Raw genomic sequence first — 210,949 nt, forward strand, 5'->3', positions numbered from 1 at the left:
CCAGGCGTGGTGGCACGTGCGCCTCCAGTCCCAGATACTCCGGAGGCTGAGGCAGGAGAATGGCTCGAACTCGCGAGGCAGAGGTTGCAGTGAGCCGAGATCGCGCCGCTGCACTCCAGCCTGGGTGAGGAAGCCGAGATCGCGCCGCTGCACTCCAGCCTGGGTAAGGAGGCTAGACTGTGTCTCAAAAAAACAAAGGATCAAAGAGGAGTGCCTGTGTGTCCAGAAACCCACAGCAAGGAGGACTTCGGGGGCCCAGTGGCAGCCTGGCTGCATGACACCCACAAACAGCACTACATACCTTGGCCCATTTCAATCATTCAACAAGTATAGTCAATATTTGTTGACTATATAGCTTGTATATATATAAGCTAGGCACGGTATTAGGCCTTAAGAATTTAGCGATGAACAAGACAGACATGATCCTTGCCCTCACAGAGCGTCCGCTTAGCTTAGTAACTGTGACCTTTCCATTTCTGATATTCATACCTCGATACTGAACTCAGGGCTCCATCTGACACTGTGGGCATACAGACTTGTCCAAGTTTGCTCCTTTTGCTTCACTGAAATGAAAATTCCTTTCATAAGGGTAACAATCATGATTAACCCTGATCATTTACGACAGGCGGAGTCTGTGCTTGATGCTTTATGTGGATTCATTACATCTAATCCTCATGAGGAAACAGGTCCCCATCATCCACATGTATCGATGAGGACCCCGAGGGTTCGGGAAGTGAGGTGATTGCCCAAAGGCCCCAGGTAGTGGAGCTAGGATTCGAATCCAGGTATGTTTTATTCCAAAGCTCCTGTACTTAGACCATCCTTTATTTGGTTATAACACACTTCAAACCTCCCTGCAACCAGGTCCTGAGGCTGACAATGCTAATGACTCATGACATACATCAGTTAAATAGAAACTCAGGAAGATAAGAAACCGTAGGTCAGAAGTGGCCTTCCTTCAGCATTGAAAATGCAAACTAAGCAGATTTGCCTCTGAGCTTCCTAGCAGTCCTGACAAAAAAGGGAAGCACAGCCAAGCTGACGCTGGGATAAAACATGAAACTACAGGCCAGGCACAATGGTGCGTACCTGTAATCCCAGCACTTTGAAAGCTAAAGTGGGAGGATTGCTTGAGGGCAGGAGTTCAAGACCAAGCTGGGCAACATAGCAAGACCCTGTCTCTATAAAAAATAAAAAAATTAGCCATGCATGGTGACAACAGGCCTGTAGTCCTAGCTACTTGGGAGGCTGAAGCGGGAAGATCACTAGAGCCCAGGAGTCAGTCAGAGGCTGCAGTGAGCTATGATCATGCCACTGCACTCCAGGCTGGGTGAAGGAGTGAAACCTTGTCTCTATTTAAAAAGGAAATAGACTACCAGGAGTGGTGGCTATAATCCCAACACTTTGGCAGGCTGAGGCTGGAGGATCCCTTGAGTCCAAGGCTTTGAGATCAGCTTGGGTGATATGGCGAAATCCATCTTTATAAAAAATACGATAATGAGGGGGGGTGGGGGCTTGGTGGCAGGCACCTATGGTCCCAGCTACTTGGGGGTCCGGGGGGAGGATCGCTTGAGCCTGGGAGGCAGGGGTCACAATAAGTCGAGATCGTGCCACTGCACTCTGGCCTGGGCAACAGAGTGAGACCCTGTCTCAAAAAATAGTAATACATAGAAAAATAAGCTATATGCATACACTCTGGCCAGGACCAAGAGGACACCTCATCTTGAACTGTACAAGGCAGTGTTTTCCAGGTAACTCATACCATCTTCACAATTGTTGCCATATTCATACTATTATTTCCCAAACACACCTTTAAATTCACATTGAGGCAGTTGATTTTTAGATGTTCCCAGTACCACCTGAAGTGGTGTGCAAACCATACTTTGTTTTGTTTTTATTTTCATAGGCTTTGGGGGAATACGTGGTATTTGGTTACCTTAGTAAGTTCTTTAGTGGTGATTTGTGGGATTTGGGTGCATCCATCGCTTGGGCAGTATTACTGAATCCAGATTGTAACCTTTTATCCCTCAGCCCCTTTCCACCCTTTCCCCCAGAGTCCCCAAAGTCCCACTTATGAGTGAGAACATACGATGTTTGATTTTCCATTCCTGAGTTACTTCATTTAGAGTAATAGTCCCCAATCCCATTGCTGCAAATGCACTTAATTCATTCCTTCTTATGGTTGAGTACATATATATATGTATACATATGCACACTTTTGGGATAAAAGATGAAACTACAGGACCTTTGTGCCTGGCCTGTACTTTCACCTTTTATCCCAGCGTCAGCTTGGCTGTGCTTCCCGTTTTTGTCCGGACTGCTAGGAAGTTCAGAGACAAATCTGCTTAGTGTGCATTTTCCATCCTGAAGGAAGTCCACTTCTGACATACGGTTTCTCATCTTCCTGAGTTTATATTCCTGAGCTTATACATATGTATACATACACCACAGTTTATCCACTTATTGATTGATGGAGATTTGGGCTGGTCCCATATTTTTGCAATTGTGAATTGTGCAGCTATAAACATGTGTGTGCAAGTATCTTTTTTGAATAATGACTTCTTTTCCTCTGGGTAAATACCCGGTAGTGGAATTGCTGGATCAAATGGTAGTTCTACTTTCAGTTCTTTAAGGAATCTCCCACATTGTTTTCTGTAGTGGTTTTACTAGTTTACATTCCCACCAGTGGTGTAGACGTGTTCTCTTTTCACCACATCCATGCCAGTTTCTGTTTTTTTTTTTTTTATTGTGGTCATTCTTGCAGGAATGAGATCATATCACATTGTGGTTTTGATTTGCATTTCCCCGATCATTAGTGATGTTGAGCATTTTTTTCATGTCTGTTGGCCATTTGTACATTTTCTTTTGAGAATCATCAATTCATGTCCTTAGCCTACTTTTTGACGAGATTGGTTTTTTATTGCTAATTTGATTGAGCTCCTTGTAGATTCTATATGTTAGCCCTTTGTTGGATGTATAGATTGTGAATGTTTTCCCCCTGCGGGTTTTCTGACAAACTATACTTTGTTATCTTGTGTTGGGTTTCCATGAGCAGAATCTGAGACAGGAATCAGCACAAGTAGTTTGTTTATAAGAGGAATCCAGAGGTGGGGCGTGGTGGCTCACGCCTATAATCCCAGCACTTTGGGAGGCCGAGGTGGGTGGATCACGAGGTCAAGAGATCGAGACCATCCTGGTCAACATGGTAAAACCCCGTCTCTCCTAAAAATACAAAAATTAGCTGGGCATGGTGGCTCGTGCCTGTAGTCCCAGCTACTCGGGAGGCTAAGGCAGGAAAATTGCTTGAACCCAGGAGGCGGAGGTTGCGGTGAGCCGAGATTGCGCCATTGCACTCCAGGCTGGGTAACAAGAGCAAAACTCCGTCTCAAAAAAAAAAAAAGAAAAAAAGAAAAACCCAGAAAGCAGCACCAATCGGGGAATGAGGAAGCAAGAGAGGAAAGGGAAGGACGTTGAGAAAGGTGTGTTTTTAAACAGGTTGCCACTGAGGCTAGCCAGGACTCAATCCCAAGAAGGACCTCTCTGGGAGACAGTGTAGGAGTGACACTTCAGAGACATCTCACCCAAGGGCGAGGGAGCTGGGGTATTTATTCTTCAACTCTCATCTCTCATTGGCTGAGGGCTGCTTCTGGGGAAATTAACAGTGGCATTTCTGACCTTCCCCATGAAGGGCTGAGAGAAAGCCCCCAGGCCTGGTGCTGGAGCATCAATTGCTCGAAGGACACAAACCAACAGCTTCTGTTGAACTTTGGGATACACCGCTGGGGGAGAGCACGGGCTGTGAGTCAGACAGATGTGGGTCCACATCTCTGCTCCATCATTTTCTCAGGTCTATGAACTTGGTCAAGGGATTCAACTTCTCTGACACCCTGTGCCTAGTGGTGCCTAGCATGTAGTGAAGACTTGGGACCCCATTAGGAGCCAGGAACTCTTTCTGCCCACACTCCGGCTGTGAGATGATGTGTCCTTTGAGAAGCAGGCATTGAGATGCTCAGGCACCCAAGGCTTCAGGGTCTCTTCAAGCCTCCCTCACTCAGACTGGGCCCGGGGTCACTCGTCACCTTATATTTTAACTGTTGTGGGTTCTGAGTCCTAACTGGAGCCAGGGGTTCAGGCATAGTTCCATTCATGACTATGGCCCGTGGCCATTGACCTAGACACTAAGAATGACAGTCCAGACCCCCAGCACAGGGGTTTCCACTGCCCTCAGATGCCTTCTCCAGAAGGAAGAACAAAGATAAGCCGACACACCCTCTTGTATTCACTGCGATAACTCTGCCTTCTGTTAAAGGTAAATTCAGAAAGCTCCGTAACTTGACACCGGAGGATGCAGTTCTACCCCCAATGTCAGGTAGTGACCCTGCCCTGGGGGCTGGGACCCAGGCTCTTTCCAGGGGTGGCTCTGCCACCCCCTGTAAGTTCTAGATGTCCTTCCCATCTAACTAGCACCTTGATGATGGGAACCATGCCTGCTTTTTTTTTTTTTTGAGATGGAGTCTCGCTCTGTCACCTAGGCTGGAGTGCAGTGGCACAGTCTCAACTCACTGCAACCTCCGCCTCCCAGGTTCAAGCGATTCCCTGCCTCCGCCTCCAGAGTAGCAGGGATTAAGGTGCCTGCCACCACTCCCAGCTTATTTTTTGTATTTTTAGTAGAGATGGGTTTCACCATGTTGACCAGGATGGTCTCGATCTCCTGGCCTTGTGATCAGCCTGCCTTGGCCTCCCAAAGTGCTGGGATTACAGGGTCAGTGCCTGCTTTTTAACCACTTCATCCTGGAAGTGACACACATCACTTTCACCCTTAGTGCATTGGCAACAACAGGTCCTGTGATCCCTCCCGGATGTAAGGAAGGCTAGGAAATGCAGTCTTTGCTTGGGCAGCCGTTCCCTCGAACACTAACCTGGCAGGTTCTCATCCTGGGGGCAAAATCACCCCACATTAGTTGAACACCTCTGCTCTGTAGGAAGGAAGAGGTGTGGGAGGCTGGGGTGGTCAACTCGACTCAGGCTGGAGAGATCCTCCAACCCACCCACTTCCCTGTCGTCACTGAGTACGGCATTGTGCTTTCGAACACTGGGGGCCAGGCACAGTGGCTCACGCCTGTAATCCCAGCACTTTGGGAGGCCCAGGCAGGTGGATTGCTTGAGTCTAGGAGTTGGAGACCAGCCTGGGCAATATAGTGAGACCCTGTCTCTACTCAAAAATAAACAATTAGCTGGGCCTGGTGGTGCAAGTCTGTAGTCCCAGCTACTCAGGAGACTGAGGTGGGAGGATTGCTTGTGCCCAGGAGGCAGAGGTTGCAGTGAGCCAAGATCGTGCCACTGTACTCCAGCCTGGGTGACAGAGTGTAACTCTGTCTCAAAAAAAAAAGAAAAAAGAAAAAGAAATTGGGAAATTCTCTATAAGATCTGGGTTTCTGGCTTTTTTTTTTTTTTTAAAAAAAAGGGAGATCCAGCTAGCAGTGGACCCCACATGTCTGCAGGGCAACGGTCAGTTTGAGCTGAGTGACAAGCCTGTGAGGGGAGTACGCTCTTCTGGGTGCCATGGCCCCCAGCATGCCCTGTATTCTGACACTGGGCCTTCGGATGTGTGCCAGTACCTGTCTGGTCATTGTGGAGAAAGCCTGTGGCCCCTGCCTTATTGAGTACCATGCCCCATGCCGCAGTCTTGCCCAGGGAACAGACAGTAGACAAACCCAAGGCTGTCCTCAAGTTCACATGTCAAAACAGAGACCTACAGAGACCACCCAGTGTGTGGGGAAGCCAGGAGCTGTGGGGACAGGAAGGGAACACAGTGGGGGTGGGTGCACAGGGCACAGAGGGCAGTGAGTGAGCTGAGGCTTAACAAGGGAAGAAGGGGCTGGGCGCGGTGGCTCACGCCTATAATCCCAGCACTTTGGGAGGCTGAGGCGGGTGGATCACGAGGTCATGAGATTGAGACCATCCTGGTCAACATGGTGAAACCCCATCTCTACTAAAAATACAAAAAATTAGCTGGGCGCGGTAGCGCGTGCCTGTAGTCCCAGCTACTTGGGAAGCTGAGGCAGGAGAATTGCCTGAACCCAGGATGCGGAGGTTGCAGTGAGCCGAGATCGCCATTGCACTCCAGCCTAGGTAACAAGAGCGAAACTCCGTCAAAAAAAAAAAAAAAAAAAAAAAACAAGGGAAGAAGGACCAAGGGCACGAGGATACTGAGGAGAATTCAGAGGGAAACACTGTGGGGAGAGAAGGGCAGAAGGGCCTCAAACGCCATTTGGAGAAGCTGGGGGGTTGACCATGAAGACGCTGGGGAGACATGGCAGGCTCTGGAGCTAGGGAGTGAGCATTGTTTTGAAAGATCATCCTGGCCTGGGCACGGTGGCTCGTGTCTGTAAACTCAGCACTTTGGAAGGCTGAGACAGGTGGATACATCACCTGAGGTCAGGAGTTCGAGACCAACCTGGCCAACATGGTGAAACTCCATCTCTATACAAAAATTAGCCAGGTATGGGAGGCTGAGGCAGGAGAATCGCTTGAACCCAGGAGGCAGAGGTTGCAGTGAGCTGAGATCATGACACTGCACTCCAGCCTGGGTGACAGAGGGAGACTCTGTCTCAAATAAATAAATAAATAAATAAATAAATAAATAAATAAATAGATTATCGTGGCTATCAGTTTCGAGGATTTTTCAAGTAGAGAAACTGGAGGCTGGGAGACCCGCCCAGAGACGGCTGTCATAGACCAGGCAGGAGAAACTGGAGCTGTGGAAATGGAGAGGGGAGGGACAAGCCCCACATGTGGTCCTGTGAATCCCAGCTCCTGTTTATCAAGAAGGAAGCCAGCCCAGCAAGTGAATGGAAGGATTGTCAGCAAACCAGACACTCTGGGATGCAGAGCAGGAGGCAGGAAGGTGCCTATTGTGTGCCACATACCCTACTGAGTGCTGAGACCTGGCAGTGAAGTTGTCACCTTGAGGGTACATGTTCCATATCCCCCTGTCCTCTGAAGTGTTCACCCTTCATTTTACAGATGGGAAAGTCGAGGCTTGGCAGGACATGGCAACCTGCTCAGGGGCCCATGGTTTGTAGGTGGCAGCTGCACGTTGAACCCAGGTCTCCTTGGCTCCCAGCTCATGTTCTTCTTGTCTTTGGGGCTCTAATCTCTCCAAGGAAAACAACCTCAGCCCCATGAGCCACAGAACTGTGGGCTCCCTGAGCCCCCCCAGAAGCCCAGAAGTGACCATAGGGGGTGATGAGACAGCAGCATTTGTAATTAACCCCATGGCTGAACCGAAGACCTCCCACCGGGATCCAGCCCCAGCCCATCTTGGGAGAAGCGGGGTGGGGATTAAGTTCTCAGAAGAGGATTTGGGCTCCCGAGTTCCTGTGTGGCTTCCTCTGAGCCTCGCCGGGACTCTGCCTTAATCACAGCGCCAGGCTCTTTTCTGGCTTCTCAGCAATCTGTGTGACCCTTGAGATGGGATGGGCACATGTGGCCCCCCCGCCAAGCAGGAGACGGGCTGGAACCGGTCCTCCAGCATTGCCTCTCCCTCCTACCCGCTGGAACCGAGGCTTAGACTCTCTGAGGTGGTGGGACATTGCTACGGTGTTCCGCGCCGACCAGGCGCTGTTCCTACGTGGCCCATAGCACACATGAATTCATCCTCCCCCCAACCACCCTGGAGGGCAGGGACTGTGATTATCCCCATTTTACAGATGAAGAAATAGAAGCAGAAATGACTTAACTTATTGGAAGTCACACCCTAACAAGAGCTGGAGCCAGGACTCTAGCCACGCAATGTGGCTCCCGAGTACAGGATTTTAATCACCCTGTTGCATGCTCTGGCGTCAGGCAGGGCTGGACTTCAGGCGGGGCTCTTCCAGTTGCCAGCTGCGCCCGAGTCACGTTCTCCTCCTAAAGTCTAAGTTTTCTGCACTGGGACTGCAGGGGGAGAGGAAGGCCAAGCGCCTAGGGGTGTCACCACGTGCTGATTTTCTGCTCCCAGGGTCGGGGCCTGGCTGGTCACTGCCACCCACTGGCTGAAGTCCAGCGCCCTCATCTGTGGACTCCTTGATCTTGAAACCGCAGCCTCCCACGTGCTGTGGTGGGGGCGGGCAGGGTGCAGGGAGGGCTCGGTGGCTGTGGGTGGGGAGGAGTAATGAGGAGGAGGACTTAGGAACCTAACTGCAGGGTTTGAGGTGGTGGGGGTGGCAGTGGGAGGTGGGAGTTCAGCGGCTGGGAATCCCGTCCTCCTGGCCTGTAAACGGGGCACCCATAGCTGTGCCCTTGACCTGTGGGGAGTGCCCAGCAGCCTCCATCCACCCATAGCAGGGGGCAGCTCCAGAGCTTCTGGGTCCCCAAGTCAGCCCAGGCTTGACCACACTGCCTGCAGGCCTGTCATCTGCCTCCAGCCCACTCAGATTACCTGCTTGGAGAAAAATGGCAGTGAAGGGGCAGTGAGTTGGGTCAGAGTGAGAGGAGTGGCCTGGGGCAGGGTCTGGAGGGCTTTGAGACATGATCATTGGCCCTCTTTGCCTGCTGGTGCCCAGGGCCAAGGCCTGAGTAGCAGCTGCCTCCTCTCAGGATGTGACAGGTACCATCATGACCCCCGGCCTCAGGGAGAGTTTTGGTGCCAGACGGGCTCTTTGTGCTCAGAGCCCTCTGCTGTTGAAGAGTCTCCTGGGGCACAGGACTCTTTCCACAGTTTCCCAGACAAAGCTCAGCCTGGAATGGGCTTCTACAGTCCAGGGAGGAAGGCAGCCCAACAAGGGTCAGACACCAAGTTGCGGCCGCACAGTAAAATGGCCAGAGGAGTCCAGTTTCCTTCTCCAGCAAAGGGTTCTCACGGCCTTCTGACCCTGGGTCCGGCCGGTGAGGAGGGACTCGCAGGTACCCAGTGCCTGTCTCACTCTGGCACTTCAGCCTCTAACCCCAACAGTCTCTTCCCACCCTCTGAACACCACCAGTGCCAGCCCCATTTTACAGATAGGAAAACCGAGAGCCAGAGAGTGACTGGGGCACCGCTCCAGCTGGTGGCCAGGGAAGGCCTGTCTGAGGAAGTGACATTTGCTCGGATAATGTCTTGCAAAGACCTAGAGGAACGATTGCTCCAGGCAGGCACTAGATCAAGTGCAACCTGGGGCAGAAATGAGAGAAATAAGGTGATGTGGCTGCAACCCAGAGAAACAGAGTCAGTGAATGGGACAGAGGCTGCATAATGAGGGGAGCATGAAAGGAGCTGGCATTTTCTTCTGGTCCCAGAGGGGAAACCACTGGAGTGTTAGAAGCAGGGGACACAAGTGACCGGCTTGTGCTTTGATCACTCAAGCGGTTGTGGAGCAGAGGAGGCCCGGGAGCTCCGGGAGCTGATGCCAGAGCGCAGCCTGGAGCCTTCTGTGTCTGGGTTGGAGGTGGTGGTGGCTTGGACCAGGCTAAGTGTGGTGGTGGTGGTGGGAAGGAGCTGGATCCCAGACATGTTGGGAGGGAGAGCCAGCAGTGCGCCCTGCTCCCTGGTGGACTGCAGGTCAGGAGGGGAGGGAACAGAGGAATCGGGACTGGGCAGCTGGGTTGATGGAGGTGCCGTTTACGGATATGGGGAACCAGATGTGGGGAGAAAATAGAGAGGTGGGCTTGGATCATATTGAGGTGGAGGTGCCCATTGGATCTTGGAGTGGAGAAGCTGGGTACGTAGGAGGAAGAGTCTGGAGTTCGAGGGAGGAAATAGAAAGTCGAGGGTCAGGATGGTATTTATAGTTATGGGCTGCAGCGAGCAAGTGACTTGCCCAAGGTCACAGAGAGCCAGTGGTCAGGATTTGAACTGGGGTCTGTTGTCTCCAAAACCCATAGGGGCTCTTTCCACTGCAGCAGGCATTCACCTGGGACAGCTGGGAACAGAGAGGCTTCGTCTAAGGTACAGGGAGTGCTGCAGGACTCACAGGTGGGGCGAGGAGAAGCCCCTGAGGAAAAAAAAAAACAAAATAAATAAAGTGAACGAAATCCTAATCAAAATCCTATTGGTCAGGCCAGATGCGGTGGCTCATGCCTGTAATCCCAGAACCTTGGGAGGCTGAGGCAGGAGGATCACTTGATCCCAGGAGTTCGAGACCAGCCTCAGCAACAAAGTAAGGTCCCGTTTCTACAAAAAGTTAAAAATGAGAAATCGGCTGGGTGTGGTGGTGCGTGCCTGCAGTCCCAGGTGTGGTAGTGAGATGGGAAGATTGTCTGAGCCCAGGAGTTGAAGGCTGTAGTGAGCTATGATCATGCCATTGTGTGCTGGCCTCAACGACAGAGCGAGACGCTGTCTCAAAAATAAATAATAAATAATAAGACAAGTCCCTGATAAGGAATTTGAGAATGACTGAGATCCTCCCAGCCTGGGCTGCTCACCTCCCGTCCACAGCCTGGTCAGCTGGAAGAACCCATGTCAAGCGTGAAGTCCTGTCCCCTGCCCACTGTACAGATGGGGAAACTGAGGTCTGAAGGAAGGCAGCGCTGGGGCCTAGGTCTTCTGTCTGTCAACCCTGACTCTTCTGCCCGCCTCTAAGGTGGACTCCTGTCTGAGCCAACTCAATGGCTGGGTTGAGACCTTCCAACTGGGACATTCCTGAAGGGGTGAGTGTCCCTCTTGAGGCCCACAGATGGAACTGGGGCCTAGAGTCTTCCCTCCTGGGTCTCCCCCAAGGCATTGTTTGCCCACGCCTGCCTCTGCTCCTGGTCCAGCCCTGCCCTGGCCTTCAAGACCCCTCTATGTCCATGGCAGGGCAGCCCCACGCCTGGCTCTGGTCATGATTCCTGCCCTGTGGCCAGGACCAAGGCCCCCCTGGCCCCTGCCCAGACCACCCAGCGCCAGGGCCTGGTGGAGCCCGGGTGGCTGGCGGGCAGTGCTCCCAGGCTGGCCAGCCGTGGTCTGGCCCCGCCTGAGGGGCTGTGGCCTGGGAACCGCCAGCTGTCTCCTCGGGAAGCGGCTGGGATCTCCAGAACAAACAGGGAAACCACAGGCTCCCCCACCACACCCCCAAGGAGGGGTGCTGCCTCTGGCCTCGCCCGCCAACACCCCACACTCCAGGCCTGGCTCCCAATTCTGGGCAAACAGAATGGAGGCAAGTCTCAGTAGAGCCTGATCCCCAGAGCAGTGGTGAAATAACACGGAGTCCCCCGGACGGAAGTGCCCAGCACAGGGCACTGCACACAGCAGGCCCCTGAGAAACAGCAGCCCCGGCCTCCTCCACCGCTGGCTCAGTGGGAGCCACAGCAATCCTGGGGGATTCCCGGACCTGGCAGGGCAGGCTGGGACAGCCGCCCTGATTCAGACCGGTGGGGGCATGGGGCACATGTGACTCCACTAAAAGCCGCAATTAGAGCCCAATTTAAAGAAACGCTGTGTTAGTTCCTCCCCGGGTAGATGTGATTATAGGGTCGCTCGGAGCTAACCATTTCTAATGGGATGACACACGGAGAGGCCCCTTCCGGGGTCTGGCAGGATGCCCAGCCCAGCCCCCAGCTGTATGACTGGGGAAACCAAGGTCCGGAATTCACACTGCAGGTGAAGAGGGGGCGGGGCTTGAGGCTCCATCCCCACCCCTCGCTTTTCTCTGGAGGATTTCGTGCTGCATCCAGAAGCCAAGACACTGACACCCCTTGAAAAGGAGGGCCGGGGACTGAGATGATTGACACCGCGAGAGGAAGTGGGCGCTTCCCAGAATGGCCTCAGTGTGACCTGGACCTGGAGCCAGGCAGCTGCTCCCTGCCCAACCCATGGGGGCCTTGAAATGATTAATAATAATAAAGGTGCCAGCAGCAGCCCTGGCTCCCTTTGGAAGCGCTCCCTGGAGGCAGGCATCATCTCAGGCATTCTCGCAGGAACCCTGCCAGGGAGCTGCTAGGGCTAGCCTCATTAGGGATGGGGAAACCGAGGCTCCGAAGGGTCAGTGACTTGCCCAGCATCGCACCAGGAGCTGGTGGTGTGGTCCTGCTGGGACTGGACAAGCCGCCGAGATCTGGAGCAGGGGGTGCAGTTTGAGGGGCGCTGGGGGGTCATCTCAGTGAATGGCGAGGATGAGGATGAGTGAGTGAGCCTATTAGCAAGTGAATGAAAGACGGAAAGAATACAAAGGCTGTTTAAGAAACTCTGCCCCTGGGGAGGCCTGAAAGGGCCACAGGTCTCACCCTAGTTGCCCCCACTCCAGGGAGACCCCTGAGATTAATGGGCCACAGATAAAGGCCCAAGTCTCACCTCCCCAGAAACAAGGATCCCTCACTTCCCAGGTTCCAGGGGTCCCTCGGCTGGTCCAATGCCCCCTACTGAGCGGTGCCTCTCTGGCCTGCCCCCCAACACCACCTTCATCCCAGCCATCCCCCAAATGCCAGAAGGGTAGATCACCTGCCCTGGTCCCCACTGCCACCTGCACCCTTGCCCAGGGCTGAACTCCCACATAGGATTGGGGCCTGGGGAGAGGCCTAAATAGGGGAAAAGCTGACCTCCCATCTTCACCCATTCTGCCCCCTCCCATCCCCTTCGCAGCTCATATTGGGGAGTCCCTGGCTTGGGGGTGGCATACACTTGCTTCCTAGGAGCTTGGGCAGTAGGGTGCTAGAGCCCCCTGCTGGCCACACATCCCCCTCCATTCCCCGCCCCATGGGGATGGGTTGGGAGGATTCTTCATTCACTCAGCAAGTATTTATGGAGTGCCTACTGTGTGCAAGGCCCTGGGCCCAGCCATTCCTGCACACATAGAGCCTTCCTTCTGATGTCTCTGGTTCTGCTGAGAAGACTTTGTGTGTCATGTGTCTCCTCACCACGTTCCCAAGGACTGTCCCCACACCAACTCCTTGTGGGCTGGAGCTATGCCTCCCTCATCAGACTGGGATTTCCCCAGGACACGGTTGTGACACCACCATCAGACCTGAGAAATGCAACCTGCCTTTCCTGAGAAACCTCTCCCCTCACTCTTAGTGCCTCCCTGGAGAGCGTTGCCAGATAAAATACAGGCCGCTCAGCTAAATTTGAATCTTAGACAAACAAAGAATAATTTTTTAGTATAAGTATGTCCCAAATATCGCACAAGGTATACTTAAACTAAAAATTATTCCTTGTTTATCTGAAATTCAAATTTAACTGGGCACCGTGGGTTTCTATTTGCTAAATCTGGCAACCCTAGACCTGGAGCTCTTTCCTCCTGCTGGAAGTGGGCCTGGCCAGATGGCACAGGTCGCGTCTGGACTTGGCTCCTGCCCGCCCAGTTATAGCTCCCGTTGGTCCCCAGGACTGCTTCCCTCCCTCGCTGGGCCGCACCTGAAACCTCAGCTCCTGGGTGGACACAGCTGCCCACCACCCGGTGCACAGAGCCCAGCGTCTGGACCATTTGGAACGCTGTGTCCCACCTCCTGCCTGATGGGTCCAGAGAGAGAGGGGGACAGAAGCACAGCTGCAGAGGGACCACGAGTGTTAGAGACGAGAGAGGCAGAGACACAGAGATAAAGGAACGCAGAGACTGAGCACTGGAGACAGAGGGGGAGACAGCTGAGAGGGAGACAGAGAGCTTCGGGGCCTCTGCCCAGAGCTGCTTTGGGAGACTGGTAAAGGGGGTGGAGGATCCCGAAAGCCCACTGGGATTTGCCTGAGTGAATCGGGGCAGAGGAGAGGTGGGGTCCCTGAGCCACAACACTGGGCCCCAGACGGGCCGGTCTTGGGAGGCAGGGGCGGGAGTCCATTCAGAGGCCGGCCCTGGCCCCTGAGCTCTCCCCTGGCCCTGCCTCCCAGGGGCAGACACAGGGACATTCATGGCTTCCCAGAAGGGCCTATGGGGCAGCCAGAGTGGCTTTTAAAATTAGCCTTGCTAACCAGATCTGGTTATTTCAGGAGGCTCCATCCCCTTGGCAGGGCGGGAGCAGGGAAGAAGGGAGGGACCTCCACATTCCAGGGTCCCTGGCTGAGCACCCCCTGTGGCCTGGGCAGCAGAGAATGTCCAGCTCCCAGCCCACTGGCACTGGGCCAGCTTGGGCCTCTGCTCATCTCCTTGGCAAAGGTGCCCCAAGGTTGCCTATGGATGTCCAGGGACACCCCAGCTGGGGGGCAGGGAGGACCCCCTCGTATTAGGCAAGGGTTCTGTGCCAGCAGCCACCCCAGGTACCTTAAGGCCAAGACAGCCTCTTCAGAGCAATAGGTAGGGGCCTTGTCCTCATTCCCAGGTGAGGAAACTGAGACTCGGAGAGACAGGAGGCCCCTGCTGTGAGGCAGGGCAGATGGGGGAGGTCGAGTCTTCCAACCATCTGAGTCCCTCCACAGGAGGCCTCTTCCCTCCTGCGTGTGGAAGAACCCCCTGTCTGCTGTTTCCACCACCAGAATAATTTCTAAGCAGAGTCCAGCGCTTCCCGGAGCCTGGTACCCCCGCCCAAGTCCTAATTCTAGCCTCGGGTCAGAGTGTCCCGGCTCGCCCTCCCACCTCAGAGCCCAGGGTGAGCATAGAGCTGGCGCGGGCACAAGAGAAACAGCACTGGACACTTTGATCCCAGAGGCCTGATCCATCGCCAGCCTCCCCTGACCCCGCCTCGGAGCTTGGAGGGGTGCGGTGGGGTGAAACCCGGCCCAGAGGCCTTCCTTCCCGCAGACGGGCCTGACACCAGCCAGATGGGGATGGGGCAAAGGCAGGTTCTACCGAGCTGCCCACCGAGCTGCCATGGCAGATCCTGCTGTTCTGTCACCCCTGAGGGATAGAATGGAGTGGGGGTGCATTGCTAAGTACAGGGAGACACGCTGGGGATCCCCCCAGCTCTGTTATGGAAGCATCCTCACCCCAGGTAAACCTGGGAAGCTGAGGCCCAGGGAAGCACCTGGCATGGTCCATTCCCAAAGCCTCACATACAGGTGCCTGCACTGGGCCCCGCAGCAGATGGGCATCCTCCACACACCGAGCAGACTCCACATACTCTGAATTATGGACGTCATCGATGCCTCCCTCCCCGCCGGTGCACACATGCTCTTCTTTGAGCCCATCATGTGCTGGGGCTGCACCGAGAACTTTATGAGGTGGCACCTCACTGAATCCTCACGCGAGGGTGCCAGCGAGGGCAGGGCTGTTAGCACCCCCACTGCACAGATGAGGAAACAGCCAAATGAGGCCCAGAGAGCCAAAATCATGTGTCCACGGTCATAGAGCAAGGGGGCAAAGCGGCTCAGAGCTGACTCCGAAGAAGCTCTTCACCGTGCTGCTGCACTGTGGGGCCAGCGCTGCAGAGGTGGGGCGGGAGGAGAGAGGGCACAGGAATGCAGCGGAGGGGGAGCTAAGGGACAGGGAGCAGGGGTGAGGCTGCTGGGGGAGCGGTTTGCAGGGGACTCACTGAGCCCAGGGCAGCCTAGAGCCAAACCCAGTTGGGTGGTGCTGGGGTTTGGGTGTGAGTCACCACCCATGGGTGGCCTGACCCACCCAGAGGGTCACAGAAGGGCCCTGTCAGGAAAAGCGTGGCACTCCCCGGACAACCCCCTGGGGTGCCTTCAGCATCATCCTGGGAAGGGGGCAGGGCCAGCAGGGGCTGGGGGGCACTGCCAGGCTGTCAGGGAGGCCAAGCCATGGCTGATCCTTCTGGGGCCCAATTTGGTGCCTGCTCCCAAGCCCAACGTCCCCGGTCCACCCTGCAAACCTGCTCTCCTCTGTGGTCCTGCCCCTGAGGAGCCCCTTCACTCACCCAACACCCAGGCCGCACTACTGGGAGCCTCCCGATTCACCGCTCAGCCCCACAGCCCACCAGGCGCTCGGTCCCCCTGCCCAGGCTCACCCGGTGTCCTCCTCAGCTTCCTCCTGGCCACCCGCTTCCCCCAGCAACAGCCGTCTTGGTCCCCTCCTCCCTCTGCTGGTGCAGCCTCCACCAGCAACTACGGCTCCTGCCCAGGCTCCCCCGCCCTCGGTGCAGAGCCCTGGCCCCTCAGTCTGGAGTTCAAGGCCACATTGCCTCTGGCCTCATCCCTACCCACCTCCCTGTCCCCTCCATTGTCACCCTCCCACCATTCCAAGAGGGCTGCCACCTTCGGGTTCCAGGGTGGATTGGGACAGAGGAGAGGTGGGGTCCCTAGGCCCCAACACTGGGCCTCAGCACTTTCACTCAAGGCCCCCTCCTGCAGGGCTCCTCCTCCCTTCTCCCCGACACCTCTCTCTCCAGGCCCTGCTTGTGCACACCTCTCCTGTTCCCTGGCTGCCCCTCATCACCCTTCATCCTACTGTCCCAGCTGTGAGCTCCTGGGCGAGGGACCTTGGACTCATCCCCATCTCCTGGGCCTCCATCGGGTCCGGTAAGTGATCCCTTGGTGCCCCCTGGTGGCCATATAAGGGGATTCACTGAATATGAGAACAGGGAGAAGGAAGCAATTAATTGAGCACCTAGTGTGTGCCAGACACCGTGTGCTGTATGTTTGATATGCACCAGCTCATTGAATCCTCATAACAAACCCTCGGGAGAGGCACTACCACTCCTATTTTACAAAAGTAAACACTGAGGCTTACAGAGGCTAATACATTTCTCAATGCCACCCATTCAGCTGACAAGAGACAGTGCCAGGACTCAAATCTATGTCTGCCTGACTGTACAGCCATGTTCTTCCTGCAGTGAGGAAGGGGCACAGGGTGCAGGAAAGGACAGCACCCGAGGAGGAAACCACGGGCGGTGCTCACAGAGCCGGTGGCTTGGCTTTGGAGGAGTCCTCAGGCCCAGCAGCTCTGATGGGGACAGGCTTGCCCCCTGCCACCTTGGCATCCCTGGACATCTGTCTGGGGTCAACCTGGCCACGGTTCACACAAAGCCAGGCCCAACTCTGGCTACAATAGCGATAAATAGAATTTATTTTATACAACTGTTACCGACATCCACAAGGCCACAGGGGCTTCCAAAATGGGTGTTGGGGCCGGGAGGCTGGCCTTTGGCATGGCGCCTAAAAAGTGTGGCAGACACACAAGGGCTCCCAGCAGCTGCGCCTGGCTGCCTCTCCATGGCGGTGGGGGCAAGGCCTGGACTCACGGCCCACTGAGACTCTCAGCCTGGAGGGCCCAGCGGCATGGGATGGCAGGGGTGAAGCTGGGTGCTCGCTGAGGAGCCAGGGAGGACCCCGTCCCCCACGAGGGGGTCACTTGTCTGTCATGTGTAGGCAGTGGACAGGGCACTGGCAGACCTGTGGCAGAACTGGAGGGTCTGGGAGGTGCAATGGGCATAGCCAGTTCCCTGCCCCTCTGCCCACCTGGGGCCCCAGGGACCTTAAGAAGCAGGGTAGAGTGATGGGAGGTCCCTGGGAAGAAAATCCCACCTTCTAGGGCAGATGCATGTAATCAGTCGTATTCAGTGACCTCTGAAATAATCGTGTCCATTTGTAGCAGAAGTGCCCAGAGAGGGAGAGTGACTTGCCCAGAGTCACACAGCAGAACCCAAATCAGAAACCAGGACCCCTGACTCCCAACCTAGTGTTCACTCTCCCACATGTCACATCCACTTCCTGCTGCCTTCAGGGGGTAAGCTCTCCGCACTGAGCTGTCTCAATCCCTCTCTCCCATTGTGTTCCCTCTGAGTCCAGAGGGATGCTCAAGGGCGATGGAGGCCCAGGGTGGGGGCAAGCCAGGCCCCCGGTCTTGCTTCCGCTGAGCAATCCCTGCCCCAGCCCAGACCCCCAGGTTGGGGGTGGGGACGATGCCAGCAGCTTCCCCAATCCCAGGTCTGGATGGCTCTGCCCTGCAGAGACAGCCCGGATGGGTGGGCCATGGGGAAGGTGGAGAGGCAGGGGGCAGCCCACGGGCTGGTGTTGGTCTTCAGGGCAGAGGTCCCATCTGCCTGCACTTGACACGGCATCTTCCCTTTGTGCTTCCGTGGCCTCATCTGCAGGGCAAAGGGGGATGGAAACACCGTGAAACTTGGCGTGGTGGGTGGTTGGCACCAGTGTGCCCCAACTCTACCAAGTCCCCGTCTCAGGGAACCCCACCCTGGGAGGGGCCCACCCTTGGAATTCCAGGCTCCAGGTCTTTCCATCCCACTGGGAACCCCTGAAACTTCTTCCCACCCAGCAACTCCAAGCCCCTTTCACACTCCCATCAAATCCTCCAATAATTCCAGGGCAGAGGTCCCAGGGAGGGGCCGTGACCTGCCCAAGTCACCCAGCAACGGAGTGTCAGGGGGTTCAAACCTAGATATATAGCTCTCACCCCAGAGAGGTCACAGAGGAACAGGGAGGAGTCAGCTCAGCCCCCGACACACCCCCACCCTCTACCACCAAACACAAGTTGAGGGGCTGGGTCTAACCTGCTCAGTTTCACCTTCAGAGGGGGTGGCCGGGCTAACAGCCCTGCAGACAGACAGTGGCAGCGAGGCAGGCAGCAGGACAGGAGAAGCAACGGGGTAAAAGACACAGGTGTGCAAAGTCACTGGCCGTGTCCAGGCCGGCAAGCCCCACCCCGCCTGGCCTAGGGAGACCTCTCTTGGTTCAGCCTCAGCTCCCAGTCTCCCCTCCAGCTCATCCCCTCCCGGATGGGGCTCCCCCAGCGCCAGCCCCAGAGGGCTGCACATACCAGCTGGGGTGTGTGCTGCTCAGATGCTTCCAGCTGGATCTTGATCTCGGGACACGCAGGGTCCCCCAACTTGCCGGCGTCTGGGTGGGGTGATCGAGAGGGGCCTGGGGAGGGGGGCAGGAGGGAGCCACCTCACTGGCCGCGGGGAGGCACCAGGGAGACGGGGGCACAGGTGGGCAGTCGGCACCAGTGTGCTCCAACCCCACCCCTAACTTTCTTCCTCGCCATCCCACAGTGTCCTCTGAGACCTTTCCAGAAGAAACCAGCCCTCCAATCCGCCCAGCCACCCTAGGTTGGACGATGACCTGCCCGCTGTCCTCCAAGGTTGGGGCAGTCACATCACACACCCACCATGTGGGGCATGGGAACTGGCATCCCCACCCCATGCCCAACCCTGTCCCCCTCCTACCCCAAGGGTAGCCCTGCTTCGTGGGGAAGCTGCACTGTCCTGGTACCTGGGGAGCTGCCCCCACTAGTGGTGCTGACACTGTCCTCCAGCCATGTGCTATAGATGAAGGAGTCCCGCTTGTGGGGTGTTCCAGAGGATGACACACTCTCCTGCAGAGGGGTGGAGAGAGGGAGGGAGGTTAGCGCATGTCCTTGGCCCTGGCTAGGGCCCCCACCCAGCCCCTCTCCCTCACTGCTCTCCACATCCTCCACCTGTGCCTCCTGCAAGGACTGGCCCAGCCACGGCTGCCAGGGAGACCATAGGAGGGCAGAGGCAGGGCTGGCACAGACCCAGGCACACCCCACCCACTGCCACACATTTATTCAACAAACATTCACTGATGCTTTCCAGGGCTTGCCATGACATAACTCAGGCATGGGCCCTGCCCACAGGAGCCCGATGTCCGGGAGGCGAGGCAGGCTGTGAAGAGACCGTTGTAATTCTGGACTCTGTGCCCCAGTGGGCAGGGCCTGGATCTGCGCTGTTCCTGGCTGCACCTGCTGCACCTGGGGCAGCGCTTGGCAAGGAACAGGGGCCCACTGATGGTTTGCAGAATGAAGATGACAAAAGGTGTGTGGGCAAAGCCCGGGGACTGTGAGAGTGCAAAGGGGGTTCCTAACCTACCCTGGGACTAGGAAATCAGGGAAGGCTTTCAGGAGGAGGTGTGTGAGACTCAGTCAAGAAGGATGAGTTAGTCAGCCTAGCGAAGAAAGGAGGAGGACGCAGGAAGAGTGCTCCAGACAGAAGAGATGGCACATGCAAAGGCCCGGGGGTGCAGGAAGCCCAGGAGGCTTGGGGGACCGCAAGGGAGTATGATGTGGTGGTAATGTCTGAGGTGGTAAGAGAGGAGACTAGAGAGGAAGAGAGCGATCACATCTCCACAAGCCCCAGAGATGGAGCTTCCTGTGGACAGTGCTGGGGAGCCATGGCAGGCTTCTGAGCAGGGGAGGTTCGTCTGCACTGCTCCTTTGGGCTGGGTCCCCTGATCACATCTCAGCCACACCCAGGCTCATGCTTCTACTCAGGGCATCTCCAGGGACCAAAGAGCCCCCCTCCAAGCTCCTGTGCAGGCCCCGACCCCCTGAGCCTCTCACCAGGCCTGTGTCCTCTCCATCCACGCCCTCTGTCTCCTCCACCACGCTGGCGAAGCTGCTGGCACTGGACGAGGAGCGGGAGAAGTCCTTGAGCGCCTCTGCTCTCTGCGCAGTGGTGTCCGCTCTGCCGTGGACAGTGCTCCATTAGCCGGCATCCACCCAGAGTCCCTCCTGGGCCAGGTCCTCACTCTCTTGCCTCCCCAACCCGGGAGGCCCGGCCTGTAGCAGCCAAGCACCTTTGGGGACCCCTTACGGGTCCTTGGGCCTCTGACCCCCCCAGACTCCCACTGCAGCCTCCTACTCCCCACACTGTCCTTCCTAATCTGTAAATCTGACCATGCCCCTCCCCTGCTCACAACCCTCTCCTGGCTCCCCATTCCCCCAGATAAAGCACAATGTCCTCAGCGTGGCGATTCATAACAGTAACATCATCGGGTGCACGGCACCGCGCCGGGGCCTGCTCCACGTTAGCTCATCGATAAGATTATGACACCCATCTTCCAGACGAGGAGATGCCAGGCACAGAGCGGGCAGGCACATGGCCCAGGTCCACTCAGCACAGGCGGAGGGCGGGGGATGAGCCCAGGCAGCTCCTGTAGACAGTCTACAGTCTACTCTCAACCCCACAAGGTTTTCATGTTCAGGGCCTCGGCGCCCCCTGCCTGGAGTCTCTGTCCTGCTCTCAAACCCGAAAGCAAATGTGTCTTTCAAAAATCAGCCTTGGGCTCCCGCTCCAGGAGTCCTTCCCCGATTCCTCCTCCCAAGGTGAGAATGACGCTCCCCACTCTGGGTCCCGCGTACTGCGTCTCCCTCATCTCCGCCACCCTGTCCCGCCTCTCGGTTCGCCTGCCGGGGCTGAGTCCTCTCGATTCCCACAGAGCCCCACAGAACCCCACACAGAGGCAGCTCAGCCAACAGACGCCAAATGGAGGGGCGGCTTCCTCACTGGCCTCTCTGTTTCTACCCCACCCCACTCCATCCCCGTCTCCATACAGCAACTGCAGTCAGCTTCTTAAAGCATCACCCTCGTAATTACAATCCTCCCAAGGCTCCCATGTCACACTGAGGAGAAAAGTCAAAGCTCTTGTACGGCCTGCTAAGCTATAAGCCAGCGCCTGCCCACCTCTCCAACCTCCTTCCCGCCACCACCCAGCACAAAGTCACAAGGTCTGCCCAGGCCCAGCCCCTCAGGTACTTTTTTTTTTTAAGCGATGGAGTCTTGCTATGATGTCCAGGCTGGAGTGCAGTGGCTATTCACAGGCATGATCATAGCTCACTGCAGCCTCCAACTCCTGGGCTAAACCCATCCTCCTTCTTCAGCCTCCCAAGTAGGTGGACTCCAGGCATGTGCCACCACTCCTGGCCACCCTTCTTTCTGTCCCTGGAGTGTGCCCTGGGCCGCTGTACTGGCCAAGCTCCTTACCTGAGTGCTCTTCTCTCTGCCATGCCAGTCCTAGCAGAGCTGGCTCAGTTCCCAATTCAAATGTCACCCCTTGGAGATGTCTCCCCTGAGGACCCATCTAAACACCACTTGCCCCCAGTCCTTCATCCCCCCGCAACCCCTGCTTTAGGTTCCTCCTAGCACCATGATCTGGAAACGGCTTATGAGGCCATGTTCTGGTGGACTTGCAGCCTTGAGGAGGGGACCTATGCACAGGGCACCTCTGTGCTCCAGAGCCGGGCATGGAGCTGGGCGTGCACAAGATGCTGGTGGGTCTGTGTCAAAGGAGGGCCCCAGAGAATGCCCAGGCCCCCTGACACCTTGCTGTGGCACAGTCAAGGCTCCTGTGCTGTCCTGGGCCCAGGTGGGGGAGGGAAAGGCTGATTCACACTCCCAAGCCCCCAAGCCCCATGTGCCCTGAGCCCCAACCTGTTCTTGGTCGTGGGCATCTCTGGGGAGCTCTGAGTGGATGAGTTCTCCGACTTGGGCTCCTGGGAGACGTGCCCGCTGTCTGGGGTCTTCTGGCCAGCCGGAGGGCTCTCCCTGCGGGGCACATGGGGGCAGCGGAGGGATTCAGCACTGGGCCTGGCATCAGGCCAGGCGGTGATGGGGGTCATGGTGCCTCCTGTCTCATACCTACAACCCTATCCTCAGGGCCAGCCCTGCAGCGGTCCTGTGGGCTCCCTGGCTAGCCTGGCCAACAATGGGGGCGGCACTAATGGAGCTATACAGGACAGGGACGGGATTCCTCTCAGGTCCTCTCCATCGGAGCAGGTACAGCTGTCCCTATCCCTGGATAAGGAACCCAACCAGGGACACACAGCTAGGACGTGGCAATGCCAAGCCCTGAACCCAAGATTCGCAGCACACTAAGCTCCGGTGGCAGCAAGGACAATGCCTGCTCCCCTCCTGGAGCCCTCTCAGGGGGCCCGACCCTGGCCTCACATGCAGCGCCCGAGTCCCCACAGCAGCCCCATGCCATTGGTTGTGTTCTCATCCCCTTTCCAGATTGGAACAGTAAGGCTCAGAGGAGCTCAGTGACTCACCCAAGGCCACACATCGTTAGCACCAGGGAGACGGACTCATACCCAGGAGCCAGCCTCTGATGTCAGGGACAGCTCTGCTGCTGGCCTGGGCTGGCTGCCCTCATGCTGCCCACACTTGTGGACCCCGAGGCCCATGTGTGGCCACCCTGAAAACCAGCCCTAGGCCCTCCTACCTGTGCTGAGGCCTCGGGAAGAGCATGGGTGCTGGCCCCACACAGATCAGGGCTCACATCCCAGTTCTGCCCACCACTGGCTGTGTGATCTGGGCAAGCCCCTTGACCACTATGACCTATGGCTTCTTGATCTGCATGTGGCACATTAGGTGATATGCTGGCCCTGGTGCCCGACATGCAGCAGAGACTTGGCCACACATTTGTCACTGGTGGGGACAGAGAGGCAGAGGGGTGGGCACTCCCTTCTGCCTGCTGTGCTTTGCTACTGAACGGGAGTCAGGGGCGAGGCTGCAGGGGAACGGGGTACTGTCCCCCCTCACCCACCTCTTCTCCTGCACCTCCTGTATGTTCTCGATGCCAATGGCGCTGCTGCGGCGGGAGCCAAACGGGCCCGACTTCTTCCTCGTGGGGCTCTTCCCAGGGACAATCAGTGACTGTGGGGAGAGGCCCCAACTCAGTGCCACCTTCCCAGGGAGCCCCAGTGCCCCCCACATCCTTTCTAGGGACGCTGCTGCCCCAGGCCCTGAAGCAGAGTTGGTGAGCAAGAAAGAATGAGAGAAGATGTCCATCCCCAGAGACAGCCCTCCCAGTTTACGGAAAGGGAAACAGGCCCCAGGAGGGCAGGGGCCTCTCCCCACCTCACCCAGCAGGAATGCACGTCGATATTGGCCCAGTGTTAGGGCAGGGTCCCGAGGGGGCTAGGGTGGGAGGAGGCTGAGTCCTCAGAATGGCTCCCCCTCCCCGCCCCCCGGGCTCCATGGGGTCTACAGCCTAAGGGTGGTGGTCAGAGGGCAATGTAGCAACCCAAGACCCACCCCATGCCAGCTGGGGCCCCTCCCCGGAACCTCCAAATTGGCTGGGGGAGGTTCTGGCCCAGCAGTTGGAAGACTCCCTCAGCTTCCCACACACTGTGCTGGGATGCCCTAGGCCCCAGAAACCTGCCCCCAGCTTCTCTGGAGGCAGGAAGGGGTAGAACCCCCAGGCCAGTCCCTGGAGGGGAGGGGGAGTCAGGGCAGAGGAGAGGGATGGTGCTCCATGCAGACCGGCGATATTGGGGGACGTGCGGTTGGGCGTAGGGCCTTTGGGTACCGGATCCTGGCAGGGACTGGGCCAGGGTCCCAGGGGCCAAGGCAGGGCCAGAAGTCCCTGGTGAGGGAGCACTGGCTCTGGCACAGGTACCAGGCCCCAAAGCAGGTGCTGAGTGCCATCGGAGCTGCTGCCACTCCATCCCGCACGCCCTGGGGCCTGTCCCGGGGGCAGGGGGGCAACGTCCCCAATATGGCCTCCGTCCTGAGTACGAGCAGAGAACAGCGCGTGCAGGCAGCCTCCAGAGCTGGCGGCCCCGCGGGCGACAACCTCTTCCACGGTTCCTATGCCTATGGCACTGCCCCGGCGTCCGAATCTACTCGCGCTTTTCCCAGGAATAAGCAATGACTGGCAAGCAGCAGAGGGTGGGGGCAGAGAGAGAGAGACAGAGAGAGAGTCAGAGAGCAAGAGAGATGGTGGGCAGGAGACACAGAGAGGAGGAGACACAGAGAAAGGAGGAAGACAGAGAAAAAGGAAGAGAAGGGCGCAGGAGGTAATGGAAGAGAGATAGGGCCAGGGGAAGGGAAGGCAAGAAGCACAAAGAGAGACAGAGGATGGGGGAGACAGGGAGAGATATGGACAGACAGACAGTTACCCAGAGACAGGGACATGCGTGACCGAGCGAGGGCGCATCAGACGGGCACAGAGGGAAATACAGAGAGATGAGGATGCAAGGACACAGAGACAGGCCCGGGGAGGGTCACAGACAGAGAAGGAAAGACAGGGGAAGGTGGAAAGGAAAAAGCAAGGGCGATAACAGTGGAAAAGGGAAGGAGGAGAGGGAGTGAAGAAAACAGGTGCAAGAAGGAAGGAGAAATGGAGAACCAAAGGGCAGAGAGGCCACAGGAGGAGAAGAGAAGGAAGGAGGGAACAAACAAAGAAGGAGAGAGGGTGGAATAAAAGGAGGAAACATGGAGAGAGGGAGAGTTGTGAAAAACAAAACAGAAATGGGTCCGGTTACTGCCATGGTGGGTGCTGCTGACCTGGCCCTGTCCCTGGGGCCCCTCTGTGGCCACCCACAGGAGGCTGGGTCACTCTGGTGGAGAGGAAGGGAGTGGTTGATAAAACTGGGCTGGGGTGAGGTTGGGCCTGCTCCTCGAATGACAGTGCGCTTGGTGACTGCTGGACAGCAGAGGTGGGGGGAATTCCCGCCTGCCACACGACATAGCCTCACAGCACGGAGCGCAGGGTTTGGCATGCAGTAAACAGTCAATAAAAGATGAATGGATGGATGGGTGGATGGATAGATGGATGGATGGATGATGGATGGATGATGGATGGATGGATGGGTGGATGGCTGGATGGATGGATGATGGATGGATGGGTGGATGGATGATGGATGGATGGATGGATGGGTGGATGGATGATGGATGGGTGGATGGATGGATGGATGATGGATGGGTGGATGGATGATGGATGAAGGATGGATGGATGATGGATGATGGATGGATGGGTAGATGGATGATGGATGGATGGGTGGATGGCTGGCTGGCTGGATGGATGATGGATGGATGATAGATGGATGAGTGGATGGATGATGGATGGGTGGATGGATGGATGGATGATGGATGAGTGGATGGATAATGGATGATGGATGGATGGACGGGTGGATGGGTGGGTAGGTGGATCGGTGGATGGATGGGTGGGGAGCATAGCAGTGGGTGCAGTGTCCTGGGGTGGCCACTAGGCAGTGGACAGCAGTGAGGCTCACAGCCATAAACCATATTGATCCATGTGCCCAGCACTCCCAAGTGTGAGCAGCGGAGTCCCAGAACCTGGCCAACAGCCAGTGATCAGACAGGAGGTGCTCCCTCTGGAGATGCTCACACAGAAGCCAGATTCCCGACACACAATAAGTAGCCACACCACAGAGGCCCTGGCTGCTGCAGACACACAGTAGGAGGTGCTCACAGAGAAAGTGCCCACACAACAGCTCACTTCCTGACACACAGTAGGTGTTCACCGACATCTAGGGCTTAGCACACACGATGTGCTCATACAGCAGTCTATTTTCTGAAACACAGTAGGTTCTCACACAGCAGCCCAGGGCTGTGCACACAGTAGGCGCTCACAGAGTTGATGCCCACACAGCAGCCCAGGACCTGACACACAGTGGGTGCTCACAGGTACTCAGGGCCAGGCCCACAGTAGATGCTCACAGAGTACATGTCCACACAGCAGCCTATGGCCTGACACACAGTGGGTGTCCACAGCCTGACACACAGTAGGTGCTCCCGGAAACCTAAGGCTTGACAGTAGGTGCCCACACAGCAGCCCAGTCCCCAGCAAACAGATAGTAGATATTCAATAAGGAATGAGACACAGAGGCTGCCCCAGGGCTGACCTGCGGAAAGTCACACCCCAGTGCATAAGGGGCCAGGAGGAGAGGGGGCCAAGGAACTTGGGAGGGGGCTGCAGGCTGCAGGCTGCAAGCTGTCAGCACAGCAGTGTCCTGGCCTGGGCACTTTTCCCCTCCCATGGAAAGCAGTGGCTAGACCAAATCCAGAGCCTAGGATGGGCGCGTGGACAGCAGGGCTACAGAGAAAGGTGGGACCAGGCATCAGGAGGCAGAGGAGAGCTGAGGGCCCACCCCAAGGAGGGACAGGGGCCCGGGGAGGGGGAGAGCACTCACTATTCCAGCCGCCTTGGCCAGGTCGGGGTTGTTGGGCGCGAAGCTCCCACTGTGGCTGGTGGACACGGTGTTGGGCTTCTTGTTGCTCAGCCCCATGGCATCCATGGACTGGCTGCGGCTCCGGATGACCCGCTGTGAAGGGGGTGGCACAGGATTCCTAAGAACCATCCCCTTGAGGAAACTCAGGAGCCCAGGCATCTGGTCCCTCCCCAGCAATCTGGTACCTCCCACTCTGGGTGACCCTAGGAAATCCCTTCCCCTGGGTAAGTGGAGAGCAAGGCAGCAGAGAAAGGTGGGGCCAGGCCTCAATTTCCCTGTGCATCACACAGGAAGCAGGTCCATATGGGGCCTAAGGGTAGCTGAGGTCTTGGCTCTGCCACCAATTTGCTGGGTGGCCTTGGGGACACCACTTCACTTCTCTCAGTGTCTGGGACCCACAGGCTGCTCTGTGCTGAGTGTCCTTGTGTGGTTGCCGTAAGGAGTGCAGAAGATACTGATTGGATCATGGCCAAAAGTGTACGTGGCGAGCCCTCTCGACACCTGAGTTTCATTCCTGTTAGGGCCTCTTAGAGCTCTCCAACCTTCTTTCTTTTCTTCCTACCCACCCTCCTTCCTTGTTTTTTTCGGACCAATCTATACAAATGCTTGTTATGGGACCAGCACTTTATAATCACACTGTCACTAGATCCCCGCACAAGATGGGAACTAGCAATCATGCTCATTTCACACAAGATGGAACTGAGGCAGAGGTGAGCCTGGCATGCCAGGTCCCATGCCCTCAACTCTGGACTCTGATGCTTCTGAGAAATTCTTAGACCTAATCTAGGTCCTCCATCCAGCACCTACCAGATGCGGGATCCCTCCTCAAAGGAGACGCCCCAGGTCCATGTTCACCCCACCTGTCCTGTCTCCATGGGCAGAGGCAAGGCTATCTCCAACCTCTTTCTCAAAGATGGTCTGTTCACCTCAGTTCCTGGGCAGGCCTGGGCTGCTGGGCTACTTCTTTATTCCAATCCATAGCTCCAGCTGTGGGGCCTGCCCTGGGTTGAGGGTGAGGTCTGACCAGCCGGCTAGGCACCTGGAGGATGGGTAGTTTTCCTCCTGTGGATGGAGGAGACAGTGGCAAAGAGGCCACTACCTCGGCCCCGCAGCCTGGGTGAGTCTAAACCCTGTCCAAGGGAGAAAAGGAACTACTCCACTCCCCACACTTCTCATTTCAGACAACAGTTGATGAGGCAGACAGGCAAGGTTTTGCATTTTGCTTTTAAACTTATATTGCACGAATCTAACTGTTTTACAGGTAACAATAACTGTACGAGGTAAGTTGCCATTACCCTACTCAACAGATAAAGAAACTGAGGCTCACAGAATGCCCAAGCTGGCAAGTAGCAGAGATGGGATTTGAAGTGTCCGTGCTCTTAATGCTAAGCTAAACCAGGGGCAGGCAGGGTAGGTCACACAGACCAAGTCCCTCTGCAATGATCATGGCTCACATACCCCTTCTGAGACCTCTATTTCTTTCCTGCAGTCAAGACACAGCCTCTTCCTCTCTTCTCTGCTTGCTGACCTGGCATGGCAGCCTTTGTACCAGCAGCCCTCACTGTCTCCCAGAAGGCCCCAACCTTTAGCAGAATTCCCAGGGGAATTCCCCACCTAGGCCCCACCTCCAACAGTTACTCCTCCCCAAGCCAGGGCCCCACCTTACACGCTGCTCCCTCAAACTCCACACAAGGCAGACTATGTCCCTTGTGTAAGCCCATCCTAAAGCCCAAGTCCACCTCGAGCCCTGCCCTCATCCCAGACTAGAGCCTCCTGTAGCCACATCCCCACGTCGTGTCCATTAGCTCCGGCCCCTGACTCCACCCCCAGCCACGTCCCCTCCCAGGCTCCACCCCCAATGCGAGCGGTCTCTGGCCACAACTCCAGGCCATGTCAATCAGCCCCAGTCCGGGACTTCACCCCGACCACGCCCCCTCTCAGACTCCGCCTCCAATGCGAACCACCTCTAGCCACACTCCCCAAGCTGTGTCAATCCCCCAATCCGGGACTCCACCCCCTCAACCGCACCCCCTCTGCCAGACTCCACCCCCACGCCGTGTCCATCAGTCTATCAGCCTCAGCCTGGGATCCCGCCCTAGCCGCGTCCCTGCTCCGAGGCCAGTTAGACCTTGGGCCCTTCACCTTGAAAGACTCAAAGAAGCCGCCGCCGCCGCTGCCATTCTCCATCTTGTCCTCGTCGCCGCCCAAGCCCATCATGGACTGGCTGTGGATGTGCAGTTCCTCATAGAGCGTCTCCAGGAGGGCGGCCCGCGTCCGCTCCTGTGGGTCAGGCCCGGACCGTCAGGAGGGACCCCAGGGATCAGCCCCTCAGCCCACAGTTCAAATCCTGGCCACCTTCTGAGGCATGGGCCACCTTCTCTGAATGGGGAGTGGGGAGGGCCCCTGCACCGCCTTCCCCCAGGCCACTTACTCCGAAGCTCAAGCAGCCCCCAGGGACCCTCATATGAAGGGCCCCTCATAGCCCCTTTGGGATATGGCTGCATGTCCCCACCCCCCAGGTCCACCCCCAACCCAGACCCAAGGTGTCCCTGTCAGCCTGCCCACCTCCCAGCACCTCCTGGGCACTCCCCACTATCCCTCCTGCTTTCTCTCCCCTGACCTCCTACTCATCCATCAATCCATCCTGCCCCAGGTGTCCCCTCTAAGGCCAAGGTCTGAACATGGCTTTTCCCTTCCCACAGACAGGGCTGAAATTCTAGGTTGGAAGGTGAGAGAGGGTGACCCAGCCCTCACGGCCCATCTTCACCTCCAGTTTGGCAAACTTCTCTGCCTTGTAGCAGGCATATTCAGCATTGATCAGCTTTGTCAGCAAAAATTCCTGGAACTCGGGCCCCTGGAAACCCCCAGTGTGGAGGAGATGAGAAAGGAAGGATCAGAGGAACACAGAAACAAGAGACTGAACCCCAATGAGGCAGAGGCTGCAGCTCCTGAACCATGCTCTGCTAGGACCTGGGGTCACCCTCTTCACTCCCAAAAGTGCATCTCCCTGGGCTCAGCTCCCCAAGTACCTTCAAGGCACCCCAGTGCCCTTCATGGCTGCCCACCCACTCAGAGAAAAACTCCACAGATGTTAGGGTCTGGATTGGGGTCCCCTACGGGCTCAGTCTAGGGTAGCAAAACACGCTATGTACAGAGCTGAAGCCCAGGCTTGAAGCGTACCCCTCCCCAAACATTTTTCAAGAAAGAAGACTGGAACTGTCAGAAAGAGAACAGAAATTAGGAAAGGCCAGTCTACTATGGAAAGTGTAAAACAATGGTGTAGTTTATTCTCTGACCTTGTGAAAGAAAAAAAAAGTGTTTTCAAGACGAACGAAAAAGCCAGGCCCCCGTTGCACAGTTAGGGGAGCCCAGCTGCCCTGGCACACAGTGCAGCTTTGGGACCTCATAAGGCCCCCACCCATTTTGTCTCACTCTGTCCATGACTGGGGGGCTGCCCCTCACCTTCCTGAACACAGCGGGGTCCGGGAGTGGGGGCCCGAAGAAGGGCACATCATCTCTTGCAGTGACAGAGACCTGGAAGGGAGGGCAGGTGTCTGTTCTGTGGAGTCTGGGGTCCGCTCTGCCCCACTCCAGCCAGAAGCCCCTACTTTGCCTCCCTGGCCTGCCCCTTGGCTGGGGAGGCTCAGTGACTGGGTGCTGGATGAATCTTTCTTCCAAGGATTTCTGCCCCTCTAAGTTTTGCCTTGAATTTTAGTGGTAGGGAGGGGTGGGGGACTCAGGAATCATTGGGGATGGTGAAGGCAGAGGAGGCTACGGGAGGTAGAGGACAGTGATACCAGGCCAGGAGGTGGAGAAGGGAAACTGACCTCTCTGAGGGGGTGAGCTTTGGGTAAGAGAGAGGGCATGGTGTGAACAGGGCACCATCGGAGCCTTCCACAGTCCCTTCCCCCACCCCTCCGTTACAGCTGGAAAAAGTGAGGCTCAGAAGGGCATCCCAGGGAGGGCAGAGCTGCAGCCGGGGCCCTTGCTGATGCCCCTGGGAGGCTCCAGGAGGACCCACCTTATAGAGGGGGCCATCAGGGCCCCCACCCTCGGCCTGCACCACCACATAGGCATGCAGGAAGTTGGATGCAATCATGTCGGGCACGAAAGGCGTGTTCTCATCCTGGAAGACCACAGCCACGATGTCATTCCCGATGTGCCGCTTCCGCTGCAACTGAGCACAAGGCCATGGCCTTTCACAGTCTGGCCAGAGAGGGGCCAGCTGGGGAGGGGGTGCCCACGGGGGTTTCGGAGGGTTTGGGGTAGACAGAGGGCACTTCTAAGGATTCGCTTTCCCCAAAATAATGTAGCAAAAAACTTGTCAAAATTACTTTCGTTGAAAAATGGCCTGTTTGGAACAATGTACACTATTCAGGTGACGAGGGTACACTAATATCCCAGACCTCACCACAACACAATTCATCCATGTAATCGAAAACCACTTGTCCCTGTACATCTATTGAAATTACAGGGAAAATGATTTCAGTTTTCTTGGAATGCTGTGACAGATAATGAAACCAAGGCCAAGAGAGAAGTGACTTGCCAGGAGCTATAATGAGCTTCTGATAAATAACTCGAGCCCAGGTCTCTTGGCCCCCAGACCTTACCTATCAGCCCTTCTCCTATCTGCATGCCCCAAACATGGCCCCCGATTGAAAAAACAAGCACTACGTGGTATATATTCATGTTGCTAAAATGAACACAGGCCCTTAGTAAAAGAAAGTTAAAAGACACTACAAATAAGGAATAACTATTTCCATTTTTCTCACATTGCCCTTTTATTCCCTGGGCTGGGACCTGAGGTCAGGCAGATAGCCCTGTAGGAGGCTCAGGACAGGGGGACAAACTTCTGAGTTCGGTCCCCAGCACATGCCCTGCTCTTCCCCGACTCCAGACCTTTGCAGAAGCTGTTCTCTCCACCTGGAACATCTCCCTTCCTTCTTCCAGCTCCTTCACAGCCTAAAAGTCACTTTCTCTTAAAAGCTTTTCCTGATTCCCACCTCTCCCAAGACTAAGTGTCCCCACATGACCCAATGAGGCTCTTCACTCCCCATAAAACACCAGCTCAGATCTGTGGAGCTCTTGCAATGTACCAGGCGCTGTTCTAGTGTCCCTATGTACCCACGCATTTATGCTCACCTAGGAGGTAGGTGCCATTCTGACTTAGAAACCAAGGCTTTCCCAGCACTGAAGCAGCCTGTCTCCCCTGACCCAACTAGAGCCCACAAGTCAGGGGACTGAATCATTTCCATCTCTGTGTCCCAGAGCCCAGTGCTGGGCCTGGTGTGATGGAGGCTGAATGGACAGGTAGAGAGGGAGGACAGGTGGAAGGTGGGAAGCAGGTGGGGGTGCCCAGGCTACCTGCTGGGCGTCCCCTTCTGTGTAGGGCAGCTTGGTGGACACGTGAAACATGATCTCCTTGTTGCGGAAGTTGCAGTACACAGATTCGGTCCCCGTCTGCCCGTGGGTCACGTCCAGGCCTCCTCGGAACCTGCCCCCGGGCCCCCCAGGCCACGGCTCAGTCTCCAGCCCCAGCCAGGCCTCCACGGGGCCAGGACAGGGGCTCCCTCCCTGCCCAGGAGCACAGGTCAGATTACAATCTACTCAGTCCACCCTAATACTCACCCCTTAAAGTCCTGCAGTTTGACCTTCTGGCCAAGAAATTCAAGGAACTCCACGAAGGCGGGGCTTTCCTCATTGGTGCTGAAGAGTTCTTCCTCAGAGGTCTGGGGATGAGGGGCCAAGGTCATGGAGGTGGAGTTCCTGAGAAGCCCCTGCCCCCGTCCCTACTCAGACCCAGAGAGGGCAGGAGGGAGGACCTCTGGCAGCCCCTGGGCTCCTGAGTCCCTTGGACGATGTACTCCCCTGGAAAAGGTCTGAGATACGGGGCTGGGTGGGGAGGGGAGGCAGGAGGTTGGCACACCTGCCCAAGCTTCTGATAAATGACGCCAAACTTGAAGTTATTGCTGATGACATGCTCGTCAAAGGTGACGATGAGCCGGGAAGCCTGTGGGAGAGGATGCCAAGTGAAGAGACTGTGTGCAAGCTGCCGTTCTGCACGGTCTTCCCCCGTGCCAAGCACTGAACCGGGTGCTCTACACACATTACATCATGTAATTCTCAGAACAAGGCTGGGAGGAAGACATTCCAGCTGTCCCCTCTGAACCTTGGGTTCGGAGAGCTTAAGTGACTCACCTAGGGTCAACAGCTTGCAAGCGCGTGTAGGCTTGGGATTTGACCCCAGGTCTGCTGGATTCCAAAGCTTAAGCTGATGGCTCCTGAGTTTTGCCGTGAGCCCCAGTCCTGCCATGGCCAAGCCCGCCCTCAGTGCACTCTAACTCCCAACACAGTCCTTGGCTCCTCTGTAAACTCACATCATCTTTCCAGAACAGGCCACATCCCGCCAATTTGCTGGGGGCATTAAGCAAGTTCTCCTTCTCACCTTAGGCCTCAGTTTCCTCTCCCATAAGCAGGAGGTGGGCCCTGATTTCTGAAGCCCCTCAGGATACCTTTCCTGGACCACACCTCATACTCTAGAGACCTCACACTGCTCCAGAATTCAGGCAGGGGCACAAGGGTTTACTGGCCTGTCCTCTTCCAGGAGGCGCCCCTGGCTCATCCAAGGCAGAAGCTCCTGCCCGATCCCCACACTGTCCCAGTGCCTAGAATCCAGCTCCCAGCCCCCAAGCAGGAGGTGCCGGGGCTATTCTCTCTCTGCAGGTCTCCTCTGGGATACAAAGAAAAGGCCAGTTGAAAAGACACTGGTCCCAGGGGAGGACTGCAGCACAGACTGCTCTCAGGAGGGTTCCCAAACATCATAGGCCGGTCTCGAAGGCAGATAAACCTAGGCTTAAACGCAGGCCCTCCTGATCTGCTGTGCACCCTTGGGTAAGGCACAGACTCTTTCTGTGGCTCCTCTTCTGCATATTGTGAACTTCACAGGGTTATTGTGAAGATTAAATGACAGAACCTGGGGAGAGTACCTGGCACACAGAAGGTGCTTAATAAACGCTCAGTCCTCTAGTCACTCACCCACCCTCAGTGAGCTGTGCCCAGATCCAGCCATACCTTGGGGTAGAGCACAGGATAGAATCGATCTACATTGACATCTTCACACACCAGCTGCAGGAGGAGATAAGGGAGGGGCGTGAGGCGTGGGGCCAGGGAGGAGAGGATGGCGTGCCTGGACCTCCCTGGCCAAGGTCTGGGGAGAAGCCACGCTGGGGCTGGTCAAGCCTAAAGCAGGACTCCGAGGTCACTGCTGCTCAGGGAATGGAGGTCCCCTGAGATCTGAGGGTGCCACAGAGAAAACCAAAAGCACACAGGCCGGGGATGCACGCACAGGAGAACACGTGGCAACCCGAGACACGGCGGGAACACTCGAGAGACGGGGCCTCAGGATAGGGCGGCAGCCCAGGGCTGGGACCTGCAGCTGGAGAGGCATGCCGAGGCAGAGCTGAAGCCTGGCAAGTGCCAAGCAGGGGCCGACCGGGAAGCTCAGGGCAGCGGGGGCCTCACCTTTGCCATCTGGACAACATTAGGGAATTCAGTGAGGCAGGAGATGGGGATGACATCGTGGTATGTCCGGCACTTGGTCCTGGGAAGAAAAAGTCACATGGTGAAGGCCTGGGCAGCAGGACAGGAAAATTGGAACCCCACGCCTGGCAAAGTAAGGCCACAAGGGGGTGGACCATAGCGAGGACCAGAGGTGACGATGGGTGCCAGGCTGGCTCGGGCACTAACTTGCTGTGTAACCTCAGGCAAATCCCTGACCCTCTCTGGGCCTTGATGAAGAGAGTGGGTCAAATGAGACAGGCTCTCAGATTCTAAGGTCTCAGCCCTTCCTGCCATCTCAAGACTCCCCCCACCACCCTCACCTGAGCAGCAGCCGCAGGTGCTCTTGGTCCCCGATGACATCGTACTTGAGTGAGAAGACAAGGTGGCCGAGGGCAGTGTCCAGTGAGTAGTAATTGAAATGCTCCTGCGGTGGGAGGTGGGGGCCGGGGGAGTGGGTGAGGCTGAGCATGGGGCTTCCAGAAACCAGGCCAGAAAGCCAGCCCACTCCCAGATGGGGGTCCTTTGCCCATAGCAGGTGTCACGGCTGAGAGCAGACCCCACATCAGACAGACCTGCACTCAAAGCCCCACTCTGCCACTGACCAGCTGGGCAGCCTGAGGAGGTCACTTGGCCTCTCTGTGCCTCGCTTTCCTAGTCTGCCAAATGTGAGGGAACCCAGTTCTTTGGTGGTGGCCAGGACGGAAAGGGATGAAATGCCGGGCTCAGCCTTGGTGTTCAGTGAAGGTGGGTGGTAACACCGGGTCTCTGGGTGATCACTGAGTCAGGACCACATTCGGACCTGCATGCCTGCCTTCAGCCCTGGCCCTTCTCAGGGCTGGGCACCCAGCAGGTGCTCAATGAGCAAAAGCTGATTGCCCAACCTGTGACTCTGTGGTCCCTGAAGCCAGGGCCCGTGAGAAACAGGAAGCGAAACATCTCATAACACACAGGGCGGCTGGCCAGGCAGGTTTCCACCCTCCTGTCTCACCTGGAGAAGAGGGCACAGCGTTGGAAAGACACACTCTGGAGGGTATCAGAGGTGGCTGCGGCAGGGAAGGCACCCCCAGAGAGAAGCCCGGGGCTGGCACCTCGGGTGTGGAAGTTCCAAAGCCGAGGGCTGGGAGTTCAGGGAGACATCACCCAGCCTGGCCCTGGGCTCCCCCTGCCAACCCCAGCCCCAGCCCTCGCCCAAGCCTTGGGAGTGGAGCTGGCTGGCCACACCTGCCCCAGGAATCATCCTAGATGTAAATCCTGTTCAAACATGAACACCTGCATTCAGAGGCCAGGAGCAGATAGAGGCAGGGGCCAGTGGATGTGCCCCACGAATCCACAGCTCAGGGGCATTCTCAATGGACCTGGCACAGAGTCCCCCCAGCCCTGCCTGGGCAGAGTGGCAGAGACCCCCAAATGCTTAACATCATCCAGCAGAGAGGGAGTGGCAGGCACTTGATAAGGAGTCACTTGGCAGGGAAGTCCAGGGAGTGGGGTTTCCCTGGACACCCCAAAGCCCAGAGGAGCTCCAGGGACATAGTGGGACAGCGGGCTCAGGGTCCCCAGAAGTCAATGCCCAAAGTCACCCTAATCTCCCCCTCTGCCAGGATAGGGCCCAGGGCCTGAGCACCTGGCTGCTTCTCCCTTACCACCTAGAGTCAGGAAGTGGCCCTGCCTCTCTGCCAGCCCTGGGGCTGCTCCCCTCAGTACTGCTAATCTGATCCTGGACATGAGACCTCCTCTTTTTTTTTGAGATGGAGTCTCGCTCTGTCGCCCAGGCTGGAGTGCAGTGGCGCCATCTCAGCTCACTGCAACCTCTGCCTCCTAGGTTCAAGAGATTCTCCTCGCTCAGCCTCCCAAATAGCTGGGATTACAGGCGCCCACCACCACATCTGGCTAATTTTTGTATTTTTAGTAGAGATGGGATTTTGCCATGTTGCCCAAGCTGGTCTTGAACTCCTGACCTCAAGTGATCCACCTGCCTTGGCCTCCCAAAGGGCTAGAATGATAGGTATAAGCCAGGGTGCCCAGCTGTCTCTTCTGACCCTCCAGCCTGCATCTCTTCAGATTCTACTGCACTCAAGGTCCACTACCTTCATCTGTCACTTGTTACTATTTCAACCAGCTTTCCTGAGTGACAACCATGTGTTTGGCATACATGGTACCCCCAGATCCCACCACCTGCCAGACCCAGCTGGGAGCCTCTGGCCAGCAGGTGCCTAGGATGCAGGTCTCTCTACCTCTAGGGCTCAGCTGGGAAGTGGAATTCCATGCTGGGTTCTGGGTTTGTTCCTAGGCAAAGGCTCGGAACCTGGGCTCTCTGGTTTAGTCCCAGTCACAATGGATCCTCCCCTAACTCCACTGGTTAGCACCAGTGTCTCCCAGAGTCAGGCCAATGCCCAGGCCCAGACTGAGGTCACACAGCTTCCCAATTCCCAAGGAGTCATCCCCTCTTCCCATCACACACACACACACACGCGCACACACACACACACACACACACACACACACACACACACAGAGTGGCTAGGAGCATGACCTCTCCCGTGCATCTTAATGGAAGGTCAGCCAAAGCTGGTTCAATTCCAGGCTCAGTAATTGCGTGACCTTGACTAAATCATTACCTATCTGAGCTTCAGTTTCCTCTTCTGTAAAAACAGAATAATCCGGATATCACCAAGTCATTATGAAGATGTTAAAACAGCTAATGTTAACTGAGTATTTACCATGTGCCAGGCGTGGCTCTAGAAGCTTTGCGTGTACTTTTATTATCCCCGTTTTCACGGATGAGGAAGTTAAATAACTTGCCCAAGGTCACACTATCAGCTAATGGAAGAGCCTAGATTCCCACACATGCCACTAGGCTCCAGAGCCCATGACACACTTCCCCGTTCCGGCTGTGTGCTGAGACGGCACCCGGCATACGACCTGACACACGTTCCCGGCATGGGACCTCCCCTTGGGCTCCCACAACACTCTGACAAGTTGTTGCTGGTCAGGGTCCCTGCTCTGTGCTGCTGGTGGGGCAGGGGTGCATCAATCCAGGATGCTACAGTTCCCCTAACTCCAAGCTGCCTGAAAGGAAGCCCTGGGTCTATTGTGCTGGCTGCTGTATACCTGGTGCCTAGAACAGGTGCCAGGCACACAGCTGGTGCTCATTATTTGCTACCCTTGACTGAGCGCTTACTTTGTCCCAGATGCCACTGTACAGACCTTACAGATATCAGCTCACTGAAACCTCCCAGTAACCTCACAAGGTGGGTATCATTACCACCAACCACCATTTTCATAGATTAGGAAACTGAGGCACAGAGAAGTTAAGCGATTTGCCCAATGTCCTGGGTAGCGGGTGGCAGAGCCAGGATTCAAGACCTGGTAGAGTCTCTGCTGTGAACCACTATGCCATACTGCTGCCTTTGCAATCAGTTTCTTGGGTGAAAAGTGAATCCACCATGCGTGCTCCCTGGGGGAGTGGGAGTGTGCATGGTGGGAGCACGTTCACTCAGGGCTCTGGGGCTGTCACCCAGTCCTAGCCCGTGGGTTCTGCTCCCTCCCAGGCCCAGCCTTGAATGGGGCTGAACTGTGACCCACCCAGCCAGTCCCGCTGCACCAGCCGGCCACCCACCTTGCCAAGAAAGTGCTTCCGGTAGATGCGGGCTGTGGGGTTGCACTCGAGCTTCACCTTGGTCGTGGGCGACTGCAGCGGCTCCGTCTCGGGGATGCTGGTGATTTCGTGGTTGGTGCCTTCAATCCAGTAGCCCCCAAACTGGGGCAGCAGGATGAGGGGGAAGGGCCCTTCTCGCCCCAAGACCTGAAGAGGGACTCAGCTGAGAGCCACCCCAGACTCTATCCCACTGGGGGCCCCAGGACACCCTCCCAACTCAGATCTGGAGCCACTTCTGTCGTGGCTAAGGGGTGGGAGGGGATGCACCAGAGCCTATGTAGGCTTCAGGGCTCTGCTCCAGTCCTTTCCCTTAGCCAAACCCAGACAGTGCCAAGACCCAAGTCTCCAAGGTGGGATGTGGGGGCAGGTAGAGCCAGAGCATGACCTTGGCCCAGGAAGCTGGAACATTTGGCTCAGAAGGCCCAAGGGTTCAAATGGGCTCTGAAACCTTGGACCTGGAAACCAGGTCTCCAGCTGAGAGCAAGGTCTGTGGGTCAGTCTCCTGAGGAGGTGGACCTGGTGTCCAGAAGCCCTGTGTGAGTGCCTCCTGGGCTCAGGTAAGGATGGGCTCGGGGATCTAGCCGAGTACCTCATGCACGCTCGGGTAGGGAATGTAGTCCTCTTCTGTCTGCAAAACACAAGCAGGCCAAGGGTCTTTGCATCGATCCGTCCTCCAGCCTCCCCAGAGCTCGCCTCTGCTTGGCCAGCCTCAGGGCTGGGAGTGTGGGTAGGCCCCTGGACTCATCACCTCTTACAGAAGGGCAGGGGCTGAGGCAGGCTTAGCGTGCTGAGCGCTGGCATCTCCTGGGGCTCTCTTTGCCTGGGGAAAGGAGGGCTCGCTGCCTCCCCAGAAGGAACCGCTGGACTGCCTGGAGGGCTTGTTAAACACGGGTTGCTCCACCCCAACCCCAGAGCTTTGGATGCAGCAGTCTGGGTGGGGTCTGAGAATGGCCATTTCTCACAGGCTCCCAGGTGGCACTGACGCTGCTGGTGTAAGGACCTCTGCCCCGAAGAGAGTATCAGGCTTACTGCCCATTCACCCTCCTCTAACCCTACCCTGCAGCCCTGGGCCCACTCCACCAGGCCTGGTCTTCTAGGGTCTCTGGAGTCCCAAGTCACCAAGAACCACATGCTAAGAAAACTGGGTCAAAAACAAGGGCTTCCCCTTCATCTCCCTGGGTCCCCCACCTCCAGTCAGTCTCCTCACCAGTGGCTTGGGGGCACCTGGACCTGCCTCCCCATCACTCCCTCCCCATCCAGACAGGAGCTTCACAGAGCAGGAGCTCATAAGCCTCCTAGGGCCTGGGCTGGAGTCCTCCTGCAACTGCTGGTCATCACTGGTTTCAGGGAAAACATTTGGCAGCAGCTGTCTTTGAGAGAGGAGGGCTTTGACTTTGGGGTGGGGATGCCTGGAGAGGCAGGGGGGTCTGCAGCGGTGAAGATGGAGAGGAGGAGCTAGAATAGAGGCCCCAGCCCTCTAGCAAGGGAGGGGTTCTCCCCATCACAGAACTCCTAGAGTGCAAGGGCTGGGTCTGCCCTGCTTGTGGCTGTGCCCCTGCCCCCACACCTGGCACACTGTAAGACTACTTCCTGAAAGGGGATGGATTCCCTGCTTGATGGGCAGTGGTGGCAGCACTTCCCGGACCCCCTCCACCCACTAGAGAGGGAGGCAGACTGCCAGGCCCACCTACTTTGAGGGGCGGCGGGAAGGAGCAGCGTTGTTCATCCATCCTACTTCCCTGTAAGAGAAGGCAGCACCGTTATACCCTCCCAGGCCCACCGCCAGGTGCTGGCTCCCCTCCCCAAGGCATGCAAGGGGAAAGCCCTAGGAGGTGGCCCTCGGAGGTGGGGGTACTCTCAGGGCAGGGTGCTAGCTGGCTGGGGGCCCTGGGCCTCTCTGAAGGGCTGGCTGCCCCAGTAGTGACCAGAGCTGGTGGCTGGCAGCCTCGAGGACGGCTGAGGACTCTGTGCAGGAATGCATGTGCCGCTGGGAGTGGGGGCAGGGGAGGTGCACACGCCTGTGTGTGATTTGGGGGGGCGCTGTTATCTACACAGATATGTGAGGGAGAAGAGGGGAGGGAGAGGCAGAGGCGAGACAGAAAGAGAAATAGGAGGCTTCGGAGTTTAGAGGGTGTTCAAGCCATCCCACCTCCAGTACCTCCTGCCCCGCTCCCAGGGCATACCTATGTGAAAAGCAGATGGGCCTGCGGGGTGGAGGATGTGGGGGTAATACCTCCCCCTCCTGCAGCATAGTCTCTGGCTGACAGGCCCCTGGCGTCTGTCCCCTCCTCCAGTTCCATTCCACCTGGGCCCCCCACCACAAAGCCTGTGAAGTCTCTCACTGGGTGAGGGGCAGTGTGTGTCTATGGGGTGGGTTGATGAACTGACCGCAGCCCTGTTGCAGTTCTACATGGGGATGGGAGCTGGGAGCCTAGATGGACCCTGGGGTCACAGAGAGGTTGGATCTACTAGCCCCCACCCTCTACCCTGACCTCCAGACAGAGGACCCTGGACAACTAGGGGCCACCACCTTCTGCTGGCATGGCTTGTCCTCAGAGAAGTGAAGGGCTGGAGATGCAGCAAAAGCCCCCAGCCCAGCCAGCTCTGTGGCTTCCCAGAACAGGCCACAGACCCATCCTCACCTGCATCTTTTCAATCATCTCAAATAAATCTGTGTTCTGGAACAGAGACAGGGGAGAGGAGGTCAGCTGATTCCACCAAGCCCCGGAGAAGCCTCCCCCGGCCCGAGTCCTCCGGGTCCCACCAACTCTGACCAGCGACCGAGGCACCTGTCTAAGCAGCAAGCGGGAGTGGCAGGAGCATCGTGGGAGGGGGCTCTGTGTGAGAGACCCACGTAGTCTGGCCAACTGTCAAGTGAGGTGAGCCCAGAGCCCAGGGCCCAAGGCCAGGGCAACCCACCTACTCAGTCCTGTCTCCTGAAGGGCTGTTACCCTTGGGGAGAGACAGATCATCCCAAGTCCCAGCCGCAGAGATGAGCCTGTCCTGGATCCTCAGGAGGGGTCTGTGCTTCTCCCCACTTCTCCCGGAAGCGGTCAAGGCTCAGTCAACCAGGCCACAGCCCACTGCTCAGACAGCCCACCCATCTCCAAGCAGAGTGGGCTGGGGTCGCTTCAGGAGAGAGGACACTGGGATGTTGATTGCCCCAGCACCTGTGTATGAGCCACCCGAACCCTCACACGCTCAAGCCAGCCTCTCCGGAGGCGAACCAGGGCACACGCAGAGTTAATCTGGCATCTGCCAGCTGCGCTTGGCAGCTCTGGCCTCTCCAGTGCCAACTCCCTATGAGCCTTCCTGGAAGGCGGCATCCCTGCCGGCTGGCCCAGCTGGAGGCTGGGCCTGGGAAGCCCCCAGAGCCTCCAGGATGGTGACCCTCCCCCACTGCCCCTCCAAGGCTCAACTCAGGCCACTCCTGCTGACACATGTGCTATGGAGTTGTGCACCAGGAAACACGCACGTCTCTCTGTCTCTCTCTTTCTCCGTCTCTCTCCCTCCCCTCCTGCTCACACACACAGAAGGCTATACCAATATTTAAAGTTCCACTGCACCATGCATATGTTTCATGTACCAAGAAAATCACACACACAAACACATACGATGGGGACTGTGCACAGTGATTCTTCGAGCTATACACTAACACACAAAGATACACGTTGGTGTTCTGAGTTACATTACACAGGAGCACACCCACTCACACACATGCAGGTCCAAATACCATGAGAGAGAGACACAAATGCAAACCCACACCTGTGTGGGTCTACACACCAGTAACTGCACACAAAGCTACAGTAACACCACAAACCACTCTCACATGTGAGAGAGAGAGCGAGAGGCCTGACAACACGCATCCACAGAGGCAGGCGGGTGTGTCCAGGGAGACCCAGACACGGCCTCACTCATGGCTCCAAGCCCTCCCTGCCCTGACAGGGTCACATAACCACAACAATAAATGAGACTCGAAAGGTTTCCAGCAACTGCCGGGGAAGATAATCCCCCAGGATGAGGGGCATAGTCTGAAGCTCACTCAGCCTCACCTGCACACACACAGAGCCCTGGAAAAGGTCACCAGATACAAGCACGGATAAATATGTACACTCTGAGGCCTGCCCAAAGAGGCAAGATCCACCTTGTAAAACCCACCGCAGGAGGCCATGGGACACCCAGATGATCCATGGTCACCTATGGCCACACCCAACACTCTGCATTTGGAAGAAACAATTCCACAGGCAGTTACAGCAGAAACCACAGCCACACACACCTGAAGTCCAGGCAGACAAACATGCCTGTCAACACAACACGCTGTATGACAGCAACTCTGGCTTCTGTGCCCAGGTCAGTCACACAACCTCAGCTCGGCACAGTCCCCAAGAGTCACGCTGATGCATTAAGACACCCCACTCAAGGTGACCAGTCATAGCCAGGAACACTCTAATACGCCTTGTTGCACTGGGAATCAGTCACATAAACACTGACACATGGTCCTGTCACCAGAGTGTACACACAGCAACAAGCAACACCCACAGCTACAGCCTTGCAGGGAGCAGCAGACGCCCTGACACATGGCGAGGGCTCTGAGAGATGGGGCCCAGATACGGGTGCCCCACATGCCAGCACCACCACAAAGTGGCCCTGGAGCACTCAGAGGCCCCGCAAACGGGACAGGGGCAGGGTAAAGTGGTCCAGACCATAGCACGCGCCCACACACACCCTGCCGCTGCAGCCCAGAGCCACCCGGGAGGCCGAAGCAAGAGCCCCAGGGTCCAGGACCTCAGGTCAGGGGTGCGCCCCGCGGCCAGGGTCAGCCCAGAAGCTCACACGCCCACCATGACCGAGCCTCGCGCGCTCGCCCTGACTGGGGCAGAGCCGGCCGGGCTTCCCAGCAGTCGGGCTGACCCAGCCCCGGGGTCCCTCCGCCATGCCGCCCCACCTGGGTCCTCACCTGCCAGCCGGCCCCCGCGGGCAGCGAGCCCCTCCGCGGACCGCAGGGGGTCGCCGGGGGCCGCGGCTGCGCCATCTCGAGCCCGGCCCGGCCCCCGCCCGGGCAGTACTTCAGTTGGCCCGGCCGGCTCCGGCCCGCGCGTGCCCCGGCCCGGGCCCCGCAGCGCCGAGCTCCGCGCTCTCGGCTCCCGGCGGCGGTGCTACCAGCGCTGGGCTCGCCCGGCGGCACGACCCGGAGTGGGCGGGGCGCCAGGTACGGGCGGCGCGGGGCGGGGCGGGGGCGCTGAGGCCACGCCCCCCGAGGCGGCCCGGCCCGCGGCCCCGGGACACTGCGCCTGCGCACTCTGGCCCGAGTGCTGGAAGTTTTGGGTGCCTCGGGCTCCCCGGGGGGCGGGGGGAGAGGGCCCACTCGGTTCTCCCCAGCCCGCCCGCAACCCACCTTCTATCTTCCCAGTCTCTGGGTACCCCGCCTCAGGGCATCAAGGACGGGGTTCTTGGGTCCGGCGTAAAGCCGGACAGGAAGAGGAGAGGGTTACCTTGCAGACAGAAGGCTTTTCTTGAGCACCTACTTAATTCTGGGCCCTTCGCATGTCTCGTAATCTCGTCACAGCCCAGGAGGTACAAATGTCATCTCCATGTGAGAAATGAGAAAACCGATTCCAAGGGTGAAATAGCTTGCCCGAGACCGCACAGCCAGGAAGAGGCAGAAATGGAGTCCAGGGAAAGGCCTGGGCCCACTCTTTGGGGTCTCTCCCTTTCCTCCTCCTCTCCTTCACCCTGCTTCCCAGGCCCGACAGTGGCTGGCCTGCTCCGTCCCTTCCTCCTGCCCTAGCTGCCCCAGATTCTGGGGGAGATGGCCACAGCACCTGGGGAGGAGCTGCCAGGCCCGTGGTATGGAGGAAAGGGCCCAGGTAGATTTCGGGACATGTGGGTTCTAGCTACAACTTACTGAGTGGCCTTGAGTGAGTCCCTGCCTCCTCTCTGGACCTCAGTTTCCCCATCTGTAAAATATAAGGCCTCTGGCCGGGTGTGGTGGCTCACACCTCGAATCCCAGCACTATGGGAGGCCAAGGTGGGTAGATCACAAGGTCAGGACCTCGAGACCAGGCTGGCCAATATGGTAAAACCCCGTCTCTACTAAAAATACAAAAGTTAGCCGGGCGTGGTGGCGGGTGCCTGTAGTCCCAGCTACTCTGGAGGCTGAGGCAGCAGGATCACTTGAACCTGGGAGGCAGAGGTTGTAGTGAGCTGAGATCGTGCCACTGCACTCCTACCTGGGCAACAGAGCAAGACTCTGTCTCAAAAAAAAAAAAAAAAAAAAAATATATATATATATATATATATGTGGCGCCTCTGTAGGTCCTTCCTGCTGACCCTGCAGTGTGTTCCTGGCCTGGTATAGCCACTGTACAGCAGGGACAGGGACAGGGCCTTGCTACTCTTTCCTCCAGACAGATGTTGGGAACAGAGCAAATGCTTCTTGAACTGTGGCCAAGGAGACACAGCTGCTTTGGATGTTGCGGGGGCAGGGCTGCCCACCAACTCAGAGCCATACCTCTGTTCAGCTTCCTGAAAGAGCTGCCAGAGGCCGCCCACCACCCTCCAGCCCCAGAGCCAAGGGCTCCTAGAAGGAAAGTACTGTGCCCTCCTTTTCCCCCTAGACCTGGCCTTCAATCAGGTTTGGGCCTGGAGAGCCAGTGGGAACTCTGGAGATATGTGTTCCAGACACGGTGTAGCTTTGGTTTTAATAATTAACAGCAGCAAATATTGATTTATGCAGCCACTTCCAGTCCTGAGCGCTTCCGGGCACCCATCGAAATGTAGCCAGAGAAACATCCATTCCCACACTGCCCCCGGGGGAGTGGAGGCCTGCTCATATCACCGGAGATGTGTGCGTGCCAGGTGGCGTGGAAGGTGTGTGCACATATGCATGCAGCCATGTGTGCATGCGTGTGAGACTCCATGACCAGATGTGGCTGTATATACGTGGGCAGGCTATCTTTCTGTATGTATGGGAATGCCTGGGTATGGGTATTTGTGTTTGTACATATGAATCTCATGCATGTATACATGTGCAAGTCTCTGACTATATTTACAGACACGTGGCTGTGGCTGTGTGTTTTGTGTCTGTGACTATGTCCCTTTATGTAGGTGTGGGTAGGCTTTGTATGTACATGTGTGAAGGTTTCTGAATCCCCAAGTGGAGAAACTCCTGTAGGGGGAAGGGTAGGAGAGTCCTGGGTAGCTGGATGCCTGTACAAATGTGGGGCCTGAAGGGAGGAGAATGTCCCTTCTGGGTGCTCCGTCCAGCCCTGGGAATGTAATGATATTGATAACAGCTCAGCTTCCTAATTTCTATTTTCCAAAGCACTTTCACCCAATTGCAAGCTGGCAAGGTGGGTAGAGAAGAAACTGTCACCTCTGTTGAGGAAACTGAGGCCCGGAGAAGGGCAGGGATTTGGCCACTGCCAGAGGAAGGTCACCTGCCCTTCGACGGATGCCATCAATGTTTTAAATGTGCACAGAGCTAGGAGCACCAGGGGAGGGGGATGGTATGACAGGCTTGGGTCCTCTCAGCCCAGCCCTAGCTTGCTGGAGACCCCAGATGAATCATTCAGTCTCTCTAGCCCCTGGTTTCCTCTCCTGTCAAAGGAGGATGATCCACAGACTCCCTTGATTCTGAGGTGGGGGTGGGCTGTCGGGAAGGGGAGGATCGGAGCCTGCTGTCTGAGCTGTGTTGGCACAAACGGAGGCTTCTAGCCAGACTGGGTGGAGGCCAGGAAGCCCAAGGGGAGGCAGCTTTTCAATAATCTGAGAAGGCCAACCCCAGGCTGTCTAGCAGGCAGGGACCAGAGCAATGGGCTGCTCTATCTCTCGTCTCCTGATGGGAAGACTGAGGACCAGGGAGGGGAAGCTATGGTCCAAGGGCACACAGCCCTTGGTGAGAACCCAGGCCGCCTCCTGAAATGCTCAGGGGGAGAGGGACTGGGAGCTTCATTCATGAACCCAGCTGTCAAGTGAGGGCTGCCATCGAGTCTCTCCCTTCCTGCCAAGCCCCGGATCCTCATGGCCCAGTATTGGGCTGCTGCCCAGATAGAGAAAACAGGAGTCAGTCTCAGGAAGCTCCTTCTGCTGCTCCCAGCACACTCACGTGGTTCCCCATGGAGGTGGTGAACCCACACATGGACACCATTCCTTGGCCATCTGCCCTCCCAGCCTAGGCAAGGTGCCTGGCCTTTATTCCAGGCGAGAGCTCTCGGGGAGGAACCTGGTGGATCTTGCCTCTGCTATTTTCTGGCTGTGTGACCTTAGGAAGACCACTTTACTTCTCTGAGTTCCTGGATCCTCTGCTAGAGAATGACTGCTACCCAAGGTTTACATGCCACCAAGGACCAGGTGGCATGATGTCTGTGGAGGTGCTTTAGAAACTGCAAAAAGTACTGCAGAAGTGAGAGCTTATCGGCTAGGCAAGGTGGCTCATGCCTGTAATCCCAGCACTTTGGGAGGCAGAGGCGGATGAACTGCTTGAGCTCAGAAGTTTGCAAACAGCCTGGGCAACACGGCGAAACCCTGTCTCTACTAAAATAATAATTTAAAAAATTAGCTGGGCGTGGTGGCATGCATCTATAGTCCCAGCTACTCGGGAGGCTGAGGCAGGACAATTGCTTGAACTCAGGAGGCGGAGGTTGCAGTGAGCCTAGATCACGCCACTGCACTCCAGCCTGGGCAACAGAGCGAGACTTGGTATTAAAAAAAAAAGAGAGAGAGAGCTTATCACCCCTGTATCAGAGAGGCCCTAACACCAGGCCTTCTGGTCAGACAGCTTGCATCCGGTCATGGCCCCACTACATCCAACCTGAGTGACTCTGGGGAAGTGACTGAACCTCTCTGAGCCTCAATATTCTCACCTACAAAATGGGACTGATCAAAGTAGCTATTGCATAGTTCAAGGATGAGATGAAATACCGCAAGCAAGGCATTAAGTACTCACTTGGCACACAGTAAGTCTCAATACATATCAGCAGTCACTTCTGCTATGTGATGCTCTGCATCTATTCTTCAGTTATCTCTCGCTTTACCGGACTGTGGCTCTTGAGAGCAGGATCTGTATCAGATCGTTTCTGGCCCCTTGGCACCCAGCACAAGGCTTGGCATGAAGCAGGTACTGGGCAAATGTTTGATTTTAACGATAATGACACAAGCTCATTGACAGGGCTCTTGCTCTGTGCCCGATGCTGTGCCCGGGCTGCCCTGCCTGTACTTTGCATTAATCTTCACAATGACCCTGTGAAGTGGGTCCTCTCATTGCGCCCAGTTTACAGATGAGGAGACTGATGGTGACGCTGATTGTGGAGATGATGAACCCTAGCTGGGGGCTGGTTTATTCCCAGCTGTTTCGCTTAGATTTGCCCTAAGCCCCTCCCCGCAACAGTCTACAGTCTACCCTGGTTCAACCTTTGCGACCGCACCAGCCTCACCCAGGGCTCAGGAGTGGCATCCTCCTAGGAGCTAAACACCATCAGCATCTGCCTGAACATTTTACCTTTGCACCAAAGGCATTCTTGGGCCCTTCCCAGCCCTGGGCATGCGTGGGGTAGGGGGCAGACTAGGGCATAGGTATGGAGGGTGACACTCACCTTAGGGTAGAGTGAAGCAGAGGTAGAGGGAACTAAGTTCACTCGTGACAGGTCTAGTGCCTGAGGGAAGCGCTGGTTCTGCCCATCACTCCTCCTGGAAAAGAAAGAGTCTGAGGTCAGGGAGAGCCCCAAGCTGGGAAATTTGGAAACTCTGGGAGAGTCATTCTCAGAGCTGGGGGATGCAAGGGAAGATAGATTTCATGGAGGAGGGGGTCATGGGTTCCCCAAGAGGAGGGAGAGGAGGGGCTTCGTGAGCAGGGCTGCAACACAGGCTCTCCTTCCCCCGGAGATAAGAGAGATAGTGTCTCTCCCCAAGCTCTCCGTTAGGCCTCCAGCCAAGCAGTGGCCCACTCTGAAGATGAATAGACTGAGGCAGGGGCACTGAGTATTGCTATGGAGGATGAGCTTTCTGGACTAAGCATGGTGCCCCCGCCTCTACAATGGAGCCCTCCCTGAGCCTCTGGGAGCAGCCGCCTTGGCACTGAGCGGCTACCAGGGCTACCACTATTACGTGTGACCATGGCAATAACTGACACTCATTGGGCCTACTACGTGCCAGGCCCTGTGCTGAGCCCTCATTCCAAGCCTGAGAGCACAGCCTCCTCACCACACCGGTATTCCCACTTTACGGACAGGACCCGGCTGTGCACACAGGTCACGCAGCTGGCTGGCAGCAAAGCTAGCATCTGTGTGACACCTGCCTGACTCTAAGCCTGGACTCTCTGCCCACACCCACACCCTTCCCTAAGGAAAAAAAGCAGGTCTGGTGAGGGTGAAGTCAGCTCCTGTCACCCTAAAAAGCCTGCTGAGGCCACCTCTGGGGCAGGGATAGGAAATGCTCAGTGCTTCCCGGGATCCGGGGGACCCGGGGCTGGGCAAGCAGGCCTGGCTTCCGCTGCTGCCTCGGGCCACCCTGACGTGGCTACACACCTGCTCAGGTCCCATCCAGAGAGGCTGGTCCCTTGAGGGTGAGTCAGATGATCCCTGGTGGCCTACAGCGGGCTTGAGTCAGGCAGAACCGGGGCCGCCACACCCTAAGAGGGGAAGGACCCATAAGAGCCTGGGCCAGGAAGAAGACTGAGAAAGCTCTGAGCCTCCCTTCTAATTCCTTTCAGCCCAGCTACGCCAGCAGGAGAAACGGCCCAGAGGAACCATCCACAGCCCCACTTATGCACTGGAGGCCTCTTCACCTCCCAGGAGTGATGGCATCTTACAAGAGGGGTCCGCACTGGGCAGTGCTTGACCCACAAGGATAGATATGGTGGCAGTGGCATTTCAAGCCCGTGGCCCCCATCGGTGTGGGGGAGATATTCTCAGGCACTGACTGGCTAGGTGACCTTGAGTTAGTGGCACAGCCTCTTCAGCCTCAGTTTCCAAAAACATTCATCGCAGAGCTTGTGCAGCTCCTGGGTATTCACTCAATGAACGCTTTCACACCATTTGTTCATGGTAAACTCTGGCTCCCCAGGTTTCACTATTTGTTGAATGATTGAATGAATGAATGAAGGTTGGGAGTCACTGACGGATTGTGAGCAAAGGAATGTCCCTACACACAGGTTCATGCACACTGCAGGGTACACTGACATGGGGAGAGTCTGGAGGGGGAGGGTGGGGACTAAAGAGAGGTCCAAAGAGATGGTTCCAGGCAGGCCGGGTGTGGTGGCTCACGCCTGTAATCCCAGCACATTGGGAGGCTGAGGCAGGTGGGTCACCTGAAGTCAGGATTTCAAGACCAGCCTGGCCACCCACGGCCACTATGGGGAAACCCTGTCTCTACTAAAACAAAAACAAAAACAGAAACAAAAATTAGCTGGGTGCAGTCGCAGGCATCTATAATCCCAGGTACTTGGGAGGCTGAGGCAGTGCTATCTGGGTGTGACTGTGGCTGCCCAGGGGTGGCTACTGCTCGTGATCAGGCTAGTCCAGCGGTGCCCTTCTGCCTTCCCCTAGGCTCAGATGATAGTCACGCAGCAGTCCCTGACAAATCCTTTTCCAGAACCCTCTCTGCCTCAGTCTGTCTATCACTCCTCCTGGAAGAGAAAGAGTCTGAGGTCAGGGAGAGCCCCAAGCCCGGAAATTTGGGAACTCTGAGGGAGTCACTCTCAGAGCTAGGGGATGTGAGATGGGATAGATTCCATGGAGGAGAGGGTCATGGGTTCCCCAAAAGGAGGGAGCTTTGGCAGATCCAAACTGGTAGATCAGTGTGTCTCCCCACGCGTCAGCTCCAGAGAGGACGATTCAGCTCTGCATGTGCAGGTGTCCATTTCACTCAGGATTGCTCATGGGCACAGAACCAGGGAGGCCTCAGAAGGCCAGGGTGCTCTGGCTTCCACCTGGGACCCCATCCTAGGGCCCTTGGCTCTCCAGTTCCTGGTTGGCCAGAATCCTGCCCACGAAGGCAACTCCACCTAAAAAGCCACTGCTGAGGCCCTAAAGGGCAGGGGAAGGGAGGGGCTCCAGGATGGGGACAGAGGAGGAAACTGGAGGCTCTGGGCGCTGCCTGCCTGTCCATCCCCAGCCCTGAAGGGGTAGAAGAGGGACAGGATTGACACAGCCATGTCCTACCAGGCATCTTGCATAATCTCATTTAATCCCCACAGCTCCCCAGTGAAGCAGATGCTCAGAAACTGCCTGCTTTCCACATGAGGCTCAGAAAGGTGCATTAACTTGCCCAAGGTCACACAGGCAATGAGGCAGGGCAGGCATTTGGACACAGGTTTGTTGACTCCGGAGCCCAAAATCTGAACTTTATAACACATGAGGCCAATCCTGTGGACCCCCCACAGAGCCTTCCGACTTCCAGGGGTCAGAGAGACGACCCAGCACCTCAAGTCAAGTTGGAAAGGTAATAATAATATTAACAACAGCAACGGCAGCCACAGCTGATACAGAGCTTACTACGTTACTTTACTGTATTAACTCATTTAATTTTCATTTTTCAAAGGAGGGAACTAAGACACAGAGAGGTTAAGTAACCTCTCCAAGATCACACACAGTAAATGAGTCTGAAGATTTTATCTCCCCTAACATCTAGTTGTGGTGCCCTTAACACTACGCTACACTGCTGCTTAGTGAATAGCAGTTGCTCAAAAAATCCTTTTTCTTTTTTTTTTTTTGAGACAGGGTCTTGCTCTTGCTGCCCAGGCTAGTATGCAATGGTGTGATCGAAGCTGACTGCAGCCTTAAACTCCTAGGCTCAAGCCATCCTCCCTTCTCAGCCTCCCAAATTGCTGGGACTACAGGCACCACCATGCCCAGCTAATTTTAATAGAGATGAGGTCTCCCTTTGCTACCCAGGCTGGTCTGGACTCCTGGGTCCAAGCGATCCTCCCACCTCAGCCTCCCAAAGTGCTGGGATTGCAGGCATGAGCCACTGTGGCCTTTTGTTGTTGTTATTAAGAAATGGGGTCTTGGCAGGGCATGGTGGCTCACACCTGTAATCCAAGCACTTTGGAGGCCAAGGCGGGTGGATCACCTGAGGTCGGGAGTTCAAGACCAGCCTGACCAACATGGTGAAACCCCATCTTTAAAAAGAAAAAAAAAAGAAAAAGAAAAAATAAAAAAGAAATGGGGTCTTAGGCTGGGCGCGGTGGCTCACACCTGTAATCTCAACACTTTGGGAGGCCTAGGCAGATGGATCACCAGAGGTCAGGAGTTCTAGACCAGCCTGGCCAACATGGTGAAACCTCATCTCTACTAAAAATACAAAAATTAGCTGGAGGTGGTGGCATGCACCTGTAATCGCGGCTACTCAGGAGGCTGAGGCAGGAGAATCACTTGAACCTGGGACGCAGAGGTTGCAGTGAGCTGAGATCACACCACTGCACTTCAGCCTGGGCGACAGAGCAAGACTCCATCAAAAAAAAAAAAAGAAGAAATGGGGTCTCCCTCTGTCACTTAAGCTGGAGTGCAGCATCGTGATCATGGCTCACTGCAGTCTTGAACTACTGGGCTCAAGTGATCCTTCCCCTTCAGCCTCCTAGTAGCTGGGACTACAGATGTGTGTCACCATGCTTGGCTAATTAAAAAAAAATTTTTTTTCTTGAGATGCGGGGGTCTTGCTGTGTTGCCCAGGCTGGTCTGGAACTCCTGGCCTCAAGTGATCCTCCCCCTTTGACCTCCCAAAGCACTAGGATTACAGGCTTGAGCCACTACAGCTGGCCCCAACAAATACTTTTGAAGCAATGAATGAAAGCCTCTCCCCTCCTCACGAGCCCTCTGCCCTTCTCTGCTCCATCTCCTCTCCAGCTCAGCCTTCCTCACCAGCTTGCCCATCTCCATCTCGGCCCCACCTTTCCCAGCACCCCTCCAATCAATCCCCTTCTTCCTCTGACTCTGCAGACCTCCCACAATGTGGTTGTTTCCTCCCACTTCATGAACCCGAACCTCTCTGTCCCTCCCCTTCTCCCTCCTATCCCACCCCGTCTTCTCCTGGTCTTCTCCATTCAGTTTGTATCATGGGGGTCCCCCTACTCTCTATCCCTTCTCAATGTCTCCAAAAACTTCCCAGCTCTCTGGCCTGGTGCAGCTTAAAATACAGCCACCCTGCATTCCTCCTGGGTGGCAGCAGCTGGAGGAGCCCAGAGCATGCTGGGACATGGGGTGCTCTCCCCTCTCCTCCTTCCCCCTGCCGTGACTGTGGTCTCATCTGTGCAGCACCCTGGAGCTTACAATGGCATTGTCTCATTCGATCACCACAGCAACTTTTAAAAAATCCAGTTGAGGCTGGGCACAGTGGCTCACACCTGTAATCCTAGCACTTGAGAGGCTGAGGTGGGCGGATCATGAGGTCAGGAGTTCGAAACCAGCCTGGCCTACATGGCGAAACCTCATCTCTAGCAAAAATACAAAAATTAGCCAGTCATGGTGGCATGCACCTATAATCCTAGCTACTTGGAAGGCTGAGGCAGGAGAATCGCTTGAATCCAGGAGGTGGAGGTTGCAGTGAGCCGAGATCACGCCATTGCACTCCAGCCTGGGCGACAAGAGTGAAACTCCCAAAAAAAAAAAAGTCCAGATGAGATTTATAAACCTTTTTTCCAGATGAGAAAACTGAGGCTCAGAGAGGTTCAGTGACAAGCCCCAGGTCTCACGCCAGGGAAAGGGCAGGGCTAAGGTGCGACTCTAGTCCTGGTCCCTTCCACAGTGTACATCCCACTGCCCTCTGCCCAGGCCCTCAGTCCCACCACCTGGCCTCCTGCCCCAGTGACCTCCTATCACGGCCCTGGCTCCTGCAGCCACTGCCAAGTGCCTTCCCTCGGCCCAGCTCCAGCTCTGCCCTGTCTGTCCTGGAGACCTGTCCGCTGCTTCCTCTGACACATGAAATGGGAGCAGCCAGAGAGGAGGTGACTCGCCCAAGGTCACATGGAAAGCTGGAGCCAACCTGGAGTCCAGGCCAGGCACATCCCGGGGTCACCTTCAGCCCTTGTGGCTGCGTGGTGGCCAGCCAGGCTGGTCCCAGATCCTCTCCCTCTCGGGGGGAGCACCCATCTTTTCCATGGAAAGGGTGAAGCAGGGGTGTGGGGGAAGGGCCCAGCTCCTGAGTGGGATGTGCCCGGCCGGAAGCCGCTGCTGACAGCTCCTGGGTTTCTTGGCAACTGTCACTGTACCTCCTCCCCCTCCCTTATCTCTGCATCGAGGTAACAATAATAATCATACCATCATGAGTGTAGCTCTTTGTACTTTTCAAAAGCTGTCTTTATTTGCTCACTCCTGGGACTCTCACCGGAACTGGAGTGGAGATAAGGCAGTCACTAGGATCCCCAATTCCCAGAAGGGCAAACTGAGGCTTGGAGAGGTGAAACCACGACCTCAAACCAAGACCCAGTGGGCACTGGGCAGCAGATCAAGGCTAAAAACGCAGGCCTTCCACCAGTGCAGGGCAGGCAGATCTCAAGGGAGTTCTATGCTCTGCAAAACAGCAGGGACAGCCCAGGCTCAGTGGTTCATGCCTGTAATCCCAGCACTTTGGTAGGCTGAGGTGGGAGGAACATTTGAAGCTAGGAGTTTGAGACCAGCCTGGGCAGCAAAGTGAGACCCCATCTTTACAAAAAATTCAAAAAACTAGCCCAGGGCAGTGGCTCACATCTATCTATAGTCCCAGCCATTCAGGAGGCTGAGGTGGGAGGATCACTTGAGCCAGGAGTTCCAGGCTGCAGTGAGCCATGATGGTGCCACTGCATTCCAGCCTGGGTGACAGAGCAAGACCCTGTCTCTACAATGGAAACAAACCAAGCAGCAGAACATCAGGGTCAGACCCAGGAGTGGTGGGGGCGGGAGACCAAGCACAAGTGGCCAGACGCTTCCCTGGGGTGCGTCTCACCTGTTAACCAGCTGGAGGGGAGATGAGAGGGTCCTGTCTTTTTCTCTCATCTGCAAAATGAGTGATGATGTACCCACCTCATAGACTGGCTGTAAAGTACTTATTATTGGCCACTCTCCTGGAGAACCCAACCCTTTCAGGGCACCAGAAGTATGGTGGGGCCATCCTGGGTAGTGGACTTGGCACTTTGGACCCCCAGAGACAGCTGCCCTGGATGGTGGTCTCCCAGTGGGTCCGACCCCTGCTGACTCCCTCCAGCCTCACCCTCATACCGCCCCCTCCCGTCCTGCCCCAGCCGCCTGTCCTGGCTCTGTCCTAACCTCCCCAGGCTGCAGGCAGCTTTCCTAACCAGCCACGCTGTTCACAGGCACCTACCTGCCTCTGCTGGGGATGCCTTCTCGTGCTTTTCTGCCTAGTGAACCACTGATACTTTGAAATTCAACTTAACTAGGTGAAAATCTGGTGGCCAGGGCAGGTGGCACAGGACCATCAAGGCAAGGAGACTGGGACCAGGAGCAGGGGAATGGGGATCTGGACAGGTGACAGTGCCTGGAGCAAGAGCAGGAGGAGCCCACCCTGAGGACGGCTGGCCATTGCACGCATGCTGGGAGACCAGCCATGGAAAGGAGGGGTGGTCCGGGAGAGTGGGGGAGGAGTTCAGGTAGCCAATGAACACAGGGCAGAGAAGGATTTGGGTGGGGGGCAGCCTGGAACAGAGGCCTGAGGGGTTCCAGCCAGTCCAGAACTGGTCACCAGAAGCCAGGAGGGGGAGGCCTGGGCCCAGTTCCCTGGGGGTATCCCTGCTTTCCAGGAGACCAACCTGGTTCTACCAAGCTGGAGATTCATGTGGGGTGGAGGATGAGGGCTAGGGCACAGACCTGACAGTGAGAAGGGGGCTGTGGAGGGCAACCCTGAGAGAGGCTCCTCTGGATGGGGGCTGGGGGGCTGCCAGAGCCAGGTCTCCCAGCCATGGGCACTGGGTCTGAGGGGACTCAAATCTCCTGAAACCAGAACCAAGTGGCTGCCCTGGAACTGCCCCCTCCCAGGGGGGCCACAGAGGCCCATTGTTTTCTGAGCTCAACCAGCCGGCACTGCCCTCCCCTTGGCTCACCCCTGTCCCTGCCAAGGTGCCAGGGAAGGTGGCTGGGGCAGCCAGTTGAGCAAGTTTCCAAAGCTAGTTCTGGGGAGCCTGGCCCCCTCCTCCCAGCCCACCAGGAGCCAAGGCAGCCAGGCACGGGCATGGGTGGCTTCTGCGTCCCCTTTCCCTGGGCACTTCTGACCTCTCCCAGGACTCTAGAGGGAGCATGGGGATGGGGTAGAGGAGAGGCAGGGGGGACTGTTTGCCAAGAAGGAGCTGTGATGTCATTTAATCCTTATGACAACAACCCTGACCTTGGGCTGCTATCTTCACCCGTTTCAGAGATAAGGAGGCAGAGGCTTAGTAACGCTTCATGATGGGCCAAGGGCCTCAACAGCTACCAGGTTGGGGGACTCAGGCTCTAAGCTGGGCAGAGGGGTAGGCAGGAAGGTGGCACATGGGGCCCCCACCCTCCCATGCTGGCTGCACACCAGGACACCCGGATCCCGGAGCAGGGCCAGGCAGAGGCCTCCTGAACAAATAACAGGTTGGCAGCCCAGAGAGGCGGTCACAGGACTGGTCCCCACCCGGGGCACAGCACCTGGGAGCCAGGCCGCCCATTTACCTGGGAACCAGGTCTGCCCAGCGTCTGTCTCCCTTGCCCAGGTGGTCCAGGCCCCATTGTGTCCAAAACCTGACCCTTCCCATCTCCCCATGGACTTCAGTGTGGACTAAACTGCAGTCATCCTCCCCTGCACTGGGGCAAGGAGGAGTGACTCTGAGATGGCCTGGCCACCGGGCCACTTCCTGCTGGGGAACAACACCATCTGCTTCCCCAGCCCAACGCTTTACAGTTTACAAACTGCCTTCACCATAAACCCTCTCAACAGCCTCCTGGGGAACACAGAGCAGTAACCTTATCTCCATTCTACCCGGAAGAAAACCAAAGCCTGGATGGAGATCGTGACTTCCAAGCTTCCACCCCAAGGCTCAGCCCCAGCTGCTCTGCCCTTTGCCCAAGTCCACGCAGGACACAGCTCCCACTGATGGGCAACGGTGGGCTGGGGCGACCTTCCCAGCACCCGTCAGCCCATATGCAATATAACAGCCGCCTACGCTTTCTGTCTCTCCCCGCTCCCCACATTGACCTCATTGTCCCTCCCCAACCTCTGCAGCCCAGAGGGTCTCCCTTCTCTGAGCTCCAGGCATTCATTTGCTCATTCACCCAGTCAGTCATCCACTCACTCCCCCATCTGCCCTTCATTCCTATGTTCAATCATTCATTCAGAACACGTCCTGAGCTCTGCCCTGGACTGGACAATGGTGCCGGGTGTTGGCATCAGAGTGGGATGAGCCAGGCTTGCACCAGCCCTAGCTGAGGCTGGGGTTGCAGCTTCATAGACTCCAGGCCAGGCTGGTGAGCAAAGCCCCTGCCTCTCACAACTCCCCAAGCGGGGTGACCTCCCAGGCCAAGGCGAACCCCCCACGGGGAGAGACAAGGCCACCATCTCTTAACCAAAGGTGACATGGAGAAACCCTGGCTCTGCCTCTAAATCACAGTGGGTGCAGGATCAAGCCACCATATCCTCTCCAATCCTCAGTTTCTCTACTGAAAATTGGGTTGCAGGCCAGCTTTCCCATCCTACAGAGGGCGAATGGGAGGATGAGAAACTGGAAACTGAGTCCATCAAGGATTGTTTGGAGGCAGAACCCTGGAGGAGGGCTGTCCCTGGCAGATGGGACCTTAGACTCTTCTAAGTCACTTCTCTTCTCCAAGCCTCAGTTTCCTCAGCTACAGAATGGGAGAATAACACTAACTTTGCAGGGTTGTGGAACAAATTAGGTATTATATGGACAACCTGACTAGCCTAGAGCTGAGGACACAGTAGGCGCTCAATAAATTACAGGCGGCTTTCTGGAGAGGCAGTGTAGCGTCAGCGTCAGCTCTGGAGACAGATCCTGAGTGCAAATCCTAACTCTGCCACATAACAGCTGTGTGACCTTGAATGTGTTACTTAACCACTGTGAACCTCAGTTTCCTCATCTATAAACTGGGGATAGCAGTGCCAACCTCCGACGGTTAAGTGAGTTCATATGTATAAAGTGCTTAGCATTAACCATGAGCATTTCCTGGCCTTCCCTTCTTTTCCTCCCTTTCCTCCTTCCTCTTTAGGTGCCTGAGGACTGAGACAAGACTCGTAGGTGGAAGTTGTGAGAAGGCAGAAACAACAGGACAAACACAGCTGCCCAAGCAATCCAGGCCAGGCATGGTGGCTGACGCCTGTAATCCCAGCACTTTTGGAGGCCGAGGTGGGCAGATCACCTGAGGTCAGGAGTTCGAGATCAGCCTGACCAACATGGAGAGACCCTGTCTCTACTAAGAATACAAAAATTAGCCAGGTGTGGTGGCATGCACCTGTAATCCCAGCTACTTGGGAGGCTGACACAGAAGAATCACTTGAACCCAGGAGGCAGAGGTTGCACTGAGCTGAGATCACGCCACTGCACTCCACCCTGGGCAACGAAAGCAAAATTCCGTCTCAAAAAAAAAAAAAAAAGAGTAAAGCAACCTGCCATGTAAGGTACCAAGCTCCCATCAAGCAAAGACAGGGTGAGCTTCTAAGAGGTGTAGCCAGGGAGATCCCAAGGTGTGGGAACGGAAGGAGTGGTGGGGGGTTTATTAGAGGACTCAAGGTGTCTCCCACATTTGAAATTCTTTTTTTTGGTGGTGGTGGTTGGGGGACAGGGTCTCACTTTGTCGCCCAGGCTGGAGAGTAGTGGTGAGATCTCAGCTCATTGCAACCTTTGCCTCCTCGGCTCCAGCAATCCTCCCACGTCGGCCTCCCAAGCAGCTGGGACCACAAGTGCATGTCACCATATCCAGCTAATTTCTTAAAATTATTTTTTGAAGAGACAGGGCTTTACCATGTTGCCCAGGCTGGTCTCGAACTCCTGGACCCAAGTGATCCACCTGCCTCAGGCTCCCAAAGTGCTGGAATTACAGGCATGAGCCACTGCACCTGGCCCCACATCTGGAATTCTGTGCTTCTTGATGACTCTAGGATCCCCGTGGCTGAGGGCAGAGGCAATGGATGAATTCCCAAAAGGAAACAGACTTTCCCAGATCTGCTGGGGACACAGAGATTGCCACCACTTCTTAGGGCTGTTTGGTCACTCCTGTTAAAGATTCAAATGTGCATACTCTTTGGTCTAGCAACCCCATTTCTAGGCATTTATTCTCCAGAACTACTTAAACGAATGCATAAAAATATATGCACAAAAAAACAGTCACGAAGCTGGGTTTGCAACTGCAAACATCTGGAAGCCACTCCAATGTCCATTACAAGGAGATTGGTTAAATATATCAAACCATGAAATAATGGCAAAGGACTTCAGTCCTGATGGAAAAGAGGGTCTGAGGCATAAAGTGAATAGAGCAAGCTGCACATGACAAAAATCTCATTTGCAAAAATTTAAAATTACATGTCAAAATTTACATGGCTGTCTGGGAGTCATGGTCCATGCCTGTAGTCCTAGCACTTTGGGAGGCCAAGATGGGTGAATCACTTGAACCCAGGAGTGGTTCAACCACCCTGGGCAACGTAGTAAAACCCCATCTCTATCAAAAAAAAAACCCCACAAAACTTAGCCAGGTGTGGTGGTACATGCCTGTAGTCCCAGCTACTCAGGAAGCTGAGGTGGGAAGACTGAAAGACTGATTGACCCTGGGAGGTTGAGGCTGCAGGGAGCCAAGATCAAGATCATCAAACCACTGCACTCTAGCCTGAGTGACAGAGCAAGACCCTGTCTCCAAAAAAACAGAAAAAAACCCACCAGTTTCAGTGGTCATGCCTGTAAAGCACACTTTGGGAGGCCAAGGTGAGTGGATCACTTGAGGTTAGGAGTTTGAAGCCAGCTTCATTAACACGGTGAAACCCCATCTCTATTAAAAATACAAAATTAGCTGGACGTGGTGGCACATGTCTGTAATCTCAGCTACTTGGGAGGTTGAGGCAGTAGAATCACTTGAACCTGGGAGGAGGAGGTTGTGGTGAGCTGAGATTGTGCCACTGCTCTCCAGCCTGGGTGACAATGCAAGACTCTGTCTCAAAAAAAAAAAAAAAAAAAGAGAGAGAGAGAGAAAAGGGGTTTGCTGAGTACGGGACCTTGAGGCCCAAAAGCCCTCAGAACTTTGAGTGGGATGAAGCCCAGTTGGGCTGTATCTGTCTGTCTGTCCTCTCTCTTTTTAAACAAAAACATAAAAACAAAGTTTACATAGCTTATCTCTGAGAAGTAGGACCACGAGGAACTTCTGCCTTCTGTGGCAAATACTCTTCCGCATGGTTTGGATGTCTATAACAAACACTTAGTATTTGTGTAATCAGAAAAAAATTAAAGATTTTAGAAAGCTGAACACTTACCATGAGTCAGCTCTCGGAGCACCTGACTGCTTTACCATTTTCCAGCACCTGGAGAGGGAGGTGTGACTCACCCCTTATTCCAAGGGGGAGACGCTAACACCGAAAGCGATTAAACACCATGACCAATGTCCCCCAGCCAGGTGTGACAGGGCTGGGTTGCACCCCCATTCTGGCTGGCTCCTAAGCCCACACTCTTTCCCCTATGTTAGGCATTAGGCAACCTGCTCTGAGGGTCAGGGAAGAGAAGAGGCAGCCCAGAAGCGACCCAGGCAGCTGGGCACAGGATGTGCCCTGGACTTCAGCTGTTAGGTCTGGCAAGCCAGGCCAGCCAGGTAACCGTGTGTGGGGAAAGAGCTGTCTACCTCATTTGTAAACGCAAATGTAAGCTCTGCTCCTGGCACGGGCTCCACGCCCTGAGCTGCCCCGGGCTGGCAGGTGCCCAGCCCCACCCCTGGCACTACCCCCAGAGGCCTCAGGGTCACCAGGCAGGTGGGCACGTGCTGGCCCAGGCCCTTCCCTGGAGCTCTAAATAACTTAGTGTGTTGATCAGCCTGTTTATGGATGGATTTGGCATTGAAGGTCATTTGTCACCTCCTCAGTGAGAGCCTGGAAAAGTGACAAGCACACCTGAGTGTGCCTGAGTCTGCATGGCCAGCAAACAAGACCTGGAAGTCAGACAGACCCGAGTTCAAATCCTGCCTGTGCCAAGCTCTAGGTGTGTGGTCTAGGGAGAGTCCCTTCACCTCTCCGAGCCTCTGTTTCCTTGGCTATAAAACAGTGTTGAGAATTTCTCCCTGCAGGGCTGCTGAGAGCATTCAATGAGAGAATGCACGTGAAAGTGCCCTGTAAGCCAGAAGCCACTGTGCACATGTAGAGGAGAGTTATGACCTCACCCGTGTGGGGGTGGGCGGGGGGCATGCACACATCTGTGCCGATGTGGAGTGAGCAAAGAATCCACCCCAGCTGGACCAGAGGGCCCTGCCGCAGACTCAGCCGGTGGGTGGGGCGGTGTCTGACACTTTTCCTGGGAGTCGGCAGGCACCGGGTGTTCTGCAGCTCTGCCTGGCGGTGCGAGAGGGTGTGTGTGACTCTGTGGGTGAGAATGGAGATGGGAGGCCCCGGCAGGAGTGTGAATGGGTGTGGGAGGGAAAGCGCTTGTGTTGCATGTTTGGATCTGATCACGACACCCACCTGCCTAGAAGGCCCAATGGCTTCCCGTTGAGAGCAGGATCCAGACACGACTGCCTCACGTGGCCCACGAGGCCCTGCGTGTCTGCTCCCCATCCCTGGCCCCTCCCGCCCACCCAATGTCTCTGGCTTCATCCGGGGCCTCTTTCCTCCTTTCCCAGACTCCTTTCCGCTCCTCAGACCCGAGGTGCTCCTTCCTACCTCCAGGCCTCTACACGTGCTGTGCCCCTGCCTGCCACCCCCTTCCCGTCCGCCTGCATCACATTTCTGGTGCTGTGTCTGTATTCAGTCTTCCAGAGACCCCTCCCCAGACCAGGAGAAGCTGCTCCCAACCTGACCAGCTTTTCCAGAAGCCTTTCCTAGGCCTTCATGGATTTACCTGTTGGGTTTGCACATTTCATGGTGTGATCATTAGGCCACTGTCAGTCTCTCCAGCTAGAAATGGGGTTTCCTCGGGTCATGGCTGGGTCTGTTTGGGTCTGATTGGCTGCATGAATGAATGTATATGTCTGTGTCTTTATGTTCATGATGGGTTTGTCTCTACGAGGGTCAAGTCTATAAGTGTGAGTAGGGAAATGTGTGTGTATGTGTGTGCACGTGTAATGGGTCATCTCAAAGAACCTTTGGCCTGGGGGCAGGTGGGCTGAGAAAGGCTGAGGCATACTGGGGCCTGGGGTGAGGGAGAATAAGCACCAGCTCCCTTGTCCCCCACCACACCCCTCCTAAACTAGGCCCAGGGTCTCTGCGCCAGCTAGGTTCAGTCACCTCTAGGCTGGCAGCCTGGCAGCCTGGCTGTGCCCTGCAGTGAGCTCCACCCTACCTGCTCCTACAGCTTGGAGCCCAGCCTCCTGCTGCACAGCCCAGCTCACTCGAAGCCCAAGCCAAGCCTGGTCTTCCATGGCTGCCCATGATGCCCACCACCCCACAGGGCCTGCCTTGTGGGCAGCAGTTCTTTTTTTTTTTTTTGAGATGGAGTCTTGCTCTGCCACCCAAGCTGGAGCACAGTGGTGTGATCTCGACTCAAAGCAACCTCCACCTCTTGGGTTCAAGCGATTCTCCTTCCTCAGCCTCCCAAGTAGCTGGGATCAAGGCGTCTACCACTAGGCTCAGCTATTTTTTTTTTTTTCTGTATTTTTGGTAGAGATGGGGTTTCACCATGTTGGCCAGGCTTGTCTTGAACTCCTGACCTCAGATGATCCACCGGCCTTGGCCTCCCAGAGTGCTGGGATTACGGCACCTGGCTGGGCAGCAGTTCCTGATCTGAGAGAAGGAACTTCCAGCCTCTCTGCCTTCTCAGCCACCTCCACCTGCTGCCAGGAGATGATCTGGAATGTTCCAGCTTTGGGGAGAGGGAAGGAGTCCTATTCCTGCCCCAAATCCTTTACACTTTCTCTGCCCTCTGCCTGAACTACCCTTCCCACAGCCAGCTCCTTCCCATTCAGGCCTTGGAGAGGCCCCTCCCTGATACCTTAGCAAAGCCAGGCCTTGCACCCACCCTATCCGTACTACAAATCACCCATTTAAAATTACCTTAGTTGTCTGTTAGCTCCTTTTGTGTCTGTCTCCTGCACTGGAGGGTATGTGTGAAGCAGGGACCACGTTCTGTCAGGTTCACTGCTACATCCCCAATGCTTACACTAGCACCTGGCATGTGGTAGGAACTCCATAAATATTTGTTGAATGAACAAAAATGGCTAATGGAAGCCTTGAAAGATCCTGTGAGGTGAACATTGCCTCTGTTTGCAGGCATGGAAACTGAGGTTCAGAGAGGTTGTCTCTAGCCCAATATCACATAGCAAACACCTGGACCAGGTCAAACTTAGAGACCAGCTAACTCTGCTAGAACCCCAGCAGAGTGTATCACAGCTGATCGTCCCATTTTATAGGTATGAAAATGAGCCTCCAGGCTAAGCACGGTGGCTCACGCCTGTAATCCCAGCACTTTGGGGTCACCTGAGGTTGGGAGTTCAAGACCAGCCTGACCAACATGGAGAAATCCTGTCTCTACGAAAAAATACAAAATTAGCGGGGCGTGGTGGCGCATGCCTGTAATCCCACCTACTCGGAAGGCTGAGGCAGGAGAATCGCTTGAACCCAGGAGGTGAAGGTTGCAGTGAGCCAAGATTGCACCACTGTACTCCAGCCTGGGTAACAAGAGCAAAACTCCATCTCAAAAAAGAAAAAGGAAAGAAAGAAAGAGAGAGAGAGAGATAGAGATGGAGGGAGGGAGGGAGGCAGGGAGGAAGGAAAGAAAGAAAAAGAAAGAAGGAAGGAAGGAAGGAGAGAAAGAAAGAAAAGAAAGAGAGAGCCCCCAAGAGGGAGGGTGACATTCTCTAGGTCACTTGGGTCTGAAGCACGTGTTTCTTCCCGCATGCAGCATGTGGTCAGAAACAGCTGTGTTGTTACACCGGCCGGCCCTTTAGCAGCACCTCCTCGCTGCCTCTCACTCACTGTGAGGTAGGGGCCACGAACACTCCCACAGCTCAAAGGAATGAGCCAAGGCTCAGCAAGGTGAGGGACTCCTCAAGGTCACTGGCCAGTACCTGGCACCAGGCCCGTCAGACTCCAAAGTCAGTGTTCTCAGGGCCAGTGCCTAAGGCCAGTGCCCATGGCTGGGGAGTACAGTCATGTGTAGGCAGGCAGGTCACCTCCTGGCAGGGCAGGTGGCGAGCTTCCAGAGGACACAGTCTACACACCGATCAGCAATTCTGCACTGGTGCAGGCGTAGCAGGTAACCATGACCACCATGACTGCAGTAACCACAATAGCTGGCATCGATGGAGCATGTGCTTTGTGCCAGGCCCTGCTTTCAGGCCTTGGCACACATTATCTCATTTAATCCCTACACCAGTCTTCGAGGCAGTACTTTTATTGCCCTCATTTTATAGGTGAGGAACTGAGATCCAGAGAAGTTACCCAGCTTGCTCGAGTCACCCTGCCAGTGGTGGCCAACACAGCATCTGGAGTCCCAGCCCAAACTCCGGCTCCAGGGCTTTCACAACCCCACACTAAGAGCTCAGTCAGGGCCTCCCTGAGCTGGGGACTGACAGCTCCTGGAGCAGGGCGGAGGGTGGCTGATTGGACCCTAGCAGGCCTCTGCCATGGAGGCTCAGGGGTTCAGAGCCCTCCAGCGTAGCCCACAGAAGTCCCAGCGGGGCCTGTAAGGACATGACCTGGTGGCTGTCTCTCTTCCCTTCACCTGTCAGGCCCAACTCAGTCTTACATCCAGCACGTGCCACAACATGCTTTTCTCCTCCACATTGCTGACCTGCCACCTCTTGTTCTTGGAACATTCTCATGCAGTGTGCACGTCCCTTCCCCACTGCACGCACGCGCGCGCGCACGCGCACACACACACACATACGCTGCCATTTGGCCCACTTCGACTTCCAAGTCACCTCCTCCAAAAAGCCTTCCTTGATTCCCAGATGTGGGCAGGAGTCCCTTCTCTGAGCTCTCAGCAACCCTCACGCCTCCCTAGTTAGCACTTGTCATTCCCATCAAACCACCCCTTTCCTTATGTCCCTCTCCAGACTCTGAACCCCAGGAGAAGTGACCTCATCTATTAACTCCACCACCATGTCCCTAGTGCCCAGCACAGGCTTTGGCCCTAGGAGGATGTCTCCACACTAAATGCTTATCGACTTAGTTTGCTGAATGAATGAATTTTGGGGAAGACCCTGAACGCAGAAGGCCTTGCCAGGATCTGGGCTATAAGAAAATCCCCTCTTTAACCATCCACTCATCCTGGCCACCACAGTGCCTAAAATTCTATCGCTAGAGAATCTCTCTTTGGATTAATGAGTCTTTCCTCTGAAATGTGAACACTTAGTTAGAGGGGAGAGCATGCCCTGAGCACCCACTCTGCACTCATTTCATCACAAGCAATACTGTTTCCATTGCTGTGGACAATCTGAGGTTTGGAGAGGCAGAGCAGATGGGGTAAGGCCACACAGCAAGTAAGTGGAAGTTGAACTGGGTATTTGAACTCAGGTCTACCTAACAGAACTCAAATATTTCCATGCACCTCAGACAAATAGACTAGTATGCGAGCATCACCAGGAGGTAGGGGCACACGGGGCCAAACAGAGCAGCGACCTCAGGGCTGCAAGAGCCCCCTCTTCACGGTGCTGAGGACAGATGAGGGATAGCAGAGTTGTGCACAAGTGAGATGAGGACCCACTTCTCAGGATCACACAGCCAAACAGTGGCAGTCCCAGAGCCACAACCCATGTGGAGATTTCCTCTTGTCTCCTGAAGCTACAGGGAATCCTTTCTGGAAGAAGAGGGTCTCTCTGTCACTAAGCTCACTCACACCTCAGAGCCTTTGCACCTGCTGCTCCCTCTGTCTGGACACCCCGCCAGCTCCCCCATGGCCAGCTCTGATCATCCTTCAGGTATTGTTTCAAACACCCCTTCTTCAGAAAGGCCTCCCAGGACTCCTTCATTTTCCAGCCACACAGCACAGGGTGACAGGCAAACTGGAGCCTGGCTACTCAGGCTCCAATCTCAGCTTTGTCAAGGACCTTGAACAGGTTACTTAACCTCTCTTTGCCTCAGTTTCCCAGCCCTAAACGAGGGTTCATAATGGTCTTGCCTCACAGGGCTGTTGTGAAGATCAAATCTATGACATGTGCAGAGTGCTCTGAAACAGCCCTGCATGTGCTCAGCTCTCCATGAGGACCAGCTCTGGTTAGCATGCAGCCTTGCTTTGAAATTTAGTGCACCCAGCTGGGCGAGGTGGCTCACGCCTGTAATCCCAGCACTTCGGAAAGCCAAGGTGGGCAGATCATAAGGTCAGGAGTTCGAGAACAGCCTGGCCAATATGGTGAAACCCATCTCTACTAAAAATATGAAAATGAGCCAGGCATGGTGGTGGGTGCCTGTAATCCCAGCTACTTGGGAGGTTGAGGCAGAAGAATCGCTTGAACCCGGGAGGCAGAGGTTGCAGTGAGCTGAGATTGTGCTACTGTACTCCAGCCTGAGCGACAGAACGAGACCTCATCTCAAAAAAAAAGAAAAAGAAAAAGAAAAAGAAAAGAAATTCATGGACACATCAGAGGTTGTTTCCTTATCTATTTACTTATAGTCTGCCTCCCCCATTCCCGATTTCACAGAGGAGGAAATCCAGGCTCAGAGAGGTGAAGTACTGGCCAAATCAAGCTCTCTGAGGATAGGGGCTGGGCCTGTCTTGTTTTCTGCTGAATATGCAGTAACTAAAACCATGACTGGCCTATAGTAGGTGTTCAGTGGTTACTTGTGGCTGGATGAATAAATGATGAACAAATGACCACAGCATTATTACTCTGAGGTTCTGTACAGCCAGGAGCTTGTGCATCTAAGATTCTATTTCAGCCCACCTCTGCCCACTCTGGTCCCAAATGACCCCCAGCTCAATCGAAGTCTCAGCCTCTCTAGGAAGTGGCTGCTAGGGACTGGGCACAGTGCCTCACACCTGTAATCCTAGCACTTTGGGAGGCTGAGATAGGTGGACTGCTAGAGCCCAGGAGGTTGAGGCTGCAGTGAGCTGAGACTGCCCCACTGTACTCCAGCCTAGGTGACAAAGTGAGACCCTGTCTCAAAAAATGAAAATAAAAATAAAATAAAATAAAGAGAAGTGGCTGCTAGGATAGCCACACTATGAGCTGGGGACCAACATCCATGCCCCTGCCCCCAGTAGAACCCCCTCACCCTGGCTGGGACAAGGGGATGAGGCAGGAGCTGCCTTGGCATTTGCCTTGGGAGATCCCTGCCCAGAGGTATAGTCGTGGCCATGGGCTCAGGAAGCAGCTGCTAGCTCCCCCATCCCATACACTGCCAGCTGCCCGCCGGGGGCCTGCCCACCAGATGCATAATAGATGAGGAGGCCCAGTGGGCTGTGCCTGCTTGGCATTTCAGAGACACTAATGAGGCCAGCCTCGTGCTTCCTGCAGCAGCATGCAGGCCCCTGGGGCCTCTGGCTCAGTGATCACCACAAGGAGCCACCTGAGGACAGGGCCACCTACCCCAGCCCACCACTCAGCACAAGTAGCACTCAGGAGAGCAAGGGCTAAAGGCATGGGCTCAGAGTGGCATCGCTGTCAGTCTTGGTCAACCCCTCACTGACTGCATGCCCTTAGGCCACCACTTCCTCTCTCTGAGCCTCAGTTTCCTCATCTGTAAAATGGGGATGGACAATAGTAAGGAACAGACAGTATTCTGTAAGGCTGGTGTCAGGATGGAATGAAATGATTCAGGTAAGTGCTTGGCCCAGGGCCTGGGATATAGGAAGTGCTCCATTTATGGGCGCAACTGGCACCAATTCTGTGAGGAGGAAACATCTCAGCACCCAGATGGGGCTTCCCAGCAGGACACATGGAGCTGAGCAGGGACTCCCATTTGGCTGGCATTCAGGGCCACTTCACTCTTCCCTCCTCCCTCACCCCATAACCAAGACCTTCCCCATTTCTGCAGCTTCACCACCTCTGACCAAAATCCCTTCCTCGGCAGAAGAAAGAGTAGGATTCGAATCCAACTCTCACCACCTGTGACTAAGCCAGAGCCTCCACCACTCTCAGTCTTGGTTTTGACCTCTAAACTTGGAACTACAGGCCAAACTGCAGGACCGATGGCAGGATTTAGTGAGACCTCCAGGGTATAATGCCTGGCACACTGTCAGCTCTTAATCCTTGCTGGTTCTGCCTCCACCTCCCAGGCTCCCAGTTTTAAGGCCAAAGTTAACTCTCCTCTTCCCAGAGGTATTTTCAGAACCCTCCTGCCTTGTGCAAGTCCACTTAGCCATTCCTCTACCCTGACACTGCTCCATCTCCCACCCTCCATTTGAATACACCTTAAATGTCCAGCCCCCATTCTAGGACATCTGGGTCCCTTAGGGCTGCAGAACCAGAGTCACCCACTGTCCCCAACAGTGCCTCCCAACCCTCACACTGGGCCTCATTCCTCTTGCATTTGTACACCTACTGAGCTCCTCCACTGCAGACAACCTGCTGAGGGGGCTGGAGATGCCTAGGGGAACTCAGCCGTGATCACATCTGGCCTCTACCAGGACTCACTGCTCCCTTAATTCAAGCCCTAACCTCTTAATCCTGTTTTGTAAAGGGATGATAAAAATCACCTCCTCCAGGAAGCCTTCCCAGCCTAATGACAAGGTTTTACTCATTTCCCTCACTGAACACATTCAATTCAATTCCACAAGCATTAAGCATTTATGGGCATGGTAGTTGCACAAGACCATGTGGAGGACAGAGACAGGAGAAAAGTACAGCCTGGCCTTTACAGGAGAAACTGGGGCTAAGTTGAGTTCAAATATGACTCAATGGGAGGCCAAGGTGGGCAGATCACTTGAGCTCGGGAGTTTGAGACCATGGTCAACATGGTGAGACCTTGTCTCTACTAAAAATACAAAAATAATTATCCAGGAGTGATGGCACACACCTGTGGTCCCAGCTACTCAGGAGGCTGAGGCAAGAGAATCACTTGAACCCAGGAGGTGGAGGTTGCAGTGAGCCAAGATTATGCCAATACACTCCAGCCTGGGTGACAGGGTGAGACCCTGTTTCCAAAAAAACAAAAAGTGACTCAAGCACCTCTGCTTTGAAGGAGTTCTGAGCCTGCTCTGCACTGCAGGGTTATGTCAACATATGCAGCTCAGCTGAAGTCAGCTCCCTGAAACACCCTATTCCACAAGCACATATTGAGCACCAAGTGCGGCCCAGAGAGGGAAACTGACCTGCCAGAGTCACACAACGAGAATGTGGCAGAGGCAGATTCAAGTCCACACCGTCAGACTCTGAAGTCCTTGCTCTTTCCCCTACCCCAGGAACACTCACGAACGTGTGCTCTATAGCAGCAGAGGAGGCATTTTAAAGAGAGAACGGAGATGTGGGGATCAAGAAAGAAAACACCCAACAAATAGTGACAAAGGTGGGCTGGAGGTGTGGCAAGGGCCTGTGGAAATGGAAGTAGAGGGACGTCAAGGGGAGGTGAAGCTAACTGGGGCCATGTTCCCGTTGATCAGAAATGCAGGGCAAGGGAGAAGCGAGCCCCAAACTAGAAAGGGAGGTGGAGACAGGCCTTGAGTGCCAGGAGATCATGATTAATGATCAAAATGGCCACCGGCGACTGAGTGCTAACCATATGCCAAGCAGGGGATGGAGTTAAGCGACGGTCTTTGGCAGCTGGGAAGGGAGTACCTAGGGGTTAGCACCTTGGACAGCGGCCCCAGCTAGGCGGACACGGACAAAGCATTGTGGGTAATGGGGCGTGTCCTGGGGAATGGCCGATATTTACTTGATAGATGGGTCAACTGAGGCCCAGAGCGGGGATGGGACTCGCCCAAAGTCACACAGCTGGCCAGTTACAATCAGTCCTGGGCCTTCCTCTCTGGCTTAGAGCTCCCTAGGGTGGGCCTTCTGGGTGGCCCTCTGAGTCTTCCCTTAAGCGCATCCTTCGTTCAGACCCTTCTTGTGGCCTGGTGGCCCTGGAACAGAGTAGGTGAGGCTCTGGGCTCTGCACAGTCTGGAAGACCAAGGTTTGAATCCCAACTGCTTGTGTGACCTTGGGCAACTCATTTCCTCACTCCGGGCTCCATTGTTCTCGTCTGTAATTAGAGATAATAGCCCCTAACTCTGAGGTGTGGTCAAAGTTACATGAGATAACACATGTCAGGCACCCAGTGCAGTACCCAGTGCACAGCAGGTGCCCGACAACAAGTGGCAGTTGTCAGTGGTGTTATTACTAAACTCCCTGGAGGAAAGGATGGCACCTTCCTTACCTCTGCCTGTATCCCCCTTCAGTCTGCCCCTGCTCTGAGCATAGCACACCATCTTGCAGAAGGAGGGCTCAAATGGACTAGGCACAGCAGCAGGAGATGATGCCCAGAAAGGGAGAGGAAGCGGCCTGAGGTTGCATGGAGGGCATCAAAGGCAAATAGAAAGGTAGGCTGGGAGCTCAGTCAGGGCACTCTGTGTACCTCCCACCCCAGGCCTGGCTTCCCACGAGGGCCCTGCAGGGGCAATGGTGCCAGATGGAAGTTGCCCAGCAGCTGGGGGGTACTGCAGGACCCACAGATCCCAGGAAGCCCTGAGCAGGGGCAGGAAGCAGCAGCCAGAGCCATCGGGGGGGCTTCCTGCTGGAGGTGAAGCAGCAGCAGGAGAGGCCATCCAGGTCCATGTGATGCTGATGTCAGGGAAGCCGGGAGGGACCCACCTCCTGGGGCATCGGGGTGCCACGGTGTATCCCGAGGTGAGGCTGCACCTCTACCCATTGCCTCTTGGTACTGGGAAGCTGCAGATACAGCTGCCTCATTCCCTCCTCCTCCAAAGAGAGGGCAGCCCCAGACACAGGAAATATGGGAGGTGGGGGTTCTGAGGGCTGTGGGGAGAGGGTAACTAGAGGATCTGGGGTCGGTAAAGGCTAAGGGCACCCCTAGCCCAGTGAGGGACCACCCTGAGGTGGGAAGAAATAGAGAAGAACAAAAGGAAGAAAGCATTTTAGCAAAGACCTGCAATATGCCAGGTCCAGTTTTTGTTTTTGTTCTTTTCACTTTACAGCCTATAAATGGGCATTTTAATCCCCATTTCACAGATGAGAAAACTGAGGTTCACAGAGGTTAAGGAATTTCTGAAGGTCACACAGGCAGTGGCAGAGTGATGATGCAAACCTGATTTGCCTGCATCCAAAGCTCTCTAGAAAGTACTCTGGGGACAGACCTGGTAAGAGGGTCTGCCCACTCCCTTGCCCTGAGAGGATGGTTGGAGGGTTGGCGAGATCTGGCATTGCAGGGGTGAGAATGTATTGGGGGTATCTTCAGGGACCAGCCAAGGCAGCCCAGGCCCTCCTGAGAGTCCCCAGTACTCACCACACACTCCGGCGAGGGGTGAAGGACTTGTCCACCCTGAAACACAGCAAAAGGGACCATAAGTGAGGGGACATCCCTATTCACCAGGTTGGCCCAGCACATCAGCCCCACCTGCACTGCGCCACCCTCCCAGAGGGGCTGGAGAAGGTCCTGTTTCTAAGGATGCCTGATGCAGTCACTGTCACCCTTAGGCTGCAGGGGCCCAACTGTCAGATTAAGGACATGGGAAGGCATGGGGGTTAAAGTGCTGGGAAAAGAGGCAGGACTGGGGGCAGTGGGTAGGGGGCAGGCTGTGGGGTGTTAGCAGGGGTGGGGGGACAGGTGGAGTAGGACAGTGACTACAGCAGTTTGGATCATGGCAAGGATATAGGGGTATGGTTGAGGCTAGCTTAGAGCCTTTCCAGGCAGGATCGAACAGTTTGCTGGATGTTTATGGTTTATGGTGGGCAGAAAGAACATCAGCCCCAAGGCCTGTAGCCTGTCTCAATCCTGAAGCTATTCACTCACATCCTGGTGGATACCCAGGAAGCAAATATCTGTGAATCTGGGAGGAGATCTAGGTGGAGCTTCCCCCCACTTTCACCCCAACACACATACCCTGCTCCCCAAAACCTTCAGGGGTACCCCAGACTTTGTTTCCCCCAAACCCTCCCAGATCCAGCCCCAGGGAGCATGTGTGGGTAGCTCCCTACCCCCGATTCTCCCACTGCCCTCTGAGGGCACTTGGTGCTGCTGGGGGCAGGGGCTGAGTTTCTTGGCCCTTCCCATGTCCCTAATCTGACAGTTGGGCCCCTGCAGTTTGTTGTCCAGCTGTTGGGACAACAAACAACCCACCTCCTGCCCAGAGGCAAGAAAGGGATGAGGAGGGAGCCCAGCCTGACCCTGCCAGTGAGGGGCATCCTCCGGAGGGCAGGGCTGAGGGCTCCCAGGGACAGCTGATGGGGAAGGCTGATTCTGCAGACAGAGAGGCCAAAGAGGCCAGGACTTGCCCAAGGTCACAGAACAGGACCGAGCCTGTGAGCTGCCCCTCAGTGTCGGCTGGCCAGGAAACTCAGGGCCCAGCCCAGGCTCCTCCTGTCACCTGAAAGCTAGCAAGACCCCAGACGGAGGGATAGCCTCTGGCCTCTCACCCCACCCCGCCCCTCTGCTGGGGTCCCCTCAGAAGTTGAGTGTCCACAAGGGGAAGGCAGCTTGTACACAATCCCCATAGCTCAGAGAGCACTGACTAGGCCCATAAACAAACCCCAGCCCTCCACACCCCAAGGTGAGTCCTGTGGGTCCCTCTGACTGCTGGGAGGCAGGGCCTGGGGAAGGTCATGGATCCACTTGTCTGGCTGGGCAGGCACTCTGGGCCCACTCTGTGTAACCCATCTTCCCTCCTATTTGCCACATCTTCGCAACAGGCAAAAATCCTCATCCCACCTCTGCACCCCTGGACCCCAAGAGGAACCTGCTGCTACTCGGAGCTCCTCCAAGCCTCCAAGCCCAGGCAGCCAGAAGCCCAGGGAGGAGGGAGTTCCCAAGAGCCAGGACGCAGGCAGGAGGGCAGACTGGTGCCCAGGGTGGGCAGGGCCTGCTAAGGGCTTCTAGAGTCCCTTTATCCAGAGCCTCATGGAGGGGCCCAGCAGCTGCAGAGGCAAAGTGGGAGCTCCAGCAGAGCCTTCCCCGACCTGCCTGCCCCCACTCCCGCATACCTACACATGTGAGCAGGCGCGCACACATGCACGCGCACACACAGGCCCAGTAAACCCCGCAGCCCCAGTTACACACATAAGCGCCACTGTCGTGTGCTTAGACAAACACGGCAGTGTCCATCCCGCGCTCACCTCCCCACACACGCACATGGACTCACAATGGGAACACACACAGACACAGAAACACACACACACAGTCAGGCGCCGCAACACGACAGTCATGCGCGCATTGAGATCAAACGCTCAGCCCCCACAGCAGTCACAGCTCAGACCCACCCGCCCGAGCGCGCGCACGCCCCGCGCTCCCCCCACGAGCGCACACGCACACGCGCGCACATACACGCGCGCACGCGCCCCGCCCCGCCCCGCGCCCTACCCGCCGTAGGCCCCGAAGGTGAAGCTGCGCTTCCGGCCGCTCATGGTGCCGCCGCCGCCGCCCGGCCCGGCCCGCGCGAGCCGGAGCCGCCTTCCCGCGCCCGGGTCACCTTGGCAACGCGGCCGCCCCGCCCCCGCCACAGCTCTGGTCCGTCCGCGCCCCCGCGGGCCGCGGTCCAGCTGCCGGGGGCCGCTGGCGCAGAAAGAGCCGCTTGTTCGCGCCGGCCGGGCGGGGGCTTCGCGGGACTTTCCGAGCCGGGCCCGGTCCGGCGAGGGGTGCGGGACCCGGGGCAGCCCCTCCCCCACCCCCTTCTTCCCCCGCAGCCGCCGCGCCCCATCTGGGCCGCAGACCCTCTGCTGGGGGACGCCCTCCTCCCGCCCCCACGAGCCGCTGCGCTCCTCGGCTGATCCGTCCCCAGCATCACGAGCTGGGAGCTCCCTCCCGGCCGGGCCGAGACCTCGGAAGCCTGGGTCTGCACGGCGGGCATGTCCCACCCCTCCCTGTCCCTCGAATTTCTCATCCGTAAAGTGGGATTCCTCCCGCCGGCCTTCTAGGACCTGGGGGTGACGAAGTGAATGCACGCACGTAAAGCGCTGGGCCCAGGCCCTGGAGCACAGCAGACGCTTAATAAATGCCGGCTACAGGAATTCCGTAGCGGAGACAGGCATTCAGCCCTTCTCGCGACCGAACCAGTGAAGGAAGAACAGTCTCCAATAGCCGCTCCTTGCCGACCTGTCTCGCTTTCTCCCAGGAGGCCCCCTACCCTTTGCCCTAGTGAGGAGGGGGAGCAAAAGGGAGGGGCGGAGATGCCCCACCCCCAACCTTGGAAACTCCTGCAGCCCAGGTACCAGCCTTTAGAGGGAACTGGGCTCCGCGTTCTGCAGCAGGTTCTCTCATTCACTCAACAAACACTCCAAGTCCCTCTTCTGTACCCAGCTCTCCCAGAGTTCAGAGTCCAGTGCTCTTCCTTACAGTAAGCTGTTTCCCTACCCAAGTGGAGATGTGCCCCCAGACACTGGGTCACTAGCCCCGACCCCAGGGCACACTGCCCTCCACCCCAACACCCACTCTCTCCCCCCCATAGAAGGAGAGATCATTCCCCTAGGCCCTGCACCCAAGGAGGCCCCCACAGTCTCGAGGTTTTCTATGGGATTTTCTGTTTAAGCAAACTGCACGCACAGATGTAGCCGGGATGAGGGAGGAAGGATGACCAAGGGCACAAGGACAGGGCAGCAGGGATTCTTCAGAAGCCTTTCGGGAGCTGTTCCACCTGGGACCTGGGCCTGGGCTTGAGGAGCTCCAGCATCCCTGGGAAACGACGAGTCTGGGTATCAGGCCCCACAGTTTGTCTCACCTAAGCAGGGTAGGTGGCCCTGCAGTTTCCCCACTTAAGACATGAAGAAATTGAGATCCTAGCTCACACCAATTACTTCTCTCTTGGGAATCTGCCCTCAGCCCCCACTCGGCTCCCACCCAGGACCTTTTCTCTGCACATTCTGGGAGGTGCAGGAGTCATCAAGAGCCCCTCGTAGGGTTCAAAGCCTGGGCAGGGCAAACATTTCCTCATTCCCAGAACTATGTCTCTTGGTTTTCAGCCCTCAGGGAGGGTCTGGCTCCCCCTTGCAAGGTGCTCTGGAGCCTGGTCTGGGCCCCTTCTGCTCTGACCAAGGCTGCAGATTCCTGGGGGGAGGAATCACGCCAGGGCAGTGTGGAAGCAGCCTGGGAGGGCTCCTGAGGGATGGGTCCTGGGAGCACCGAGATTTGCCTGAGAAGGGGGGAACTGACTTCCCTCCTTCCTTCCTTCTTTCCTTCATTCCTTCCCTCCTTCCTTCCTTCCCTCCTTCCTTTCTTCCTTCCTCCCTCCCTCCTTTCTCCCTCCCTTCCTCCCTCCCTCCCTTCCTCCTTCCTTCCTCCCTCTCTCCCTTCTTCCTTTCTAAGTAGAGGCAGCAGCAGCAGGGGCTCTCAGAGGTGGGAGGCAGTGGGGTAGAGGACTAAAGAGCTTGGCCTGGGCTGTGGGGATGTGCACGGGCCTGGGCTGGGGCCTGGATTCCAGCCACATCTGGGCTGCTGCACCCCCTTAGACATGGACCTACACCTCGCCACTCTTTTCAATGGGAATGATTCCTGAGTGGTTCTGTATGCCCAGTTGGCAGAGTGGCCAAGGGGCCGCCATCGTGCCAAGTTTCCCAGCCGGGCCTGGCCCCTGGGAGGCCCTGCTGGTACTGGGACAGTGGGCCCTTGAGAGGGGCCATGGGGGCTGCAGGGTTCCCACTGAAGACAAAGAGCCCAGTGTGGGCTCCGGCCTCTCTGCTCAGACCAGCTGCAGCTGCTTCATTGGCAAGGGATGGGGGTGGGGGTAGGAGTGGCAGTGGTTAGTGGGGCTCACGTTCCCTTGGCCAGGGTTGCAGCAGGACATTCTCTGACCAGCTCCTGGTCCCTTGATGACAGCTGAATTTAAATGCACCTTGTTAACCTGCAAGACCACCTCCAAGAATTTACCCTCTGTGTCATCGCATGTGAACCTGTAGACAAACGGCAAGGACACGGGACATTGAGACATGTGCTTATATCTTCATCCCTGAAGGCTAAAATCTCAGCTCTCCCACTTGTCACCTGTGTGACCTTGGGCAAGTTACTTAAGCTTTCTGTGCCTCAGTTTATTCATCTGCAAAATGGGGTTGGTAATGAAAATAACAGTACCTACTTCAAAGGGTTTTGCCAAGGATGAAATAAGTTATTGATGATAAAGCGTCGAGAATAGTCGAGTATTTGCCACTCAACATGTGTTTGTTAAATAAAACATTTGCTGGCTGAGCATGGTGGTTCACAACTGTAATCCCAGCACTTTAGGAGACTGAATAGGGAGGATCACTTGAGACCAGGAGTTGGAGACCAGCCTAGGCAACATAGTGAGACTCCGTCTCTACAGAAAGTCTAAAAATTAGCTAGCTGTGATGATGCACATATACGGTCCCAGTGACTAGAGAGGCTGAGGTGGGAGGATTGCTCAAGCCTGGTAGGTTGAGGTTGCAGTAAGCCCTGATTACACCACTGCACTCCAGCCTGGGTGACCGAGCAGATAGAGATCCTGTCTTGAAAAGAAAAAGAAAGGTCAGGCATGGTGGCTCACACCTGTAATCCCAGCACTCTGGGAGGCCGAGTCGGGTGGATCACTTGAGGTCAGGAGTTCGAGACCAGCCTGGCCAACATGGTGAAGCCCTGTCTCTACTAAAATACAAAAATCAGCCAGGCATGGTGGTGGGCACCAGTAGTCCCATCTACTCAGGAGGCAGAGGTTGCAGTCAGTGCAGAGGGCGACACAGCAAGACTCAACAAATGGCCACCAGAGGAAATTTGAGAAATATGGTCCATGTATGCCTTACAGTATCATGCAGCTATGGGAGAGATCTGTGTGTGAGCATGTGGAATGCCTCCAGGACTGACACACACACACAGAGGCAGTGTGACAGGGACCAGGGCTGGACCAAACTCTGATGCTTCCTAGCTGTGTGACGTCAAACACGTTAGTAAACATCCCGTGACACTGGCCTCACTGGCCCCTGTGATGGGGAGATCACCTCTCCGCAGTCAGCACTGCAGAGAGTGGGTGCTTGCTGACTGGCACTGGGAAGTCACTGCCATCTTTGAAGGAGGTTGAGGCCCCTTCTTCCTTGGCCTTCAGCCTCTTACCTAGAAAACAGTGCCAGGCTGCTTTCTAGGGTCCAGGCCCTCCCTCTGGGAGGAAGCCTCCCCTCTGGGCCTCCTAGATTTGTACCCAAGCTGCCAGACGGCAGAGGAAGAGAGAAGAGCACAGTGTGGAGGGTTGCAGAGCTCCCTTTACAAATTTACCTCTCATTGAACTCTGGGTGCTCTACCCACCTACCTCCAGCTCCCCCTTTTCAGGGAAGTGCAAGGGCAGAGAGGGAGGAGCAGGCCCCTGGGAAGATCTCAGGCCTGGGCTCTAGGTGGAACTGGTGGGGTCAACTCTTGCCAGAGTCCCCAACAGCCTCCTCCCCTCCCCCAGCCATCCTCATTCAGGATATCTGCCCTGGGCCTCTTGGGCAGGAGAGGAGGCGTTCCTGGGCTTCCTGCCCTGGCCCAGGCAGCCTCCTGTGTGGCTTTGCATTAATCAGTTTTTCTCTCTGGGCCTCAGTTTGTTCATCTGTTAAACCCCTACTCTCACTTTGCTGGGTTAAAGATCTAACAATGGAAAGATAGATTTGCCTTGAGAGAATTCTGCTAGCTATGGAAGCATCAGTATCCTTACTTTGCCCATGGCCTTTCCAAGCCACACCCAGTCAGTCCCAGGAAGCTTCTGGAAAAAGAGTCTCCTGGGGTTTCCCTAGCCCCTGAGAAGGGAGGGAACAGTGGGTAGTACTTGGCTCACAGCCCTTCCCTAGGCAGCTGGCCAGTGAGGTTACTGAGCCAGCCTCTGCCCTGGCTCTGAGACTCCTGCTCTATTGAATGGGTTTCTGAGATCCCTGCCTACTCAAAGGGACCCCATCAGGGACCAGGAAGATCTGGCCTGGCCAGAGTACCTGCCCCCACTCAGGCTGTACCCTGAGGATGTGTCTCTCTCATCTTCATGCAGATCATGTGCCTTGAAGGGCCCTGGGACAGCACCCAGGTGCACATTCTTTCATTCCTTCCCGTCATTCAATAAATGTATATTGGGCACCCACTGTGGGGCTGACACTGTTCAGACACTGGCGACAGAGTCTGAACAAGACAGACAAGGTCTCTGGTAGACCTGTGTGCACACTTGCACACAAACTTTCCCGGGTCACACATGTACTTGCTTAGTACTGTGCCATGCACATGGAAAGAGATATCTAACTCATGCCACCAGAGATCGCACCAAGAGCAAATGCATGTAGACATGCTCACGTGACCATCAGCCCCTACGCTGCAAATCCACAAGCACATGCACATGAAAAGGTCAACTCAGGCTCCCACCCACAGCTCCCCAATCAGTGCTCACTCGCCTACCGACTCTGCTGGGTTTGTACCTGCATGTGAGCACCCACTAATGATGGCAGATACAGGCACAGGAACCTCAGGCCCACACACCCTTACTGAAATCACATTGTGTTCATACAGTATACACAGACAGATGGGTACACACCTCATATACACACATGGAGCATCCAGCTAACTACTGGGAAGAAATAAAGGTAGGAGACAGAATGGCTCTTTGGGGGTCAGAGAAATGTGCAATTGCTACATCTCCAAGGATTGCAGAGTGGAGGCCAAGACTCTTCTCATGTATCATAGGCTTGCGTCCAGCCAGCCAGCCTCCCTCTCCTACCTCCCCTGTGAAGGCCGTGGCCCTCCCAGCCCATTTTCAGGGACAGTTCGACAAAGCTGGGAGGGAAACTGCCTGATGCCCAGAGCTCCCCTCAGGAAGCTGGGCTGACGGAGCCCAGATCTAGAGGGACCTGCATGTGGCCCCAGCTCTGCTGGCAACCCACCATTTCTCATCACAAGTGCCTTCCCACTTTTGGCCTCTGCTGGTTCGTCTATAATGGGTGGAGATGGATTCTTAACAGTTCCTTATGATGCCACTCTCCCATGAGGCCAACCAGTCTGGGACTCTGAGAGTCCCCCTTCACCCCAACAAGGTCCTTACTGAGGCAGTGGCTCTCAACAAGGGTGGCTCTACCCCTCAGAGGGCACCAGAGTGGTTTTGGCCCCCAGAAATGATGGATGGGGTCACCACTGTCATTCAGTGGGCAGGGGACAGGAAAGCTACGCTGGCGAGAGTCCTACTCCAGACTTGTTATCAAATATCCTCCTAGGTATTCAAGTGGGTAAAAAGCCCATGTAACCCATCCTAGAACCTAACTCTGGTTTACAAATGAGTATTTTTTGGTGTGGCTTTAATCCATAATAAATTTTTCAGACTACTGAAGTCATTCTGAACTAGAGGTCAGGTACAACGACGTGATTTTCTGCTCTTAAAATCTAAGGGTCTGTAATCCCAGCACTTTGGGAGGCCGAGGCGGGTGGATCACGAGGTCGAGAGATCGAGACCATCCTGGTCAACATTGTGAAACCCCGTCTCTATTAATACAAAAAAATTAGCTGGGCACGGTGGCACGTGCCTGTAATCCCAGCTACTCAGGAGGCTGAGGCAGGAGAATTGCCTGAACCCAGGAGGCGGAGGTTGCGGTGAGCCGAGATCGCGCCATTGCACTCCAGCCTGGGTAACAAGAGCGAGACTCCGTCTCAAAAAAAAAAAAAAAAAAAAAAAAAAAAAAAAAAAAAAATCTAAGGGTAGGCTGGGCTCTGTGGCTCACACCTGTAATCTCATCAATTTGGGAGGCCGAGGTGGGTGGATTACCTGAGGTCAGGAGTTTGAGACCAGCCTGACCAAAATGGAGAAACCCCATCTCTACTAAAAATACAAAATTAGACAGGCGTGATGGTGCATGCCTGTAATCCCAGCTACTCAGGAGGCTGAGGCAGGAGAATCGCTTGAACCCGAGAGGCAGAGGTTGCAGTGACCCGAGATTGCACCATTGCACTCCAGCCTGGGGAACAAGAGTGAAACTCCATCTCAAAAAAAAAAAAAATTAAATCTAAGGTTATATATTTAATACACAGGTGCCCAAGGCTGGTTACTTAATTAGCTGTTGTGGTGTGGTCATGCCAGAGCATTCATGTAGGGAGGTGGAGGGCCTTTTTCATCTCTTATGCCAGTATACAGTTGGTTTTTGAAGTCAGGTGTCTAGGTATCACCTAGGAATATCATGATAGAAAAATGAAGAACGTTGTTTTTTTTTTTTTTTTTTTTTTTTTTTTGGAGACCGAGTTTCACTCTTGTTGCCCAGGCTGGAGTGCAATGGCACGATCTCGGCTCACTGCAACCTCCGTCTCCCAGGTTCAAGCAATTCTCCTGCCTCAGCCTCCCAAGTAGCTGGGATTACAGGCGCCCAACACCACACCCAGCTAATTTTTTGGAATTTTAGTAGAGACAGGGTTTCACCATGTTAGCCAGGCTGCTCTCGATCTCCTGACCTCGTGATCCACCCGCCTCGGCCTCCCAAAGTAGTGGGATTACAGGCGTGAGACACCGCGCCCAGCCAAAGGACGCTTTTTAAAACGTGTTCTCTAATGGGTCCGGGAGTCCGCCACGGTCTCGGGCGCCCCTAAGTGGTTGTAACGAGAACTGCAGGAGAGGGCCGGCCGGGCTCCAGTACCAGGGACAGCGCCCCGGGCGCCTCTCCGAGAAGGGTGGGGACCCGGAGCCGCCCGGACAGCGCCCCGAGTCACCTGCCGCGCGCTCGCCGCCCTCCGCACTTCCTCACTCTTCCCTTACGCGGAAGCGGCCCCAGCGCCCATCCTCGCCCTCTTCCCGGCGTCAGGCGCCGCGCGTCTCCAGCTCACAAGGGTGCACCTGCGCCCGCCCACTGTGCTCTCGGCTCCCCCTCCCGCGGGACACGTTCTCTCGGTGCGCAGATCACGGAGCCGCACCTACGCGTTCCGGGACCTCTGTGATCCTGACAACAGCCCCGTGAGGCTGATCATGCAAGAATTACATGTCTGCCATGGCTGACGGGGAAAACTGAGGTGTGCAAACAGAGCAGGTCCAGCTCTTCCAAGCTCCCCAGGACCTCAGTCCCCATCACCCCTGCACTGCGGCTCAGTGACACAGCCCCTTCTAGTTCCCGAGGTCTTGTACCAAGCACTTTCATCCAGTCTTTATACCCACCCTGTAAATTAGGTACAATCATCTCCCCCATTTCACAGATCAGGAAGCTGAGATCTCAGAGGCTGAGTGGCTTGCCTAAGGATTGGTGGATGCAGATACGGCTACAAAACCTCTCTGAGGTCTTCACACTGCTCTGAGTCACTGTGAGGGACGCTCCTGCCAGGAAGAAAGTCCTTCCAACAGTACATGCTGGCCTGCCCTGGCTGCTCTGTCCTGCCATCCTCAGGGGCTTCAATGCCTCCTGGGCTAGAATGGAGGCATGGAGCCTTGAGATCTCTCACAGAAGAACCTGATCTCCCCAACCTTACAAGCTTTAGCCTCACAAAGCACCTCCCAAAGACACACAGTAGGTGCTTAATAAACCTGTTGCTTGGCTCAAGCCCTGCCTTCCAGGAGCCAGGGTTCTAAATGCATACCACACAGCCTGGACACAGAGCAGGGCAGAGTGAGCCAGTGAGGAAGGGCATGGCTCAAGAGCTAGACAGAATGGGCTCCAACTCAGCTTTTTGTTGTTGTTTGTTTGTTTTTTTGAGATGGAGTCCTTCTCTGTTGCCCAGGCTGGAATGCAATGACATGATCTCGGCTCACTGCAACCTCTGCCTCTGGGGTTCAAGCAATTCTCCTGCCTCAGCCTCCCAAGTAGCCAGGATTACAGGTGCCCGTCACCATACCCAGCTGATTTCTGTATTTTTAATAGAGATGGAGTTTCACCATATTGGCCAGGCTGGTCTAGAACTCCCAACCTCAAGTGATCCTCCTGCCTTGGCCTCCCAAAGGGCTGCAATTAAGACAAGAGTCACTGCACCCAGCCCCAACTCAGTCTTGAATTGTGACCATCAGCCTTAGTTTCCATGTCTGGAAAATAGAGATGACACTAGCTCTTAGCTCACAGGGTGATGGCGTGTTAAACAAGGTGATGCACAGACACCTTGGCATGATGCCTTGTGTTTATGAATGGCTTGCACAGTGGTGGCTGTTAACACTGTTGCCAGTAGGGTCTTCTTTGGGATATACAAAGCCCAGGAACCCCAGCTGAGTCATGCCCTCATTTACCCCAAGGGTAAATCAGGTGGGCAGGAGGAGCAGAGAAAAAGGCTGCAAATGTAGTCGGTCTGGGTTGGGGACAGAAGGAGGAAGATGGGTGGGGCACCGTGGCTCATGCTTGTAATCGCAGCACTTTGAGTGACCGAGGCAGGTGGATCACCTGAGGTCAGGAGTTTGAGAACAGCCTGGCCAACATGGTGAAACCCCATTTCTATGAAAAATACAAAAATTAGCTGGGCGTGGTGGTGCGTGCCTGTGGTCCTGGCTACTCAGGGGGCTGAGGCACGAGAATTGCTTTAACTCAGGAGGCCAGAGTGCAGCGAGCTGAGATTGTGCCACTGCACTCCAGTCTGGGCAACAGAGCAAGACTCCATCTCCAGAAAAAAAAAAAGGAGGAGGGAGAGGCAGCCATCCTTGGTGGAGGCAGAGAGCTTAGCAGTGTCTGAGACTCCCTGCCTCATTACCTAATCTCTGACCCTCAACCCTGATCAGCTCTATGATCTCCTTGTTTTAGTGAGCACTCCATAAATGTTCAATGAATGAATGATGTCCCACATTGACTATGAACAAAAAGAAACAGAAAGTCAACTTTAGAGTCCGATCATAATATATATAAGGCCTGGCATCAGCATAGGCTTGGAATCAGATAGACCTGTGCTGAAATCCCTGCTCTGCCACTTCCTGGCTTGTGACTTTGGGCCATTTTCATGACCTCTCAAAGCCTCAGTTTCTTCATCTGTAAAAGGGGATGGTAATGATAATACCCGTACTTACCTCACAGGATTGTTCTTAGGATAAGTGTAAAGTGCTTGGCCCTGGCACACAACAAATGAGGACTGCCTTTCGTACTGTTACTGGACACGTGCAAGTACGGCTATGAGCTGAGGCAGGAAATCTGAGTTCTAAGCCCAGCTCCACCACTGGCTCACAGTGTAACTGTGGGCAGGTCCCCCGTTTCCTTCTCTGAATAATGAGGCCTCTTCAAGGGCCCTTCTCAACTGATTTCCTGGGGCAGCATAGCCCCTATTGGCATGCCAGGCAGGGAAGTCTTGGGAACAGCTCTGCCCACCCGTCTGTCTCTTCCAGACCATGCCACTGAAGGGGGTGGTGTTCCCGTGACAGGGAGGTAGGCAGGCATCACTGGGAGTCTCAGAACCTCATCTGATACCTGCCCTGGTCCCACTCAGACCTCTCAGGACCAGCCCCACTCCATTGCAGGGTGCAGCCCCAAAGCCACGTCACATAGGCTTTGGGTCTCAGAAGGAAGAGACCTGTACCAAGGTCAACTGTGTGCCCCAAGGTCCATCTCTTTGCCTCTATGAACCTTAGTTTCCTCACCCACAAAATGGGGACAAGTCTTGCTGGCCTCAAGGGCTCCGGCACACCCAGCAGCAACCCAGATGTGAAAGTCCTTTGTGAATTGCTCCCATCAGGCGTAATCATGATAATTACAATCTGTAAAACGAAGGGGTTGGACCAGCTGATCTCCACGGGCTCCTTCCCAGCTCTGAAGCTGAGGATTTCTTGGGTTTCCAAGCTGGGAATTTACACAGACGTAGGGAGCCAGAAGTCAGGGTCTGCGGGATTGCGTGTCCATGGGAACCCCTGAAAAATCATTCCCATTCATCCTTTCCCACAGGCCAGTCTGGGGCACTCCCCAGGAATAGGCCATGGGGAGGGGGAGCTGGAAGCTTCAGGGCCAAGTCCTGTAGGTGTGAGCCTCCGAGTCTGAGCCCCACCCCTGCCCCTGCCCAGAATTGCTCCAATTACCCAGAGCACAGACTCTGGATGGTGCCCTCTTCAACCCCCTTTCATTCTGCATGCACTACACAGAAATGGCTAAAAGTAGTCACACAACCCTCAATTCAAATCTCAGCCCCAGCCACTCACCAGCTGGGTGACCGGGGCAGGCTATTTAACCTCTCTGAGCCTTTGAGGGTTGCTAAGAACGGTTGCTCTGAGGATTAAATGAGCTAGATCCATGAAAAGTGCTTAGCATAAGGCCCAGCAAGTGCTCAATGAATGCCCCCACATGCATTGTACTGCTCAGGCCCATTCTGTCTCCCTCCAACCAGAATCTTCCTAGAATTCCTGAGCTAGCTGCCCAGTTCCCACCTTGACTGCCACGGGGTAGGCCCAGTGGTGTAGGGTTAGGGCAAAGGCAGGGGGCAGGTCCCAGGCTTCCCTACCCTTCAGAGGACCACAGAGCCCACACCTCTCCAACCAGGGAGGGCTGTGGGCCTGGGGACTGGGACAGATGAGGTCTTTGTCCCAGGGGCTCTGCCCAGTCCTGTTTCTAGAGGCAGAGAGCCCTGGGAGAGGGGCTGTAAAGGCACCTCTATCCCTGGCAAAGCTACCACACCTCAAGTGAAAAGCAAGCGGTGAGCGAGGCAAGGCTAGAGCCTTCAGCCCCATGGCATCCTGACCCTGCTGCCCAGGTGGGCACAGTGCCTACAGCAGTCTGCTAGGGGGTGGGTGGCCTCTCTCTGGACCTCCAAGATAGGGGAAGATGCAAGAGGCTGATGATGGTGGCAGCCCCTTGAGGGTCCCTGACACTGCCAACTTCTGAGCAAGAAGAATCAGGGCTGCCCTGGCAGTTCTGCCACTGAGCCTGCAGGCAAGAAGTTCCCAAGGTCATCCTCCATCAGCCACCTCCACACTATCCCTGGAGCCCTAATTCAAGGAGTAGGGCCTTGCAGAGGGCTGTCCTCTGAGCGGGGTACTAGGGTGGCTTTCCCTGCAGAATTGGGGCTCAGAGTTCAGGAGCCAAGCAGAAGGCTGAACCCCTCTGCCCCACCTCCACCTTCCCTCTGCTGCCCCCACAGCCTGGCTGCGGCAGACACATGGCCCCTGTGGCCTTGAGAAGGTCACAGCCTCTGAGGTGGCTCAGGGTCTGATCCTCATCCACTGCTTCACCACCCCAGCCTTGCCAGCAGATCCACAGTCTCAGGGGAGCCTGAGGGACAGGTACTGTAGTTTCAAGAAAGACTGCAGTCCCCCAGAGACACAACACACTTGAGGCTCACACAACAGTCACCAGCTTCAACTCATGGGAGCTGTACTGCAAAGACAGAAACCACATGCTCCCATTCCACAGATGGAAAGGGAGGATCAAAGAGGCTGGGCGGTTTGTCTGAGCTCACTCAGCTAGTGGGGTGGGGCCAGAGGGAGAACACAAGGCTCCTGACTTCCCATACAAACGACAGCCCCCGGCTCCCTGCTCATAGCAACCTAGTTCCTGGGTGACTCGGTACCTTGGTCCTCTTCCCTGCCCCTGAGATGGAAGAGGCTGGAATCCTCTCCTTTGCACACTGGGAGAAAATGAGGTCCAGGGAAACAGGCGAGGGGTCATCCTTACACAGCAGTGGCAGGGCAGAGAACTGTGCCAGGTGGTTCCTCATTCCAGGCTGGTGGGCTCAGCCTGCCCCTCCCATGTATGCCCCATTGGCTTTTGGGGAAATGCAAACTCCTCAGCCTGCCATTCAAGGCTGGTTTGTCCCTATACACGCCTCCCATGAAGCCAACCCAGTGTCCACATGGCCACCTCCCGCCCTTGCTCACGCTGTAGCTGGCCACGCCTCCACGCCACCGCCACTCCTCCTCTTGCTGTGCAACTTGTAATCCTACCACTAGCAGCATCATCATTTACTGAACACTTACTATGTGCCAGCCAAGGCCTCCTCAAGGAGGAAACGCTCAACTCACCTGATGGCAGCCATGCCAACTACCCTGGAAATGTGAATTATGGAAAAAATTCTCACTACCCTCAAAACACTAAAGAAAAAGGCTTACTTTTTTTTCTGGCTGTAGAGAAATATTTGATATTTTTAAAAAAGATTTTTCTCCAGATATGTCTGGTGTTTGCTTTTCCTTCAGCATGTCTCTGTATGTTTCTCTGAGTGCACCTTTATATTTTTCAAAGCAGCTCCCAGCCAGTATGTCTGGCCCCACAAACAACATCCCCAGCGAGGTGGGCAAATAAAAGCTTGTCATCCTGTTCTAAGGAGAATGAGGCACAGAGAAGGCAGGTGACTTGTTCAAAGTCACACAGCAGAGACTGGACTTGGCATCCTGAGGACTCCCAATCCGTGTCCTTTTAGACCCAGCAGAATGCCCAGGATAAGCTGGGCACTGCCCTCAGTGTTTGCTTACATTCGCCTTCTTATCCCTTGAAACATACCTATCAGGCAGGCGCTTCCTAGATCAAGAAACAGACTCAGAGGGAGAGAAGAACTCACCCCAAGTTGTATGACTGCTCAGTGGCAATGTCAGAATTCGAACTCGGGTCTGCTTCCCCCAAATGGGGGCCCGAGGGAGGGTGGCCTCGGTTGGGCAAGTCACTTTCTCTCTTTGAGCCTCACCTCCTCATCTGAGACATGGCACTGGGCTGTGGCAGGGGCCGCAGGACCAGCTCGTCTGTGTCCCAGTGCCTGTCACGGTCCCCAGGATCCACTACATGCTCATTAAAGGGCTAGTGAGTAGGCAGATGAGGTCGCTCCCATTGTGCCAGTGCAAAGCAGGAGTATCACATTTTGTTTCCTTTCTTCCAGTAGGAAAGGCTGGAATCCCAGTGGGACCTTTCTGTTTTGGGGTGTCTCTCCACCAGCACCCCTCTGCCTCTTTTCCCTTCTTCCTCTTTGAGTCACCACCTGCCTGACAGTGCCAGTCTTTAGCCCTAAATATAGAGCACATTTTGAGGCATAAAATGTCCACAAATGTGAACGGTAGCTGCAGCCCCCTGCCCTCAGGTCCCCATCTTCCTAGGCTGACCCCAGGGTGGCTGCCCCAGGAAGCCCCAAGTCTGGCGACACCTGCTTGGCCCTAGTGTAGATCCAGAGGCTGCACTCTGCAGGAGTCCTCAGCCTGGGCCCCAGGTGCCCACACTGCCACCAGAGCCAAACTTCCTTTCCTTATTGGCACAGGGCTGCCACCTCACACCTCTGACTTCCCTCATCCCGCAGCCAGGCTGAGCTGCCTCCCAGAGCTGGAGCTGGGCCCAGAGAGGGAAAATGACTTGTCCGGGCCACACAGCCAGCAAGAGACAGGGCCAGCCTTGGACAGGGAATCAGCACTCTGGCAGGCTTGGCGTGAGTGCTGAGGGAGCGTGGTGGAGCTGGGAGCCCCTCACTGCCTGCCATCTAGCATGTCTGCCCTGGAGGCCGCACCTAAACCCACAGAAGCACCTCTCCACCATGCCAGTCTCTCAGAGGCAGAGGGTGCCAGGGCCAGCCTGGAAGAGGTCCTGCCATGCCAGGAGGTGAGCAGAGAGCGCTGAGGACTCCCCTCCCTTCACACCAGCTGGCCGCCAGCCTTGCTGGGAGGACATAGCAGAAACGGGCCTGGCAATGCCTCTAGCAAAAGTGGAAAGGAAAGGGAAGCCCAGAGCTGCTTGGAGCCTGCGCTGGGGCCTGTCCTGTGTCAGGAAGGACCTGCAGGACAGCACCTTCAGGGACAGCCAAGGAGCAGCCTGGGGAGCAGCTCCCCTGACATCCAGGTGGGTGTGTGCACGGAGGGGAGGCAGGAGAGGAGGGTCCACTGAGAGGGAAGCGCCAGGCAGTTTCCCCAGATTCTTAGGGTCAGCCACGCTGGGTCCACATGAATCAGAAAGGAGGGAGGAAGGGGAGGCTTTGCTGGGGGTGGTCGGGGGCCTCCACTCCCTTCCCGCTGGGTGATGAAGCGTTCACATCCCACACGCAGGAAGCTGATGTCATGCATGCGTGTGTGCACCTATGATGGCCCGGGTGTGGGTGGGTGCGTGTGCATGTCTGCCAGGTTCATTTTTAAGGGCGTGGGGCTTCCTCGTGTTCTTCCTGCGTGCGCGTGTACCATGTGTGCATCCTGGAGGAGATAATGGAGGCAGACAACAGCGGATGAAGGATTCTGAAGAGGCTCTTCTCCTTGCTGACAACCCCCGTCTCTCTGTGTGTACACGTGCTAGTGTCTGGATGGTGTGTCTCTCAGTGTTTGGGTGTCAGGCAGAGTCGGGGGCAGGGGTCTTGGCCTGGGTGTGCCTGTGTGTTCCTGTGTCTGGGTCTCAGGGTATTTGTCAGTCAAACTGTATTTGCATTTGTGTCTGGCCGTGCTCAGGTCTTGGTTGTTTGCGCAGCACGTGCGGCTGCTCAGCAGCCTCTGACAACCAGGACAAAGGCCTCTGCAGACAGACGGGCGGTCCAGAAGACAGACCTGCCCCAGGAGTCCTCAAAGGGCCTCTTGGCCCCAGAACTTCACAGAAGGGCAGGGGTAGGGCCAGGTGAGAGGGAGGTGGAGACCCTGCTGTGGGAGCCCGGGGCCTGAGTGGCAGAGACCCCTCTCTCCAACAAGTCAAAGAGAAGCTCTCCTGCCCTCCAAGAGGCCAAAGGAAGAATCCTTCTTGTCTTCTAAGGGTGGAGGGTGGTTAGAGCCAGGAGAAAGGCCTCCTGAGACCCCTGCCAGACAGGTATCTTGGGAAGAAGAGAAGAGGAGAGGGCTTTGCCCAAGGAAGCTGGGAAGGTCCCAGGGTGGGAGCACCATCATGGTGCTCCATGGGACAACCCTACCTCCATGGGAGGGGCCGCAAGGCGAGCCTAGGACTCTGAACCCTCTCTTCAACCTGACCCAGCTTCCAGCCACAGGCACCCACCCCTCCTGGCAGCAAAGGGGAGCAGGTCTGCACGGACCACTCCACTATGGAGTTCACTCTTCCTCCACCCCACCGCTGTGGAGATCCACTCCGATGAAGAGTCAGAGAACCACAATTCTAGACCTGGCTGAAGGTGACTAGGTGACCTCAAGCAGTTCATTTAGCCTCTCTGAGCCTCAGTTTCCTCATCTGTGTAACGGAGGCTTCAGCCCCTACCTTGAAATACTGCTGTGAAGGGGGAAATTGCTCCTGCCACCTGAGGATTAATCATTACCCTGGAACACTTCCCAAGGCCGTCAAGGAACACTCACCCCTTGCCAGATCCTCCTGCTGTGGAGGGTTCTCAGAGTGAGGCTGAGGTCCTGGACAGGGGAATGGGGGTCCCCCATGGCCAGCTGGACCTGGCCACTGCCTCCCCACTCAGCCGCAGCCCTCAGGGCCCTGTGCCAGTCCAGAAGCCCATCCAGGGACACCTTTGGCCAATGTTCTGTTTCATGTGCAAGACAACCCTCCTCAATGTCCCAACCATAGTGTGCCCAAACACCCTCAGGAAGGAGGGACCACTGCCTGTGCCGGGGGCCAGGAGCCTCCTGCCAGCCTCCTATGGGGAGGAAGTGGTACCATCTCACCCCCATTGTCTTTCTCTCCTACTTTCACCTGGCTGGCTTCCCTCAGTGCCCCTCCTGCCTGCCGCCCCAGGGGCCTGACCTCTGACTTGGCAGGGAGGGCAGGGACAGAGGCCAATGCGCCCTGTTAGTGGTGGGTGTTCTTCCTGACCCCACCACCAGGCTTTTGCTATAACCCCAACAAGGACTCTGAGGGCACGCACAGACCGGGGTCTGTTAGGGTAGGGAGGGGGCTGCTCACCTCCGGAGACTGCGTGTGTGTGCGCGGGTGTGTGTACACAAGGTTTCTTCTCCAAGCCCAGGCGCCCTGCAGCTGGCACCAAACCCTGAAGGGTGAGGAAACCGCCCAGTGAATTCCCACCGAGTCCTCAGATCCTGCCGAGCCAGGGGAGGCGACGAGGGGGCGCCCAACTGCGTGACGCGTGTGCCCTCCTGCTCTGCTGCGGGTCAGGGACGGGGGCGGGGGAATGCGCCCTGTCTCTGGGGATGCAAGGACACCACCACCCTGCCCGCTCAGGGTCGTTGATCCGAGGCCCCCACTTCCCTCCTCTGAGGACAGGAGCGCCTCCCCCTGGAGGGCGCTAGGGCTTGGGCCCCTCCCCAGGGATGGAGGAAACGCGCCCACTTCCCACAGTCCCTCCTCTAGACCCCAAGTGTCCTCACCTGGGGTGGGCGGAAAACCAGACTCCTGACCCACCCAGGGGGGTGGGACCAGAGCCCCCTGGCTGCGGCCTGGACCAAGTCCCGCAGGCTGGGTGTTCGGCCGACTCAGTCCAGGCCTCCTCCACTTTTCCAGCCGCTGTCAAGCCCTGCTGCCCTCACCCCTCACCCCTGGAGACCCGGGTCCCCCCGCGCGTTCGCCTCCACCCTCCGTCCTGGCCGCCCGTGCGGGGTCTTGGCTGCGGGCCGACGGGAGCCCGGACACCTCCGTCCCCTTCTCCTTTCCAGGGCCGCAGCCCCGGCGGGGCTCACTCACCGCGGGCCTGGGCCGGGGGCGTCCTGGGCTCGGCACTCTGGTGCCCGCGGCCGCCGCTGCAGCTCTGCTCCTACGCGGCCGGCGCTCGCCGCCGCCGCAGTTCGGGGAGGGGGATGTCACGTGACCACAGAGCGCTCCTTCCCCGGCGCCGCTCCCGCCTCACTGCGGAGCCCGAGCCGCGGGCGCGGGAGCGGCGGGGAGGCCCCAGCCCTGCCGCCCCGCCGCCCCGCCCCGACGCGCCGCAGGTCCCGGAGGAGGGCTCTCGGTGCCATTTTACAGGTGGGGAAACTGAGGACCAGAGCGGGGCAGGGACTGGCTCAGGGTTACACAGCTAGACAGTGGCAGGACCTGGGCGAGAGTTCAGCGGTTCAGACAACAGCACATGCTCCAAGGGGACAGGGACAACTTCTGGAGCAAGTGGAGACGTCTGGTTAGGTGGGGGCCACTGCACCCATGGGCTCCGCTTGTCTGCAGGGGCGGGACGAGGGCGACAGGCTTCGTTGGGCGAGGAGGCTGCTACGCCCTGGCTGACGCCCTCCTCACCCGGGCGCTTGGTGAGCTTCCTGGCAGAGGCCACGCGGTGACCCTCGCCAGCCCATTCGCGGCTTTCGGACTTTCTGCCTAACTGGGCAGCTCGTCCCTGCCCAACCTATCCTGGGTCCAGGGCGTGTGTGGGGAGGGGAGTCGGGGGCCAGGAGGAGAGTGGGATCAAGACGAGAGTGAAAACACAGGCACAGAGTGGGCACAGACATTACCTCAGCCTGACTTCCAAGGCCCTGGGAGAGTTAGGCTTGCCCCAGGTCCGCAGCAAGTGAGCGGCCTGCCCACTCGAGTCCCCTCCTGGATGATCAGCAGAGCCTGAGGCTCCCGCGCCCCACTCCCCACCAAGGGAGCCCCTCACCCACACCTCTTCCTGTTCACTAAGCTCCCTCCTAAGGGACAGCTCACAAGAAGCAAAGAAACACTCAGTGAGTCTGCAAGGCCAGAGCTTCGGGGGGACAACGGGTGAGGGTATGGTTGGTGGCTCCAAGGTCATGAACTCATCACAGAACATTCATGTTCCAGGGTGATCGCTGAGATATCTGAATCTCACCCCAATGTTCTAAGAACTGGGAAAACGGGCTGCAAAAGGTGCAGACAAACCTCCGTCTCAGTCGTTTGGAATTTGTGGGTCAAGCCGACAGGGTCCTCCAAGGTCAGCATGTCCAACAGGACCACTTGACAGATAAGATTTAGGGAGGGGAAAGTCCAAGTCATGTACTCAATGTATTTCCTGGGCACGTGCTGTGTGCTTAAAACCACAACTGTCACTCCCAGCTCCCGCTATTTTCCCGGCTACATGGGCTGCATTTCATAAAAGATCTGAGGTCTTCAACAATCCTTACATCAGCCTCTGGAGGATCTGAGACACAGGTTTTCAGCCCCACAGGAGCTGGGAACCAGATCCATGTTTCCTGGTCAAGACGCTCACCCAGGGGAGAAGAGGTGAGTAAAGGGGAACAGCAGGAAATGCCCCACCCTCATCCCACCCACCCACGTGTGAAAGGGCAGAGGGAAGGTGGGAAATCAGGCACTTGTTCTTTCCAATCCTCTGTGTAGAGTTCTCCCTCCTGCAAGCTTCCTCAGCTATGTGTGGCAAAAAGACCCCTGCCCAGGGAGGTTTCTCAAACTTCTAAGAGCACAGGAGCGGTCTGTGGATGCAGATTCAGATTCGGTGGGCCTGGAGTCTGAGCTCCTGCAACTATAATGAAGCCGCGGCGTTCGTTGCAGGCGCTGCCTGGCCGCAGACATCCTGAGCAGCACTGGTAGAAACAAGGCAAGTTGTCAGGGCAGGAGGAAGACTCCTGCAGCATCACAAGCTCACTCAGGGCCCACCTGACCCCGGGGGCCCTTTGATCTTCTGCCTATGAACACACCAGGGCTAAATAGTTGGCTCAAACAGTGTAATAAAAAGGGAAGAAGTTGAATGAGGCTGGCCAAGGCGCTTCGGGGGATGGTACGGAAGGCTGTGTGGGGTAGCAACTGCTCCAGACAGGTATGTCCTGCAGGGCTCTGGTCCTGGGAGATGCTTGGTGAAACACATCCTATTTAGGAAATGCCAACTGAATAGACCTTCAAGGGCAGCATGTACTGGAGCTGGCTCGTCTACAGCAGGGGCGGGGCTTGCAGATCTCAGAAGTGCACGGATTCCAGGATCCTTTTAAACGCCGCGTCTCTACCTATCCTTTGGCTTTTTTATGCATTACTCCTTGAATCAATTCGGAACACAATCTCAATGCTGCTTCTTGCTTCCCTAAGTCCTGTTCCAAAATGGCCCCTTTCTTCTCCATGCTGTAAGACAGAGACCTTCAACTCTAGCCAGGCATTGCTGATGACTGCTGATCCCAGTGCTGAGCGTCCCACCTGAGCTGGAGGGAGGGGCAGATGGAGACTCTGGAGATGCAGAAATGCAGCCAGCCAAGGAGTACAGCTGTGTGACCTCCTTCATGGTCCCATAACCTTTTGGAGTCTGGACCTGCAGACTCCAAGGTCCCTAAGAGCCCAAGAGCCTATTAGCATGGGGTACTGAATGTCCCCAACCCTGACTGAGTAGACCAAAGCAAAGGCTCTTCTGTGCCAGGCATCTCTATTTCTTCTTTATAATCAAGGAGCTTTTCAATTACAGCATATCCCCCTTTACAGAAACTCTCCCTCAATGCAAGAGGCCTATAATCTCCCATGTATCCTGGGGGGCACCATTCTGAGACTGTGAGGGCCCATGGCGAGGAGGCAGCACGTGCTGTAGGGGGCTCGGCACAGAGCCTGGCATGGAGCCTAGCTACTGAGGGGGAAGATTGGACAAAGGCCCCGGAGCTTTGCTTTCCCTGCCCTATTTCAATCCAAACCACTCAGGACTGACCACTCATGCATGGCTGCCTCTGGGCACAAGCCTTGTCTCAGGCACTTAATATGCTGCGACCCAGCCACCATCTCTGTGCCCCCGATCACTGAGAAATGAAAGCTGGCTTTAAGAATCTGGCATCCAAGAAGGCTGGAGAATGAAAACATGGGTGGCACCACAGTCAACTCCAAACAACATGCATGAGGCTGTGGGTGGGGGAGGGGGGGAAGGGTCCTAAAATGAGAATGATGCCTCTTAGAAATAACTCCCATCTCTGCCCACCCACTCCTTCCCAGTCAGATCAAAGGGGAGAAAAACTAAGATAGGGACGGCCCACTAGAGCAAGTAGGGAAACCAGACCCCAAAGCAGCAAGTCCTCAAGGTGTGCTCTCCATGGAGCAGCAGGTAAGCTCTAGGAAGGGCCGGCAAGGAGGGTAGGCTTCAGGGGCGGCTTGGAGCAGAGGACAGTTCCACTCTAAGCAGAGCAAGACAGGATGAAGAGTGGCAGTCGGCACCATGGCACATGCATCAGGGAAGGACCATAGGCCCCCGTCTGGGTGGGAGGCTGCCAAGCTGGTGCAGCAGACATGGCAGACTACTGGGAGACCCACCCTGGGGTTAGAGGTACTTGGATCATGAATGTGAACAGTTAGGAAGTCCCTGTTTTGAGGACAAAGAAAAAAAGCCTGAAGGTGGGGACGGGACTGGTCAAACCAAAGTAATAACAAGAGCTCTTCCCCAGGGGGTCACGGGAGAACTTCTAACAGATTTCAAAGTAGTCGTTCATTTTTCCTTACTGAGGACGAATCATGTGGGCCACTGTAGGAATACAGTGGTAAGATGGCCAGAGTCCTGCTCTCAGGGAGCTACAACAGTCTAGCACTAATTAGGCTGATTCACTTGGTGGGGATGGAGTGGTTTTAGGTGCAGACATAAAATCCAGCCTGGCCCTAACTCTGGCTTCCAGAACAAGAAATAAACAATGCACTCTAGTTCCAGAACTGCAGACAATGTTCTAGCATGACCGGGGGCCTCTTTCATCTACAGAGTCAGAGACATGCTGTGGATGAGTGAGAAGATGCTACAAAAACTCCAGACACAAACCAACCAAAGAGGCAGCTCAGAGACTAACACAACAGGAGAAGTCCTGAGAGGTATCCTGTTTGGTGGCTTTCCAAATGTACTGCCTGGAGCTTCCTCAAGGGAGTGGGTGGGCGTGGGAGGAGGCCCCATTATCTCCTTCCACGGAGTTCATGTTTGACAACTTCTACACATCCCACTTCCTTTCAGAGAGAACACAGGCTCAAAGGGGAACAGACTTGTCCAGGATCATAAAAGGAACTGGTTGCAGTTTAGCATTCCCTCGGTTACAAAACACCAGAGCACCAGGGAAAGGAAAACCCAGATACCATTGTGCAGAGGCCAATGTGCCAGCAGGCAACAATCCAACCTAGGCAGTGGCTGCCTCGGCCTCTTGGCCTCCCTGGAGTGTGTGCCCCACTTCCTGTGGCTGAGGGCCTGCCTTGCCTGGCAGCACTAATGCAGATCTGGAATTCAAGCCGCCATTCCAGCTGCTGTTACAAGGCTGGCTCCCTCCCTACCCGAGAGCAATTTCACTTCAAAGGCCCTCCAAGTCCTTGAAAGCAGGGTTTTTTTTTCTTTTTTTAAGCATGTTGGGGAGAAACAGATGATGCCCTCTATTTGAGATCAATACAGTAATTATGTTGGACAGGCTCTTAGGGCTAACTTCAGGGGGAATTCACAGCCTCATGAATGAGAAGTGTGAAAGCACACAGAATGAGAAGGACCAGCCTGCCCCCCCGCCCCCCCACCTTGTGGGACGCAGCCCATTCCTCAGTAGGATCCCCTTCTGCAGCAACCCTGGTCTGGCCTCTGCTAGGTAAGACACAGCAGAGGCTCAATCCATTACAAGCTGGTGCAAGTCCCAATTCTAATGTCAAACCAGGTCAAGCACGGTGGCTCACGGCTGTAATCCCCGCACTTTGGGAGGGCGAGGTGGGCGGATCGCTTGAGGTCAGGAGTTCGAGACCAGCCTGGTCAACATGGTGAAACCTCGTCTCTTTGGGAAGCTGAGGCACAAGAATCACTTGAACCCAAGAGGCGGAGGTTGCAGTGAGCCAAGATTGTGCCACTGCACTCAAGGCTGGGTGACAGAACAAGACTCAATCTCTAAAATAAAAGTCAAACCAATGTCACTTTTAAGAGGTCATACAACTCCTGACAAGGCACAATGAATTCTGCAACCTCCTCTTTCCTAAAATCTAGTGAGGCTCAAAGAGATCAGATCCTTAAACCTCACAATATGCAGAAATCTCACATGGTTTATTTGCTAAGAACTGGTTCTATCATTTGTTGGGGGAGGGGAGACGTAAGAAATACCTGTTTCATGTACTCTACCCTTGAATGATATTATTCACTAAGTATCACCAGGTAAATAAATAATGAAAAACCACAATTCTCAGACCAGGAAGTGACCTCTGAGTGCCAGCCACAGGCCTCCGCATGGCTTTGCTTCCAGTGCCGGCGGAGCCCTGCCTCGTAGGCTCAAGACATCTGTTCCTGATGTTCTTGGCAATGACAATCAAAACAACTGAAGCTGCCCCTTTGGGGCAGAAACTGCCTATCACCAAGACATAAATCTTCAACATGCATTCTAAGCGTGTTTCAAATACCTTTCAACATGATCCTGCAAATAACACCGAATTGATAAGCATTGGCTTCATTACCCTTATGGGCCAGGAGGAAAGATTTAAGTAACAGGATGCTCAAACACCTGTCTAGTTTGAGCTGGAAGGGCTTGAAGTAAAAGGTAGTTTCTAAGTTCTCAGAGAAGATGCTCCAGGTAGCTTGGCTAGGTAGTTAGTTACAAGACCTGTTTTTGAAGACTTGCAAGAGATTTCCACAGCATTTCCTCAGAAAGGCTAGTTTTTCTAAAAACAAAGAATAATACAAAGCCTTTTACCTTAACAGTATTTATTATTGCTTAATTCTCTGAATGTAGTAAACAAAAATAGCAAATACTGCCATTTTTGGAGATGAAAAAACTAAGGTAAAGCAAGATTAAGTAACTTTTCTTAGTTACAAGGTCAATGGTGAAATTATCTGTAACACAGATGGTCTGAATTCTATAGCTTCACACTTTCAACACTTGCCTACGTTTATGTGCTATCCGGATAGCCAGCAGACTCCTTAGCCCAATGAACAACCAGAACAGAAAAAAACCATCAAGGTTTGGGATACATGGGATGGAGAAATGGTTTTCTGTCTCCCAACAAGACTGTCTACCTGGCACACAGGACCTAACACAGAAATGTTGTTCAGGGTAACCAGTGAAGTGCTACCTACCATTTTACCAATGTTCATAATTTATACTTTAATGAAAAACAGAGGGTTCCAATAATGTTGATAATCAAACCCCCAGCCAGTATTTCTGCCCATAGAATGTCTAGATGGGTGAATGGGCAGGGGGTTAGTGATGCCAGCTTTCAGAATTATAAACGTTGCTGTTGACAAAACCCTGTACCCTGGGGTGGGGTCGGGAGTATGGGGTGTTATCATAGATGTGAAAAATCTTTTTTTTTTTTTTTTCTGGTGACAGGGTCTCACTCTATCGACCAAGCTGAATACAGTGGTGTGATCATAGCTCACCACAACCTCGACCTCCTGGGGTCAAGCAATTCTCCTGCCTCAGCCTCCTGAGTAGCTGAGACCACCAGCATACCTGGCTAATTTTTGTTTTTTTGTAGAGATGAAGTCTTACTATGTTGCTCAGGCTGGGAAAATCTTCTTAAAATGAAAAAATGCTGCCTTTTCGTCTGCATGCACTCTGTTCGCAGTCCCCTGCAACACTGAATAAGCTGAGGACTGAAATGCCCCAGAGAAAGGATGTGATTCTGTAACAGGAAAGACAGGCTTTTCTGCTCACTTCACTTCAGCAGTTTGTTTAGACAGAGATAAATCATCCTTTGGGTTTTTACAACAGGTTATTCAATCTGAGCATTAGATTCCAATATAAACCAGAGTCTGATGAACAGATAGATCTATGACCACATGGACCAACCAAAAGGACATTTAAAATAACCAAAAAATTCACTCTGGATTATGGTTCCACTGAAGTAAAGGGACACTCATATCTTTTTAATTTGGCAGGAAAATAATTCTAAACAATAAAGTTCATAAACACACAGAAAGATACTTATTCCCCCAGGGAATGAACACATCCAAATGCAACCTGTATTTCAGTTAATGGCAACAATTTGTACTAGTGTAGTATGTTGTATACATTAGTTTGAGATTAAAGAATGGTCAGAAATATAAAGAGGAAAAGACTCAAGCTTCATAATACCTCATACAGGAGACTGATCTAATATAAAAAAGTACACATGCATGGCATTAGAACCCCAACAGAAAGAGTCTCTGCACTTTTCACAGTCCAGAAGGCAAATGGACTCCCTCTATTTGTAATTACAGATGAAATGAGAATTGGGCTTTAGGTTATACCTTTACCCTGTACAAAGTGAGAAGGTGACAATGCAAAGCCATTTAATACAAGCATATGCTTCTTAGCAACTCTGCCTACTATGGATGGGAGAAGCCCAAGCCCAGGGTTTCTAAGAGCACAGGAGTGGCCTGTGGATGCAGACTCTGATTCAGCGGGTCTAAGGCCTGAGCTCCTGCCTTTGTAATAAGGCTTCACGGTGTTGCTGGAGCTGCTGGGAGGCAGACACTTTGAGCAGTGCTGGCAGAGCAAGGCAAGTTGTTAGAGCAGGACTTAAGACGACCCTGAGCCAAGGGCAGACTCCTGCAGCCTCACCTGCTCATCAAGGCCAGCCTCACCCTTGGGCAGAGATAATAAATAAACCAGTACCAGAGTAGGTACTGGCCTGAAAGATTTACAAAAGGCTGTTATTTTGTACCACTGCAGGAGGAAAAAATGCCCAAGTAACAAATTTTAAAACTGTTATCAACAGCAAATTGGGGAAACTGTTATCAGATTTCTGGGGGCTACTAACATGTTTATGTCAATCTCCGAAAAGAAGCTTCTCTGGCCAACAAGCTTCTCTGTAAGGAAAAGGAAGCAGCTTCATCAAGCATTGTGCAAACTTTTACAGAAGTCTTCACCTTGGGAAAGAATAAGTTTGTGTTATTACTTTTAGCTCCTGCATTCATTTCTTTGGAGCTGATAAAACAATGAGATCTAAAAATCAGGATCCATCAGTTCAACTTCAAGTCCTTCCCCTGTGTCAACACAAAGGCCAGAAGAGATGGTCCCTTAGTGCCGCTCCTAGGACGGTTTCTGAGGGGGCTGTGTGCCGCTCTAACCTTCCCCCACAGGCTCATTACAGACCCGCTGCCTCCTCAGGGGGCACAGACTGAATACATTAGAAACACAGAGGGGAGACACAAACACGAAGTTAGAATCTTACCAAGCAGCCATAATTACGCAGATAAAAGGAGCTATTCAAAAGGGATGCTGCCAAGGTTACCGGGTCTCAAATCAAAATCTGCCTCCCCATCCATTATCTGAGTTTGAATTTTCATGAAAGGGGGGAAAAGGCTTGCACAAACCCAAGGCCAAGAAAAGTGTTAACAAGAGAGATGCCTAAGCTAGCATCTCAGCCACAGACATGTACATACGTACTCAACAGAGGGAACTTTATTTCTGAGGAAAAACTCCCGTCTTAAGTTCAATTTAAAAAAATCCTTCAATATTCTTAAGAATATTGCTTCGGTTAGGTGTTGTTAAGAACGATAATCCTGAGGTGGATGAAAAGCACATCCCATCCATATATTATTTTCCTTTTTAAAACAATGATCTGAAAGATCCTCTCAGGGCATTTTGGAAGAATGCTTTCAAAAAGGGAACTGAGGTCCAACAAACAGTGACATGGAGGATAGGAAGAACAAATGTTAGAGAAACCTTGTGTTTTCCGAATGTAGTTCAGTCTGATTTACTCTTCTGATAGGTAGTTAGATTTTTTTTTTTTCAAACGTGCCAGGTACATTTTCCCACTTTTGAGTAACAGCAAAACCGGAGGAAGATGCTTTCACACGTAATAAATGTTCTCCATCCTTTCTGAAATGCACCAAAGCAAAAAGCCTCTGAAGTAAAAAACTGAGACACAATTCCTTGCTCATTGCAGGAGACAGCAGGTGCCCCCTCCTTTACCCAACACCAAGAGACAGACGGCCGGGCAGGTGTAAGGCGGGTGGCGCTGCAGCGGACATGCAGAGGAGTCTAAATCTGAAGACACTTTTCCACACCTAGGACAAGTTCTTCACTTTCATGCTTTATTGAAAGTAGAATATGAATCAAAGACAGGCATTGGTTAAGCAGGTTATGTCTCTAAAATTACTTTTCGTTCAGAGCAGAATGTTGTCCCATCTACTGTGATACAATCCTTTATGGACCAACGCATCTGGTATGAAACTCAAGCAAGGAAATATAACAGAACTTTATTCCCTCCCACGACTATAAATCTGGTATGTAAACATGATTTACTGTTACTGCTACTAAACTTGTTCTGTCTTTACTTGCCCCCTCCCACCCACCACCCCCCTTAAATATAAAATTGGAAACATTTCCTTCAAGTCTGATGTCCGTCAGTGCAATCTGCTTTATTTGACATAAGGCATTTGGGACAGCCACTTTTGAATGGATCTGCCTTTTGGAAGGGGCATGTAATGGTTTAATTCTTAAATCCACCTTTGTTTAATGCCCTAACATGTCAAACTCCTCTTCCTCTCTGGTCATTTCTTAGCAGTCAGCAAGTATTCAAAGATTAATGTCCAAGAAGACCAGTACCTGGGAAAAGAAACACATGTGGAAGGATAGTTGTGAACTACAGATTAAAAGTTCATGGATTCCATTTACCAAGAACACATCATCAACAGGGAACATCCAACTTAAATGAACACAGCAGCAGCTTTGTGTTGGAGGATAAGAAAAAATAGCAGCAGACTCCAGGCTCTCTGCTAAATCACATTTCTGTTGAAAGACATGTACTTCCTATGTGCATCTTCACACAAGCTAACCAGATTTTATTGATGCTTTCATTTAATGACTGTTTTTCTTTTTTGAGACAGTTTCACTCTTGTCACCCAGGCTGGAGTGTAGTGGTGCAATCTTGGCTCACTGCAACCTCCACCTTCTAGGTTGAAGTGATTCTCCTGCCTCGGCCTCCTGAGTAGCTGGGATTGCAGGCACACACCACCATGCCTGGCTAATTTTTGTATTTTTAGTAGAGATGGGGTTTCACCATGTCGGCCAGGCTGGTATCAAACTCCTGACCTCAGGTGATCCACCCGTCTCAGCTTCCCAAAGTGCTAAGATTACAGGCGTGAGGTCCCCAGCCCGGCCAATGACCATTTTTCATAAAGACCTTTTTTTGCTTTGTTTTGACCCCATCAGGAGTCCCTCTGTAGTGGTAACATGCAGACAACAAAGCTGCACGCAGAGGAAGACGTGAGGCTGGCCAATAATTTGTCGCTTATTTGCTTTAGCAAGGAACACCTGGTATGCGATTCAAACTCATTCCTTAGCAAAATCACAGCCTGTCGTGGAGTTTTGGAGTGACCGGCAAAGAATCAACACAGCAACAGTAAAATCCATAAATGTCAAAGGTCTGTATTTGATGACTTCTTGAATATTACTGGTGTGTGCAACTACATGGCCCGGATGTAGTATAAGCACCACCATGTCCCCTGTTAAGGTAATAATCCAACAAATGCTTTAATGCTAAGTGATTGATTAAATCTTTTCACTGGACCTGATAAAATCTGGCAAATTCTTGTACCACTAATTCTTAATAGTTACATACAAACAGTTTAGCTCTAGGAGGGGACTCATAGGAAGAACTGAGAAAAGGTTAAAAATAAATCTCAAAATGCCACTAGCTAATTTCCCAACCTCCTATAAAATGAGAAAGGGAAGGCCAAATCGACATCTGGCAAGAAACAGTTCTAACACACAGGCCCCAGCTGAGGCCCCATCTGAGGCCTGAGTGTTGAAAAAGATAATGAAGAAGCTTGAATAAGAAATGCATTTAACTGAAATTAATTTCAGTCATGAGACTCAGATTGGATTAAAATTTAAAATCAAATTATAGTCCTCGCTTTAATAGAAAATTACAGGATGACTCTGACATTCATGAACAAAACATGACAAATATAACTTACCTTTAAACCCTTCTTCTGGCATACAAACTGAAAAAAGAAAAAAAAAATAATTCCAAATTGAAAAGATTGTCGTGACAGACAGTATAAGATCACTTCAATGCTTAAGGATAAGAGTTTAAAATAACTTCTGATTACCTTAGTCACCGTGTAATAATCATCTTTGAAGTTATGGATGTTATTAATCTGAGGACAGTCTTTTCTGTTTTTATCAAAGCACTATGTACGCATCATCTAAAAAGTCAAATACTGATAGGACTCAGTCTGCAACTAGAGCACAGATGGTGCACAACTCTAGGAGTGGCCTGGGGGAAAGACATGTGACTGACTTCTGCGAAACGTCTCTCCCCTTCCTCTTCCCAAGTTCTGGAAGGAGTCGCTTTTGACTCATGTAGCAGCTTCTTCCGTATTTAGCCTATTTCTAAGTAACATGCTTATATTGCTATTTCATAATTTTGTTTTTATTTTTTGAGAGGGAGTCTAGCTCTGTCACCCAGGCTGGAATGCAATGGCGCGATCTTGGCTCACTGCAACCTCCGCCTCCTGGGTTCAAATGATTCTCCTGCCTCAGCCGCCAGAGTAGCTGAGACTACAGGCACACACCACCACACCAGGCTAATTTTTGTATTTTTAGTAGAGACAGGGTTTCACCATGTTGGCCAGGCTGGTCTCCCAACTCCTGACCTCAAGTGATCCACCTGTCTCAGCCTCCCAAAGTGCTGGGATTACAGGCGTGAGCCACCATGCCCAGGCTATTTCACAATTTTTCCTAAAATCTACTAACTTCCTCAGTGAATGATGCAAACAGCTCTCCTACTGCTTACACAGCCCCCACCCCCACCCCATCCTCTTGATGAAGTGGCATCTGTTGTTGTTAAGCCAGTCTCCAGTACTGGCATTACTGTTTACTCCATTAATGCTGGTCACAGTTGAATGCTTGGTGCACCGTGGTTGTATTTCCTACGTGGTATGACTTGGTCTTTCTGAGCTTGGTAACTACTGCATTACTGATGTGTTTCATTTTCTCTGTATTTATCACCAGTCCACATATAAACTCTTAAAGACCTGTAACCTCTTGAAGGCAGTCTTCATCATTTCCACTCTTCCTTGTGGCATCCCTTCCTGAAGCTTGCATCCCACTGCTCCAATATGGATCAAGTATCTTCGCTGCCGGCTGAAGAACAGCAGTTCTGACACTTCCCTTCACCATCTTCCAGGGCATCTTACCCTATGCTGATCCCCTATTTACTGGGTCCACTGTTCATTTCTTTCTTGATTTAATGTTTAAGAAGAACACATCCTCACACAGTATCTTGGCAGATGGTGCATGACAGATCAATCTTTTGAGGCTTTATATATGTTCAAAGAGCCATCAGGTGTGAGGGTAGAATAAACTCAGTTTAGTTACAGAATTCTAGATTGGAACTCCCTTTCCCACAGGATCTTGTGGGCACTGCTCCATTATCTCGTCTTCCTGACTTCAACCTGTGAATTCGATTGGCTTTCCCTCCGTACTTCTAGATGCTTTCATGACCCTCTTTATCCATAGTTTTTCACTTACTGTAACAAACCCATGGTGCAATCATTTTTTATTTCCATGAACTCTTTTCTATTCTCCAAATGTTCATTTTATATAGTTCCTCTTGCTATTGTCTGTTTGCTTCCTATGCTATTTCCTTGATATCTCTTGGTATCAGGCTCTCATTCCTCAACTATCTGGCTGCTCATTTCTACCTAAGTATGAGGTAGTAAAAAGATGTCTGGGCGGGGCACGATGGCTCAGGACTGTAATACCAGCATATTAGGAGGTCAAGACGCATGGATCCCAAGGCCAGGAGTTCCAGAACAGCCTGGCCAACATAGCAAAACCCCATCTCGACTAAAAATACAAAAAACTAGCTGGGCATGGTGGTAAGTGCCTGCAGTCCTAGCTACTTGGGAGGCTGAGGCAGAAGAATCACTTGAACCTCAGAGGCAGAGATTGTAGTGAGCTGAGATCATGCCACTGCACTCCAGCTTGGACGACAAAGCAGGACTCCATCTTTAAAAAAAAAAGATGTCTGTGAAGTCTGAGGATTTGGGTATAAACAAAAGAAAAAAAAATGATGTCTGAAAGCTCTGTTCAGTGGGCACTGGTGGGATTAACTGAAGGGTACCTGGGAGATGAACCAGCTTTTAAAAAATACCAACAAGGCCAGGCGCAATGGCTCACATCTGTAATCCCAGCACTTTGGGAGGCCAAGATGGGCAGATCACCTGAGGTCAGGAATTCAAGACCAGCCTGGCCAATATAGCGAAGCCCGGTCTCTACTAAAAGTACAAAAATTAGCTTAAAAAAAAAAAAAAAAAAAAAAGCCAGGCATGGCGGCATACACCTCTAGTCCCAGCTACTCAGGAGAATGAGCCAGGAGAATCACATGAACCCTGGAGGCGGAGGTTGCAGTGATCGTGCCACTGCACCCCAGCCTAGGTGACAGACTCTGTCTCAAAAAACAAAAACCAAACATATTATTTGTACATATATATTGGGTACTGGTGATATTTTGATACATGCATTCAATGTACGATGATCACATCAGGGTATTTAGTATATCCATCACCTTGAATATTTATTGTTTCTTTTTTTTTTCAGACAGGGTCTCAATCTGTCACCCAGGCTTAAGTGCAGTGGCATGATCACAGTTCACTGCAGCCTCAAACTCCTGGGCTCAAGCAATCCACCCACCTCAGCCTCCCAAGTATCTGAGACCACAGGTGCAAGCCACCATGCCTGGCTACTTTTTAAAAATTTGTAGTAGAGTCAGGGTCTCACTATGTTGCCCAGGATGGTCTTGAACTCCTGGGCTCAAGTGATCCACTGCGCTCGGTCTATCATTTATTTGTGTTGGGAACATTTCATTATCTTTCTTCTAGCTCTTTTGAAATATACAACATATCACCCTACTGTGCTATTGAACACCAGAACTTATTCCTTCTATCACATTGTATGTTTGTACCCATTAAGCAACCGCCTTTCATATGCCCTTTCCCACCCTCTCATAATTATCATTCTACAGGCCCAAGGTTAGCTTTTGTAGCTTCTACGTATGAGTGAGAAAATACATTATCTATATTTTGCAGCCTGGCTTATTTCACTTTACCTAATATCCCCTAGTTCCATCCACGTTGCTGCAAATGACAGGATTTCATTTTGTTAATGGCTGAATAGTATCCCATTGTATGTGTACATATAAATACAATGTATTTTATCAGTTTATCTACTGATGGACACTTAGGCTGACTCCATACCTCAGCTGTTGTGAACAGTACTGCAATAAACATGGGAGTGCTGATATCATTTTGATACACTGATTTCTTTTCCTTTGAATAAGTACCACTAGAGGGATTGCTGGATCATATGGTAGTTGTATTTTTAGTCTTGAGAAACTTCCATAATGTTTCCATAATGGCTGTACTAATTTACATTCCTACCAACAGTGTATAAGAGTTCCCTTTTCCCTTTTCTCTGCATCCTAGTTACATGTTATTGTCTTTTTGATAATAGCCATGCTGACTGGGAGAAGATGGTATCTCACTGTGATTTTGATTTGCATTTCCCTGATGATTAGTGATGCTGAACATCTTTCATACATCTATTGTCCACTTGTATGTCTTCTTTTGAGAAATGTCTATTCAGATCCTTTGCCTGCTTTTCAATGAGATTATATTTTCTCCCATTCTATAGGTTGTCCCTGCAACTCTGATTATTTCTTTTGCTGTGCAGAAGCTTTTTAGTTTAATATAGTCCATTTGTTTATTTTTGGTTTTGTTCCCTGTGCTTTTGAGGTCTTTGCCAAAATCTGTCTAGACCAATGTTTAAAAGCACTTCCCCCCATATTTAATTCTAACAATTTCATAGTTTCAGGTCTTACATTTAAGTCTTTAATCCATTTTGAGTTGATTTTTTTTTTTCTGAGATGGAGTCTAGCTCTGTCGTCTAGGCTGGAGTGCAGTGGCGCAATCTCAGCTCACTGCAACCTCCACCTCCTGGGTTCAAGCAATTCTACTGCCTCAGCCTCCTGAATAGCTAGGATAACAGGTGTTCACCACCATGCCCGGCTAATTTTTTGTATTTTTAGTAAAGACAGGGTTTCAGCATGTTGGCCAGGATGGTCTCGATTTCCTGATCTTGTGATCCGCCTGCCTTGGCCTCCACAGTGCTGGAATTACAGGCGTGCGCCACCTCGCCCTGCCTTGAGTTGATTTTTATATATAGTGAGAGACAGAGGTCTAGTCTCATTTTTCTGCATATGGATATCCAGTTTCCCCAGCATCATTTATTGAAGAAGGTACCCTTTCCCCAATGTATGTTCTTGGTGCCTTTGTCATAAATCATTTGGCTGTAAATACATGAAATTATTTTGGGATTCTTTATTCTGTTCCATTGTCCTGTGTTTTATACCAATACCATGCTGTTTAGATTACCATGGCTTTGTAATATATTTTGAAGCCAAGTATCATATGTCTCCAGCTTTGTTCTTTTTGCTGATAATTGATTTGGCTATTCATGGTCTTTTCTGGTTCGACATGAATTTTTTTTTTGAGACGAAGTTTTGCTCTTTTTGCCCAGTCTGGAGTGCAATGGTGCAACCTCAGCTCACCACAACCTCTACCTCCTGGTTCAAGCAATTCTCTTGCTTCAGCCTCTCAAGTAGATAGGATTACAGGCATGTGCCACCATGCCTGCCTAATTTTGTATTTTTAGTAGAGACAGGGTTTCTCCATGTTGGTCAGGCTGGTCTTGAACTCCCAACTTCAGGCAATCTGCCCACCTCAGCCTCTCAATGTGCTCGGATTACAGGTGTGAGCCACTGCGCCTAGCCTCCATATAAATTTTGGGAATTTTTTATTTTTTTTGAGATGGAATCTCACTGTCGCTAGGCTACAGTACAGTAGTGAGATCTCGGCTCACTGCAACTTCTGCCTCCCAGGTTCAAGCAATTTTTCTGCCTCAGCCTCCCGAGTAGCTGGGATTACAGGTGTATGCCACCATGCCTGGCTAATTTTTGTATTTTTAGTAGAGATGGCGTTTCACCATGTTGTGACCCACCCGCCTCGGCCTACCAAAGTGCTGAGATTACAGGTGAGTCACTTGCGCCCAGCCCTTCAATTTCTTATGTTAGTGTTGTGTAGTTTTCCTTGTAGAGGTCTTTCACCTCCTTGGTTAAATTTATTCCTAGGTATCTAATCTTACTATTATTTTCATAGCTATTACCATCAGAATTGCTTTCTTTATTTCTTTTTCTTTTTTGAGATGTACTCTTTCTGTCATCAGGCTGGAGAGTGTAGTGGTGCGATCTCGGCTCACTGCAACCTCCACTCGCCAGATTCAAGCAATTCTGCCTTGGCCTCCCTAGTAACTGGGATTACAGGCATGCGCTGCCATGCCTGGCTAATTTTTGTAATTTTTTTTTTTTTTTTGAGACGGAGTTTCACTCTTGTTACCCAGGCTGGAGTGCAATGGTGTGATCTTGGCTCACTGCAACCTCTGACTCCTGGGTTCAAGCAATTCTTCTGACTCAGCCTCCCGAGTAGCTGGGACTACAGGCATGCACCACCATGCCCAGCTGATTTGTGTACTTTTAGCAGAGATGGAGTTTCACCATGTTGACCAGGATGGTCTCGATCTCTTGACCTCATGATCTGCCTGCCTCGGCCTCCCAAAGTGCTGGGATTACAGGCGTGAGCCACAGTGCCCGGCCAATTTTTGTAATTTTAATTAGAGATGAGGTTTCGCCATGTTGGTCAGGCTGGTCAGGAACTCCTGCCCTCAAGTGACCCATGCGCCTCAGCCCCCTCAAAGTGTTGGGATTACAGGAGTGAGCTACCGTGCCTGGCCGCTTTCTTGGTTTCTTTTTCAGCTAGTTCCTTATTGGTATAGAGTAATGCTAATTTTTATATGTTGATTTTTGTTAGGCGAACATGATAACCACTACGCTACAGAAACTCTCTTTGTACACTGATTTTTGTATCCTGCAATTTTACTGAATGTTTATCAGTTGTTGTAAGAGTTTTCTGGTAGAGTCTTTAGGTTTTTTCCTACATATATAAGATCATGTAGGCCCAGCATGGTGGCTTACACCTGTAATCCTGGCATTTTGGGAGACACAGGTGGGTGGATCACTTGAGGCCAGGAGTTGGAGACCAGCCTGGCCAGTATGGCAAAACCCCGTCTCTAGTAAAAATACAAAATGTAGCTGGGCATTGTGGCGTGTGCCTATAGTCGTAGCTACTCGGGAGGCTGAGTCACAAGAATTGCTTGAACCCAGGAAGTAGTGGCTGCAGTGAGCTGAGATCGTGACACTGCACTCCAGCCTGGGCAACAGAGAGACTCTGTTTCAAAAACAAAACAAAACAAAAAGTCATCGCAAAGAGAGACCATTTGACTTCCTCTTTTCCAATTTTGCATGCTTTTTATTTATTTCTCTTTCCTAATTGCTCTGGCTAGGACTTCCAATACTATGTTGAATAATAGTGGTGTAAATGGCCATCCTTGTCTATTCCAGTTCTTCGAGGAAAGCTTTAAGCTTTTCCCCATTAGGTGTGATGTCAGCTGTGGGTTTCTCACATATGGCCTTTATCATTTGAGGTATGTTCCTTCTGTGGTTAATTTGTTGAGAGTTTTTACCATGAAGCGATGTTAATTTTTATCAAATGCTTTTTCTTTGTCTATTAAGATAATCATATTATTTTTGTCCTTCATTCTGCTGATGTGATATATTGATTTGTATATGTTGAACCATCCTTGCGTCCCTATGATGCAAGAAATCCCACTTGATCATACAGAACCAGCCTTTTTACATCCATGGGTTATTTTCTTGACTTGGCTAGTTTCCCAGGAGAGAAATCCCTTCCCATCCAGAGGGTAATGGGCTGCCCAAATTTGAGCAAAGGGCTAGGAGGTGGTCTTCTATTTAGTTTCGGCTTCGTTCCCACCTTTCTAGTTTAATTTTTGCAAGTGTGGAAACACATAATTCTGGGTGCCCATCTGAGGTCCAGGTGGGGATGGGTAAGTGACAAGGATGTGAAGGATAGGGAGCTGTCCAACTGCTTCTTATACAGTTTTGCAAAGAAGTATTGTGTTATCTTGTTTTTAGGCTCACACCTCATCTCACCTTCAGAGGTACCTGGGCCTCTAATTTGTGTGTGCCTGTCTGGTGCACTGCAATTCGACTTGGCTTTGCTTCTTGTTGACCTCCATCAGCAGGCTGACATTTATTTCAGCTTCCTCAGTTAGCTTCTCAAGTTTTTGTAGCTATCGTTCCCTCCTTTCTATGATCTTTTAAGACAAACAATGTATTCTACCTTAACAACATGTGGAAGCTTTTTTCAAGGTTAAAAGTAAAAGCACTGTATGCTAACGCTCCAATATGTAAAATCCCACCTCCTTCTAACACCTAACCAGCAGATTCCTAAAACAAATTCATCTTTACCTTGCATGACATCATCCATTGCAGCATAATCTGCAATTGGTTCATCAGCCTAGAAAACAAATAAAGACAATTCAAAACCACAAGGGAGTGGGAGTCTGAAATTGGAAGTATGGCCCGTGATTCAAATACTGATATTGTTATAAGACACAAACACACTGTTCCAGCAGAGAACTCAGTTCGAGCCACAGCCAGTGATGTCCAGGTTTAACAGTGGATGCCCCGTTGGCTATGGGTCTAGAAGCAACACCTCAGAAATGGTATACTGTGTGTGAGAAGAGGAAAGGCAGGGGGGACTGTTTTCCCACTCTTAGACACCCATTTAGACATGGAAATGTTTAGACACCCTGGGGTTACTAAAGACTGATTTAACCAACATGAGTTAAGACACTGGTAGTGGCAGTGAGGGGTAGAAATAAAGTTAGACTGGTCCTCTCAGAATACCAATTATGTTAAAATTTTAATTTTGGCCCACTTCACCAGCAAGAACAAGATACCTATTTCCTTTTTAGGAGGAAGCTTATGTCTGAGCTTATGATGAGGTTAGCTGCAAGGATAACGAGGCCAATGACCAGTACAGACTCTAGCTGCCCATGTGAAGTACAAACCCTTCAATAATACAGGCTGTTTCTAGGATTTTAGACAGGATCATTAGGATCTAGCAACTCAACATGTTTTCAAAACCATGTCACAGAACCTACAGTTACAGGAAACGCAGAAGGTTAAACGGAGGGGGTAGGTGGTGGGAAGAGCGGTGTGTGTGCATGAATGGGGTAGATATGGGTCTGCCTCATCATTCCAGGGCCTAACTTTATCACACCAGAACTGGGGCTCCAGGGTTTGAAAAGCACACATTTTCACAGTTCAAAATAAAAAACCTGAGCAATTATACTACCACATGATGTGGTGGTATTTGGCACAGTAAGGATTCTTTTGGCCAAGAAGAAACAAAAGAGGCAATGGGAAGTGACTAGGCCTTTAGGAAGGGTACAAATTGGGCAAATGAGGCTGGTTCAATGCCTTTCTTTTCTTTTTTTGAGATGGAGTCTCACTCTGTCACCCAGGCTGGAATGCAGTGGTGCTATCTCAGCTCAGTGCAACCTCCACCTCCCAGGTTCAAGCAATTCTCCTGCCTTAGCCTCCTGAGTAGCTGGGACTACAGATGCATGCCACCATGCACGGCTAATTTTTTTGTATTTTTAGAGACGGGGTTTTACCATGTTGGCCAGGCTGGTCTGAAACTCTGGACCTCAGGTGATCCACTCGCCTTGGCCTCTCAAAGTGCTGGGATTACAGTCATGAGCCACTGCACCCAGCCTCAATGATTTTTCTTTGACCATGTCTTAGAAGCCCCTACTTTCTAAATCATCTTCCACATCTACTAAATCCAAAACCAATTTCCATACCCAGGACAAGAATCCCATTAAGTTGTGTATTTTGACTGCTGCAATGGAGCCTTGTGTTTTACCCTTGTTTCCTACCTTGGCTGGCTAGTACTTTTGAACCAAAAGGAAAAGAGGAGATGCTTTAATACTATGAAGTATGGTTAAGTAATTCTGCTGAACTGGAAGTTAGGGAAAAGGTTAGGGAGGAGGTTGAATCTACTTGTAACAAAAACTGTGAAAATCTCAGCAGAGATAGATTTTAAAGTATAAAATAAGTTACTATTCACACTGGTCACAAGTCTATCTTCTACCTTTTTCTTTATTATTATTTTTATTTTTGGTGGGGCAGCATTTCAAATTAAGTTGCAAACATCAGTATCATTAGTGTGATGTTAAGAACAGATCCATCTAGTCAAAAAAAAAGGAAAAAAAAAGGGGGGATGTGGAGGGCATTGGGGAAGGGACACCACAGAAACTTTGTGACCTGAGACCAGATCACTCAGCTTTTCCCCTTGAAATGACAGTCAATCCTCAGTGCTCAGAGGGCCACAACCCAACATGACTCCCTTCCTCCCAGTCTGAGGGGAATGGAAACTAGATTGGTATCTGGAGAAGAACCTGGGCACTTATGACAGAAAATCAAACAGGAAAAATCAGGTGTGGGGCTTAGCAGTTGGTGAGTGTGATTCATACGACTGCCCTGCCCGACCAGGGAACAGGAAATCCCACAAAGGCATAGAAACTGAACTAGGTGATCCAGGAAAGGCCAAGAAAAGCCTTCACTTTCACCTTCTCAGGATACGAGCAGTTGCTGATGTTGTGGCATTAACAGCACCTACTGTAACACACAAGAACAAGATATGATGATGTTCTGACCTCCTCTAAGTCTCTTGGGGCTCAGCCAGAGGTGGGCTGAGCTGCATAAACTCACAGCAGTCATTTACCACTACCCTCTGCTGAAGACCCAAGGCATCCTTTAACCAACATTTCACACAGTTTACATATACTTATGTAACATTTAAAACTTTGAGGCTAAGGAGCTGTTTGCTTACCTTTAATAAAATGACAGATTCAGGAATGACGCCAAGGGTGCCTAGGGTGGCACAGTCATCACTTAAAATCTTTCCATCAATTGACAAATTCTGGTCAAAAGGAGCAACTGAAAATGCATGCATGATCTGTGCCAATATAAAAGAGACAAAGTCCGTATAATGCAAAATACTGAGGTTTATACCCTATTTGAATAAATTATGCACAGATTCTTAAAACACAAACAAAAAGGCTTCAGAGTACAAAACCACTATTGCTTACAGTCAGCCTACTTATTATACTCCTACTGAGGCTATCATCCCCCGATGTATCTGGGAACATCCTTAGGAGGTCTGGTAGCGTAATGGGAAACAATTATACACATAGATGTGTTTGTTTCTTTCCATACCAGCTTCTCAAGAGTGGAGGTGTGGGGAAATAAAATAAGTAAAAAGTGGGGCTGGGCTGATGGCTATTCTGAGGCTTGGGCAAGGTCATCACTATCACCCCACCATTCCCAGGCCCCATACCCTTTCATAAACAAGTCAAGTCAAAATCCTTTCTTTTCTTTTTTGTTGGGACAGGGTCTCATCTGTCACCCAAGCTGGAGTGCAGTGGTGCAATCATGGCTCACTGCAGCCTTGATCCTCCCACCTAAGCCTCCTGAGTAGCTGGGACTACAGATGTGTGCCACCATGTCTGGCTGATTTTTTATTTTTTTGTAGACATGAAGTCTTGCTACGTTGCCCAGGCTGGTCTCAAACTCTTAGATTCAAGCAATCCTCCTGTCTCAGCCTCCTGAAGTACAGAGATTGCCACTGGACCTGACCCAAAACTCTTTCTTAAAACCATCTTTAAATTCTCTTTTGTTCCTATTCCTTTAGCAAATGGCCTGGGGTATAAATTCAGCCCTTGGAACTGTCACATATTCTTAGATTGAGTCTCGTCTCTAGGAAACAAAATATGAATTTCTGAAGGGTAGGGACCATATGCCCCACCCCAGTTCTGGCTAGGTGTTAAAAATTAAATACATTCCAGGATGAGTGTGGTGGCTCATGCCTGTAATCCCAGCACTTTGGGAGGCCAAGGCAGGCAGATCACCTGAGGTCAGAAGTTCAAGACCAGCCTGGCCAACATGGTGAAGCCCCATCTCTACTAAAAATACAAAAATTAGCTGGGTATGGTGGTACATGGCCTGTAGTACCACGTACTTGGGAGGCTAACGCAGGAGAATCACTTGAACCTGGGAAGCAGAGGTTGCAGTGAGCCAAGATTGCACCACTGCACTTCCACCAGGGCAACAAAGCAAGACATTGTTTTCAAAAAAAAAAAAAAAAAAAAAATTAAACACATTCTGAAATACTGGTATACATAATATTTAAATGTTTTTATAAATTCAGAAAGGTTTGTTTTTTAAATTTTATCATTTCTGGGTGCTGTTTACCTCTGAAGAGTAAGCAGAAGTTGGGCTAGAGGCAAACACAGGTAATCTTCAAAAACACTGTTTCAATTCTTAATTTCGTAGAGAATATTCACTTTAGTATGCTTTTTAACTTACCCATAAAATGTATTCTATTACATGTATCTTATATTATGCCAACATCCATAATGTCATGAGGAAACAATTCTGCCCTTTGCTGCACTCTATTCTTTGGATGTGGAAAGACAAAAGGAGCCTCACAAATCAACTGTGTGTGTAACAGGGCCCAAGAGCTTGACAGGCCAGGATGATGGAGACCAGAAAAGTGATTTTAATGATGGCACCAAAGACAAATAAGAACAAGGATAACAGCACTGGACTCCTCCCTAACTGCTGGGACAGAATCTTACCTGATTTCTCAAAAGAATAACAGCACCAGGATGACCTAATCAGAGATCTGTGGCTAGCAATGAAAAGTGCGGTGGCATCATCAATGGTCTTCATGAAGCAATAAGCAGGAAGTACCGACAGGACAGTTCTATGAAAGCCAGTTCAGCATGCAAACATGAAGCAGGGGCATATCCAGCCCTACACCAGCAAATGTTCTGCAACCATGAAGATCAAGCAGAGCTATGGTGGATGTATATAATGTCACAGCTGCTGGACTGTAGAAATGCTTCTTTATGCCCTTAAATGCTAAGTGCTTTTGTACTACCCTATGAAACTGGACAAATACCTCTAGATAGAAGGGCCACAACTGAGGGGCTGACGTTAACACATTATATTCTGAGAAGGGACAAGGACATTGAGATGATGCCAACAACTAATGAAGCATTTATTAAAAAGGTACCATGTGTCAACTACTGTTTTAGATGCTGATAATATAAAAGTGAGTAATTCCACCCTGGAGGGGTTCCCAGGAGTGAGGTCAAATCGAAGTTGTGAGGATGGCAGCAGAAGGTATGTGCAGGATCTAGGGAGCACTGGGGGACAGTCTGTTCCATGAAAGGGGCCAAGATAGGTTTCACAGAAGAGGCACTATGAAAGATGACAGGAGAAGATGGAACAGGCCAACCAAGGCAGGGAGACCTACGGTAAAATAATCCATAAACTCTAAGTGCTAGGAGAATGCCTGAGTATAAAGAACATGATAGAGTCTGCGTAACAAGCAGGTGTGGCATTCCTGGTCTATGGAGTGTAACAGGAACCATGAAAACCTTGCCGCTATCAGGGAGGGGCTCTCCTCTGCTTGCAATGGTGGGTGGGGCTGAAATAAGAAAATACAGAAGCAATCACCTCAGCTGCCAGCCATTTCACTTCTGTGCCAAAATGTTCTACTTTCTCAGGCAGGCACCACCACCCACCCACTAAAGATCTATCTTTGGGAAAATGAAATAATACAATTAAACACTGCACATCTTTTGAGAAAGGAGATGAACAAATTGTACTTCATTAATTTCATGGGATCAAAGGTGGATGAATTAGTAATTAAACACAGCAAGCTTTGAAAGGTTTCAAGCAATTATATATGGTAGATATGTCTAGAAACAAACACTTAAAGATTTGCAAAGGCTGTTATCCTATTAACTTAGAAATGCAGTATCCCCAGAGGAAAGGCTCCATCAAACACTAAAACATGAATTACACGCCTTAAGAAAATCACCCACCACCACCGCTGAGGATCACGTACATGCCCACCACAAACTCCAATGCTATCCAGGCTACCAGGCAAATAGGCTCATACCTAGTTGAAGCTTTACAAGCAACCATCACTATGTAGCAAGGGGAAGTGACATTTCACTGCCCCTTCTTTCACTCTGGTCTGCAGTGGTTGCTGAAGCAAGAGTGGGAAATGAGAGAGCCATTTAAGAAGAGCACATCTGGGAGCTGTGTGAATGTGAACGGCTGCTGTCTTCTAGCAGCTCATTCATGCAGGTAACATGCTCTCATGTAGAAGGGTTATTTCTGCTGACTTTTGGTTTATTCTTTAAAATTGTAGTCCATAATAAAAGCAGCACAGACTTTAAAAAATGTTTTTATGCACAGGGGTTCTTTTTGTAATTTAAAGGTTTTTAATGTTCGAGGTTTCCCAATGACAGGCAGAAAGCTGGTGATAGAAACAGGGTTTCTTAGATGTAAAAGGTACAATAACAGAGTAAAGATATTATGCCAACATGCTTATTTTCAGAGCCATGGGTTCAACCAAGGGAAATACTGTTGTCAGGACAATCTGGAACACATAACACCCTCAAAGGAAGTCTGTACTTTTGCCTCAATTACAATGATAAATATCAGCAACAAGAAAAATGTGTAACCAGTAAACTATGCCACATAAAAGTAGCAAAGAAGGAAATCTGGTCAACTTTTTGGATATCTATCAGTGACTGAAACAGATTAGGGGCCAGATTTTTTCATGGACATCTTGAATTTATCAGTTCCTTCTGCCTAGGATTTGAGATTTACCACTGGAATGCTCATTTATAGTACTTCAATACTGATACCAAGAATTAACAATATCATGAAACCATTTCATAATGCCTGCATTACAGCCACCGAACTGATCTGTAAAGCTAATGCATGCTTTGGGGGCAGGGGTCGGGATGGACAGGGCATCATCTAAAATGAATCTTTGTAACAATTTTGAAAACATCACTGCACAAAGAAAGGTAAAGATAACTTTAAAACTCTATCAAATAGACTTGTCTGTCACCAAAAATACTGTGACAGCCTAGTGAATAAGCAATCACTAATCACTAATAATAAACTGCCTTTTATCTCCCATTAGATTTCACAGCACTTCCTGGTAACAGGCTCCAATACCTATTAAGTGGTCAAAGCACAATAAAGTGAAAGAACAGCTATCCTGGCACAACCTCAACATGTGACAAATTAAATGGTTCCTAATGTTTCTCATTATTGGAAAGCCACGCAGAACCGGCCCACATTTCCAGAACCAAAATTCACTTTCATCTTCACAAAACCATTTTTGGCTATTTTGAAAACTTTTAAGTCTTTTGGAAAAAAACACATACACATACATATATAAATATAGGTGGAAAGCAGGAATTCATGAAGGCCCTCTTAAGTCCAGAGCAAGCTTGAACAAATGTTTTCCTCACCTGAATTTTCAATTCTTTTAACGTCTGGTTAGCAGAAACGAGAAGTGCCTTCTCACCACGAACTTTTCTATGTCGCATACTTCGGCGAATAACTTGCTTTTGATAGGCTATATAATTTTGATGGGATATCTTTTGTCGCTTTGTTCCACCATTGCTCTATAATGAATATTGAAAAGGAAGAAAGCACTGAAATTATCCAGTGTGATCCTTGCTCATTTAGTGTTTTAGGCAAACAAAAGCTGTTTACTTACTGGTTCCTTAAACATGTGAAATTCAATGTGAACAATGAGTAGAGACTAGTGAGACTTTCTTAGTAGGTTCACATATAAAAGAAAAGAATGAGTAATACACACCTCTAATTGCATGTAAGCAGTTTAAATGTTTGTTACAAGAGACATTTAAGGTTTGGCAAGGGGGCTCAGACCTATAATCCCAAGAGTTCAAGACCAGCCTGGGCAACATATTAAGACCCATCTTGACCAAAAATTAGCCAGGCGTGGTGGCATGAGCCTGTAGTCCCAGCTACTTGGAGGCTGAGGCAGGAGATCACTTGAGCCCAATAGTCCCAGGCTGCAGTGAGCTACAATCGCACCACTGTACTCCACTCTAGTGACAGAGTGAGACTCTGTCTCTTTTATAAAAAAGAAAAAGGAGAGAGATGACATTTAAAATCAAAATGATTAAATCTGACCTTAAATCAGAAAAACATAATAAACTAAAAAACTTCAGGATTACAAAATTTGGTTCATAAACAACCTGAACTGTAAATACATTCTTCTCTTTTTGAGAATGACATGGAAACTAAGTATAAACTGCTGTGAATTTAAAAATATAGAACCTTAATTAAAAAAATTAAACTTAACTAAAAACAAGACTGTATCACTTGTCCTAATGGCAAAATACACAGTCTCACTCATAAAATATTCTTGCAAAAATGTTAAACCTGGATGTAATCAAACATTTACACTTACCTTTCAATTTACAGAAATTGAAATACAGGGGATATATAAATAAAATAAGTAACATAAGGAAGCAATCAGCCAAATACAGAACATGTGACAATCTAAAAGAAATCAAATTGGTCCAAGTTCAATGTCAAGAAGGGAAAGAGCTGGGTGCGATGGCTCACACCTGTAATCCCAGCACTTTGGGAGGTCAAGGTGGGCAGATAGATCACCTGAGGTCAGGAGTGACCAACATGGAGAAACTTCATCTCTATTAAAAATACAAAATTAGCTGGGTATGGTGGCAAATGCCTGTAATCTCAGCTACTTGGGAGGCAGAGGCAGGAGAACTGCTTGAACCCAGGAGGCAGAGGTTGCAATGAGTTGAGATTGTGCCATTACACTTGAGCCTGGGCAACAAGAGCAAAACTCTGTCTTAAAAAAAAAAAAAAAAAAGAAGAGAAAGAAAGGGGGTGGAGAGGCATAGTAACTGTTCCAAATTCTAAGTCTAAAGTGATAGAAACAACACATATCCTGATTATATACTGGTCTGAGGGGGAAAAAATGTTCAAGACATATCTGAGGATGGGTATCATAAGACATTAGGGAGTTTTCATTAGTTTTCTTATTTATGAGCACATTATTAGTATTATGTAGGACACTGTCTTTATTTTTAGAGGGGAAATGTCATGATGGCCATGACTACCTAACGGTGCTGTAAAAAGGATGCACACGGGTGTGCATGATACATTCAGTACTAGTCAAAAAAACAAACAAAAAAACCACAGATGACGACCAAATGTCCTTCTACAGTACTCCTATAAATCCCTCATCCAGAGGTTATAACAGTCGAGAGTCTGCTTTTTTTTTACCAAATGTGGTGGTGGTGGCCGGGGGGTTGGGTGGGAGGTGCCAGGGAGATTCTTCTGCTAACCAGGCTAGGGAATAAAAGAAGCAGGAATTTTAAGGAAATTTTTTCCTCTGGTTTAATTAGAATCTGGATGAGGTAACCTCAAGGCCCTGGCTCTGGTTTCCACAGCTGTCACTGAGTGTCAGCTGTGCATAAGCAGAGTGGTTTAGCAGTCATTATGGACACAGATGCCACATATTCATTACTCACGGGCTCCACAGTTTACAAAGCAGAAGGTGATCAGGACCTAAACACAGAAGAGCATTTGTTCAGGGTGCTGACCACTGGTGAGACACTGCCCGAGGCTAGTTAAGCTCTAGCCCTGAATCTACAGAGGCAACTGGGTGATTCTAAGATTCACAAGAAAAAGTTAAGTGCACGTGTGGGTTAGAAAAATAAAACGAAAGTTGATGAAACATTTTTCTCAATCTCGACTGCTGAAAGAAAATGTCAAATTGAACCAAAATTCTACAATCAGGAATATAAGGAAAAATATCTACATCAACATATAATTTTATTTTAGAAATACAAAACACAATCAAAAAACAAAACCCTGAGCATCAAACAAGATAGATTTTTTAATAACTCTGATTTTAAATGGGTCTAAAGGCTTTTCCTGGAATTATTTCTTTCTTAATCTGGAGAATTTAAATCCAACTTAACTGACAAAAAAACCAGCCCACTGGTTTTAGAAGGCTTTCAATTACCTAAGTGATACCCAATACTGAGTATATTATTAACCTAAATTTTTAGATGAAGTCAGAGGAACTGGGTTGATCTAGCTTAGAGAAAAGAGGAAAGGGGATTTGTTTATCTCCACTATGGACAAGCAGAAATGCATCATTTTTTATTACAGGGATTTAAAGCAGCAATTACAGAAGCTACCTATGTACTGAGATATCTATGTGATGAGGAGGGTGACATTTTGAAAATGCTGAACATTTTTCAGGACTATCTATTCTTTTCCAAAGAGGAAGGTTACATTTGAAATTTTTTTTTTGTGAGCCAAAAATTTTTTGTGAGAACAAAATGTGAAACATTCTAGAGTATTACAACATCCAAACAAGGAGAAGGAAGACCGAAGAAAACTATAAAGAATAAAAAATAATTACAGTATAAAAAGCAACATTCCCCAACATTCTCTATCATATTTATAAATGTGAAATCTGTTGTCATCCACAACTGAGCAGAGTGATTCCACATCCACTTTGAAAAAATTGCTGTGGTCATGACCACAATGAATAAAAGTAGACATTCAAAATAAGTTCGCTTTCTAAAATCTAAGTCACTTGAAAACGTAGACGGTTTTTCTAAACAACTCTTAGGGTAAAAACCAAAGCTTGAAATAACAGAAACTAAAGACAGTAAGAATATCATGTCAAGTTTAACAAACTAATTTACAAAGTTAACCAGAGAACAGAGAATTAGTGACAACAGGCAATAAATGATTTGATTCCCAACTGATTATTAATCCACGGTACTAATGATAATAACTAAAACATATGGTACTGCCAGCCAAACAGACAAAAGAGAACGGAGTCCTGAATCAGGATGGATATGTACACCCATACACCCACATGCATGTGCTTGCACGTGCACACACATACACATACACACACACACACACTCTCTCTCTCTTACTTTTCTTTTTTTTTTTTAAGATGGAGTCTCACTCTGTCGCCCAGGCTGGAGTGCAGTGGCATAATCTTGGCCCACTTCAACCTCTGCCTCCTGGGTTCAAGCAATTCTCCTGCCTCAGCCTCCTGAGTACCTAGGATTACCAGCCTGCACCACCGTGCTTGGCTAATTTTTATATTTTTAGCAGAGACAGGGTTTCACTATGTTGGCCAGGTTGGCGTCGAACACCTGACCTCAAGTGATCCGCCCACCTTCGCCTCCTAAAGTGCTGTTATTACAGGAGTGAGCCACTGTGCCCGGCCACACACACTTTTAATATTATTGACTAAAAAGCAAACAATCTAGTTTGTACAAACGTTGCTTGAAAGATGGCTTCTATAGACCACAGAGATGGGGACATGAAAACAGAGTTGACAACAGGGTAAAGAAGAGCAGCAAAGTCACGTCTGCAAACTCTTGTCAAGACATGTTAGTACTGAGTTGACTAATACGTCTCGACAAGAGTTTATACATGTGATTTTGCTGCCCTTCTTTTTCCTGTTCCTTACGCCAAGGAACACAAGACATATATATGCACACTGAGTTTAATAAGGGTATCACTTATTATAGAAAAATACCACCTTTAAACTGAAAACCTGCATTCTCATAAAGTGTACAGATTTGGTTAGCACTGAAGCAAAGGTCCCTCCAGTGTTGAATGACTGAAATACAGATTGGGAAGGACAAGTGTGGCTAAGCATTGTCACAAACTGCATGATTTTGCTTCTTCATAGGTGTTTTGAGGTTATTTTATGAGCTCCAATAAGCCATGGAAAACAAATGCTGATATCCCTTTACACCAGTTGGGAAACCACAAGAAACATTTACTTTGGGACACCAAGACTCAAATCAAGAGGGCTTTTCAGACTCTCTTAATCCATGTTAAAAATGAAGTAACAGTATCAGCGTGCAGATAGGCCAACAAGCCCAGATATCGCTGCTCTGTCACAGATGTAGCAGATGGCTATAACACTTTTATTCTTTCAGGGAGAACACTATCCATAATTTCACTACAGTATTTTAGAGACAGAATTTACAGTATTTTAAAGACAGAAAACAAACATCTCATCTGTTAAAAATAAAACTAACTACAGTAGAAAATCCATGAGTTTAAAGTACAAAATATCCTTCAACATGGGGGTCTGACGTTTTGAGAAGTTGAAACTTATCTCCACCTACATTAACCATATTCCCACATGATTTCCTGTTCTCAAAAGACAATTTTTGAGACACTGGCTAACATCTGTAATCCCAGTACTTTGGGAGGCCGAGGCAGGCAGATCACAAGGTCAGGAGTTTGAGACCAGCCTGGGCAACATGGTGAAACCCTGTCTCTACTAAAGATACAACAACTTAGCCAGGCATGGTGGCGTGTGCCTATGATGTCAGCTACTTGGAGGCCGAGGCAGGAGAATCGCTTGAACCCAGGAGGCAGAGGCTGCAGTGAGCCGAGATCGCACCACTGCATTCTAGCCTGGACAACAGGGCGAGACTCTGTCTAAAATAAAATAAAATAAAATAAAATAAAAAGACAATCTTCTAAATTTTCACCATGAATACACAGAATATATTTAAGCCAACCAAATAAGAAAATCCTAACAGAAAACAGTCCAAACATTTTTTTTTTAATTTATTTTATCTGAGACAGGGTCTCTCACTCTGTTGCCCAGGCTGGAGTACAGTGGCACAATCACAGCTCACTGCAGCCTGGAACTCCCAGGCCCAAGTGATCCTCCTGCCTCAGCCTCTGGAGTAGCTGGGACTACAGGCACATGCCACCATGCCCAGCTAGCTTTTTATTTCCTGTAGAGATGGGATCTTGCTATATTGCTCAGATTGGCCTCAAATTCCTGGCCTCAAGTGATCTCCCAGCCTTGGCTTCCTGAAGGGCTGCAATTTCAAGGGTGAGCCACCACATCTAGCCCAGAAAACAGTTCATCTTAGAAGAATCTAAAGTGTGCTACAATGAAAAATGAAAAACTAATGCATCAGCTGATCTGATCATTTGATTAACATCTTAGAGACTTTACATACTCCATTATTAAGGTTATTGTTTGTAATGAGAATATCTGAGTTAAAGTTTTTCATAAAGATTCTGATTGAGCAACAAACCAAGATATGTGTTTTGTTGTTTGTTTGTTTTGAGACACAGTCTTGCTTTGTTACCCAGGCTGGAGTGTGATGGCACAACCTCGGGTCACTGCAACCTCTGCCTCCTGGGTTCAAGCAATTCTCCTGCCTCAGCCTCCCAAGCAGCTGGGATTACAGGCATGTGCCACCACACCTGGCTAATTTTTTTGTGTTTTTATTAGAGACGGGTTTTACCATGTTGGCCAGCCTGGTCTCAAACTCCTGACCTCAGGCAATCCACCCACCTCAGCCTCCCAAACTGCTGGGATTACAGGTATGAGCCACCGCGTCCAGCCTTGATATGTGTCTTGTTTTAGTCTTCTTTTTCAGCTAAAAATTTAATCGTTTCATTGTATTTTAGCCTTTTTTAACTTAATAGCAAGAACTATATTCATTCTGGAATCATGTGGTCCATGGCTTTTCATGAGAAATCAGGACAGCTGTAGCATGCCACCAAAACTAAGGTAAGAGAAAGGAAAGACAAGGATGGGAGCTAAGAATGAATATCCCATATAGGGTACAGAGAAATGCCCAGGGGCTTCGAGTAGCTGCTCTATGAGAACAGCAGAAAGTAAAACAATGAAAAGCAGTTTCAACTCGTACTTGATTAAAGTCTGGATCTTTTTCTCCATCTGGTTTAGCTTCTTCCTTGTCCTCCTCTGTTTCAGAACTACTCACGTTCAGCTCTGGAGCTGAATCCTTCATCACCTGAATGTGCCAGGACAACAAAGAGAAGTAGGTCAGACCGTAGGAAGGCATGCTATGGAGGATGTAGGTGCTGGGACAGGCAACCTTTATCAAGGGGAGGAACACTTTTAACATGGTAGGACTGTAGACTGGAGAGTGGATGAAGAATTAAGCCTTCTTGGTTTTCTATGCTCTTTTTTAACATGTTAGTTTTTTACCCTATTTCTTATTCTTGTACTATTTCAAGTGCTCACCATACATTTAAGAGGTCTCTGCAGAACAGTTATTATCAAGCTTGTACAATGATGCTACTTCACAGAAGTTCGAAGGCGCCTGACACCTTCCCGAGCATACTGATTGCCAAGCCTTTTCAAGTTTTCAAACTATTCAGGTGGCAGGAGTCATATGCTCTTTAAGAATTGAGAAAATGAAAGACAGAAGAAGTGCTCCCTTGCAGAACACTATGAAATACTGCTAGTAAACTGAACAATGAAACTATAGCTAAATTGGATAGTATTTTATACTAGAGAACAAAAGATTTAAAAAAATTCTAGAGGGAGAAACAGAGACATTTATACTCATTAACTTCATTTTCTCAGCCAATTAGGAAATGAAGGTCTTAGTTTATTTAACTTGTAAAGCAGAACCTCTGCCTCCAGAGCATAATTTCTAAGTTACTCTTCTAAACAATGTGTTTGAAAACCAAAATCAAATTAAATGTATTCCATTTTGTCTTTAATCCCAAAACCATGGAATTAAATTATTAAACTATCTAGAGATCTGGGTCAGGATCTACCCAAGAGCCATCCCTAATATAATAAAAATGCTTGGAAATCCAATCCAAGCAAGTATTAACACCTCTACTTCCCAAACACATCCAGTCGATTTCACCTATCCTTGCAGGTCTGTGAAAGAGGCTCTAACTGGCCTCTCTTATTCCTGTTATGCCCTCACAGTAATTCCAAACACTATAGCCAGGGTGATTTCTTTTAAACTATAAATCAGATCATATCATGGCCTTGCTTGAAACTCTCCAGGGGCTTATAGCTACACTGGGAATAAAACCAAATCCTTGGTATGATGTATAAAACCTAATAGAGTATGGGTCACTCATTCCATATCATGATATCTTCTTGGAATAAACTTTATTCTAGACCAGCAATAGCCACACTAGGGTAACCATTAGCCACATGCAGCTATTTAACTTCAAATCAACTACAACTGAATTCTTCAGTCACACTAGCTACGTCAAATGCTCCACAGCCACACATAGCCAGTGACTACTGCAGTGTGCAGCACAGATACAGAACCTAGAATCTGTTGATTGCCACGGAAAGCTCTATTGGACAACACTGTTCCAGGTACAATGGTTTTCAGTCTGCTGCATAAGCACAATAGGCTTATCCTTTTGACCTTTGCATTTTTGCCTGGAATACACTTCCCAGGCTGCATCCCTGACAGTTAAGGCTTAGGTAAAAACAACTACTTCTCCAAGACTCCTCTCCTGTCCCACTATCTAACACTAACTTCCACTTTACCCTGCTAAACTTCCTTCAAAACAATCATTTCTGTGTGAAATTATATGAATTTATAGTTTATTCCTGATCTTCCTCACTAGGTACCTATAATTTTGAGAGCCGGTATTATACCTGCCTTCTTTATCATTGTTACCCTCAGCACTGGGACCATTTCTGGCACACAGCTGACATTCAATAAATACCTATGTATCAATTAATAACAGACTAAATTCTCATATGATCACGTAACTGTTCATTTTCAATTGTCCAATTTCAATTCTGATGCCAAACCATTCTGAAGGAAGAAAAATGCAGTCCTAGGCAGACCCTTAGTGCAAATACAAGAGCAAATCAAGTCAGAGCATGCTTGATCATTACTAGTCATTACCACAAGAGGGATCAGTACCTTTTTATTATCCACAACTTTATGGACATAGATGGTGGCTTGAGTGTACTCGCGCAGGTCCCTCTGCTGCTGGCACAGTAAGCCTTCTCTGCATTCTGGACAGAGTTCTTTGGAAAAAACAAAAAGGGAAAACAGAAGTGGCTGAGGAATCATTATTAAAGAATCAAAGATTGAAGAACATGTATATTCTAATCTTGTGGCTAACAAAAAAAAAAGAAGAAAAAAACATATATCAAAGTTACTAGTGTATATTCATTAAACTCTTAGTAACATTTTCTTTTTTTGAGACAAGGTCTTGGTGTGTCACCCAGGCTGGGGTGCAGTGGTGTAATCATAGCTCACTGTAGCCTCAAACTTCTGGGCTCAAGCTGTCCTACTGACTCAGCCTCCCAGCAAGTAGCTCAGACTACAGATGTGTGCTACATTTTTATTATTTTGTAGAGATGGGGTCTTGCTCAGGCTGGTCTCAAACTCCTGGCCTTAAGCAATCCTTCCACTTCAGTCTCTCAAAGTATTAGGATTATAGGTATGAGCAAGTGTGGTGGCCCAAACTATTAATAATATTTTCGATTAATTATTATATTCTATTACATGCAAATGATAAGGAAATCAATTTACTGTTCATAAATAAACATACAAATAATGAGATGATAATAATGAGAGTTTCCACCTAGGGAGTTTGGACCACCACATGATCTTTAACTTTAAAGCAGACAACAATGACATACCCTTTCTTCTTAAAATAGCAGCTCTTAACTATAGAAACCAAAAGCAGTAGGAAAACTTACTAGGCTCAGAAATATACTGTGTTTCTGAAGGATTTACATCTCCCACTTCAATTCTTGTGATTTTAATTACATGATCCACAACAAAGAGCTTTTGTATCATTTGCCACTCACTGGGCCATATGAGAGCTATACTGTGCAAAAAAACACAACATGCCTTAAGACACATGGAAATTAAGAGAATTAACATAATCCATTACTCTGCTAAACCATAACCATCAACACTAATATTTAATCAAAAGGAATTAGAGAGAAAAGATACATATCATGAAGAAAGAATAGTTTTTCATACAAAGGAATGTTACCACAGCAGCGAAACTAAATGAACTGGAATTACATGAATCAACATGGTTAGATCTCAAAAACATAATTGAGTAAAATAAGTTAGTTGCAGAAGCATAAATACAGTATGATGCCATTTATATAAAAAGTTTTAAATATGCAAGACATTATGTGCTTTTTTTTTTTTTTTTTAAGGAATACTTTCCGAGACAGATAAATTTTAAATTCAGGACAGTGGTTATTGCAAGAGAAAGAGAGAGAAGCAGCCACAGAATGATAAGCACTGAGGGGTCTTGGATCATATCTGAACCATTTAACTTTTCAACTGGTAACACACATTTATTTATTGGTATAGATATTTTCCTGAAAGTCTGATTTTTGCAACAATAACAATGACAGGAAGAAAGGGAGGGAGGAAAGAGAAGAAAGACAGAGAGTGAGAGAGCAACAGGAAAGGAGGGAAGCAGAGAGGGAGACAAAGAGGTAGGGAGAAAACGTGGAAGAACAGATAAACTCTGAACTCCCTTAAATGATGTTAAAGTACTAAAATATGAATAATAAAACTCTAGCTGAACCCCAAGGGCATTTTTATTTATGTCTTTCAATTTCCTTTTCCTGACTTTCTGACAATGTTGGAGGCATTCTACATTCTCTTATATAATTATTTTTGGCAACATCAAGGGAGAAATTCACAGACAAACACCTCTAAAAGTACTTAAGGCATGGAATAAGATTTTGGTTCTAAGACCCTAGGATTCCAGATGACCAGTGCAGTGCCTTTGCTCTGCCACCCTGCTATCCTCCTCCTTTAATTGTCTGATGCCTGGCAGCTGCAGGAAAAAACCTACAACCAAGACCATGTTGATTCTGTGATTCTGGAAAAGAGGTCACAGTGCTGGTCACCAGCGGGGGGGTAGTGGGGGAAGAAAGGGTGGCTGTGTTGTCTCCAAGAGGGACAAGGAATGAGCAAAAAGACAAATGGCCTCAGGCAGTCTCTTGTCTTTCCTGGAGAAGTAGTCTTTTTCTTTTAAAAGGGGAAAAAAAAACCCTACAATTCAGCAAAGTACTAAATTCTTAAAATAGACTATGTCAGATGAGAAATTTCCTAAACATACTTTATTAATCATCAAAAAGTTTAGAAAGAAAAAAAATCACATGAAGAGAAGGAACTCACAGTTTAGAATCTTCTTTGGTCATGGAAGCAAATGTAAACATGAGGCCCCCATGGGGACACAAAAGAGCACTGTTCCCAACAGATGACACAGGGCTGCATCTTGCAGGCTTTCTACTCAAATGAGACAAGGAGGAGAAATATACCTAATTACTGCATGATGAAAGAGAAGATTTTAAATAATTATTTCAAAATCAGAGATATATTTAAGAAAATATTAGTAATTACATGTGTTGCTTAGGACTATTCATTTAACTTAATAGAAAAGAAAGCTTTCAGTGTGTGCTGGTGAAAGTAACCACAAAGGGTACCACAAACAGAATCCATGAAATCTTAAAAAATACCAGAGTCAACCAAACAATAACAGCAATAAAGGAAATAAAACATGTTTTGTTTCTACCTAACAAATTTCCGCCACTCTTCTACAAAGAACTGAGACACGATATAGAGGACATCCGTATCCTAGAACACAAAAATCACAAAACAGTATCTGTCAATTCACTGCCTTCTTAACACAAATTCTTTATACTTTGGTTATCCTTATTCAAGTTTTATAAATAAAATGAAAACACAGTCCTCTACCAAAAAATAGCAGGCTGGAGTAAATCCCCTGGTTAGATAACTAAACAAATGAGAATATGAGAAGTTCTGGGTTGTTCTGAAATAGCTCACTGGGAACTTGGCAAGGGCCTTAAAAAGAAAAGATGCATCCTTTCCTTTGTGGGAATCATTATACCTCTGGCCAGTTACTGAGACACGGTCTGTTTTTATCCTGGAACAAATTTGGGAGAGAAGTCTTTTGCTCGTTTGCAATCATCTTATGTAAGGCTTCATTTTCTTCCCCTTCTCTTTCTAAAATCTGAAAGAGAATGAAGCAATCAACTGTCTCCCGCTGACAGCACATGACTTGCCTCCTCCCTACACCCCCGGCAGAAGCTGAATTCCCCAGGGAAGTCAACCCAGGGAGCTGTCAAGCCATTTTCCCAGATGTCAGTAGCGTTCAGTACCTTGCACTGTGAACAGCATTCTTTGTAACTTGGAAACTCAGGAGCCTTTGGAAAGTACTGCTGCAGTTTGCTCCAAGCCTCTTTAGAAACAAGCCTTCTTTCATTTTCAGATATGCATAACTCACCTGAATTAAAAATATACATATATTTAAGAAAAAACAGCTGGAAAAAAGTCATTATCTATTTCCTATTTCTTAAACTTAATGAAAATCCATAGGTGTTCATTTCTTGCTTTGCTAAAAGTGTTGTATTTCCTCGCTCTCTGTTTTCAAAAATTTGTAAATTTCCAATTTCATTTTAATTCTAAAGGAGGTAGCTATTAACCTCAATTTTATGTCCTGAATCTAGGTCTGTGGTCGAAAAAAATCACGAGATAAAAAGAAACGTACAAAGCTAAAATCGTGCATTTTCTATCTTTCTCCCTGCGAGGGAGGAAGTAGCCAAAAATGGGATTCCAGGAGTCCTGGGACCTCTGTGTCAAGGCAGGAGCTGCTTAACGAAATTATACCTATCCCACACTCAAAGGTTATCATTTGCTACAGACTTTATTGTCTCCCATTTGACTAATCTTGAAATTATAGTGCATTAAAATATTTTAAAGCTGTGCCCAGCCATCACAGGACCATTGTTACCAATTCAAATAGAAGATAAAGCAATCTAATGTTCAATCTGAAAACCATCTCCAGTCAAACACCAACTTGTTTGCTATTTGCAATTTGTTTTGAAGATCCCCTTCAATCTTCAAAAATCCCAGAAGACAACAAAAATACTACTAGTCACTGCCACTCTTCCAGGGCCTTTCTCCTCTGGCGCCACTTGTGGTTATATTTACTACTGTTATAGCTGTTCCTAAGTGATAAATTAGTGAACTTCACTTATCTACCCATATCAGTCATTATCCAGAAAACTATCTTTAAATTTCTCAAGTTATATGTTTGTTTCTGTGCCCATTAGCAAAGTACCTACAGATTGTTAAGAGTAATAAGCCAGGGGCTTTCTAAATATGTACTACACTTTACATAATAAATGATTTTAGAAAAATGAAAATAACCAGGGAGAGTACAACTAGCAAGTAATAAAGCTGGGATACAAAACCAGGTCTACAGGCCAGGCACAGTGGCTTGCTCCTATAATCCCAGCACTTTGGGAGGCCAAGGCAGGTGGATCACATGTTAGGACTGTGAGACCAGCCTAGCCAACATGATGAAACCCTGTCTCTACTAAAAATACCAAAATTAGTCAGGTATGGTGGTGCTTGTCTGTAGTCCCAGCTACTAGGGACGCTGAGGCAGGAGGATCGCTTCAGCCTGGGATGCAGAGGTTGCAGTGAGCCAAGATAAGCACCACTGCACTCCAGCCCGGGGGCCACAGAGAGACTTCATCTCAAAAAACAAAAACAAAAACAAAACAGGTCTGAGGCTGGGCACGGCGGTGGCTCACGCCTGTAATCCCAGCACTTTGGGAGGTTGAGGCGAGCAGATCACGAGGTCAGGAGTTCGAGACCAGCCTGGCTAACATGGTGAAACTGTCTTTACCAAAGACACAAAAATTAGCTGAGCATGGAGGAAGGTGCCTGTAATCCCACTACTCAGGAGGCTGAGGCAGGAGGATTGCTTGAACCTGGGAAGTAGAGGTTGCAGTGAGCCGAGATCCTGCCATCGTACTCCAGCCTGGGTGACAAGAGCATGACTCCATCTCAGGAAAAAACAAAACAAAACAAAACAAAACAACAACAACAACAACAAAAAACTCAGGTCTATAGCTCATTTAAACCCCATAAGATATTTTTTAAAATTTATTTTAATTTATTAGAAAATAGAGTCTCATTGTGTTGCCCAGGCTGGAGTGCAGTGGCATGATGCCAGCCAGCCTCAACCTCCTGGACTCAAGCAATCCTCCTGCCTTAGCCTCCTGAGTAGCTGGGATAACAGGCTCGTATCAGCTACCATGCCCAGCTAATATTTTATTTTTATTTTGTAGAGAGGGAGTCTCTGGAACTTCTGGTTTTATGCAATCCTCCTACCTTAGCCTCCAAAAATACTGGAATTATAAGCATGACCCAATGTTCCATTGTCCCAATAATTTGTAAAACTTCAAAATGCAACTGAACTTCTACCCCTCACATCTTCTGGAGCTTTGAATAATCCCCAAAGGATTATTTTGCGTTAATAAACTTGTTACCAGAGAAATGAGGTCACAATGTAAACATGTATTTTCTTTCTGGGTAGACTGTTAATTTAAATTTCCCATGAGTCTATGAAAACCTATTCTAACATGCCCATCCTCAGACACAACTAGGGAATTTATTTTTTAAAAATGAAAGAAAAAGGTTAATTGGATTATCAAACCTTAGTTTATTAAGGCCTTATGGTGAAATATAATGTAACCATAAAAAAGATTAAGGTAGATTTCCATGACCTGATTTTGAAAGAAGTCTATGGCAATTATAATATTTAAATGATTGCCTTTTTATGCTTTAAAAAAAAAAAGATTGTTTGTGTGTGGTGTAACCCCATGTGGCTTTGAGGGAACAGTAATGCAAATGCACACACATACTTTACTATGCAATGAACAGAGGAGACCCAGACATTGTGGCTGCAAGGTTCATTTTCAAGTGGGGGAACTTTCAGGTAGTGACTGGCTTTTATGTGGGATAAGTGTTTCTCATATGATTAGGAAAGAACAACCCAAATTCATTTCTGAAATCAGAATAATATTAAATAGTCATTTTACTATAGTCTAGTTGGTAATAAATACAGTCCTTCATTTTACTTCTTAGCTGAGTTTCTAAATTTAATTTCCCATCATTCTAAAAATTATTACCATAGTAGTTAATATATCATTATTATTTGCTAATATTAATGTAATTAATGATAATGAAATAAATATACTTGAATATTGTCTAGGACCTCAAAATAGTTATAAATTTGGGTTGTTCTTTTCACTGTGACATATAAACTTAGAAATTAAACTTGTATCCTGCAATGAATAATGTTATTTCTTAAATTTTAAGAGGAAGCCAATCAACTATATCCATTCTATGAGCAATAACTCCCAAAACAAGATCAAACTAGTCAAGAGAGATTAAATTCACTAAATCCAAAGACTCGTCTCGTATAAAGAGAAATCTAGTTAACAATGAATTCAGAATCTGGATAAATGACCCTCAACCCCTCACCCTAAATCTAGCTCAAACTGTATAAGAATTTGGGTCTCAGGACATCTCAAGAAGTACTTTTAAAATAACAAAACAAAACACAGCCCATCATGTAAGCAAACTAGGTGTAATAAACAAGATATACAAGGTATTACTTAAAGGAATACAAAGTATTTATAAGTATAAAATACAAAGTATTTTGTTACAAAGTAACAAAAGTATCACTTAAAGGAATACAAAGTAAAATGGATAAGAAAGCTTGATATATATACTATCTACATTATATATACATTATAAAGCTTGGTATCTGCAACAAATACTGAACTCTACGATAGTAAATCTTCCAATGGAATATAATCCAATAATTAATTCACACAAACTCTGTGATATATCAAATACATACAAGACGTTAGAAACATCATTAAATCATATCACATTAAACATCATTAAATCACAATAAAGAATTTTTTAAAAAAACTTTTATTTTTAGAGACAGGATCTCACTCACTGTCACCCAGGCTAGAGTGCTGCAGTGGTGTGATCATAGCTCACTGTAATCACAGTCTCCTGGGCTCAAGCAATGCTCCTGTCTCAGCTTCTTGAGCATCTAGGAATACAGGCACATTCCACTTTGCCTAGCTAATTTTTATTTTATTTTTTAAATAGAGATGGGGTCTCACTATGTTGCTCAGGCTGCTCTCAATGCCTCAACCTCTTAAAGTGCTGAGATTACAGATGTGAACCACCACACCAAAGGAGTCATTAACAACAAAAAAAGACATATAGCTGTAATGATGAAGAAAAGAGAGGGAACAACAGGGATAAAAATTATAAAGGTTTCAAAGAAGGTGAATGCGACACAATTTTAAAAAACTAACTCTAAGTTGGCAAAAGTCAAGAAGTAGCCAGATTTACTACACTGCAAAACTGTCTCCACAGACCCAAGAATTGGGGGCTCACGAAGTAAAGGTAGTGATTTATTAAAAATGAGAGAAGGGATGGAAAGTCTATTTAAGAGGTATGTAGTCAGATGTTCAGTCCCCTTCTCTGCCCTTGAGATCACTGTCTCCTCTAGCCACAAAGGACTACATGCTTATTCTTGGACAACAAAACCTAAGGCCCCTGCACAGGGGACACAAAACACAGAGATGAATAAGGTGACAAGCTGAGACAGGGATAATTAAACCTTTCCACTACTGAATGCATGAACTCTTAAGTCCTCTTCTCTCCACATCTTCAGAAGAGTGATAGCAGGTCTGAATTTTCCAGGCAGGTGAAAGAAAGATGCTTATGGAAAAACCTTAGTAGCCCAATAGCAGACACTGCCACTGGAATTTCCCAGTGAAACAGGCTGGCCAGGGCAGCAAACTAGTGAAGCTGTCACCAAGCCCCTCCAAGACACACTTGGCTTCCACAGAGTGCCTAGCATAATAAATGAACTCATACAACACTGGGGACAAAGATCTTACAAGTCTACCAGAAACTGAAGTGGAGAAAAATTACCTACAAACAATGGCTTTGGACTTCTGAATGGTATGCCCAGAGCAGTACTACAAAAGTCTCTCAAATGTTCACAGAAAAATTATTTCCAACAGACAATTAAAAACCTAGGCAATACTATCCATTCAGTGTGGTGATCCAAGACAGGTGACTCTTGCCTTTCTATGCCTCAGTTTACTTACTCACCAGTACAATGGATGTGATAATATACTGATAACACAGGGTTGTTACAAGATTAAGTGAGTTGGCCAGGCACCATGGCTCATGCCTGTAATCCCAGCACTTTGGGAGGCTGAGGCAAGCAGATCACCTGAGGTCAAGAGTTCGAGACCAGTTTGGACAACATATCTACTAAACTGTCTCTACTAAAAACACAACGATGTCTACTAAAAATACAAAAATTAACCAGGAGTGGTGGTGCACGACTGTAGTCCCAGCTATTGGGAGGCTAAAGCAGGAGAATCACTTGAACCCAGGGGGTGGAGGTTGGAGTGAGCTGAGATATCGCACCACTGCACTCCAGCTGGGCGACAGAGTGAGACTCCATCTCAAAAAAAAAAGATTAAGTAAGTTAATATTTATAAACGCGGAAAACTAAAGGCAAATGGTAAACATTCCGTAATTGTCCACTATAATCCTACTCCTACCAACATCAGCACACCTCTAGAAAGAGGTTTTAACAGAAACTTAGTAAGTAAAGTGAATTTCTAAGTAAGGCAAGTTACCAGAAAAATTTCATACTGGACACATGGTACACTGACAGATAATGTAACACAAAAACAAAGGTAGAAAACTATCCTTTAAAATACTAGAGAACAAAGTATGGCATCAAAGCACTAGAGTTACAGATCAAGTCAACGGCCTACAAAAATAGCCCTTGGATACAATTTATTTCCTTCTTTCTTTTCCTTTCTTTCCTTCTTTCTCTTTCTCTACCTTTGTCTTTCTCCCTCTTTCTTTCCCTCCCTCCCTCTTTCCCTTCCTTCCCTCCCTCCCTTTCCTTCGTTCCTTCCCTTCTCTCTCTCTTCCTTTCTTTTCTCTCTCTCTTGCTCTTTCTCCCTTTTTTTTAAAATTTTGAGACAAGGTCTTGCTCTGTCACACAGGCTGAAGCACAGTGGCATGCAAATATGGCTCACTGCAGCCTCAACCTCCTGAGCTCAGGTAACCTTGTCAATGCAGTCTCTCATGTAGCTGGGACCACAGGTGCACAGCATCACCACCCCAGACTAATTTCTTGATATTTTTGTAGAGATGGGGTCTTGCCATGATGGCCAGGCTAGTCTCAAATTCCTGGACTCAAGTGACCCTCCCACCTTGGCTTCCCAAAGTGCTGGGATTAAAGGTGTGAGCCACCGCACCCGGCCTGTTATGTACAATTTCTGATAGGGTGGAGAGTACAGCATGTGTCCTTAAATGACATTCAGCTTTGCCAGCTTTGTAGTCAAAACTGTCAGTACTGAAATAATGTGGTAAGAGGTGGGCAGGAAGAGTAAAGGTTAGTGAGCTGAGGAGCATGAGGACAATCTAAGTTCCAGCACTGTTTCAACCAGTGGGTAGCACCAAGCATGAAACAGTATTTTGCCACAGATGCTTCGACTGTCAATGTGGAGGCACTGATCCTATGCCCACATCTATGCTGTGAAGGTTAGCAAAGGTGATATGTGAGCATCACTAAAAACGACACCTCCTTTTAGCTATTCACCCAAACTTCCTTCCCCTGTTCATTTCCTCATGCTATTCAGCACTCACGAGGTCAGCTCACCTTCTCCTGCTGTGCACCTGTAGTGTAAAAGATCAACCGGTAGACAGATAGGGTGATACGACAGAAAGAACAGAGGAACTGGGGATTCACAGAGACCAAGACCCAAAGGTACACCCCATCATGGCCCCTCCCTAGTTGTGTGGCCTATAAATGGGAATGCCACTTACCTAGCAAGCTACAGTGCAGTGAGATAATCCAGAACGCAAGGACCACTCTAGTGACAATCATCACTAGTGTCATCAAGGGCACTTCATATAAAAGTGCTACTGTGGACTAGGCACAGTGGTTTACGCCTGTAATCCCAGCACTTTGGGAGGTCAAGGCAGGCAGATCACGAGGTCAGGAGTTCAGGACCAGCCTAACCAACATGGTGAAACCCAGTCTCTACTAAAAAATACAAAAAATTAGCTGGCTGTGGTGATGCATGCCTGTAATCCCAGGTACTCAGGAGGCTGAGGCAGGAGAATCACTTGAACCCAGGAGGCAGAGGTTACAGTGAGACGAGATCACACCATTGCACTCCAGCCTGGGCAACAAGAGTGAAACTCCAGCTCAAAAAAAAAAAAAAGGGTGCTTGTGTACATCAGGGATAAGAATGAGACATCATCCACTAGCTCATACTGAACCGATGAAAGAAGAACTAAAATTAGAAATTTATTAGGATCAACAGGAATCCTAAATATTAGCAGTAAATTAGCACATAACAAGAAATGCATGAACATAGGTTAACAAAATGAACCACTGACAAGCCAACTTTTCTGTATCATATTTATTATCCTATTGATTTTATTTTAAAGAGATGCATACCACACTCTTGTCCAGGCTAGAATGCAGTGGGGTGATTATAGCTCACTCTAGCCTCAAATTTGTGGCTCAAGTGATCCTCTCACATGACCCTCCTGAGAAATTGGGACTGCAGGCACATACCACCAAGCCCACTTAATATTTTTTAGAGACAGGGTCTTGCTATGTTGCCCAGACCGGTCTCAAAATCATGGGCTCAACCAACCCTTCTACCTAAGCCTTCCTAGTAGCTGGGATTATAGGTGCAAGCTATGGCACTCAGTGCTCAGATTTTTTGAAGGTGGGAAGGGGAACTTATTACGTAGACAGCTTTGAGAAACAGACATCTGCTTGACTTTCAGAGTGCTATTAGAATAGAAAATTGTGTCTAATCTATGAATCCCTTGCACGATCATCTTGTAAAAGCTACTTATTAAAAGCATTCACCAAGAATAAGCAAAAAAACACATGACTACATAGGATTAAATAAGGATTCAGAATTAAGCATTTGTTAAGACTATCTAGCACATAGTACTCAGCAGCTGGTCAACACACAAACATGAAACGAAACCAGGCGGAGCCCCAGTGGCTCACGCCTATAATCCCACCACTTTGGGAGACAAAGGTAGGAGGCAATTTAAAAATTAGCTGGGTGTGATAGCACATGCCTATGGTTCCAGATACTCAGGAGCCCAAGGCAGGAGGATCAGCTGAGCCCAGGAGGTTGAGGCTGCACTAAGGACAGTGACAGAGCGAGACCTTGTTGCACAGATAAATAATAATAATAATAATAAAATAAATAAATAACCACAGATAGCGCTAAGAAGATGAAGAAGAAACATACAAACACTATTTTCAAAGTGTTTAACTTGGACAATGACAGTCATGGGAAACAACTGAAATTCAATAAGTCAAATTCAAAAGTATTTCAATGGGACAAGTGACAAGTCATTCTTTGGAGTCAATCATCTCCAAAGATTTCCGCTAAAAATGGGGAAATTCTATTTAAAAAAAACTTTTTTCCCAGGTAAGATGTGAGAGACATTGGCATGAAAGCCAGACAGTAGAAGCTGAAAGTAAAAAAGGGTAATAAAACAGAACTCATTTATGCTTCTAGCTTACCATGTGGACACAGAATGTCTTCATTAAAATTTAATTCTTCCTCTTCTTCTTTTCTTTCTTCCTTTGATTCATCTAATCAAAAGAAATACAAATGATATCTGCTGCGGTTATTGTACTTAAACTTGAAAGTAGCAGATATACTACGCTGCACAATTTGGAACAAAGAAAACTTTAAAAATCTGAAAATTAGACCCAAGTGATTCCTACACAGTTCTGCTAAAAAGTGTTATATTTCTTTCCCTTAAAAGGAAACAGGAACATCTCAATGACAGTTAACTTTTAAAGATTTAGGTTATGCAAGAAAATGTGCCTTTTTAAATTCAAAAAATGGAATTCTTCTATTAATTCTAGTTAAGGTATTGAGAATATTGTGTCATAAACCAAGTTAATCATCTACATGTCATAGCATGGCATGGCATTTTCACCTACCCACACTTTTAGGGGGTGAACACAAAGCTTTAAAGGCAAATGAAATAAGGACTTAACTTTTAACATCAAACATAGTCGTCCCCGCTGATCAGTGGGGGACATATGTTCCAAGACCCCAATGGATGCCTGAAACCTCATATACTACCAAACTCAATAAACATCCATTGGCACATTTCTGTTCATGTCTTCCACCCACAAATTTAATGCCTTTTCCATCTTAACTAAAGTTATCACACTGTGGCCATAACTTGCAGCTTCAAGTGTGACAACAAAACTACCATGAATTTTTTTTCCTTCTTAACAATTTCACAGACAGATTTGTTCCTGTAGATCTTAGCAATCTCAGCATACAATTTTTTTTTCTTTCCTTATTTAAGTTAAGAACTTATTTCCACCTTTCCACTTAAAGGAAGCACTTTGGGGCTTCTTTCTGACATACCTGAATTGCCAACATTACCACTCTTCCACTTTGAGATCATTAAGTAAAATAAGTGTGACTTGAACACAGGCACTCCTACAGTCAATCTGATGACCAAGAGGACTGCCAGGTGACCAGTGGGTAGCATGTATAGCATGGAAAAGCTGGACACAGGGAAAATTCACGTCACAGGCAGGATGAAGCAGGACAGCATGAGATACAATATCACCATGCTACTCAGAACAGTGTGCAATTTAAAACCTATGAATTGTTTTCTGGAAGTTTCCATGTAATATTTTCAGACTGCAGTTCACTGCAGGTTAACTGAAACCATGAAAAGTAAGAATCTGCATAAGGGAGACTGTCACATTTTGCTTTTCCTGTTAACATTTCTCTTCCAATATCTGCTTTTCCTACTTTTCTACACTGTGTCACTATCAATATGTAGTTGTATATACTGGGAACCAGATAAAATGAAGAAACCTTAAGTATCAGGAGATTAAAATCATTTTCCAAGGCTTTTCCAGGTTAAATATTTCACACATTTTTTACTACAATTAATGCATACAAAGAATATTTGCTAGTCATTTAAAAACTGAAGCAGTGGCCAAGGACAGTGGCTCACGCTTATAATCCCAGCACTTTGAGAAGACAAGGCAGGCGTATCACCTGAGCCCAGGAGTTTGAGGACAGCCTGAGCAACATGGTGAAATCCAATCTCTACAAAAACTACAAAAATTATCTGGGCATGGTGGCACATGCCTGGGGTCTCAGCTACTCAGGAGGCTGAGGTGAGAGGACTGCTTGAGCCTATGAGGCGGAGGCTGCATGGAGTTGCAATTATGCCACTGCACTCCAGGTGGGGTGACAGAGAGAGATCCTGTCTCAAAACAAAAACAGAAACCAAAAACAAACAAACCACCACCACCAACAGTAAAAAAGCCCATGAAAGTCAAATTTAAAAATGGGCAAAGGAAGAACGTGACTGGATAATTCTGTTTCCTCTTTTTCTTTGTCACACGTACAAATCACTTCTCAAACCTAAGAAGATGGTCAACCTCAATAATATTTCGAAAAACGTTAAGCCATTGCACTCCAACCTTGGCAACAAGAGCAAAACTTCATCTCAAAAAAAACAAAAAAGAAAAAACAAAAAAACCTGATGTGACCGATATATTCTTTATGTTGACAAAAGCATGCAAAAATGAACCCCGTAATATGTATATACTGAAAAAAATTTACCAGTATAGGTCAGTATGTGGCAATTATAAATATTTATAATTCTCTGATCCAGCAATTTCTAGGAATTTATTTCTCAGAAATAATCTGGAAATTCTGTAATGATGTTAAGTATAGTACACAAAAGGGCCCTCATTACATCTGTATGTATATACTAATTGTAAAAAAAATTAAAATAGAATCAGACAAACATAATGGATCCACAAAATAAAATGCAGTCAATAAAAAAATTTAAAAAAAAAGGCTGTATGTTTTGACAGGGAGAGATGTAGAACTGTGCCCATATGAGCTCCATTATAAAAAGCCACTATTTACAGTGATTATATCTGGTGGGAAGGCTTTGAAGTCCTACTCTGTCACATTTGTGCTGCCTGAAGCTTCTGAAGTTTTTTAACGGGGAAAGGAGAATAGAGGCATATTAATTACTATGAAAGAAATATGAAAAATATTTTTAAGATAGGCCAACATGAAGGCACTTTCTATTATGGCATCCACTTTTACTAAAAATGAAGGGACACTGATAGATAAAGAGGCTTTAAAAAGCAATAAATAAATACCACTAAAGTCACACGATACCACTAAAATTATAGTATGGTTTTTCAAATGACAGGACAATAAAACTCAAATTGATGTTAAGTTTATGAATTATATAGCACAATAAAATGTTTCAATCAAAAGGAAAAACTCAGCTGGGCACAGTGGCTCACACCTGAAATCCCAACACTTTGGGAGGCCAAGGCAAGTGGATCATGAGGTTGGGAGTTCAAGACCAGCCTGGCCAGTATAGTGAAACCCCGTTTCTACTAAAATACAAAAATTAGCTAGGCGTGGTGGCACATGCCTACAATCCCAGCTACTTGGAAGGCTGAGGCAGGAAAATCACTTGAACTGGGGTGGAGGGGTTGTGGGGGCAGAGGTTGCAGTGAGCCAAGATCAGGCCACTGCACTCCAGCCTGGGCAACAGAGTGAGACTCCATCTCAAGAAACAAAAAAAGAGTAAAAACTTTTCAAGTTTGAAAATGTTAACAATCATAACTCAAGGAGTTTAAAACTAATACTGGGTTGGTTTCCTCAAAAAGTAAGGCAATGATATGGGAAGATCAATACCAAATAAAATATAAGATGATAGAAATGGGCCAAGTGCAGTGGCTCACACCTATAATCCCAGCACTTTGGGAGGCCAAGGTGGGAGGATCGCTTGAGCACAGGAGTTGTAGACCAGCCTGAGTAACATAGTGAGGCCTCATCTCTAGAATTTAAAAGAAATAAAAACTGGCTAGGTGGGGTGGCTCACGCCTGTAATCTCAACACTTTGGGAGGCCAAGGCAGGCAGATCACTTGAGGTCAGGAGTTCAAGACCAGCCTGGTCAACACAGTGAAACTCCATCTCTACTAAAAAGATAAAAAATTAGTCAGACATGGTGGTGGGTATCTGTACCTATAATCCCCAGCTACTCAGGAGTCTGAGGCAGGAGAATTGCTTGAACCTGGGAGGTGGAAGTTGCAGTGATCCTAGATCACACCACTCCACTCCAGCTTGGGCAACAGACTGAGATTCCATCTCAAAAAAAAAAGGCTGGGCATAGTGGCTCTCACCTATAAATCCCAGCACTTTGGGAGGTCAAGGCGGGTGGATTACTGGAGGTCAGGAGTTCAAGACCAGCCTGGCCAACATGGTGAAACCCCATCTCTACTAAAAATACAAAACTAGCTGGGCATGGTGGTGTGTGTGCCTGTAATCCCAGTTACTCAGGAGGCTGAGGCAGGAGAATTGCTTGAACCTGGGAGGTGGAGAGTGCAGTGAGCAGAGATTGCACCATTGCACTCTAGCCTGGACAAAAAGAGCCAAACTCCATCTACTACATCTCAAATAAATAAATAAATAAAATGAAATTAAAAATTAACAAATTAAATGATATAAATGATATGAAATTCTTGAATGCAGAAAATACAGAATATTTCAATAAAGGTCAATAACATTAAAGTAATAAATTTCCTTGACATCTTACAAAGCACTGATTATAAAATTAAATTTAGTGTTTAATTTATAATAACTTAATTTCTGATTTGAAAGCATAGGAAAATCAGAAGACTTTACAAGCAAAAAGCTATTCAAAAGCTGCCCTCTCTACTTGATGAAAGATAAAGAAGTACAAGCTCATTTACTTGACAAAGGCAGTGTGGCAGATAATCCAAAACCAAAATGTACTGACCATACAATAGACTATGCCAATGTGCAGTAGACTTAACCTTTCTTTAAACTCTCAGCCTAGAGCAGAATTAATATTCATTTTGCATGTGATTAACTAGACAGAGCTTGAGCCCAAAGCATAACAGGTTATAAAGGAAAATTTTACATGTGAGTTGCTGCTTCCTTGCTGAATTCCAATAGCTTAAAAATCTTTTATTTGCTTTGAGCTATTTTTGAAAGCTTATAGTTTAATAAAAGTTGTCTTTAAAATTACATGGATGGGTACTAAACCAATTTTACTAATTTTTTTTTTTTTTTTTGAGACAGAATCTCCCTTTGTGCAATCTCGGCTCATGAAAACCTACAACTCTTGGGTTCAAGCAATTCTCTTGCCTCAGTCTCCCGAGTAGCTGGGACCACAGGTGTGCAGGTAGATCACCTGAGGTGACCACCCTTGGCTAATTATTTTTGTATTTGTAGTAGAGACAAGGTTTCACCATATTGTTCAGGCTGGTCCTGAACTCCTGACCTCAAGTGATCGACCTGCCTCGGTCTCCTGAAGTGCTGGGATCACAGGCAAGAGCCACTGCACCCGGCCTAAAATCGTTTTTTAGAGAAACAGGATCTCTCCAATGCAAGATGCCGGAAAAAAGAAAAAAGAAAAAAAAAAAAAAAGAGAAACAGGGTCTCACTCTGTTACCCTGGAGTGGTAACAGGGTACCACTGTTGGAGTGGAGTGGGGCTGGAGTGGAGTGGGGCTAGCATTAACTCTCTGTAGCCGTAAACTACTGGGCTCAAGTGATCTGCCCACCTGAGGCTCCCACGTAGCTGGGACTACAGGAATGAGCGACTTACACTTTCATTATAATTTCACAATGATCTACACATAGGTTTAAAGCGTTACCTTTATTTAAGGTGCTGCCGTTCATCTTTCCGTTGCTTTGTTCTGCATCACCGTCTTGCTCATCTAGCTGTTCAAGAGCTAGCTGGCGCCAACTCCGCAAAGAAGACTTCCCCACCCAAAATCCATCGTTGCTGTGGAAGAGAGAATGCTAAACCATACAAGTAACATTTCCTTTTTTTTTTTCTTTTTCTTTATATTTATTGAGACACTGGATCCTGAGCAAATGAAGAAACCTACAGCTGTATTTTGGAGGGGAGAAGTGATAATGCTACGTGCTTTACTTAGCCTATCGCTCCAGGGAGAAAGAAACTTAGGGAAGTGCTTCTGACCATTCTGGGCAGTGGATTTGAGCCTACAAGTAACATTTCCAAACAGGGTCCTCCCTTCTTTCCCTGTAAAAACAACAACTGGCCAGGTGTCGTGGCTTAGGCCTGTAATCCCAGCATTGTGGGAGGCTGAGGTGGGCAGATCACCTGAGGCTGGGAGTTCAAGACCAGCATGACCAACATGGAGAAACCCCGCCTCTACTCTAAAAATACAAAAATTAACCGGGCATGGTGGCACATGCCTGTAACCCCAGCTACTCAGGAGGCTGGGGCAGGAGAATTGCTTGAACCAGGGAGGTGGAGGTTGTGGTGAGCTGCGATTATGCCACTGCACTCCAGCCTGGGCAACAAGAACAAAATTCTGTCTCAAAAGAACAACATCAACAAAAGTAAATTACAAACACTCAAAATGAGCTACTGTGCATGTAATTGTTTTTAATCTACTTCCTACTTTTCATCATTTCCACTGTTCACTATTGAATTGCAGAGATCTAATATTTTGTTTCCATTCTAAATATTATCCTGCTTTTCCTACATTCATGCCAATCAGACCAATCAAATGGCAGCATAGAATACAGTGGCAAAGGCTACCTGACCCAGCTTTCTTTATCGTTGTCACAGGGGCAGTCATTGCAAAATTTACTTTTGATCTGGCCCTGCCATCCACTTTATCACCCTTCTAAAAATCCCAACGGCCTATTTTTAACAAATAGTGAGCTGCTTGGTTATGACCTCTTAAAAATTTCTTAGTTTATCATAATGTTCACTGTGCAACATACCCTTTTACTGCTACTTTTAGCAGATTATTAACAGTTTTATAATCTTCATTTAGTTGGTTCTTCAGACGTAATACGCGACAACGTTCTACTACACATTCCTTACACAGGGCTTTCACTACAGGCAAGAAAGAATGAAAGGAAATATATTTCATTCTAAAAGATTCCCTGTTAGGAAAATGTTTTCAGTACTTCACAAACACAGACACATTCTAAACCAAAGTCATAAATTTTGGCAATATAGCAAATTGATGTATACCCTAAATTATTTTACTAAGACAATTAGATACCAAGATAGCAATATTGTTATTTGAATAAAGAAAGAACAATGACAGACAAAAAGTTGTATAATGCTAAAAGTACCTAAGTACAGTATCTGACAAGGTTTACATGCATGTTTTATGAGATGACAATCAAATAACTAAGGTTCTAGGTGGGGGGAGTAAATATAGTGGATAATTATAAATCATGATCTTCAGGTGAAAGTGATCATCAAAGCACACTAATAGGAAAAGAAAAATGAAGGGCCTGGTTTAAAACATAGAAGTTTTAGGAATCATCTAAAATGTGAAAGTTCTTCCCACTGCATGGTTTTATCAATTGTGAATTAAGAAGAGAGGCAGGTATAGTGGCTGCCAGCCTGGCCAACACACTGAAACCCCGTCTCAACTAAAAATACAAAAACTAGCCAGGCATGGTGGTGCACGCCTGCACTCTCAGCTACCCGGGAGATTAATCAAGAATCACATTGCTACCTTACAAATTACAACCCAGGAGGCGGAGGCTGCAGTGAGCTGAGATCACGCCACTGCACTCTAGCCTGGGTGACAGAGCAAGACTTGGTCTCAAATTAAAAAAAAAAAAAAACAAAAAGAAGAAGAGGTCACTATAACATGTAGGTACAAACATGCAATTAAGCAGACAAGGGCTCAAGTACCTTAAACAGTATTATCCAGAGTAACAAACTACCACCAGATAATTTTCTCAAAAGGGCCCTATTTTGTCTGCTATCAGAGGGTTTAACAAAATAAAACAAAAAACAAACCAAGAAAACCCCAATTACATTCACTCCCCGCTACCTTAGAACCTCAACCCTCTAAGAATAGCATCAGTTGCTTAACTTCCACTTTATTTAGCAAATCATTTTTGCAAAGTGTAAGGAACATCTCATCTAAATAGTTGGGGTCAAATCATCATGCCACACTCAAAAAACCATAAGATGAAGACTTAATGAGTTGCTGTTTTTTAGACAAAGAGGACATCTTGAATTACCAGTTAGTCTTGGACCTCCTCCATATCTACTATAGAAAATGTCGGCTGCATATTCAGATATCCTCTTCATAATCGATATTTTATCTGGGTGAAGTTTGTCATGGGAACACAGGCAAGCGTGATTATCAATGGGTTTGGTAGGTGTTGATTCATCCAACCACTTTTGCAGCCATTCCAGAGAGACAAACTCATAGGGCTCTGAGAAAGCAAGCATCAGAAAGAGCCTATGTATTTTTACAGTTTTTTGACTAAGTGATACATTCATTTTTCTCAAAAGACAATGCAAACTCTGTCCAGAGTTAGCAGAATCAGAAGAATCATTGTGTGGGGGAAGATGTTTGATTAGTATGACACAAAGCTCCAGTTAGGTGCCACTCCTCTGAGTTCAATGCTGAGTCTGCACAGTGCCCTATGAGATCGGCTGGTATTATTAACCACATTCTACAAGAGGCATCCACAGAGAGTCTTGCTTGATAGCACAGCAGAGCTTTGATCAGGACACCCATGTTTGTTGACTACACATCATGCTCCATTACTACCTCACAAATCACACAACCTCATGCCCTACTATGTTTATTTCATAAATTATTTTTTGTGAGTACTTCTCACACATATGTGATATACATGTGAAAATTAAAATGAGAAGCCAAACTGAGCTCGAAGTTAGAAGTTAACCTTACCGGCTATGACCACACTTCAGAAGCCCCTTTTAACCACTGAACTTTCTTCATCCAAGATAATACTGATAGCAATTTTGAAAAGGTACTTAATCCCCTCCCACATCCATGTCATGATCTATTCATTATATTATTATTTATTTCAAGAAAGTAACCTATTTTAAACAAGTTCCAAGATAAAGTACACTAGAACTGAGTTATCAGTTTTGAAGTTGTAAAAACTAAAAGACAAAACCAAACACCTCAAAATGAGTTTTAATTTGGGCAAAGGAAGTCCCAGAGTTCCCTAAAAGCCAAAACCAAAGATAAAGGGCCAGCTTTGATTACTTACAAAGATCTCCAGTGAGTCCCAGCATAAAACATAGAAGAAAACATACAGAGGTTGAATTTATATCTTTGTATTATATACTCCTTCTGATGAGATCTGAGGGATAGATACTGCAATGCAAAGCCCATTGTGACCAGTTTTATACTCCCCAGAGAGTTACATGTCTAGAAAACTAACTCCCATTTTAATTTTACAGTAAATCATTTCAATTTGTACAAAAAATTTGGCACTGTACATCAACTAAGAACCTTCTGACTGGTCAACTTGAATGTGGCTGCAGAGGAAGAGCACAGGACTGTGAGTCGAGGCCACGGTCTAATCCAAGTTCTGCCACCAAGAAAATGAACCTGAGCAAGTCACTCAAACTCTCTTTGCTTCAAGGCTTTTATTTGTAAAATGAAGGTAATAATACCTGCCTTCTACCTACCTCACAGGGATGTTGTTGAGTATAAAAGATAAGCTTTGTGAAGCATTTTGAGCTTTTTGGAAGAAAAGAGATATGGAAAAGTTAATTATATATTTACATAATCTTAATATATAAGAGAGGAGACCTTGGCTGGGAACTGTGGCTCATGCCTGTAATCCCAGCACTTTGGGAGGCAGAGGTGGGTAGATCACCTGAAGTCAGGAGTTGAGACCAGCCTGACCAACATGGAGAAACCCCGTATCTACTAAATATACAAATTTAGCTGGGCATGGTGGCACATGCCTGTAATCCCAGCAGAGGCTGTGGTGAGCTGAGATAGCACCATTGCACTCAAGCTTAGGCAACAAGAGTGAAACTCTGTCACAAAAAAAAAAAAGAGAGAGACTTTAAGATGCAGTAGATGTAACACAGCTGTAGCACTTTACAGTATATCATGGTATAGCTAATTACATTCAAAATGCCTCTCGACTTTATTTGCCATTTATCAAGCTTAATCTGCCAGGGATAGAGTATACTGGGTATCTGGGGAATGCAAAATGATCCCTTTCTGAGAGCAAAATAAAAGTCTTAGCATTCTCTAATCTTTTCCCAAGGACAGTCACATAGATTAAAGTGGTGAGTAATATGAAGGCTATCAAAGGAGAAAAACACAGGATTGTGATAAAGAGCAACATTCAAGAAAAATTCACTCGGCATTCTAGTTTCCCCAGCAGCTGGGGAGGAGTGGACTGAGGGCAGTATCTGCTATTGCTAACTGAAAGAATAAACCCTAAGAATCCTAGCCATCACAATGAAAAGAATCTAGGAAAGCTAAAAATGCGCAATGCCCTCCTTGCCAGGGATGTCTGCAGGAATTCAAAGCCTAGGGTGACTGTGACCCTGACTGTCCAGCAACAATGTGACTCAAAGGCAGTTAGTTCAAGACAACATTTTCCAATCTCACAGAAAACTTCCAAGGGAAGCATGCTGTTTTGGTTTTTGAATTGCCCAATATAAATTTAATGTAAGATATGATGATTAGAAAAACTATGTATGGTTTTATATAAGAGGAAGAAGAAAGAAAGCAGAGAATAGGCCTATAATTATAACCTAAAACCATGCTTATTACTAACTCAGCAAGTTTTCCAGATTTCATTTTAGTGCTCTGCGCTGTGGGCTCCATGAAGGAAGAGTGAATACGGTCACAGAAGTCTTTCTTTCCATTTTCAGTTTCTATCATCATAAACAGTTGCACTGATCTCTGCCAAGAGCTTGCCTGAGAATACAAGTGGAGCACAAGTCTCATAGTTAAGGCAGATTTTGCTTGTGGCAAAGTTTTTATGCTACAGATGTTTCCACACTAGAAAAAGACTCTGAGTAGGCCCCTTTAATATAACCCTCATATTTGTGATTCAGTAAACTACAAACACTGCCTTCCAAAGGCCATGGATATAATCAACTCCAAATGAGGAGCTGATTGTACACAGTGAAATGTACATTTTGGTTCAAAGTTCTTCCTAATTAAAAAAAAAAAAAAAACCATAGATTTTGAACATGACACACTTTCTTTGAAAAGTTATAAAGTCTAGAACAATTGCAGCATCAAAAATATTTGAAACATTTTATCCAAAGATAATTTAAGTATGTATTTCATGGAAATAAAAAGGGCCAAAAGCACATTTCTAGTGAGGCTTATATTTTAGGATAAGTGATCTTTCCTTAGATATGTTCACACACAAAATAAGATTTAGAAAATGCATAACAAAAGATTTCTCTTGCCAGCACAAAACCATGCTCGTTAACTTTGAGATTCTACATAATTTTAGAATGTGGATTTTCTACAATATAAGTTTACTGCAAATGGAAAATAATTATATGGCTCATAATTGGTAAAAGTATAAATAACACAGAGAAATATTCTAAGAACATACGCATATTCTAAGAACATAAGGTTCTTATATGCTGAACGAAAACATCCAAAGGAAGTACAGTGCTAACTTGACATATAACATCTTTGAACTCTGTAGTTCTAAAGAGTGGTTCAAATGAGTATTTCACTTTAGACGCAGTTAAGTCCCTTTCTCTTGTCCAGTGGACACAGGAAACCATGAATAAAGTTCGGAAAATAGATTTCTAGGTCCTGACACCTTTGAACAAAGACCTATAAATTTATAGATCTAAATCATGGGTCCATTTCCAAATCATTTCCAGTTAAATTGAGGTCAGGTTAATTGATAATGCCAACCCTTGGACAGAATTAAAGTAACAGATTACAAAGAAGGGTCAGGATCCAATTAAAATTCAGTTAAAATCTATTCTTATAGACTCAGCAATTTAGGTTTACATTTCAAGTTATACTAGTAATGGAAAATTAGGATATTAAAAAGACAAACCACAAGTACAATTATGCTTAAGTATTTATTTTCTAAAGTAAGGACTAAATTGTCTCTCTTCCTTAGGTAGGAGTTAGGTTTGGGAATTCAGTCTTTGAAATGACAAAGATCACTTAATACAAATGGCACATCAGCCTTTAAAAAGGCTTAATTTGGTTTCATTTTGAGATACCAGGTAAACCTGAATAAACATACACAGAAAAGGGATAAACTGGATTATGTAGGATAATTCTAAGAAATCAGGGGTCAGTAGAAAGCTTTTCTACTCTCAGCATAATATTTGATATTAAATTTCAACTTAATCTAATAGTATTAAAAAAAAACTGCACTCATATAACAGAATGTCTGTTAATACTGTTAGGTCACAAAGTATCCAAAGAAACAGAATAGGCAAGTTGCTTTTTCCATAGTAATCCAATCGGATTTTTCTTAAACAAGTCAGTATCTCACAAAATATAAATATCTACAATACTCATGGATGCAGAGTGCTGACCTAAATGTTATAATTTATTAACAGCTTCCCGTTTTTAAAAGTACAAGGTAATGAAATAATACGGTATGCTACACATCAAGTTACTGCTGGTTTACAGAGTACTTTTAGAGTGTTTAAGCTGGCTTTAGTGGGTTATCAGAAAGAGTAAGTTTAAGCAAGTTTCTTCATATACATTTGTGAATATAAAAAAAACAAGGCACTTAATGGCAACAGTGCTGTCCCAGAATATCTTACAGACCAGCTCCAGCAGGTAACCTTTGGTACAGCTCCTTAACCTCTTCGTGTTTTGCTTTTCCTTTATCCACACTTTGCTTACGCATCTCAGCCATTTCAATACACCACTCCTCAAATTTGGAATTATCCCGATCTACCAGCTCTTGAAGAAAGGCTATTCAAACAGAAAGACAAAAAACAACTTTATCCTTGTATTCAAATATAGTGAATCATGCTAATCTCTAAATTATATCAAATACTGATTAAAACATTGGCAGAAATTCCAACTATGATTTCCCTGTCTGCTAGAAACCTCCAATCTGAAGGCAGAAATAAAAGTGAAGACAGTCACTGGAATACTAAGTTGATTCCCCTCACCTAGCTCTCCATGACATCATCAGCCTCCCAGAAAAATCGAATGGCTCAAAATCACCACTTTAGAATAGATGACACCACCAAGCTCAGAAAACTGCTGAGTAAAATGACTAAGACTGTCTTCGGAGCAGCAGCAACGCTACCTTTTTATTAGGAAGTCTAGAATATCCATAAATAATTTAATAAAATTCACAAATACTCTATAAACTGAAAAAATAAAACCAAATTATACTTTAAATACATGTCTTGATTACTTTCCCATTTTTTCATAATTGCATTGCTTTATTTCAGATGCTCATTTCTTAAAAGTAAATATGTGATTAATATTTATTTTCACCAACATTTATCATATGGAATCAATTTATCATAATAAATAAAAGCAATCTATTCCTTATCATTAATTTTCGAGTGTGGCACTCTAAAACACCTGCCTGATATAATCCAGGAAAACTGCCTTACCTGGAACTTGAACAGTAGTGTTGGGCTTTTCTTGAGTTTGCAGTCTATAAACCAACATATATGCATTTCGAGAGCAATGAGTTCCTTTGCCGCACTTGGGTTTACGTGTCTGAGACTTAGAAGGTTCTGCTGAGATAGAGAAATCAAAAGGTACCTTAACTTAAATGCACAGAGTTTGTTTATTCTTTAGTGGGGCTATAGAAAACAATTTCCAAAATATACACCCAAGACACATTAACACGAATCTAAAACATTAAAAGGCCATACAAATTTGACAGACTCTTTAGCTTTTAATATTTAAAAAAGTTTACTACCCCTATTGCCTGCCACATTCCATTTTCAAAAGATGAAAATACATTTTTCTAGGGAACAAACCTGGAACAATAAAAAAATCACTCTTGCTGTAAGTTGATTTTAATGTTAGGCTTAACTATAAAAATTAACTGAAGCAGGGCACAGGGGCTCGTGCTTGTAATCACAGCACTCTAGGAGGACAAGATGGGCAGATCACTTGAGGCCAGGGGTTCAAGACCAGCCTGGCCAACATGGAGAAACTCTGTCTCTACTAATAATACAAAAATTAGCTGGGCGTGGTGGTGCACACCTGTAGTCCACCTACTTGGGAGGCTGACGCAAGACACTTGATTGAACCAGGGAGGCGGAGGTTGCAATGAGCCGAGATTGTGCCACTGCACTCCAGCCTGGGTGACAGAGCAAGACTCTGTCTAGGAAAAGAAAAAAGTTGAATTAAAATAAATTTTAAAATAAAAATAAGCCAGGCATGGTGGCTCACATCTGGACAGCGTGGTCAAACCCCGTCTCCACTAAAAATATAAAAAGTAGCTAGGAATGGTGGTCGGGAAGCTGAGGCAGGAAACGCTTGAACCCTGGAGGCAGAGGTTGCAGTGTGCCACTGCACCCCTGCCTGGGAAAAAGAGTGAAATTCTGTCTCAAAAAAAATAAATAAATACATAAAAATCGAGACTGATGCAATCACTGAAGGGAACATGGGACTTCAACTCTCCTGGAAATATTTTATTTATTTATTTTTTTTGAGGCAGAGTCTCCCTCTGTCACCAGGATGAAGTGCAATGGCACAATCTCCGCTTACTGCAACCCCTGCCTCCTCGGTTCAAGTGATTCTCCTGCCTCAGCCTTCTGAGTAGTTGGGATTACAGATCCCTGGCTAATTTTTACAGTTTTAGTAGATATGAGCTTTTACCGTGCTGTCCAGGCTGGTCTCGAACTCCTGACCTCAGGGGATCTACCTGCCTCAGCCCCCCAAAATGCTAGTATTACAGGCATGAGCCACCAAGCCCGGCCCATTTCATTCCACTTTTTAAAATCATGCTATTTGAGGCCGGGTGCAGTGACTCACACCTATAATCCCAGCACTTTGGTAGGCCAAGCGGGGAGGATGACCTAAAGTCAGGAGTTCAAGACCAGCCTGGCCAACATGATGAATCCTTGTCTCTACTAAAAATACAAAACTTAGCTGGATGTGGTGACACGCACTTGTAATCCTAGCTACTGGGGAGGCTGAGGCAGGAGAATCACTTGAACCCAGGAGGCAGAGGTTACAGTGAGCAGAGATCATACTATTATACTCCAGCCTAGCAGATAAGAGTGAAACTCCATCTCAAAAAAAAAGAAAAGAAAATATGCTATTCTATTTCTTAGGGCAATTAAATTTAGATTTATTTTTTTGATTTTGACTCAATTGAAGAACTTCTGTTTACTAAAATGATTACTGAGCTAATTTTTCAAACTGTACATATACATTTTATATATACTTTTATTTTATTAAAAAACAACACTAAAACAAATACTTGTACACCAAGCAATCATTAAAAATAAAAATATTTTCAGCTGGCCACGGTGCCTTACGCCTGTAATTCCAATTTTTTGGGAGACAGAGCCGGGTGGATCACGAGGTCAAGAGATCAAGACCATCCTGGCCAACATGATGAAACTCCATCTCTACCAAAAATACAAACATTAACTGGGTATAGTGGTGTGTGCCTGTAATCCCAACTACTCAGGAGGCTGAGGCACGAGAATCACTTGAACCTAGGAAGTTGCAGTGAGCTGAGATCACACCATTGTATTCCAGCCTGAGTGACAGAATGAGATTCAGTCTCAAAAAAAAAAAAAGAATGAAATACTAACAAGAAGAAACATTAGCCACCAATCTCTATGAAGTAAACAGCAAGTGGAAAACATGAAGTATTTCAGATGGCAACTATAGTACATGAAAATAATTTTCCAATTGGGTTTCAGTGTTCCAGGTAACTTTCCAAGAGATTATGGAGGCAGATCATTTGAGGTCAGGAATTCAAAACCAGCCTGACCAACATGATGAAATCCCATCTCTATTAAAAATACAAAAAATTAGCCAGGCATAGTGGCGTGCATCTGTAATCCTAGCTACTCAAAAGGCTGATGCAGGAGAATCACTGGAACCCAGGAGGCAGAGGTTGCAGTGGGGTGAGATCATGCCACTGCACTAAAGCTTGACCGACAGAGAGACTCCGTCTCAAAAAGGAAAAAAAGAGGGGCCGGACGCAGTGGCTCATGCTTGTAATCCCAACACTTTGGGAGGCCAAGGCAGGCGGATCACCTGACATCAGGAGTTTGAGACCAGCCTGACCAACATGGTGAAACCCCGTCTCTACTAAAAATACAAAAAATCAGCCAGGCATGGTGGTGCAGGCCTGTAATCCCAGTTACTTGGGAGGCTGAGGCAGGAGAATCGCTTGAACCTGGGAGGTGGTAGTTGCAGTGAGCCAAGATCACGCCATTGCACTCCAGCTTTGGCAACAAGAATGAAACTCCGTCTCAAAAAATAAAGAAAAGAAAAAAAGAGGTTATGGGCACTTCTAAGGAAATCCAGTTTTCAGATCCTCAATTCACCATGTTCTTTCCTAAAATGGATCTGCCTCAACACTGAAGTCCCATGATGGTTTCTACCTCTCTTTCACAATCATTTGATTCCCATGTCACAAAAGAAAGATATAACCTCTCAGTGGCAGACGAGGGTCTTATCTATCACATTAAGATATATTTACCAAAAAAAAAAATTTACAGTAAAAATTTTACTGTTTAATAAAATTTATAACATACCTTTATGAGTTTTATCAATTAAGTAGTAATATTCATAATTTTAAAAACACTACTCTAACCAAAAGTACTTTTTAACTATTTAGAGCTTTATAGTCACAAAAAACTTAGTATATTCCATAAGAATAAAATTCTGTAGGGTAAACATAATGAAAATACTGGTGCAGAAGGAAATGGAATCGTTAAAAACGCCTACTATAAAACAAGACCTTTTCGGGTATCCTTGAAAAGGATGGTGGTGGATATCCAATCTCTATGCTATTTAATGTCATCTGGACATTCTTATAAGAGTGATGTTACAAATTAAGTTTCAATATTTATAATCTGTCATAAACTACAGCATTTAGAGATACTTAAAATTTATATGAAATTTGTTAGATTTTAAAATGTGCAAAGAAAAAATAGTTGTTCAAAGGTGTAGCGACACACGCCTGTAATCCCAGCTACTTGGGAGGTTGAGGCACAAGAATCACTTAAACTCAGGACACAGAGGTTGCAGTGAGCTGAGATCTTGCCATTGTACTCCAGCCTGGGCAAGAAGGCAATAGGAGCAAAACTCCGCCTCAAAAAGAAAGAAAAACCATTAGCTGAGCATTGTGGCATGTGCCTATCATCCCAGCTACTCAGGAGGCTGAATCATGAGAACTGCTTGAACCCAGGAGGCAGAGGTTACAGTGAGCTGAGATCGTGTTACTACACCCCAGCCTGGGTGACAGAGTTAAGACTCTGTTTCAAAAAACAAACAAACAAAATTTTGCCAGGTGTGCTGGCAAACATCTGTAGGCCCTGCTACTAGTAAGGCTGAGGTGGGAGGATCATGTGAGCCTAGGAGGTTGAGGCTGCAGTGAGCCATGATTGCACCACTGCATTCCAGTCTGGGCAACAGCGTAAGACCCTGACTCGAAAAAGAACACAAAACGAAAAAACAAGCATTGCTAATACAAAATGATTTTACATGTGTTTAAGAAATGCAAATATCTTAGCTTGGAAAGTTAAAAAAAAAAAAAAAAAAGCAAATATCCTTGACAGTCCACAACGTAACAATCTTGAGCCAGAATAATGCATCACAAATATTTCTAGTAAAATAAATTTATATTTTAAAAGGGCACTCACAACTTAAAGGTTTTACCTAGATCTTCCTCAATCCCTAGTTGCAATTTCTTCCCCTCCATCTTTTCTATGTCTTCATCATTAAACTTATACCATTCACCAGACTGTGGATCTTTCACGTGGGCGATGTAGTGGCCAGAATAAGCACTCACTCCTCTGTGTATGAGGACTGCACTGAGTTCATACACATAGGACCCACCTGGAGAGAAAGGGAGAAAGTAAAAGAAACACTGGATAACAGTATTTCTTATATCCTGAGCCTCAATTGTAAAGATTATGAATCTTTATACATCTGGTATAACTAAAAACACATCACCTACAATTTTTAAAAATTAGTTTTACAAAATAATGTATAATTACACTCCCTTAACACTCTCTTAAACACACTCTCTTAAACAGCACACTGTATTAACTCTCCAAGCCCTCTGCAAAATACACAGATGAAAAAGCACAGCATCCTGGGCACTTGGGGAGTATAAGCTACTCTACTATATACTGTGCTCTTCAGCACAGACTAGAGAGGCCACACACTTACCAAGAAAGCTGTTCATACTCTCTGATGTGTTACAAAAATTAAAACTTTATTGACAGTGAATGAACGTTTACATTTTAAAATGAACTAAAATGTCTTAAAGCTTGGAAAACATCTTTCAAAGATCCTAAACGTAAAGCAATTATGGGGAAATGCGTTAGATCACTTCCACTACATATGTTCTGTTATTTACTAGAAAACAAAAGAATCAATAAACCCACATAACCACAACTAATACTAAAACCTACAGTTTTTTTCTAACAAATATTATCTTTTCACATCACTATTCCTCTAAAAATTATTTATAATGACTATATATAATTACCATAATGTACCTAACCACACTCATATTAATGAACATTTAAACTGGTAGCATTTCAGGGTCTTTATAAGCAATAATAATTAACTTTGCAGTACAAATCTTTGCACAGATCTTTGACTGCCCCTCCCCCCCTCCCTCCCCCACCCTGAGACAGGGTCTTGCTCTGCCACCAGACTGGATTACAGTAGCACAGTCACCTGACTGGAGTACAGTAGCACGATCAAAGCTCACTGCAGCTTCAACCTCCTAGGCTTAAGTGATCCTCCCACCTCAGCCTCTTGGAGTAACTGGGATGAGAGGTATACATTTTAATTTTTTTAAATTAATTAATTTATTTTGAGACAGAGTTTTGCTCTTGTTCCCCAGGCTGGGCTCCACCTCCTGCATGCAAGCAATTCTCCTGCCTCAGCCTCCCAAGTAGCTGGGGTTACAGGCACCCAACACCACGCCCAGCTAATTTTTGTATTTTTAGTAGAGACAGGGTTTCACCATGTTGGCCAAGCTGGTCTCGAACTCCTGACCTCCCTCCCAAAGTGCTGGGATTATAGGCTTGAGCCACTGCACCTGACCATTTTTTTTTTTAAGATGGAGTTTTGCTCTTGTTGCTGAGGCTGGAGTGCAGTGGCGAGATCTCGGCTCATTGCAACCTCCGCCACCTGGGTTCAAGCAATTCTCCTGCCTCAGCCTCCCAAGTACCTGGGATTACAGGCACCTGACACCACGCCCAGCTAATTTCTTGTATTTTTAGTAGAGATGGGGTATCGCCATGTTGGCCAGGCTGGTCTTGAACTCCAGACTTCAGGCGATCCACCTGCCTTGGCCTCCCAAAGTGTTGGGATTACAGGCGTGAGCCACTGTGCCCAACATTCCCGGCCTTTTTTTTAATAGACAGGGCCTCACTGTGTTGCCCAAGCTAGAATCTGACTATTTCATTGGTATAATTTCCTTAAAAATGCAAAGAGTAAGTCACAGCAGGGTATAGCCAATCACTCATTAGACAAACAATAAACATGCTGGACACAGTTTCAGGTATGAAGGATACAGCAGTTGACTAAATGAACAAAGTCCCTGCATTGTTGCAGCATAGTGGGGGAAACAATAATGCAGATTAATACCTGGACCAAAACCCACTGAATTCACCCCAGCTGAAAATACTGAAGATACTGGGTAAGATAAAAATATTTTTAAATCTTTCTAAATGCACTAATTATCTGGCAAGAAAATAAGAATTCTCAGAAGCCCAATACCATGTGATGGCAATAAGCCATGTAGTAAGGACAATAGAGTTTCCCTCTGGGAGCATTAGGGGAACACTATGATCAACCTGAACTCTGTTTTACCATATCTCAAGGGGCTTATGGGATCAGAGACAACAGCTAAGGTTCATAAAAGTTGAGGCATCTAACAGGGGACTCCCACCAGGAAACTAAGGTTCTTTTTAAATTGACAAACAATATCTGTATATATTTATGGGTACAATGTAACGTTTGATATGTTTACATCATGGAATGATTAAATTAAGCTAATTAATATAACCCGTTTTTTTTTTTTTTTTTTTGAGATGGAGTCTCGCTCTGTGGCCCTGGCTGGAGTGCAGTGGAGTGATCTCGGCTCACTGCAACCTCTGTCTCCAGGATTCAAGCAATTCCCTGCCTCAGGCTTTCAAGCAGCTGAGATTACAGGCACCCACCACGATACCTGACTAATTTTTGTATTTTTAGTAGAGATGGGGTTTCACCATCTTGGCCAGACTGGTCTTGAACTCTTGACCTCGTGATCCACCCGCCTCGGCCTCCCAAAGTGCTGAGATTACAGTCGTGAGCCACTTTGCCTGGCCAATATAACTATTTTTTGTGATGAGAACATTTAAAACCTGTTTTTTTAGCTATTTCAAAATGCATAATGCATTATGAACTGTAGTCACCATGTTGTGCATAACTCTCCAAAACACATTCCGTCCTGTTTAACTGAAGCTTTGTACTCTTTAAACATCATCTCCCCATTCCTCATTGCCTCTGCCACCCACCACCCCATTCCCTAGATTCTGTTAACCACCATTTCCTTATCTATTTTATTTTTTAATTTTTTTAATTGTCTTTCTTCCCTATCTGTATGTATTTGACTTTTTTAGATTCTATGTATAGTATAGATGAGATCATGCAGTACTTGTCTTTCTTAGCCTGGCTTGTTTCACTTAGCACAACGTCCTCCAGATTCATCCATGTGATCACATATGACAGAGTATCATTCCCGCTTCCCATTTAAGGCTGAATAGTATTCCATTGTGTACATATACCACATTTTCTTTCAAACTGGAATTCTTTGGTTTAGAAGAATATCAATGGTAAGAGAAAATTATCTGCCTTATACTTACACTTTGGGACCTATGGATAAAAATGAAAAACAAAAAGCAAGTCTCGATTACAACTTCATAAGAAGCTAGCCCTCAAAAAGATTTCTTTACCATGAATTCACACTATCTATGAAGTCATAAAAACCTCAAGCCAAGAGTTTTGTTTGATGTGGTCCTGGGATGAGTGACAGTCCTAAGGAATGAATTCCATCAAAACACACACACACACGTCATGTAACACAAGTCACTCTAACTGCAAGGCAGCAAACAGCAACAAAAGCAAACTGATGGAGATTTTCACCTCAGCCAGTAGAAAGAGCAAATACATAAATAAAATTTTAAGTATATTTAAAGAAATAAATGATGGGACTACAGATTATAGAAAATGAAAATCAAATGATGACGAACAAAATCAAACTCCTAGAAATGGAAATTACAGTCACCGACAGTCAAAACTATATAAAAAGGTTAAACCACAGATCAGGTTCATCTGAACAGAGAATACATAAAGTATAAGGTGGAGCTAAAGAAATTATGCAGAATGCAGGACAAAGCAATGAAGAGCTGGGCAACATGCAGCGTAGAGTAAGAAAATGTAACACATATCTAACTGGCATTCCAGAAGGAAAGGGAAAAGAGAAAAAACATTCAAAGGTAATAGTTGGAAAATTTTCAGATGCCCTAGGTGAGAAGAATAAATCAATTAAAAATCAAACCAAGTGTTATAGCTCTTTTAGAATTTGTCTAGCAGGCTTTCCTACTAGAAAGCAGAAAAGATTTTTTCAAAAAATCTAAATTAAAAAACAAATCAAACCAAAATTGGTCCTAGTGACACAGCAAAATACCAAAACCAAAGAAAAGGTCTTAAACTTAGACAAATAAAACAGGCCTCTTGTAGAAACAAGAAGTAGACTGCAACCAACTTTTCAACAGCAACAATGGATGCCCAAGGCAACAGAATGGTATCTTCTTCAATGATATCTTCAATGAGTGAAAGTAATCATTCATACTTAAAATGAATTTCGCAAGCACAAAATAGACACTTTCAGATAATAATATGTGAAAAGGATCTTTCACCCACAAACCCTCACTAGAAGAATTTTATAAGCTCTAATTCAATAGTAAAAATTATTCCGGGGCCGGGCATGGTGGCTCATGCCTGTAATCTCAGCACTTTGGGAGGCTGAGGCAGTTGGATCACAAGGTCAAGAGATGGAGACCATCCTGTCTAACACCGTGAAACCTTGCCTCTACTAAAAATACAAAAAATTAGTCGGGTGTGGTGGCACACTCCTGTGGTCCCAGCTACTTGGGAGGCTGAGGCAGGAAAATCGCTTGGACCTGGGAGGCAGAGGTTGTGGTGAGTCGAGATCGTGCCACTGCACTCCAGCCTGGGTGACGGAGTGAGACTTTGTACCAAAAAAAAAAAAAAAAAAATCCATATGCAAGGTCTAGAATGCAAATACTTATAAACAAAAGAAGTGGGTAAACTAAATAGGATTCCCATGTAAGACAGCCTGTAGGTATCTTTTTTTAAAAAGGTGGAACTAAAATACATATGAAAAACAGGCCAGATGTGGTGGTTCACAGGACTTAATCCTAGGATTTTGCGAGCCGAGGCAAGATGACGGCTTGAGGCCATGACTTTGAAAAAAAAACCTGGGCAACATAGAGAGACCCAGTCTACAAAAAAACTTAAAAAAATTAGCCAGGCATCATACTATACACCTGTGGTCCCAACTACTTAGGAGACTGAAGTGGGAGGAAAGCTTGAGTCTGGGAGGTCAAGGCTGCAGTGAGCTGTGATCATGTCACACTGCACTCCAGCCTAGATGACCTTCTTAAAATAATTTAGAACATCAATTGCTTAATGTTTTGAGGTCACTGAGGATAAACATGTTATCTAGAGAGTTAAGAATACATGTTGGCCGGGCGCAGTGGCTCACGCCTGTAATCCCAACACTCTGGGAGGCCAAGGCGGGCAGATCACCTGAAATCAGGAGTTCCAGGCTAGCCTGGCCAACATGCCGAAATCCAATCTCTACTAAAAAAACAAGAAATTAGTCGGGTATGGTAGCAGGCGCCTGTAATCCCAGCTACTCAGGAGGCTGAGGCAGGAGAATCGCTTGAACTCGGGAGGCAGAGGTTGCAATGAGCCCAGATTGTGCCACTGCACTCCAGCCTGGGCAACAAGAGCAAATCTTCTTCTCAAAAAAAAAAAAATAATAAAAACAAAAATAAAATAATACCTGTTGTAACTTCTAGGTTAATTATTAGTATTAGGTGGCCCAGGCTGTCTCTGCCCTGGGGGCATTTTCATACTCCACATTTTAGGGTTTACCTGGAATTACCCTCCACTGTTCTTTCTATTGCACTGCACTGCCCCCATTACTTCATGTTAAAGGTGAACCAGAAAAAGCCTATCTTCCTAACCTCAGGGAACCATAAAGAAAACTACTGGCTAGGCTCAGTGGCTCATGCCTGTAATCCCAGCACTTTGGGAGGCCAAGACAGGTAGATCACCTGAGGTCAGGAGTTCTAGACCAGCCTAGCCAACAAGGTGAAATCTTGTCTCTACTAAAAATACAAAAATTAGCCAAGCGCAGTGGCACATGCCTGTAAGTCCAGCTACTTGAGAGGCTGAGGTACGAGAATCCCTTGAACTCGGGAGGCAGAGGTTGTGGTGAGCCAAGATCGCACCACTGTACTCCAGCCTGGGTGACAGACTATGTCTCAAAAAAAGAAAAAAAAAGAAAAGAAAAAGAAACCTCCTGAGTCCTAAACAGAGCAGTAAAAGAAAAAAGGTGGGGGAAAGAATGTCATGGTCTTAGATTGGCCATACCAGGTTCTTCCAGTTTGTGTAAGCCAGGGAACCTCAAGCCTTGAACTTCGTGATCATATCTCATTAGTAGAGGCCCCAAATCTCTGAAAGAAATAAACCTAAGGGCTTTGTGGAGGAGATGGCATATATCCCAGCCTTAGGGGAATCCCCATAAATAATTCTCTCTGTGCAGTAACCAGCATGCAGTCAAAAACAACCAGGAACAGAAAAACAAACCAACACTGAAATAACCAGCTCAGACAGACAGATCAGCCTGAACAATATTCCAACAGTGTCAGTCATAGATTACAAAAACTGGGTGTTTTTAATGTTTAAAGTGGTTTAAAAATTTTTTTTTTTAATATTCTGGATGCCTTTAATACATTTATGAGCAAATATTGATGACAACATTTTAAATACATCAATAACTGAGAAAGGTGATACATATCTATTTGTGGCTCTACTGACCCTAATTGGTCAAAGGCATATCATTTTGCAAGACATGAGAAAGGAGGAGGGGAAGAGAAAAGGAAAGAAGGCTGAAGGGGAACCAAAGCCCAGGATTTTCCAGAAATGCGTGAGCCTCCAGAGTATGGAAGTCTGCAGTACACTGGGTTCCAGCAACCTCAGCGGGACCTAGTTCTCAGAAACACAAGCATGTCCAATGGATGAAACCTCAGCTGAAAACACTGAAGGTAAGTAGTATTCAAAGACATTCCAAGGTCTGGGAGGAACAAAGTATGATATGGTTAACGATCACGGACTTAGCAGGATCTGGAGACATCACCAGTGGTGTTCTTCTCCCACTGCCTTCAATAACCCAAGTGAAAAAGCAGGGGCAGCAGAGGAAGATTTAATTACGGGTTACACTATGGCTGGCAATATCCCAGTAAAAAAATGAGTAAACGATATACAGGGAGGCATGCTTATATAGTAAAATGCCAAAGAAGAAAAACAATAAAAGAAGCGTTCAACATGAAAATCAGGTAAGTGGTTACACTTAAGGGGACGAAGGAGATTTTAACTGTGCAGCTGGGAGGGGCACAAAAAGAGGCTTCTGGGGAACCAGAAATGTTCTTCTTTCTTCATCTGGGGAGTGTACATAATTCATAATTCACCAAGGCATGCATTTTTGCATCTTAAACTTTTAGGAATAAGATATATTTTAAAACAAAAATAAAAAAATAAAATAGACTGAGATACATGAAACTTCAACTATGGAAGGACAAGGCAAGGTAAGGCACTGAGTAAGCGCTGATGGAGGGTGGAAGGCAAGATCACTGAAGGAGAGAAGTTGCAATTAGGCCAGCTGGAAGGAGCATCCAAAGGAATCTTACTAGTATTCCGTGTATCATTAATGAAGACAATAATCCACAGGTATTAGCAGTAGCTGTAAATTTATTACCAAAAGACAGCATTAAAAATGCTGACATCACATTACCATTCTTAGAGATAACCTGGACTTATACTCATCAATTCATTAAACTAATCAACTTTAAGGCCAGATGTGGTGGCTCAAGCCTGTAATCCCAGCACTTTGGGAGGCTGAGGTGGGCAGATCACCTGAGGTTGGGAGTTCAAGACAAGCCTAGCCAATATGGTGAAACCCTGTCTATACTAAAAATACAAAAATTAGCTGGGTATGGTGATGAGTGCCTGTAAACGCAGCTACTCAGGAGGCTGATGCAGGGAGAATTGCTTGAACCCGGGAGGCGGAGGTTGCAGTGGGTAGAGATTGCACCACTGCACTCCAGCCTGGGTAACAGACCATGACTCTGTCTCAAAAATAAATAAATTAATTAATTAATTAAAACTTCAGAATTAAGATAGTTTTAGACCGGGTGTGGTGGCTCACGTCTGTAATCCTAGCACTTTGGGAGGCCGAGGCAGGCGGATCATATGAGGTCAGGAATTCAAGACCAGCCTGATCAACATGGTGAAACCCCATCTCTACTGAAAATACAAAAAATTAGTCTGGAGGCTGAGGCAGGAGAATTGCTTGAACCCAGGAGGTAGAAGTTGCAGTGAGTCAAGATTATGCCACTGCATTCCAGCCTGGGCAACAGAGTGAAATTCTATCTCAAACAAAAACAAAAACAACAAAAAAGGATGGTTTTTAAATCCCCAAGAAACATGGCAAGGCTTGAGTTAGAAAGTCAGGGGCTAATATTCGAAAATGAGGACCTCTCATTCTGAAGAACTCTGCATATCCGCAAGCTCACCGTTTAAAGAAACAGGTGGATTCTCCTTTTAATCATAGATCATCTTTTAGATCCACCTTTTGAGCTTTGATGGGTATGTGTGTATAGCTTTGTGTGGTTATGTGAGTATGGGAAAATATAAATACTAATTATCTGGATGACAGAACTACATGTGGCTTTTATTTTTTTTCTTTATGCTTTCTGAATTTCCCAAATTATCTAGAACCCTAAGCAATTAACAAAAGTTGTTTTTATTCTTCTACCTATATAAGGGAGAACAAGCATTATGACAGCGTGTAAAAGACAAGCCTGTAACTATAAACCACTAGATTGCTTTTACCAGTCCTAGCAAACAATTCTGAAATAAGAAGATAATATTTATTTATTTACTTAAATATTAAGGAGACGGGACCCGGCTTGGTGGCTCATGCCTGTAATCCCAACACTTTGGGATGCCAAGGCGGGCGGATCATGAGGTCAGGAGTTCAAAACCAGACTGGTCAACATGGTGAAATCTCATCTCTCTTTAAAAAAAAAAAAAAAATTGAGACGGGTACAGTGGCTCATGCTTGTAATCCCAGCACTTTTGGGAGGCTGAGGTGGGAAGATCACTAGAGTCCAGGAGTTCAAGACCCTGACTCTAAAACAATTTTTTTAAATTAGCTGGGCATATGCCTGTAGCTCCAGCTACTCAGAAGGAAAGGTGGGAGGACTGCTTGAGCACAGGAAGGTGAGTCTGTAGTGAGCAGTGATCACATGACTGCAATTCAGCCTGGGCGATAGAGCCAGATCCCATCTTGAAAAAAAATAATAAAAAACAAAAAAATTACAATTAAGAGTTTACTATATTTTGTAAACCAACATACCAAAATTAAATATTTCTACAGGTTTTGATCTAACACATCCTTTTGATAAATATTTTCTTTACAGTATAAACTGGGCAAATGCATATAAACTTAAGAACCATTAATACTAACAATTCGAATCTATCTAGTAGAGTCAAACAAAGTGCTCATTCATTTCACAACTCTTAAGTTTCTAGACTGGAAAGTCACTAACCCATTAGATTTTCCTCAATTTCCATTACCACATAAAGTGAACTAGAGCTAGGTTTATTTATTCAACAAAATATAACAATATAACAATGAAGTCCAAAAGTGAAGTTGGTAACAGTTTCCTTCTTCCATAGAGGTACAAATTTTAAAGCACAGTACTGAGAGTATCATACATTTGAAAGCTTGCATATTCATTTAGCACATTCCTCCCCAACTTTCCCATGTCTCTTAAAGGTTTTTATAGCTTGCTTCCATTGTAAGGTGCCTGTAGAAATTTTGTCTTTTTGTGGAAAGAGACAGATTCACGAAATAATTTTTGTATTAAAAATTTCAGGCCGGGCTCAGTGACTAACGCCTGTAATCACAGCACTTTGGGAGGCTGAGGCAGCTGGACTACTTGAGGCCAGGAGTTTGAGACAAGCCTGGCCAACACAGCAAAACCTTAAGGTACAAAAATTAGCTACGCCTGGGTGCACACCTGTAATCCCAGGTACAAGGGAGGCTGAGGCAGGAGAATCACTTGAACCCAAAAGGCGGAGGTCACAGTGAGCTGAGATCGTGCCATTGCGCTCCAGTCTGGACAACAGAGCAAAACTCCATCTCAAAAATTAATAAATAAATTAATAAATACATAAGTAATACAACCTTAAAGGGAAGTAAAACAGTCCTTTCTCTAATAAGACTCATCCTGTTTGGTAGGATGAAGACTACCAAAAGAAATATGCAGTACTTATTTCTTGTTAAAACAATGATAGCATCCTAGGACATATTAGTTGTTACAGATATGAAAAATAAAAACATAAATACAGGAATTATGCCACCTAAAGTTTTTGGGACAACGTTTTTAAAAAGTGAATGGAGGCAGCTTGGAGACTGTTAGTTTTGAAGAATGACAAATAATAGTATTTAAACTAAGGTGGCAAATGTAGGTTCAGAAACAGTAAAATACCTTTTTTATTTTTTATCAATTATTTTTATGCCCTTAATTCTGTACATATAGATGAACCATCTAATCTTTGCTATGTGCTTACTCACACAAAATGGAATTAACATCTTGGTTCTCCTAAAAAAGACTTTGTTTCTAGACAGAGGTTCCCAGAGAGAGATTAGCAAACAAAATTGGCAATTGACTGCTATTCCATATTCATCAAAAGCCAGTCACAAGTTAGAGTTCCTGAGCATTATAATGTTTACTCCTCAGTAAAAATATTACCTTTATGTTCCACATAAGGCTCCATATCCAAAATTTCTGAGAAGCCAATGTAGGTATTCAGCTTTTTCTTATGTCCAGTTTGCCTAACCAAGAGGAAAGCTGATTATATTTATATTTAAAGCAATCATAATACAATATATAAGCTCTATTAGCTATTTTAGTAAACTCAACAGTAGTTAGCTTTCACTTAACAAGCTTCCTCTAAAACCTGTACAATTAGAAGTAAACAGAATATTGTTTTATAGATGGACAAATAATAATAGGTTAAAAAATGTGACTTCAGGCCAGGCACAATGGCTCACGCCTGTAATCCCAGCACTTTGGGAGGCTGAGGTGGGTGAATCATGAGGTCAGGCGATCAAGACCAGCCTAACCAACATAGTGAAACCCCATCTCTACTAAAAATACAAAAAATTTGCTGGGCGTGGTGGCGAGTGCCTGCAGTCCCAGCTACTCGGGAGGCTGAGGCAGGAGAATCGCTTGAACCTGGGAGACGGAGGTTGCAGTGAGTTGAGACTGCGCTACTGCGCTCTAGCCCTGGCAACAGTGCAAGACTCCATCTCAAAAAAAAATGTGAATTTAAAGTGCTGATTCCAAACACAGCTTATTTTTCACAAGTTTCAACTTAATCACAAAAGAAACAAATTCTCCTGCTTTACAGAAGACATGCACATGTGCTAACACTGCCTTGATTTTGATTATAAAATGAAAAACACACTCCATGGGTGTAATGATTACAAAATTTATTCTATTTAAAATATCAAGTAATACAGAAGGTCAGGGTAATTCAGTTCCTTGCAGTTTATCTTTTTCTCTTTTTCCCTGAGATGGAGTTTCATTCTTATTGCCCAAGAATTCTTTATTCTACTTTCTGAGAATAAAAAATGTAAGAATTTTTTACCTTTCTAGTTATCAACTCTATATGGCTGGCTTCTTTAAAATTTTTATGATAAAATCATGAAATACTGACATTTCAAAATGGCAAGCTCCATCTATAACTTTCATCCTCAAATCTAGAGTTTCAAATTATAATCATTTTATCATCTCATCTATCGATGGTAAAGTCTGTACATATTAGCACACAATGAACAACAAACGCTACTATTTGCACACATTTACCTGTCAAAGACAAAACGCATGAGCTGCAAGTTGAGAGTGCAAGGAAGGCTAAGAAGTCGAATCTTTCTTGTTGCATTCTGTTTGCTTTGACAGTTCTCGCAAAAATAACGATTGTCTCCTTCTAATTTTTCTTCCTGATCAGGAATAAGACATATTAATTTTAAAAGAAGATGGGTTTAAAACAAGTGATAAAAACCTTTCATTTTAGTTAATAGCTCTCACTTAAGCTATTTAACAATAGCTGCTATAAATAATGGACACACAAAAGTAATAGGAACTGCTCAGCAGTGACATTATCAATTTGTATACAATGATATTTAAAACAGGTACATCAACCTGTTCCCCAAATGTATGATGTTAAAAATGCTTGTTTTAGGTTATTTGCCTCGGTAGTCCCATTTTTCTGGGAATTCTAATGTAGGTTTTAAAAAGAAATGTCACATGTATTTTGATGCAACATTAATTTAAAAACTGCAAAAAGGCTGGGCAGCATGGCTAATGCCTGTAATCTCAGCACTTTGGGAGGCTGAGGTGGGTGGATCACTTGAGGCCAGGAATTCAAGACCAGCCTGGCCACCATGGTAAAACCCTGTCTCTACTAAAAATACAAAAATTAGCCAGGCATGGTGGTGTACACCTGTGGTCCCAGCTAGTCGGGAGGCTGAGACATGAGAATCACTTGAACCCGGGAGGCAGAGCTTGCAGTGAGCCGAGATCACACCTCTGCACTCCAGCCTGGTAGAGTGAGACTACATCTTGAAAAAATGAAAAAAGGGCCAGGCAAGGTGGCTCATGTCTGTAATTCCAGCAATTTGGGAGGCTGAGGCAGGCAGACTGCCTGAGCTGAAGAGTTTGAGACCAGCCTAGGTAACCCGGTGAAATCCCGTCTCTACTAAAATACAAAAACAAAAATTAGCCCGGCATGGTGGTGTGTGCTGGTAGTCCCAGCTACACGCGAGGCCGAGGCAGGAGAATTGCCTGAACCCAGGAGCCTGAGGTTGCAGTGAGCCGAGATTACATCACTGCACTCCAGCCTGGTGACAGAGCAAGACTCAGTCAGTCAGTCATTCATTCATAGATAGACAGATAGAGAGATAGATAAAAAATGGGGGGTGATAGTAAAAACTATATATGGGCACCAGAATACAGAATTAAATACATATTTGGTTAAAATTACTGAAACACATTCATGAGACAAAGCTAAAAAGAAACGTGTAGAAAAATCAAACATTTTCACTGATAGTGGTTTCTTTTTAAAATTTGCCTTGGCCAGGTGCAGTGGGTCACGCCCGTAATCCCAGCCCTTTGGGAGGCTGAGGTGGGCGAATCACGAGGTCAGGAGTTCAAGCCCAGCCTGGCCAACACGGTGAAACCCTGTCTCCACTAAAAATAAAAAAAAATTAGCTGGGCATGGTGGTAGGCACGTATAATCCCAGCTACTGGGGAGGCTGAGGCAGGAGAATCGCTTGCACCTGGGAGGCAAAAGGTTGCAGTGAGCTGAGATTGCACAACTACACTCCAGCCCAGGCGACAGTGCGAGACTCTGTCTCAAAAATAATAATAATTAATAAATAAAATTTGCCTTTATATTTCTATAAAGCTAACTGCAGCCAATCACAACTAACCGAAGCCTCAAACTCCTGAGCTCAAGCTTTTTGCACAGTATTACTTAAGTAACGCAATACTGGTACCATCATCTTTTCACTTGGCTTCCAGGATACCAGTCACACTTTCCTCCTAATTCACTGGCATTCCTCCACAGCCTTTGGTGCCAGCTGCTCCTACCTCCCTGATCCCTAACATTTCAATGTCCCAGGACTCAGTCCTCGTCTCTCTCCCACTCTCTTGGTGATTTTATCCAGCCATGACTTCTCCCTGGAACTATACCACTCAAATGTAACATGCTCAAAGCCAACCCTGCTCCTCCCAGGTCCTACACATCTCAGTTAGAGCAATTCCATTCTTTTAGTTGATCAGGCCAAAAACCTTGGTAATCCTTGACTCTTACTCTCCATGTCCACTCTGCAAATTTTTAAAAAATGTTTTTTTTTTTTTAACAGATGAGGTCTTGCTCTGTCACCAAGGCTGGGGTGCAGTGGTGCAATTATAGCTAATGACAGCCTCAAACTCCTGAGCTCAGGCAATTTTCCTGCCTCAGCCTCCTGAGTAGTTGGAACTATAGCTGTTCAACACCATGCCTGGTTCATTTTTTTATTTTTTGCAAAGACGGTCTATCACTATGTTGCCTAGGCTGGTCTCAAACTCCTGATCTCAAGTGATCCTACTGTCTCGGCTCGTAAAGCGCAGGGATTATAAATGTAAGCCACCACAACCAGCCCCAGCCTGCAAATTCTAACTGCTCTTAGAAAATGTATCTAAAAGCTAAACAGTGCTTATCACCTCTTCAGTTAACCCATGGTCCAAGCCACCATGCACTCCTCTCTGTCCTTAACCCATCTTCAGCCTATTCTCAAGACAGTACCCACAGTTAGCCTGTTAAAACAGACTGTATCACTCATATGCGTATGACCTTGATGACATCTCAACCTCACCCAGAGTAAAAGTCAAACTTCTCACCAAGGTTTACCAGGCCCTATCTGATAAACCTTCTATCTGACTTCATCTTCTATCATTCTCCCTTTGCTTATTCACTTCAGCCACATCCACCCACACTCCCCAACCCCCTACTCCGTTCCTCAATCCACCAGGCACATTCTCATCTCGAGCTCTGCCCAGGACACTCTTCTCCTTGATTCTTACGAAGCTCACCGCTTCACCTTCAACCACTTTATTACAAACTGTCCCCACCCCACCCTACTCCCTAGCACATTGCCCAGTACCACCTTCCCTGCTTTCTTCTTCTCCACAGCACTTACTACAGTTGACCCACTATATATTCTAACTTTATTTATTTTACTGTCTCTCCCTGGTGTCCACACCACTACTTTACAGGCTCCATAAAGGCTAATCCCCAACAGCTGAAACAGTGTCTGACACAGAGTAAGCACTCAATAAATATTCAGCTAAATGAATTCAATGACTATTTCAGGCATGCTCTGGATGAGCTGAGGAAGTCGGAAAGCACAAAAATATCTGAAGACAGCTAGCTGGATAATAAGCTTGTCTATTACGCTATGTATACGTTCATGCTTGACAACAAAGAGTTCCTCTTAGCAGTTTTCCACTCAGAACAGAAAGGAATCACTTAATTATCTCCACATGAATCTAACTATACAGAAAGCAGAAAGACCATATCAATGTAAAAAAGTTTTATATTTAACACATTCTAGTTTTCATTGCAGAAAGTAAATTATCTTTAAGATAACCGAGCTTAGCATTCTTTCAATAGCCCACTACCCACAATCTCAGAATAATATCTTTTCACACATACATAACTTTACATATAAAATAACTTGAAATAACCAAAATCATTTTTAAGACACAGCCTGCTTTGGTACTTCATAGGTTTCTTCTGGATCATTACACAAACACAGACGCTTATGTAGAAAAAGCTGACACAATAAAAGCGCTAGCCACTAAATCAAAACACCCTTCAGAATAACATTTAACTGTTAATGGGCAGGTACAATATACACACCAAAATTTGAATACCTTCAAAAATTCCGAGATACAATCTGTTAACTGTTTGTGGCCTTGGATATTTAACTCCAGTTCATAAAATTTTGATAAAAGCTTAGACTCTCTGCCACACTGGTTGCAACTATAATAAAATAACAAAATTCAGATCAGAGTGGGGAAAGCAAGAAAGTTCTATTGTAGTACATCCTAGAAAGATGGAAAAAGGCATTTATAATCTTAATTCTCTTTCACATAAATTACTTGTTATGTATACTAAAAATGAAATAAAAACAGAAAGTGACTGGTGAGGCTAAGTATTCGTTGGGAAATTTTCTTAATATAAATTTAACAGGTACAAGTACAGTTTTGTTACATGAATATAACACACAGTGCTGAAGTCTACGTTTTAATGTAACCATCAACCAAATGTTGTACACTGTACTCATGGAAACTTTTAAAGAGGCATTTTACATTTACTTTTAGTATTCTAGCCAGCTCCAATCTTACTCTTTAGCTCACACCACACAGCCATAAAGCAAGGGCAGATGGCAAGAGCTTACCCAGACACAGTTCCTAACACCTGGATGGGTTCAAATGCAATTACCAAGTCACTTGTTTACATGTTCACATGGAAATGTATTACTATAAATATTTCAGGTCCCATGATAGCCCACTAAAGCTATAACCAGGAACTGCACTGAAAAATAGTTAACATATGAGTAACTGTTCTAGAATGAAATGTACCATGAAAAAGTCGAAACAGACTTACACAGTTACATAGGCATATTCTCCACAGAACTGCTGTTGAACAATGTTCCGCACATCTGGATTCTTTTGTTTAGACAAAGTATCTTCCAATAGAGACATAAAGAGCTTTGAAAATTCTTGAGCATCCTTCAAGTTTAGGTTAATGAAAAGAAAAATTATTATCTTGCTTTTCAACTTATACTACAAATGGCAATACATTCAACATTCCAGAAACTACCTATACTTTCAACTCAGCATTTCAAACAGGGGCTACCACTGTGTTCAATCAGTTTGTGCCCACATATGAATTTCCATAAATGCAATCAAGTATAATGTATAATGTATTAGACAGTAATTAAAGGCTTTCATTCAAAATAGAAAGAAAATAATTTTTAAAAAGCATTCTACTTAAACTCCCTTTATAAACATTCTAAGGAATGCTTTGGTACCTCTGAATATTTTTTAAAAAATAAAAAAATATATAATTCTTACCTGCTGTTGCCCAGTGTCCAGGCCCAAGGCTTTAACAAATCCTGATGGATCAATGTATCGCCTATTACTGTTTTGTAACAAGGCAAACAAGTACTGGAGGTGCTCACAAATTGTTTGAGGCTCATAATCTATTGAAAGAAAAATATAAATTTGCTTTTTTTAAAGTTGCTACTTTTCTTTTTTAAAAATGGCACTTCCTCCTCACACGAGAACATAAACACCCTTACATCCAAACTATATGAATACTTTATTATCATTTTAAAACTTAGAAATAGGCTGAGCTCAGTGGCTCATGCCTGTAATCCCAGCACTTTGGGAGGCCAAAGAAGGCAGATCACTTGAAAACAAAGCTTGAGACCTGAACCAGAGCCTGGCCAACATGAAGAAACCCATCTCCACTAAAAAAAAAATACAGGCCGGGCATGGTGGCCCATGCCAGTAATCCCAGCACTTTGGGAGGCCAAGGCGGGTGGATCACGAGGTCAAGAGATCAAGACCATCCTGGTCAACATGGTGAAACCCTGTCTCTACTAAAAAACAAAAAATTAGCTGGGCATGGTGGCGCGTGCCTGTAATCCCAGCTACTCAGGAGGCTGAGGCAGGAGAATTGCCTGGACCCAGGAGGCGGAGGTTGTGGTGAGCCGAGATCGCGCCATTGCACTCCAGCCTGGGTAACAAGAGCGAAACTCCGTCTCAAAAAAAAAAAAAAAAAAAATACAAAAATTAGCTGGGTGTAGTGGAGGGTGCCTATAATCCCAGTTACTCGGGAGGCTGAGGCAGAATTGCTTGAACCCGGGGGGTGGAGGTTGCAGTGAGCCAAGATCGCGCCACTGCACTTCAGCCTGGGCGACAGAGCAAGACTCCGTCTGGGAGGGAAAAAAAAGAAACAGAATTAGCAACCATGTTTTGTAGAAATCATGAGGCAGCCAGGACTGTCCACAGACACTCCCCAAATGCAAGAGCCTATCTGTATCAAAGCAACAACAGCAATCATGACTACAGTGTCTAGTCATGATTTCTAAAGTCCAGTTAATTCTAAAGTGCCACAAATAGAACAGAAGACAGGAATCTCAAGCACAGCATTTCACACTTAAGTGAAGAATAACCCTAGAATTTTAGAGTTCCAAGTTTTATTGAGCTAGTGCAGGGAGTAGAAACAGAAAGCATGGATCTCAAGAGCCCCAGAGACCTAAGTCTTATCTTCTTTAAGTTATTAACTTATTGCTTCTCAGCTCCAAATCCACCCTTCTCTGACTGCTCAGTAATGAGAGATGGGCCCTGCAAATATTTCTCCTTTGCCAGTTATCCAGAAGGTAAGGCTTATTAGTGAAGGGCACTGCAGGGTTTGGTTGTGCCTCTCTCACCAACCTGTTGCAGGTCAGCTTCTTCAAGAGCTCCAGGTTCCTGCACCTAACAGTGGTCAGCAGCTTCCCCAGCACCTCTTCTGATAGCTTCACAGTACATACAGTGCCTCCAGAAGGGCACTTTCTCCAAATGAGCACCCTGTGAATGGCCTCCTAGACACTCTTTCAGGGGACTCTGTGGGGGGTTCCAGGGCCCAGCACCTTCTCATGGACAGTTTCCAGTAGGGACGCCCAGGGAGGGATCTCAACACTTTTTCAGCCACCCAGTGCATCCCAGCAGTGTCCAAAGAGGTCTGGATCTCAAGCCTGGGCCATGGGGATGGCAGATTCTCCCTTGGATGTTCTCTTTTAGCCCCATGGACACAGGCTGTCCCCTATATCTGCTGTCCTTATATTCTTTAAAATCCTCTTTAATCTTTAACTCTTATTAACCAATTCCTCATCTCTCTAATTCCCTGTTGTTAATTCTCAGCTTTCCCTTTTAAAATTATTGTGTAGCTTCTGTCTTCTAATTGGACTCTAAATATTTCTCCTTACTACCAACTGTGGCTTTCAGCAAGTCAATATATCATCTGCAAAATAAAGATTAAATATTACTCCTTAGGCTACAAAAGCATTGCAGGCAGCTAAAAGCTATTCAAGGCCTGGTGCTGTGGCTCATGCCTTCAATCTCAGCACTCTGGGAGACCAAGGAAGCCAGATTGATTTAACTCAGGAATTCAAGACCAGTCTGGGAAACATGGTAAAACCCTGTCTCAAAAAAAAAAAATTAGCAAGAGGTGGTGGTGCACATCTGTAGTTCCAGCTACTTGAGGGGCTGTGGCAGGAGGATTGGTTGAGCCTAGGAGGTTGAGGCTGCAGTGTGCTGTGTTCACACCAGGCTAGGCGAAAATGTGAGACCCTGTCTCAAAAAACAAACAACAAAAAAAACCCTTTTCCTGTTCAAATTACTATGTAGCTTCCGTCTTCTAATCAGACTCTCAATATTTATGTCCTTACTACCTATTGTGGCTTTTAGCAAATCAATATATCATCTGTAAAATAAAGATAAAATATACTCCTTGGGGTGCAAAGGCTTTGCAGGCTGGTAAAAGCTACTCAAGGACTGACACCACAGTTCATGCCTGTAATCCAGCGCTTTTGGAGGCCAAGACAGGAGGATCGCTTGAGGCCAGAAGTTCAAGACCAGCCTGGGCAACAGAGCAAGACCCTGTCTCTACAAAAAAAATAAGTTTAGGCCAGGCACAGTGGCTCATGCCTGTAATCCCAGCACTTTGGGAGGCCAAGGCAGGTGGATCACCTGAGGCCAGGAGTTCCAGACCAGCCTGACCAACAAGGAGAAATCCCACCTCTATTAAAATACAAAATTAGCCAGGCATGGTGGCTCATGCCTATAATCCCAGCTACTCGGGAGGCTGAGGCAGGAGAATCGCTTGAACCTGGGAGGCGGACATTGTGGTGAGCCGAGATTGCGCCACTGCACTACAGCCTGGGCAACAAGAGTGAAACTCCATCTCAAAAAATAAAAATAAAAATAAAAAAGTTTAGGCCTAACACAGTGGTTCACACCTGTAATCCCAGCACTTTGGAAGGCCAAGGCAAGTGGATCACTTGAGGTCAAGAGTTCGAGACTACCCTGGCCAACACAATGAAACCCTGACTCTACTAAAAATACAAATGTTAGCCAGGCATGGTGGCCAGCACCTGTAATCCTAAGTACTCAAGAGTCTGAGGCAGGAGAATCACTTCAGCCCAGGAGGCAGAGGTTGCAGTGAGTCATTGTAGTCCAGCCTGGGCAACAGACCAAGACTCAAAAACCAATAAAAAAGAAGAAGAAGATGTTGTTTAAAAAAATGTTCAGGAAGAGAGCTCTCCCTGGCCCCTTTCCACCCACCTTTTTCTTTTTGGATGCCGTCTCCCAGCCTGTAGTCACTACAGGTACTTGGACATAAGTAGAGTGCCTGCCGAAGCTCCAAGTTGAGAAACCACACTTGAAGAAACGTGTTGACATAACAAGTGGCTCCAAGGTTAGTCAGGCCGACAAATGAGTTCTACAAAATACAAAATTTACAATTATAAGATCCATTTTTCCTTAAACAACAAATTTCTAAGCATTATTCTTAAATTTTCAATTAAAAATTTGTAAGACTGTCACAACCAACATGGTATAGCCACCTTAAGTTTCTCTTGGCTGGAGAGGGGGCATAATTTTCATGAGAGCCCCATTTTGGGTTGGCCACAGGAGTGAAAAAGACTTCGGACAGCATCACTGCTCATCTCTAGCATATCGTCTTCTCCAGCCACTTAAATCTAAAATTAGAACAGTGGATTCTAGAAAAGATCGGTTTTGAACAAGCGTATATAGGCTTTATGTCTGCTGTATTTCTAAGCTGCCAGCATTCAGCAGAATGACAAAGTAAAACTTATGCAGAAAACTTCCTTTACAGTCTATAGAGATTTTTGGAAGATTGGGGGCAGTAGAAGGAACTGGTTGCAACTTTTTCCAAAGGTAAGATTGAGAATTCCTGACCTTACAAAGATTTATTCTTTTATTAAACTATCTAGACAACAAACTAGGCTATTTTGTGAATGCTAAGCTTTATGTTTAGAAAATTTCATGTATATTTTTAAAATGCAACATTATATATAAAATACAAACCCTAGAAAGCAAAATGCTATCATTATCGGTTTGTTCCCTTGAATTACCATCTCCTTTAAAAAGACTTTAGGATTCTGTGATACTGAGCAGGAAAAAAAATACTTTAAAAGAGTTTGAAATAAAACATGCAATGTTAAAGCAAACATAGAATCAGCATTCAAACTAAAAGTATTATTAAAAGGCTTACTGAATTACACAGCTGTGTGTTTTAAAGCATACCATTAAAAAGTGTTCTAATTCAAGTGGCTTAGAGTCTTAAGTTCTCCTATTTATCTTAAAGTTGCACAGTTTACCTGAAATCAATAGTGTTTTTTGATCACAGGCCCAAAACAAAAGCAAAAAAAAATAGCATATAGCAATCACTTTAAAAATGATGGTTTACCTTTTTTCTCCTCTCACAGTTGGGATCATCGATGTTATGAAAACTATTTTCATCTATTTCTCCTAACCAAATATGCTCACCAATACCAACCAAGCAATTCGGATTTCCTTTGCAGTTTCGTCTAAGGAAAAAAAAATGTTTAATTTTTAAAAGACCATAGTTTCATAAGAGATAAGCAAATTAAAACTACAATGAGATACCATTTTTCATCTATAAATTAGCAAAACTGAGTGTCAGTTTTGTGAGGCTATGGAGAAGCAAGCATGTATATTACTGCAGGTAGAAATGCAATCTCTAACAAAACCACATAGACAACTACCTTTAGACCGAGCACTCTCATTCCTGAGGATTCACCCATAAGATATACCTCCAACAATGCAAAATCTCATGCATAAGGTTATTCATTACAGCACTGTCTGATAACTGCAAAATATCAGAAACAACCCAAGTGCCCAAACATAGACAATATGGTACATTTACATGACAGTGCTATGCAACAGTGAAATACACACATACAGACACACACAGCATGAAAAAGGTCTCTATGAACAGACATGGAGTACTTTCCAGGACACATTATTAAGTGAAAAAACCAAAGTGCAAAGGAATATCTCTAGTATACAGTTTTTATGTCTAAGAAATATATAAGAAAATATACATATACATATACCTGCTCATTGTGAACAAAAAGAAACACAGGATAAACCAGAGACTAATGAAATTGGTTACCTACAGAACATGAGTGGGAATAAGGTTAAAATAAAATGTACTGTTTCGGCTGGTGCAGTGGCTCACGCCTGTAATCCCAGCACTTTGGGAGGCCAAGGCAGGAAGATCATGAGGTCAGGAGTTCGAGACTAGACCAGCCTGGCCAACATGGTGAAACCCCGTCTCTACTAAAAATGCAAAAATAAGCCAGGCGTGGTGGTGCATGTCTGTAATTCCAGCCCAACTGAAGACTGGAGGCTGAGGCTATAGAATCACTTGAACCCAGAGGCAGAGGTTGCAGTGAGCCGAGATCGTGCCACTGCACTACGGCCTGAGCAACAGAGGGAGACTGTCTCCAAAAAACAGAAAAAAGAAAGAAAAGAAAAAAAAATCAATAAGGATGACAGGAACCCTAAATTCATTAAGAGAAAACGTATTTCAACTAAATAAAATATCCAGACTGAAGGGAAGGCGGGGGTGGGTGACCGACCAAATAACTTGAACATTCATTAGCAAGCTCATTCAGTAGTACCCTCTGGCTAAAGACAAAAGGAACAAATACCCAACTCTAATTAGTAGGCTTCTTTTCCACAGAGACAGGTTAATAATTCTGAAACACAGATCTGAACTTCTAAATATTATCCACTAAGAGAACCCAGAGCTCCTTGGAGAAATAAATGGCTAATTTTAAGGCCAGGGCAGTGAAATTAGAAAACAAACCTACAACATCTTACTGTGCCCTAAAAGGATGTACTGAAAGAATGATGGGGACATGTTAAAAGAGTACATGAGTTGGCTGGAAGAGGAGGTCCCGCTGGCCAAATTTGGCAACAAAATTTAGCAACAAAATAAGTAATAGGCCGGGCGCGGTGGCTCACACTGTAATCCCAGCACTTGGGAGGCCAAGACAGGTGGATCACAAGGTCAAGAGATCGAGACCATCCTGGTCAACATGGTGAAACTCCGTCTCTACTAAAAATACAAAAAATTAGCTGGGCATGGTGGCACGTGCCTGTAATCCCAGTTACTCAGGAGGCTGAGGCAGGAGAACTGCCTGAACCCAGGAGGCGGAGGTTGCGGTGAGCCGAGATCGCGCCATTGCACTCCAGCCTGGGTAACAAGAGCGAAACTCCAACTCAAAAAATAATAATAATAATAAATAAATAAATAATAGGATTATAACCTACTGAATAAAGTAAGAATCCATCACTCCATGGTGAGACAGAAGAAAAACCTCTTCCTTTAAACTATCAAAGTGGAAGGAATGACAGAATTAAACATCTCCATTTGGCATCCATCAGATTCAGAAAAGAATCAGGCAAGAATCATCATAGATGAGAATGTAGGCAAGTTGGAGGAATAACAATATTTACAATGTCTCAAAGTATCTCAGCACAAGTTAACTACAATGAGGAAGATAATAACTTTAAGTGGAGAAATCTGGCAGACACCACTTTAACCAAATGCATAAATTTAACACACCCAGTAATAGATCTAATTGACACTACACACCCTCTGGTATAATGTACAACACAGAATCACTTCTGCGATGTTCTGGCCAAAAACGCATAGCTTTAATTGAGTCATGAGGAAACATCGGACAAACCCAACTGGAGGGACTTTCTACAAAATAAGTCAGTGTCATGAAATACAAAGAAAGAGCCACTAATCTTTCCAGATTAAAGGACACCAAAGAGACATAACAACTGAATGTAAAACGAGCTTAGATTTTTCTTTTGCTATAAAGGAGCATTATAGAACAAAACTGTGCATATTTCTGTAGGATACCCACTAAAGGATTACTGATAACAGTAAAGGATTGGAAATTTATATGAAACTGATAAAATAAATTACAGTATAATCAAACAATAAAAACTACTGCTGTCAAAAAATAAAAAGGTAGACCAGCAGGTACAGTTGCTCATGCCTGTAATCCCAGCACTTTGGGAGGCCGAGGCGGGTGGATCATGAGGTCAGGAGTTCAAGACCAGCCTGGCCAGCATGATGAAACCCTGTCTCTACGGAAAATACCAAAATTAGCTGGGAATGGTGGTGGGTGCCTGTAATCCCAGCTACTCAAGAGGCTGAGGCAGGAGAATCACTTTAGCCTGGGAGGCAGAAGTTACAGTGAGCTGAGATGGCGCCACTGCACTCCAGCCTCAGCGACAGAGCGAGTCTCCGTCTCAAAATAAATAAATAAAATAAAAATAAATAAATAAAAAGGTAGAGAAAGCTTTTAATGTTGTGATATATAATGATATCATTAGGTGAACAAAGGAAGGTACATAATACTGCATATCATGTGGCCATTTTTTAAATTTACAAATGGGGTAAACACAACTGTTTGTTTAGACATAAGAGTATACTGTAAACTGGAAACAAACATATCTGCAAAGGTTATCTCTGTATATGCCACCTGCAGGGCAGAAGTAAACAACACTCTGTACTTCCTCTTTTTTTTTGGAGACTCCCGCACTGAAGTGGCATGTTCATGGCTCACTGCAGCCTCTTCATCCTGGACTCAAGTGATCCTCCAGCCTCAGCCTCTCGAGTAGCTGGGACCACAGGTGCATGCCACCATACTTGGATAATTCTTAAATTTTTTTTTGTAGAGACAGGGTTTCACCATGTTGCCCAGGCTGACTGCATCACTTTTTATACCTTCCAGGGTTTGAACAATGAAATGTATTACGTATTCCAAAATTAAGTAAATAATTGTTTTAATGTCCTTTTTAAACATACTGTCTTCTAAAAAATAAAAATGAAGCTGGGTGTGATGGCGCATGCTTATAGTGCCAGATATTCAGGAGGCTCAGGCAGAAGATGGCCTGAGCCCAGAAGTTAAAGGCTGCAATGAACTATGATCGCACCTGTGAACAGCCACAGCACTCTAGCCTGGGCAACAAAGTGAGACCCTGTCTCTATTTTAAAACTTCTGAAAAAATAAAAATGAAAACAAGTTTGACCAATTTAGGAACAGTTTTGTCAAAGCCAGGTGGGAAAAAAGCTTACTAAGGAAATAAAAGTAGAACTCAATCACTGTGGGGAGAAGGATCTAGGGTTTTGTTTTCGTGCTTGTAACTCATCTATAATGGGAAAGGTCTACTATAAGGGAGTTAAAGAAACAAACAAAACTGGCGGGCCATGGTGGCTCCTGCCTGTAATCCCAGCACTTTGGGAGACGGGAGGCCAAGGTGGGTGGATCACTTGAGGTCAGGAGTTCAAGACCAGCCTGGGCAACATGGCAAAACCCCGTCTCTACTAAAAATACAAAATTTGCAAAGCATGGTGGCGGACACCTGTTAAGGCCAGGGCAGTGAAATTAGAAAACAAAACTACAACATCTTACTGTGCCCTAAAAGGATGTACTGAAAGAATGATGGGGACATGTTAAAAGAGCACAAGAGTTGGCTGGAAGGGGAGGTCCCACTGGCCAAATTTGACAACAAAATTTAGCAACAAAATAAATAATAGGATTATAACCTACTGAATAAAGTAAGAATCCATCACTCCATGGTGAGATAGAAGAAAATCTCTTCCTTTAAACTATCAAAGTGGAAGGAATGACACTGCAGGCTGAGCGCCAGAGCGAGACTCCAGGAAAAAAAAAAAAGACAAAACTGATTCTGAGAATGAGAAAAGTAACATAAAATCTTTCCTGGGAATAGTGGCAAGAATATACTAGGAAGGTTCTTTTAAAAGAAAATTAAGCCGGGCGCGGTGGCTCACGCCTGTAATCCCAGCACTTTGGGAGGACGAGGCGGGTGGATCACGAGGTCAAGAGATCGAGACCATCCTGGTCAACAAGGTGAAACCTCGTCTCTACTAAAAATACAAAAAATTAGCTGGGCATGGTCGCGCGTGCCTGTAATCCCAGCTACTCAGAAGGCTGAGGCAGGAGAATTGCCTGAACCCAGGAGGCGGAAGTTGCAGTGAGCCGAGATCACGCCATTGCACTCCAGCCTGGGTAACAAGAGCGAAACTCCGTCTCAAAATAAATAAGTAAGTAAATAAATAAATAAATAAATAAATGAAAATTAAAGCTAGCGGCAATGGACTCTCCCAAGCTAGTGGTAATGGACTCCCTCAGATGTCTTTGGGAGATGTGTAACCATGGTGAAAATACACCTCTAAAATAAAGTGGACACTTATTTTGTCAATTCCTTCAACTCTGATTTTCAAAAGTATAATATCAAGTCTTATTTGTTCACTTCCTCCTCCTGGACTGGTGAGGGGTAAAAATTTTTCAGATGACTTGGCTGGGGAGACAGACACTCCCATGGGTCAAACAGATACATTAGTCTCAGGAAATAGTTCCAGTGGAACTGCTCAGATTCTAGTCTCCAGTTCCTGAGAGCAAAATAATTCAGACAATGAACAAAAGGTAGGCTCTTCCTGTCCTCACCTCTACCACTGCCTACACACAAAAATAATGCATACTCAACTGGTTCTAAAGCTGGCATCGAAAGGCAAACACAACCAATGGCCTAAATATTACCACAATAAGACTTTCAAAAGCTACTATGAGAAGCTGGGAGCAATCTGTATTATCAGGCCCCAGAACACTGGCATTGTTCTTTTTAAATCAATGTCTTAAATTAATTGTTTGCTAGGTACTACTAAATAACTCTGCCATCACGGTACAGGTGACCTGTGATAGAGCACCATCCCAGGCCGAACCTATGGCTTCCAAGTCTCTATGGTCACACTTCAGGTGGGAACCAAAAAGCCAATGACGGGGCCGGGTGCGGTGGCTCACGCCTGTAATCCCAGCACTTTGGGAGGCCGAGGCAGGTGGATCACGAGGTCAAGAGATCAAGACCATCCTGGTCAACATGGTGAAACCCCATTTCTACTAAAAATACAAAAAAAATTAGCTGGGCACGGTGGCGCGTGCCTGTAATCCCAGCTACTCAGGAGGCTGAGGCAGGAGAATTGCCTGAACCCAGGAGGCGGAGGTTGCAGTGAGCCGAGATCACGCCATTGCACTCCAGCCTGGGTAACAAGAGCAAAACTCCGTCCAAAAAAAAAAAGAAAAAAAAAGCCAATGACAGTACTTTGCATTAAAAGGGCTTGGGCTTTCTAAATTTCTAAATTGTGGCTAAGCCTTTCATACATAGCACAATACTGGGCGGGGGGCAGGGGACACCTTTGTGTTTGTTCTCTTACTTGGAGAGGTGAAGAATCTACTTAAGAAACACAAGGCCGGGCACGGTGGCTCACGCCTGTAATCCCAGCATTTTGGAAAGACAAGGTGGGCGGATCACCTGAGGTCAGGAATTCAAGACCAGCCTGACCAACATGGTGAAACCCCGTCTGTACTAAAAATACAAAATCGGCGTGGTGACGCATGACTGTAATCCCAGCTACTGAGGAGCCTGAGGCAGGAGAATGGCTTGAACCTGGGAGGCAGAGGTTGCAGTGAGCCAAGATCGTGCCATTGCACTCCAGCCTGGGCAACAAGAACGAAACTCCATCTAAAAAAAAAAAAAAAAAAAAAGAAACACAACTCACACAGTTGTAATTATAAGCTGTTACTTCTAAAGCCAGCCTCAGTAGCACAGTAGAATGCCAAGTACACAGGGCTGTCGCCTCCCCCATTCGTCATTCTCCAATGCCCCTAACTCCATTTTATCCCTCATTAGGAGTAGGCCCTAGGTGTCAAGGACCATTTATCATCAAGTGTGTGCCAATTTCCTTATAGTACAAAAATAGTTCTGTGTACTTGTGTCTACCAAGTAGAAAGACAGATCAAAGAGGCTGAGTGTTTCATGAAATATGAGACAGTGGCCTAGAGCAGTGGTTCACACTTGTAGTCCCTGTGCTTTGGGAAGCTGAGGCAGGCAGATCACTTGAGGCCAGGAGTTTGAGACCAGCCTGGCCAACATGGCAAAAACCTGTCTCGACTAAAAATACAAAAAGTTATCCAGGAGTCGTGGCACATTCCTGTAGTTCCAACTGCTTGGGAGGCTGAGGCAGGAGAATCGCTTGAACCCGGGAGGCAGAAGCTGCAGTGAGCTGAGACGCCGCCACTGCACTCTTGCCTGGGCAACAGAGAAAGAGAGACCGTGTCTCAAAAAAAAAAAAAAAAAGACTTGATTACATAGGCGTGACTGATTGAATCACTGGCCACTGGAGATCAACAACCTTCAGCTCCTCTTCCCTACTAGAGGTCACACTAAAAAGTTCTAACCCTCTCATCACATGGTTGGTTTTCCTGGCAACCAGCCCTTATCTAGAGGCTACCAAGAGCTCCCAGCCATCAGTCATTTCATCATACAAAGACATTTAGTCACTTTAGAGATTCCAAAGGTTTTAGGAGCTGTGCCAGAAGTAGTACAAAGACTAAATATATTTCTTATAAATCACAATATCATATAACCCTTCAGAAAAAATAACTAAAGAAAACATCTCAAAAATGTTAAATGACACCAGTGTTTTTGTTTCAGTAATTCTACTTCTGGGCAGATGTCCACAGAACTTGCCATAACAGCACAGCGGCAATGCCATAGTATGGTAAGGAATTCAGATAGCCCTGATGGGTAGTTTGTTCCAGGACTACACTGTATGAGAACACCAAAGTGGTAGGCAGAGGATAGGTTCCAAAAGGTTTGGATATGACATGTTAAGGAGACGTTTACTGTGATTTTAGGCCAGAGACACACGTTGGCAACAGTAAAAAGGACAGACCAAAGCTGAACAAGGCATGAGACGTAACTCTGAAGCTAAACAAGGTGTGAGACATATATAACAATTTTAATAGTGGAAGATGAGGTCTTAAAAAGCCAATTCAGGGCTTTGCAGACACCGAGGCCACCAGGAGTCGGCAGAGCCCTGTACTATCAGTCATGGTCCACCCCTTGGGCCACGTCTCCTTCAAGCTGTTTGCAACAGATTCAAAGACAGCAGAAAACATTTGTGCTCTGAGCACTGGAGAGACAGGATTTGGTTATAAGGGTTCCTGCTGTCACAAAATTATTCCAGGGTGTATGTGTCAGGGTGATGACTTCACATGCCATAATGGCACTGGCGGTAAGTCCATCCACGGGGAGAAATTTGATGATGAGAACTTCATCCTAAAGCATACAGGTCCCGGTATCTTGTCCACGGCAAATGCTGGACCCAACACAAACGGTTCCCAGTTTTTCATCTGCACTGCCAGGACTGAGTGGTTGGATGGCAAGCATGTGGCCTCTGGCAAGGTGAAAGAGGCATGAATGTAGTGGAGGCCATGGGGTGCTTTGGGTCCAGGAATGGCAAGACCAGCAGGAAGGTCACCATTGCTAACTGTGGACAACTCGAGTAAGTTTGACTTGTGTTTATCTTCACCACTCGACCACTCCTTCTGTAGCTCAGGAGAGCACCCCTCCATGCCATTTGTCCGCAGTATCCTAGAATCTCTGTGCTCTCACTCAGTCCCCTTTGGATTATATGTTTTCCTTGTTCCCTTCCATGCCCAGCTGGATTGCAGAGTTAAGTTTATGATTATGAGATAAAAACTAAATAACAAAAACAGACAAACAAACAAAGGCCAATTCAGGCCAGGTGCAGTAGCTCATGCCTGTAATCTTAGCCCTCTGGAATGCTGAGGTGAGCAGATCACCTGTGGCATGAGAATCGCTTGAACCCAGGAGGCAGAGGTTGCAGTGAGCTGAGATCCCACTGCACTCCAACCTGGGTGACAAAGTGAGACTCCATCTCCAAAACAGAAAGCCAATTCAGTGGGAATAGGAATGGAGGAAATTTAAGCATATCGATGGAAAGAAATCAACAGAACCTGGGGACTAACAAGATGTGATAGGCAAGAAAGGAATGGAAAAGTCTGGAATGATGCCCAAAATTGTAATAAAACAATTTTCCAGGCTGGGTGTGGTGGCTCACACCTGTAGTCCCAGCACTTTGGAGGCCAAGGCAGAAGGATCACTTGAGGCCAGGAGTTCAAGACCAGCCTGGCCAACGTGTCAAAATCCTACTAAACTTCTATTGAAAATATAAAAATTAACTGGGTGTGATGGCACATGCCTGTAATCCCAGCTACTCCAGAGGCTTTCACGAGAATCACTTGAACCCAGGAGGTGGAGGTTGCAGTGAGCCAAGATCATGGCACTGTACTCTAGCCTGGGTGACACAGCAAGACAGTCTCAAAAAAAAAAAAAAAAAAAAACCAATGTTCTACAAATCAAAACTTGTGTTTGGGGAGAGAAAAGCAGTAGGCTAAGTATCACAAAGGGTATGAATGACTAAGTTCCTTCTATAATATATTGACTATAGGTAGAAGATGTACTTTTAGTTCCATGTTGGTAGATCTCCAAGGATCTGCCATTTAAGAGTATGCACAATGAGTGGAAAATTTATAATCAAAGATTTCATAGTTGCTCTGCAGTTCAAAGATTCATCCTTTGAATGGTAAAGGGGGTAGGGATTTCACTCCAAGTGGTCATTTACAGAGTTTCTGCTTTTTCTTCCTCATCACCTCTTAGTTTCTTAATTTTTATTTATTTATTTATGAGACGAATCTCACTGTGTTGCCGAGGCTGGAGTGCACTGCAACCTTTACCTACTGGGTTCAAGAGATTCTCCTGTTTCAGCCCCTCGGGACTCATGCCTGTAATCTCAGCACTTTGGGAGGCTGAGACGAGTAGATCACTTGAGGTTAGGAGTTCGAGACCAGCCTGGACAACATAGTGAAACCCTGTCTCTACTACAAATACAAAAATTAGCCAGGCATGGTGGCGGGCATCTATAATCCCAGCTAATTGGCAGGATGAGGCAGGAAAATTGCTTGAACTTGGGTGGGGGCAGGGAGGAGGTTGCAGTGAGCCAAGATCGTGCCATTGCACTCCGGCCTAGGCAACAGAGCAAGACTCTGTCTCAAAAGGAAAAAAAAAAAAGGCCACCTGGGCACTCAGGGTGTATAAGCTACTCTACTTCCAGGCTCAGGTGATCCTCCTGCCTCAACCTCCTGAATAGCTGGGACCACAGGCATGCACCACCACACCTGGCTAATTTTTTATCTTTTGTAGAGACAAGGTTTAGCCCCATTGCCCAAGCTGGGCTGGAACTCCTGGACTCAAGTGATCCACCCATCTCAGCCTTCCAAAGTGCTAGGATAATAGGCGTGAACCACTGTGACTGACTGGGACTTTATTATTTATTTACTGAGACGGAGTCTCGCTCTGTCGCCAGGATGGAATGCAGTGGCGTGATCTCAGCTCACTGCAACCTCCACCCACTTCTCTCTCTCTCAAGTGATTCTCCTGCCTCAGCCTCCCAAGTAGCTGGGACTACAGGCGCATGCCACTACTCCCAGCTAATTTTTGTATTTTTAGTAGAGACAAGGTTTCACCATGTTGGCCAGGATGATTTCGATGTCATGACCTCATGATTCACCTGCCTAGGTCTCCCAAAGTGCTGGGATTACATACATGAGCCACCACCATGCCCAGTCAAAAAAAAAAAAAAAATTATTATTATTTTTTGAGACAGAGTCTTGCTCTGTCACCCAGTCAGGAGTGCAATGGCGCGATCTTAGCTCACTGCAACCTCCACCTCCCGGATTCAAGCGATTCTCAATGCCTCAGCCTCCCGAGTAGCTGGGACTACAGGCACCCACCAACATGCCTGGCTAATTTTTTGTATTTTCAGTAGAGACAGGGTTTCCCCATGTTAGCCAGGATGGTCTGAATCTCCTGATCTCGTGATCCACCCATCTTGGCCTCCCAAAGTGCTGAGATTACAGACGTGAGCCATCGCACCTAGCCAAAAAAACGTATTTTGTAATGAGCCAGGTGGAGTGGCACATGTCTGTGGTCCCAGCTACTGGGGAGGCTAAGGCAGGAAGTGTGTTTGAGCCCAAGAGGTTGAGGCTGTAGTGAGCTGTGTTCATGCCACCACACATTATCCTGGGTGACAAAGCAAGACTCTGTCTCAAAAAACAAATAAACAATAAAAACAAAGCAATCACAAACAGGTCACTTAGCACTTATGTCCCATTTTCCTAGAACTCCTCTGTCATATATGTATAGAGAAGTCTTGAGCATAAAAGGTTTGGGAAACAACTGACAAAGCAAATTCAATAAAATTCAACACCAAATTTACCTAAAACATCAAAGACAGAAAGCTTCTTAAACTGTTGGCAATCCTTTAAATACTGTGGTGGGTACTCAAAAATAACCTAAATATACATTTTATTTTTCTGAGATGGAGTCTCGCTCTATTGCCCAGACTGGAGTGCAGTGGCATGATCTCAGCTCACTGCAACCTCCGCCTCTCATGTTTAAGCATTCTCCCACCTCAGCTTCCCGAGTAGCTGGGATTACAAGTGTGCACCACCATGCCTGGCTAATTTTTTAATTTTTAGTAGAGACAGTGTTTCACCATGTTGGTCAGGCTGGTCTCGAACTCCTGACCTCAAGTGATCTGCCCACCTCAGCTTCCCAAAGTTCTGGGATTACAGGTGTGAGCCACGGCACCTAGCTCAAATGTATTTTAAAGTTTAAGAATCCAAACAACCTAGCAAACATGAAATAACTTCATTTTTTCCAAACCTCCAAAGTTTGGCCCAACTAAACTAGGATGCAAAAACTACAGAAAAAAGAGGACTAGCAAAGCAAAAAGTTTTTTTTTTTTGTTTTTTTTTTTTTGAGACGGAGTTTCGCTCTTGTTACCCAGGCTGGAGTGCAATGGCGTGATCTCGGCTCACCGCAACTTCCGCCTCCTGGGTTCAGGCAATTCTCCTGCCTCAGCCTCCTGAATAGCTGGGATTACAGGCACGCGCCACCATGCCCAGCTAATTTTTTGTATTTTTAGTAGAGACGAGGTTTCACCTTGTTGACCAGGATGGTCTCGATCTCTTGACCTCGTGATCCACCCGCCTCGGCCTCCCAAAGTGCTGGGATTACAGGCTTGAGCCACCGTGCCCGGCAGCAAAAAGTATTTTTAAGGTGAGCCTACTTGGAAATACTATAAATCAACTTTCTTTTTAAGAGACAGGGTCTTGCTATGTTGCACAGGCTAGACTCAAAATCCTGGGCTCCAGCAATTCTCCCACCTCAGGCTCCCGGTAGCTGAGACTACTGGTGTGTACCACCATGCCCAGTTTATAATCTACTTTCTAAAAGGATACCTCCCAAATTAGTATTAAAGAAAAAATGTTCAGCGCAGGAGAGAAGTGACTGGCAAATCAAAAAGAGTTTCCCTGTCTAAAGAGGATTATTTAGCTATTCAAACTGGAACGATTTTTTTTTTTCCTACAGTGGACTTCTAAGTTCTCCAAGAGGACGATTTGGAATGTTTCTCAAGCTTTACACAATTTGGGAAACACTGACCAGGCATTTGAAAAAAACAGTTATCAGGGCCGGGCTCAGTGGCTCACGCCTGTAATCCCAGCACTTTGGGAGGCCGAGGCAGGCGGATCACCTGAGGTCAGGAGTTCAAGACCAGCCTGGCCAACATGGTGAAACCCTGTCTCAAAAAAAAGAAAAAAACAGTATCTTTCAACTTCACTGGAATTCAAGATACCATCATTCACTTATAAAAAAAATTCAATGTAGCCGGGTGTGGTGGCTCACGCCTGTAATCTAGCACTTTGGGAGGCCCAGGCGGGCGGATCACAAGGTCAGGAGTTCAAGATCAGCCTGGCCAATATGGTAAAACCCCATCTCTACTAAAGATACAAAAATTAGGCTGGGCACAGTGGCTCACACCTGTAATCCCAGCACTTTGGGAGGCCGAGGTGGGCGGATCACCTGAGGTCGAGAGTTCTAGACCAGCCTGACCAACATAGAGAAACCCTGTCTCTACTAAAAATACAAAAAATTAGCCAGGCTTGGTGGTGCAAGCTTGTAGTCCCAGCTACTTGGGAGGCTGAGGCACAAGAATTGCTTGAACCTGAGAGGCAGAGGTTGAAGTGAGCTGAGATTGCACTACCGCACTCCAGCCTGGGCAACAAAAGCGAAACTCCGTCTCAAAAAAAAAAATTAGCCAGGCATGGTGGCAGGTGCCCAACTACTCGGTAGGCTAAGGCAGGAGAATCGCTTAAAACTGGGAGGCAGAGGTCGCAGTGAGCCGAGATTGCACCACTACACTCCAGTCTGGGCGACAGAGCAAGACTCTGTCAAAAAAAAAATTTTTTTTTTAATTCAATTCAATACTCTGATGGCAACAACAGAGAGAAAGGAATGTTCACATACAGCACACAGCTGTAGGGCAAAAGCCCTGCAAAGGTAATGTATATCAAAAGTCTTTTCAACACGTATTATGTTCATGCTACTTTCACAATGTTTTTCTAAGAAAATAATTAGATGAGCAGATAATATTTACTTGTAAGGACTTTTTCAATATTAAAAAAGAGCCTCTCCCCTTATAAAAAAATGAAGAGGAAGTGGAGAAGGGGCAGGGAACACAACAAGACAAAGGCAGGCAGACAACTGTCCAACAGGAAAACAGTTAAATGGTTCTTTCGGGTATGTAAAATGGAGTATTATACAATGATTAGACATTCTGGGGAGAGGCTGGGCGCAGTGGCTCACACCTATAATTCCAGCACTTTGGGAGGCAGAGGAGGGAGGATTCCTGGAGCCTAGGAGTTCAAGGCAGCAGTGAGCTATGATAGTGACACTACACTCCAGGCTGGGCAACAGAGTTAGACTGTCTCAAAAATAAATAAATAATAATGATTAAAGAAATTTTTTCTGACATACAGAAAATATAAGAATGTTTAGATCCGCCAGGCGCGGTGGCTCACGCCTGTAATCCCAGCACTTTGGGAGGCCAAGGTGGCTGGATCACGAGGTCAAGAGATCGAGACCATCCTGGTTAACATGGCGAAACCCGGTCTCTACTAAAAATACAAAAAATTAGCTGGGCATGGTGGCACGTGCCTGTAATCCCAGCTACTCAGGAGGCTGAGGCAGGAGAATTGCTTGAATCTAGGAGGTGGAGGTTGTGGTGAGCCGAGATCGTGCCATTGCACTCCAGCCTGGGTAACAAGAGCGAAACTCCGTCTAAAAAAAAAAAAAAAGAAGAATGTTTAGATCCAATATGAAGCTTTTCTTCTATTGCACTTCTTTTTTTACATTATCCCAAATACAAGGTTAATTTTTTCTTAATGATTAGATGGCTACCTCAGGAAGCCAGGGGAAATAAATGAGGTATATAGAGGGTTTGCAAAACACAAAAAAGTCTCAGCAGGCACCACACTCAACTTCAACATGGAAAAAATATCCAGGCCTACAGAGACCGAGAGGTGCATCAGGTTCCTGATTGCTGTTTTCCAGGATGCTGGAAAGGATATCACAACCGCAAACTCTCCAAGAGGGAAGTCCCTCAGTTATTGTGAACACAGAACTGGCTGCCCTCACACAGAACCACAAGGATCCTGGTGTCCTTGAGCACATGATGAAGAAACTAGACCTCATTGTGACAAGCAGTTAGATTTCCAAGAATTGTTTCATATTTTTTGTTTCCATCATCTCAGACTGAAAAATGTCTTAATCTTATTGGCAGCATGGCTGTGGTTCACCATAAGCCATGACTGCTTTATCATGGCTACCTATTCCCAGAAGCAAACCTAATGAGCCCTTAGGCCTGGCCTTCAAGGCCCACCCACCCCACTTTCCTTCTAGGCTCTCAATCACCATCTCCTCCTCATGGCTCCTACACACGCTAAGCCCAGCACAACCATCACCCATGCAGGCCACTCCTGCTAGTAGTAATAAAACAGTATGGCTTTGGTTTTGGTTTGTGTTTTGAGGCAGGATCTTGCTCTGTTGCCCAGGCTAGAATGCAGCAGTAAAATCATAGCTCGCTGCAGCCTCATCCTCCTGGCCTCAAGTGATCCTCCAGTCTTTGCCTCCCAAAGTGCTGGGATTACAAGTATGAGCCACTGCACCTGGCTCAGTATCATTTTTTGAAAATCTTAAGTAATCGTGTTTCTTTCTCTAAGCAACAACTTTTGTTTAGAGTTGTTGCTTTTGCTAACATCAGACATGTTCATGATTAGCAGTCATTCAATTCTCTACTTTGCTAAAGTCATAGAGAGCAAATAACCTCAAATTATTTCATGATCTAAGGAGGCTGAAGTGCGAGGATCGTTTGAGCCCAGGAGTTCTGGGCTGTAGTGCACTACGTGGGTGTCCACTAAGTTCGGCATCAATATGGTGACCTCCCAGGAGCGGGGACCACCAGGTTGCCTAAGGAGGGGTGAACCAGCCCAAGTAGGAAACGGACCAGGTCAAAACTCCCGTGCTGATCAGTAGTGGGATCGCGCCTGTGAACAGCCACTGTACTCCAGCCTGGGCAACACAGTGAGACCCATATTTAAATTTAAAAAAATAATAAAAATTTTAAAATAATAAAAATAAAAAAAATTTTAAAAAGGGCCAGGTGCGGTGGCTCACGCCTGTCATCCCAGCACTTTTGGAGGCTGAGGCAGGCAGATCACGAGGTCAGGAGATTGAGACCAACCTGGACAACATGGTGAAACTTCGTCTCAAAAAATACAATAGAATTAAATTAAATTTAAAAAAGGAAAAAAAATTATTTCATAATCTTACTTCCCAACTGATGAAAATAAATAATCAATTCCAGGTTGACTGTAGTCCTAAGTATGAAAGATAAAGCAATACAGTTTATAGAAAATAAAACAGGAGAATATTTAGGACCCTGGGAAGGATAAATCTTTATCTCAGGGGAGCTTATAGGACCTACATGATGAGAACTGCTGAACACAAAGAGAACTACTGAACACAAAAAAGAGAAAACAGACACTGGGGTCTTACTTGGGGTGGAGAGTGGGAGAAAGGAGGGGAGCAGAAAAGATTTTGAGACAGGGTCTCGCTGTCACCCAGGCTAGAGTACAGGGGCAAGATCTCAGCTCACTGCAACTGGGTTCAAGTGATTCCCTCATCTCAGCTTCCCGAGTAGCTGGGATTACAGGCGTGTACTACCACGTCTTGCTAATTTTTGTATATCTGTAGAGACGGGGTTTAGTCATGTTGCCCAGTCTGGTCTGGAACTCCTGACCTCAAGTGATCCACCCACCTCAGCCTCCCCAAGTGCTGGGATTACAGGTGTAAGCCACTGTGCCAGGCCTACAAAAAAATTTTCAAATTAGCCAAGCATGGTGGTGTATGTCTGTAGTTTCAGCTACTGGGGAAGCTGAAATGGGAGGACTACTTGAACCCTAGTTGTCGAGGCTACAGTGAGCTGTGATCACACCATGAACTCCAGCCTGGGTGATAAACTGAGATCCTGTATCCAAAAAAAAAAAAGCACCAAAAAATATATATGCAGAATGTCCACTGCAGTAGCTTTATTCGTAATGGCCAAATACATGGAAAACTCAAAATGACCATCACTAGTAGAAAACAAATATCATATATAGTATATACTCACACACTGAAATATTGTACAGCATTGTTGGTCAAAATGACTCATGCCTATAATCCCAGCACTTTGGGAGGCCGAGGCAGGCAGACTGCTTGAATCTAGGAGTTCGACACCAGCCTGGGCAATATAGTAAGACCTTGACCCCACCAAAAAAAAAAAAAAATTGCACAGCACTAAAAGTGAACACACAATAAATTAATCTTATAAAGGTGAGTGAAAGAAAACAGAAGCAGAAGGAACCATAATGTATGAATATATATATAAAGTTCAACACTGGCAAAATAATCTGCCATATTCAAAATAAGCATAGTGGCTTCCTTCAAGGAAGAGATGCAGTAGTAACCGGTAGGAGGAAAGTGGAAGATAAGGGTGTCTTAGAGTGCTAGTAACGTTTTGATCTTGGTGGTAGACACATGACAGATAAATTTCTTCTGTGATAATTAATCAAGTGTTATTCTTATAATTTGTGTGCTTTTCTGTATGTAAATAAATAAATTTCCAAGCTGGGCACAGTGGCTCACACCTGTAATCCCATACCTTGGGACACCGAGGCAGGCAGATCACTTGAGGCCAGGAGTTCAAAACCAGCCTGGCCAAGATGGTGAAACCCCATCTCTACAAAAACTATAAAAATTAGCCAGGCATGGTGGCACAAGCCTGTCATCCCAACTACTCAGGTGGCTGAGGCACGAGAATCACATGAATCCAGGAGATGGAGGTTGCAGTGAGTCAAGATCGTGGCACTGCACTCAAGCCTGGGTGACAGAGCAAGACTGTTTCAGGCCAGGCGCTATGGCTCACGTCTGTAATCCCAGCACTTTAGGAGGCCGAGGTGGGCAGATCATGAGGTCAAGAGATTGAGACCATCCTAGCCAACATGGTGAAACCCCATCTTTTAAAAAAAAAGAAAAAAAAAGACTATTTCAAAAAAAATTTTTTAATTTAAATATTTTAAAAATTTCTCTTGCCATACAGGCACAAAACCTGTAACTGTGAGATAATAAGTATCTATCTGCTTCATTACAGTTGCCATTTTACTATCTGTATGTATCCCATAACATGTTATATACCATTAACATACATAACAAAATTTATTTAAAAAAAAAACAATAGAGCCAGCTGAGGTAGCTTACTCCTGTAATCCCAGTACTTTGGGAGGCCAAGGCAGGCGGATCATGAGGTCAGGAGATGGAGACTATCCTGGCCAACATGATGAAACCCCGTCTCTACTAAAAATACAAAAATTAGCCAGGTGTGGCAGCATGCACCTGTAGTCCCAGCTACTCAGGAGGCTGAGGCAGGATAATCGCTTGAGTCAAGATCCCACCACTGCACTCTGGTGTGGCAACAGAGCAAGACTCTGTCTCAAATGAAAAAAAAAAAAAAAAAAGAATAACCAGGCACAGTGGCTCACAACTATAATCCCAGCATTAAGAGCCCGAGGTGGGCATATCACCTGAGGTCAGGAGTTTGAGACCAGCTTGGCCAACATGGTGAAACCCCGTCTCTACTAAAAATACAAAAATTAACCAAGCGTGGTGCACACACCTGTAGTCCCAGCTACTCAGGAAGCTAAGGCCCAAGAACTGCTTGAACTCAGGAGGTTGAGAATGAAGTGAGTTAAAATCACATCACTGTACTCCAGCCTGGGCAACAGAGAGAGACTGTCTCAAAAATAAAGTAAGGCAGATTTACACGCACGAATAATAAAAACAAGTTGCAACAAAGTATGTATTGTGACTCCCCTTTTTGCTTTTTGGTTTTTTTTTTTTTTTTTTTTTTTTTTTTTTTGAGACAGGGTCTTGCTCTGTTGCCCAGGCTGGAGTGTAGTGGCATGATCTAGGCTCACTGCAACTCCACCTTCCAGGCTCAAGCCATCCTCCCACCTCAGCCTCCTGTGTAGCTGGGACTATGGGTCCTCATGAGGGATGTGTTTGTTTGTTTGGTTGGCCGGTTTCTATTGTGACAGAGTCTCGCTCGGTCACCCAGGTTGGAATGCAGTGGCTCGATCTCGGCTTGTTGGTTTTTTTTGAAACAAAGTCTCGCTCTGTCACCAGGCTGGAGGGCAGTGGCACAATCTCAGCTCACTGCAATCTCCACCTCCCGGGTTTAAGGGATTCTCCTGCCTTAGCCTCCTGAGTAGCTGGGACTACAGGCGCGTGCCACCACGCCCAGCTAATTTTTGTATTTTTTAGTAGAGATGGGGTTTCACCATATCGGCCAGGATGGTCTCGATCTCTTGACCTCATGATCCACCTACCTCAGCCTCCCAAAGTGCTGGGATTCTAGGTGTGAGCCACCGTGCGCGGCTGTTGGTTGGTTTTTATTGAGACAGAGTCTCAGTCACCTAGGTTGGAATGCAGTGGCTCGATCTCAACTCACTGCAACCTCCACCTCCCGGGTTCAAGTGATTCTTGTGCCTCAACCTCCTGTGTAGCTGGAATTACAGGTGTACACTGCCAGCATGCCCAGCTAATTTAGTAGAGGTGGGGTATTCCCATGTTGACCCATGTTTCCCTCAAGTAATCCACCCACCTCAGCCTAACAGTGTTGGGATTACAGGTGTAAGCCACCTCGCCTGGCCCTCACTAGGGTTTTAGACTGGAGCTACAAAGCCACTGAAGTAAGGTGGCCTGACACTGGCTTTCTAGAATGCTTCACACATTTCTGTAAGGTTTTATTTTGGTAACAGTCATACGCTATTTCCCTAATGAGAACAAAATATACATTGTACTCCTATACACGGCTGGAAGTATACATAAATCCAGTCTTGGAAAATTCTTTTTTTTTTTTTTTTGAAAGAAAAAGAGAAAGAAAAAAAATGAAGAGAAAAAGGAAGAGAAAGAGGGAGAGAGAACAGGAATATTGCTTTATTGCCCAGGCTAGAATGCAGTCTAAAAATGGGAATTGAAAACCTCTTTTATGCTAATAATTGTGCTTAACAATGGAGACAGGAAGGAATAAGGGAAGAAAATAACAAGCAGTCAACCAATATTTCATTTAAACCTATGAAATGCTATGCAATTATTGAGGAGTGATTTACTTGCAATTATGTAGTCACTTTTGGAACAGGTGTGATATGGTACTGATAAGAATGTATGTTTTGTGTATTTGAAGTGGAGAGTTCTATAAATGTTTATTAAGTTTACTTGTTCCGGGTCTGAGTTCAAGTCCTGGATATCCTTGTTAATTTTCTATCTCGTTGATCAGTCTAATATTGACAATGTGATGTTACAGTCTCCCACTATTATTGTGTGGGAGGCTAAGTCTCTTTATAAGTCATTAAGAACTTGTCTTACGTATCTGGGTGCTCCTGTATTGGGTGCGTGTATATATAGGATTGCTAGCTCTTCTTGTTGCATTGATCCTTTTACCATTATGTAGTGTCCTTCTTTGCCTCTTTTGATCTTTGTTGCTTTAAGGTCTATTTTATCAGAGGTGAGAATTGCAACTCCTGCTTTTTATTTATTTATTTATGTTTGCTCTCCGTTTGGTTGGTAAATCTTCCTCTGTCCCTTTGAGTCTTTGTGTATCGTTACATGTGAGATGGGTCTGGATACAGTGTACCGATGGGTTTTGGCTTTTTATCTAGTTAATAATATATATGAGTTTAATACTGCCATTTGATGCTAGCTGGATATATTTTTGGAAAGGCTGATACTGGTTGCTCCTTTATATGTGTAGTGCTTCTTTCAGAAGCTTCTGCAAAGCAGGCCTGGTGATGGTAAAATCTCTAAGTACTTGCTTGTTTGCAAAAGATTTTATTTTTCCTTCGCTTTTGAAGCTCAGTTTGGCTGGATATGAAATTCTGGGTTGAAAGTTCTTTTCTTTAAGGATGTTGAATATTGGCCCCCACTCTTTTCTGGCTTGTAGGGTTTCTGCTGAGAGATCTGCTGTAAGTCCGATAGGCTTCCCTTTCTGGGTAACCTGACCTTTCTCTCTAGCTGCTCTTAGTATTTTCTCCTTCATTTCAACCCTAGTGAATCTGACGATTATGTGCCTTGGGGTTGGTTTTCTTGAGGAATATCTTTGTGGTGTTCTCTGTATTACCTGGAGTTGAATATTGTCCTGTCTTACTAGGTTGGGAAAGTTTTCCTGAATAATCTCCTGAAGAGTATTTTCCAACTTGGATTCATTCTCTTCGTCACATTCAGGTACACCTATCAAATGTAAATTAGGTCTTTTCACATAGTCCCGTATTTCTTGGAGACTTTGCTCATTCTTTTTTATCCTTTTTTCTCTAATCTTGACTTCTCATTTCATTTCGTTAAGTTGGTCTTCGAACTCTGATATCCTTTTTTCTGCTTGATCAATTCGACTGTTAAAACTTGTGCATGCTTCGCAAAGTTCTCGTGTTGTGTTTTTCAGCTCCATTAATTCACCTATATTCCTCTCCAAATTGTCTATTCTCATTAGCATTTCATCAAACCTTTTTTCAAAGTTCTTAGTTTCTTTGCATTGGGTTAGAACAAGTTCTTTTAATTCACAGAAGTTTCTTATCATCCACCTTCTGAAGTCTACTTCTGTTAATGGAACGCACTCGTTCTCCATCAGGGCTTGTTCCATTGCTGATGAGGAACTGTGATCACCTGTAGAGGGAGAGGCATTCTGATTTTGGGTATTCTCAGCCTTTTTACGCTGGTTTCTTCCCATCATTGTAAATTTATCCACCTGTCGTCTTTGTGATTTCCAACTTTCAAATTAGGTTTCTGAGTGGACGTCCAACTTGTTGATTCCCAGCGCCGAAATCTGAGCAATCCACTGCGCAGGCCAAAACAGCGGTGTTAAGATTGATGGTGCTTTTCCGCCCGGGAATCAGCCAAAAGGTGACCTAGTCCCGCTCACTCTGCACCAAGAACTGCCGCACCGAGGCGCCAGCAAAACCACCGCGCCCGCCACAAGAGTCACGCTAGCGACCCATGGGGCTCCTCCGCTGGGAATCTCCTGGTCCGTGAGCAACAAAAATTCATCTGAAAGTGTGGCGTCCTCTTGTTCTCTGCACTTTCACTAGGAGCTACTATCCCGAGCTGCTACTGGTCAGCCATCTTGGATCTCTCTCCTGGAAAATTCTTATCAAGACTGGGCATGGTGACGTGCACTTGTAATCCCAGCTACTCAGGAAGCTGAGGAGGAAAGATGGCTTGAGCCCAGGAGTTTGCAACCAGCCTAAGCAACACAGCAAGGCCCTGTCTCACAAACAAAACAAATTTCACATCAAAAGATTAACTGTAACAAACAGAAACTGTAAGAAAAGAAATACCAATTAAACATATGACAACATTTGCACTTAGATCAATAAGTGTGACTAACATATTATGTTGGTGAGGGTATGAAGTAAATGTAAGATACTCTTATACGTTGACAGTGAAATGTAAAGAGAAACCCTCATTCTGAAGGGCAATTTAGCAATATGGGTCAAAATGAAAAATGCACATCCCTTACCCAAAAATTTTACTTCCAGGAACTTACTTGAACACTAACCCCCCTGTTAGCAAACAAGTCTGGCCTCAATTAAGACACACAATATTTGCAGAATTCTGTGGATAGAGGATTTAGTACACACTGCTTTCATCTTGTGATTGTCCTAAGCATTTACAGAAATGTAAGTAATAGTCCTGACACATGTGGTCTTTGAATATGGTCAAACACCTCATTCTTCAGCTTTGCTATCTCATAACAAATTGTTGCATAAAGCATTAAAAAATACATTTTGGTGATACTATTTATTTAATCTCTTCTTGCAAAGGAAAGAAATAAAAGAAGAAAGGCTCATGCCTGGATTCCCAGCAACTTGGGAGGCTAAGGAGGGAGGATTGCTAGAGTCCAGGAGTTTGAGAACAGCCTGAGCAACATGGCAAGACTCCGTTTCTATAAAAATTTAAAAATTAGCCAGGTGTGGTGGCAAATGCCTGTGGTCCCAGCTACTCAGGTTGGCTGATCGTTTGAGCCTAGGAGTTTGTGGCTACAGTGAGTTATGATAGCACCACTGTACACCAGTCTGGGTAACAGATTCAGATCCTGTCTCAAAAAAAAAAAGGAGAAAGCAAGTAGAAAGAGCTTTCTTGATATCTAAATAAAAGCTGGCAGGACCAGGGACAGTGGCTCACACCTGTAATCCGAGCACTTTGGGAAGCCAATGTGGGCGGATCACCTGAGGTCAGTAATGAGGTCAGTAATTCGAGCCCAGCCTGGCCAACATGGTGAAACCCCATCTCTACTAAAAATACAAAAATTAGCCAGGCATGGTGGCGGGCGCCTGTAATCCCAGCTATCCAGAGGCTGAAGCAGGAGAATCGCTTAAACCCAGGAGGCAGAAGTTGCAGTAAGCCGAGATCACTGTACTCCAGCCTGGGCAACCAAAGTGAAACTCCGACTCAAAAAAAAAAAAAAAAATGAGCCAAATGTGGTGGTTCATGCCTGTAATCCCAACTACTCAGGAGGCTGAGGCAGGAGACTCGCTCAAACATGGGAGGCAGAGGTTGCAGTGAGCTAAGATTGTACCACTGCACTCAGCCTGGGCAACAGAGCAAGACTCCATCTGAAAAGAACAACAACAATTAGCCGAGTATGGTGGTGCATGCTTGTAGTCATAGCTACTCGGGAGGCTGAGGTAGGAGGTTGGCTTGAGCCCCTGGGAGGCAGAGGTTGCATTGGACCAAGATTGCACCACTGTACTTCAGCCTAGGTGACAGAACCAGACCTTGTCTCATAAAGTTAAATAATTAATTAAAAGTGCTCAGACCAGCCTGACCAACATGGTGAAATCCCGTCTTTATTTAAAAAAAAATAAATAGCCTGTAATCCCAGCACTTTGGGAGGCCGAGTCAGGTGGATCACGAGGTCAAGAGATTGAGACCATCCTGGTCAACATGGTGAAACCCCATCTCTACTAAAAAAAATACAAAAAATTAGCTGGGCATGGTGGCATGTGCCTGTAATCCCAGCTACTCAGGAGGCTGAGGCAGAAGAACTGCCTGAACCCGGGAGGCGGAGGTTGCAGTGAGCCGAGATCGCGCCATTGCACTCCAGCCTGGGTAACAAGAGCGAAACTCCATCTCAAAAAAATATATATAAATAAATAAATAGGCCGGGCGTGGTGGCTCAAGCCTGTAATCCCAGCACTTTGGGAGGCCAAAGCAGGTGGATCACGAGGTCAAGAGATCAAGACCATTCTGGTCAACGTGGTGAAACCCCGTCTCTACTAAAAATACAAAAAATTAGCTGGGCATAGTGGTGCATGCCTGTAATCCCAGCTACTCAGGAGGCTGAGGCAGGAGAATTGCCTGAACCCAGAAGGCAGAGGTTGCGGTGAGCCGAAATCGCGCCATTGCACTCCAGCCTGGGTAGCAAGAGCGAAACTCCGTCTCAAAAATAAATAAATAAATAAATAAATAAAAAGTGCTCAGACCTTGGGTGAGGTATGGCTTTTCACAAGACCTAAAGCAATCAAAAAAAATAGTAAAAAGTTGGGGCCAATCACAGTACTCTGGGAGGCTGAAGGAGGACTGATTGAGGCCAGAGGTTTAAGACCAGCCTGGGCAACATAGCACGACCCCATCTCTACAAAAAACTACCAAAAAAATTTGCTAGTTGTGGTGGTACATACCTGCAGTCGTAACTACTAGCAATGCTGAGGAAGAAGGATTGCTTGAGCCCAGGAGTTTAAGGCTGCAGTGAGCTACGATCACACCACTGCATTCTAGCCTGGGCAACAAAGCAAGGCTCTGCTTTGTTAACAATAATAATAATAAATTGAACTACACCAAAATTAAGTTTTTGTACTGAAAATGATACCAATAAAATGAAAAGCAGAATTGGAAAAAATATTCGCAAATCGTAAATCTAATAAGGGACTTGTATGCAGTATATATAAAGAAGACAACTCGGTGGGGCTCAGTGGTTCATGCCTGTAACCCTACAACTTTGGGAGGCGGAGGTGGGTATATCATGAGAGGTCAGAACTTTGAGACCAGCCTGGCTACCATGGTGAAACCCTGTCTCTACTAAAAATACAAAAAAAATTAGCTGGGCATGGGGCGGGGCAGGGGTGGCGCGCCTGTAGTCTCAGCTACTTGGGAGGCTAAAGCAGGACAATCACTTGAACCTAGGAGGCAGAGGTTGCAGTGAGCTGAGATTGTGCCACTGCACTCCAGCCTGAGTGACAGAGCAAGACTTCATCTCAAAAAAAAAAACAAAAAATGCAAGTCATTAATAAAAAGACAACTCAATTAAAAGCTTGCAAAGGATTTAAACAGGCATATCTCCCCCAAAAGATATATGAATGGCCAGTAAGTACACAAAAAGATGTTCAACGCTATTAGTCATCAGTGAAATACAAATCAAAACACAAGAAACCACTTCACATCCACTAGGATGGCTATAAGAAAAAAGGCAGTGACAAGTGTAAGGATGTGGAACAATTGGAATCCTTACACATTGCTTGTGAAAATGTAAAACAGTGCAGCCACTTTGGAAAGCAACCCGATAGCTCCTCAAAATATCAAACACAGAAGCTGAGGCAGGAAGATCGACTGAGCCCAGGAATTCAAGGACAGCCGACACAACATAGCAAGACCCCTATCTTAAAAAAAAAAGGGCCAGGCGTAGTGGCTCACACCTGTAATCCAAGCACTTTGGAGGCCAAGGCAGGCGGATCACCTGAGTTCGGGAGTTCAAGACCAGCCTGACCAATGTGAAACCCCGTCTTTAAAAAAAAAAAAAAAAAAGGTTGGGCATGGTGGCTCACGCCTATAATCCCAGCATTTTGGGAGGGAGAGGCCGACAGATCATCACAAGGTTGGGAGATAGAGACCCCCTGGCTAACACAGTGAAACCTCGTCTCTACTAAAAATACAAAAACTTAAGCCAGGCGTGGTGGCACGTGCCTGTAGTCCCAGGTAATCAGGAGGCTGAAGCAATAGAATCGCTTGAACCCGGGAGGTGGAGGTTGCAGTGAGCTGAGATCACTCCACTGCACTCAAGCCTAGGCAACAGAGTGAGACTCTGTCTCAAAAAAAAAAAAAAAAAAAAAAAAAAGCCATGAGCAGTGTTTCATTCCTGCAACCTCAGCATTTTGGGAGGCCAAGGCGGGACGAAAACTTGAAGCCAAAAGTTCAAGACCAGCCTAGCCACCAAAGAGGGACTCCATTTCTACAAAAAAAATTTTTTTTAATTAGCCAGATGTGGTGGGACGTGCCTGTAATGGCAGGAGGCTGAGGCAAGAGGACTGCTTGAGCCCAGGAGTTGAAGGCTGTAGTGAGCTACAATTGTACTGCAATCCAGTCTGGGTGACAGAGTGAGACTTTAAAAAAAATAAAGAAATAAAAGTTAAAAGTTACCACATAAACCAACAATCCCATTTCTAGGTCTATACCCAAGAGAAATAAAAACAAATGCCCACACATAAATTGCTACATAAATGTTCATAGCAGATTATTTATAATAAGCAAAAAGTAGAAACAACCCAAATGTTTATCAACAGATGAATGCTAGAAAATGTGGTAGAGATACGATGGCATATTATTCATCAATAAAAAGAAAAGCGGCAACAAGCACAGGAAAAGACGCTGAACTCATTAGTCACTAGAAAAATGCAAATCAAAACCACAAAGATATATCACACTTCACACCCAACTAGGAGGGCCTAATCAGAAAAACAGGAAATAGTGCATGTTTATGAGTATGAACATGCATTTGAACCCTCATACATCACTGGTGGGAATCTAAATTGATACAACCATGGTGGAAAAGTTTCACGGTTCAATAAGTTAAACACAGAATTAACTGTGTATGACCCAGTAATTTCACTCCCAGGTAAAAAACTGAAATCAGGTGTTCAAACAAAAACTTGTATGCCAGCCAGGCACGGTGGCTCAAACCTGTAATCTCAGCACTTTGGGAGGTCAAGGCAGGCGGATCATGAGGTCAGGAGTTTGAGACCAGCCTGGCCAACATAGTGAAACCCCATCTCTACTAAAATACAAAAATTTAGCTGGGTGTGGTGGCAGGCGCCTGTAATCCCAGCTACTCGGGAGGCTGAGGCAGGAGAACTGCTTGAACCCGGGAGTCAGAGGTTGCAGTGAGCCAAGACAGCAACACTGCACTCCAGCCCGGGTAACAGTGTAAGATTCCATCTCAAAAACAAAACAAAACAAAAATTAATGGGGCAACGCAGCGGGAGCCTGTAATCGCAGCTACTCGGGAGGCTGAGGTAGGAGAACTGCTTGAACCCAGGAGGCAGAGGTTGCAGTGAGCGGAAATTGTGCCACTGCACTCCAGCCCAAGCAACAGAGTGAGACCTTGTCTCAAAAAACAAAACAAAAAAAAAACAAAAAACGGCCAATGCTGTGGCTCACGCCTGTAATCTCAGCACTTTGGGAGGTCAAGGTGGGCAGATCACCCGAGGTCAGGAGTTCAAGACCAGAGCAGCCTGGCCAACATGGTGAAACCCCTGTCTCTACTAAAAATATAAAAATTAGCCTGGCATGGTGGCGGGTGCCTATAATCCCAGGTACTCGGGAGGCGGAGGCAGGAGAATTGCTTGAACCCAGGAGGCGAAGGTTGCAGTGAGCCAAGATTGCGCCACTACACTCCAGCCTGGGTGACAGACCTAGACTCCATCTCAAAAAAAAAAAAAATCTTGGATATGAATCTTGCAATTGCAGCTTAAAACTCATAGTTACTATGACACTCCCTTTATCTCTACTATTTTTTTTTTTTTGAGACAGAGACTTGCTCTATCACCAGGCTGGAATGCAGTGGCGCGATTCCGGCTCACTGCAACCTCTGTTTTCCGGTTTCAAGCAATTCTTCTGCCTCAGCCTCCCGAGTAGCTGGAACTACGCACACACCACCATGCCTGGCTAAGTTTTTTGTATTTTTAGTGAAACAGGGTTTCACCATGTTGGCCAGGATGGTCTCAATCTCTTGACCTTGTGATCCGCCTACCTCAGCCTCCCAAAGTGCTGGGATTACAGGCGTGAGCCACCACACCCAACCTATCTCTACGCTTTTACTTCCGTTAAAATCAGAACTAGGCCAGGCACAGTGGCTCACCCCTGTAATCCCAGCACTTCGGAAGGTTGAAGCGGGTGGATTACTTGAGGTCAGGAGTTCCAGATCAGCCTAGCCAACAGGGAAAAGCCCCGTCTCTACTAAAAATACAAAAATTAGTCGGGAGCGGTGGTAGGTGCCTATAATCCCAGCTACTCGGGAGGCTGAGGCAGGAGAATCGCTTGAATTCGGGAGGCAGAGGTTGCAGTGAGCTGAGATCGTGCCACTGCACTCTAGTTTGGGTGACAGAGTGACACTGTCTCAAAAAATAATATAAAATAGGCCGGGCGCGGTGGCTCATGCCTATAATCCCAGCACTTTGGGAGGCCGAGGCGGGTGGATCACGAGGTCAAGAGATCGAGACCATCCTGGTCAACATGGTGAAACCCCGTCTCTACTAAAAATACAAAAAATTATCTGGGACGCCGGGCACGGTGGCTCACGCCTGTAATCCCAGCACTTTGGGAGGCCGAGGCGGGTGGATCACGAGGTCAAGAGATCGAGACCATCCTGGTCAACATGGTGAAATCCCGTCTCTACTAAAAATACAAAAAATTAGCTGGGCATGGTGGCGCGTGCCTGTAATCCCAGCTACTCAGGAGGCTGAGGCAGGAGAATTGCCTGAACCCAGGAGGTGGAGGTTGCGGTGAGCCGAGATCGCACCATTGCACTCCAGCCTGGGTAACAAGGGCGAAATTCCGTCTCAAAAAAAAAAAAAAAAAAAGATGGTTATAGTCATGCTTTGATGTATTTCCACACTAAAATAACAAGGATAATTTTCTTTAAATCAACAAAGCACTAAATTTTCTTTTCCTTTTTTTTTTTTTTTTCATTTTGAGACGAAGTCTTGCTCTTGTTGCCCAGGCTGGAGTACAATGGCGCCATCTTGGCCCAGCACAACCTCTGCCTCCCGGGTTCAAGTGATTCTCCTGCCTCAGGCTCCCGAGTAGCTGGGATTATAGGCGCCCGCCCCCATGCCCAGTTAATTTTTTGTATTTTTAGTAGAGACAGGGTTTCACTATGTTGGTCAGGCTAGTCTCGAACTCCTGACCTCAGGCGATCCACCTACCTCGACCTCCCAAAGTGCTGGGGTTACAGACATAAGCCACTGCTCCCAGCCTAAATTTTCTTTTTAAAAAAATTTTGTATTTATGGCTGGGCACTGTGGCTCACGCCTGTAACCCCAGCACTTTGGGAGGCAGAGACAGGCGGATCACTTGAGGCCAGGAGTTCAAGACCAGCCTGGCCAACACGGTGAAATCCCATCTCTAACAAAAATTTAAAAAATCAGCTGCGCATGGTGGCGCATGCCTGTAATCCCAGCTACAAGGGAGGCTGAGGTGGGAAGATCTCTTGAGCCTGGGAAGTGGAGGCTGCAGTGAGCCGAGTGCCACTGCACTCCACTCTAGGGCACAGAGTGAGACTTTGTCTCAAAAACCAGAAGAACTATTAACAGTTTACATTATTTGGTTAGTCTATAACCTAATTATGTTGAAAAACTGACTGAAGCTTGATTATTTCTATTATACACAGACTTCAGCCATTCCTGAACTTACTATTGAAGTCAGAGATACCCTCCTTGTGAGCCAGATACCCAGAGCTTGGACTTACTCGTTTGCTTTACAGAAGCTCCCTAACTTATTTCACTTCTCAGACTAGACTTTAAGCTCCAAAGCCAGAGACCATGACTTCCATTCCTTCTGGATCCCCCGGCAGAATTTCCTAAATGCCTGAACTCCAGAAAGCATTTCCTAAATGCCTGCCGAAAGACGGATACTGAGCATGCCCGGCTTGGCCAAGTCAATTCAACAACATTCTGAAACAAAAACTATATAGTTCCAGCGTTACAAGGTGGAAAAAGGGGAAGAAACGGGACCAAAGCCTAAGAATTCAATCTACAAGAGGGGGCTAAGGAAAGGCAAGGTTCAAGGGCGGGGCACACGTGAAGGACAGCACTTTCACAGCTCAAACTTGTTACTCCGTAAAGTGGTGTCGAACCAGAACGACCAAAGAAGGCTAAAAAAAAAAATACTAGCTTAACGAGTGAGGGAAGGTCAACAAGGTTGCAGGGTATCGATGACGTAGGCTTGACCACAGTTTTTTCTAAAGCTGCCCGCTCCAAAAATAATACTAAGATGATCAGGCCTTCGGTGTCAACACCAACAAGATACCCTGTGATGAAGCTCACTTCCAAGAAGTTCCTTTTCACAAACGAAAGAGCCATGCTGTGGCCAAGATACCCCAACCATCAACGCTTGCTAAGTAAGCTCTCGGCTCCTGCCTTCATCTCCACCGCCATCTTCTGGATGGGAACCCAAAACCCTTCCTAAAGGGCTTTCGCCAGCATCACCTCCGTGCAAAGCCCAGGAAAGCTGCGTTTCCCAGATCGCGCAGACAGCGCAAAAGGCGAAACTCCACCTTGCTCGGCTCCGAGCCTTCCAAATGCAGGCAAAGGGCTAACGTCTTCCTTACCCCCACCCCGCCCAGGCTTTCTAAGGTCCGGCGCGAGGCGCGATGCGCGGGCCTCACCTGCACACCCCGCGAATGCATGGCTCCAGCCAGATGCGGTAGGCGGTCTCGATGTGCTCCTGCGACACCTCCTCGGGCCGCACCGTCTCCGCCCAGCGCCAGGCCGCCTTCTCCAGCTGCAGCCGCGGGGCCATGGCCTTGGCCCCAGGAACGCCTCCCGAGCCAGGCCGCCGCTGCCGCCGTCTGCACGGCCGCCCCAATGGGCTCCGCCACCTGCCAGCGAGGAGGATCGGGCGCTCCCTCAGGCAGCTGGCCAGTCAATCACCTGTGCACGCCACTGCCGCCGCACCCGCCCGCGCCCGACCCGCACGACCGGCCGCAAAGCGCCGCCGCCGACACCCGACACCCCCAGCTCCCGCGGACGTTAAAGGTGGACTCCCCGCCGCGCTGGGCGCATGCGCGTTCCCAGCAGCCTCTGCGCCTTCCGTGCCTTTAACCCTACGGGCTGAGGAAGAGGAAGCGTCCGTCTGAGGCAGTCTTGCCACGTAGTCATTGGCGCTGTCGGGAAAGCGGCGTCCCAGCCCCCGTTCAGGGCAGCGCCGAGCGTACCACTACTCTAACAAACCCGTGTCTCGAAAGCTATTTCTTGCCTTCGGTACTTCCCTTCTAACCATGAAGGTTTCACCCGAAAGGCTATTCAACGCACACCATAGGCCCGCCCAGACTGCGGGGCGGGACCTGTTTAGAGTAGGAACCGAGTTGCCAAAAAAGACAGGATCGGTTCTTTAGAGAAAGATTTAACTTGAGCCTCGACCGGTTCCGACCCCCCTTTCCCGAGCCCTCCTGACGTCACGGGACGTTCCGGCCTTTGCCTTAACTAGAATGGGACTACGTGTCCCGGCATGCCCTGCGTCCTGCCACTGACTGTGAGGCATGCCGGGATTTGTAGTCTTGGAGATGAGAAGGCTCGGTGCGCTGCAGACTGTGCGGGCGGGGTCCGCGGTGCCAGGGTGGAGTTTCTCTGATGAGCAGGGTCATGCTGGCTGTTGACTCCCTTCTCAAGACTGTTGTCTCTATGCCATGATTTTCTAGTTCGTCTCTAGCTCGGGGTTTAAAAACATTTACTTTCTGCGACTCCTGCCCCAGGACATAAAGAGTAGCTTTATGAGAATTGTTGTGCAAACTCTAAAGAACTCTATTAAAGTGAGGATATTTAAGAATTTTGCATTTGAATTAGAGCCCTGCCAGAATCTAAGTGCTAATTTGTGACTTAACTGCTTGCCCTCTGGAAAACCTGAAGCTGAATTCTTTTTTTTTTTTTTTTTTTTTGAGACGGAGTTTCGCTCTTGTTACCCAGGCTGGAGTGCAATGGCACGATCTCGGCTCACCGCAACCTCCGCCTCCTGGGTTCAGGCAATTCTCCTGCCTCAGCCTCCTGAGTAGCTGGGATTACAGGCACGCGCCACCATGCCCAGCTAATTTTTTGTATCTTTAGTAGAGTCGGGGTTTCACCATGTTGACCAGGATGGTCTCGATCTCTTGACCTCGTGATCCACCCGCCTCGTCCTCCCAAAGTGCTGGGATTACAGGCGTAAGCCACCGCGCCTGGCCTGAATTCTTTAGATAAATATTCACTGAAAGCAGGAAGAAAATAAGATGTGGTCCCTGCCCTTGGAGGTGGTTAAGGGAGTGAGCGGTAGAAAAGCTAAGATCCCGCCGGGCGCGGTGGCTCACGGCTGTAATCCCAGCACTTTGGGAGGCCGAGGTGGGTGGATCACCTGAGCTCAGGAGTTTGAGACCAGCCTGGCCAACATGGCGAAACCCCATCTCTACTAAATTTACAAAAATTAGCTGGGCGTAGTGAGGTGCACCTCTAGTCCCAGCTACTCAGGAGGCTGAGATGGGAGAATCGCTTGAACCCAGGAGGCAGAGGTTGCAAGTGAGATTGCAATGGGCCAAGATCACAGCACTGCACTCCAGCCTGGGTGACAGAGCGAGACTCTCAAAAAAAAAAAAAAGCAAGGTTAGTGGTGTTGGCTGAGGTCTGGAAGGGTTAGGCTTGTGAGAGGATCAGCATGCCTTTGGCTAGAGATCTACTCCATCCAAGTGTCCAGGTTGCTACAAGATGACCACGGTTTTCAGCCATGCTCAGACAGTGGTTCTTTGTGTAGGTTGTTCAACAGTGTTGTGTCAGCCTGCAGGAAGAAAGGCCAGACTCACAGAAGGGTGTTCATTTAGAAAAAAGCAACACTAATGATCCAAACAGCTTCCTGAATGTGTGTTATCTCACAGAAAGCCTTACCATAAGTTCCATAATTCTAATTAATCTACCAAGATAATGTAATTACATTTGGTTTTGTAAGGTGTACAACAGTGATCTCCTATTTTGGTGTCAGTTTTTCAATAAAGTTTTGATTATAGGCAAAAAAACAAAAACAAAAAAAAAAAAAAGAATTCAAGTCCCTATGGTAAAATGAAAGCAAATTTATTAGAGAAATAAACAAAAGAGGGCTGGGCGCGGTGGCTCACGCCTATAATCCCAGCACTTTGGGAGGCTGAGGCAGGTGGATCACGAGGTCAAGAGATCGAGACCATCCTGGTCAACATGGTGAAACCCCGTCTCTACTAAAGATACAAAAAATTAGCTGGGCATGGTGGCGCGTGCCTGTAATCCCAGCTACTCAGGAGGCTGAGGCAGGAGAATTGCCTGAACCCAGGAGGCGGAAGTTGCGGTGAGCCGAGATCGTGCCATTGCACTCCAGCCTGGGTAACAAGAGCGAAACTCCGTCTCAAAAAAAAAAAAAAAGAGAAATAAACAAAAGAATGGCTACTCCATAGGCAGAACTGTGCATGGGCTGCTCAGCTGCTTATACTTATAGTTACTTCTTTTTTTGAGACAGAGTCTTGCTCTGTAGACCAGGCTGGAGTGCAGTAGTGGGATCAGCTCACTGCAACCTCTGCCTCCCGGGTTCAAGCAATTCTCTTGCCTCAGTCTCCCAAGTAACTGGGATTACAAGCTTTTGCTACCACGCCTGGCTAATTGTTTTGTATTTTTTAGTAGAGACAGGGTTTCACTGTGTTGGCTAGGCTGGCTCGAACTCCTGACCTCAGGCGATCCGCCGACCTCAGCCTCTCAAAGTGCTGGATTATAGGTGTGAGCCGTCATGCCTGGTCTCCTCCCATTTTTAGACCATATAGGGTAACTTCCTGACATTGCCATGGCATTTGTAAACTGTCGTGGCACTGGTGGTCATGTCTTTCAGCATGCTAATATCTTCATTATAATTAGCATATAATGGGCAGTGAGGACGACCGGGACCAGAGGTCACTGTCTTGGCCATCTTGGTTTTGGTAGGTTTTGGCCAGCTTCTTTACTGTATCCTGTTTTATCAGCAAGGTCTTTATGGACTGTGTCTAAGAATGCCTTAACCTCCTGGGAATGCAGCCCAGTTGGTCTCAGCCTTATTTTACCCAACCCCTATTCAAGATAGAGTCGCTCTGATTCATACACCTTGGACAAAATGAACAAATAAATCTAAAAGATATTTAGAACATAAACTTGCTACAGCTTGATGATCTGACCTGACCAAAATCTCCTCACCTTTCTGATATTTGACCTGTAAGTCTGGATCACACCCCTTTCCTCAATACCCACAGCTCCTTGTGTCATCCTCACTTAGAGCATGATGAAATTGTAACTATCATTCACCATGAAGACACTACTATTTGGCAGTTTTCTAAATTGGGTAATTACATAGAATTTCTACCAAATGAGGCCAGGCACGGTGGCTCACGCCTGTAATCCAAGCACTTTGGAGGCCAAGGCAGGCGGATCACTGAGGTTGGGAGTTCAAGACAAGCCTGACCAACATGGTGGAACCCCGTCTTTAAAAAAAAAAAAAAAAAAAAAAGAATTTCTACCAAATGAAATAGAAACTTCAGAAGAAGGAGCAGATTTAGAAGGAAGATGATTTCTGCTGTGCGCAGTGGCTCACATCTATAATCCCAGCATTTTGGGAGGCTGAGGTGGGCGGATCACCTGAGGTTGGGAGTTCAAGACCAGGCTGACCAGCATGGAGAAACCCCCATCTCTATTAAAAATACAAAATTAGCCAGGCATGGTGGCGCATACCTATAATCCCAGCTACTCGGGAGAGTGAGGCTGGAGCATTATTTGGACCCAAGAGGCAGAGGTTGTAGTGAGCCAAGACTATGAGCCAAGATCGTGTCATTGCGCTCTATTCACTCTAGCCTGGGTAACAACAGCGAAACTCTGCCTCAAAAAAAAAGGAACGTGATTTCAGTTTTGAATATATTGCATTTCTGCTGTGTTAGGGACATCCATGTCAGGAAATCAGGCATGAGTCTGAATCTTGAGGGTATATGTTGCTTCTGCATCATGAGTTTTTCAGTCTCTATTGAATCATTCTCATCAGCATTCAAATATGCTACAATTTGGCCACACGTGGTGGCTCAGGCCTGTAAAAAAAATTCCAGAATTTTGAGAGGCCAAGGCAGGCAGATTGCTTGTACTCAGGATTTCAAGACCAGCTTGGGCAACATGGTGAAACCTGTCTCCACAAAAATACAAAAATTAGCCAGCTGTGGTGGTATGCACCTGTGGTCCCAGCTACTCAGAAGGCTGAAGTAGAAGGGTTGCTTGAGCCCAGGAGGTCGAGGCTGTAGTGAACTGAGCTCAAGCCACTGTACTCCAGCCTGGGCAACAGAGGGAGACCCTGTCTCAAAAACAAACAAAACCCAAATGTGCTAATTTCCTGTAACTTCTCTTAAGTTTAACAAACCCTCTCTTGACTCCCACATCCCCCTCCAGCTACTGTCCCATTGCTTTTTTTCCCTTTATAGCAAAACTTCTGGAAAGCATTTTCTGTACTCTTCTCCAGTTCTCCTCCTATTCCTCCTTAAACCTTCCAAATCAGGTTCTTGCCTCTATCACCCGCCAAACTGCTCATATGAAGATTGCCAGTGGCCACCACATTATTAAATGCAATAGTAAACTCATACTCTAATTTTACTAGGCCTGTTAGCAGCAATTGACCCAGTTATTCACTTTACCTCTTAGAAACACTTTCTTCTGGGCTGGGCGCGGTGGCTCACGCCTGTAATCCCAGCACTTTAGGAGGCCGAGGCAGGTGGATCACGAGGTCAAGAGATCGAGACCATCCTGGTCAACATGGTGAAACCCCGTCTCTACTAAAAATACAAAAAATTAGCTGGGCATGGTGGCGCGTGCCTGTAATCCCAGCTACTCAGGAGGTTGAGGCAGGAGAATTGCCTGAACCCAGGAGGCGGAGGTTGCGGTGAGCCGAGATTGCGTCATTGCACTCCAGCCTGGGTAACAAGAGCGAAACGGCGACGAAACACTTTCTTCTGGCTGGGCATGGTGGCTCACGCCTGTAATCTCAGCACTTTGGAAGGCCGAGGCAGGCAGATCACGAGGTCAGGAGTTTGAGGCCAGCCTGGCCAACATAATCAAACCCTGTCTCTACTAAAAATACAAAAATTAGCTGGGTGTGGTGACGGGTGCCTGCAATCCCAGCTACTCGGGACGCTAAGGCAGGAGAATCGCTTGAACCTGGGAGGTGGACGTTGCAGTGAGCCAAGTTTGTGCCATTGCACTCCAGCTCGGGCGACAGTGCGAGACTCCATCCCCCCCCCAAAAAACAACACTTTCTTAACTTTCTTAACTCACAAGATGCCTGGTTTTCTCATTACTACTGGCCATGCCTTTCAGTGTCCTTTGCAGCTTCTTTCTCCTCTCTCTAACATGGAAACTTGGGTTACCTCGGGTTCAGTCCTTTGGACCTCCCCCTTAACTCTGTTTACTCCTTGGGTGATCTCAATTCCTCCTGCTGTGTGTGGATGATACCCAAATTCACATCTCCAGACCTGACCTAACTTCTAAATGCCAGATTTATATATCCTGCTGTTTCCTTGGCATCTCCAATGTGCAAGAGATATCTCACATTTTACAGGGCCAAACATATTCCTATTCCACCCCAACCTCCCCTCTCCTCACATATCCTTCCATCCAAAAGACAGTGATCTTTTCAGTAGGTGTCAGCCTAGGCAACAGAGGGAGACCCTGTCTTAAAAATCTTGCAGGCAGACTTCTCTCTTTCCCTTACATCTCCATCCAGTCCTGCAAAACCTGTCAACTGTGCTTTCAAAATGTATGTAGAGGCCGGCTGCGGTGGTGCGTGCCTGTGGTCCCAGCTACTCGGGAGACTAAGGTGGGAGGATCACTTGAGCCCGGGAGTTCTGGGCTGTAGTGTGCTATGCCGATTGGGTGTCCGTACTAAGTTTGGCATCAATATGGTGACCTCCCGGGAGCGGGGCCCACCAGGTTGCCTAAGGAGAGTTGAACCAGCCCAGGTCGGAAATGGGGCAGATCAAAACTCCTCTGCTGCTCAGTAGTGGGATCGTGCCTGTGAATAGCCACTGCACTCCAGCCTGGGCAACATAGCGAGACCCCGACCGTCTCTAATATATATATATATACGTAGAGGCCAGGCACAGTGGCTCACACCAGTAATCCCAGCACTTTGGGAGGCTGAGGCACGCCACCACATCAAGCTGATTTCTGTATTTTTGTAGAGTGATCCATAGATCACTTGAGGTCAGGAGTTCAAGAGCAGCCTGGCCAACATAGTGAAAATCCACCTCCACTAAAAACACATTAAAAAATTAGCTGGGTGTGGCGGCATAGGCATATGCCTCTGTCTCCAGCCTGGGCAACAGAGCAAGACTCCGTCTTAAAAAAACAACAACAAAAAAAGTGTGAGGCCTGCACCTGGCCTGTCTCAGCCATTCGAAGTGTACATTCAGGAGCGTTAAGTATTTTCACATTACTGTGCAACAGATCTCTAAAACGTTTTCATCTTGCAAAACTGAAAGTTTATACCCGTTCTTAGTTTTGCAAATTTTATAAAAACATATAATCTCATGCAAATGATGAGTTCTGAAGTTTAAGCTTCAGTGGGCCTCATGATAAACTCATTCTTACCGAGGGAAGATTTGAGTCTTCTTGGAGTCCCCAGGGCACAGATTTGGACATGATGCACTGTAGGAAATCAAGGTTGCATCGAATGACCGCTCTGGGAGGGACAGCCATTAGGGATAATAGGTCCAGAGGTGTTTTTTTTTTTTTTTTTTTTTCACTTTGTTGCCCAGGTTGGAGTGCAGTGGTGCAATCTCGGCTCACTGCAACCTTCACCTCCCAGGCTCAAATGATTCTTGTAAGCCTCCTGAGTAGCTGGGATTACTGGCATGTGCCATCACACTCAACTAATATTTGTATTTTTAGTAGAGACAGGGTTTCACCATGTTGGCCAGGCTGGTCTCGAATTCCTGACCTCAGGTGATCCACCTGCCTTGGCCTCCCAAAGTGATGGGATTATAAGCGTGAGTCACCGCACCCGGCCAGGTTTTAACCTTTTCATGAACCCAGGAGGCGGAGGTTGCGGGATTTTGAGGTGGTGTCTCAGGCACTGACACTTCAGGGTGCTTAGCTTCTCCCCTCCCCCACACTTAAAACCTCTGTTGAAATAATAATGATGACATTAATGATCATCACGCAAGCTGACATGCAATGGATACTTTACTGCATGACAGACACTATCCCAAGTGCCCACTTGTATTAAGTTACTTAATTCTTACAACGTAACTGTGTGGTTGGAACTATCCTTATCCCATTTTCCAGAGAAGGATACCGAGGCTTCAGTTTTATAGATTCAGTTTTATAGTTTAAGCTTCAGTTTTATAGATTAAGGTTCCTTGTAAGATACCTTTTGAAAAAAATTGTTCTACTAATAAGTTTTGAAAAAGCTTGAATTAGAGCAGGGTATTTATTTTACACATGGGGAAGTAAAATCCAGAAAAAGAGATAATTTGCTCAATGCCACACACTTATTCCTTCTTTCTTTCTTTTTTTTTTTTCAGACGGAGTTTCGCTCTTGTTACCCAGGCTGGAGTGCAATGGCGCCATCTCGGCTCACTGCAACCTCTACCTCCTGGGTTCAAGCAATTTTCCTGCCTCAGCCCCCTGAGTAGCTGGGATTACAGGCATGGGCCACCACGCCTGGCTAATTTTTTTGTATTTTTAGTAGAGACAGGGTTTCTCCATGTTGGTCAGGCTGGTCTAGAACTCCCGATCTCAGGTGATCCATCCGCCTCAGCCTCCCAAAGTGCTGGGATTACAGGTGTGAGCCACTTTGCCTGGCCCTATTCTTCCATTATTTCCTGGGTGCCTGCATTGTGCCAGGCACTGAGCTATGACATAGGGGTTCAGAGGTAAGCCAGTGGACAATACGTACAAGAAACGAACAAGCAGAATAATTCCAGAGAGTGCTGGGAAGATACATTTGCGTCGTGATTGAGTGACGAGGAGAGAGGGTTAATTTAGGTGGAGAGGCGGTCAGGACAGCGCGGTCTGTGGAGGGGATGTGTGAGCTACAACCTGATGACCTGAGGAGCTGGCCATGCACTGCGATGCGGGGAGGCACTCCGGGAGAGGGACCCACGAGTGCAAAGGCCCTGAGGCAGGTATGGCTTGTTAGTAAAGAGCAGACTCCTGATCCAGTGCTCCTTTACTACCTGCTGCTCTCTAGGTCCTCAGAGATGCTCCTTTGGTGTCTTGGACCTCGCTCAGTCCCTAAAGTGCCAACTGACGTAGGAAGGCAGCACATCTGGCTTCCTGCGGGTCCCCTTTCCAGAAGCCCTGTGGCTGAACCGGATCTGAGTTTCCTGGTTTCTGTCTGGCAGGAGGGGAGCAGATCTCTTCCCTGCC

General features: G+C 48.0%; 3 protein-coding genes, 1 long non-coding RNA gene and 2 pseudogenes across 33 annotated transcripts; 4 read left to right on the forward strand and 2 right to left on the reverse strand.

Moving 5' to 3' along the window:
• Positions 1 to 16,803: 16,803 nt before the first annotated feature.
• Positions 16,804 to 89,262, reverse strand: RAP1GAP (RAP1 GTPase activating protein). 28 transcript variants are annotated; one of them, XR_010337749.1, is made up of 26 exons: positions 88,483 to 88,567; positions 70,169 to 70,204; positions 47,301 to 47,394; positions 40,350 to 40,385; positions 39,399 to 39,446; positions 38,297 to 38,335; positions 37,669 to 37,854; positions 34,373 to 34,476; positions 34,014 to 34,092; positions 33,564 to 33,617; positions 32,419 to 32,502; positions 32,121 to 32,221; positions 31,857 to 31,986; positions 30,514 to 30,669; positions 29,955 to 30,026; positions 29,260 to 29,346; positions 28,635 to 28,772; positions 26,454 to 26,585; positions 24,092 to 24,169; positions 23,060 to 23,169; positions 21,946 to 22,059; positions 20,076 to 20,199; positions 18,989 to 19,091; positions 18,534 to 18,668; positions 18,268 to 18,310; positions 16,804 to 17,847 (listed from the first exon to the last, which is right to left on the reverse strand). XR_010337749.1 is itself a non-coding variant. In XM_012440167.2 (26 exons), the coding sequence occupies exons 4-25, from the start codon at positions 40,365 to 40,367 to the stop codon at positions 18,302 to 18,304; spliced, it is 2,046 nt and encodes a 681-aa protein (XP_012295590.1). In that variant the 5' UTR covers positions 40,368 to 40,385; positions 47,301 to 47,394; positions 70,169 to 70,204; positions 88,483 to 88,567; the 3' UTR covers positions 16,804 to 17,847; positions 18,268 to 18,301. The 28 variants fall into 28 exon arrangements, 21 of the variants coding, with proteins under 21 accessions (XP_012295590.1, XP_064219491.1, XP_064219493.1 ...); XM_012440167.2 differs by having other exon boundaries at positions 18,534 to 18,613; XM_064363421.1 differs by having other exon boundaries at positions 18,534 to 18,637.
• Positions 89,263 to 90,296: 1,034 nt separating this feature from the next.
• LOC105708506 (uncharacterized) lies at positions 90,297 to 98,815 on the forward strand. The gene is made up of 4 exons (XR_001105325.2): positions 90,297 to 90,412; positions 90,535 to 90,702; positions 93,146 to 93,252; positions 98,263 to 98,815. It is a non-coding gene; the product is annotated as an uncharacterized LOC105708506 (long non-coding RNA).
• Positions 98,389 to 202,523, reverse strand: USP48 (ubiquitin specific peptidase 48). Of its 3 annotated transcripts, none has more exons than XM_021668286.2 (27): positions 202,204 to 202,523; positions 172,525 to 172,645; positions 171,378 to 171,534; positions 168,120 to 168,247; positions 167,650 to 167,774; positions 166,914 to 167,022; positions 163,302 to 163,435; positions 162,183 to 162,265; positions 151,705 to 151,884; positions 147,456 to 147,581; positions 146,647 to 146,796; positions 142,112 to 142,309; positions 140,843 to 140,957; positions 139,738 to 139,868; positions 134,557 to 134,628; positions 126,233 to 126,357; positions 125,962 to 126,084; positions 125,626 to 125,687; positions 125,229 to 125,339; positions 123,776 to 123,906; positions 122,988 to 123,094; positions 120,981 to 121,085; positions 114,717 to 114,872; positions 110,201 to 110,326; positions 107,767 to 107,815; positions 100,298 to 100,324; positions 98,389 to 98,924 (listed from the first exon to the last, which is right to left on the reverse strand). In XM_021668286.2, the coding sequence occupies exons 1-27, from the start codon at positions 202,335 to 202,337 to the stop codon at positions 98,902 to 98,904; spliced, it is 3,108 nt and encodes a 1,035-aa protein (XP_021523961.1). In that variant the 5' UTR covers positions 202,338 to 202,523; the 3' UTR covers positions 98,389 to 98,901. The 3 variants fall into 3 exon arrangements, 2 of the variants coding, with proteins under 2 accessions (XP_021523961.1, XP_012295378.1); XM_012439955.3 differs by having other exon boundaries at positions 147,456 to 147,584; XR_010337753.1 differs by lacking the exons at positions 98,389 to 98,924; positions 100,298 to 100,324; positions 107,767 to 107,815; ... (10 more) ...; positions 139,738 to 139,868; positions 140,843 to 140,957 and having other exon boundaries at positions 142,273 to 142,309; positions 143,120 to 146,796; positions 147,456 to 147,584.
• LOC135269545 (U7 small nuclear RNA) lies at positions 155,610 to 155,665 on the forward strand (annotated as a pseudogene).
• Positions 180,222 to 180,538, forward strand: LOC110568904 (peptidyl-prolyl cis-trans isomerase A-like; annotated as a pseudogene).
• Positions 202,524 to 203,045: 522 nt separating the features above from the next.
• Positions 203,046 to 204,397, forward strand: LOC110567802 (small ribosomal subunit protein eS27-like). Its single transcript, XM_064363706.1, has 2 exons — positions 203,046 to 203,069; positions 204,233 to 204,397. Exons 1-2 carry the CDS (start codon positions 203,046 to 203,048, stop codon positions 204,395 to 204,397), a joined length of 189 nt encoding a protein of 62 aa, XP_064219776.1.
• The last annotated feature ends 6,552 nt before the right edge of the window (positions 204,398 to 210,949 follow it).

This window comes from Aotus nancymaae, unplaced genomic scaffold (genome assembly GCF_030222135.1).
Source record: "Aotus nancymaae isolate 86718 unplaced genomic scaffold, 86718_ANA_hifiasm-v0.15.2.pri h1tg000053l, whole genome shotgun sequence".
Classification (NCBI taxonomy): domain Eukaryota; kingdom Metazoa; phylum Chordata; class Mammalia; order Primates; family Aotidae; genus Aotus; species Aotus nancymaae.

Coding starts and splice junctions, on each gene's coding strand:
- LOC110567802 (XM_064363706.1), top strand. CDS start 203,046: ATGCCCTGCGTCCTGCCACTGACT. Junction 203,070..204,232: donor CCTGCGTCCTGCCACTGACT/GTGAGGCATGCC, acceptor GCCTTTGGCTAG/AGATCTACTCCATCCAAGTG.
- USP48 (XM_012439955.3), bottom strand. CDS start 202,337: ATGGCCCCGCGGCTGCAGCTGGAGAAGGCGGCCTGGCGCTGGGCGGAG. Junction 123,907..125,228: donor ACCAAAGAAGATTCTAAACT/GTGAGTTCCTTC, acceptor TTTTTTGCACAG/TATAGCTCTCATATGGCCCA. Junction 123,095..123,775: donor ACAGTATATTTCTGAGCCTA/GTAAGTTTTCCT, acceptor TTTTTTCCAAAG/AACTCTGTCCAGAATGCAGA.
- RAP1GAP (XM_064363428.1), bottom strand. Junction 37,855..38,296: donor CCTACCCGAGCGTGCATGAG/GTACTCGGCTAG, acceptor GTCCCTCTTCAG/GTCTTGGGGCGAGAAGGGCC. Junction 20,200..21,945: donor ATGCCCACGACCAAGAACAG/GTTGGGGCTCAG, acceptor TGTCCACGGCAG/AGCGGACACCACTGCGCAGA.